The 281126-nt window shown below is 39.3% G+C and overlaps 20 protein-coding genes and 2 long non-coding RNA genes across 36 annotated transcripts; 10 read left to right on the plus strand and 12 right to left on the minus strand.

The window, feature by feature from the left end:
- Positions 1-651: 651 nt before the first annotated feature.
- gabbr1a (gamma-aminobutyric acid (GABA) B receptor, 1a) lies at positions 652-73585 on the minus strand. 2 transcript variants are annotated; one of them, XM_044208269.1, is made up of 25 exons: positions 72750-73585; positions 72301-72353; positions 69893-69979; positions 69543-69607; positions 66424-66562; positions 62189-62374; positions 60398-60415; positions 51241-51401; positions 43885-44019; positions 37872-38042; positions 37090-37191; positions 36742-36807; positions 36321-36512; positions 32668-32913; positions 31149-31212; positions 30170-30247; positions 21245-21395; positions 16177-16309; positions 13150-13266; positions 11740-11850; positions 9808-9901; positions 7645-7772; positions 5381-5509; positions 4357-4500; positions 652-2809 (listed from the first exon to the last, which is right to left on the minus strand). In XM_044208269.1, the coding sequence occupies exons 3-25, from the start codon at positions 69969-69971 to the stop codon at positions 2525-2527; spliced, it is 2994 nt and encodes a 997-aa protein (XP_044064204.1). In that variant the 5' UTR covers positions 69972-69979; positions 72301-72353; positions 72750-73585; the 3' UTR covers positions 652-2524. The 2 variants fall into 2 exon arrangements, with proteins under 2 accessions (XP_044064204.1, XP_044064203.1); XM_044208268.1 differs by lacking the exon at positions 72301-72353.
- Positions 51391-69886, plus strand: LOC122881726. The gene is made up of 4 exons (XR_006379210.1): positions 51391-51524; positions 62259-62433; positions 68545-68641; positions 69558-69886. It is a non-coding gene; the product is annotated as an uncharacterized LOC122881726 (long non-coding RNA).
- A 143-nt stretch (positions 73586-73728) lies between the features above and the next one.
- Positions 73729-80190, minus strand: sh3bp5la (SH3-binding domain protein 5-like, a). Of its 2 annotated transcripts, XM_044208272.1 has the most exons (6): positions 79419-80172; positions 78868-78930; positions 78291-78419; positions 77073-77237; positions 76235-76408; positions 73729-75947 (listed from the first exon to the last, which is right to left on the minus strand). In XM_044208272.1, exons 1-6 carry the CDS (start codon positions 79650-79652, stop codon positions 75402-75404), a joined length of 1311 nt encoding a protein of 436 aa, XP_044064207.1. In that variant the 5' UTR covers positions 79653-80172; the 3' UTR covers positions 73729-75401. The 2 variants fall into 2 exon arrangements, with proteins under 2 accessions (XP_044064207.1, XP_044064208.1); XM_044208273.1 differs by lacking the exon at positions 76235-76408 and having other exon boundaries at positions 79419-80190.
- A 519-nt stretch (positions 80191-80709) lies between these two features.
- Positions 80710-83781, minus strand: mgat1a (alpha-1,3-mannosyl-glycoprotein 2-beta-N-acetylglucosaminyltransferase a). The gene is made up of 3 exons (XM_044208271.1): positions 83536-83781; positions 82298-83231; positions 80710-82063 (listed from the first exon to the last, which is right to left on the minus strand). Exons 2-3 carry the CDS (start codon positions 82928-82930, stop codon positions 81365-81367), a joined length of 1332 nt encoding a protein of 443 aa, XP_044064206.1. The 5' UTR covers positions 82931-83231; positions 83536-83781; the 3' UTR covers positions 80710-81364.
- Positions 83782-85309: 1528 nt separating this feature from the next.
- On the minus strand, positions 85310-90610 carry rnf183 (ring finger protein 183). 2 transcript variants are annotated; one of them, XR_006379211.1, is made up of 3 exons: positions 90408-90610; positions 85897-89702; positions 85310-85787 (listed from the first exon to the last, which is right to left on the minus strand). XR_006379211.1 is itself a non-coding variant. In XM_044208274.1 (2 exons), the coding sequence occupies exon 2, from the start codon at positions 89641-89643 to the stop codon at positions 88672-88674; it is 972 nt and encodes a 323-aa protein (XP_044064209.1). In that variant the 5' UTR covers positions 89644-89702; positions 90408-90610; the 3' UTR covers positions 85896-88671. The 2 variants fall into 2 exon arrangements, 1 of the variants encoding a protein (XP_044064209.1); XM_044208274.1 differs by lacking the exon at positions 85310-85787 and having other exon boundaries at positions 85896-89702.
- Positions 90611-91742: 1132 nt separating this feature from the next.
- On the minus strand, positions 91743-110607 carry dhx16 (DEAH (Asp-Glu-Ala-His) box polypeptide 16). The gene is made up of 21 exons (XM_044208275.1): positions 110314-110607; positions 107451-107653; positions 107057-107289; positions 105914-106094; positions 105764-105820; positions 105372-105626; positions 105024-105257; positions 104469-104660; positions 104096-104206; positions 103724-103839; positions 102666-102876; positions 102225-102323; positions 101253-101405; positions 100616-100756; positions 99440-99602; positions 99221-99339; positions 97456-97523; positions 96685-96847; positions 95000-95161; positions 92771-92944; positions 91743-92455 (listed from the first exon to the last, which is right to left on the minus strand). The coding sequence occupies exons 2-21, from the start codon at positions 107646-107648 to the stop codon at positions 92327-92329; spliced, it is 3159 nt and encodes a 1052-aa protein (XP_044064210.1). The 5' UTR covers positions 107649-107653; positions 110314-110607; the 3' UTR covers positions 91743-92326.
- Positions 110608-111736: 1129 nt separating this feature from the next.
- Positions 111737-117948, plus strand: LOC122881729 (lysosomal thioesterase PPT2-A-like). Its single transcript, XM_044208276.1, has 8 exons — positions 111737-112079; positions 113294-113447; positions 114245-114340; positions 114498-114605; positions 114719-114802; positions 114915-114999; positions 115989-116043; positions 116237-117948. The coding sequence occupies exons 1-8, from the start codon at positions 111927-111929 to the stop codon at positions 116378-116380; spliced, it is 879 nt and encodes a 292-aa protein (XP_044064211.1). The 5' UTR covers positions 111737-111926; the 3' UTR covers positions 116381-117948.
- Positions 117949-120208: 2260 nt separating this feature from the next.
- Positions 120209-134747, plus strand: si:ch73-95l15.5. 2 transcript variants are annotated; one of them, XM_044208279.1, is made up of 11 exons: positions 120209-120315; positions 122905-123120; positions 123208-124220; positions 124471-124617; positions 127074-127151; positions 128607-128723; positions 129591-129740; positions 129923-130090; positions 130943-131095; positions 131839-132030; positions 133838-134747. In XM_044208279.1, exons 2-11 carry the CDS (start codon positions 122961-122963, stop codon positions 133940-133942), a joined length of 2283 nt encoding a protein of 760 aa, XP_044064214.1. In that variant the 5' UTR covers positions 120209-120315; positions 122905-122960; the 3' UTR covers positions 133943-134747. The 2 variants fall into 2 exon arrangements, with proteins under 2 accessions (XP_044064214.1, XP_044064213.1); XM_044208278.1 differs by having other exon boundaries at positions 120312-120461.
- A 142-nt stretch (positions 134748-134889) lies between these two features.
- Positions 134890-141936, plus strand: ccdc105 (coiled-coil domain containing 105). Its single transcript, XM_044208284.1, has 8 exons — positions 134890-135661; positions 136464-136748; positions 137507-137611; positions 137988-138138; positions 139160-139326; positions 139411-139506; positions 139600-139713; positions 141073-141936. The coding sequence occupies exons 1-8, from the start codon at positions 135368-135370 to the stop codon at positions 141298-141300; spliced, it is 1440 nt and encodes a 479-aa protein (XP_044064219.1). The 5' UTR covers positions 134890-135367; the 3' UTR covers positions 141301-141936.
- On the minus strand, positions 141254-146124 carry LOC122881735. Its single transcript, XR_006379212.1, has 3 exons — positions 145986-146124; positions 143839-143901; positions 141254-141302 (listed from the first exon to the last, which is right to left on the minus strand). It is a non-coding gene; the product is annotated as an uncharacterized LOC122881735 (long non-coding RNA).
- On the plus strand, positions 142877-144589 carry LOC122881734 (sperm acrosome membrane-associated protein 4-like). Its single transcript, XM_044208286.1, has 3 exons — positions 142877-143144; positions 143797-143916; positions 144053-144589. Exons 1-3 carry the CDS (start codon positions 143093-143095, stop codon positions 144256-144258), a joined length of 378 nt encoding a protein of 125 aa, XP_044064221.1. The 5' UTR covers positions 142877-143092; the 3' UTR covers positions 144259-144589.
- On the plus strand, positions 145775-150466 carry zp3d.2 (zona pellucida glycoprotein 3d tandem duplicate 2). The gene is made up of 8 exons (XM_044208280.1): positions 145775-146456; positions 147385-147500; positions 147616-147719; positions 148433-148607; positions 148732-148837; positions 149034-149119; positions 149245-149318; positions 150113-150466. Exons 1-8 carry the CDS (start codon positions 145977-145979, stop codon positions 150442-150444), a joined length of 1473 nt encoding a protein of 490 aa, XP_044064215.1. The 5' UTR covers positions 145775-145976; the 3' UTR covers positions 150445-150466.
- A 591-nt stretch (positions 150467-151057) lies between these two features.
- Positions 151058-170386, minus strand: fli1rs (Fli-1 proto-oncogene, ETS transcription factor-related sequence). 3 transcript variants are annotated; one of them, XM_044208281.1, is made up of 10 exons: positions 170229-170385; positions 163191-163396; positions 161586-161752; positions 156797-157000; positions 155570-155647; positions 153632-153700; positions 153387-153449; positions 152871-152918; positions 152540-152626; positions 151058-152153 (listed from the first exon to the last, which is right to left on the minus strand). In XM_044208281.1, exons 1-10 carry the CDS (start codon positions 170244-170246, stop codon positions 151630-151632), a joined length of 1464 nt encoding a protein of 487 aa, XP_044064216.1. In that variant the 5' UTR covers positions 170247-170385; the 3' UTR covers positions 151058-151629. The 3 variants fall into 3 exon arrangements, with proteins under 3 accessions (XP_044064216.1, XP_044064217.1, XP_044064218.1); XM_044208282.1 differs by lacking the exon at positions 170229-170385 and adding an exon at positions 169676-170060; XM_044208283.1 differs by lacking the exon at positions 152540-152626 and having other exon boundaries at positions 170229-170386.
- Positions 170387-174597: 4211 nt separating this feature from the next.
- LOC122881736 (ETS1-related protein) lies at positions 174598-180760 on the plus strand. Of its 6 annotated transcripts, none has more exons than XM_044208287.1 (8): positions 174598-174797; positions 175176-175257; positions 176672-176791; positions 176895-176969; positions 177062-177214; positions 177331-177591; positions 178696-178814; positions 179881-180760. In XM_044208287.1, the coding sequence occupies exons 1-8, from the start codon at positions 174621-174623 to the stop codon at positions 180166-180168; spliced, it is 1275 nt and encodes a 424-aa protein (XP_044064222.1). In that variant the 5' UTR covers positions 174598-174620; the 3' UTR covers positions 180169-180760. The 6 variants fall into 6 exon arrangements, with proteins under 6 accessions (XP_044064222.1, XP_044064223.1, XP_044064224.1 ...); XM_044208288.1 differs by having other exon boundaries at positions 177065-177214; XM_044208289.1 differs by having other exon boundaries at positions 176705-176791.
- A 5491-nt stretch (positions 180761-186251) lies between these two features.
- LOC122881737 lies at positions 186252-191896 on the minus strand. The gene is made up of 5 exons (XM_044208293.1): positions 191448-191896; positions 188760-188785; positions 188290-188652; positions 187239-187429; positions 186252-187153 (listed from the first exon to the last, which is right to left on the minus strand). The coding sequence occupies exons 1-5, from the start codon at positions 191692-191694 to the stop codon at positions 186835-186837; spliced, it is 1146 nt and encodes a 381-aa protein (XP_044064228.1). The 5' UTR covers positions 191695-191896; the 3' UTR covers positions 186252-186834.
- Positions 191897-192807: 911 nt separating this feature from the next.
- pycard (PYD and CARD domain containing) lies at positions 192808-197121 on the plus strand. Of its 2 annotated transcripts, XM_044208295.1 has the most exons (4): positions 192808-193170; positions 194255-194299; positions 195105-195152; positions 196290-197121. In XM_044208295.1, exons 1-4 carry the CDS (start codon positions 192918-192920, stop codon positions 196547-196549), a joined length of 606 nt encoding a protein of 201 aa, XP_044064230.1. In that variant the 5' UTR covers positions 192808-192917; the 3' UTR covers positions 196550-197121. The 2 variants fall into 2 exon arrangements, with proteins under 2 accessions (XP_044064230.1, XP_044064231.1); XM_044208296.1 differs by lacking the exon at positions 195105-195152 and having other exon boundaries at positions 192819-193170.
- A 2410-nt stretch (positions 197122-199531) lies between these two features.
- Positions 199532-203253, plus strand: dnajc28 (DnaJ (Hsp40) homolog, subfamily C, member 28). The gene is made up of 2 exons (XM_044208298.1): positions 199532-199657; positions 201009-203253. Exons 1-2 carry the CDS (start codon positions 199575-199577, stop codon positions 202198-202200), a joined length of 1275 nt encoding a protein of 424 aa, XP_044064233.1. The 5' UTR covers positions 199532-199574; the 3' UTR covers positions 202201-203253.
- LOC122881744 (potassium voltage-gated channel subfamily E member 1) lies at positions 202668-203090 on the minus strand. Its single transcript, XM_044208305.1, has one exon. It carries the CDS (start codon positions 203088-203090, stop codon positions 202668-202670), a length of 423 nt encoding a protein of 140 aa, XP_044064240.1.
- Positions 203254-204684: 1431 nt separating the features above from the next.
- Positions 204685-210669, minus strand: si:ch211-225p5.8 (uncharacterized protein LOC555567 homolog). Its single transcript, XM_044208304.1, has 6 exons — positions 210272-210669; positions 208876-209042; positions 207998-208232; positions 205888-206047; positions 205501-205554; positions 204685-205367 (listed from the first exon to the last, which is right to left on the minus strand). Exons 1-5 carry the CDS (start codon positions 210312-210314, stop codon positions 205509-205511), a joined length of 651 nt encoding a protein of 216 aa, XP_044064239.1. The 5' UTR covers positions 210315-210669; the 3' UTR covers positions 204685-205367; positions 205501-205508.
- A 2402-nt stretch (positions 210670-213071) lies between these two features.
- gramd1a (GRAM domain containing 1A) lies at positions 213072-248127 on the plus strand. Its single transcript, XM_044208297.1, is given in 23 exon segments — positions 213072-213352; positions 214237-214367; positions 216920-218059; positions 224003-224222; positions 226480-226500; positions 226696-226780; positions 227005-227108; positions 227326-227421; positions 227772-227852; positions 228811-228929; positions 229693-229996; positions 231245-231398; positions 232007-232153; positions 233880-234001; positions 235125-235267; positions 237183-237286; positions 238452-238514; positions 238517-238681; positions 239073-239157; positions 239735-239746; positions 241479-241586; positions 241940-242060; positions 242254-248127. Coding segments are annotated over 21 exon segments (2826 nt in total). The 5' UTR covers positions 213072-213352; positions 214237-214367; positions 216920-217589; the 3' UTR covers positions 242356-248127.
- On the minus strand, positions 246420-267212 carry scn1ba (sodium channel, voltage-gated, type I, beta a). The gene is made up of 6 exons (XM_044208302.1): positions 265111-267212; positions 256282-256448; positions 252966-253203; positions 249293-249434; positions 248918-248989; positions 246420-248538 (listed from the first exon to the last, which is right to left on the minus strand). Exons 1-5 carry the CDS (start codon positions 265163-265165, stop codon positions 248923-248925), a joined length of 669 nt encoding a protein of 222 aa, XP_044064237.1. The 5' UTR covers positions 265166-267212; the 3' UTR covers positions 246420-248538; positions 248918-248922.
- A 2271-nt stretch (positions 267213-269483) lies between these two features.
- Positions 269484-278311, minus strand: LOC122881741. Of its 3 annotated transcripts, none has more exons than XM_044208300.1 (5): positions 276666-278311; positions 274243-274593; positions 272093-272362; positions 270692-270748; positions 269484-270421 (listed from the first exon to the last, which is right to left on the minus strand). In XM_044208300.1, the coding sequence occupies exons 1-5, from the start codon at positions 276757-276759 to the stop codon at positions 270312-270314; spliced, it is 882 nt and encodes a 293-aa protein (XP_044064235.1). In that variant the 5' UTR covers positions 276760-278311; the 3' UTR covers positions 269484-270311. The 3 variants fall into 3 exon arrangements, with proteins under 3 accessions (XP_044064235.1, XP_044064234.1, XP_044064236.1); XM_044208299.1 differs by having other exon boundaries at positions 270692-270751; XM_044208301.1 differs by lacking the exon at positions 270692-270748 and having other exon boundaries at positions 276666-278310.
- Between the last annotated feature and the right edge of the window lie 2815 nt (positions 278312-281126).

Here is a 281126-nt window from a genome sequence, read left to right on the forward strand (position 1 = left end):
TTGTCATCATCTAAAAACACACATTATACAAATGTCGGATGTACTTGGGAGGAATTTGTTTACTTTAGTGTATTTTTATCTACAAACATCCACTTATTATCTCAGCAAAGAGGTTTCCACTGGCCTTCGCAGCTGGTCATTGTGTTGAAAACCACTTCACACTTTCGTTTAATGATCTCTTCTTCTGGGTTTATTTGCTCTTTGAATCCCTTAGGCCAACCTGGTGAAAAATATCCAGTTTCACTGACAAATATACTCAACCTGACAGAGTTAATTGCTCCAAAGGTCATTGTGAGTCAGAAAAGCAATAAATAGCTGGTGACATCTAGTGGATGATGTAAACATGCTCAGCTGTGTGATTCACGGGATATTGAGACGATTAGAGAGCGGTTTGAAATTTTTTTTCTAAAAAGATAAAATGCTGGAAAATGAATCATCGAATTGTGGTTTTATATAACAAACAGGATCTAGCGTTAACTGAGCTAAAAAAAAATTGATGAAAAATCAAAAAATATGTTGTTTAAGATTTTCAGGTAATTACAGGTTGTTGTTTTCAACAGTGTAGTGTTTTGGAAACTCAACTCCGTAATCCATATTGTTTATTTAACCCGTACTTCCACTGATGCGAAAGGTATCACTGAAACACAAAAATTCCCAATGAAAAAACAATTATTTTATTTATGGTACTCATATATTTGCTTACACATACTCCGAAATATATTAACATTTAAGATCTTAGATATATTGATTACAAATATCCCCAAATCCATGTATATTGTCATATATGTGCATGATAATAGAACATTTCCTAAATTCTTTCTGCATTCATATGTTACACTGTCTGATCCAGGTACTGTACAGTTAGTTAATAAATATGGCCTATTTCATTCATTTATGTCCTGTGACTGTCCTTCTCCATACCCTGAGCCTAAATGTATTAGAATAACAGCAACATAAAGTGGAATAACCATAGTTTGTTCAGTTAAAGTGCACACTGAAATATATATATTTAAAAATATTTGACAAAGTATTGTTTTACCTGCTGGTAAAGCTGTGGTGTCATTGCTTTATAAAATCTGGAAATAGCTCATGAATGAAATAGTACATCCAGATTAACTGCTGATTAACTACAGTATGTCACATTACCTTACGTATATCCTTCTTTGATTCATTTACAACTTATTCAAAGGCAAAATGGAAAAGAAAAAAAAAGCATCCATCCAGATTGTCTGTTATGGGAAAACATTACAAAAACATTCTCTGAAAATAAAAAGGCTTACAAGAATGACATGTAACATATTCATATGTATAAAATGTTGAGGAAAAAACTGTGCTTTCTCTGAATATCTACAGACATAGCCATCGTAGAAGCCCCACATCTCACTGCACTGCTGCTGTAGAAATATAAATTGGCCTTCATTTTCAGGAGGCAGAAAGTACAAACTATTCTTCTGGCAAGTTGGAAGTTGGAGTTTTCCAGTTTGGGATTCTAACATCCTCTAACCCTTAAATTGTGAGAATCAGCTGCAGTCTGCAAAATACATTAGATGCAGGATGAGGGATTTATTTGATGGCTACTACTGTACTTTACTGCTAAATAGATACAACACAAATCTCAAAAAATACATTGTAAAACATTATTTCAAATGGCAAAACTATCAAAATTTTCCTTACACATCAGCAAGCTTTGATCATTTTCTCCTTTAAAATGGGTCTAATATTCGTACACCAGCAAAGGACTGGATTTTTAAGATGCAGTGTTGTACTTGAATACACAGTCCTGACAACAGACATCCATACATGCCAAGCTCATTGGCCTTTCTAAGTTATGGCTCTTTAATAATGCACATTATCACTTTTCAGTGAAACCAGTATTCCACACAGTCGAGCTCAGCTGCTCTTCAGAGGAAACATTGGAAAAAAAAAAACTGTACATAGCTTTGTCCCTTTGTAAATTTCAGTTTTCACAACTCTCCTGAAAAGTAAACTAATAATTTAACAACAACTCCATGACAAAACAGATCAGATATTACAGAACAATATAAATCACTACTGTATGTGCTTGCCTAGTCAACAAACTCGAGAGACAAAAGGTGGAGATGATATAGCAAAGACACAAACACAAATGTTTCCTTTTGAGATCCTTGACGCGGTGTCTCCACAACAGAACAAGATAACGAATGAGGGCGAGGAACGATTAAGAGATCTATCCGTTTACTTGACCGTGGAAAAGGACCTCGAGTGCTGCTAGTCTGAGATGTGCTTATCGCCGCGTCGTTGCTGGGTTGAACACAGTGAGATCAAAACTGTGAGTACAGGTGTTACCTGCGTGACTCTCCCCAAAGCTGCCAAGTGTGAAGCACTCCCCTGTACTTATTTGTGCTTCCACGCCGTTTTTTAAAACAGTGTCACTACACAGCTGTGCTCATCGCAGAAACAAGTGAAAGTCACAGTGTCTCCTTGTGTTTTGTGCCCCCCCCCTCCAGTGCATTCTGCGACCCCCCACCCCCCACCCGTGCCTCGCCTATTTGTACAGCAGTGGGATCTGGCTGTTGTGACAGTGGTTGCGGCTCATCTTGCTGTCGGCCGGGTACAAGTTGGAGGAGTTGGAGAAGGAAGGCGGGAGGGAGTGATTGTCCGTGGTGGGGTTGGGGTAGCCGGGTGGGGGAAGCAGAGACTTGGGATCCTGCTGGGACGAGGGCGGCGGGGCATTGTGGTTCTGATTCTGGCCTGTGGAGGGTCGGCGGCGGTTGCGTAGAGCCTGTCGCTCAGCCAACTGGTTGCGTAGCGCCGATACCCTCTCTTCTTTCTAATGACACAACGAGAGGAGAGTGAGATTGTTGTCATGTCTGCAAATTAAAATAATGTAAGGTAACACCTTACTTTAAACCCCCCCTTATAAGAATGTATTAGCATTTATAGCAGTAAGTTGATCAAAAGAAAATTTTGATAATCAATTAATTGCTTCAGTGATTTCAGTGAATATTAGCTGATTCCTGCTTCTCAAAACACAACAGTCAATATCAATGTCTTCTCAGACATTTGAAGATATCACTTAAGGCCCTGGGAAACTATGAGCAATTAAAACATTTTATACACTAAACGATTAGTTGATTAATCGTGAAAATTAATCGATAATGAAAATAATTGTTAGTTGCAAACCTAATTAGTATTATGTAGCACATACAGTAATAGGGTTTATAACACACTATAATGTGGTTGTAAGCAGATGCATGTGTTTATTAATGTATTTGTCAACACATATAAATCATATAAACATGTATAAAGAGATAATGAATGACAATATAGTAAAACATAGTTGTAATAATATAAAATATATCTTCATAGGAGACATTATAACACACTTAATATGTCCTTATATCAACTACAACTACATTATGGTGTGTTATAAACCATTTATTAAATATTTATATAGTGCTTACTGTAGAAATGCTCATAGGAGGGTTGAAGTAATGTGTTACCAATCTACGATAAGAAAATCTGTGTGCAATTTTTACAGTGTCAAAAAAGTAAAGACAATCATGACAAATAACAATGGATTCACTTGAGTTTTCTTGCCTCCCCGACCCCTAACCCCACTCTGCTTTCACTGTTTCACTATTCACTGTATAATCTCCAGTACGTTTTCAGGAAAATTGAAAACACTGTATGAGTGGGCAGAGCCACATGAGCACAACCCTCTTCCACTACCCTCCTAGAAAGAAAATATTGCATGGCAACCTTGACATATGCAGCCACTCTGGTGAAAAGTAGATGCCAGTCTGTAAACGATGGCACACACACTGAATCAATGCCTAATATAATAGCTATATGAAGCCATTCACGGCTACACTTCCGCAATAACACCGAATAAAAGAGGAATGCTTCACGACCCTTTCCATATCTGTCAAGGTTAAGCAACCATAGAAACAAGATTACATTATCAAAGAAAACCGAACGAGGATAACTACAAATATATATATGCTATAAATAAAGAAATAATTGCAAAGAAAACATGATAACATGAACCCATGTCTCTAATTGTGTGTCACAATGTGTATTACTATTATTCTCTATTTTCTCATATTATGCAACATTCTCCATCGCAAAGTATGTACAATGAAATCGCACACCAGCAAGTACACTATACATATTATCTGTATAATAATGCATATAAATACAAGAATATGTATTACCTATATGTCCATGAATATATGTATTATACAACATCTGCCTCCAGGATGAATTAAAATGTTAACCAATATAAATGTACTTTATGTGTCTGGCATTTGGATGTGTGTTTAATACTACTAATGTGTATGTGTCTGTATAATGTAACGTGTATAATGTCTTCACCTCCTGGATGATCTTTTGCAGCTCCCTGTTCTCTCTCTCCAACTGCCTGGATTTCTCCTCGTCGTTGTTGTTGGTGGACGAGCCGGTCTTCAGAGTGTCCTGCTGCTCCGACTGCCACTCACCGCGGGTGATGAGACGCCGCATCTGGACCGCCACAGGAACAGGAAGTCAATAAAGAACTTAATCAGGCCTTATAGTACAGTGTGCTGAATGAATAATGTATCTATTGAGAACCCCTGATGAGAACACATTTTAAATATTTGCAACCCTTTTAGCCAAATCTTTCACGCTTGTCTGAAGGCTTCAAAATATTTTCATCACTGAAGTCAATTTTAAGGGGCTCATTTTTTTTCTTATATTGGCAAAATCTTTGGTGCTTAGCGCTCACTGCTGTGCGGTTTCTGCACTGCACTCCCAGAATTAGCCAGACAATGGTGACAATATTGTGATGTTTTTTTTCTTCCTTGGATTTTCAGTAAATGAAGTTTGAATATCTGTAGGTGGCACTCTTTCCTCTGTCTACACAGTCTGCAGCAGTGCTCATGTGCACTACCCAGCTCTTCTATTTATTTCAAACAAATCATTGTAGCTGCTGCCACACATGTAAAATGTCTCATTTTGTTTGTGCCAGAGGATTTTTTTCCCCAACACCAAATGTTTACAGCAGTTACACATCTAAAAGCTTGATATATTAACTATCTAACTTCACAGATTATTGCTGTAATGGTGGAATCACAAACAGATTAAATATTTGATCAATTAAGTAGCCTTTTTATTTGAAGTCACAGCCAGTCCAATATTGCATTGCACTCAAACATCAAAGCATGTTTTGGAGATTTTTGCAGAGCTATCAGAAGAAGAATTTTCAGAAGTTTGCCATTTTCATGCACAATGCAATACATGCTGAACTTTCTTCCTACATACACTGAGACCGGCAGGTTTAACCTTTGGTTTTACTGCAATACGAGTGAACTTTTCATTGTGTGCAACAATTCCTAAAGGTGTCAGTGTCGAATCAGAGTACCTTGGGTACAAAAAGCACCACCAAAGTGATGTAGGCAGAGAAAACGACTGCTAGAGAGGCAAAGGCAAAGGAGGCGTCCTGCTGTGAAGACAGGATCATAGTCACCGGAGCCGTGATCAGGCACAACACCTGCAGGAGAGAGAGAAAGACCAAAACAGAGAGAGAGAAACAGAAAGAAAGAGAAGTTGGAACAAAGGAAGAGGAAGAGTAAGAGTGAGTTTAAAGTAAAGAGAAAGGAGGAGGCAGGAGGGGTAAGAGGAGAGGAGGTGAAGAATAAAGCAGAGTGTGAGAGCGAGAGAATGAGAGGGGAGGAAAATCACATCCATAAAAGCATTAGGCATCTGTTTATCATTCCGGGGAGGACTCCCATGTGAAAACAGCATTAAAAAGTCATGACTGAAGCGGCAACAGCGGGCTGACAATCACCACATTGTCATCTCATCAGGGCCTAGAGCTCACAGCTTAGCAAAGAAGAAGGAGGTCCCTTTACAGACGCCATTAACTATTGAATCATCTTAAAACTGAGATGTGTATATCATAACATAAAATAATAATATCAGACTTGTCTCACATTATGGAACTATGTGATGAAATGAGTATGCAAGCTGCATTTAATGCTCTCATGCTCTCATCGCAAGATCAATCCATTTACTAATTACATATCCACAAAGTATAAGCTGATAAATGTTAGGATGCTCATTAAGATGCTTCGTCTTTTATTTATTAATGGGAATTCAGGCAAGCACAGGAAATTCTAGCAAAATGGCGGTTAAAGAAAAAAAATGTTTTGCTGCTTTTGATCAAAACAGAAAAAAACTCCTCTGGCTGTTAAAATGACAGAAACCACTTTTCCAGACATTTTACATCAATTACACAGTTACCCTGTGTCAAGAGTGTCAGGAAGTGGCAGCGAGTATTTGTCTAAAGTGGCTAAAGTGAACATAATGGCAGCTATTTCAGTGTAAATTGCATCCTAGGTGCCTCCATTTAGGATGATTCACTTGCTATTAACAGCCACTGAAAAATGTTTATGACTGACAGCAGTGTTTACCACTGTACTTTAGTGCCCAAATTGGTACATTTTTAAACATATTCCTGCCATAGGGCAAGGTAACAGCTCCATACAAAGCACTGTGTATGCAATCCCTGCCATTCACACAAACATAATGCATAACCCACATTGTGCACAGATTTCTTCCTATATATATGCTCAGTACTAAAGTTAAAATACAGAGCACTCAGCTACAAAACTAAGGTATGCTTGAGTTGGCTGATATTGCAGCACAATAAAAGTTTGTGATGCACCCTTTCGTATTTTATTGATTTTATTTTAACTTTTATTTTACCAGGAAGTCCCATTGAGAACAAGTTTTCATTTTATAAAGGAGACCTGAGATATGACTGTTGGTATCATAGCACCACAGGCACCATAAGCATCAAAATTTATGATTCATACAAGACAGCAACTTGTGCTGGCAGTTTTATGATTTGGAAGTAAATGCGTCCGGGATCTGCATTTTAGAGAATAAAATCTCAAGACGTAAGCTTGAATATTTTATATATAAGCCTGTTTCTGTGTTTCGTAATGCTCCAACCAATGTACTGGTTGTACTGGTACATGTACTTTTCAGTATTTTATACTAGATCGTCAATCTGTGATGTTCAGCACATCCCAAAGATTGTTTGGAGAGGAAAAGTCATCATTAATATTCTGTTGAATGATTTTTGAAGATCGATGCAAAATGGTGAATCAAGAAACATTAAAACAATACAATTTTACACTTCATTGTAGCTGCACAGGAAGTATTTCAATGTCACGTTTAGCCAGTTATCTACTCAAATAAGGGAAATACACCACAGATGCATTATGGGAGCATCAAGTTATCTATGAACTCCATTAACTTTTATGAACTGCAAAGAGTAGCCCCTTGAGTATGCGGCTTTTAAGACCTTGCAGCTGAAATGTCTTGACACATTGGTCAGTTGCCTGTTTTGCTCTAAAAAAATGAGCAGGAAAGTGGCTTCTGGAAACCAGAAATCTCAGCACCAAGCAAAGTAATCATGGAGGCACTGGTATTGATTAACTCCCCACAGATACACTATGGCCATTTTGTGCTGTGGGGCAATAAAAATCATACTTATTGCCACTTGAATGTTATTCAGCGTGCTACAGAATAGTCTTTGCAGAGAAAGCAAAACAGCAGACAGCGGCACCCAGAAACAGGAGTTCAGGCGTGACGATGTCGTTTCTTTTTTGGACTCACAGCAACGTTGTAAATAGCCATCCCCACGGCCCGATGGTCATTGATCTTTTCTGTGGAGACAGACTTGGTCTCGTAAGCCAGAAATATGCCCAGCAGCAGCAGCAGACCCTTGTAGCCATAAACCACACCTACAAAGAGGGAAACAGTGAGAGAATGCAGGTAAAATAATGAATTAGTGAGTGTGTTTGCATGAACATGAAAGAAACATGAAATAATATGACGTAAATGGACTGTACTTATATAGCGCCTTTCTAGTCTTTTCCGACTACTCAATGCTTCAACTACATATCACATTCACCCCATTCACACACATTCATACAATGATGGCAGGTGCCATCAGTTCAAAGAAAGTAACTCATTTACACACACTCACACACCGAAGGCACAGCCCTCGGAGCAATTTGGGATTCAGTGTCTTGTGGGCTGGGGGAAGCCGGGATCAAACCACTGACCTTCCGATTGGTGGACGACCGCCCCTGTTGGTTCTGTTCATAGTCACTGAAAAGTTCAACAGTGGCTCTCTAACCTGCATACACACTCACTTACTAATGACCTCCTTAATGAATTTCAGGGTCACTTAATCAATTTTACATGTCAAAGTCAATTCTCTAGTAACAGGGAGAACTACACATCCTGTGAAAACAGTATAATTTCTTCTGAGGCTCTGCAGAGAGCTTTCAAAAGTCTGAGAAAATGACTCAAGTGACATCACCCGGATTGGGCTTGGAGACTACAAATTCATAACAGAAAGCCTGCATTTCATTTCAAACATCTAACTTTGAAAGATGTGGGCATTTATCAGGCAGGGTGATTATGGGAATTGTAGGCTCCTGTGTTTTTGGAGCTTGATCCATACTAGCGACTAAAAGTCTGGATTTCTTGGCCCCGGCTGCATCAATTTTAAGCATTCTTTTTGTTTGTTTTTTTGGCGTGGCTCTAGGGATGGCACTGTTGGTCGGCCCACCACTTTGGTTCAAACTGAAAAATATTAACAATTATTGGAGGGATTGTCATGGAATTTGATTCAGACATTCATGTCCCCCTCAGCATGAACTGTAATAACCCTCATCAGGTCAAAATTTCAATTTGGTCTGAATACCTGCAAAACTTGTGACATTCCCATCAGCTTCAACTTTACTTTGTGTTTAGTGCTAATTAGCAAGCATTATAGCATTGTCATTGTGAGCAGTGTAGCATGCTGACATTATCATTTAACAAAGCTTCACTATACCTAAGTACAGCCTCACAGAGCTGCCAGCATGGCTGTAGACTGTTAGTCTTGTTACCAAAGAAATAGTTCCTATGTTTCCTTTTTTAGTCCATCTCTCACAAGTCCCTTGATTTGCCGCGATGATGAAAGTGTAATACTAAATCAATTTGCAACTTATTTCTTTAGCTTTTAAACATATGAAACAAATGTATTATGGGAATTTGTCAAATAATGGGATCATGTAAATGTAACATGACTATTGCTTGCTTCTAGTGTAGGAGATAGTAACATTGTGAACCGGTCAATGTGGAGTACATGAGTATGACCAAGTTGTGCAGGGGTAGAAAACCAAAATGTACAAAAATAGACATTATAGTGCAAACTGGTGAATATGTTGAAAGCCAGTCAGAGCCAGGCAGACTGACAGAGAAAAGAGAATATAACCGTGAAAGAGAGTGAAGTAGAGAAGAAAAGAGAATCTGTGACTGAGTAAGTTCGACACTTCTTCAGACTGTCCATTGTTTCTTTATACCGCCTGATATTAAAGCACCATCTTTTCTTCTCTGAGAAAGAAAATGCTATGGGGCAATGGCCCAGTTTGTGACCCACATTATTTGAATTTCAGCACCATTATACTTTCATAAGAGCTGCCACGCTAGAAAGACAGCAGAGAGACAGACAGAGAGAGAGAGGGACTGCGTGGGCCGACAAAAAGAGAAGCAAAGAGGGAGAAGGGGAATCAAACGTAAGGGGGTGGCGGGGGCTGAGGGAGGCGGCTATGATATGAGATCTGTTTAATTCAGAATGAATGGAAGTGTGTGTGTGTACGCATATGTGTCTGCATATGTCCATGTGTGTGACAAAAATATTCAAAACCAGAGCAGGGCAAAAAGTGATAAAGAGACAGACTGAGATTTAAAAAAAGAAAAAAAAGAAGAAGAGAGGACAGATACCGAGCCACGTGTTCATCTTCTCTGAGCTGCAGTGCTCCAGCAAGGGCTGAATCAGGACATCCAAATCTTCTTTAGGGGCCTCCTTAGTGAACTTCTACTCACATGGCAGATGGAAGAAGGGGGAAGAGGAATGGAAGGATAAAGAGATAGAGGGAAAGACAGAGAGAAAAGGGGAGATAATAAGAAACGATGAGACAGCAGCACACTGCAGAAGGAGGCAAAAATGCACAGTAAGCATAAGCCCCAGAGACTGCACGGTTGATCCCCTCGGGTAAATAGGTCTTTCCCGTAAATCAGATATAGATGACTGAATTAAAAGAGTACCAGATATCCAATACATATGAAATATGGCTATTTAAAAACTCCATATAAGGTTTGACTGTAACTGTAGTTAAAGTCAATGCTGTGCAGATTAGGGCTGATGATGTTTAGCTCTTGTTCCTATAGAAGTTGAATGCACTTAATGAGTACAGTCCACATCAGTATGTCCTTTTTGTGTCTTATCCAGGTTTTGATCATATTCAGGATATGATGTTTAAAACAGCACAACCACATAACACCTAACCAGGATACTCGTGCACATGGAAACGCACTCATTGTAAGTCACTTTGGACAGATGCGTCTGCCAGATAAATGTGAGAAATGCAATGATGACGTTTCACCTTTGTTGTAAAATGTTACCACATATTAAAGGTACCCTGAGGAGTTTTTGATCACTGGTGGAGCAATATTTTGATGAGTGAGTTCCTGTATTCTTGGTATCTTGTGTTTTACGCATGAGGACACAAATGCATATAATGAGGGGTGACATGAGACATCACCACTGTGCAGTAATGCACATCAACAGTTGGTGGCAGTAACAAACTGTAAAATGTAGAAATATAATGGTTAAAAAAGAGAGAAAGAGGAGCGCAAACTGATGTAAACAATGCAATTTTCAGATAATTAAAGCAGCTATCAATATTTTCATGTTAATAATACACCACACCACTACTTATATGTGAAAAGCATCATTCGTTGTGACCCACAGACAATTATCACCTGTTTCAGCAGTTGCCCTCAGCTCTATGGAGTATTTTAGCATCTTTCAGCTAATTGTTTTGGTTTTCCAGCCCACAGCGTTACTGTTTTGGTTCACTATCTCCCCTACATACTGTCCCTTTTGGTTGCAGCAGGCAGCTGTTTTCAGCGAAAAAAGCTAAAAAAATCCACTGGACACTTCCTGCTCAGCAAACAAAGTTAGCGACTAACTGGTGAACATAGTTAAGCATTTAGCAGCCAGATATTTCCCTCAGGAGTTGGCGTAGCCTAAAAATAGAGCTGCATATGATGGTTGATGAGAGCAGCCAACTGAACCATACAGTAAATTTGCTGTAAAACGAAAACAATGAGCTAAAAGAGACTAAAATACACCACAGAGCTGCAGACTTGGTTGATAATTGTATGTTTTCTGTACTGTGAGTGACGAAAATGAGCATGTGAGTCCCTTGATTCAGTGTTAATATTGAAAACATTGATTAATGCAGGTTTAATGAAGCTAAAGTTACAATTTAATGGGACCTTTAAAAGATAAATGTTTTGAGGCAGGGAGTTTATTCAACATGTTTGTTTAGCTGTTACAGTAAATGCCACAGGGTACCTTTAACAGTGCTTATAGTGCTTACACTATTAAACACAAATAAATATAATTATTTAAGTCATAAATGTCACTGTTATAGTACTGCTGTTCAGCTGTGCTCTGTGAAATGACATGGTATTTACCCTTGTTTTAGATTGTGCTCTTTGAGTGTAAGATGAATCAAAATGAAAGAACATTTCTACAAACGAGGCACGGTGTCTCATTACTGCGTTATTGACTGATGACAGTGGCTGCACGGTCTGTGCAAATGGGTGATGACACACAAATTATCTCATCTGTCTTTCGTACTCTACCTCAACCGTAATGTGCAGAGGATCCACAATCTGCCAGATCATGAGTGACAGGAAGTCGATAGCCAGCAGCACTCCAACTGTTGCGTAGAGTTTCCATGGCTCCAAGTGTTGCTGTGTGAGTTTGAGCAAAGAAACACACACACACATGCACAACAGTCATCACTATCCAAGGGCATCACGAGCCACTCCACAAACAAAGACAAACAACCAGGACAAATAATACGACAGGCGTCCTTGTGATTTCTGGATGACTGGGCACGAATTGTCTTTCTGAATGTCTCTCTGAGTGTGTGTGTGTGTGTGTCCAAGTATATTTTAGGAGCAGTGGGAGTTCGCATGTGTATGTGTGCGTGTCTGCACGCAGAGAGCTGCAGTAGCTATATTTGTGCTGCCACCTGAAATCATCAGTTATACACACTGAGATGACACCACTTTCGTGTGGACAGTTTCCAAAGCGACTTATATCAACTTTATTATTCTTAAATTAAACTATAATGGAAGCAATATAGCTGTAACCGAAAACAAGCAACCAAAATGAGCTCTCCTACTGGGCACCCCCTCTCTCTTTCCACACTTTTTATTCAACCACGCTGGCTTACTCCCAGCACCTCCAACATAGTAACAGCCATTCAAGCGTGCAATGACTAAAAATGAAAAATAAAATAAAGAAGAAAACACATTGCACGATTCTGGGTGCCTCTTCACTTGAGTTGCATGAAAAATGATTTGAAAAGCGCTCATTCTCCCCTCGATTTGTGAAAGTTTCTTTAAATACTCACGCAGAGCTCTCTGGCAAAATGCCCTTCTGTGGACATGAAGAGAGTTGAAAGTCAACCCGATTCGTTGTGCTTTGGCTCAAATAATAAACCCCCCGAAGGTTGGATTTCTGCATAGAACTTTAATACTCATCCATATTCATAAATATTCCATAAATGGCTTAATCTCTTATTCTTCTGATTAGGTCTTAGAAATTCCCACAACACATCGCAGACTGGCAGTATCTTGCTGGAGGATACACTGTCTTCAAGGGGAAACACACACACCCATACACACATAAACACCCACTCTTAAATACACCAGCATGCAAATAAAGCTGATGACGTGGGCATCAGGGGCCTGGTTTTGTGTGTCTGTGCGCCCAAAATCTGCATCTGCATGTTTCTATGCATAAATGTTGCATGTGTAAAGTACAGTATCTATGTCAGTGTGTGTCCAACACCCTTATCCCTGCACTCTCGCTACAACCCTGCTGCAGTGAATGATGCCGAGCTGGCCTCTTAGAAGCTTATGTTACTAGGAAGCCTGCAAAGTTTTTAACGGAACTTTTTTATCAGCCGGCGCCACACATGCTGTGTGGCTCTCCTGAGACCGCTGAGAGGCTTATCCCTCCCTCCCACTCTGCCTCCCTACCTTTTTCTTCTCCTTCTTTTCCTCCTTCTTCGTGAAGAGGGTGTGGACCCACCAGATCTTGGTGAACATGCTGCCATACGCCAGGCTGAAGCCGAGGCCGAGAAGCCACAGGCGGAACTGGAGGAGAGGGGAGGAGAAAGGAAAAGAGAGAGAGAGGAGAGGAAAAGGGTGAGATGTGATGAGAAGGAGAGGATAATTTTAATTTAAAAATACTTTTATTCAAGGGTGTAGGTTTGGTTTCAGAAGTGTGTGTGTAAATACATATATCATCAATCAATCTTCTTTCTCGGTACATAAATATATCATTTAACTTGTATTTTTAGATACAGTTACACTTGCAGTAAATCATTCTAGCACTTAAGAAATGACAAATGACAGTGGTTACTGCATTTTCATTATATTAGTAGTAACCTAAAATCTTGTTTAGAAAAATAATGATGTTGTATTTGCATTTTTACTACAAGGAGCCCTGTGCTTTACTGCCTTTCTTTAACTTATGTTTTATTGAAGTGTTTTCTAGAAGAGAATATTTACTGTAAATAAAAATATAGATTACATGACATTTTTGAACCTCCACCAACACGGTAGGCCAGCCTGTGAGTGGCCTGAGAGGCCTGAGGCACAAAAAGTCCACAAATCATTCGCTGCACCACTTGCTGCAGCTCCTTCAGCTTATTGCTCTAAGGGCACGGTAATAACTGAAGGTGATTGAGATGAAAATATCAACATTTTTATCAACTCCTCTCTATTCTCCTCCTCTGGACAGTATGAGTTTAAAGAGATTTCAGTAAGAAAATCAACTTGAAACTATAAAAGTGAGGGGGACAGAAATAGGATTTTGAAAAATTTCCCCAGTGGGAATTAAGCCCTTGCCTTTATTAAACTACAACAAATACAGAAAAAACACTATATGCTCATTTCTTCCATTAAGCCAAAAAAATTGAAATGTGTGCACATATTCTCACAAAGTCACACACATCCAATTTGTAGGTTTTGCAGGAGAGGGAGATGAGAAGAGATGAGAAAGAGAGGATAGATAGATAGATAGATAGATAGATAGATAGATAGATAGATAGATAGATAGATAGATAGATAGATAGATAGATAGATAGATAGATAGATAGATAGATAGATAGATAGATAGATAGATAGATAGATAGATAGATAGATAGCAGGAACAGAAGAAAAAACTATCCAGAGTAGAAGGTCAGAAGCAGAGTGCAGGAGGGAGGCAGAACAAAGCATGAGAGAGAATAAGTGGACAGGGACAAAGAGCAGAGAAGCGACAGAAATGGAAATCTCCCTCTCGCCGCCACAACAAAAAGACTCAACATGGGTGACAGAGAAGTAATCCCACTCCTCATTAGTGCTGGGATCCCATTGTCTGTGCTATTCTGGCACCCAAAAAAACCATGTATGTACCAACGGATACCAAAATACATTCAAATAGTTATTGAATTATGTCAGTTTCAGTTTTTTTCATGTTTAAACGTTCATCGTCTTTCATCCATTAAGTGTGCATGATCAAAATTCGGCCTGAAATGGCTGATTGGTTTGCAGGTGTCTGCTTGCCACAGGCAGGAACATCAAAACTGTCAGGGCTTCACAACACCTGAATGTGGGTTTGTTTAAGGTAATTTCACAGTAGGGTAGGGCTTTACTAAAACTGACAGCTGTAACTGCAAAGTGCAATATTTGTGGCAAAGAAATAACTGCAAGGTCCAGCAACACTGTAAATCAAATGCAATGATTCAGTGTTAATGAGAGCAACATAAATATTAAACTTTTGGATACTGCGTCTTAACCCTCACTGACCTGCAGGTAGACCAGTCATTACAAATTCATGCTGTGCAGCCAAACAGAACTTTATTTTAGAGATCCAGAAGACACCAAATATGTCAGGCTGAATTTTGGGGGAATGTGTATAAAATGATGTACATCTAGACATCTAGAATATTTCAATTTGATGGAATCGCGCAGCCATAAAAAACATGGATTTATACGTATTTCACTCAATAAATATCACATAGCTTTAACTAAACGCTGGAACAAGATGAAACACAATATGTACAGTATGTAACACTGTCAGACAACGTGGAAAAAGATGATGTTCCCAACATTTAAGCTAATTACAACAAAATAAAGAGGAAAACTATATATTTAAGTCCAACTGAAATTAAACAGCATGTGTTTTTTTTTGCTACAGACCAAAAGGGAGAAATTTATAGTTTATATTTTTTGTTTTTATGATGGCACCCCCAAATTCTCCGTCTACGTACAGTAGATGGAGGACTTCTTTCCATACAGCCAATCACGTCACTTAATTTTAAATCATACTTGCATAAAGCAGTAACGTCAGCATTCTATCATAGGCTGAGCAGACGGCAGCCAGACAGACAGCAGCCTGCTACACAACACAAGAGCCGAAGACTTTAAACAACAACCCACATTAGCTTAGTTAGTTTGCAGGTTAATTAGCTGCAGCACATTAAATAGCTTATTAACTTACTTGCAAATGTCACTTCAGTCCGCTTAGATGCTTGTCATCCTCACTCTAACAATACACTGTCTGCCCATGGCCTGTAAGCTACACTGCAACACAGTGTGTAGTATTTTATTATTAAAACGTCCTTTTAATAATAAAATACTATTAACAATACAATATAAAAACATGTTATTTTTGACTGCAAGAAGTGAAGACTAAATGTAATTTCAGCTGGACTTCAAGGGGTTAAATGGTTGAAACTGGTTTAATAAGGCCTTCAGTCTAATAGTTTTTCATCAAACCAAGGTCTTAAATCAGAATTTTATTTTCAACTACTACTTTTAAAGAAAATCTGAATTTAATTTCTTCTACACCTAATAAGCTTCTTTTCAACACATATTTTAAAAATAACTGTTTAGGTACTAGCATCAAATCACTGAAACCAAATATTTGCAGACAATACCCAGCCCTACTCTTCATCCTACCCTCTGGCTCTTCTCTGTCTCTGTCTCTCTCCCTGTGCCTGTCTCTTTCCCTGTTACCTGGCAGACGACGGGGAACTGTGATCTGTGGACGTGATGACCATCAATCCCCAGCGGGAACACTGCAGCCAGAGCCATCATGCAGCCCACCGCTGTCATGTTGTTCAGGTACGGCTGAGAGTTCTGGATGTACCTGAAACAGTGACAGATTCACACACATAAAGACAAAAAACAAACACATTTAGAAAAACACTGGTAATTATTTATTTATGCTTAAAGGTACAGTTGGTGAATTTGTAGGTAAATAGGCATTAACTGTGTTGGTGGTCTTGCTGTCAGCTCTTAGAAATGTCATCAATTGTTGTTAATTGTTCTCCTGTTGGTTTTTAATTTAAATTTTATCATCTTTATCTCCTGGTTCAGACAGTCTGGCAGTGTTTCATCACACTGATGAATAAAAGGTCCAAATATGAAACACTGCTCTTCCCTGGGGACCTCCTTTGATGTGTGATTGACATTCATTAGTCTAATTAGTGTGAAGAGCCGAATGGTGAAATGTCTATCAAAAGTGAAATGTACATTTTTTACCATAAATATTCCAAAAAAAGGAAATCTGTGTGTAGCGCAAATTTCAGCAGAACTGCATACAAAACAATTTGAGCTGGAACACAATTTTTAGTGCAGGAGGAACAGTTGTTGAATTTTGTAGAGCCCAACAGCAGGTGAGTTTTTTCCTAATTAATTGCAAATTGGCAGTGATGCCCAAACCTGCACAGAAACAATGTGCTGATTTCTCTGGATAATCCACTGATCACACTGTCAACAGTTTTAATAGGCACTATATTTTGGGTAACAAGAGTAAGAGTCTACAGCCATGCTATCGGCTCTGTGAGTCTGTACGTATTCACAGTGGTGCTTTGAGCTAAATGCAATGTGCAAAGGAAATGGAGGAGCTGCTCACAGCTGGGAAAAAAATGTAATAAACTGTGGGTGGTGTGGTGGTGAAATAGCTCCAGAAATATCTTGGAAAACAACCAAGAATTAAATCTTAAGAAAGACATCTTAAAACTACATGCCATCTTGGACAGTGTCTCCCATGACGTGCTGGTCAAACAAATTATATTTGATATTTATTCATACTTCTAATACTGCTGTTCAATATCCACCGTCTCATAATCATCTTAATAAGCAACACATAACTTGACAGTTCATGCACTATTACTTACTACTTGTATTATTATATTGTATTATTATACCGTACATACTTATCATCAACCGGTAAATCCACTTAGTACTTTACACTTATTTTAACAATTATACTTATATCCACTTGGTACTTAATTTATCTTACCTGTATTATAGTGTATTATATTCTGATTTGCTTAGAACTTCTATCCCTGTGTGCACTGACGTGATAGTGAGCTGCTGAAACAAAAGAGTTTCCCCTCGGAGATCAATAAAAGTATTTCTGATTTCTGATTCTGATTTAATTTATGTTTGTGAAGTTTAAACGTCATTGATATTCCAAGTTTAATGGATGTCTGATGTTATTATACACGTATTGTATCATTTCCTGTTAGTATAAGGACGTCAAGTATGTTGATTCTTGTGTATACTAACTGCTAAAACAGTATACTATGACAATTAGTATCTAGTATATACTGATTTAATCTTATACTTATAGAATTAGTATGTAGCATGGATTTGGGACACAGCGATAATGTTTACGATGCAACCGAGGCTGATGGGAATATTATTATTATTATTATTATTATTATTGTTATCATACTATTAGTTTTGCAGGTATTTAGTCATAAATCCAAATTGGAAAATTTAAAAATATGTCCTGATGATGATGATAGATGAAATAATAAGTCTATAGCAAAGTTCATGGCAACACATCCAATAGTTGAGATATTTTAGTCTTGACCACAGTGGTGGACCAACCATGGCTAAAAAATTAGTTTCAGTGAAGACTGCTGACACTGACAGTGAGGCCAGAGTAATGGGACGTTGCAGTTCAAATTTTAAAATTATTCAATGCTTTGAGCGCCATTAACAAATGCCGCTTCTCCTCCACTGTTAGGGGGTGGTGGGAGAGATATCAAAGATGACATCTCAAAACCTGGACAGACAAAACCTAAACTATCTGCATGGCTAGATTCCATTAAAGGTAATTTGTAATTTGGGTGAACCAGTCCTTTAATATACTACATACTGTATCATTTTGCCATGGCAGCAACAATTCATTGTGGGTGTCTTAAGCTCCTTATCCACATTTCTTTGCCTACATATTTGACATCAGATGAAAGTTTTGAAATGTTGTCACTGCACTAAAGCGTGGCTGTGGTAATCATGCACACTGTGCTGTATGTGGAAGTGGAGACAGGAGCTTAAAGGATAATAAAGCAAACAGTAATTACCATAATAAGAAAAAACAAGTACAGTGATTTCTATCTGGTTGAGACAATGTGTTTGTATAAATGCTACATTAGAGACAATCTCAGTATTATAATATTCTCAAAAACTCCAGATTTAAGACTGCACAATACCATGACAGCTACCCACCCACCCTGCTTTCCCCTGCATCCTGCAGTAGTAAGTGTATCTTTCATTCTTTCATTCCCTTGACCTGCCCCTGTGACCCTGAGGCCACACTGCTTATTTTACTGTACTGCCACTCGTGCAGCCTGCATATAAACACACATTAACATATACACACACTCACACATGCACACTGGCTCCAATCCAACCTTTGATACCTCTGAAAAACCTTTAACATACATACCATGAATATATGATGTTCAATGTGCTGCAGGAGTTATTTTATGATGTGAAGTGCTGGTTTCTTCCCTTTTATGCTCCATGTCTTGTTGTTGTGCTTTGAAGTAAGGTTGTTTGAGGCTACTATTAGAAGAAAAACTGGCATCTTTTTCTCTTGTATATGGATTTCTGGATTTTTTAGAGCTTTGTTTGCCTGCTGCCAAAAACTATGCTACGAGAGCGGTGAGACTGAGCCGAGCGGAGCTGCAGGTTCTCTGTAGGTTCATCACTACGAGTGACCCCTTTCACATTGTCACATTGTTTTTGCATTGTCATTTGATAAGTTGTTATTCTAAAAATATCGATTATAGCTGCTTTAAACAGTGTGTAGCATGAATGCCTTATAGGGTACCAGAATATGCAGCGATAATTAATAAGCCTCTAGGGGCACCTAAATATGCATCGTAGATGTGCATCAGAAATGATCAGTATTTATACTGAGTAACAGAATTTAACTTGCATTAAATTCACCTCAAGGCATCACCCTTAAAAAAAGGTTGATTGAACTACTAACTACACACAACTACTGAACATACAAATGAATGAATAAATGCGATGGATGAGCAAAAACGATGGATGAGCAATGAATACAACGATAGACAATTAATAAATGAACGAGGACAAACATATACCAGATAAAGCAGTGAATGATATCTGCCCACCCACTGGCAGAAAAGAGTGGTCTTTGGGGGGGGACGACACACGACCCCACAGGTCTTGTGAACAGGTCAGGAAAAGTCAACTCAGTTCTCAGTGGAGGGAGGGAAATTCTTTCTCATGATGCTACAAGTGTCACAGTGTTTTAGTTTCCAGTTTTAGTTGCTCCTTTAAGACTGTGATTGCTTTTGACTTTTTCTTGTTTTAAAAGTGGATTGGTTATGTATTTTTGTCTCCTAACTAGGCAGTTGGTGGCAAACTTGTTTTATAAAAACAGCTTACTGAATACATTTGATTTGATCTGACTCATAGTGTTTTGACTGCTGAGAGCAGCCTTTGGTGAAACTGTGTTTGAAATATAATCAAAGCTGGAAGAGGGCCTGACTGGCACACTGGAGTCAGCCAGAGATCCCCAAAGGAACAAACCTCTCCAGCTTTCCGAAAAACTCCTGATAAGCTCATGGACTTATGGGACTTTAAATCACATTGACCCAGGTCAAACATAAAAATACTATGTTAAAAAGACATCAGAGATATGCTGCGCCGGGTTCACAGACATGTATTAAGCTTAGAAATCCGAGATCAAAAGGCATTTTTTAAAGGAATTCTATTTGCATTTGGTCTAGGGCTGTGCTTAAGCTGTGACAATGAAACAGCTGCTAGATTCAGAAAAGCCATACCCAGTCACTAACTTTGTAGTTCCTAAACTCAAGAAGCAGCAGTGCCATTAGCGTTCACATTAACCTCAAAGGAGGGAAGGATCTCTGTTGAACATGTGAATTATTTTTTCCTCTGTCATCACATCATACAAATACTCACATTCACACTTGGAGAGCAACCACTGTGAATGATCAGCTCTGCTGGAGCAGCTGGTGGTTGTTACAGGAAGTCATTTCCACTCACTACTCAGATTTTCAGAGCGAATGTAGCTTCTCAAACAGGTGACCTTCATATACCAAAACTGTGTCTTTAAACTTTGCCGCCCCATTTAATCCATCTATCAATTCTTATTATTTTCAGCTTTAAAAAAATCCTTTTAACCATGACCTCCCTGTTTGGAGGACAACTTTATTTTCATAATTATCCGAGATATCACTCATCACTAATGCTTCGTGGAAGGATAAACATGAAAAGCAAAAAAATAAAAAATAAAAAATAAAAAATAAAAAATACAATCCATCAACCATGTACTGAATTAAACATACGATAAACACCCACTTAAATAAATCATGACAACAAAATGTTAGAATATTATAATGAATACTAGGGCTGCAACTAATGATTAATGTCATTTTCAATTAATCTGCCAATTATTTTCTCGATTAGTTGATGAATTGTTTGGTCTATAAGACATCAGAAAACTGTGGAAATGTCTTCTTTTTTCCAAACAACAGTCCCAAAGCCAAAGATATTCAATTAAATGAAGCCATTAAATATTTGGCATTTGTTTAAAAATTGACTTAAACGATTAATCAATTCTCAAAATACTTGCCAATTAATTTTCTGTTGATCGACTAATCGATCAATCAGCTAATCATTGTAGCTCTAATGAATGCACAATACAGTCATTTAGGTACGTCAATGTGGGCCTCGGAATTAAATGATATGAGAGTATGTGTTCATTCTCTTTCAGTGTTGGCAAACTCACCGGACGTTGCCATTGTAGATGTTGAAGGTTAGACAGACGATTCCGAGCAGGATGCCGAGGCCAGCAAAGACGGACACTGCTGCAAACAGCTTTTGAGACAAGAACCTGTACTCTTCGATCACCACTGTCCGATCAGCTGGAGGTCCAGCACCTAAATGGAGAGAGCAAGAGAAAGAATTGTGAATAGAGAAAATACTTCTGGTGCCATCTTCTCTTAATTACTGTACAATACCCAGGACACATCCCACATCTCACTGTATTAATGAGATTTTTAAAGATCACCTTTACTTAGAGCTCCAAATAATTGGTTTTAACAGTTGGGTGGATTGGACTTATTTGAAAGCAATGTGAGGGCTGTATTTTGATGGTGGATACAATGGTATGCTAACACAAACTGGCCAAAACTACAATTAGACAGTAAGACCAGGATTTAGAACCCCCCAAACATTTTCATTTGAGGATAAGGCTGGTGATATTCTATACTTTTTTTATTGTGAACAACTACCATTAAAAGACCAAAACCAACAATGTTAGTCTGCCTTCAATACTTTCCAGCTTTCCCAGCCTAGTTTAAATTGTAGTCTATTAAAAAAAGGTTGTTTTTAGCAAACTTTACTTAAGCAGATTAATACACATTGCTATTTACAGAAGCAGGACGATGTATGTGGGATGGACTCAAAATAAACTACAGTGTGTGTGTTCATGGTAATGAAGGAACATGTCACCCAGTGCAACAATGTTGGTCATTTATGTGTTATAAAACATTCTTTGGGCAACAATGGAGCTCTATGGAAGAGAGGAATAAGATACTGTATATCAGGCTGTAGCAACACAGACAGTACTTGTTAGTAGGATCAATTCATTGTTGGTTTTGATGTTTTTGTGGGATTTGTTGGAAATGTGAATATTTAAATCTAATGTGTATATATTATGTACAGTATATAGTATATACAGTATACTGTATGTAATCACCTGTGGGTTATCTAGGGTTAGAGTTAGTTTTATTAGACTGGAATGGGAAGTGTTCTGTCTTCTAGAAGCTGCAGTGATTAGTCGATTAATCGATTGAAAGAAAAAAAAACTGCAACTATTTTGATAATCTACTAATCTTGTCAGTCATTTTTCAAGTGAAAATGACAATAATTGGCTGGTTCCAGCTTCTCAAATGTGAGGATTTGCTGCTTTGTCTGGCCACACATGATGATGATAGTAAATTAAATATCTTTGGGTTTGGTCAGACAAAACAAGACATATGAAGATGGCTCTGGGAAACTATGATGAACATTTTTCACAATTTTTTGAGATTTTACAGACTAAACGATTAGTAAATTAACTAGAAAATAATCTGAACATTAATTGATAACAAAAATAATCATTAGTTGCAGCCCTACTGTCTTCCCTTCTTCTATTCCTTGAACAAGACTGGTACAAGGTCAATCAATGCTAGCCAAGAGTACCTGGATGTTTTGCAGCTGAAACTACAGAACTCTTTATTTAACCAGGGAAGTATCGCTGAGAGGCAGGAACGCCTCTTTTTCAAGAACGCCTTGTTCACATTCATACAGTCCTATCTGCTGGCCACTGAGCAGCTCCACTGGAGCAGTTGGGGGTTAAGTGCCTTGCTCAAGGGCACCTCAGCAGTGGTAATGAGGGAGGGGCAAGTGCTGCTGTTTCATTTTCCCCACCCAGATTCACTCTGACGGTCCGGGGGTCGAACCAACAACCTTCTCAACCTGCTCACAAGCCTACTTCTCTAAAATGACTTAAAATTACTGAATTAATCTCTCTATATGACTGCACAATCTGCCCAGGAGTAGAAAATGTTAAATATAAGGAATTAGCATCTAATTATGAGAATACCAATTACTGCAGTTAAGTGCAAACCCCATGACGCCTCATAACTTTTCATAATGGTTGAGTCAATGAACCCTTTGAGACTTTAGTAGACGTTCATCTGATCTGATGCATGTTTGTCTGATTCATAAGAGACTACTGCATGCAATATCTGGTCATCACTGTTCACAGAAACTCGGCCGAAACGTCTTGAAACCTTTTCTACGATAGAACACTCCTGGACGAATGAGGGACTACACCGTCTTATTATATACAGATGGCATTACTATAAACAGAAGTATGCTGATGGATAGGTACAATAATGAATTGGACTGGGCAGAACAGTAGTGCAATGAATATTAAGCAGTGCAAATTATGGACAGAAATAACAGTGCAGTAGATGAGTTATTGCAGTATTCAGTACATAGTACATAGTACTGGAGTGCAAATGTTGCAGTATATGTATAAATAAATAGTCCGGTAGTGCAAATGAACATGTGGTACATGTAGCAAAAACAATTTAGCAGCAGCAAAAAGAATATAGCAGCATTTAAAGTTAAGCTATATGAGGAGACAGTGGAATCAGCGGGGGGCAGAGTTCAGTAGGAAGATAGCTCTGGGAAAAAAGCTGTTTCTCAGAATCAGAATCAGAATCAGAAATACTTTATTGATCCCAGAGGGGAAACTCTTTTGTTACAGCTGCTCGCTATCACGTCAATGCACACAGGAATAGAAGTACTAAGCAAATCAAAATATAATACAGTATAATACAGGTAAGATAACTTAAGTACAAAGTGGATGTTAGTATAAAAGCTAAAATAAGTGTAAGTACCAAAGTGGATTTAGAGGTTCTCAGTCTGCTGGTCCTTCTCCGGAGGCACCTGAGGTGCCTGCCAGAAGGCAGGGGAGAAAACAGTCTCTGGGCGGGGTGAGAGGAGTCCTTAAGAATGCTGTGGGCTTGACGCAGACAGCGTTTTCTCTGGATGCCCTCAATGGCTGGAAGTGGAGTCCCTGTGATGCACTGGGCAGTTTTCATCACCCGCTCCAGTACCTTGCGCTCTCTTGAAGCTGGAGACACGCTCAACAGCCATCCTGTTAATGTGGGTGGGGTCATGTGTGCCTCCTCTCTCCTTCCTGAAGTCCACGATGAGCTCCTTTGTCTCGGTGGTGTTAAGGAGCAAGTTATTGTCTGAGCACCATGTGGCCAGGTGCTGGACCTCCTCCCTGTAGGCAGTCTCATCGTTGTTGCTGATGAGACCAATCACCGTAGTATCGTCTGCAAACTTGATGATGGTGTTAGATCCATGCACAGGCCTGCAGTTGAGTGTGAAGAGGGAGTAGAGGAAGGGGCTCAGCACACAGCCCTTTGGTACACCAGTGTTGAGTGTGATGGTGGTGGAGCAGTTGTGGCCTGACCTAACAAACTGAGGTCTGTTTGTCAGGAAGTCCATAATCCAATTGCAAATGCAGGTGTTAATGCCCAGGTTTCCAAGTTTGGTGATTAACTTGGAAGGGATGACAGTGTTGAATGTAGAGCTAAAGTCAACAAACAGCATTCGTGCATAAGTGTTCTTATTGTCCAAGTGTGTGAGTACAGAGTACAGTGACATGGAGACTGCATCCTCTGTGCTCCTATTGCTGCGGTAGGTAAACTATGGGTCAAGTGCGGATGGGAGGAAGTCCTTCAGGTGTGCCAGGACCAGCCGCTCAAAGAACTTCATAACAAAGGGTGTGAGTGCTAAAGGGCGGTAGTCGTTCAGGCACGTTGGACTAGAGTGTTTCGGCACTGGCATAATGGAGGTGGATTTAAAGCATGCTGGCACAGCTGCTTGGGCAAGGGACAGGTTGAAAATATCTGTTAAGACCCCAGCAAGCTGCTCTGCACATGCCTTGAGTACGCAACTGGGGATGCCGTCTGGTCCAGCAGCCTTGCGCAGCTTGATCTGGCTCAGTGCAGTGTAGACATCTGTGGAGGTGAGTGTGATGGTCGGGTGGTCAGCTGAGGGTGTGAGCCTGGTGGCAGTTTCCCTATTGTCTCTCTCGAAGCGAGCATAAAAGTCGTTAAACTCGTTCAGGAAGGAGACATCTGTGGCTACGGGGGTGGAGTGTCTGGGTTTGTAGTTGCTGATGGCCTTACACAGAATTACATTAGATAGTCTAAGTACCAAATAAAGTTAAGTATCAAGCCGCCTGTATGCTTCTTCAGAAGAGCTTGCCACTTCTGTAACTTTTCCCGAAACCAGCTGGGCCGAGGTGAGAAAGGAGCCAGGGTTTGAACTTCTCTTGCTAGCTCCCTTTTTTCATTCTTGACACACAACTATTTCTGTCACTTCTCATGTGAACAACCAAATGCAACACCATGAATGTCTTCCAGGAGAGACTGTTTGAAAATGTGCTCTGTTATCCCCATATTTAAAAAATATCACACACTCGCCTATAAACTATAACTATAAACACTTTTGATTTCAGATGACACATAACACGTCATTCAAACTATTTCTGTTCCAGCATAACCCGGCAATCCTACATCGACTCTACATACTGTATTTTATAAAAAAGAAATCATGGAAGAATTTCCCTGATTATTGAGGTGCAGCAAGTTAAACTGAACATTAATGGTTGAGAACTTGCTATGCACTTGTAGTCATGATTCTGGCTGTTTAATGCATTAAATAAATATACTACTTGCAATTACGCCACCGGTGTCCAGAGTTGTTTCTCATTTTGAGCACATACAGTATCATACACATGTAAACAACCTACAAGTTAACATCAGCATATGAACTCCATGACCTCCATAAAATATTGATAATGCTGAACACAGAGAAGTGAAATATACAACCATAAACTTTTACCAATGATTCATACTGTATACCATAATGTAATGTAGTACTGTAAGCAAGCAGACAATTTTGGTGTTAAGAGTTGAAGCTTTAGGGTTTTAAAAAGTGTGTGTGTGTTTATACTAAGTACCAATTATTCATTCTTGTGTAGCTTTAAACCAGAGATTTCCTCAGTGAGGAGGGTTCAAAGAGGGGCAGATGGACAGGGAGCCTCTTTTTACCCTCATCAGCCTCTGACTATCTGTCTGTGTAAGTCTGGGCATGCTTTCAGGTTTGTGTGCACGTGTGTGCGTACACTCCCGAGTATGCATATGCCAGTGTGGACTGAATATATACTGTATGCATGATAAGCATGTAGACCTATACAGTAAGCATGAGTGAATATGATCAAGAGGGTGCATATGAGTCCAGGGGAACATTTATGCGTGCATCCAGTATGTGTTTAGTGTGTGTGTGCGACTGTGTGTGTTTGTGAGAGAGAAATAGAGGAAGACAGACTGTGTGTGCATGTCAGAGGGGAAGCAGAGCAGGAGTGTCAGCACTGCGTGAAGCTGATGTGTCAGATGTCAGAGGAAAGTGTCAGAGTGTCGCCCCCTCGAGGGTCGCAGGGTGTCAAGACGCCCATCATGCTCTGTTTAGATGCTTGTTACTGGCGTCACACAGCAGATATGTAACTGGTGTCATCTGACTGAGGAATGACGATATAAGATGGTTTCTGCAGTGTTGGGTGAGTTAAATTTAATACTTTTTAAGACCTTTTTAATACCACATAGAATGCAATTTCATGATCATAACGGCCAAAGTATTAAAGTATAATGGAAAACCAGTAGTGACGATATGGCCTAGAATTATTTATTATTGTATCACTTTTTTTTCAGTACATCCCAGCAGTATATAACAATAATTCCTAATGATATAATTAATTACACTAATGCGACCTAGACCCTGATAAGCAGCAGAAAATGGATACATACGTCAATTAAATATTATGAATTCATTTAAGTTTTTCCAAAATATCATTATGAGACGATGAGCTTCCTAGCTACTGTAGCGAGCAGTGGTGACAGTGTTTGCTACAGGTCTGATGGTGCTCACTGAAACTCCACAACAAAGGACTGAACAGCTTCCTGCACGCAAAATGCAACAATCCCACTTTTAGTTTATAGTATAACAGCCCCGCAATCGGATACAAAAACATTTTATAACCAACATCACTGTCTACGGCAGGCTTTCGTGAATTAAATTTAAGACTCTTTAATACTTAATACTTTTCAATACCTTTTCATTTTAATTACATACTTTTCAAGGCCTGTGGATACGCTGTATACACTTCAGTTTAAAATGTATAATTCATTCCATTTCAATTTATAAAAGAAAATGTGTTGTTTATGAAAATGTTTTGAAAATGAGAAATGTTTTCATCTGTGCAATTTACAGCACATCCCTGCACAAACTGTAATTTAAATAACAGTCATATTGTACATATTCTTTATTTTCTTATAATATATTTTTTTAATATTCTTTAATATCTTATTGTCAATTTCATGTTGCATATTAATGATTCTTGACCTGCAGTACTTGCTTTATATTTCTTATATTTCTACTATGTTTATTGTTTTGCACAAAGATACCAAAGCAAATTCCTTGTATGTGTAAACCTACTTGGCAATAAAGCTGATTCTGATTCTATATGAACTACATGAGAGCATGCAGTCTTGACGGCATACAAAACACATGTTGATGTGTTGAACAGTAGCGCAAATGTGCGGTGACCCAGACTTGTCACATATATGTGTTTTAAAAGTGTGACATATGCCATACGCTGCAAGAGTTTTAACAAAAACAAGTAAAAGAGAGTACATAGAGAGCCAAAGTGAAACTGGAGCTTATGGGTTCTGTTCCAGAGGTAAGAAAACCTCATTAAAATCCCACTGATGTTTGTAACAACTCTAACAACTAAAAATCCAGCCTTGGAAACAGCCTTTCTCAACAGTATGTTGTGTGGCTCACTTCATATGTTTAGGTAAGGATAGTAGTTTTGTGAAAAACAATTTTTTCTTTTTGACTTTTATTTTATTTAATTTAATTATTATTATTATTCTAATCATTCCATCCTGTTTTATTGTATTTTTGTTTGCCACCTTTTCATTCATTTGTTTAAATGTTATATACAACGTGACGTAAAGGACACGTTTATTATTATTGCTATTATAATATGCATAAAAGAAGATACTAAAGACTGTATATGTGAATGAATGAATGTACAATATGGAACAGTAGTACTTAATGCTGTGTGTGTGCATATCCACTCAGTCAATGTGTTTGAACCATTTAAACCCTCCTCCGTCCTTGATCAAGGAATCAGGACAGGGTGTTGCCATGGAGACCCAGCTCTATAACAGTTGCCACAGCGATTAGAAGAAGAGCTGAGCTGAAGTGGTTGTTAGGGCGACCGTGAAGAGAGTGAGAAAGTGAGGCAGGGAGGCGCCTGGTAAACACAGGAAAACAAGCGTAGGGGTTAAGTTGACAACCCCCGTGTGTACTCCACCCTGTCAGTGTGGAGCAAATCAAGCGCGTCCCCCCTGTCAAAAAAAACTTCCCCAAACTGAGTCAGCTCCAGAGAGCAGGAAATTACTCATTTCCTCTCAACAAGTAGATGTCAAATGGGTGTAACTTTATTTGGTAAACAGTAAAAAAAACTAAATCAAGCTCCAAAAGAGGAAGCAAGGCAAAAACGAAGTAAACAAAACTCACCTCTAACAAGCTGGAGAGCAAGTCAGTTTCAACTCAGCAGGTTTTAACTGGGCTAACTCTGAGCCTGTCACGTTGCAACAAGCCAAACTAAAGAGCTGGCAGCTGGCCTGGTGAAGGACATGTTGCCTACATGCATACAGGTCACCCATCCCTCGCCACTGATGCTGACCTGGAATCACTACCTCCTCTGGGTTCAGTTAAGCCTTGGCAACAGATCATTTCCTTAAAAGCCTAAAAAAAGGAGTCTCTCTACAGGCCACTGAGGCGTGCAGGATTGATTAGTGGCACACTCTGTCCAGGCACAAGTATGTCACCTCTCCTGGGAGGGACGGGCCAGTAAACAACCACAGTCTTGGTGTCTGAAGCAAATCAGCAGTAATAGGTTTTCACAGCAAACTAGAATATGGGCAGCAGGAGCTAGAGAGTAGGTTCTGGTTTGGGTGACATGAGCTTGATCTTCATATAGCAGAATGATGTAAAAAACAAAAAAAAAACCCTCTTAGTTTGATTGGTTGCGTTAGATCAGAGGTTTTATTAAACTGTGAGGCTCAAGGTGCGGATGTAGAGAGAGATACATGCAGGTGTTCTTAAAAACAACGGGAAGTTATTGTATTTGTCCCGTTGGTTTGTCCCATTTACCAACATGGTCGGCAGCTGGAGCTGCAGCAGTGGCAATTACTTTACTTGTTAACTTTAAAACCATTAGCACCCGATTGCTGCAATTTGCTTCAAAACTCGCACTCCTTCTCAGAGTCAGTCAAATCTTAACACACAAACATGATCTTAACACACATTTTTTTACATTGAGTATACCTTAAACTCTCTGAGGATATCATTATCTCCAGTGTCTATCGTAAATAAACATCCATAAATCCGCTTAGAAATCAGAAAAAAGAGGCTCCTTATATTCCAGAACTTGCCTGAAAATCATCACATTTTTAAGTTTTCTTCAGTATCAAAGTAATCCAGTGATAATTGTCTGTATATCCATGGGTAGATTGCAAACAGGAAATGCTAATAGCTCGGTAATAATTAATAAAAAATTATTCAGTATACTTTTAATGGTACAAATTTGTCAATATGTAAACAAATCTAGGCTAAAAAAAACAGGGCTCAGGTTGTAGCCCAGAGCTAACTCACCGCAGTTGTCTTGATTTTGTCTGATGGGGGTTAGCCAATCAAACCTAGCTGCTGCCCCATTTGATTACAATGCATCTGCTGTGCCAACTTTTAACACATGTTGGACAGTGAGTGTGCAGGCAGCTAATTTTGGGCGAGTGTCAGCATCCAAATAACAAGCTTCAAAACTAGTGGTTAGAGAAAATCCAGCATGATTATATATGATTTAGACAGTAAGAAAGTCTAAATTAAGCCACACCGAGGAGGTCTAATGTCACAGCACAAAGATGTGACCCTGTTGACTCACAGCATGACAGACAGTACACAAATACAAACACAGGAAGCTGGGTGAAGACAGTCATGAACTCCATCTTACCTATCCAAACATCATTGCCGAACCAGGAGAGGTTCTTCTGAGAGCTGTCATAGTAACCGATCTTCTTGTAACTGCCTCCTATATCATTGGGAATGAAAGAAACAGCAGTGAGAGAGTGAAATAAAAGCACAAAAGTCAGAGAGAAATACACAGTTTAATTAGTATTGCTTGTGTAATTCATTTCCTCTCCTGGTGTTTTGTGGGGGATCACATTTTCAAACAATATAACAGAACTGATAAACATTCATATTCATATAACCACTGCTAAGCTATTTTTCTGTCATTCCCGTGCTTTCATATGAATGCAATGTGTGGGTACAGAAATATACACACAATGAACAGATAAAAGAAATGAGGAATGAAAAGGTGCATAAAGAAGCACAAACAAAAAAGTACCAAGGGGAGAAGAAGGAGAAAAGGAAGAGAAAAAAAGGAGCTCATGTGGCAGTCTTGACCAGGAATACTGATGAGGTCCCACAGTGATTCAGGGATGCAAGTCAGGTCGTCTCATTGTGGATGTCAAATTACCTCGACACCACAACAGGAAATATGAGACAGACTGTGAGGGGAAAGGGGCAGGATTATAAATTCTCATCCTTTAGGACGCCAAAGAGAACAGAGGTAGAAAATAATCCTCAACCTTATCCTGTGCGGGGAAACTCATTAAGTCAGTGGTGACAAATAGGATGCCATTTCCAGAAACAGCTTAAACCGAAGGCTTGTGCCCAATTAGAGCAAAGCCTAGAGTCAACACATTCCTGCATCAAGCCCATTCGCATGTGCTGTTAGAGGACATTGAGACCAATTGCAGTGAAGCCAGCAACAACCCGAGGCTTTGCTCTGAAATGAGCTGAAAGCAACAATCGATCCATGATGAATACAGTCAGCAGTGACTTTTTTGATGAATGAGTGACATTTACTTATCAGACCTGATTCTGCAATACAACATCTGTGGGAGGACAGTGTAGGAGTGATTTACCTTGCAGTTGCTCGATAAGAGTCATTGCCATCCTAGAGCCCTGGGCGTCAAACACCACCTGGCCCTGAGACACACACAGGAGGATTTTTTTTTTTTTTTTTTTTTACCGCAAAAGATTAACTCCTTCCTTAAAGGAATATTTTGACATTTTGATAAATACTAAATGCTTTCTTGCCAAGAGTTAGATGAGAAGATTGATACCATTCATGTTTGTATGCTAAATATGAAGCTACAGCCAGTAGCCAGTTAGCTTAGCACAAAGACTGGATACTGGGGAAACAGCTAGCCTGGCTCTGCCAAAGGTATAGTAAGATTGTACTAACCAAGTTAATGCTGAGATCTGGGAACGTGGTGGCATCATTAAAAAGACTTTCAATGGGGGAAGAAACACGAGCAATCTAACAATCAGACAAACAAATCTAACCCCCAAATTACCCAGATAGTAAAGCTATTACCCAAACTGTCCATTGGAAACATCCATCACAGTTTACCAACCAACTTCATGGTCCAACTTTGACCTACCTACTTATTGAGGTATTCTTACAGACATACTGAATTTGCTCACTTTAGGTTTTATCTTCAAATAAAGAAGTTTAGATAACCTGGATAAACTGTTGGCTTGTTTACAACCTGTCTGATCATCTGACTATTTATCTTGACAGACTTGTAGCGATGTTGCAGTGTTTCCAAACCTCAGCCATTAATTTGGTGAGTACAGTGTTATCACAATTAACAGAAATGATGGTCAAAACTACAAAATTTAGACCCAAGTTGTAATTTGCCTTCATCATGTTACTTTTTTCAATTTATACTCAGTGGCCACTTTATTAAGTACACCTGTAAAATCGAATGCAACCCAATACAACAGCTCATCCATAAATTCTACCTTTAGAAATAATAATGTTCAGCTTTGATTAACACTGTCAGAGAGGTATTAATTTAACTATATATTTATTGTTGAGGTTGTAGTTTGCATTGGTGTTGAACTTTATATTGAGAGGTGTTTCCAATGTTTGCATACCCTTTTAACAAACATAAGGGGGAAGAATATCAGAAACACATTTCAAAATGATGCAGTTATTATTATTTGTTGTTATTATTGCTATTAAAAACAATGATTTAATTTATAATGGTTAACATTATATATTTCTATCAGAAAGATTTATACTCTTTTCAAGATTTCAGTGAATTGCTACATCACTGACTTTGTGATATCAAACACTATTTTTCATTTGTTCCTTCCCTTCACACAGATATACATTTCACATTTCAGGCCTTTGCACATTGAACATTGATTTGAAACAAGTGTGTCTGCATTGTTTGATCACCATGAAAAGCAAAGCAACAACTGGAAATGTAAGGATCAAAAACACAACAGTCAAAACATCTGTACAAAACATTGCATATTCATATATGATCAATAACTATGGGGTGCCAAAATTAGTGCATAAACATCTGTTTTAATTATCTGTACTTCTTTTCCCATCTTTTTTCTCATCTCTCTCTGCTCTGCACTTACCGAAACACCTTCAAAGGAGCTTGTGTTGAGTGCCCTATAGATCTCGGAGGTGATGTCATGGTTGTTATAGTTGAAATCTTCCAGTCGTCGACCTTTGGCCTTCAGTGGTGCCACGGTCTTATTGAGGGCAAGGGCCAGAGCCCACACTGCATCGTAGGCTAGAGGGGCCTCCTGAAACCCACCAGTCTCCTCAGGGTTCTTCCCACCCAGACGAGACATCAAGGCGGCTATAAACTCCTGCGATGTCTGATAGAAACAGGACAGAAAGGATATCAAAGAGGAGTCCTTCTGAAGAAATGCAATGTTGTGAACAAGGATAATATCAAGGGCATTTTTATATTTCTATTATTAGACATTAATATTTCTCTTATTATGATTCACCACTGGGGTAAGTCTTACATGAACACACTCCTCAGCAAAAGCTCAAACAGATTATTTTGTATGAGAAGATTTCAAACCACGTTTTCAAGGGCTTTAAAGTAAACACTGCTGGTAAAAAGTGTGACTCCATTGTTAACCCCCATGATGAAACAGAGGGGAGGGACTATGGATCAACCCCAGTCTGTCCACCCATCATTAATAGAATTTTGTATGCCAAAATATATACAAATCTTGACAAAACTAAGAAGGAGAATGGTGCATATCAAGTAGCACCATGTCAGGAGGGGGCACCATTTCTAAATGTAGAGTTAGGGTTTAGTTTTGACTCAAGGTCACACCAGATTAGCATTTGAGCTAACCAGTGGGCATTTGGGCCACAGGAGCTCTTGAGCTGACTAGAGGGCAGCCTGAGGGGCTATTGAGGGGTAGTCGAGCTGACCAGAGGCCAACACTTGGACCACTCCAGTGCCACACACATAATAGAATATATCCTGGATAAAGGTTGTTTTTTTTAAAACAAAAGAGCCCTTTGGCATTCAGAGCTGTGCATGCTGCCATTTTTAAAGGAAAAGTTCAGACATTTTGTTAAATACGCTTGTTCACTTTCTAGCCGAGAGTTAAGTGAGAAGATTGATACCACTCTTAAGCCTGTACGCTAAATGTGAAAATGGGATTAAACAAATGGGATACAACATGTTAATAAATCAGAGTTTATAAACCAAATCCAACTAGCAAACAACAAGTTGTGGTTTAACAGGGGTTATGTGCTGAACTATTTCATGGCCTGGAGCAGTGACTTCCTGAAATAATCTGGCAGTCCCAAACCCTAACTCCCTGTAAAACCACAATTCATCATATCTACACTTTGGTTTTTGACACAGATTAAACAAACGAGATATAATGTGCTAATTAGAGAGGTGCCTGAAGGCCTTTTTTTAACCTTTCAACAGAGCTAAGCTAGCTGTTTCTCCTGCTTCCAGCCTTTATGCTAAGGTAAACTAATCGTCTGCTGGCTGTAGCTACATGAGAGTGGTATTAATCTTCTCATCTAAGTCTCGAATAAGCATCTTTCAAAAAATGTTGAAGTATTTTTAAATATGCTGCACTGACCTAAAGAGGGAGCTAAAATATTTGTTTACACATTTGTTACATATGGAGGCAGTTTTCCTCTAATATTACAGATGCCCCTTTTGCAATTTTAGGAAATTAACCAAAGTGAGGTGCTATGATTAGAGTTAGAAGTGCTGTTTCTATATTGGCTCTTATGGAGATTATTATTTTCTTGCTTTTAACTGACAATGCAAGTATAATACACCCACATCTGGATGAAGCTGGAAATTAAGAGATTCAATCATAAAAAATGATTGTGATATCTCTTTGCATTGCTAAAAACTTGAAATCTTAGTTATTTTCAACTTTATACCAATGTATTCCTTTTCTCAGAAGTGTACAATTTAGCTGTTTAGAACTGTTTCTGTAATTAAACACCAATAAACATTATCTCCCTCTGAAAGCGGGGATACATGTGTAACGGGAGATTATTGCTACCAATCATCAAAATGTCCCTGTGAATTCTCTGAGGCCAATTAGGCCTACACATCCCCAATTCAGTTATGTCAAATTCATCTCATTGAAATTCCACCTTGGCATTTGGCATTTAAATCTGCCACTACCTGCGGGAAACTAGCTGACAATGTGCTATTGCAAACCCTGGAGTATTGGCACACTAGCTTCATCTGAGTGCTCTATCTAGAAGAAATATGCCAATTTCAAACTTGGAAATTGAATTTGAATAGATTGACTATGAGCAAGAGTTCTGGCTGTAATTCTTATCACCCGTTGAGCAGCACATCAACAGCTAAATCAGCAGGTAGTGGCAGGTGCTATATGAATATAAACAACAGCTGCTGATGAAGCGCAAGAGAGGGGAGGAGGGGCACAGGGACAGGAGGTATGGTGAAAAAGGTGGGGATGAAGAATTGATAAGGAGAAGGGACAGGAGAGTTGGGTAAACAAGAAGAATGAAAGGATGATCCACCATAGACCAGCAGAGTCAGAGGAGGTCGAACAATGGGACAGACGGAGAGAGGAAGAGACAGTTTAAGAGGATTAGAGAAGGTGAACAGCGGAGAGCAACGGGCGAAAGAGAAGCAGAAAACGACTGGTACCTGAGAAGCTGCTAAGGAAGATGTTCAGAAAGAGTGTGACAGTATTACACATCAGCAGTTTATGAAACTTAATATTGATTCAGGTCATACGCAGTTCTTTACAGCTATGACATTATTGTTCTCAGTCTCTGGTCTTTCCTGTAAAAAACTCATGTGATTTGATCCATTTTACATGGATGGCAGAAGACGTTAGGGATACGGATAATAAGAGCTGAATAGTTAGAAAGAGTAGCGTTAACCACAATGGATGAACAGACATAAAACTCAAACTACATTACTGGACCAGGAAAGCACTGGAAAGTGCAGTGCAGGAACACAACAGAAATTAAAAACTAGCAAAAATACCCCCATTTTACAGTATTTTAGGGCTCATTATGTTGTTTTATTTCAGGAAAAAAAGTCTAGGAATTTGTCAGTGTTTATTTTGAACATTAAACAAGACAATGAGTGCTAACATCATCATGCAACCATGCTCATAATGACAATGACAACATGTTAATGTTTCATTAGTTTTTTAAATTAGAGACTCAGGTGATAATTGGTGTAAACCAAAATGTTCCTCCTGTATCTGAATAATTTTCCATTAAAATTGGTTAATGGGGTTAACTGATAATGTTTGAGGGTTGTAGGTAAGGCACTTCGTGATGGATTTACAGATGTTTGTGTAATATTTTCTTACCTTTTATTACTTCTCATATTTGATTTACTGATTGCTTTCTGTATTGATTTATCCTTAGTTTTTGTGTTGTATGTTGTATTTGTGCAGTTTCCCATGTATTTGGACCTTGGGAAATACAATTGGGAACCCCATTTCCCATCTGTACTTGTATGACAAAGCTCTGTTTGATATTATTATAAGCTCATTAAACACTTGCACTGGACCTAAGTGCCATAAGTGCATTGTAATCTTCATGAGATGTTTTACTCATTTCACTCTTTGACACAAATGTCACTTATTATTTGACAAAGGACCACATCAGCGGTTGTTTCAGTCTGTGGATGTTGCAATTACTTTTCACTGATTAACATAAAAAATGACTTAATATCTCTTTAATATAATTATTACAGTAGTGGGAGAGACAATAGTGTTTTGTGTGTTCCCACCATATTGGAGACGCCGCGGACAGTCTCAGGATTCAGCATGACGATCTCGGTGGTCACGTGTCCCTCCACGGCCTCTGTCATGTTCTCCACTGTACAGTTGATAGCTGGGTCTTTGATTTTGAACCAGTTGTCTGCGTACCAGCCTATCAGGAACCACACGTACTTCTTCCCATAGAGCTTCTCCTTGAACACCTGCAGCAGGGAGGGAGGGAGGTAGATATGGAGGGTGGTTGAAGGGAGGGAGAGAATGATAAATAAGCATGAGGAGAATTATTCCCAGAGATGTGCGGAGTATGTTGTATCACTGCCAAACAAGGAAATTCATTCAGACATTCAAACAGCTCATTACAGAGCTCAATTTCTGCTAATAGCCAGTCAGGTTCAGTCTATTGGGATCAATCGAGCGGGAAGAGGTACTAACCTCACAAAACACCTTCCTGGCTTCGGTCTCATAAAAGAGCCCCACAATGATCCTTGCATCCTGGCGCTGTGTCAAAACATGAAAACAAAACAAAACATTACTTAGTTACATCAGCAGCAACAATATAACTTCACTATAGCACAGTTTGATGTGGCAGTGCAGCGTGCCAAAGTTCCTGCTGCTTCACAGGATGGCATGTACTGCTGTTCAGGAGTTGCTCATTAGCATGGCGCATTAATTTCCTCTATCAAATCGCCTCTATGCTAATGGTATTGTGTGCAGCTGTGAGCGGGAGAAGGAAGGAGAGAGAGACAACCAGCAGCTGAGGAGAATTTTTAATCAAAGCACCTTGAGGTTCTTGACAGCGACAGCAGGGTCGGTGAGGAAACTCTGGCGAACGCTGATCTCGATGCCTGCCTCCTTCGTCCTCTGTTCCAGATCGTCCAGAGTCTGCGAGATGAAAGGGAGGGACAGAGGGAGACAGACAGGGTGAGGGGGGGAGAGAGGAGGAGGTTAAAGAGGAAGCTGAACAGAGAGGGACAGAAAGAGGTGAGGGACTGAGATTATAGAGAAAGACAAAAGAAAAGGAACCAAGACTGAAGAAACAAAAAAAACAAAAAAAAAACAAATACATCTGAAGTGTATATGAGAAATGTCAAGAGAGGGATGGGCAGTGTGGGGATGTATGATAAACAAGAAAGACAGCATGGGAGAGAATATATTTTTAGACAAAGAACACAAGTGGTAAGAAGAAAAGAAGAATGTGAGAATGTGAGAGCGGGATCATTAACCTCCATTACAGGAACCAACCCAAGTGTCATGGTATCGACCGCCGTGCCTGGGAGAGATGTATTGCTTGATCAATATTTCTTACAACCAATACTCCAACAAATTACTTTAAAAATCCTCCATCAATTGCCAGGAGGGATTGCTTGAAGGAGTAGAACACAACAGCTCTCATAAACAAACAGTCGGGGAATCTGGCAACCCACACTTTACCAAAAATTATGGGGCCAAAGTAAGGACATGGAGAAAGTGATAAAAGTGTGGGAGATAAAAGAAAAGGAAGAGTTGGAGATAAAACGTAGGTGTAAATAGAAGGAGAGATGAAGAAGATTAAAGGTACTGACTGAGGTGAAGACTTCAGTGGTCTGCTGGATGGTGGCGATACGGGTCCACTTCCACTTCTGGAAGAGCTGCACCCTGGTGGGGTTGTGAAGGGTGGCCGACGGGTGCGTGCGGAAGAAGGTGGGAAAGCGCTGGCGGTTGGACAGGGCCGGCGAGCTGGAGCCATAGGACAGCTGGGAAACATGAGACAGAAATTGAGAAAAGAGGAAACAGTGTCTAAGGCAGGAAGGAGTAAAGGATATAGAAGTTTAGGGGGGACGGAAATAGAGAAACAGAGAAAAATATACTTCTGAAGGTCCTTCAAGGCATCCGTAGTAAACAGACTTCAATCAAAATGTATTCAAATCAAGACTCTCTTGTTCTTCCCCTGTACACAGTGTTCTTTGATGGTGACTGGTTCAAACAGCAAACAACAGAGAGGAAAGCCAGCAAAGAGACAGAGAACCAGAGAAACAATCCCCGTTCCCATTTTCTCATTTTCATCCACACCCCCTCCCTCCCTCCTTCCCTCACTCCCTCCTTTTAGCTTCCCTTCCGGCTTATCAGGTGTGCTGATAATTTCAACAAAAAAGTAAAACACTGCATGCAGGATTTCCCATGCATACATTGCCATGCAATTGTGATGACATATTCTACTATTACCAACAGAACAAATACAAAAAAGGATCTAATTAGTGTTGTTGCAAACAGTAGCCCCAGTGATCATCTGTTTCTTTCATTTGGACCCATATAATTTGAATTCTCAGGCACAATTCCCACAAGAGGCAGGCTGCTAAGATGTGTGCCCAAAACAGCAGGGAAGAGGGATCGTGGAAAATGGCAGCAGAAACAGAGAGAAGACTGTTCCCCCAACAATTAGTTTGACAGTGACAACTGAAGATAAAATCTTCCTTTAAAATGAGGAACCTGCCGTTTAGGGAACCATTACAGATACAGACAGCCTATCCTCTTCCCCAGCTCTCATCTCAGACCCATTACCTATACAGCTCTTGGATGTTCACCACTAGGAGTGAGAGGGGGCTTGATGATAGATGTCAAATGTCATGTACAATGTGGACTCCCCTCAATAATAAATCCCTGTTGGCACACGCAGGTAGACGAGGGCATCAAAACGAAAGAAGGGAAACCGGAAGTGACAGCTGATCTGGGCGTGGCAGTGAAAGATTTGGAGAAACCAGAAGCAGCTTCGGTGGATCACACGTGCTCAATAATAAATGTGATAGGTGTTCATAACATACATGAGCACATGCAGACAGTGTGACGGGAGTCAAATGACAGAAAAACATATTTTCTTAAAGGATAAGGCCGGCTATACTCAATACGTTACTTTATTTTATTTAACAAATCACATGACCAAATGACAAATGACCAAAAACAACAATGAATTGATCCTACTAACAAGTATTGCCTGTGTAAACAAAGCTTCATATAGCTTATTCCTGCTCCTGTGCTCCAGAGCTCCTGTAACGGTTCTGCACACAGAGATGTAGACAAGCAGGACTCAGAAGCAGAGCAGGTGAAAGCAATCAATTGTTTACTTGGTAAGAGTTCAAACAGAGTTTGGCAACAGGTAATCTGTCAGCACGGGGAAACTAAGTAGGCATGGGGGAAGCAAGCAAAACCTGGAAAAAGCTGTGGTCAGGAACGCTAAATGCTAATGTCAGCATGCTAACATGCTCACGGTGACAATGATAACATGCCGATGTTTAGCAGGTAATAAGTACCAAGTTCATCATCTTAGTTTTTCACGTTATCATGCTAACATTTGCATTAGCAATAAACAAAACGCACTGGGCAGTTTTGCAGGTATTTGGTCATAAACCAAAGTATTGGACTTTTGGAAATTTTGACCTGATGATGGCACTAGATGAAAAGTCATTATCATTAGTCATTGTCATTAGGATACATTGTCTGGGAACCATGAATGTCTGTACAAAATTGTGTGCTAATCCATATACAGTATTACATGTCAAGCTATTTAACTGAATGGGTGAAAACTTGTACCTGCTGGTGGTGCAAGAGGAAGAGTCAGGGGATCATCAGAGAGTGACTAAAAATGGAAAAATTATTTTTCCAGAAACAGTGTCCTGGTTAATCTGTATAATCCACAGAACACTACTTTCTAGTAAACTATAGTTACTGTTTGCCACTTTATATGAGTGTCAGTACTCTGAGAAAGAAATTAGAGAAATGTATGCTCTATATAGTACCCTCAAAAACTAAAAAAAGTACATTATGAGGATGAGTGACACTGATCTGCTAACAATCCCACAATGCAATGTGTTGTATTTTATAGATGCGAAAATGACAGTCATGCTGTTTGCTTAGGAGACGGTGACATTACAATTGTCAATGATAACGCAAAATAATGATCTACTGCTCACCACAGAGTAACTTATTGAATGTCTATAATCTAGGGAGTGATTTCGGACACAGTCGTCATTTGACATGTTGCTGTTGAAATAATAAATGTAATTTTTCAATGCTGTGAGCATTAAAAATTGAATTCCAATAAACTCAATTATAGGCAGAGGCAGAACAAAAAACTAACATGGCTAGATATCACTAGAGGTAAATGAGAAAGAAAAACTGAGGTGATATTAGCTTGGCCTTGACAGATTTTATAGTTTGTCCAATCTGCTTTTTGCAAGGGTTTCATTAGCTACATGCCTGGTAGAATGTAATAATTTAACTGAAGTCAAAATCTGAAAATCAAACTAGAAGCTAGAAGCTTTTCCCCATGGTAAAACTCCTATGAACCTTTACAAGACATGAAAACAGTGACAAACTAAAATGGAGCAAAACGCTGCTGTGGCAGAAATAGACCGATGTAGCAGCACTCTGCAACAGACGGGCAAAGTTCCATATCGAAGCTTCCCAAAAACCACAAACAATATCTCTTGATTCTCAGTTCATCAGTTCTCCCGTAGCCTTGTAGTAGTAGATCAACGCCCGTCTATGGCTTACAGTGCTTTTAGAAAGGGAGATGGGGGATCAAATTAACACTGTGCCAAGAAGAGCCAGTTTGAGACCCCCTCCTTGATCAGTGTCCAGAAATGGAGGTTGCTTTTGCCTCCCTGGTGCTCTGATGAGGCGGTTTGACATGTGAGGAGGCTCCTGCAGGCAGGCAACGTACAGAAATAATTGAGTGTGGCGGTTAGGAGGTGGTGCCAGTGGTGGTGTGTAGTAAAGAGAGACAGATCCATTTGTGTGTGGGGAGAATCAACTGCTCGAGTTAAGGGAGCAAGGCGGAAATGAAGAGTGGGAGAGAAAGACGGCAGAGATGGAAAGGAGGAAGGAAGGAAGGAAGGAAAGAAAAAGGGGCTGAAATAGAGCAGACCAGCTCCAGGCAGCGACAGCAGACAGAGAAAAGAGGAAGGCAAAGAGTCAAAAAGTGGAAAAGAGTTTTTAATGATGAGGAAAGAAAGGGTGACAGACCAGAAATGAGAAAGCGGGGCTGATGCCAACCACTAGAACTGATTGTTCTCGATGACTAATCTCTGGATGAAACTTCAATTATAGGACAAAGCTAATAAGCAGAGCACTGTGAGTGACAGAGAGGCAGATCAAGAGATGACAGAGAATGAGAAAAACAAAATAAACTCACTGATGAAGGCATAAAAAGATGAAATATTTTCAAAAAGTAACGGCAGCAGAAGACAGCATCAGATCTCTTGCTGATTTAGATTTAGAGATTTGGGATGTGTTTGCACTTATAAATATATTATCATGCAGTATGTGAGGTCAAACAATATGCTTTGTCCTGCACGTAGTGTCGCTGTCAATGCAGTATTGTGAAACTGCCTTGTAAAGTGCCATCGCTAATTAAGAGTGCTGTGTGAAGTATTTGAAAATCAATAAACAACTACAGCATTGATTTTGGGAACTTAGTATAATTACTACAAGTACAAAAGATCATCATTTAGATGAATGTCAGCTTCCAACAGCATCTACAGTACATTTTACATTGTTTGCCTGCACAAAATAGAGGGACGATATTCTTTCAGCACAAACAGAGCTAAAGATTTCGGTGTCAAGGTTTGTTATCACCTCACATCCTTCTCCAGAACAAAAGTCCACCAGAGACAGAGATATGGGACAAGAGGCAACATTGTCTTCTTTGCTGTTTGTTTGGCATCTAGCTCTTGTTCCCTACGGAGGATCAGTGCAGTTATTTAAGTCGCTTTGGACTATGGCTACATTTATGTAGCGCTTTTATGCTGGCCTGACAATCCGGAGCAATTTGTTGTTCAGTGTCTTGCCCAAGGACACTGTGACAAGTGGACAGGAGGAGGTGGGGATCGAACCACTAACCCTGTGATCAGTGGGCGACCCGCTCTGTCTCCTGAGCCAATATTACATTACATTACAAATGTAATGTAATGTAATATCTTTGTGAGAGAAAGGTTTTATTGCAAATGTGGTCCTAATCCTATTGCTGTGTGAAGTGGATGTGAACGTTGGATTGTCAGTTTTGGAAAGTTACAAAAATTGTCGGACACAGTGGGGTTTCTGAAGCTGTTTGACCATCCAACAAGCACTTCTGATAGAGAATAATGATGCCTTTACAGTATGACAGTTGATTAAACAATTATTATGGTGTTTTTTAAGCAAGTCTATTCTTTTTGTAACTTTGCAACTGTCGCTACAAGAGACAATTACGAGATAATCTTAAATGCAAAAACATAGCACAAGTGGCAAAGAGCAAACTGACTTAGTAATGTCAGTTATACAGCAATATGTACCTAAAGTCATACCAGACCAAGTAAGGCTGTAGCAGAAAAACTCCACAGTGTATTGAATTAAGCAAGTGTTTTATTGCTTATGGCTTTAACTTTACATTTGTAAAAGGAAGAATGCGTTGTGTGTTTCATAGTGTTGCTTTAAGATTATTAAATACGTCACATTTAACCAAGTCAGATTCAAAATTGTTAGATTTTGATGAGTTTGTTCACTCTGTTTTATCTTATTTGAGTCCTTTGCTACTCAGATTAATCTTATTTGACTTCAAGGATCAGTTTACCCAAATTACAAAAATACTGTATGTGTATTTTCTCACTTACCCCTAGTGGTGTCTAGCAATGCAGATAGTTGGGTTTCATGTGTTCAGGTTTTACGATATCTATCTCTTACATTTCTGTCTCCACCTAAATGTAGGTGAATCGACAGACCTTGCTGTGAACTGCTGTAATTGTCAATTTTCTACCGAAGAAATAGTCCCTATGAAAACAGTTGACAGTGTGCTCTGTGGATTTTCCAGAGGAACAGACATACTGGAAAGAGATGTTGCTGTTGAATTTCTAAATGTCATTTCTCAATGCTGTGAAACCCACAAACAAATTCCATTCACCTCAATTGTTTTGAGGTAGCAGCGGATAGAAATCTCAAAACCTGAACCCATAAAGACAAAACTATCTGCATAACTGAGAGGTAAGTGAGAAATGAGGGTGAATTGACCCTTTAAGCTGATTATTTGGCCATGGTTTTGAAGCAGTGCAGTTGGGTTAAAACAGGGGTCCCCCACTCATATATATGTATACATTTTGCCAAATTTGCACCATTGAAAGTATGCCAAATTAGCTATTAGGAGTTCATATCTGCAATGTACCCATGGATGTACACACGACATTCACCAGATTACTTTGATAGTGAAGACATTTAAAAACATGATGATTCTCAGGCAAGTTCTGGAGTTATAAGGAGCATCTTTTTTCTATGATTTCTACGTGGATTTATGGATGTTTATTCGTGGTGGACATCAACGATTAAATTAAACTATGTCCTTGGGAAGTGTAAGTCAAGCTGAATCTAAAAACATGTATCATGTCTGTGTATTCAGATTTGACTGAGTTATGACTCCGGGAAGGAGTACAAATTTTGACGCAAATTGTGGCTCATGTCCCTCCCTCCATGTCCCGCCTTCAACAAATAGAAGACCTCTGGGTAAAAGTGACTAGGGATTGAAAAAATGGCCTGAAAGTGTGTACTTTGGGAAAAACAGTAAAAGACACTCACCACTATGAGGTTCCACATGCGAGCAGCTTCGGCCACCAATGTGGAGACGCCGCTGCAGCCGGGCATCAGGACAATCTTGATGGGCTCGGTGTACAGAAGGTCATACAGCAACTTGGTGGCTTCCCCTGGGTCACACTGGAAGGACAAAATGACAAAGTGTTAAATGGATGGACAGATGAACAGATGGATGGGTGGATAAATAATAAGGAAGAGAAATTAATTGAGATGATCGAAAAAGAGAAAAAGGGGGCGAGACGGACATGGAAGAGTCAGAGGGAGCAAAATGTGAAAGATAAGGGTGCGGGAGACAGATGGAATGAGAACAGAGGGTGAGGAAAAGGAAGAAACAAATAAGCAATTTAGTGCAGGAGATGGAGGTGACTGTAAACAGAAACAGAAAGAAGAAAACAGAAGAGAGCAGATAAAGGAAAGGGAAATAACATAGAAATAGCAGGGAGCAGCAAAAAGGCCAACGCAAATGTGAAGAGAAAAGACAAGTAGGTGAAAGAAAAGGACACGTAAAGGAAATGGAAAGAACAAAACAGACAAGGTCACGATAAAGTAAAGGAAAATGGCACAAAAGTGGCATGGAGTAGCAAAAAAGCAGATGCAAATCTAAAGAGAAAAGACAAGCTGGAGGAAGAAAATAAAAAATGATCCCCACAAGAGTTCACGTCCAAACACAGCCAGAATGTATCATCAAAACACAACACGCTGTCCACAGATCAAGACATAAAAACAGGAAGACAGGCAGAAACCACACAAAAGGAAGCCTGACGACCAAAACAGCAGCCATCACAAGTCATTACAACCCTCCAATAAAGTCATTTACAGCATGTCTAGGTGGCGAGAGTGTGGCTGGAAAGATCCATCACTGCTCTGTCAGCCAGATTACCGACAGGCCGTCACCGCCACACAGCTCATCAGAGTCACAGATAAACTGGCCTGACACATCTAATGATTCAGCATGGAAGAGGAGATACGGCTCACAAAAACAAATACACACATGCACATTTAAAAAAAAATACACTTCAGATGAGTGTCACAAACAATCGCACGGCGGCCGATGATGGCGACGACCAATATGGCTCCTAATTGGGGTGTTTGTCTCAATGGCTGAATTGTCTCTTTGAGGCAGCCCTGTGATTTTTCTGAAGAGGTAATCACCACTCAAGAGCCGGGAATATGTGGAATCGCTGAGCTTATTATTGATTGATGTGTTTTCCATTAACTTTAGATAGGGTGGAATTATAGAGTTGTCATGCCATCGCGGAAAAAGTCAGGATGTTACATGCACTAGATAATTTAATCTGAACCCTATTAAAGGAGAGCTCCAACTGTTGACTTCCTCACATAAAAGTGTCTTTATGGTTTTCTTTATTGGTCCTAATCATAGTAAGAAACTCTGCTTAAATCACTAATATTTTTGGCCCTTTGATTAATTGAGGGACATAAAAACCTTTAGCACATGTTTATTTAAACTGTCTATGTCATCAAGGTGATCACTGTAGAAAAACAAGGTCACAGCATCTGTAACGTCTCCTACATAGGCGCCGATTCAGTGGGTAATCGGGAGCTCGGGCAATTGTGAGCATCCACAGGGAAACAATACTGTGAGGTGACCATATCGGGAGAAAAAGGCATAGCAGAGAATAGGCACAGAAGAGTTCAAACTGTGCGTTAAACCTGAGTCCATTCCTATATTAATCTTTATTGGTGTCCTGACACCTGATACTTTAGGTTTTGACCAATCAGCGATTTATTAGACTACAGTGATATAAAAGTGCGTCACCTTGTGAACCACTGCCGTCTGACCTAATCAGCTATAACAAGCGTACAATAACTTTCAAACCAAGGTCATTGTAACCAGTATAAAACATCCTGTCCATTGGCTTACCATTGAAGTAATGCTGGCACTTATTTGCGCCAAAAAATTGCATTGATTAGAGCTAGATTTGGGCTACAGGGTGGGTGGAGTTAAGGTGAGGCAAGCAACAGTCAACCAAGACTTAATATCTTCATAATGGAACAAATAAAAATTGGGTCTTTGGGATTCTGGAGTCTTGAGTGGGAGTCTGATTATTGCTGGATCTGGTATCTAGTGGTGATTGGTGGAACTGCATCTAACGCGCTATTCTACTTTTTATCACCATAATAATAATAATACTCACTCTTGATAGGCTTAAAGGTGGCTGGCTTTGGTCAGCTTGAATTCTTGTTGGTAAATGGTAAGCTGGTTACATGAAATGTGATAAAATATTCTAAACTCAAGGTTTGTTAAGTGTACCTTGAGTTTAGAATATTTTGTTACAGTTATGTGTTTCCAAGGTCAAGAATGAATTTCCACTCCACATTTGCTTACATTGGTTAGTCAGCTGGACTGTGCAAGAATTAGACTATGCTGCAGGAGAAGTTTGAGAAGTTGATGAATGTGTATGAATGTTTTCATACTTTTTTCCAAGTTGTTATCACTGTAATAATAAAACTACCAACTTTCAACCTTTTACCACCCACCCATGGGACACTAGCCCTATGTAGAATTTCCATGGACTGCTAGTACTATCAAAAGTTACATGAATATGAACATGTAATATACTTATCGATAAATTTAAGTCTCATCTTTTTGGTCGCTGTGGTCATGAGTATACAATTAAAACCTTAAAAATATGTTATCTTTGTAAGAAATCCTTGAAAACTTGATGCCCAAATTCATCACAAGGCTCCAAAGATCAAAGATAGTTCATTTGTTAATTTAACACAGCACCACAAAGGGCAGGGTGGCTTGATCACCAACTCCTGTGGCAGAGGAAGTTCAAGGAAAACTGGATTTTACGTCTTTAGACTGACCAACTACAAAACAAATCTGTACAGGAATCCCCTTAGGCTACTTGTTAACGTCAAAATATTGTCCTAAGCGTTTTGGAGTGCATGCCTTAAAAAATTACTCACTCAATTTTCAATTCACTGGGTTAATAGCATTAATACTGACTGGGAAAGTAGCTCCACAATATTGATGTCATATAGGAATAGGCAACCTTGTGCAATGCAGGGCCGAGAGGCTCACTACATCAGCTGATTTTACAGGTCACTTCCTCCTCTCTGGTGATCCTGGGTAAAATCAGCTGCTGCAGTGTTCAGCTGGATTCAAACCTGCACCTTAAGCATCCACATAACAGGGTTGCCTATTCCTCATAAAACGATTTGCTGTGTTATCTTCGTGTGAGGGGGATGCAGACTGACGAACAGACCTTTTTAAACACTGTCTTTCCCGAAGGTTGTTTGTGTTCTCTGTCACTGTGGCTGTGGGCTGGCTGCATGCTGAGAAGAAGCTTGTTAGCTTTCTGCTGTTACAGTGTTTTTAACTATACTCTGATGAGTGGTAATTCATTGCCTACGCTGATTGTCTTTGAATCATTCAATCAATCATCACCATCCAACATCACCGCTTTTAATAACAGCTTGTTTAATACATTTTCCAAATTACTCGCTGCTTGTAACATGTAGAAATTAGAATGAAATCAAAAGGGGCAGATTCTGACCTTGTGGAGGTTATTTAAGTATTTTCAAAGAGCTGTTATCCCTCGACTTGTTTAGTCAATATTATTTTTCTACAGATTATTTTGCAGTCAGACAGAAATGTTTTATATATTTTGATTGTTTTTTTAATTGGAACAAAAGTAGCAACAGTATAGAATGCAAAGATTAAATATAGTTACAGAAGCAGGCTTGGCTGAAAAGCTTCAATTTAAAAATGGAGAATTATAGCTCCTTAGATTTAAATGTAAAGGCATGCATTAGTGAGAAAAACTTGTTTTATTGGTTGGTAAATCAATGCCAAACCCAATCATTAATGGACAAACACCCTTAAAAAGCTTTAAAATCCCTCCCATAAAATCAGTCTCCCTTAGATCTTTGAATGTAATGGTCAAAATTTCCTTCACTTCGCAAGATTGTGGAACAGGCCGCTCAAATGCAGACTTACATTTTTCTATTTAAACTCTTCATCTTTAATGAGCAAACAGAGGAGCAAAAGCAACAGCTTGAACTTGACTTTGGTGTTTCAATGAATAGATTCAGGCTTACAGCTACTTACAGGCTGTTAAGGTATATAATGAAGGGGGTCTATTCTTGAACACAATTGCAAAACGGCATGAGACTCTATAGTTGAACCTTTCAATCATTCAAGTTGTTTCTATGAGCACAAGAAATGAAACCTTTGGTAACAAAATGGGAACACGGTGCAGTAAGAGGTGAAAAAGCACACAGTCTCCCTCATGAAAAAAATATATAAAGAGAAAACAGGGGTGTTGGCAGGTATGCAATAAAGGCTGAGGAATCTCTGCTATTCTTGGAGGTCTGTCTTCTACAACCCTCTGGGGTCATCAGTATTTCCACTTTCATTTCTAGCCCTCCTTGGCTCATGAGAGCGCCTAGTTTGACGGCCCCCGGTGCCATTCACATTCACACACACACACACACACACACACACACACACACACACACACACACACACACACAGATTAGTGCAAGTGTGTGTACACAGTCATAAAAATGCTCTTGTACAGCTACACATACGTGACATAGTAGCACCACTTATGTCGCTGTCCTGGGTGCTGAAATTCCCTGAGCCAATATCAGTGTTAGTGTTAACATGCCTATGTAGCCTTTTCAATCAGTCAAACTCAGCTTGCGAGAACCTTTGAAAGAAAGTGAAGGTTCCCTGGCTGGGAAAAATGGGAGAAGACACTGACTCATCATAATATACTCTCTAATTACACTCCAGATTGAATAATATAAGTGTGAGTGTGAAGAGGGGATAAGATAAGGGCCTGGGGGACAGCCTATGTATTGAATCTCAAAGCATGCTCAGCTACAGCTCCTAATTTCCTCATAATTACGTCTGGCACCTCACTCCGGGCTCGTATGCCAATGGACATGCATGAGGACCATTGATGAAGACTGGTTATGCCACAGTGGATAGGAAATTGTGTCACGGCTGCCAATTAAAATAAAGGGCGGAAGTGAGGGAAGCACCTTGTTTCACCATTTCTCTGTATCTCCACTGTCTCACTCCATCACTGTTAATAATTGATCAAAGTTTGCAGTCTCGGCTTTGATATATCCATAGCAACAGCCTACGCGGAGAGTGTGTGTCTGCACGTATTGTGTGTGTGTGTGTGTGTGTGTGTGTGTGTGTACACGTCTGTCCATGTGTGTAGATCTCAGAAGGCTGTAAATAGTCTGATGCTGTTGCCAGAATAGCCAAAGAAACAAGCCGTTCTGCTACCACAGGGTATCTGCATCCATTAAAAGGACAGGCTGGGATTAAGTTGAGCTTCATGAATATTGTATGATGTTGAACAAGATGAGGACATCGCTTGATACTCCCAACCCTAACGGTCACAAACTGGTGTGTGTGTGTGTTTAGGCACCTGTTTGCCAACTTTAAAGCATGTCTTGTTTTCAATGCTGCTGTTAGACTTTAAAGATGCAATAAAAGTTCCTCATCATGATAAATTCAGGTCAAGAGAGTCTGCTGCATAATTACGCTTCTCCAGCCTTGATCTTGAGATGGAAGCAAACAAAGGGCCTGTTACGCCCTTGTCTTAATTTCACAGTTAAACAAAGAGTTCACAAGGTGGAGATTTGTTCTCTGACCAAACAAGAATGAGGAGTCAGTCGTAATAACTGGATGTAAATATGATAGCTAATTAATCCTGTTTGCTTTTCCGGCTCTCGGAGGATAAGATCCTCATTACTATTCCAGCCAGGTGAAAAACGTTTGCAATCAGAAGGTAAGAAAACCACATTCCAAACACACTGTACCCAGAACAGGAGCAATAAAATCCCCCCTTGACTTAATTCAAGGAATTAGCAAGCGTCACTCAGACAATGTTATACCAGCCTCTTTGAGCTGTTCTATTCAAAGGATCTGCATCTATTTCTCGAGCCAGAGGCACCAGCGACTCCTGAAGCATGAGGAGTGATGTTTTCCAATCCCTATGAAATCTGTTCATGCAATTGCTTTATCTTTATGTTTATGGCAGCTACATCTGCAGCTGCCTGCTTTACTACACTTGTAATCAGAGGATACACAGACACACACATAGACACATACACACATATGTGATCTGTTTAGCATTTGATTGCAAAGAACAAGGTGTATGCATAACAGAATGTGAATAAGCATGCACTGTACTATCGGCTCTGCATACATCCAGCATATGAATTTGCACACGTATTTTCACAGAGCTAAAACCTTATTTGTTTCTGTGGTTTGCTTCAAGAGTAACTGTGTTGCCATGCCAACTCTCCCTCTCTCTCTCTCTCTCTCTCTCGCTCTCGTACGCGCGCGCGCGCACGCACACACACACACACACACACACACACACACACACATACACACACTCACTCGCTCGCTCTCCCCCTCTCTCTCCCTGCTATTCTGTTTAAAAGGATTCCAATGCAGAGCCTTGTACACCAATCAGAATAAAGCTCGTAGCAAATTTCTAACCAGTCCCAGTACAGTTAACTGTTTGGTTCCCTGGCCATTCTCCAGGCGTCTGTCTTGCAGCATGATTGATAATAACCCTCAAGAGAGAGACAGAGGGGATATCCAGTAATTGTTTTCATGTGTCTCCATTCATCCCATTGTTGAGAAAAATGGTTCCTTTTGGGGGAGAAAGTTTTAGAATAACAATTAGGACATGCAGCAACAAGGCGCAAATAGAACACTTTTTACAAAGATAAATAATGTGCTTTTTGATTAAAGTCTGTGTCAGTGTAGTGGGTGGTAAACTGGGGCAGCGAGGGGAAATTAAACCAGTTGGGGGGTGGATATTGGATTTATAGGGGTTGATAATGCTGACATTTTAAAATACCACCATGATTAATGATTGATGAGCAACAAGCAGGAGGTGTGTTTGTTCATTTAGCGGAAACCAGCACACATGGCATGGCAGCCCTCTTTGTTCAGCAGAGTGAGGACTTGAGGGTTAGTTATCAGTGGGGTGACCTTTTATGAAAGCTCTTCTTTGAGATCTGTGACTTGGGAAAAGGCAGGTGTTTCTAAAAAGGCAGCCCGTGCTGTTGTTGTGGCAAAGTAAAATTTAATATACCTGCCATGACTCTTGAGAAAACCAGGGTGGAAAATTAAAATAAGCTCCATAAAGTCAGAAAACATTGTTTGATTGCAAGAGGAAACATCAAAACGAAACACAGCAGTGATGACAAATGAGACAACAGTCAGTTACTCCTCCTGATAACTTGAGAGGCAGATCATTAGATCCCTCACTGACTGACACCTCACATCACTTAAGTGCGCACCTCCTCTGACTCTCCTCCACATGCACTCACCATGCTGTCGTAGTGGATGAGCTCCAGCTCGTAGTCGGGCAGGATGTCGCTCCTGTTGTTCACCAGGTCCAGGGCCATCTGAGCGGAGGGCATACACGCCTGACCGCCCGGCCAGCCTCCGCTCATGGGGAACAGCGCTCCGATGTACAGCTTCTTCTTGCCTGCGGACGGCCGTGGCCAAAAGAGGAGAAGGACGATGAGAGATGCCCGGAGAAACATCGCATGCCCGCGGGCTGCGCGAGTTACCCGCGGAGGACTTCTGCAAATTATCAGCATGGTTCAAGGTGAGCTGAACAAGTTGTCCCGGTACTGCAGCGGATTCAAGCCGGGAAAACGTTATTTGATGTGCGATTTTTGCAACTAAAATTTAAGTGAACTCAACACGTGTCGGACTCCTTTAAGCAGGATTGTGTTTGGATGTTATGTTGCAGATATTGTGTAAGCCAACTATTTACTATTTACCTTTAATTAATTTAAAAGTGTTTAGCGAATCGAGTAAATAATTTAGTCAGCGTATAATTTAGTATAATGCATAGTTAATAATACATGGTCTGCTGGATATTTTCGGGACAAAGTCAAACACAGTTCAGTCAGCTTTTACTTTGCAGAGCTCGTAGCGATCAAGAGGACACGTTGCTGCTCGCCTCGAGATCAGTCAAGTTTCAAACGAACCTCAATCCTGCAGTCCAACGCATTTATATCCAATTCCACACATTGGACGTGACTAAATAAACTAACGCAACGTTTTCTGCCTACAGTCAATCATGAATATTGGACAGCGCGTCCCTTACTCACGACTTTTACGCAAAAAGGACGCGCGAATTAGACACTGGAGTCCGCGCAGAACACGTCAACCGGGTCAAATGAGTGTGGATTGGAAGCTGCTGCTAAAAAAAAAACAAACGACTGGAGTGTGAACCGAGAGCTGAAGCAGCGGAAATAGCAGGCAGCATCTCCCCCCTTTTACACTGCCGTATTCCAACAGATGAAACGATTTGCCGCGGAAAAGCAGGCGAGCCAGAGCTCTGCGTCTGATCCACTGCAGCACCGAGTGTGTATGAGAGAGAGAGAGGAGAGAGTGAGAGAGAGGACAGAGTGAGCCAGGACAAGTCTGAAATGTAGGCTGAGAGCGAGCGAGAGCGGGGAGGAGGGGAGGAGGGGGGGGGGCGCTCTGGGCAAAATCTCCTCAAAGATTTTCTAATGAGTTACACGCTGAGTTTGACTTAAACAGTACATCCATTCCACAAGAGTACAACAACCTCATTTTGTCACATTTGCTTCTTCTTACTTTCATCACTCATCACTTGCTGCAGCTGTGTGTGTGCCACACTGTTGGTTAGTGCATCCACAATCTTCTTGATTAATATCAGGATTTTACAAATGTATGGTAAATAACAAAATAATCAAACTGTTGTTCAAAGCAATGATGCAATGCATTAATCTGTTCCACTGTTCTGCAATATATCACTCAACTCCTCACACATCAAAAAGTTAAATAATTTCTTTGATTAGTTTTCAATTAAGATATGATCATATATTGTCCTGATTCGATTACACTTAAAAATTGCTTAACAATAATATTAAAGTATGGCTCAGCCCTAAGTCTCAACATTAAAACTATAGATATTCAGTTTACACATAAGAACTTAAACAATTAATCGACTGCTGCCGATACATTTCCAAGAGGGAAAAAAGGGAGTGGAGCACTGATTGATCTGCAGCCTTTAATAGTACAAACAGCTCAATGCCACTGTGGTGACAGTCAATTCACTCCTCCGCAGAGAGGCGTATTGAATTCATACTTTTAACACATTTTAGCCGGTTGAAGTGAAATGAGGATCTGAATTTGTCATGTTTCCTCTAATTTATTACACTTGATGGATGCGGTACTTGTACTTTTTGTACTTAGTCTTTGTAACATTAAGATATATCTGTATTCTTTTGTTTTTGATGTTTTTGATGTGGTTATAGTGCATGGGGTGTGGGACTTGGCTATGGCAACTCTCACCCTCGGATCCATTATCCAATAGATTTGAAATCCTGTTCAACCACTTATCAAATGACAATTATACACCTATTCTAGGTTGGCTATATATGTGTTTGCCTCATGTCTTTGTCCATTTTGACTCTGATGAAGACAAAGTGGTGTCAAAACGTTGGTCTGTTTGCACTATTAAAGGCTGCAAATCAATCAGTGTGCTCCAGTTACTTTTTTTCCTTGGACAGTTCACTGTCCTCCAGCTTAGAAGCTCCTCATTCAGCTGCATACTACTGGGAGATGCATGGAGAAACATTTTTCAGTTGCCGATACATTTTCTGTCAATCAACTAAGTGATTGTAATTGACTTGTTTGTAGTTGCATATGATCAGATTAAATTAACTGCATTGCAATCATTGCACATAGTAAGTATAAGTACAACAAAATGCTGTTTAGCATCTAATCAGATTAGTGCAACCAGGAGTGCATATACATATATATTATATATAAAGATTAATTAATGTACAGCATGTACAATAAACAGGGTAGAATAATAAGAAGGGATGTAACTGTGATATGTACAAAATGAACAATAAACCAATACACAAAATGTACAGTATGAGTGAATGCAGCAATGATATGTCATTAATGCAAGGTTAAACATCAAGCTACATCAAGCTAGTATGTAAATACAGGTCATAGAAAGAACCAATACAGTAGACAATGGGCCCTATGTAGCAGCAGCAGTGGCAGTGCAGTAACAGTAGAGCAACAGTTACGAGTCTACAGCTATGCTAGCAGCCATGTGAGGCTGCACAGTAGCAAAACGCTAATGTCAGCATGCTAACATGCTCACAACAACAATGTTAATGCTGATGTTTAGCAGGTATGAAGTTTACCACGTTCACCATCTTAGTTTTGCGTGCTAGCCTGCTAACAGAAATAAAACATTATTTTCTGATTGTTTCACAGGGGTTACGTTCTAAAGCACAAATAAACACGGCCACACCTCCACACAACCCTGCCTGTTAATGCAGGCGAAGCAACGCTTCTGCTTCTGCCTCTGCCTGTGTGTGAGTAGATCAGCCCCGCTCTCTGTCTAACAAACACACAAACCAAATAAAGAGCTGCTCTTTATACATCTATAGTCTTGCATAACCAGACCTATCGGCACACTTCGTTTTAGAAATGTGTCAGCACTGGAGATACATCCATGACACAGACAGGGAGCAGAGGAGACAGAGACAGCGATGTAACCTGCTCACTACGTCTCGACCTCACAGCCTGCGCGCTGTTATTGTCTAGAGGCTGCACACCACTGCCCAAAGGTTGACGCAGAAGACAGGGTCTCTGCAGATACAGACATAGACACACACTTCTAGTGGGTTATAAGTGATGATTAAGAGAGATTATTTTTAAATAAGTCTATACAATGTTTTTTAGGAAAATCCTACTCATTATGCCTTTAAGTAAAAGTAGCAATACCGCAGTGTAAAAATACTCCAATACAAGTAAAAATCCTGTATTCAAATCTTACTTAAGTAAAAGTATATAAGCATTAGCAGCAAAAGGTAAAAGTACTCATTATGCAAAATTAATATAATATATTATTGGATTATTACTGATTTATTCATGTGTAAGCAGCATTTTAATGTTGTCAAGGGAGAGCTAACTTTAACAACTTTATATACTGTTGGGTAGTTTAATCTAAATAATATTTGATAAATTGATCATTTACATAAAAAATCTTGATCTGAAAAGTAACTAGTAACTTTTCGCTATGAAATAAATGTAGTGGCGTAAAATCAGAATCAGAATCAGAAATACTTTATTGATCCCCGAGGGGAAACTCTTTAAAATGTACAATATTTCAAATGTAGTGGAGTGGAAGTATAAAGTATCATAAAATAGAATAGAAATACTCAAGTAAAGTGCAATACCTCAAAACTGTACTTTAGGCAGACTGACATTGCCATCCCTAGAGCTGGCACTATTGCTAAAAACACTGATTCCACTCTTAGGACCTGCACAATTGTATATGCTTTTTAAATGCTGCAGAAACAACATCTGAGAAACTTTCAGTTTCAATCATATTTAGCCTGGTTTTAACCTAGATACCAAGATGCCATTTGACCTGCAAATCAATAACTCCAAGCTTACTGGGATAGCACACACGAGCAGTGTGCAACTCTGCTCTGTAACCACCTCTGCTAATCCATAGACCATTTCATTTCTACCTTCCCTCCATGGCCAAGTCTATAAAATGCTACAGAAGCTGCTTTGAGAAATCAGCAAAAAAATGTGGCAGGCAGTATCAATCATGGCTGTTTTTATTTGCTTCCATTTCAAGAGTGGAAACAGAAATGCAGTTAGTGTAGATAAGAGAGAGACTGGACTCCCTGCACACCTGTTTGAACCCTCTGTTCACATCCAACACAGCTCCTATCTGTGACTCTGACACACAAAGACATGTGACCATGCACTAACACACTTTCTGACACATAAACGTTTACTTACATAAGCACGTACACACATAGAATCACGCACAATGGCCTTTAAGTCTTTATAGTTATAACTGAATGATCATACAGCTGGTTTTCATTTGTGTCCTTATCTAAAATGAACTTTTGATGTTTTTGGAGATACATCTGCCAACATAATTTGATATAGATGAATCCTTTGAGGAATATTATAACTAAAGGTTAGCAGCTCGTTATCTAAGAAAAAAATAGAAAGTCATTGTGGTGCCAACAATATATTTTGCCATTTTCAATGCAGCCTATTTAGATTATTGACTACACTTTTATTCCATGTTATGCTCATGTTTTTGCAGTTCCTGTGCAAGCACTTTAATTGCAATGTAATGTTTGTGTTGAAGTTCCCTTTTGAAAATTACTTATTGCAGCAACTGAGAAGAAGACCATTATTTCTCCAGTCTAAATTAAAAACCCTCTGTAGTTAGGCGATGGAATATGACTATTATATAACCCTGGTTCATTACCCAAATCTCATTATCTGGATATCTCCATGTAGCGGAGAGCTATTCAGATCCTGATAACAAGCCCTCACAGGCTGAGGTGAGTGTAGTGATCATCTGTTGGCATTTGCCTTCCACTTCCTCATCCTCGCTGCCACCCTGTGACCCAACCAACGCGCAATCAATTATTCAGCCATGAACTTTATGTGCTGTTTCGCTCCATAAGCCTGCAGCCAACACAGGAAAGATGCACCAGTATCGGGCAGTGCAGTGTTAACAACCCCCATGGTGGCAAATGCCACATTCAGGGAAGACGTTAGCTGTGGCACAGCCTGGAAAAGATGCAATGGAGACATGAGTGCTGTAACATGTTGCTGAGCCGCTTTAATGAGGGCCTTGTACTGTATATGTGTGTGTCTGCAGTTTGCACACTGGGCATCCTTCAGGATAATGGCCTGTTTTTCTCTTGGCAGATGCGTTAGTGGGAAAATAATGTTTTGAATGTTCCCTTTTTAACACAATCACCAGATTACATTGTCCTCCACCTGCAGAGCACATTTTATTCAGGGAGTAAACCAAATCATTGTGAAAATGCTCTGACAAAATATATTGTGTAAAATCAATCAGACTGTTTCAATTCCCAAGATGCAGATATTTTGTAGACGTAAGGCTTTTCCACAATGCTGACGGTACAAGAGATCAGACTTTTGTCAAAAAGTATTTCAAAATCCATTCGTTGTGAATTTTTTTTTACTTCGCTCATAGGACCAGATGGGCAAGGTGAAAACTCAAGCCTCATTTATACATTACAGGATCGGTATTATTCGAATGACAACAATTTATAGGAGTATAAATGTTGGCCAGCACGCTAGAAAAATACAGTTCATCATGCAACTTCGATACAGTATCATCATTACATAATTTGTCCAGCAGCAGCACATTACACACTAGCTTGTTTCCAATACTCTGCAGCACAGCAGTTACTAGAGTAATCTATCATGCCTGAGTATGAGGGTGGAGGGGAGTTAAGAATAATAAGTTTATTGTTCAACTTAATATAAATATCCTGTCACTAGGGCATGAAGGACTTTGTAGCAACATTTGGTAACCAATAGTGTATTATTATGAAGACAGCTATGAAAAAAGTAATACCTTCTTTCAGAATTTTTTGACTGCCAAAATATCAGCATTCATCACCTTTAAAAATCCATTACTGCCACGTGCAAGGCTCAAATTCATCGGGTCAGAAGTGTGAATAAATCCCAGGACATGGACTTATGAAGTGCTAACAGTTTGCCTGGTTGCATGTTTGACATCATGTGATACTGTACAGATAAAACACATGCCACACAAGTTTAAAGCACAGCTAAAATCCCAATGATTACAACCCATCTTTTAAAGGATGAGGGTGGCAATATTTTGCCTATGTTTTCAACAAATCTCATGAAAATACCAAATCCAACAATAAATTGATCCAACTACACTACTACTAGTATTGTCTGTGTTGCCAAAGTCTGATATAGTTTATTCCTCTCTGCCATAGACTGCCATTGTTGTCAAAAAACTATTAAAAACACATCAATGAGCCTTCATGTGCCTTGATTACGATGAACATATTTTATTTTGAGGCAATCCCACATACACCTGCTGCAGTAAATACTCCCTAGTGCACTAAATGTGTATTAATCCTCCACTGAAATTAGACTCCAACAAATGTTGCTTTTGTTCTTGTTTAAGTAAGATTTGCTAATAACTATCCATTTTTATAAAATTACTCTATCAGCACAAAAAGACAAAAACATTGACAATTCTTTTTTTTATTTTATTTTAAATGGATGTGACGTTTTGACCACAAATAGGAGATGTACTAATGCATTGTGGGTTTTGGAAAGAAAGATAAAATATAGAATAATGCCACCCTTTTACTTTAATGCCTGTTAGCGCTCTTGCGTTCTAATTTACAATAATCTTAAAAAGATTAAATAGATTATTAAATATAATAATCTAAAAATATAATACAGAGTATATACAGAGTACATGTACATATATATATATACAGAGTTTGGATAGAAACTGTGTTAGCTTGTTATGTCCTGGTTGTTTGCTGCTTTGATTATATTCACTATGTGTACCTGGTTTTGTTATACTGTACTTGGAGAAAACAGAAACTAGAGATGCACCCCTACTGCATATATGTGCACGCGCGCGCACACACACACACACACACACACACACACACACACACACACACACACAGGGTAGAGCAGACACAGACAGGAGCAGGGTATTAACCTTTCTCCCGCTGAGGAGGCAGTTTGTGGGTGGTGATGGCACATGGAGTGGAGAGAGAGAGCAGAGCCAGAAAGAGGTCAGTATTGTGACAGTAGATGGAAATTTCTATTTGAGGAAACAGTGTTCTCTGCTGCTTTGTTAATTATGTGTTTGTCAAGACTATCCATGGCATTTGGAAAGTTTTTATCAGCAACTTATGGGATTACTTGCATAAAACTATATATCAAGTTTAGTGTTGAACATTGTGTGCGCACACACGAGTGTCTATGGGTGTATGCACAGTATTTGTCTTATGAAAGGCTAGCATAGGTCTATGCCTAATTCATTAGAGTAACTGTGGTGTATTGTGAGCCTTCCAAGGACTGTAGCAAGCGTATGAATCAATATCTGGCCAGTTTCTAACGTGGTGACATAACTGTGCAAGAGGGTGAGCCATCCTGCAACAGTAACACATGTATTCATCATCCTTGCCAGGGATCAAATAAAATGGCTGTACTAGTAGATGTTTTGATCCTTTATTTTCCAAGGGAATGCTGGATAAGCACATTAGTTCATTTTCAGAAATTACCTGCTAAAAAGGAGCAGAACTTTTGCACACCTGTAGGTTGACAGGTGCGTAGGAGAAGACCATGGGTCGACAATGTTTTTTGTTCTAGAAATGACCTGCTGCAAACTCATGCAGTTTTACACTCACAGCAACAGAACCACAGTTCTAATAGCACTATATGTAGGACTGGGGTAAGTGAGCAGAATATTCCACACCTGATTATATTTATACTTGGATGGTGACAAACCTGCGGCTGCTCTTCTTATGCTATTAACCCTCTCCTTTTTCATAATCCCTCTTAGTCTTAGTAGAGGGCAGGAGCATAGCAAAAAAAGATTAGCAACAAACTAATACACACAATTTTAATTAAAACTTTTGAATTAAAATTAACTAAAGAGACAAGGGGGTTCGTTTGGATGAGTTGAGTTGAAAATGCTCCTAATGATGCTTATGAGGAAATTAAATAGTCTTAATCTTCTCTCTCAGTGCTTTGATTCATGAAAGAAGGATTTGCGCAATACTCAGGGACAGAAAAATAATGTTTCTCATGTAATGGGCTGGTAAGGAACCGAGGGAAATGCTGTCAGCTCTGTAATATGTATGTGTTCTAATATTGGATATGAAAACTAATTTCTTTAATTGCATTTACAGCTTCAAATACAATTAAACTATGATCTTGTTTCACACAGCAGAAAAATCTTTAATTGGACAAGTTGTACGTAGAAGAAGTTTCCCAGATTTTCCCAGCTGGTGTGGGGATTTGAATCTTCAGTTGCAGAACAACCACTTGTCAGTGCTTTAGGCTACTGCTGCTCTCTTGTGGCAACAGGACACATTACATCTGCAGCACAATATTGCAAAGCCTAATGTGAAACAGAATGTAATTAAAAGATCAAAGATCTCTGTGTGCACAGTTACGTTCAGGTACGTTACCATTAGCTATAGAAACAGGCAGGTTTAATGGTCTCCCTGAAGTTAAAAGACATTTCATGTTATATTTCTGATAATTATGTGGCGATTTAAGGGCTACACTTTTTAGTAAAATGTCCTTCATTTCTGATGAATTTTTTTCTGGATTGATTATTTCTAAAAGCTTTTAAAAGGAAGGGAACCTATTTTGTGGCAGATTTTATTTGTTGAGCTTTGGACAGAAGACAAAGTTCTTAGTTTTGCAATATAATGTTATATGCAAGAAGTTCATGTCGGACAAATGTTTCACCACAGCAACTGTATGTTTTAGTGTCAAACAAGTCCATGCAAGCTGGTCACTTGTATGTCTATATGTATGTATTACTAACTAACTATTGTGGTGTAATAGGATTTGGTTAGCATAAACATGATAATACGAATGAAAAAATCCTACCTGTGTAGTTTCTGTCATCTTTGGCCGGCAAACACAAAAAGAAGGAAAAAGAACAATTATTCAGGTGGAGACAGAACAGTTAACAAGAAGGAATAGATCATTCTGCTTCAGCATTTCAAGTTAATTATTCACCTTTATAATGTATAATTTGTAAAGATTTGGTGCAGTAAAGCTGAAAATTATAATTATTTCCCTCCACTAGATGGCAGTGGTACCACATTGTAGTTGTCCTGAGAGATGCACTGTTGGTTGGATACTGAGCAGTAACTGTGTTAGATATTATGTAATCCTATGATGTTTTACAGGCATACCATAAAAATAGACAGAAAAGCCTTTAAATCTCATATAGTTATATAGTGTAGGTACCATAGAAAGTCTTATAGTAGCAACATAGAAGATTTAAACATTATCAGAGGGCATTATAAGTAATTATTTAAAAATACGAGTGAACCATAAAGCATTTACACATAGTCTAGATTTTTTTATTATACAAATAGCCTACTTTTAGTTTCCCAGTACAACTGTGCTAAAAATTCCCTCTTTCATCCATTTTATACTACCATTCCCATAGCAACTTTATTGGTTGCCATGCCAACTCCTCTGATAACCAGTTGGCAATGTCATTTCTTTCAGTTCTTTGTTTCATCTGTGTGTTTTTTCTTAAATCATTTTATTTGCACTAATTTGGACAAATCTTTTCAGACAGTAGACATGCCAACTGTTGTAACTGAGAACACTCTTGGGCGTCAGTGATATCACAAATATCCACTCACACTCTCATATTATATTCATTGAGTATTTATCCTGTGTACAGTTTAATGTACAGGACATCAGGTTTTAACTGGTATTCATCATTCGTTTTACCTGTCTGTGCCAACAACGCACGCTGCCCTCTGTGGATTATACTCTGATTGGTTGGATCATTTATTGCCTAGCAACTGTGCGTCACCATTGGGAAAGCAGGTGTTTGTAATTATCTGTCATCGTTAAAGCCTTATGTTCCCATTTTTGTGAGGCAGGCTGGAAAAGCTAAGTGAGCCATGTCTATGTGATGAAATGGCACAGGATGTGTTCTGTTTATTTGATTACAATGTACATTTCTGCCAATAAAGAAGATTAAGATTAAGTGATTTTAACATTAAAATGTCAGAAAATAGTAAAATGAAATGCCTATTATAGTTACTAGAGGCCAAGGTAATGCCTTTAAATTGCTTGTTTTATCTCATCGACTCAAAGACATTCAGTATCAAGTATGACAAAGAAAAGCATCTAATCCTCACATCTGAGAAGCTGGAACCAGAGAATGATTGGCATTTTTGCTTAAAAAATTGACTGCAACAATTAATCGGTTATCAAAATAGTTGCTGATTAATTGCCTGTCTATTAATCTATTAATCATTTCTGCTCTAAAATTTACAGTAAATCTATCATTTGCTTTCGTAAACAATAAAGCGAGTAAATTATTATTAAATTATTATTATTATTATTATTACAGTCGGTGATTCTCAAAACCTCATTTAATCACCGATATCAATTTCAGAAACATCTTAATCTTTGAATATATTTATTTGCTACTACTTGTTATGATGGATATTATGAATTTATGTCAGAAACATTTATGCCAAGGTGGTCAGTGTGGTATAAATGTTTGCTGTCACTGACTCTGCACCAAATTTTCTTTGCTAGCAGTTAGTAAATGGCATCCCACGATACAACATCATTTTCTTAATTCTACCATAATTGGAAGCTTAATGTAAAATCTCATTTAGGCACACTGGCTTAGACACTCACAGAGGCAGGTGGGTTTAGGCGCGTCCCACTTGCCCAGTTTAGTGCAATGGCTGATATTTCTGCCCTCCAGGATGAAGCCGGCGTGGCAGCTGTAATGGAGCACTGTCCCTTCCACTGGTGGCCCTGGGGGCTTCACGGTCACCCGGCCGTTCTCCAGGGAAGTCCACACCCGCGGGCACAGCAGCACTGGGAACCAGAAGGACCACAAAAGAGAGGGAGACAGAGACACAGAGAGTTATTGAAAGGTAAATTCATAATAATGGGATTGGAGCTGCAGTTACACAGACATTTCTCAGAGGCAAATGTGCTTTGAAGAGGAAATAATATTACTGGTTGTCCAAAAGCTCAGTGGGTGTGGCCAAATAACCAACACAGGCTAGCTAACTTTTTGTGGCCACTTGGGGACAGCAGAACAAGCTATAAACACACCACTGACATATTATCACCTTATAAAGCTGTTAAACTTGTTAGCAAGCAGCTGCCTATTTACAGCACATATCCAGCAGAGCAGACAGGACAACATTGGCATTCACTTGGAGTCACGTTTCTGGGCACTAGATGAATGTATGTCCAATATTCACTCTCTTTTAGTTCTGTTTTTGGTCATATCTGGCTATTTATAGCTGCTTTATAGTGTTCACTAACTAGTCGCTAACTTTGTCATCAGCTGCTTTTTCAGAACTGTTTTGCTCAAAGCAACTGCCTGCTGTGGCTGGAAACAGGGTTGATGAGACCGGTTAGCCTGAATCAAAAAGTTGCGGGCTGTAAAACCAAATCAATGAGCTGAGGGGAACTGCAGAGTCGGGTGATAATTGTATGTGTCACAACGAGCAGCATCTTTCACATTACACTTTTATATGTCATTTGTTTAATTGTTAATATAAAAATGTGTGTAGCTTCACCCAGCAAAGAATTTGGGACTGATATAGGAAAAAAATGCAAAAGCAGTTACTTAAATAGGCTACTTAAGTTAATTAATTCTGCAGATGTGTAGTGGGGGTGTTGCTCCCTTATTACTTGACCTGGCCAACTGAAACTACATTTCAGACCTAGTTTACACAATAGGCCATGGTGTACCCACAAAGTCAGGGGGAGATGTCCATCTAATGTCGGAAAATCACCCCCTGCAGGTCAGAGAATGGAAAACTCTTGGACTTAGCACATCATTCATGAGCCACTAACAAGCAGAAATGTAATTATTTCAGCTAATCTTCTAGTTAGCTTTTGACTAAAGTTGTAAAACAGTCAAGGACAGCATAATTTTAACACCACAACACCAATCATGTCAACTTGACAAATTAATTGGGGGGAAAACCAGCTTTACTGAGGGATAACAAGACTAAAAGACTCTACAGCCGTGCTAGCAGCTCTGTGAGGCTGTACAGGCACAGTAGTGCTTTGAGCTAAATGCCAACGCAGCATACTGGTATAATATTTACCCATGTTTACCTTAGTTTACCGTGTTAGCGTGTTAACATTAGCTAATTAGCACTAAACTTGAAGTACAGCTTAGGTCGATGGGAATATCTTTAGTTTTTCTAGTACTTGTCGTTATAGTTCACAAGTTAGATGAAAGGTTAGTGCTGTTAGCAAAGCAATCACAAACTCCAGCATCAGTTACTAAGGCAATAGGTGAAAAATGGTTATTGCTGCTTCTGACATTGGCTACTCAGAAAATACAGAGCTTTTTTACAGTGTACAAATGATAATTGATGGTGGCTTTGCCAACATCAGAGGCTGAGGAGATTACCTCTGCCTCTTGAGCAGTTTTACCTCTGAGAAATGTTTGCATATGTACATAATAATGTACTATTTTCAGGTATTAGGCTATACAACACAGCCACAATATAATACAAATATGATGAAGTTAGAAGGTCTCTAAAAAAATCTAACCTTAACTGCCATAGGAAACCTTTTGACCCAAATCAAGACTAGTTTTGTGTTAGTTACCAGTAAGAAATATATTAGGCTACACTTTAGCCCACATTTGTGATGTTAGCTTGCAATGCTACTACAACCTCCATATGGTTTAGCATTTGTCCTCTTGGTTTGATTTCCTGACAAAATGGCCAAGCTCTTGAATATACTTTGTTTAGCTGCCGAGTTTTTTTAATCTTCCTTCCAGCATTGGGAGCACATAATAAAACTCCAATCTGCACATTGCATCTTGTGCACTTACATAAGCCAGAGAAAACAAAAATCCTGCTTTAGAGAATGTACTCTTGGGAAAAAATAAATTCTACTTATAAATGTGAACTGAAAGAACAAAAACAGAGATGTAATAGGGATTTGATTGGATCGCTGGCCTTATTCTCAGTATTTGCAGAGGCACTGTAGATGTGATCTGAATAGAAATTACATTCAGGCCTCACTGTCCAATAAGGAAATTTTGGTTTGCAGGCAACGTTTGTAGCAAAAAGATACAGTTAAACCATGTAGAAGCAGTAAAACAACTTAAATACTGTAAAAATATGTAGCCTATAACAAATGGGTTTGCATATCATATTGACAGATACTAGATTAATACATGTGGAAGCTAAGCAAACTAGCTCCTTTATTCTTTATCCATAATCTAAATGTAAGCACGCCAAAGCAATACCCAGCAAACATCAGCTCAAACTATTCTCTATGGGGGTGTCACAGATAAGTTCACATTTACATGTATTTATTTATATAGCCCTTAGGGCACACATATCTCAGAGTATACAGACAAACATCAGAATTCAGCAAAACAAAATATGTTTACAAGCTCTGATTTTGGTGATATATTACCTGTACAGCAAGAGAAGAATTTCACTGTAATGATTTGTGACCATTCAACCAAAATGTGTGACAAAATAATCGCAGCTCAAAGGTCCACTTTCTCAAAGCTTTAAACCACATCTCACAGTCTTCATCAGCAAATGGCTTAAGTGTCATCATGTGAAAACAAGTGGTTGTATATGGGAGGGAGATCACAACCCTTGTCCCTGTTCAAGGATGAGGTTGGATGTGAACAGCCTCCTTGATCTTTCTCTGGCCATCTACTGACTCCTGGTCGATGATGTTGACACCTTCCCAGTTGATGTTGTGACTGGTTTTGGTCTGGTTTTCACAGACAACTTAAGTTCTCTGCTATCTCTGTAAATTACATTTATTGTAGAGACCATGAGATGCAGTTGAAAGCTGCTGAAACGTCTTGATTCTGAAAAACAGTATCCAGATGACTACGACTGAAACCTTTTCTACGATGTTCCTGTACAAGCTTTACTTTAAATCCAGTACAACAGCAATTATTTAAAGCAGTTAATAATAGATATATTTTCAATAACAATGTATAACAATGTGATGTGATGTGAAAGGGGTCGCTTGTAGTGATGAACCTACAGAGAATTATCTCCTGAATCTGCAGCTCCCCTCAGCTTTACAGAGCTTTACAGTGAGCTTTACTGCTCTCGTAGCACAGTTTTACGCCACAGTAGGCAGCTGTTTTCAGCAAAAAAGCTCCAAAAACCCACTGTATGCTATCTGCTCAATGGCAGACAGAAACAGTTAGCGACTAGCTGGTGAAAATAGTGGAGCATTTAGCAGCTAAAAAGCCAGATAGTTCCTTCAAGAGACCAAAAACAGAGCTAAAAAATAGCTGAATATTAGATTTACATTCGTCAGGTGGGCAGAAATACGACTGCAAATGAATAATAATATTGCTCAGTAACTGCTGGATGTGTAAATAGGCAGCTGTTTATGACTTCGCCATATTAATTTAAAAAGGTGATGATATGTCAATGTTAACGACTTGTTTCTACCACGAAAGTGGCCAAAAAAATCTGTTATTGCAGGTATAAAAATGATGGGAGGAAATGTAGGAAACTACAACAGTAAAACACTGTGGTTTGATTTCATGTAAGCTTCAATTAAGATTGCATCACTTTACTGTGTATTTTCATATTAGTACTGTAGATGATAAAAATGACTGCAATCCCAGTGCTTAAAAAAGTGAGAGTGAAGGTTGCACGGTATTTCACACTTTCCTCTGTGTGTAGTATAAACTGGGAAGGCGGTAATGTGCTGTCGAAACAACGAGATTTTATTTTATTAACTGTGGCTTTATTTTGATGTTGATTAACGAGATAGAACACGTAAGAACCGATTATTATATGCAAGAAATGTCTGGAAAAGGGACATTTGTGACAAGATAAGGAAAGGGTGGAGGACAGGATAAAAAGAGAATGAGAATTAGACCAAAAAGGACTTACAACATCTGCTGTGGTGCGTGATGTCCGTCCATGTGCCGTCGGGTAAGCACTTCCTGACCTTGGGTCCCACGATCACCCGGTTGCCTCTGCAGATGTACTCTATCTCATAATCCACAGGCAGGATCTGCACACTGCGGATCTGTAAGAGACACACAAATGGAGAGAGATTGGGAGAAGGAGAGACAGCAATTAAAGTGTGATTAATGCTCTCCAGTTTTTCATACCAGTTTTTCTTATTCACTTATACCCTCTTCATTCTGTCTCAGTGCAGTAGACTCTGGTTCCATATGGCTGTGACAATAAAGCTCCACTAGGAAGAACATTTTATGGCAATCTTGTCTGAATTGATGGGCTGTCACACTCTGAATTACACCTTCACTCTGGTTGGGAGAGGAGGGAAATAGGCCCAGGCTTTATGTTTCAATTTCATGTTGTGCTGCATTGTGTTGCGTTGTATTTTACTGCATGTGCGATTGACTCATGTGTGAATACATCCAGAGTGGTGCAATCAGATTTCAAACATTTGAATGGCTCAATTTTAGAGGTTTTGATCGTTCTTACATTTTGAAACTGCATCAATCTCTCTTCTAATTTCTTCTAAAAGTTTTGCTGCAGTATAGAATTAATTACAATCTTGTAAGTGTTCATAAATGTGTTTGACACTAGAAGGCTGTTTTCACATTCATCTGCTGAAGGAGAAAGTTTCTTTGTGCTCATCTTAAATCCCAGTTTAACACTTACATACACGTACATATGAGCATGATTTTGCCACATCACAACTAATGTGGAAGCCAGTCGTGGTCCAATATGCAAATTAACTTGAAACCTCCAGTGCACATACAGTGAGAATGGACTTTTCAGTGAAGTAGGAGACATCTTGTGTCCAGGAATATTGTAGATGTCATCTCATAAATTTTAAACTAGTTAATCAAACTTTTTTGTGGAAAAACCATAGAGACAGAAATTATTATTAGATTATTATTATTAGAAGCAGAGTAATTTTTTTACACACAGTAATTTATTCTATACTAAAAATGACAAACAGGATGATATGAAGATTAGACTTTTTTTATTTATTTGTTGTAATTTACAACTCGTTTTAAGGTGAGCCAAAAATGAAGGGGTACTCCAGCAATTTAGGATTTCACATCCATATAGTTAGGGGATTTGCAAGGGACAAAGTAGCCTCTGAAATCTCACCTGCCATTGGGTCAGTTAGTACAGACATTGTTCAAACATTGTTCAAAGCCACATAACATTATTTTAAATTCTCATTGAGATCCCAAAGTTTCCAAAGATACCAAATATGACTATATGGCTAAATATAATAAATATGGCTAAATTTGGAGGAAATATGTGTAAAATTATGCACAAGACATTTAGATCATTTACATTTGATGCAATGCTGCAGCCTTATATATAGTGTATGATATCAGACAAGGTGGGATAAGGCGATTTTTCCACCCTTAAAACTATTTAAGGGAAAACAAATAGGAAAACTCTGTGTTAAGAGTTTGTCAAAGAAATCTTTCGAAAGAAAGAAAGAAATCTGTTTGCTAGCTTTATCTGGCACTTTTTCTGTCACTGCATGTCAGTTCAGTTCAGATCTTTATTGTCCTACAAGAGGAAATTATTTTTGCAGCAAGGCAGCATCTAAACACAAATATAAAACATGAAACATACACACAGCAAAAACACACTAAGACAGTTGTCATGTCTTCATCAGTGGATGCTAATAATTGAATCTTGAGTTCAGAATTTTTGTCAAACTACCATTTCCGAGGGAAACGCCCATTTCTTAAAAAATCTGCACCCTCAGTTTGTAACACAGGATTTCTGTTAAAAATGTGTAGTCTCCAAGCCCAAACTGAAATAACCTGATGACATCACCAGGGATTTTTTCCCAGACTTGACAAAGCTCCTTTTAGAGCCACAGAAGACAATTATGCAACTGTTTTCACAGGCTGAGCAGTACTGCCCAAGTCTAGTAAACTGATTTTCATGTTTGGAATCTGTAAATTGCCTCCTTAATTTCATGCTTTTTAGTGAGTCTCTCTTTGTCTCACCATTAATCCTATAGTGTATTAAGATTTTGTTTGACATTTCTACTTTATTGAACAGCTCACAATTGAATGAGACATGGAACGATTAGAGGGAGAGAGCTGGATGTCATGTGACAAAGGTCAAAGGTTGCAGCTGATCCCGGAACATGGCTTTGGTAAGCAAATGAGCCATCAGAGCCAGAAGATTGCTCTGTAGCAACCCAACTAATTGTGTATAACATGTCTACATGTAATAAAATGTCCCGCAATAAACATTGTGGGAAATACACTTATTTGCTTTCTTGCAGGAAGTTAGAGAAGACTGATACCACTCTCATGTCTGTCTTGTAAATATAAGGCTACAGCCAGCAGCCAGTTATCTTAGCATAAATACTGGAAACAGTGTAAAAAAAAACTGAAGTGTAAAAAGTATATTTTGTGGTTTTACAGGGTTATGTGGTAGACTATTTGTTGGCCGCCCATAATACCTCAACTTATCAATTTCACATTTACATTCATACATACATTTTATTTTTTTAGAGGTGCTAGTAAGCAGATTTTGTTACCTTTGGACAGAGCCAGGCTAGCTGTTTCACCCTATTTCTTTATGATAAGCTAAGCTAACCAGCTGCTGACTGTAGCTTCAGATTTATTGCACAGACATGGCAGCTGTATCAATCTTCTTATCTCAGCAAGAAAGCGAATATACATATTTCACAAAATGTCTAACCTTTAAGTTTTAAATGCAACTTACTTTTGACTGATGGTGTAATAATAATATCAGCTGATATATGTATTCTTCTTAGACGTTGTTACATCATTAGTCAATATTATTATTATTATTATATCATTAGCTTAGATATCCCTCATCATATGAAATAATTAACACCAGCTAATTTGTATTAATGTAATCACTTTATTTTCTTAGGCATATATTTTCAGTTTAATGGGGAAGAAATTAAATTACAGTTAGCAGATACGGTGTTAGCTGCTTAATACTTCCAATTCTGTGGGGTTTTTTTATTTTGAAAAAACTTCTGTAATTTAGATCCAGCACAGTAACAGCATACTCTGTACCTGTTCTTGTGTCAGGCCTCTGTATCGGATCCCCCCATCCCTGGGAGGCCGGATGATGGCACAGCCTGAAAACAAGAGAAGAGGAAGAAGAATGAGGAAAGAAGGACGACAAGAGCAGAGAGGGAAAGCTCTGTCTCCAGATAATGTAGATATATTACAGCAACATGATATATTGTCAATTTAACTGATGCCGTCCTCACTGCACAAATTACAGTGCTTCATTCAGGTCACTTAGCAATCTCTGCAGAGTTACTTCTGTCCATTAATGCATATTATAGACACGCACACAGACAGCAAACACACAGACAGATTCCCACATGTATTCAGTCACAAACACACACACAAATTACCTCCAGTTGATGAATTATGTATGGGCACAACAAGAGATGGAAGAGCATAGAGAATAATCAGAAACAATAGCCGTGCCATCTCTGGATCTGAAAGAGAAGGAAGCAAGAGGGAGAGAGGTTTTAAAAAGAAAGTGTGACAGGGAAATTGGGGGTTTTGGAGAAAGACAGAAGAGGAAACAAGAGACAAAAAGAAAAAGGTTACTGAGAAAATATTCTTACAGTATTAATGCTACACTCTCAGTCCTCATAGAGTCATTTTCAGTCCACTGCTGTCTTTCCTTCTAAAAGGGATGGATCAACTTTTTGGCAAAAAAACTCCTTTTTCAGTCTGCCTGACTGCACACAGAGAGGATGAGCTGCAAGATGAGTCCACTTTTCTCTCTCTGCTTCTATTTGTATTTACAGTGCAGACAGCCGAGGCTCTGTTGATAGCCAGCTTGGCTTAATTTCAAAGGCCCTGTATACAGGGTTTTAGCTGAGGTTTTGATGTCTGATACTGATATTTTTGCAAAGTGGCTGTCCATGGAAACATTTCACACCAGGGCTGACTCAATAGACTTTTGAGTTTCATCATGCCAGGGTAGAAAAGTATCTGGAACACATTCCATGGTGGAAAAGTGTTTTTAGGCATCCTGACAACTTTTTAAAGCACAACGACCTACCCCACCTATTCACTGGCAATGAAACTCTGGGATACATTAAAAGAGTACTCTACTGATTTAGCATTGCACTCCTATAACCTTGTCAGACTCATGATGGACAGTTTTATAAAAAAAATATCAAAATCCATGCAGCAGAACCAGAAATATCATCTTTTTAATTCCACACATTCTTTTTCATTGTCAAAACATGGTGCCTTCATTGCCCACAATGCAACTCAACCGCCAACAGTTTGGAGATTCGGGTGTGTTATGCTAGTAGCGGCTAATGTAGCCTCGAGTCTCTAGCCTCAAGCAGAGATGAGGAGCCCCAACCGACACTGACTCAAGTGACATCACTTAAGTCAATTTATCAGACTTCACACGGCTCCCTCTGAAGCCACAAAGGCTTTATATAACTTTTTTTCACATATTCAGTACTGCTCTGCCTGTAAACACACTTTGAATCTTAAAATCTGAGGAGTTCCCCCTTAAATGAAGAGTGAATCTACAATTATATCAATAAATATATCAACAAATAACAAGTAGAGCAAACTATTACATTAACTTAACCATAATTAATGTGTACAAAGACTCCATCTGCTTTACAAGGATGGTGAAATGACAGGCCACTTAGCCATCACACTGACTGCCTAATGTGCAGATTTCATGAGTACAGAATGAGTGTGCTATGCTAACAAGCAAAAAGTCAAAAGACCCTTTAGTCCCGTGAGCCACAGCGCCTCGAGTGCTGGCAGGAAGGGAAACACAAACACAAACTAACTGTATCTATGATAAACACACTATATATAGCTGCTCATTTGCAGTTTTGACTAATAAATAATGCTTTATGTGGTTGTCACACATGAACAAACATAAACACGTCCATACACTCTCACACTTAAGAAGGCAGTAAGGGGGTGGAGGGGGTGTGTGTGGTGAAGTGGGGTGGAGGTGGGGGGTGAGGGGCATAACAAAGCAAAGCCCCACAGTGAGGGAGCCAGATGGCAGCGAGGCTTGCTTGTGGAAGACAGACAAACTCTGCTGGATACTTCATTAGCATTATCCAGTGTATTTTTAGAGTTCACTGACAAGAAACATGCAGGAGGTAGACACCACCAGAGAGTGTGTATGTGTGTGTGTGTGTTGGCAGTGTACAGTGTGTGCTTTTGTCTTGTGTGGGAAGGAGGGAGGGGAGGCAGTAGAGAGAAAAGGGGGAGAAAGGACAGCCCAGCAGGATTCATTAATATCAGCGATCACACACTGAGCCGGATAAAAGCAAACTATGTGAGTGAGTGTAGCACAGATGAGGCAGCCGCACCAGCACGAAGCCAGCTAACTCCATCAGTGCTGTGGCTGCAGCAGCACCGAACAGACAGGGGGAAGGGGGGGCCGTCAACTAGCCTCAAGCTTTAAATGCAATTAAGGCTTCAGCACCACGGACAGCGCCTTCGCTGCTCCAATACATTGCAGCCCTGTGAAACATCTTGTTACAAAAACACCTACAGCCCATCCACATTCACTTCCACATCTAATGTCACTGTTGTCTACTTCCTTGTGTGTTTATAATGCCGGAAGCTGCAATAGAAAGGGATGATCCGGTCCATTGCAGCACCAAAGACAGCTTACACTTGCTGAGAAGCATGTAGTGGCTATTTCCAAGCTCTACGCAGGTCCACACCGTACATGCACATAGACCCAGATGCTGTATTTTGCATGGCTGATGCTGAACTATTGAGACGTGAGGGTCACAGTAAGGGTGCCACCAACCGTATGCTGCCGGTAGTTACTTGTCGGCTGTTGACGAGGGAATCCGTGATGGCCTGTAGAGAAAGGCCGACCATATTAACAAGCCCGTATAGTCCCTCATATGAATGGATCTCAAAAGTAGCGTCTAGAAAAACATGTCATCTGCTTAAACCGGCTGCGTGTTGTTTAAAAAGGTGTAAAATCTCACCATGTTATCCTCCCTTTCTAACGCATAAAAAGGTAAATGCAGACAGGATGGTGATGGTTTCTTACAAGAAGGAACTGAAAACAAATCTGGCCTGTGCCCATCGAAAATGTATGGCCTTTGCATACAAAATGAGGAGCGAATTTGGTCTAGATGATCTACACGGGAAATGGAGCATTTTCTGAATAGATGTAGTCTAATATTGCGACCTACAGTAATAGTAGCATCTAGCCCCCTGAAGCAAAGCTGTAGCATGTGTACTTACTATTAGTTTCGATGCGCTCAGTCAAGATAACAGTGCGTCCTCCGGATGGGACACGCCAGGGAAAGCCCAGTGTCGGATTATTTGGTAAAAATATGCATCTTTGCAACGATTTTTATGGCTGTATTAATATGGCTATAAATGTGCAAGCTGCTCCGTTCGTAAACGGAATGTTACAAAAACAAAACGTATCTTATTCGGTTTCTTTCCATGTATTGCAGTTACGCATGGCAATGGTAAGAAATGACCTAAATCCATACAAAAAATATACAGGCACTATATACAAACGCATCCCAATAAACGACGAAACACCGATTCACCACACTCCTCTCTTTTTTTCTCTCCCCCTCTACGATCTTGAGCTAATTCACGACGTCATGATGGAGACGCACCGTGCGTAACAGTCCCTCTCTCACGCATTTATCTGATCCCCCCCCTTCCAAGATGAAACGCGCTAAGGTGTAGGCCCACAACAGTAAAATATCATAATATCTTACGAGGAGGCTTTGTGTATGATAAGCTTGCGGATTTATCCCACCGTGAATAATTATATCACGGCAGGAGGACTAGACACGGATGGAGGTGCAGATATGGCCCTGTGGTATTAACAGTGACTACTTTGTTAAGCCTTTTTCTAAAGCTCTTTGGAGTTAAGTCAACCAAGCAGCTGTCCGTCATTTCTACAACACTGGTCATCTATTAAATCAAAGCCCATCGACTCCTTCATCTACCCCTTTTTTCTCCTTCCCACCATTATCTGTTCCTCTTCTGCCATCTATTCTGAGATCAGCATCCTGCTTCATATTTATACATCTGCTGAATAATTGAAGGAAGGCTGGGGAAGACATAACCTCTCCCTCCTCTCTCGCCATCCTTCTTCCTGTATCTGCAAAACAGGGATTCACATCCTATCCTGCCTCTTGACATACACTTCTACAACAAGTCCTACAATATATCAAATAAATATGGAAATCAAGCAAGCCCAAGAAGTATGTTTGGTTTATTGATTATAGGTATCACAATGCATAAATTGGAAACAGCGAATGACATTCTAACTAATTCACTAATGCCATTAAACGGGTGAAGACTAATTGTTAAGACAGAAGTGATGGTGAGGTGTTTCAGATAAACTCCAACAACAATGATTTAAATACATAAGACATCCTGTGGGTATCCAGAACATCTGTACAACACACTTGTCAAATATTCAAATCAGTGACACATGTAACTGTACATGTCATTATTTTCCAGCTTTGTAATAATTACATACATTTACAAGTCATTTCTTGACTTCATTGTTTTGCATCATACACTTTGACAATCAAAGTACAATATCAAAAAAGAAAATACAGAAATCAACAAAAAACAAATCGAAACTCTTCAAGTCTCATCGGGAATGGTGCCTGGGTGCTGATTAAAAAATGTTTTAAATCATAAAAAGGCACACACACACTTGTTCTTTAAATGGTTCTAAACAGAACTACAGATGAGTTTACAACAAAGTACTACTCATGCCAAATTTGTTACTTGTTCTGTCAAGGCACACTTTAAATTACAGGGCTTTTTCTTTCTTTCTTTTTTAAAAAGGCAAACAAAAGAGGAAATGCATTTGCTGCCAAAGAAATCCACATATACAAATGTAAACAATATCCAAACAATACAAATTTGGGAAAGGCTTTTGAGTCATAAGACTACAGCATAATGACATAAAAAAGAAAACATGGCTGACCTTCATCATCTTAGCTTTAATGGCGTCAGTGTTTGTTTCAGCATATAGCCCTGAATACATGTCATACATGTCTGTCTAAATAGTCAACTAGGAGTGCATGCTGTCAGAGTGGAAAGAGTCAAACGGAGTCTTTATCATCTTCAGACTCCATTCATTCTTTTCATCATTTCAGGAATTTTCAAAAAACGCATTCTCTTGTGCCAAAAATAAAGATGGCACTACTTGCAGCATGTTACTGGAAATAAATATATGAAATGTGAATTCGAACATGCTTTCACTCTGCACGGACAGAGAATCGTTTTCGTCATTTTTCCCTACACACTGACTTGATTCGGGTGGATATGAGTGTGGATCTCAGTGTGTATGGAGAGACCCTGCCACCCCTCTACCTTGAAGCAATCGCTGATAAGACTCGACACGACTGGAGGGGAAAACAATGGAGGGATTTGTTTTCACCAGCCTCACCAAATTAGATCAACGATTAGCCTGAGAAAGTAAAAAAGGACGCCTTTCTAAATATGTCTGTTCGAACAGGGCTTTTGATCTTTCGTCGCTGTTCCTTCATGCTCAAGAAACAAATTCTACCCAGAATTCCTCACAGGGGGTGAATATACAGTATACTTGTCCTGGAGGAATGAAAGCTCTTTAGATTCCAGTAGTGTTCTAACTAGACTGCAATATTAACTATTGATCAGTGTCAGCTTTAGAATAATGTCAGTCAACGTATGTGTGCTTATTTACACCAAGTATCATACACCTACAATTGCATCACTCCAGTTTTACATTTGCAGCTAATTCACTGTCTTATACTTTGGTTGGTACCTATGTGTTAGGGATGTTTACCCTAATTCATACTTTTTTTGATAACTCCCATTGTTTGTTTGTTTTTTTTTGCAGTGTTTATAGCCGTTAAATCTTTAACAGCCTCACAAACTGAAGCTTCGGTGGTGCTGCTTGTAGAACTGCTGCTGGCGCTCTTTGGCGGATGTTTCCGTCAGCTTGTCTCTTCTATCAATCACTCCGCCTCTCTCTTTCTCCCCCTCATCCCCAGTTACGCTCCCTACATCGCTGAGGTTCCCGAGGTGCTCAACGGAGTCATATTTCTCCAAGTCGGAAGCGATGGTCTGCAGGCTGAAGACTGAAAGGGAATCCGACCCTGCCCGCTCCCTCTCCTTTTCATTCTCCTTCTCCTTGTATTTCTCCACCAGGTCGATGGCTCCATCCACTCGACCTGTTCCCGTCGCACCACCGCTGCAGGCTCCATCTTCTCTCTTAACTCTGATGTCGGACTCAGCTCCAACGGGGGAACTCCGCCCACCACAGACAGTGGGGCATCCTCCCTCGGCCTGGTCCCTCCCCCTCTGAGCGTGGATCTGCTCGCTGATTTGTTCCAAGTTTCGAAGGGCGATGGAATAGCGGGTCTTTACCTTGGCTACGTGCTGTTCCAGCTGCAGCACTTTGGCCTTGTTCTCCTGGAGTCACACAGAAGGCACGGCAACTTTCATCATAAATTTCAACATTGATTTTATGCCACAACCTACCAGTGACCTCTAGTAAATCCATAAAATACAGAATATATTACTGCATTTTTTGCCAACTCAGCAGCATATTTACAACGCAACTACACAAGCAGAACTGAATTTTTTTTGTGAGAATGGGAAACTGGGAGTGAGAGAGGACATGGACCACTGCACAGAACATCTATGTGCTTAGGGTTTCACAAACAGAGGTATTACTGCGCTCTGTATGTCTGCATTACCTCCAGTATGTGGTTGAACTGGGCCTTGATCTCAAAGTAAGGTTTGGATTTCACGATGACTCTTTTGAGGGACTTTTGCAGCATCTGAACCCGGGCCTCAGCCTCCTGACAGGCGTGTGTGACGCGCATGTGCTCCCTCTCACTGCGGAGTCGCTCCTCCTCGGCTTCATTCACCTGTGACAGACATGCAGCAGCAGGGTGTTTAGGGCCCCTAGTTCCATGTCACCTCTCTCCCTAACTGTTGAAGTTAAAGGGGAACTCCACCGATTTTACACATCAAAGTCTGTTCACAAGTCTTGGGGAGTACTACTGCATATGTGAAAATAAGCCACATACCCGAATCTCTGACCGAATTGTCCATGGTCACGTTGTATTGTGGGTAATGTAGGGGGCAGATTTTGACAATGAAGAAGAATGTGTGGAATAAAGAAAGATGATATCTCTGGTTCTGCTGCACTGATTTTGATCCTTTTATAACTGTCCATCATGAGTCTGACAGTGTTATAGGAGTGCAATGCTAAATCGGTGGAGTACTCTTTTAAAAAGACCATTGCTCGTTTGTCGAGTAGATGTAAAAATGCTCAAAAAACAACAAGGTAATGGACTTACACTGACACTGATTAATCTTGTATTATTCCTGTGTCACCATATTTTAGATGCACCCTCATTTTTTGTTCTTTGTACTTTACAGTGAATGTTTAACCTTGCTGAAAAACATATCATCCTATTTGAGACACCAGACCCATCCTGCACCTACTGTATGTGGCCCACTCAACCCAGGTCTGGTGTCATTTAACACCATTGTTTTATAGCATATGTACCTCCTTCTCTGTGTTACCTTGGCGGTGGCGTGGTTGAGCATCTCCTGCCAGGTGGGATCCAGGGTGTTCTTGCCATCAGCCATCAGGCCCTGCTCTGCCACGTAGACCATCTCCCTGGCAGCTGTGTGCATAGAAACCGCTCTCTCATAGCTCAAAGCTGCCTTCTGGGTCTCCTGCTGTGCCTACAGAGAGCAGACAAAACTTTTACAGCCAACAGAAGTGGAATATGACAAGGACACGACCCTCTGTTCTGTTAAGTTCAATTACAATCAAATCTCTGTCAAACTGTATTTGCAAATCATAGTTGTTGATTTGAAATGCTTCAAGTTTAATAAAATTAAGTCCACCAGTAAGTCCACAGTAAATGTTGGAAGAAGTAAGTAAAGAAAAACAATCTGTTGCCATTCAAATAATTGTATTTAAATTTGTATATTTAACTGTTAACAATTTCACATAAAGGCAAATCTCACACAGCTAGTACTTCTGTAAGAACAAAAAGTATCTTTTATCCAAATTGTGAGTAGGGCTACATCCAGTTAAGATGGGTCGCTGTTAAGACGGTGTAGTCCCTCATTCGTCCAGGAGTGTTCTATCGTAGAAACCTTTTCTACGATGGGTCGCTGTTCACGCCTGGCATTACAAAGAATTTCACATGCATATTGAATGAGTTCTCTTCCCTGCTCAGATTTACTTTAAGATGTTGAAAACTGAAATCACTGCAATATGGAGATGTGACCATCAAAATCTTGTCTATGTTCACCCCAAGATGCATTTTAGTGCTAAATAGGAACAGGAGCAAAGGGTCCAACATAATAAAATTACAGTATGGACAATCAAGATGACAAAGTTATGAATAGATTGCAACGTATATGAAAAATGGATCCAGGAGGATGTAGAGCAACTGTAAATAAAATGAACTTTGATGCATCCCGGCTTCCCATCCAGCATGTTGAAGTGTCCTTGGGCAAGACACTGAACCCCAAATTGCTCCTGAGGGCTGTGCCTTTGGGGTGTGTGTGTGTGTAAATGATTAGCAGTTAGCATCTGCCATCAGTGTGTGAATGGGGTGAATGTGATATGTAGTGTGTGAAGCGAAGACTAGGAAGGCACTATACAAGTACAGTCCATTAACCATTTAAAAAGGCATACATTACTCCAGTTTCCCTTTTAAACAACAATATTTTAAACACGTGGGACACAAGTAAAGTACACATTTTTAGACACTTTGTGTGTACCTCTTTCGCAAGGCGACGAGCTTCATAGTAGGGTCTTGCTTTCTCTATGCAGCTACCAAGCTGAGAGCTCTGAGCATTTAGCTTCCTGGCAGACTCTGTGAGGATCTTCCGGTACCCTGATCTGGCATCCTGGATGATAAATGCATGAAAGTGACAAGATTAGATTTACCTGTAATGGAACGACTGATTAGATTTCACACGGAAGTATGGCTGCAAGTGAGCAATCACTTCCATGAGTGTCAAACTATCAGCACCAATACATTTTCTACCAATGGCACTAAGAGTTCTGATTTTTCCAGACCATATGCTTAGAGATACTGAAAACAAAATTATCATATTGATTAGCAGCTTCTGGGTAGACTACTAAAATATTTAACAACAGAGACAGACTCACAAGCAATTCCCATGGTGGTAGTAAATGCTCTTTTCATATTTCTCATGAGTTTTGTTTCAAAATCAAAGCATTTTTATTCAGTCTGTTTTCCATATTTTTCAGTCAGATGTAGGAAGACTGAACAAATGCGCCTAATTGGGTGGAAAGTGTATTTTTCACTAAGAAATGTGTATTTTTACTTACATCCAACTGAAGTTCTAGTCTGTTGATTTCTGCACTGGCTTCATTGAGATGCTCCAACTCCTCCTGTGGGAAAGAGAAAAATCATGCACATTTACAACTAGACAAAGAAATTGTATATGCTTCTAACACATACATAATGGGTGAAATTAGCTCCAGTCTGTATCTTATGTATTAGAACTACATTTAAATGTAATAACGCTGCAATTGTTTGACAGTAATGGTATGGTATGGTATGTTATGTTACTATGGAGCAATGGACAGGTTGGTGCAGTTTTGTGTCAACTGACAAGATAATCACTTATGATCTGACAACCGGATTTGCACAGATTATAGTATTATGAAACTAACACAAATCACAAAAAATAAATAATTTAATGTTTTTATTCCGACACACCTCTCCGTTAGGCTTAACCAAAAGCAATCCAGTATTACCCACCCAGGTACCGTTAACAATAATTACAGCCTTGCTGATTAACATGTCATCCTATTTTAAGGTTGGTTAGGTGAAATGGATACTTAACAGAGCAAATATCAGCCGATGGCTCTCATACCTGGATTCTGGGGTCCAGTTCCTCCTCGTAGGGACTGTGTAATTGCTCTCCCACGCTTTTTTGTTTTTCACTTTCGTCTTCCTCGCAGGTGTCCCTAAGAACCGCCTCAGGTGTGTTTCCATTAGTTTCGGCAGCTTTGATCTCCTCATCCCCACCGGGAATAACCTCCCTCCAATGCCCAGCATCTGACTCCCCGGACCCGGCGGGGCTCTCTCGCAAGTCGCCTGGCTCCATTCCAGGCCAGATAGTTTTGCTAGCAGCAGCGTTAGCTAAGGTTCCTTCACCAGCAGACGTGATGGCTAATTAACCTAAAAGCGCGGTCCTACAACAATTCAGCAGGGGTAAATTAGAAAACAATTCCAGTGGTGGCGACTGATGTTGAGTTTGCAATCTGCCATATCTAATCACACCGAAACACGAACTCACTGAAGCTAACCTCGCCTGCAACCTAGCACGCTAACAGGCTAACGCCGTCAGTGAGAATTTAACGGTTGCTTTACAGCAAACAGGTGAGAAGAAATAGCTATCATGCGATGAAAAGTAAAAGGAGGACCATCACTATGTCCCCCCATCACATGTGTTTTTTCCTCCATCTCTTACCGGTTCTCCATTACTTTAGCTAGGCTAGCTAGCTAGCGGTTTTGGTCTCACATCATCATTACAAATGAAGTAAACAGATACAGACGAGTATTAGTTTGGAAAGGGACGCGCTACAACGTTTGGGCCAGGGCGGCTACCGTAGACACGACCAACACTGTCAAATGAAACGAATGAATTCCTGTCATGGCGACAAGTGCAAACATGCACAGCTAATTTGTAATACACCGAGTATTACAAATTATTATATTCACTATATTTTAGAAATCTAATGTTTCATTTGTGTTATAGTTTTCCCATTTTATTTCCCCTTACGTAGCATTTTTTGAATAATCTTATTCCACACGATCCGACAGTATCATATATATTCTGGATCTGCTTGATCCAAACTTCAACCAATGACTCCATATTTATATGGCTGCACATTTCCATCGTATGAAAATCTTGTGCATCACATTTCCCCAAAATTCCTCCTCACATAGTTGGTATGTTTGTAAACTTTGGGAGCTCTACTAGAATTTAAAATAATGTTCTGTGGGTTTGAATAATGTTTGGCTGCACAGATTGAGTTTGTAATAACTTCCTAAGTGGATATTAGTTACTGGTACTGTAATATATTAGATAATATGAACCGAGAACATGGTATTCTTTCTGTAAAAGCTAACTGAATTAAGCAACTCATTAAAAAGCAAAATTATGTATTGTTTTTTATTCCGAAAATATACAAACACAAATGTCAGTTTGCAAGGTAACAAACCTGCAAGGAGCACTACATTGGAGAATCATTAAACAAAATGATTTGACTGTAAAATGTAAGCAGGAAGAGCTGATTTTCATTAAAGACAAACACTGAGAATCATATGACAGATTATACTGCAGTTATGACCAGTCACCACCACCATAAGCAACCATACCACAGATTGTTTTCATATTTGTACGAGACACAAACAGTTCATACAGGCTACCAGAAATTGCAAATAATTTAAACAAAAGTGGCAAACTATGGAATTGCATTGAATTCATTAATGAAAATCATGTGCACAATTAGCATAATATAAAAATAGATTTCCACAGAATAACAGCAGTTATGTCTGACAAATTGCTTAGGCTGTATCCAACACTGTAAGAAATGTTTTTGGAATAATGAAAAAGACCTGAGTGGCATTGGCAATAACTCCTACACCAGAAAGAGGGACAATCCATTCCGCATTATCAAGGACGATGAGCTAGACATATCATTCAATCAAAGAGAAACTTTAAGGAGATAAGTCTTTGGTTTGGAATGCGTTCCCCAACTGACAATTAGAGATTACAAAAAGGCTTCTGCACATAGGCTTTGGGCTGTGTCATCAGCTCCAGGTGGTATCATACTGGGTCCATCCTGGAGGAGGGGCTAAGTAGATTCTCTGTCCTCTTGAGATGAAACTGACAACCCCTCTGTATCCTGTCCTTGGGACTCCAGACTTCAAGTCATCCATGATTCCCAGGTTTTTGGACATCACTTTGAAACTGTCCTTACTTGAGTATTGAAGGCGGAAGGGCCCGGGTCCTTTCAGCTGCCCCTGCTTGACATCTTCATATGTCACCATAGGAGCACTGTAAACCTCCTTCTCAAAAACTTTTCTGTACGTCTCCTCCTTCAAGTAACTCAGGTCTAACTTGGTGAAAGGCACAAATTCGGTATTCAGTTTAATGTATCGCAGGTACTTGTCATAAAACTGACCCAGACTCACGCCTTGCCGGCCAAAGGTTAAAGTTCGTGAGATCTCGGGGCGTATACAGGCACGGTTGCGGCGCTGCTCTGGCTGACGCAACCAGTCGTCCCAGAATGAAGCGGGCCACTTGGGCTCCAGCTCCTCCCACACCTCCTTGAGGAGCATCCATCCCAGACCGGGAAAGAAGTCCGTCCGGTAGAGCAGGTTAGCCTTGCCTGGATCCACATAGCCATCCCTGCCATTGTCATTCCATGCTGACACACACCACAGACTGGGGTCAGATTTCAGGAGTGGCAGCAAGGCTCTGAAGTATTCAAAGAAGTCTGGCGCCACCTAGAGTAGGAGATAAATAACTAAATTTCAGTTTACATGACCCTTGTCAACAAGTGAAATCAACTGTTTTAAGGATACAATAACACAACAGCTGTGAAATATGGAAACTATGCATTGTTTTTTAATGATATATAAAAGAATGAACATTTAAATGTAACCACGTGTATCCATGTAATATACATATAAAAGCATTAACTGGAACACTTTAATGCCACTAATTGATGATATGATTACCTCCAGGTCATCCTCTACAATCACAACAGAGGAATGAGAAAGGGTCTTGAATACTTGGTTGAGAGCCCAGTGGTAATGCCTGGAGATTTTGTAGTAACCCTGAAACTTCTTGTGCTGTGGTTGCACAGCGATATCTGACAAGTCCGGCTGTTTCAGATGAGTTACTTGATTTCCATAAGAACGAATCACCTCAGCAGTCTCTGCATGTCCACAGTCCTGACTCACTATGATTGGGTACAGCTCTGCTGAAGGACGGTGCTGCAAGAGTTTGTCCAAGCAGCGCCTCACGGTGACCCTGTTACAGGCGATTACCAGGATAGGAATGACAGGCTGACGGGGGACGACAACCTTTGGTCTGTCTTTGTTTGATGGCTCCCACAGTGACTGATAATTCTGGATCTGCAGCAGGATTTCTTTCTGCATTTCAAGCTCTGCTTCGAACGCATTTGCCATTCGGAGCACATCTCCCACCACATCATTGGTTGGCCTTTCAGCCACTTCGCTCTGCTCTCGGCCAGGCTCACCCAGCTGGCCAGGTGGGGGTCTGCCCCAGAGCAGAAGCACTAGTATGGCGTTCCAGGTGACAAACAGGAACGTACCACAAAGAATGAGAGAGCCTTTCTTACGGAGCATGGCCCAGAAACCCAAAGGGAGGGAGGTGAGTTCAAGAGGACAGGGTCTGAATAGAAAGACGTGTCCTTGTTACAGACAATAGGAATGAGATATGGGAAGGGCAGCCTGTGTATCATTACAAGCACATAATCAGAGATCTGGGGTTGCAGCTTGTTGGCTCACTGTGCCGTAAATAAAGGTATAAGGACACAATACAGTGTCAATGAAGGCGAAGATGGACAAAATATGATGAAGGGCAGGACTCATATTGGTGAAAAGTTGTGATTCTGTCAGATTCTCAACTTTCGATATCCTCTTCCACCTGAAATAATAAGAACATAACGTACTTTTAAAAAAACAGGAAATCAGGCAAGTTAATTTCTATTTTGTAGGAAGTTGCTTCATGTAAACTGGAGTGATGATTCACCCAACTGCCTCTGGTCGATTTTTCTCTTATCACCTGTAGCTGCCTCGTCAAATAAGCCAAACAGCGTGTTATTAAGACTGAAAAACAACTACAAACATGACTTTCGACCTCGCTGCTGCTCGACAGACAGGTTTTACTCGACAGACTGTAGGCCTAAATACTGTAGCGTGAGGAGGAGCGTGTTGAAATTAGCCTTTACCTTGACTGTGTGACTATTTCTTCCTCTTGTGGCCATTTCTGCACCGTTTCTTCGATGACAATCGGCAAAGGCAAACGACAGGAGCCGAGAGGCCTTATGGAGCCGCTGTGAAACTGTTCTCCTTCTAGTTTCCGGGCTATGAAAGCAACTTAACGTCCCTTAGTTTCTCTCTTTTCTCGCAAGACTGGAAGAGGAGGAGGAGAAAAGTAACACGACGACTTCCTGGGTAGCGGGCAGTCACGGGAAGTCCCGCCCTAACTGTCACCTTGAGAAATTACACAACACTTTGACGTCTGAGCTGCTCTCTGCAGAGCTAATTATGCAGACTTTGATGTCTTTGTAAAGATTTGTCTGCCTTTCACACACCGTGGCTTCGAAATATGCGAATGAAGAGACAAGCAGGCTAATAAAACCGGCTTTTAATTAAATAGAGACCTGCTGTAACAATGTATTTTTCAGCTTGAGCTGCAGAGGTAGTGCATGTAATTTGCATAGGTTTCAGGGAAAGAAAGGCAAATATATTTTGGATCAATAGAGGACTTTGTCATTTCTAGATAGACGGGAATGAAAACAAACAGGGAAGGACTCTGTGATGCTGTTTTTGCATTTTTATCTGAATAGTGTTTCAGCAGCAGTGGTGGACTGTAACAAAGTAGGCTTAACCTGCATTAACTCAAGTAACTTTACTGAAGGCTACTTAAAGCTGGAGTGCGGAACTTTTATCTCCTCTTTCTGGCAGGGAGATTAATTACACAAACCCTGTCGGCTCATGCTTATGATTTATGCCTACAGTGAGCTCCAGGCTCCTGTTCAGAAATAGTTACAAAAATACAGAGAAATTTCCGCAGTTCTAAGACAATAATCCATTATTTAGGTAGAGTAAATGTAATAGCTGGACCTTTATTTTTTTGCAGCAATGGACACAATAATCGTGGAGCTCAAAACCAAACCAATCATTGCCGGTTGGCTTAAATCGCATCATTACCGGTGAGCCAGCGTGGGAATGTCGCCACAGACATCAGATTTAAAAACTCCTTATACTGCTAAATACAGAGAGATTTACCTGGCGGTGATAGGCTTAATCAGCATTGTGTGAACTCGTTTGGGCTCGACTGTAACGGTCATTAATTAATATGTAAAAGTCCTGCACTAACACTAGCTTTAAAGGAAAAGGTAGACATTTTGGGACATGCTTATTTGCAGCTAGCTTGGCTCTGTCCAAACGTAACAAAACATGCCTATAAGCACATTAAACTGGGGGCGGCTGTGGTCGGCGGTTCGATCCCGGCTTCCCTCGGCCCACATGTCGAAGTGTCCTCGGGCAAGACACTGAACCCCAAATTGCTCCACTCGGTGTGTGTGAATGATTAATTAGTTTCTTTGTACTGATGAGCAGTTCTGCCATCAGTGTATGAATGCGATATGTAGTGTGTGTGTGAAGCGCTTTGAGTGATCTGAAGACTAGAAAGGCGCTATACAAGTACAGTCCATTTACTTTTGAAGATTTTGAATGCAAGACAGAGTATTTTTAGATTGTTGTACTGCTACTTTTACTAAGGTAAAATATCTGAATTACTTCTTCCACCACTATTTCAGTGATAGCAGTCATGACTCTCATACCATACAGCACATCCTTAAAACAGGTGGAACATTTAAAAGTAGGCTGCATTTATGCAAGTGACCTTGTACTGGCTCTGAATCCTTGTGAGACTCTATATATTTAGTCCAATATATTTCACAGTGAAAAAACAAGCAATTGAATATGTCCATTGTGTGTGATGTTATACTTTGACTCAATTCCAAATGGAAATTTTATTCTACAATGTTTGCATAATAAGCGTTTGTGCAAAACATACAGGGTAAGCTCCAAAATGAAATGTAGGCTACTGCCATTATTTTAACTATCCACCTCCTCCAGGACTAGAATACTTAAAAGAAATGTAGTACTATGAACAGTGCACGTGTTTCAGGTTTTACAGGAATTTCTTGTTACAGTAGGCCTATTGCTTTAAGCAAAAAAAAAGCTCTTAAAACAACCAGCTGTTTTCTTATATCACTGGGTTGAAGTCGAGATGTGGGTTGTGTTTTGTGAAAGCCAAGTAAAAGTCAATAAATAAGGTTAGATCACAGTGTGTATTTTTGGTGCGGAGGCCTTGGACTCTCTCTCAGTCAGGTCTGTCCTCTGTGATCCTTTGTCCAGAGCCGGAGTCTTGAGTCTCGAGCTCAGTGGGATTGTGGATTTGTCCATTTTCCTGAAAGAGGACGTATAAAATGATTCCATACAGTCTATAATAAATAATGTAGTAACATAAATTGTGTGTCTCATTTTAAAAGTAGCCAATTAAGTCTTATGACGCTCACCTGCAGTGCATTGTTTTGAATGTTTTCCTCATCCTGTTGGCTCAGAAGATGCTGTGGCACATCATCAGGGCTGCTGCTGGACCTACACAACTTCAAAAACATCAAATCTGACACCTGAGCAGCCAAAGATAAGCAGTTAATCTTCAGTGTTGACCAGCCAGTTAACGCAAAAGACAGCATTTGTCCTGCATTTCCCATAAAACACGTTGACGTTATCGAGACTTTCAAAACGCCAGCTGGGAATTCTCTGCTTTCCTGAACAAATACCATTTTATAGATGTGTGTAGCATATTTTTCGTATTTAATCATTTGAATTATTTGAGAGCATTTGTCTTTTCCAGGCAGGTTAGATGTCAGTCTGCGTGCCAACTGACGCACCAGCGCGTTTTGGACACCAGGCACGTCCCCTGGCGATTGCGAAAGTTTTGGATGACATAATTTATTAATTTCCCTGCAATCTTTTTTTCTCAGCACTTTATCATCCACCCGGGGCGACTTATACGCCACAGTCAGTCTTCTTCCCACCACAACACGCTCTCCTTGGAGAAAAGCCTCCCAAGCTGAGACATGGTTTGACCGGGTGCGCTCAGCTGGCGAGTCGCGCACCACCCCGCCGGCCAGTCCGAGGCTGTAAACCGAGGAGGCAGGCCGCTTGGTCGGCGGATTCCTGGTCCAGATATTCCCTCGACACCGGAGAACAGCAGACAAGGCAGACGCAGAGGGAGTGGAAGCCATGGTGGTTGATAATATCCACAGCAGACCGTTTCTGTGTCAGGACTTTCTCCTTTAAGGGTTCTAATGTTCAACCTCTATCCAAGCAGTCACATAACGTATAAAGGTTAATTTGCGTAAGAAGTAGATTAGAGGAGGGGGGGGGGTCTTTTCTGCTCTGGTCCATGCGACCATATTTGCCTCGATAGTTCAGGAGGGGGGCTCAGGTGGGTGTGTCTTTACGCAATGGTGGAAAAAGTACTCATAACACACTGTGAAAATACTGTTACAAGTAGGATAAAAGTCCTGCAAGTAGGCCTGCAGAAGTATTATCAGCTAAATGTGCCCAAGTATCAAAAGTACTCTACACAGTACTATACATAACTGCACCTTTCCGAGTGTTATAACTATATAGTTATTGCATTATTACTGATGCTTTAACATGTACCAAGCACCATTTTAATGTTGTAGTTGGTCAAGGTGGAGCGCATTTAAATGACTTCATACTGTTGGGTAGCATTATCTATAACAATGCATCATGTTGTATAAGCTGATCACAGTGGTGGAACGTAACTGCTAGTACATTTACTCAAGTACGGTACAGTTTTGAAATACTTGTACTTTACTTGAGTATTTCCATTTTTGCTACTTTCTTCTTCTACTCCACTACATCTCAGAGGGACATGCATATTTTTTACTCTACTTTTTTTACTGGTTACTTTTCAGATTTTACATTAAACGAAAATATGAGAAGCTTGTTAATACAATGGATTGTGAAAGATTTAACCAGTGGTTTCTTCTTTTTGGCTTATAACCCCAATACAAGTTGTCTGGTTGGGGCCTTTGGCTTGTTGAGTTTCAGATGTCTGTGAGTTGTTAGCAGTTCCACATGAGATGGTTTCAATGAAATAATCATTTGAGGCCAAATATTTCACACAAAAAACAAAGACAACACAAATTTGTTTCTAGACCGTTACTTATCTCAACCCCTTAGGTTGGGAACCACTGGATTAAGCTACCTAACTGTACATAAAGTAGTTCAAACTAGCTGCATGCAAGTGTGGTCTATCTGTACTTGTCAGTTTTACCGACTATAGTTACAATTTATTGCAATATATAAGCTGCTGAACTCCCTGAGTAGGCCAGAAAAAAATGACAGGAAGGTAAAGACACTCATGCTGTCAAACAGGTTTGTCATCCTGAAGAGCAGCTGACACATTCAGTATTCAAGCCACCCTGTTAACTTGTCTGTTTACACCACTAGAGGGTATCAGATGTCTAAAGAAGCCATGCAGGTTTCTGAAACCCAATAAGTAATCAATTTGTTTTGACTCGTTAGAGGACACGCGTCAGGAAAATGGACAGGAACTTCCCACTTCCTAGACTGGCAGGATACATCTGTTGTTGTTTAATTTAAAAATAAATTATAAACAAAATCCAGATTAGTTTATAGAAATAGAATTAGCATCATGTGTTTTGGGAATACTGAGCAATGACCTTTCAATGTCTCAAATAATGTTTTATTTGATGGTGTTATGGGGAATAAAGTCCATTCTCCAGGAAAAGAAAAAACATATATTAAATACGTAAATCATCAATGGCTATGTATAATGGGTTGGTCACTAAACACAATTTGTAAGAACTAGAAACCCTGAACTGGCTATAGAAATCAGCCTGATGCAATCAAAGGATCTGCATCACAGAGTTTAGTGCATTTCAACATTTACAGTTTATTAATCATTATGCACTGTTTCTTTATATATACAGTATTTCTGGCTTTCACAGTAATCACAAACACGTTCAGAGAAGAACACAAACATACTTCTACATACAACTTCCCTGTTTCCTTCATGTGCAACTTTGAGTCTTTTGTGTCCTTGTTTTCCTTTATTTCCTAATTTTGCATGCAAACCAGCTTGAATGTGTCCCAGTGCTTAGTTTTTCCTCCACCATTACTCACCAAAAGGAAAAAAGAGGCAAAAGGATCACTGAGAATCACAATTGTGTGATATTCTCTCCCTCCACTTTAGTCTCAACTCTACAGCCCTTCCACTCCTGCCCCCTTCAGGGTCTTGTCGATGTACCTGAGGGACTGTGTGATGTGTGGTTCATTGAATGACCAGGCCTAATTATCACATTCGGTAGGATCACAAAGGCCAGAATCCCCACCAGCATGAGCGCAACAGCGATGGTGATGATGGATGCCACCACGGCATAGTAGCACTGGTCCAAGCGGAACAACCTGTGCAGGCGACCTCTGACCCTGTTTGGAGGCCTGCCTACGTCCACCACTGTGGTTGGGACTATTCCCTGCTCTATTGCACTCAAGCGGAGGTCACCGCCTGCTGCCACCTGGCCATCCTGACTCTTTTTAGGCAGGGAGAGGATATTAGACTTGGTCTGACTGTTAGGAGGAGGGTTCTTCAGGAGCAGTTTGCCCTTACTGCGCTTGAAGCGGATGGACAGTGCCCTCTGCATGTCTGGTGGGAGTTTGCCTATGATGTTCTGATTGTTGCCCAGGCGGGGCAGGTCCTGGCCGTGGGGGAGCCCAGTCAGCTCACGACATACAGGGCAGGACAGGGTCTTGAGCTCAGGGGAGGTCACATTGATGCGAGCAAGGCACTCCAGGCAGAAGGTGTGCCCACACGCCAGCAGCTTTGGGGTCTTGAAGATATTATCGTATGTGCAGAAACACACAGCGCACTCAGTGTCCTCCACATCATCTTCAGGGGGCTTCACCTTCCTCCGGTCGCTCTCTCTCTCTTTCCTGTCTCGTCTCCGGGCCTCCTCACTCCTCCCCCGCTGGCTCCTTTCTCCCTGGTACCTGTCTCGTTCCCTCCTCCTGCCTCTTTCCACCCTCTCCAAGTCATTACTCCTCGATCTCCTCACTTTTGCAGGCTTCTCCATCTTCCACTGGTCCTCCTTGCTGTTCTTCTCTTTCTGGCTGAGTTTGGGTTTGACATTGGGGGCCTGTCTGGCTCCGTGGCTCTGGGTCCAGCTACCATCAGGCCTGTGTCTCCCCCCGTCATCGCTCATGTTGGACGGATGATGTTAGAGTGCCAGCTGGAATCTGATTCACAGTTTTCCAACAGGAGCTGTGGAAAAATAAAGCTGAGATGAGTTTACTGGCTCCCAGAAACTAGCAGAGCAGGAAACTGTAGGAATTTACCTGCACAGTCACCGGTGCTGTTTCATGATGATGAAGCAATAATGCCTAATCTCTTGCTATCTCATCTCTGCTGTATTAAACTGCTATGTGTTGATTTTTTTTTTCGTTTATTAAACATACATGTGGCAATTTTACCTTGATAATGAGTTTCTGTATTTGTTTAATAGGCTTTCCTGCACAGAGATCACCAACAAACATGTCTGTAATGAGAACTGTAGAACTGCTTCAAATAGATTTGAGTTAATGCTTTTTTTTTATGATCCTGCTGTCTTAGTGGGTTGAAACCTGTAAAACTAAACCAAGGCTGGCATTGGTGTGTGGCATTGTTATGAAATGTCATAGCAAACATTCCATCTTACATAGTCAGTCATTAACTCAAAGTTTTAAATCCGTAGGAGGCACACAATCAACATTTTAGCAGCTGATCTCCTTCAAATTGTAGAAAATGCATTTTGACATTTGCAACAAGTTTAGGTTTAGTTACAAGTGTACAAGTTTCTGTTAATTAAGGATTTAGGGGCTTTAAAACAAGAGACGTGAGTTTGGTAGCTAAGAGCATCAGAGAAAAACTTTCTTACGTCAAAGAACAAGAAAGTAAATAATTGGACAGAATTTGTAGGCACACACTGACCCGCTAAGGTAGATGAATGTTGGATCACGTCGTCAGAGATGATATCACAAGGATATCACAAGTTAGATAATCCTTTTGCGGTAAAAACTTGCACATCACCAAACTTCATTACCAAAAAAACAAACTAAAAGCTTTACTCTGTAACTTCTTTGGTCTGTCTGTTCTCCTCTTATATCTTGCTTTCTAATTGTGACACAGCACTGCCTCATCTGAACCCTCCTCCTGGCTGCCTCCACCCCACCCCCTTCCCTTTTTCTCTCCTCTTGTCAGACCAGTTGGACCAGCAGTACTAAGTCAGTGTTGTGTAGAATATGTAGATAATCAGGTAATTTACTAGATAACTCTCATGTCTGTGTACTCACACAGCAGAACGTATATCATACTGGTATTATAGTTTTACTTAGAGGCAGATATGGTGTCAGTGAAGCATGAAGGTATGATGGTAGAGAGGCACAAATATTATTTTGCTCTATGCAACTGTATTTGTGATATGAATCAAGAAAAACAATAGTGACTGTTGGGAAAAATCCAGTCGCTGCATAAAAAGACATGGGTGCAGTACTGTCAACACTGCATAAACAGTATGAGCACCTCATACCTGTCATACCTCCACCACTCTCATCACTTTGTGAGTTTACCACCTGAAACAACAACAGCTACCTATCTTAACCTTTTCTCCCTGCACAGTCCTGGTTACTCCCTTTTCATCTGAGATTTTGGGTTATCTCTGAGAATACACCCTGACTAACTCATGACAAGACAATGTGTGTAAAGACCATAACTGATACATACTTACATTAAATATGAACATCAAAACTACACAGAACAGTTTTGTTTGCTTTGTCAAACAGCTCTTCCTCAAACGGAGTGATGTTTCACTCTTAATGTAACACAAACATGTTGCAGTATGAGAACCTTTGAATGCCCTCAGAAGTCAGTTTTTCTTATGAAGGATGCATATGGCATAACATTTTGTATTGGCGAACAAGTTAACACACTGGTGGTATTCCAAGCTAGAAAAATAGATGTGTTAAAAATGTCAAATCTGTATTTTTATTGTGAGAATTGGATGTTTTTTTATGCACCAATAGTGATTTTGTAAAATATTTCTATAGAAAACTGTATTCCAAACTCACACAGACCCTTTGTTGTTAACCAAGAGGATGATAGGAGGCTATTCAAATAACACATCTAAAAATAAGTTGTTGAACAATACTGCTGAATATTGAACTTCCTGCTGTAATTAAAACCAGAAAAAAAGCTGACATGATCTTGAAAGGTAGTAAATAATGTGATTACTAATTATTAAGCTGGAACCCAATTAACAAAAACAAGTGGTTGTAAAACTTTATTACAGTAGAAAAATGAAAATAAACATGTGAGTGAATCTCATTATTTGGACATCAGTCTCAGTAATAGTCAATTTGGACACCGTAACAGCGTTCTGCTTTCACAAATGCACGATTTGACAAAGGCTTTATTTAGGGAAAGTCAACAAAAAGCACCTGAAAAACAAACCAACAGTGTCACGTTCATTAAAGAGCTGAAAAACCCACCCGGCAAGTCTGTACTGCTGCTGTTGTTGCGGGAAACTCAGATCCAAGTGCATTAATGTTTCCTCGTCGTGGCCCAGCTGACACAGCTGGTTTATGATTAAACCGGTCAGTACGTTTGTGACCCACTTCTCACTGGACCAGTCTCTGATACTGATACTGCCATATCAAGCTACAGAAGAAAACAATTTCACATGTGGAGACAAGCTAGAACCATGTAGCTGTTTATGTACTTTTCCACACTTTTCCTCTTTATTATTATGCAATTTCCAAACTTTCAAAGTCCTTTTTATACTTTTACACTGCCCTTTGAGAGGAAGGGACTGTTTATTTTTGCCATCTGTCCCCTGAGCCTTGGTCTTCTCTTCAGCCCAGCTCCTCTTTTGTTTTACCCTGCTTGCGGGGCATCTTCTTGCTGCTGCTGTCCTCCAGCTCTTTGCTCTTGTAGTAGTGAGGAGCCACTTCAAGCAGCCAGCCGCTCTCTATCTCAATCACCTGTGTGAGAGATGAATCAATGTGTCAATATACAGGCAGGGATGCAGTTAAATATTGTACAGGAACCCTCGTCACACTTCCTCATTAATGTGCTGTCTCATTCTCACAAGTGTGGAAGCATTCATAGTATCAAGGTATGACTATGTTATTTACATTTTAAAACAATAGTTTTTTTTGTGTTTAATGAATGTCTTCCAAATTAGCAGACAAGCTTCTGAAAAACAGACTACAACTGCTAACACTGCAAATATCTGAGAGAGATTTAGACGACTCTTTACAGTAAACTAAACAGTATCGCATCCCGAGCAGGCAGACCTGTCTCATGAACTCCTTGGTGGTGAAGACCAACTCGTGGTAGATGAGCCAGCGGGGCTGCTCCTCGAACAGAGAGCTGTTGGGGTGGACGTAGACCGTTTGCTGGTGCTTCACCGTCTTGTAGCCACCTTTGCTCAGTCGCGCCGTGTGATAGAAATATCCGGCCGTCACCGCCTGGGTTAGGGACGGGGGGGGGGTTTATAAACAGCGGATTAATTGCCATGCAGGGTAGAAATTAAGGTGACCACAGCAGCATTATTCAAAAAGAGCACTGTAAGGATAAAGAGCAATATGATAAGAGAATATGAAAAAGAAAAAGATGTATGTGTGGAATAAAAAACAAACCAACAAAATTTATAGATACATATTTCCCAAGGGGTCATATGATAGAAAAAAAAATATATTGATGTGGAAATCCATGTGAAGGAATGAATAAACCGAGCAAATAGATTAATAAACAGTAAGGGGGAAAACATATTTGGATGGGAACTCAGTCAAGTTACACAAGTGTCGCTATCCTGTGAAAACCATGTATCCCCAGTCTCATCTTTTCATGAGCAAAGAAAAGTGTTTTCAGCTTTGTGACAATTAATTTTTCATTCTCAGTAATGCTGCTGTTGCACATTCCTACATCACAATGACAATGCAGAAATAATATATTGTATTTTTTAATGTGGTGATGGTAGGTATCAGTGTCTTACTCAAGGAAACTACAACAGGGCATCAGAAAGCAGGAAAAGCAGATAATTCACCCTGTAACTTAAGTATCAGCGTTAACTCCTGAGAATATAAATTAGTCAGAAGTTTTGTACTGGAAGTGGGTTTCGTGTGGGATTTGCTAACAGATCCAAACAACATCAAGACCTGCTTTTCCAATCTTGTGTTCACACATGCACACAAACTGTTCACACCTGCTATAATCTAGGCCAGGTGGTGTTGGGTGTGTTCACAAAACTAATGCTCAAAGGGACAGAATGGCACTGAAATACAGCTGACAGAAAACATCCGTCACAAACTAGTCATGCGGTGGGAAAAGCAAATCTGTCATTTCGCCTTAGAATAAACATTTTCAAATGACTAATTAACTTTCCTTATGTTTGTATGTCAGCATGGAGACGGCAGTGCCCCCTGGCTTACAACAAGGAATACACACAATGCTACTAAAGCCACTTCATGGATAAAACTCAGAGACTAAATGACATTTTTAGAGCAGTGTCAAGGAAAGAAATATAAGCAACAAGACCTTCTAAAGCAACAAGTTTTCTTTAGATTCTAAATACTATATTTATTGTCAACTATTTATTTAACAAACTTTTAATTCATAATAACAAAATAAGTTATGGGATCGCTTTTGCCTATTTGGCAGCAGGATTTTTGACACAGACAAAGACAGCATGTGATGAAAAAAGGTGTAACCCAACTAATAAAACAAACGCCCTTGTGCTTATCTCAAGTGGTTTAGGAGTGCGTTCACAACACAGACCCTGATATGGGAAGGCTATTTACACAGCCTCTGTTCAGTGAGGATTTGCAGGTTTGCTCTTGCATTTTCAATTTACAGAACTATACACTTTTTCCTAGAGCCCGGTATCTTCATAAAACTCCCTCGTGACAGAAAGCATCCACTCAGCTAAAGTATTCTTGACCAAAAACAGGGGCTAATTCTGAGGGTAACCTTTCACCTCCCTATGGAGACGTGCAGACTGAAAGATGAAATTCAACTTAAGGGAACAACAGGGAATTTCAAAAAATTATCATGCTGGCAGCAGCCTGTTAAAGCTAAATTAAGCATCTTGAGGTCTTCCGTGTATTATTAGTCCTGCTCTCCACTGGGTCAAGTTTCAAACACTTGGCACTCATTTTAAGTTGTTTATCTTGAACCAGCTAACAACATTAAAAAAGAAGCAAATATTGAATGCAAGCAGTGTTTATTTTATTTAGAAAAAGGCATAATCTCCACCATGTTTTTGAATTTTTCAGTGGGTCTTGTCTGCCACAGGTTTAGCTCTTCAGTGCTTTTATATCTGCTTTCTATTGTTGTAGTTGCTATGACTTCCCAGCCCATCAGATGTGGTCAAATCAAGTAGTACCCATGTTTACACAGAGCCACAAACATAGACTTGTAAAGTATAATATATCCTCTCTATTAATATCAGGAACCAAAGTTGATTCCATGTTTTGTCAGGAAACTGTGGTAAGACTCTGGGGGAATTTCTCAGTATCACTGACCTTACGAATGGGCAAGCTGTCTCCCTGGGAGCTGACCACCTCCACCTCAATACGATCCATCAGACCCTCCAGCTGGTCCCTAACGTCTCGGGCTCTTCTCATGGAGCGGAACTGGATGAAGTTCTCATAGCACCACTGTGTGGAGTAACCGCTCTCCAACCACTAGCAGGGAGACAGACATCATGACTGCAGTTAGCACAACACCTGGGTTCTAGGTAGGAATAACTCTTTGCAGGCCATCGCTGTGAAACAGTGGTTCCCAACCTGGGGGTCTGGACTTCACAAGGGGTCGCAAGATGAATCTGAGGGTTCGTGAGATGTATAACAGGAGAGGAAAGCAGAAAAACACATTTCTGCTGCACTGAGTTGTGTATTTCCTCTAATCTTTGTTTTAGTCACGCTAAGGATGGCAATGTTGGTCGGTCGGTCCACCACTTTGGTCCAGACTGAAATATCTAAACAATTGGATGGCTTGAGATTAAATTTTGAACAGACATTCATGGTCCCCAGAGGATTAATCTTTATGACTTTGGTGATCCCCCGACTTTTCCTCTAGCGCCACCAGCAGGTTAACATTTGTGGTTTAAAATATCTCGACAACTTTTGGATGGACTGTCATGAAATTTGGTACATTCAAGTTCCCTACCTGATTAATTGTAATAACTTTGATGATCCCCTGACATTTCATCTAGTGCTATCATCGGGTCAACATTTTAATTTGTTCAATACTTTGGTTCATGACCAAATACTTGCTAAACTAATGACATTACCATCAGCCTCAGTTGTAGTTTGTGTTTAGTGCTAATAAGCAAATGTTAGCATACTGACATTAGTCTTTTTTTCTTGTGAATTACTGTATAATTTGACAACTTCAGGAATTATTCAAATAAAGAACCTGTGATGCAAGTTGATATAGCTCCGTTTTAAGGGGTCACAAGCCAAAAAGGTTGGGAACTGTAAACTGTAAACACTTCTGTAAAACACTGCAAAAGACAATACATTTCAAATTATAACTTCATTTATATTGTCAACTGTAAGTCACACTATTCAACATTAAGCCGAAGTTCAGCAAATTAAATTAATTTAATTTAATAATTAAAGTCATTGTTGATTCATAGTATTGATTAAAATATACATCCTGTCCTTTTAGCAATTATCTTGAAAATAAGTTACAGGTTATAAACTGTTTAAACTAGTCTAAAAACAGACAGATGTTAAGAACACACAGTAGAAAACTTGCTTAACTGTGCATATACCAAATGTTTGCACACCTGGTCACAGAAAACCTGAAAATTGGCTGTTTGCACACTAGAAGGTTAGACACAAATATATCCTACCCTAACAATGCTGATTTCTGCATTGAGACTGTGCCTGAGAGGTGTTGGTTCAACTCTAATATTCTGTCCTCCTCATGTAGGTAAACATGACAAAACATTAGAAAAACCTTTTAATAAAATTCAGTACAACACCAACACCAAGTATGGCCTCAAAGGTTTAGGTTTTGTAGAGCTGAAAGAAAACGTCTCTGACACAGTTATACATTAAAAGCTTCAAAAAGAGGTTTTCTTGCAGGTTTACTGGATTGGATTGCATTAGACTGAGAAGTTGTGCTTAATAGATTGGTAACTCAAGGTATTTTGAACATATCTTCAGCTGTAACTGCTGTTACCCAACTGTGTTTATACCTGTGTGTAGACGTTGAGCAGCACCAGGTGGTCTCCCCCTGGCACCACAAAGTTCATCCTGGCGTTGTCAGCGTGCACCACCTTGTCTTTGGGACGGTAGAAAATAGAGTTGTTCACCGACAGCATGGCCGCTATCGTCAACACTTCCTCCGAACACTTGTACCTGGAAGGAGGCAGAGACGGAAATAATGAAATACAAATATAGAAAAATGCAGAGAGAGAGATATAGAGAGAAAGAAACAACAATAGTCATCATCCACCCGTATATACGTTTTCTTCCTGAACTCCCATGCATTCACTAAATAAGTTGCCAATTGGAAGGTCTGTCCATAACCCACTTGTATCCTTTATATCATTACACAAAAGATCACAAAGTGCACAATACAAAGGGCAGTGAAAAATTAAATGATAGTATCATAACAATTATTTTAGCTTGTCTGCTATCGTCCATATCGATTAGCCTATTACATAACCTGGCGATACAAATCTTATTGCTTACACAATTTGTATATAAAATATACAAATTTTATTAAATTGGAGCATATTGGACGGAGTGATTATGATTAGCTTCACTCCATGACCCCAAACCTGAGCTGTATAATCAAGAACTGGACAAACACAAGCCTGGAAGAGTTTGGTATACATAAGAAAACCAATGCCTCTAATTGATTTAATACATCTTACACTTCATACAGTATTTAGATAGGTGATGCGTCCTGTCAAATGAACATATAGTGAAGGGCTCATGCTAGTATCAGACTGGAGACTTACTGCTCGGAGGCCAGGATCATCTTGCTCAGCATGGGGTCCACCGGAAGCTCAGCCATCCTGCGACCCAGCTGAACCCCGACAAACAAGAACAAACAGTTAGACGTTTAACCAATGAAAGACTTCATTCATTCATTTAATAAACAAAAACCTGTGCTACACTAGTTACTAATGATGCAGACAGCAAAACTCTCTGCAAAACATTCTCACATCATTGATAATCACTGATTAACAAGTCTAGCTTGGAAATAAAAGCTTTAAGTTGTAAACACAATGAATCATCTCTCCCATGTATCAGCACTTTTGGTCAAGGAAGTGAGTGACTTTTAACTGCTGGAGGCCACGACACAGTATCACAAGTATCAGGTATGTACAGTATGTCATGCAAATATGCAGACGATCAGAGTAAAGATATACAGAGATTATGCATGTCAAAGCAAAAGGTTCATATCGCTTTTCTGTGATTAAAGTTAAGAATGGGCAAAAATGTAAAAAAAGTCACCTGTTAAATTTAATTTTCAATCACTCATTATTACCATTATCTTAGATTCTTCTTTAACTGCATATTTGGCGGTCTGCGCTTACTGTCCTGATGTTTCTGCACTCAACTCCTCAGAGATCACAAGTCAGTGGATGGGACTGTGATGTCTGTTTCCTTGGTTTTTCTATTCCGTTGATGAAGTTTGAAATTTGTAGGTTTCTACAACCATGGTGGCTATCTCTGCTCGAGCTATACTCATCAATGGGGAGTACCAAAACAGAAAACAGACATGTATTTATAAAACTGCTAAACATGAAGGTTTGGACATAAGTGAAGGATACTCTTACTCTCAAACTTAAGAATAAAAGCTATTTAAAATCTAAATTTAATTTAAAATCAAATTTCTTACTTCTTATTTTTTACGAACGTAAAAATGCTCTCAAATTTATGAGAGCTCCAGAGGTCTCTAAAGTTAGTTAAGAGCAGATCTAGATGACTGCAGTACAGAGACAGAGGCGAGCACACACCTTCTAGCCTTTTAGCCATTTACCTTCTGAGGCATGCTTTGGAGTGAAGGTACAAAATATTATTGACCATGTTGGATAACACGTTAGCTCAAGCAATATGTATAATTCAGAATTGGGAAGTTTCAACTTATTATTTGCTTTTGATATGACTGAGCAGTTTGGTTTCCATTTTGTTTCTATTTCAGCCACTATATTATAAATATATTAGATTGTTGTTAATTGCTACTGGAGACATTTAGGATTTCTCACATACAAAATTAACTTTTAAAATGTTAAAATCACATCTGCTTTTCCTGCATACATGTGATTATGTGATCACTTGAGAGCTTTGATTCACTCTCTTTTAGCTCTGGTTTTGGTCTCCACCAACTCCTGAGGGAAATATCTGGCTCATTAGCTGCTAAATGCTCCATTATGTTCACCAGCTAGTCGCTAACTGTGTCTGTTTGGTGCTGAGCAGGTAGTGTACAGTGGATTTTTAGAGCTGCCTGCTGTGGATGAAAACTATGCTATGAGAGTGGTGAGAGTGAACCAAAACAGTAAATTTGTGGCCAGACAGCTAAACAATGAGCTGAAACTCACTATAAAGCTCCATAAAGCAGAGGGGAGCTGCATATTCAGGTGACAATTCTCTGTAGGTTTATCACTACAAGCAACCCCTTTCACATTGTCATTTGATACATTGTTATTATAAAAATATCAATTATAGCCATTTTAAGTGTAATAGGGAGTTTGATAAATACAGGCCCTGAGTTTGTACCTTGGTGAGCTCTCCCAGGTGGTTGAGTGCTCCCAGGGCGTAGAGCTGCTCCAGCGCTAAGACCAGAGTCTCATGAGGAGGTGGGTCCATGAAGTCAAAGTGAATGAGGTCATTGATGCCTGCAAGCAAAAAGTATTAGCTTATTGCAAACTCACAGCCACAAAATTGTGAAATTTTAATAGACATTAAATCCCACCCAAGAGCGCTTCCTCCCCTCACCTAGACTCTTCAGCAGCAAGACTACATTTCCCAAGTTGGTCCTCTGAATCTCTGGCACAGTTGTTTCCTCCATCTCATGTTTAAAGGCCCAGGCTGTGTAAAGCCTGAAACATTTCCCAGCAGCCACTCTGCCTGCACGGCCTGCTCTCTGGTTGGCTGAAGCCTGAAAGTGAAACAGAAACACACAGCATGAGTTGGAAAAACATTTAGAAACCAATACAGAGACTAACAATGTACACATAGTTTAACTATAACAGCTGCCCCATCGACTGCACCAATAAAATGCCACACTTGGGACATTCGCCTTTATACAGTATCACAGCTTGTAACCTGCACCTGAGTGAGTGAATATTGGCATTTAGAAAACATGTGCATTCACTACACTCCTGAGGGGTGTACTATGAAGCAAGTTTGACACATTATGTCCCATAATGAAGGATATGTGGAAATCACTTGAGTTTTTGGCCAAATCAAAGTGAAATGAATTTTATTCATTTAATATGATCCGTGATAAATACCAATAGACTAATCAATTTTCTAATCGGTGTTCTATTAGCTGTGGTACCAAGCATAAAAACATCATCCAAAGTAGTATGTAGTTGCTGTGCCTTCATTATTCTTAGTGTATGGATGATATGCTGTATAAAATTTAATACACATACAATTGAATACAAGTTAATTACCTGAAGTAAACAGGAAAAAAATTATTTTCTGCATCACCAACTGAACGCATGTAGGTTCCCGTGGCAACGTGATGCATACAGTTTGCGCTACTGTAATTACACAGCTTCGTTCAGTGGCATTAACGTATGGCTCAGCAAGTTTGCATATATAACGTATTCCCTCAGCTGAGAATCTATATCACTCATAGAGAATATCGTCATGAAAAGAATACATAAAAGGGCATCACTTTTTCCAGCCAATTTAATTCCAAAACTCTGAACATGACCTACTCTGGAGCAGGTTAGGTGTGCAGCATAAGTTACCATGGTGATCTAGCCAGGTTAAAAGACAGCCACCTTCGTGACACTGAAAACTCTTTAGGCTCAACATACTTCGCTCACCTATTAATATCGCTTCGTAGTAAACCGTCCTGGATAAATTCAACTTAGAATCACTTCTCATCAACACTGACGTCCAGCTTGTTAAACATTAAGAAAAACAGTGAGCAGTTACCCGTGAGCAGGGCGTGACAATAAGTGACTCCATGCCGGTGCGGGCATTGTAACTCTTCTGTTTGCAGAAGCCTGGGTCGATGACGTAGATGATGCCATCTATGGTAAGCGAGGTTTCTGCTATATTGGTAGCCACCACCACCTGGGATTGATAGGGTGAGAACACAGTGCCAAGAGATAAAGTGAGTAAGCACTACTCAAACAAAGTAGAATGAAGATTAAATCCAGCTGTTAAACAATGGGAACGTGATAAAAAACATTAAAACGAGGCTTTAATCTGTTGAACAGTGTTAAAAACAAATAGGACACTACTGGTAAGTCTCTCTACCAAATCTCATTGTACTACAGCAGCCTCTATTGGTGAACAATAGACATGTAATTTGTTTAAATATGAGAAGGCTCTTCCTTATTCTTCCTTAACTGATACAGTAAACAGATAGCAGAGCTATTATTATTAATAGCTATTGTATTCATTTATATTGCTCAAGGAAATAAACTTGTCATAGTCTTCTGAGCATTTTGTGTCTGCCAAGTTGAAATATTAATCCCTACAGTGACCTACTACATCCAGCGCAATTGTATTAGAAAACAATAACAGTTTCTCATGTATGCTACACAGAAATAAGACATCATCTCACCTTACGGGCTCCAGGTGGAGTAGGGTTGAAGATCTTTGCCTGCATGTCAGATGGCAGATTGGCATAGATGGGAAGGACCAGCAGCTCTGCTATCTTAGATCCAAGCCGCCTGCATCTCTCCTGGAGCATCTCGCAACACGCTTCGATCTCCTCCTGCAAGACACACACAGACAAAAAGGTTAAAGAGTCAACCAACACACACGGATAAATAATAAGAATTTACCCTTTGAAACAATATCCTTCAGTGAATACTGGTGAAGCAAACAAAGTAACTTTGGTCGCTTTCATACCTTCAGTTCATTTGGTCCAGACCAAGGGAAAAAGAACACATTGTTGCATTTGTATGTATATAAAGTAACCTGTTACATTACCCATTTAATATCTATTCCAGCACTCCTTGCACTCTTACAAACCCTTGCACTACTATACACATTACGATAAAAGAAACGTTTAATGAGGAACTACCAAAATACACGGAATAGGAAACAAGCACAAATCTCCTCTATTGAAACTCCTTTTCACTTTCTGATTGATCAGGGAAAATCTGTGTTACCATGGTAACCAATTGCACAAATATATACGTCCTTTAAAGGCGGTCTCAATCCGGTTGTTTAGTCCGCACCAGCGTTTGTTAGGCAACTGTCAGATCAGCGTAAAAAAACTGAACTTAACTGGCGAACGCACCAAAGTTGTTCACAGTTGTTTTGAACTGAACCAAACAGTGAAAGCACCCTTAGACAACATTGTGATACAACCACTTCTTGAAGATAATTAAGAGGTAAACAAGGACACTTGTCTAAATACAGGCTAAGAAACTGTGAGGTGTATAAATATATCTTTAAATTATTCCGTACCAAAATGATATGCAGATATTACACAAAATAAGGAGACCACCAGTCTCCCATTACAATTGCGTCCGGAACTTTGAACCTCTTGACAAAAATCTTGAAGAAGCAATGCTTGATATAATACCTGTCCAGTGAGGAAAACCAGAACGTCTCCAGGAGGCTGGGTGACATGGATCTGTAGCACTGACACCACACAAGCTTCCAGGTAGTCTGCCTCTGGAGCCTTGACAACACAACATACAGATACGTACATCAACAGAACAGTTAGATTTTTGGGGGCAGGGTTGTCTAGACTCAACATTTCTTTCTCTTTAAAATACTATGGGGGTTTGGTCACTCGTTTTATTTATTGTTTCATTTATTTTTGTAAAAATTAATAAACAGGAGGGCGGGCCGAAATCGTCTCTCAGACGGGAGCCGGCTCCCACCGTTCACTTACTCATAGAGCCAACTCGTTTGCAACTGACACATCACTAGCAGAAACCATAAACCAAAGAATTCACCAATTAATTAAAAATTGTAAAATGTACTGTATTAAGCATTCAAATAACATGCTAGTTCCTACTTTAGTGTAGAAGATATCGACGGGGAACCTCCTGCCAGGGATCCTAAAGACAGGTGCATCATCAAAGAAGCAGGAGAAGCGCTCTGTGTCCAGAGTGGCGCTGGCCACCAACACTTTCAGGTCCGGTCGGAACCTGGCAATGTCCTTAATCAGACCAAACAGGATGTCTGTGTGGAGCGTTCGCTCATGGGCTTCATCTATGATGATCACACTGGATGGAGAGAGAGACAGAGAGCATGGGTAGAGTGGATGAATGAGCACAACACATACAGTAATACCTACAGGTGTTCAATAAATGTATATGAACATATTAATTTGAAATGTGAAACTGCAGAGAGGAACTGTGGGCAATCTCACAACAATTTAGCCTCTGGGGGAAAACAGCCAATGTTTCAGGGCTTCCAGTGTAGCCAGCCAAGACTTCCTCTTCTGTGCGCCGGTGATTGTTTACCGTCCGATTAGCAATCTCTGAACCCATCGGCTATCATCTCACAACGATTTGAATGCAGATACATTTTAAAAAAAGCTAATCTCTAGTGTTCTCACATTGATAAAAAGCTAAATTGTCGTCAGACGATAACCGAGAGGTTCTGAGATTGCATTTCGGCCAATGCGTTCTGACTCTTTCGCTCTCCACATGGACTATTTACCTGCATGCATCTAAAGCCTGTTCAAAAGGGGTTGGTCAATACTACTCGGACTACAAACAGACTACAAATGGAAACCAGAACGCTTCTGATGCCAAAATCTTGTCCCTTGCCTACAGATTCTGCATTCATATGCAGATATCTGTTTATAGAGATTAATGGACAAAAAATGTCACAAGCAATTAGGAAGTCAGGCAGTGGAAGGAAAGTGTTGATAAAATCAATACAGTACCTGATCATTCAAAGACACCTGACCCAAACTGAAAGTTGAACTTGTAAAGTATGATGAGTATGTGATCAGGAAAACAAAAATGTAGGAAACCACTAATTTTCCAAGAATGCATAGTAACTTTATTTTCTGAACAGGTTAAAGAGCAACTCAGCAGTTAGTGGTTCCCTTCTTTGCATTACCTGTAGCTAGCCAGGTCGGGCTCTGTGAGAAACTCTCGGAGCAGCATGCCGTCTGTCATGTACTTGAGCACTGTTCTCTCTGATGTACAGTCCTCAAAACGAATACTGTAACCCACCTGGATCAAGCAATCAAATTAATATGAAAACACTGTTAAGATTTTTTAACCACTTCAAATTGTTTTAAGAAACAGTCAACAATACTTTTAAATAAATAAAGAAAAGATGTTAAATATTAGACACCAGCAGTACACAAAACCATGATACAGTATAATACAGAACTGATAGCTGTACGGATCTTACATTGCATCCTTTTGCCCTATCTAGAATTAATAAAACTGTGCTTGTAATAAAGTGAAATGAGGCGAAACTCACCTCATTCCCAAGCTTGACGCTCATTTCCTGTGCCACTCTGGCTGCCACTGACATGGCTGCCACTCTGCGGGGCTGCGTACAGCCGATCTTCATGCCTCCTTCAGTGTATCCCTGAGAGAGGAACAACAGGTTGAAGGGTAGATTCATTTTCCTCAGTTAACACTAGTGTTATCTTGTTGTGCAGATCATTTTAGTTCTGTTTGCAGAGGTTTTGGTTACAATGGGGACAAATGGAATTTACTTTGTGCTGTTTGGAGTACTGAAAAGTTAAATCTCACTGGCAACAGTTGTCTTAGGGAGCTACAGTGAACGTTAAAGGAATAGTTTGACATTTTGGGAAAGACAATCAATTATTATTAGATTCTGCACTCACATCTTCCAAGAGGTACTGTGGGATCTGGGTGGTCTTTCCGGAGCCCGTCTCCCCCTCAATGACCAGGATCTGGTGCTCGTGGATGGCAGCTAGCAGGTCCTCTCTGTAGGGGAAGATGGGCAGGCTGCGTCGGACCTCCTGCATGGACTGTTTGTTCAGCTCTGCTTGGGACAGAGCCGGGGCCTCCTGATCCTGAACACAATAGGGTCAGAAGAAAAGGCCACTTTAGTTCACTGGCATTATTTTTCTCACAAAATTATCTTTTTCGACAGTGGTATGCAGTGAGTAAGCGGGAAGCAGTTTTTTCACTAGCCCTTTTTAAACAGAGATCCCGCAATACTGCCGTAAAGAAGACAGGTCATTACGCCGGCTCTGCTTTTTTGTTTTTACGCTGAACCAAACAACGGTGGCATAATGCTGCCCCAGAGCGTGATTTTAAATAGCATGCCAGCGTTTAAGCGTGACGTGTAACACAGCAGTGTCAGCGTCCTGTCCCGTCCTGCCAACTCCCCGTCCTGCTGGACTATGAAGTAGAAAGTACCAAATAAACCCCACCTTTTCCGCCCGAGTTCCCTTCATGGTGATGGCAGTGCTGACAAAGTCGATCATCTCGTCCTCCTCCAGGATCAGCTGGTACTTCTCCTGCTCCTGCTTCATCCCTTGCTCTCGCTCCCTCTTGGCACCGAAGCTGAGGGAGGCCGTCTTCAGCCTCTCCTCCTCCCAGCGGCCTTGCTCTCCACCCAGCTCCATGGGAGTTTCCTCCAGCTCAAGTTCCCTCTGGGGTACCTCCTGGTCAGCGGGGAGAAGGAAGGAGGGAAAGAGTTAAACAACTGAACCTATGCACACTTTAGTAGGTGACTGTCTCTGCACATTGTGTCAGTATATGACATCCCTTGTTCCTACCTTGCTTCTCTTCTCTTCCGGCATATAGTATCTGTTCTTCCTCTCCTCTTTTTCCTTGGCACCGGCCTTTTTGTATTCTTTAGCCAGGTCCCGAAGGTTGCGTTTGTATTCCAACTCCTTTTTCTCCCTCTCTGTCAGCTCGTCTGTAGCGAAAAGGTACTCATCGTCATTGATCTCTGCCTCCAGGTCCTCCAGCTTCTCTTCCTCTCTCTTCTTTAGATACTCCCAGCGAGAGCGCTTCCTCAACTCTGGCACCTAGAAAGGGAACGAGGAAGACAAAGGATCAGAAACTTAATTACACAGTTACTGGCTGTATTCCCCAAAACAACATATTCTAATGCCCAGCAGTATGGTATGATTCAGCAGATTGTCTCCCAAATCAGAGCATCTACCATGTTCTTCTGATCATCTTCAGCCATCTTCAGCCTCTTCTGAGCTTCCTCGTAAGCCTGGAGAAAAACAAATAAAAGGCAAAGGTGTTTACCTGCATGACATAATGGGTCATCTTTGAAAAAATCATGAGCTGTGTTGTTAATTCCCACCTTTTTGTCAGTCCTTTCTGTTATGTTGCGGGTCTTGTCTTTGTCTTTCTGCTTCACTCGCTCGGCAAACGCATCTCTCTCTTCAATGTCCTGCTGTCGCTCTCTCTCTTCCTTCTCCCACTCTTCCTCTTCCTCCTCTTCTTCCTTTGCAGACTTTTGGTCCCTTTGGCCTGAATTACCCCTGATATTAGAAAAAAATGCATCAAACCACTGCTTCTGTACAGCATTCAAGTACACATTCAAACTTTTTATTACTAGTTTAAAAGACTCTGAATGGTTCAGAACTTCCATACTTATATACTCTACTGTCTCTCCTTCTATTCTCCCAACCGCTGCCTTAATCAATCATGCACCAAAGTATTAAAAGTACCAAAAGTAACCTTAATATTTACAGGGTGCTACTCTTTTCTCTGGGATTAATCTCAGATTCAACAAGACCAGCTATGTTACAGGGTACATATTAGGGCTTAACATGTTCACATGTTTTTTTCTTATGCAAGAATAAAATTTGAATTTGAATTGCTTCTTTTTATGCGACTTGGAACTGGCAAACCACAAAAAAATGTTAGAAAGGTTTTTAACTCTACAGCACACAGTGTACAATAAATACAATTATTTAATTTAGAGCACAAATCTGGTATTTTCTCCAAAAATGTACAAAAGTACTCATGCCTTAGAAATAATAACCATGTTTTTTTCTGTATGACTGTTTTCTCCCTCACCTCTCATTGTGTTTTCTTGTTTGGTGGACATGTTTGTTTTCACTGCGAAAGTCCTACTCCTGTTTTAAACACCGCCAAGGGACGTTCTTTCTAATTGGCTCTCCCGTGATTATATATTTAATATATATTATATTAAATTTAAACACTGACTATGACCACCCACCCAGCAAAAACTGGTACAAAGAACTAGATGAAACCACAACCGAAACAGCATTTACAAATATGATAAACTCAAAATAAATTAGAAAATCATTCAACTATAACTGTTATCAGCAAATGCTATGAGACAGCCTGTCCTGCTCTAATATTAGCACTATACACAAACACATGTTACTGCATGGAACAATATGAAATCAAACAACACAAATAGAAAGCAAAAACCAAACAAGCATAATAAAATCAGAAAAAATATCTGGATTACCTTTTAGGTGCTTCATCCTCACTAGACGACTCGCTCTCTTTCTTCTGTCTGATGTGCTTCCTCTTGTTTCCTCTGTCCTTGCTTTTCTTTTTCCCTTTCTGCTTCTCCTTCACAGCATCTCCATCGCTGTCGCTGTCCTCCAGTAATGTGTATGTCCGATTCTTCCTGTCCATTTCAATGGCTTCCCGCTCTATTGCCCGGGACGGTTTCTCAACAACCTGCTTGCGAGGAATCTATAACACACAGTGGAAAAAAATTATTAGAGGTTTCATTCCCACCAGAACTTCCCACATTCAGTATGGAAAAGCAAATACTGTACCATTTGAGGCATTTAAAGTTCATGTAAATATGTCATGGTCCTCACAAGTATGACGATAGAATTTGACAAATATACCTTGTCAAAGAGCTCTTGCGCGAAGGCAATCACACTCTGGTCGATGTCAATCGTGCCCGTCTGCTCGAGACGAGTCACAAAGTCTTCAGAACTTGATGCTCTCCGTGCAGTGCCGATCATGAATTGAGACACATATCGGTCACTCAACCCGAGAATGTCATGGAGACGGTCATTTACCCACTGCTCTAAATTGGCCATGGTGCCTGTTGAGGGGGCAGTAACAACACAAAAACATGGTTATCCATAATCCAGGTGTAGATGTAAGTAGACATGGGATGATATGAAATTTTCATGTCACGATTATCCTGGCCAAAATAATTGCGATTCATGATATTATCCCGATAATCATCATTGCATCACAGATAGGATACACATCTTTTTAATAAAACAATAAAACAATCTTAAAAGGTCTAGTATTTAGGATTTAGTGGCATCTAGCAGTGAAATTGCAGTTTGCAGCCATTTGAAAACCGCTCAGATCAGCTGTTCCAAGAGCGTAGGAGAAACTATGGTGGCCGCGAAACTCACGAAAAACGCAAAAGGCCCTATCTAGAGCCAGTGTTTGGTTTGTCCGTTCTGGGCTACTGTTGAAACATGGCGGTGCAACATGGCAACCTCTGTGGAAGGGGACCCGCACCCTCTGTAGATAAAAACAGTTTATTCTAAGGTAATGAAAACACAACGATTCTTATTTTCAGGTGATTATACACTAATGAAAACAGACTTATGAATATTATATTCCATTTCTGCCACTAGCGCCTCCTAAATGTTACACACTGGGCTTTTAAATAAGGTAATCATAAATCATAAGGTCCCCCCTGCATAAATAATGGATAGATAAATAAATAAAAAATAACAACATTGAGTGAGTCTGTTCTATCTTACATGATAATTCCTGTATTTTTTAAAATCAGGCTCTATTTTTCACTTCTCTACCATGACGTCAAATGGTACAGACAACCATTTCATCATTTGCATCAGTATATATAATTTACCCCTGAGTTAATAAGTACAGGAAATTTAACAAAAATAAAGTCCAACTGGCATTGGCATTGGGCTTTTTAAGTCACTCGTGTGAGGATATTCACGATTGTCCCGAAATTCACCACGATCAACTTATCTTGAGTGTTTTGTTTTTTTGTTTACCTCGAACCACGATAAAATCGTATATCGTCCCATCCCTAGATGTAAGCCATGTAGTTACACAAACTGCTGGCTAAAACCAAACATCCAAAGGTGTTTTCATTGACCATTACCTTTGTGCAAGCTTGTACTCAGTCCAAAATTAACAACCCATTAACAAATGGTTTTCTAACAATGTAACATTTAAATAGCTCATTGTACTAAAACAATTAGTCAGTTAACACATAGTCAACATAGAGTTAGTTTCAGTTTTGATTACTGATGATTTATTGTTTAGTCGTTTAAGAAAATGTTGATATAAAAACTGGTTAGAGCTTTACAAAGACTTTTTCCCCGTGTGTTATTTTATTATATGATTATTGCATAATTTCTACAGACTATGTAAGAAACAATGAAACATTACTTTAGGATTAGATCACTTTGGTTGGTCGTCACAACATTTTTAGAGGAAAAAAAAACAGTTTGATCAAAAATAATTAATTGATTTCAGACGTTATTGATCCCCAGAGGAGAAATTCACGTTTCAGCAGCACAAGAAACGAAGGAGGAAACACATAAAAGAACTACTTGAAATTAATAAATAAAAAGAAAAGAAAAAAACTTAAGGAATGTCATTCAAAATATTTAATGCCTCGTTTTTATATCGCGTTTTCCTGCATTTTATGATAAATTACAAACTCAATCCATTGTATAAGTGACTGAGCAACTTTAAAAGTACCACTTGCCCAGCCATGCCATGCACTCTCGCACTACATGTACCACAACCCTGTACATACAGTTCATAATAACAGTCTGACGTGTATATAAATAGTTTGCTCTTGCCTGTATACACTCAGTGGCCACTTTATCAAGTACAATCTAATGGATTCAATACCGCAGTTCTTCCATAAAATCTACCTTTACCAAGTGTTGTAATGTTCAGTTTTTGGTGATATTATCCGAAATGTGTGAATTCAATGATATCTTTATTACAGAGTTCATAGTTAAAGGTGGCTTTTCATTGGACTACATTATATTGTGAGGTTTTCCTAAGTTTTTTCCTTCGGCAGAATATTAGGAACACTTCTTAATATAGTGCAGTCCAGCACAACATCACCACTAACTATAACCTCAATGCTAAAACATATAACTGAATTTATACATCATATATAAATATATTTATACACATACATAACATTACAGGCATGATAAAAGTAGACTTCATGTCACAACAGTTGGATTGGACTGCTTTAGATTGTACAGGTGTACCTCTTAAAGTGGCCACTGAGTGTATAAAGTTTTGCCTATATTTGCTTAGCTTTATATTTTTGTTTAGCTTTATGTCTGTATGTATCTGTATTATCTAGTAAATGTGTCCCCTGCATTGTGTGACTACTGAGAGCTATTGAGAAATGGAGTTAATAGTTAGCTGGCCAATAAAGTTGAATGTGATTCTGATTTATGCAAGAGCCTATAAAGTATAGAGGTGACACACTACTATACAAACCTGGTTGGTAAAATCTCTGGCAGTTAACTTTTTAGTCTGCCGTTAACAGGTGAGCCACAAAGTTCATTTCGTGCTGCCTTTATTTATGCCACTGTATGTAGCTAACGTTACATTGTTAGTGAGCTATTCACCTAAAGTGTTTGCACTCTGAGTCTTACTTTAGATTGAACACGTGTGAGGAAATGCGCTACTACACTTTCTTTAAAACAAAAGACCCTCATAAACTTCACTTACCGCTTATCAAAATGCTCAAACAACGTTGTTGTTATGGTAGGGGTAGCAGGCTGTGAGTTAGCTAACTCATCTAACGTTAACTCCAGCTACAAATGAGGTGTTAGCTTGAGTTGTCGCTCACAAGTTCCCAGTAAATACACTTAATGGATACTTCATCCCTCCGTAGCCATGTAAAAAAATATCTGTGGCTTTATTTTTCCCAAAAAACACCACATAAATAAAACAATCAATACATATTTTTGCTAACTTAACTTAACGCACGCTGATGTCGAAAGCGGAAACACGTCATCTAAAGTTACCGAAGAAGAGCAGAGCTGCACCAGAGCCTGCAGCGCTTACTGCCCCCACGCGGCCATCTGAGCCACCGGCTCGGCCTCGTGTTGTTTCCCCAGACTGTTTCACCAAACACTAAACACGTACACATTGCACAGACGCATTGTGAAGAAAATAACAGCAACAGCATGGTATTGTAATACCGATGATTTTAAGGGTTGTATGCCACTCAATTTACAAATTTCCACTTAAGTATTGAGAAATCATAAATACATGCAAAAATAACGTTTAAAAAAACAATACAGTCATTCATTTGCACATTCCACATAATTTATCCAATCCATTACATTTCAGAAGAAAATATTGTACTTTTTACTTTGACATGTATAGTTACTAGTTACTTTTCACATAAAAAACCTGATATGCTTATATGCTATGATGCATTACACTACTAATCTACCCAGGAGTACACAAAGTATCTAAAATTGGCTCCACATTGACGAACTACAACATTAAAATGCTATTATAGTCCTTATTGATAAAAACAGAATAAAACAATATTATATAATAATGTAACACTGTGAAAGGAGCAATTTTGCATAATGAGTACTTTTACTTTTTATATTTTAAGTACATTTTGCTGATAATACTTTTGTACTGTAAGTTGTTGGTCATTGCTTTATACACCTAATTGTATTTAGGTAATAGTTCTATGTTTATTTTTAACAATCTCTGTTGTCTTGTTTTTAGCTAGGCCTAGGCTATATGTTTCCATCTTTCTGTAAATTGTTCTTGGAACTGTGTTTAAGTACATTGAGAGCAACTTAAGCCAAATTCCTTGTAGGCCTATGTGTACACGTACTTGGCCAATAAAGCAGATTCTGAATTTGATTAACTGGGACCTAATTCAATAATAGTAACAACAATAACACTTTTGCTACCATTCATATTGTTTTTATTATTTGTGGTATTATTATTAGTAGCATTATAATGTTAATGTAAAATGACTAAGTGATACACATTTTACATTTACGCTATAATAAAGATTAATGCCGTTCTAAAGGCTGGTGAGATGGCGAGGCTTGAGGCTGTACGTAACTGAATGTTGAAAACGGATGTGATCTTAAACACCACCTAAGAAAGGAAAAGTCACAAGCGACACTACAGTAGAAGTGATCAGGAAGGAAGCGCGCACATGCTCTCCAAGTCTACAAAGACAAGTTGAAAGAGATCGATAAATACTCATCAGCGCCATTAAACACCTCATCCCCCCGAGGCAAAGTGTCTCTGCGGTCCCTTCTCATGACCCTCCATTCTGTCTCCCCTGTGCCCGGGTAGAGATGAAGACTCCGCAGATCATCCGAGGTTCACCGGTGCTGCTGCTGCTGCTGCTGACAGGGGTTTGCATTGACGGGTACAAGCCTGTCATCATCGTGCATGGCATTTTTGATGGACCAAAAGAGTTCAAAACGCTGTCTCTTTACATAACCAAGGTAGGACACAAAAAAAAAGTTTAATTTTGGGATGTACAAGATAATCCACGGACAGATCTGTAGAAAGAAAATAGTTCTTACACAAAACTGCTCACAACAAATCTGTGGATTATCTTGAGTAACCGAGTCATGATTCCTGAAAAGAAACATTGCTGTTGAGTTTTTCAAATGTGTTTTTTTTTTTGGCGCTTTGAGCCCCACAAGCCGAGTGCCATATAGTCCCATTATATTCAAAAAATGCAGATCTCCACGGCCGATATCTCTACCGGCCGATTAAAGTAACAAAAGTAAAAGTACTCATTATGCAGAATGACTCATTTCAGAATAATTTATTATATTATTGGATTATAAATAGTGATGCATTATGTTTAAGCATTACTTTAATGTTGCAGCTGGTAAAGGCTGGTGTAAACTGATGACTGGGTATCTTACAGTAATCTATAATAATCATCATCATTTATTAGTTGATTATACTGTGTATTAATAATCTGAATCTGCAAAGTAACTTGTAACTAAAGTTATCAAATAAATCTAGTGGAGTAAAAAGTACAATATTTCCCTTTCAGGTGTAGTGGAGTAAAAGTATAAAGTAGCATAAAATGGATAAACTATATAAGTAAAGTACAAATACCTCAAAATTGTACTTAAGTACAGTATTTGACTAAATGTACTTACTTACATTCCACCACTGATTAAAATATAATTTGGCAATGAACGATGTAAGTTTGGTCCACCTGTCTTTGCTGAACCTTTATGCATTTTATTTAAAGAAACTCTTTATGAACCTGCTTTTCATATTAATATAATATTCTTTTCATGTTTTACTCACCAGTGAGGCTAAATATTGATAATTTGAACTCTGCAAGCGGTCAAACCTCCCACTTGATATTCAAGTAGGCATTAATCAAATTAATTTTGGACTTTAGATCTACAGTATAGCTATTTCAGATTATTCTAAAGGCTCAGATTTCAAGTGAAGTGAAAATCAGCAAGCGGTTTCAAGGTAATGATTTCTGTTCCCCTGTTATTCTCTATTCCCCAAGATCAGTTTTGATTTGGAAGAACTTCTGTATATGAGCTCACATCTGACTGAGCTGCCTGATAACATTATCAGGCTGATAGTTTCCTGACAATTGATTTAATCAGTGATTACTGCATTTTTGTTCATCTGTTCACCCTCTGCTACTCAGTTCCTCTTTTTATGTTTTTCCCAGGTTCATCCAGGCACTGAGGTGACAGTGATTGACTTGTATGACGACCTGGCCAGTCTGAAGCCATTGTGGAGGCAGGTCCAAGGCTTCAGGAAATCCATCAACTCCATCATGCAAAAGGCTCCTGATGGCGTCCATCTTCTGTGCTTTTCACAAGGTCCTCTCTCCCACTCACACACTCACATAGACACTATATGCACACACTTTTAAACATACACACGCCGACCACTGCCAATAACACATTCCTTAGCCATATAACAAAAAGTCTTTTAGTTAAAGGTTGTGGTTTTCAGTGAAATGTCTCAACAACTGTTGGATTGAATATTGCAAACTACTGAAATGCAATGAAATTAGGTTCGGACATGTACCCCTCAGGATGAATTGTAATCACTTTGGTGGTCCCTTAACTTCCCTTCTAACCATCATCAGGTCAAAAATTAATTTTGGCCAATACTTTGGTTTATGACCAAATACCTGCAACACTAATGACATTCCCATCAGCCTCAGCTGTACTTGTGTTTATTGCTAATTGGCAAATGTTTGCATGCTAACACGCTAAAGTAAGCTGGTGAACATGATAAACGTTAACATCCGCAAAACATGCTAACATTGTCATTGTGAGAATGTTAGCATGCTGATGTTAGCATTTAGCTAAAAGCACAGCTGTATCTAAGTACAGCCTCATATCCGCTAGCGTGGCTGTAAATTGTTTGATATTGGCAGGGAAACAATATACAGTCTTGTTAGAACCTGTCTAATTTGATGCAACACGTGCAGCAGGAGGCACCCACTTGGTAACCACAGTCATATCTTCTCCACTCTTAGCATACAAGATGGGTCTCTATAGAGGGATTAAACAATACTAAGGATCACTGCATCAGATCACTACTATGTATTGGTTTGTTAGAACTCTCTTGATGTTATGACTCCTCTGTCATCTCCTTTTTTTCTAAGGTGGCCTAATTTGTCGAGCACTTCTCTCCACGACTCCAGACCACAGTGTGCACACCTTCATTTCGCTGTCATCACCACAGGCGGGGCAGTATGGAGGTCAGGGACCTTCATTTTACGTTTTAAGCATGTCTAGATAACCCTTGTCCTCCAGAGAATGATGACATTATAGGACTTTTGAAATATCAACAAACAGCATTGATTTGTAATAGATCCTAAATTGCAAAACACTGGATCTCTCTGTCTTACTCCACAGACACAGAGTACCTGAGGTGGGTATTTCCTGACTGCATGAAGAAGAATGTGTTTCATATTTGCTACAACAAGATGGGACAAAAAGTTTCTATTTGCGACTACTGGAATGGTGAGAATGAGGGAGGGGGTCTTCAATGATTTGAAATATGTACTGAGGAGAATCTGCACATGGTATTTCATTTCCCCGATAAAAGACACTATACATTTATCTTTCCTCCACAGACCCTCACCATAGGTCCCGCTACCTGCAGAGCAACAGGTTTCTGTCGATGCTTAATGGTGACAGACCTCACAACGACACGAAAGGTAATGGAATGAATTACTGTCATGGCCATTGTATGCTGTATACTTGTGGATGTACAGTAAAAATGTGCATTGTAAAAGAAAAAAAAAACATTTCTCCATTTCACCTCCTCAGCATGGAGGGAAAACTTCCTGCGCATCAAGAAGCTTGTGCTGATTGGAGGACCAGATGATGGCGTCATCACCCCATGGCAGTCCAGGTTTCACTGTCATCAGAGTTTTACAATTCATATAAACACTGTTGATTCTCTGTCATTTTAATGTGTCTATGATAAATAAGCCTAATTTATCAGTGGTGGATATAACAGCCTTCTTGTCATATGTTCCTCATATTTGACAATATCATCACTACAACACTGTAAATGTATTATTTATATGTGGATAAGCATCTGGTGCCAATGTAAAGACAGAAAAAGAGAACTACAGTGTACAGAACATCCTTCAAATTAGCTAAGATCAAGGCTGTAGGTTTGTTTTTAGTTCACCTTTAAATATGTGAATGCTTTTCCCTGCATTTATACATTTATATCAATCTAGAAAATAACATAATGGAGTTGGTTATTGGGCATTCCAAATTAATAATAGTTATGATAAAAGAAAATAAGGAATTTAACACACTAGCCCCACTTAAAAGTTTAATAAATATTGTATTTGCTTCTCTTCTTTACTGCCTTCTCTTTGATTGATGTTCAATAGCGTTTTTAGGAAAATACAGACTATAAATCAAAACATACATTAAGAACTTAAAAACTTGCAGAGGAGTTAGGAGTATTTTTACAACCCTGAGTCTTGCCTGCAGGTCTGACTTTCAGGCTGCAGGTACAACCTCCACCAATCAGAGGGCAGCTTACAGTAATACTTGAAAGCGACCTAGATGAACATAACATTTTTATCAATATATCTCTTCTCTCTGGATTTTGGCTGATTGAAAGTAACGATTCTGACATTTTAGTGACTAAATCAAACTGCAACCTTAAAAGTGAGGGAGACAAAAATAGGATTTTGAAAAGTAATCTCCAGTGGAAATTACACGTTTGGCTTTGAAAGATACTCGGGCGAAGCAAGACAATGAAGTAGTTACTAACAGAGCCTTCAAAATGTGTGTTGAGTGAACTGTTTCTGGTCAAAACAGCAGCAGAGATTTCGAGACCTCTTTGCCTGGACTGACTGTTTCCTCTTTTCTACACAGCCACTTTGGATTCTATGACAGCAACGAAAACATTGTAGAAATGAGGAACCAGGAGGTGAGTTGCAAACTAATGTGAATATTTCATCGCAACTCTGTCAAACCCTACACCTATGGTAAACTGTATCACTTCTACATCGACTGGAAACCCATCTTCATTTTAATTTTAGGCCCTCCGTCAAATGGTAGGCATCTCTCTCTCCTCCTATTTTGTGATAACCCATCCTTCTCTTCTTCTCTCCCTTTGAAAGTTTTACAAGAACGACACGTTTGGGCTGAAGATGCTGGACGCTCGTGGGGACATGTCGGTGTGTGTTCACTCTGGAGTGAAACACATTCAGTGGCACTCCAACTTCACAGTGTTCAGGAGCTGCATAGAGAAGTGGCTCACATGAAAACAACTCACCTACAGAGTGTGAAAGATGTTAATGCAAGGTATTACTCAACAGAAATAGACCCTACTGGCTACACACACAGACGTCGTTATGTTTGTGAAAATAGCTCATGCTTGTGCAAGAGATGTGCAGATGATTGATATTTTAGAAACAGAAGGAAAAAAACAATGATTTACCAATGACATTTTCAAAAAACATTCACAATCCCTTAGAGAAGAGACCTTAATGACTTTGGTGATCCTCTGATTTTTCCTCTAGCGTCACCATGAGGTTCACAAATGTGGTTTTGAGTGAAATGTTGCAACAACTACTGATAGATTGCCATGACATTTGGTACAGAGATTCGTGTTTCCCACAGGATGAATTATTATAACTCTGGTGATCCTTTAACAGGTCAAAATGTTTTATGACCTTACCATCAGCCTTTGTGTTTATTGCCAATTAGCAAATGTTAGCATGCTAACATGCTAAACTAAGATGGTGAACATTGTAAACATTGTTAGCATCAGCATGTCATTGTGGGCATGCTAGCATGTTGGTGTGTGCCTAAGAACAGCCTAACGGTAAAGACCCCCATTCATTCTCATTTGCATAAAGTTGAAATTTACCAACTTTAATTTTCAATATCTATGCAGTATTTTGCCGAAAAACTGACAACAAAAAAGCGATGCAGTGGTGGGTAAGAAGGTTTAGTCTTTACGTGCTGAGGAGACATGACTGTGGAGGGGAAGATCATTACTGTACCTTTTAATGTCTCTGGCCTCCAGGATCACAGATACAAACAAAAATGAAGTGCTGCTTGGCAAAACGTCACGGTAATTGTTGGATAAAGTGCTGGTTGCTTATTTACACAATGTTTGCTAATGAGCAAGCTACTGACTAGCTTGCTAGCTTTGACACGCCCACAGTAACAAGAGAGTAGAGGTGGAGGCGATGTGCGATTTAAGTGAGTCTTTACCATTACAGAGCAACTAGCATGTGTTTTATTTATAAGGCAGTAACCATGCAAAAATAAAGGTAACAAAAATATACAAAAGAAAAAATTTGTCCAGATCTATCCTTGATTCTTCCCTAAGAAAAAAGAGATCCAACTATTGTAATGTATTATTATTCCTCATCCTATTACAATAACAACATCTATAGTTTCTTTCTTTCCCAAACTCTTTATTAAGATGGGTACGGACATGGTTTCCATATCTTAATGTTGTAGTTTTCCTTGATAGATTATAATGGATTATTTCCTTATGAAGCATCCCAGTGAGTTCAATTAACCAATTTTTAAATATTGAGGGTGCATATATATTTCACACTTTTTATATATTCTGTTTTGCAATAACCATGCCAAATTGTAATTCCTTTTGCTTCCTGGGAACATTTGTCTAATGAGCATTTATCAGGTTTTCAGATGAAACTAAAACAAATTAGCTAAGGATCAAGTAGCATGAATACTTTTTATTGGTCCATTTTGTGTTCAGACTTTATATTTGAAACAGCTTTTACATTTTGTAAATATCTGCTTGTTTTTGCTTTCTTCTGAATAAAAAAAGTCTTTCACACACAACCAAAAATCAGTAGTCTTGGATTTTTAGTGCTTTGAAATTCTCTTTACAGAAACATCCTCAAATGGTCCTTAATATTATGGGTAATACAGTAAAGTGACACAGTAAGCCTGCATCAAGGAAATACATGAGCAATGTCCATCAATCGCTGTCCTCTGGTGGACGTTTATGGTACTTTGGAGTCCTGTAAAGTGATCCACACACAGCATAGCCTGCTTTGTCCTCCTCCACTCTGGAGTTAAATTTTTTGTTGCTCTTCTGCTACAAATGCAACATGATGGAGAGTTTCAGCCCATAGCAGCTCAGTGATATGTTTCTACCTTATGTAATTTGATTGATCTGTAAGTGGGTTTTTTTCAACCATTACATTCATTTGGAAGACACTTTTGGCCAAACCTTATCATTTAATGTCTAATTTCCACCTGCCAAAAGGCATTGTTAGAAACATGTGGAACATTTTGAATGATATAAAGTCAATTTTAGTGATTGTCCATATTTCATCCTTTTTGATAAATGTTTTAGATTGACCTATATCCTATTTCATTGTTGAGAGTTAAGATGTTTATGCAGCTTGTCCTGATAACCTGTATAGATAATGTTCACTCAGCCCCCGACTGTATACATGTTGACTCTTTTGCCCTTTACACATGATTAGATAGCATAGGGGGCGTGATAAATTAAACCAATTGATTTTCCTTAACTGATTCACAGGGGTTGAGTTATGGATTCTGAGGTAATAGGAAAAAAAGGACTTTAAAATATGTAGCTTACATATGATATATTTCCCAATCAGCTCTGGTTCTTATCCATTTCTAGTTCAGATTATTGCTGTATTATTTGTGTAGGAAAATATGTTGAATGCAAAAATCACCTTCATTTTCAGCAGATTTAGTCTGCCACAAACTGTAATTATTCATAAATGACAATGTATTTTGTACGGAACTAGAAAAAATATGAATATGCTCTACCTTGCCATGCATGCACAAGATACACTTGTCAGTTGCACATGGCAAACTGATTACCATTATGATTACAACTGGGATCATCAAAAGCGCTTTTTACCATTCTTGTTTCTGGTTCTTATAAATTTGGAACCGGTTTCAATTAGCAACAGTTCTTAATACATATGAATATACAACAATTAATTCATCACACAGCCACAGACATGTACATGCGGAGGTTCTGTCCTCTAAGGTGATGAATTTGTTTTTGAGTAAGCACAAAAGATTATTTAGGCAGCAAAAGTTTTTTTCTCATAACTTATTATATAACAATTATGACAAAATTTGATAAAGTTCCTCATATGTGATAGAATATAATAAATATGACTACAGTATGTCATAATTATATGAAAGTATCTATCATATTTATGCCTATGGTATCTCATAATTATGATTAAGTTTTTATATAATTATGAGATAACAAGTCATAAATATGAAACCATAACTCATAATACTGTGTCATGATTATAAGATACAAAGTTATAATTATGTAGAACACTGACAAAGCCAAATGAGAGATCCAAAAGCCTCCCCAGGGGGCGCGAGAGAGTTGAAGGGGAGGCATGGAGGGAGAGACATGAAGCAAAGTTATTGCATGAGGTGAATTTGAGTTAAAAATAGCACTCCTTCAAAGAGTCTTAACTCAGTCAAATCTTAACACACAGACATGAACATATATTGATATCATTCAGTGTGACTAACACTTCCCGAGGATATCATTATCTGCGACGTCCATCGCGGAAAAACGTCCATAAGTCCGCTTAGAAATCAGAGAGAAAAGACGCTTCAGAACTTGCCTGAGAATCATCACGTTTTTAAGTTTTCTTCAGTATGAAAGTGATCCAGTGATAGCTGTCTGTACATCCATGGGTGCAATGCAAACAGGAACTGCTAATAGCTAATTCGGCATACTTTTAATGATGCAAATTTGTAACCAAATATAAAAACACTGGGCTCAAAAAGAGAACACCAGTGGGCTACACAGCTGGTAAATCACTGACCAGCACAGGTTGTCAAAATCAGTCTGAAGGGGGCTTTAGTTTCTCATAATCATGAAATAAAAAGACATAAATCTGGGAGAAAAACTTGGGTTGTGATTATTTTAATAGCAGAAATTACACTAATGTGTTTATTAGCCGATATTTTTGTTCTACAAAGCTGTTAATAAATACTCGACTGTGCAGTGAGGAGTGACAACACGACCGATCGGTAAATGAATTGTGTGCTCTTTATATTTATATATTTTTTTAAGTCTCTCAGCCAGCGTTTGCAGACGTCCTCCCTCTCGCTCGCGCTGCTCTAAACAGGTATGACCGATGACGTCAGCAAGGTGACACCCACCTCTCTTCCTCAGTTCCCGGTGGAGATTTTACTTGTAAGAAAACTTGTTACCTACATTTCCGTTTTCTGTTGACTTCGCCTCATTTAGGCTATTCTGAGACGACAATGAAGATTTTCTTCTTCGCTTGACGGACTTTAACTTTTTTTACGTTCAGCGGGTGAAGCCCGGGGGACTGAAACGTAAGACTGCGCTTCAAAATACTTTATATGAAAGCTAATTGTGTGTTTGTGAAGCCTGTGTTAAAACCAGACTGAACTGAACTGAGGGCGGTGAAAGCTCACAGTGATACTCTTGCCTGCATGTTGAAACATTGCAGCTACACTTTCACAGGCTGACGTTACTTTCACATTGAATCGCTGCACTTCAGTTGCTTAAAATAGCATCAGATAGACGATAGTTTAACTGTTTCCCACTGGTGGATGAAGAGTTTCCCCGTTTGGAAACACGTCACGTTGTTTGTGGTTCACGGAAAAAAAGATTACTGGCTTAAATTGTTGTTTAAGGTCATGGATACAGGCACATTTTCACGTTTATGGTTTTAATTCACGGTTTCCTTATGAAAAAAGAATATTTTCGCGTTAAATTCATGTGCCAAAATTGTCTTATTTTGTCTTAAATGGGTTAAAATAATTGAAGAATGTCTAATTTGTGATTTAAAAACATTTATGACGTCCTGTGAGGGGCGAAAGGTTCATGGAGAGACTGAATATTGAATAGTGAGAGTTTCATTCATCGACAGTCTGACTGAATTCACTGTCAGCGTGGCTCAAGGTCGACGTGTCCCGCCCTGTGGGGAGCTACTGTAAACACACAGCAGCTGTGAACTGCAATAAACCGGCCAAAACATCCATGCAGGGAAGAGAGAAAACAAAATCATAAGTCTAACTGAGCTTTCTAATCTAACCAGCTTTACATATTAAGTGTCTTCCTGGTGCTTTAACTTCTTCTTACCTGTTTAATGTGAAGAGAGCTGGAAATGAACATGAACTCCAACCGACTTTTTAAAAAGAAGTCACTGCCAGCTGTTAGGCTACAAGCAATGTTGACTTTGATTAAGAAACTACTTTCTATAGCTTCTTTTCTATAATGGATACTGTGACAATAAAGTAGGTTGTGGTTCTCAACCTGGGGGTCAGAACCCACCAAAGGGGTCACAAGATAAATCTGCGTGGTCACTTTTCTTACTTCTCTGTAATTATTCCCTTTTCTCTTGTGAAATACTGACAGTATTTGAACTAAACAATTTGAGTTGGGGAAATCACTTTGGTTGAACTGTTCACGACTTGTAGACACATTAAACTTATGAGGAGGGTCAAACAAACAGAAGTTGTTTTGTTTTAGGGCTGCAACTAACGATTATTTTCCATATTGATCAATCTACTGATTATATTATTGATTAATCATTTGGTCTTGTTTTGTCCAACCAACAGTCCAAAACCCAAAGATATTCAGTTAACTATCACAGAAGAAGAAAACCAGAAAATATTCACATTTGAGAAGATGGAACCAAAATAATAATTTTTTTAAAATGTCACTTTTTTTTTTTTAGCAATTTGACTGTTCAGCCATTATGTAAATGTAATCTCCCTACTAGAGCTTAAACAATTATTTGATTAGTTGATTGACCGAAAATTAAGTGGAAACTATTTTGTTAATTAATTAATCGTTTAAGTATCTGTTTTTAAACCAATAATGCCAAAAATTCCCCACTTTCAGCCTGTTAAAGGTATAACTGCTGGTTTTCTTAGTCTTCTGTGATAGTACATTTTTGGACTGTTGGTCTGACAAAACATGATGATTTATTATAAATGCTATTTCAGAGCATTGCTGACTTTGTGAAAAGCAGTTGCCTTACTCGTCAACGGCAACAAATCTGATGACTCACCTGCTTGCTTGCCACCCAAATGAGGTAGCGGAGGCACCAGAAATGAGTACAATCAACTGTACAACCACAAGACACTTAGAAAAGAGAGAAACACTATACTGAAGAGTAAGACACTCTCTCTGACCACCGACAGATGGACATCTCTGGCCACACATGCTAATCTGACAGTCACAGTTCAGTGTTTGTCAGACACACGCGTTACGCTATATGGGTTGTGTTTGAATTAGAATGGACTACATGTTCAAACTTGACTTTTTGAAAAAGTGACAGCCCCAGTATTTAGTCATAAACCAAAGTATTGTACAAAGTAAAATTTTGATCTGATGGTGGTGGTAGATGGAAAGTTAAGGGTTTGCCGATTTATCCTGAGGGGGACATGGATATGTGTACCTGCTGGTGGTGCTAGAGGAAAAAGTCAGGGAATCACCAAAGTCAGTAGTACAAAATTTCATGGAAAACCATCCAGTAGTTGTTGATATACAGTATTTCACTCTTGACTAAAGTGGTGTACCGACCGACAGACGGAACAACATTGCCATCCCTAGAACCATGCTGCTTGCATGGGTAAAAAAAAGCAAAGACAAAAGTCTGAACACTTAATCTAATTTTGAGTAGAATTTAGGTTTTTCTTGTTTCTTGCTCCAGTAATCCTCTCGTGACCCCTTGTGGGTTCCTGACTTCCAGGTTGCGAACCACTGCTGTAAATGCATCCCTGTTTGTTCTGCTTTAATTCACAGAGAATTTCCAACATCTGTCGGACATCAAGGGGGATAGTATCAGCCCTCTGTCCACAATGTCTTCCAGAGGTAAAAATGACTTGTGTCGAATATGTGGCGGAGGTCTCCAGGGAAACCAAAGGCGGTGGCTGTTTGGGGGCCAAAATAAGAAGACTGGTCAGCCTCAGACCCCGAGAGGAGGAAGCCTGTCCCGGTCCTCGCAGAGCAGCCCCTGGGGTGGGTCTGGAGGAAATAAAGAAAAGTTTTTGGTCACATAGTGTATGCCTGTTTAAGGGTCTAAACTTTTTTTTATACTCTTCACAGGCAGCACATTATCGCTTGGTTCTTCAGGGTCTCTCTCCAAGTCCCAGTTATCCCTGAACTCCCCATCCAAAGGAATGGATCTGCTCTCGGTGTTGACTCACATACTGGGGCAGTCTGTACCACGGGGCGATGGGCAGGGGGAGTTTGTGTGTGGCAAATGCATGTGCATCCTTGAGCGGGTATTCAAGTTCGACTCGGTGATAGCCAGGGTGAGGGTGCTTTCGTCCGAGAGGCTTCAGAAGCTGACGCAGGAGAGGGACAAGATCAGACAGTGGGTGCGCCAAAACTACCACCAGAGACACCCACGGGACTTCCAGAGCAGGGGCAGCACCAGCGAGGAGGATGGAGAGGCGGAGAAGGAGGGCTACAAGGAGATGCTCAAAGAGAATATGGCACTCTCAGAGTACGAGTGCTGGTCCGAGAAGTGGGACACTTGTCCATATTTTATAAGAACGGGTAAAAGATGCAGGAAGGGCAAAGGATGTGAAGGCTGTGATTCCTTACGAGTGTCCGACTCGGATTATGAGTCTGTGTGTGGGGTTCCTCGCCGCTTGCCTTTCCAACCCTTCTCCCCATTGGCACTGTCCCGGGACAAATCCCAGAGCATGCCCCTCCACTGGCAGAGGGTGGCATCCTTCAGCTCCAGCCTGTCTTCACTGGCGGCGACCAGTGTCTCCTTACAAGCGTCTTCCCGCACTGCGTCCATTCAGTCTCTGGACTCTCTTGATGACAACGACCCGTTTGACTCACCAGGTGTTCAGTCAGCCAACTTTGTGCTGAAGGAGCTGAGAGGTATTGAAGTGAAGCCGGTCAGTTCGCCATCAGGGAGTAGGATCCCAGTTTTGGGCAGGAAGGACGGGAGGTACTCAGGAAAAGTTGGAGAGATGGCGTCACCCTCAGTGAACAGGGTGCTGAACTTTGGTGATGTGGAGAACGGAGGCGATGAAATGGATGAAGAGGACGGAGATGTGCTAACAGAGCTGAGGGACGAGTTCATGCCTCTTCTTCGAGCGGTGCGTGTTTTCATTCCTGTCTGAGCATGCCATATACAGTTGGACTGTACTGTATGTATATATGAATGGAAGAACTCTGACCAGATGCTGTGTGTGCTAGTGGCTGTAAATATTGACACAGTGTGCTGCAATAGGTAATCCGGGAGCAACTGAGTCCAGCAGTCCAACAAGATTAGAACTACACATTTCACTTATTTTTACTAAATAATTCCACAACCCATTTTTACTAAGAAATAATTTGTCATTTTAGAGCGCTACTGGCAGGGTTCACCACGCCGTCAGGCACCTGCGAGGCCAGCTGGACCAAGCTGTGTCCCGCATCAGGACCCTGGAGGCCGAGCTGAAACATGGGAAGAGCAAACCAACAGAAGTCAACGGATCAGAAGACTGGGCCCCTGTAAGTATTCAGTTTGTTGTCTCACACACTCCACTTGAGACATTTATATGTGAAAAGAGTAGTTTGACACTGTGGGAAGTATGTGTATTCGCTTTCTTGCCAAGCAGTTAGCTTAGCATAAAGACTGGAAACGAGGGAAACAGCTAGCCTGGTTCTGTCCAAAGGTAACAAAATATGCCTACCAGCACCTCCTAAAGCTCATTAATTAAATTATATGTTCACAATTTTCCAAGTCTGTCTTAAAACATTGAAACTAATTTTGCATGCTGTAATCATTCCTGCTGTTCATACTGGGCATTAAGAGATCCCTTCTGAAAGCAATTTCAGTGTCTGTGATGGGGGACAAAATCCACAGTCCTCGTTCTGAAACTCCAACTTTAGGTGAAGCTAATATGAGGGTTCAGCAGTCTAAGTTAGTCAAATCAAGTGGGTATTTTCCAGCTACAGCCTTTTTAAGAATAAAATTCCCTCTGGGAACTGGTACTGTCCCTCCATTGCATCTCAACACAGAAACACTGTCCAAGGAAACAAAAATAAGGATTTAGTACTAAAAAGACTATAACTTTGGATGTTACCCTTTTGATTTGTCTCACTCAGACTGCTGAAGCATCCCATTAGCTTCAGATGAACTTTAGGAGGTATTTTAGAATCAGGGCTGTGGATATTGTCCCCCATCACTAACATTGGAACCATGTTAGGAAGAGATCTCTTAATAGTCACTATGAACAGGAAGAATGATTACAGCAAGCAAAACCTGTTTCAATGTACATATGGGCATAACTATAACATAACTATTCTACGACAGACAAAATGTGAACCTAATACTTTAACAGGTTATAACTCATTTAATCCCGGACAAATAGTCCAGCACATGACCCCTCGAAAACCACAATTTGTTATTTTTACAAAAATGAGATATAACGTGATCATAAGTGAGCTTTAGAGGTACTGGATGAAAAGATATGAGAGTGGTTTAAATTCTCATCTAACTCGGCAAGAAAGGGAATATTTCCCAAAATGTTGAACTGCTCCTTTTTAAAAAGGTAAATGTAGTCAGTGGTATAATTAATTCATACAATGAGTTATAATATGTGGAGTTGGAATGGAGATGTCAGTTATTATGTAGTTATTTTTACCAGCTGTCATAGGAAATGATTGCCTCTAACCTTTTTTTTTTTTTAAACAAGAAAAACAGGTTTATTATGCAGTCCATCATTGCACAGCAGCTCCTCAGTCACATGTCCAAACAGCTCCATAAACCACTCTGTGAATGTTGACTGAGCACAAATATAGCGTTATGAAAGGAATGGAGGGTGGGTGTACATTGTTTTGTGCCTGTGGAAGGGTGTGTCCGCGGTTCCTCATTTACAGGTGCAGATAAAGACACATAAACACACATACACTGCCTCTCTCTGGAATCTTCCCTGACCAGTAGAGTTTGCCCCGGGCTCTGTAGTCTTACGATAGAGGATATCATTAAAAGGCCTCTCAGCTGTTTTGTAGAGCCGTCACGCTGTGTGAACGATGCCGCGTTCACTTACTGTTGTACGTACTGAAGTGCCTTTGAACAGTGATGTGTTCACTTACTGTTGTACGTACTGAAGTGCCTTTGATCGGTGATGCTGATTAGGGCTCCAACCAACCATTATTTTCAATATTAATGAATCGAATATTAATTATTCAACCATTTATACCAATTCTAATCAATTTCTATTTGTCTATTAAAATGTGAGAAAATATCCAAGATGTCTAAGATGACCTTTTCAGATGTCTTGTGTTGTCCAAGGCCCAACAAAATTCATTTTACAATGACATGAAACTATGAAAATCAGTAAATCCTCAAATGTGAGGTGTAACCAGAGTACGATCGAAGTTTTTGCTTGTAGAATGCCTGACACAATTAATTGATTATCTAAATAGTTGCTAATTCATTTGAATTCAATCAACTAATCGGATTAGCTCTAATGTTAATATTCCCCAAACTAAGGTATCAAAATTAAGTATTGTTTTATTGGTTGCAGCTCTACTGGCTGGGTTTGAGTAGATTAGTCGATAAATCGACTATTTTTATGATCAAATAATCATGTAAGTTCTTTTTTAAGCAAATCTCCCAAACATTTGATGTTTCAGGTTCTCAAATTTGTAATGTTATAGTAAATGTAATATATTTGGGTTTTGAACAGTTTATTAGACAAAATAAGACATTTGATGATGTCACCTTGTGCTCTAGGATATTGTGATAGGCATTTTTCACTGTTTTCTGGTTTTCAAACGATTAAACGAGAAAATATTCTGCACATAAATTGATAATGAAAATAGGCCCCAAAACCCAGCCCTTAGGATCTGGAGTATATTTTACTCAGCCTTATGCAAGAATCGCTTCATTAACACCACTGTTTGTCCTACTGCTCTCTTATAAAAGAAACCATTGTCATTTGTTTTCCTCTTTCCCCCAGTTGGTCCAGGAGGAGGGTGGCAGTTCCCTGCTGCAGAGCCTCGGTCACTCCCTGCACAGCCGGGAGCGTCTGATCCAGGTGGGTGAGGTGATGAGGGGAGACAGGACTCAGTCATGCACGCAGTAGTTGGATCTTCTGCTGCTGCTGGGGCTCTGGCTCAGAGCTCACTGGAATGTTGTTTGTCTTTGAAGTCACTGTACTCCCTTAAAGTGGCAGTGCCAAACCTGCATTCGTGTTTGTCTGTTCACCACATTGTACCAGTGGCGCTGAAGCATGTTATATTCAGCTTTTCTTAAGCTGCTTGTTATGTTAATGATTTACAGCATGAACATGATAGCTAAATGGCTAAAGCAAATAGGACTGTCCTCTCAGAAAGATGACCAAAATCTTTATCTGAACCAAAGGGTGCTCGAATGGATTACAGCCTATTAAATATTAATCAATAAGTGACTCTATAACAAAGTCCCTGTTGCACTTGTGCTGCACTTGTAACTTCTTTTATTTGTGAAATATGCTTATCTGTTTTCGTGATGAGAGTTAGATGAGAAGATTGATACCACACTCATTGAAATGTGAAGCCACAACCAGTAGCTTGTTAGCTTAGCATTAATACTGGAAACAGCTAGCCTGGCTCTTTCCAAGAGTAACAAAAACACAATATGACGTGTTGATTAGTACGTTTTAGAGGTGTTGGTAGACTGATTTTGTTAGCTTTGCACAGAGCCAGGCTAGCTGTTGTTTTAAGCTAAGCTAAGCTAAGCTAACCCGGTGCTGGCTGTAGCTTCATATTTACCTTACGGATATGAAAGTGATATCAATCTTCCTATATAACTTTCGCCAACAAAGCAAATAAGCATATTTTCGAAAAATTTCAAACTAAGCCATAAACATATGCAAATACTCCAGGTGTTTTTTTTTTTTTTTAAACATGCATGCGTCTAGCTTACAAAAATACAGTATGCTTACATCAAAGATAAGCTGTTCATATGCAGTAAACATAATTAGATAGCAAATGTATGCTATAAAAAAAGAAAATCATGTCCCTAAATCCTTATAATGATCCCTTAATGTCAACAAATGTATCACCAACATTTTCAGGAGTTAAGTTTTAATTTTCTTTAGATCAACAACTCTGCCTTTTTTGAACTCACACAGTGATTTTAAACAGATTTTAGTTTCAGGGTGAGTAGATAAGTAATAAATGTGACTGCCTGGTTCATGGAGCTGTAGATTTATGACAGAACTGTCTGATGTTTGCAGTGGTTCTTATTTGCATACATATCAGTTTGGCTTACAGTATATGAACACTTGGCTCGAGTTGTTTTGACCCTGTATAATGCTTCATGCTTGAAATGGCTTCATAAACTTTGAATATTACAAAACTCCGCACTTAGATAAGCCTTAAATTTTTAAACTCAAGTAAAGACATCCAAATCAGATAAACTTCAGTTAAAATGTTTTTCCCTAACAGTGCTGTTAGATGAGTGTGTTTATAATTTTGCACTAAGCAGACAGATATTTCCTCTCTTCCAGGAGTGTATGGGTCTGATTAGGAGACTATGTGTGGAGGAGGGAGCGGGGACTGAGCTGGCCAACAAGCTGACTGAGAAACTGACAGAGAATCTGAAGGAAATGCTCTCTAACAACAAGGTTAGAGCTGACACTGTCCTGATTATTGCCATTAAGTGCTTAATGCTGGGTCTGCTTATGATGACACGTATTACCCACTCACTGAAGCATAGCAGTTATCGGCATGAGCAGACAGACTTTAGCTGATAGTCATGAGACCTAGTCGTCCTGTTCCTGAAGGCTTTTGTATTAGCAGTGCAGGTCTTGTGATGGGTATTTTTTCTACCTCAGGCCTGCACGCAGTTTTACCAGTAAACCAGAAATTACAAACTGTTTTGAATTAACTCTATTGTTTATGTCATTAAATCACACAAATATCAACATCTTGTGTTTCATGCAGATTTTGACTTGACAACCTTAACATTTCGAATTCAAAGGCCTTTTAACAGTGTAGTCTTGGCAGTTTGGCTTGTAAAGATGGGGTATGTGTGTTTCAGCTGATTTACGTGCTGATCCGGTGGCTCTCAGGAGGAAATAGGGATGAGCACAGACTACAGCTGGGAAATTAATAAAAAATTTACCAACATTACGACTCTCTAACCAACCTTATTTAAGTCACATCAATATGTTTGATTAATTAATCCTTTCAGAAAGACTATTGCCTACCCCTTTTAATGCACCTGAATATACTGAAATGTAGGGCTGCAACAAAATTTCAATATCTATTTATCTGCTGATTATTTTCTTGATTAATCGTTTGGTCTGTAAACTGTCAGAAATTAGTGAAAATGCTAGTTTCTCTTTTGTTGGGTAGGGAATGTTTGGTATTTTTGCTTGGAAAATTATTATTTGATTATCAAAATGGTTGGCAGTAAATTTTTTGTTGATCGATCAATCCATTAATTATTGTTTTTAAATCTAATATGTAACATGTTTTGTGATCTGTAGGCTGCCCTGCAGAATTTGAGGTCCAAAATGACTGAGAAAGAGGAGGACATGGAGAACGAGATCGAGGCTCTGAGGAAGGCTGGAAGAGACAGAGAGAGAGACCTCGACACACTCAACACTGTGCTGCAGTGCAACCAAGATATTATCAACGTAAGAACACACACACATTAGAAACCAGGGGTGGAATTGCGTGCATTGTGGTTCAAAACACACACACACCCACATTCTTACTACATTCAGGCACTGTGTACATTTGTACTTCCCTTGCACAGTTCATTCTACAAGTACTTAAAGTTTTATTTAGATAGACCTGCATTTTGTCTTTGCTCCAGGACCTGCGAGTGGCTCTGGGGGAGAAGGAGCGACTGCTGAACGAGGTGGAGAAAGAGAGGGAGTTGTGGAGACAGAGGGACCGGGCCCTCACAACTGTCCTGCAGGAGAAGGAGGCTCTAATCCACTACCTCAAAGAGGAGCTGGAGAGCCGTCAGAAAGATGCACAGGTACACAAGGGTGTAATTTCCCTCACTTTTCAAAATCCCCGTTTTTATTTTTTATTTATAGGGTAGTTAATTGTTTTGTGTAACTTTCAGCTAGATTTTCATGACTATTGTTGAAAGTATCTCATTATGTCAGTAATATTTTTGACTATGTGAAATTACAACTGAGTTTGAATTTGAGCAGCATTTTAAACATTATAAATGAAACTGTAGACCTGTCAAAAGTGAAAACTGTGTGCATCTGTAATCTTAATCTGTCTCTTACAAGGCTAGCTGTTGTATTTTTATGAGGTAAATATATCATTATCTCAGTGATAAACTATAAACTAACCATAAGTGCAAGAAATGCTACAGAGAGAATATGTTAATGCTGAACTAATAAACTCATTCTTGAGTACAGATTACAATTTAAATCATGAAAAAAATCTGTTGATGATATTGTCTATTATTTGACAAGAAACAAATAAAGATAGGCCATCTGATTCAAAAACCCAACATTTTTGAGAATTACTCACATGTAATATTACAAATAGGTGAATCATAAGCATCCTGTTTCAGGTTTCTGGTGGGTTTTTATGATATAATTTTATCCACAGACTTAACAGAAATATATCAGTGTTAGAAGAGCTTTCTGATAGCTGCAGTATGACTGCGGTATAAGGTTACATATGTGTTAATTTCACTTTTTCCACTTTTTAAAAGAAAGTTGAAGAGCTTTCATTCTCTGTGTGTTATTGAATGAGGAGCCTACTCTGCAGTCCTCAGGCCTTTTGGCCTCAGATGAGCTTTGTCAGTAAATACTGACTTCAGTGACCATGGGGAAACTTTTACTCACAACATGTCATTTTCCTCTAGGCTCTCTCTGACTCTGTGATTGGTCAGGGGTTGGCAGGGGGCAGGGCTGAGCTGGCAGCCCTGTTGAAGGACAGAGAGGGAAACAGCGCCACCTTGTGCAAGGAGGTCACCAAACTCACCATAGCCCTGCAGGAATACCAGGACCTGGTGCAGGTGAGATATTAGCATTAAAAGTTTTATACATTAAAGAGACAACTAACAAACAAAGATGCCTACATATTCTGAGTTGAGAATGACTCTTCCCTTTTTCACCTGCTACTTCTTGATTTTAAACACACTTTGATATTAGAGGACTTTTTGGAAATCTAAAAATGTATCATATTTATTTTGACTCAAGGCCATGATTGCATGGTATGGAGTAGAGCTGAAACAGTCTGTTAAAAGATTAGTCGATCGACAGAAAAATGATCTGCAACTATTTTGATAATAATTTGAAAATGCCAAACATGAACAAACTGAATATTCTTTTGGTTTTGGACTTCTGGTCAAACAAAACATTTGAAGATGTCATATTGAGATGTGGGAAGTTGGATGGATATTTTTAAAAATTGTTTTTTGACATTTCACTAAACGATTAATCAAATATATCGAAAGATTAATTGATAATGAAAAGTAGTTAGTAGTTGTTAGTTGCTGCCCTAGTATAGAGTAGCAAACAAAATATAAAGTACAATCATAACAGAACAAAGGAACCCAGCAGGAATCAAGTACAAAAGAAAATAACTTAAACAAAGATAGAACAAATGTTTTTACACTTTGGTTTTTGTACAAATTAAAGAAATGTTCATTAATGAGCTTTAGATGTGCTGGTAGGTGGATTTTGTTTCCTTTGGACAGAGCCAGGCTAGTTGATCAAATCTCAGTCTTTCTAACTATTCCTTTTACTTTTTCACCAGAATCAGCAGGAGAGTCACAGTCAGACGGTGTCTGCTCTGACAGCTCAACTCAGAGACACTCAGCGGGAGCTGAGGGAGAAAGAGAAGGAGAAGAAGGAGGCCGATAGAGCCTGGAAGAACAACAGAGAGGACAGAGAGAGAGAGGAGAGGAAACTCCGAGACAGCCTGGAGAAGAGAGACAAACTCATAGAGGTAAGGAAGAAATCTGCTGCTTATTGTCTCCTAACAAATATTTGAGTATTCGGTGTGTGCATGTCGACAAGGAACACATCATCCATGTTAGTTTACTAGAGTATATTAACACTGGTGTTAAACTCTTGTAGACCACAGAGCCATATCAACTCTGAGTGAATAAATAACTCCCAAACACACATTTTCTTTATTGAAAATATTCAATAGCAGTATTGTAGCACTGAAAAATTCAGAAATGCATATCTCCCACCCATCACAACCCTTCCATGTTCACCTCTCCTCCTTCCTGAGCTCCCAAAAGAAAGGAAAAATAAATAAATATACATACAGTTGAATAAGTAGCTTAAATTGTGTAAAATGTGTATACATAATATACAAAATACATTTAAATATAACGTACACATATAAAAAGTATAAAATTATAAATAAGCTGCAACGATTAGTCAATTTATCGATGAGTTGATTTACAGAAAATTAATCGGCAACTATTTTGATAGCCAGTCGTATAAGCAAAAATGCAAAATAATTCATCATAGTTCAAGCATTTGAAATGTGAGGATTTTCTGCTACTCTCTGGAGACAATTAATCGATTAACCAAAAAATTATTGGCAGATAAATCGGTTTATGAAAATAATCGTCAGTTGCAGCCCTAAAAACCTCTTTCCACACAGAAATACTTAATTTCAAGTTCATACGCAACCGCATGCTACTAAATATGAAATATTTGCCAGCACCTGGACGCGCATTTCATACAGGAGACAAGGATACATGGATCTACCAATGCCCATTCAACCAGCGATGGACCCGTTCATATAAGACAGTTGTCACTCTGTTTGCTGGTAACAGAGTGACTGCTGTTAACGGAGACTCAAGTCTGCCTACTTCCAGCGTCCATGTTAAACACTGACACAGAGTGAAAGTAACACAGATGGTTTTGTTGTGAAGGCAGAGAATATCTGTCTGACATCTGTCACGGGTCCAAGGAGCTCACAGTACAAATGTTGCAATGCCAGTTTGGTTTGGTCCATCTTTAGTGATCCTAAAAGTAGCTGGATGCTTTTTGAGATGACGTATCAAGTTACTATTGTTGTGCACAGTGTGACACTTCCACATACCACACACTGACCGGCCCTGTCTGTGTACTCCTATTTAAATTCACTTTTATGCAGCTGTTGTTATGATATAATTGCTACTGAAAGCAATTACTGTAGGAAGACAACACAAGGAGACAAAAGAGCAAGATGTCAAAATACACCCGGAAGCACTTGAAAAGTTTTTAAAAAAGCATCTTCCTGGCAATTTGTAGCCCTGTTTCTATTTTTAATAAAATGATAACCTTAAACAGTCCCAAACACCAGTGCTAGGTTTTGATGTCACATCCTCCAAGTCAAGGTTTGACAGCTTCTTATAGACTCACAGTCATACCAAGAAAAATTGATTGTAGAAAACAGAGACTTTAATTTCTCACCAGCAGTAGCCTCCATAGACCATAATGCAATGCAGCCACAGCAGCCAAAAATTGTGGGGAATTTAAAGTACAGAACTACCTCATCTACTTCTAACTGCAAAAGAACAAGAGAAAAGTGGGTTAACAAAGAAGTAAAGTGCCACACTTCAAGGATATTATATATTTTTCATATTTTCAACAAATCCCACGAAAAGACAAAAAAACAACAATGAACTGATCATGCCAACAAGTATTCTGTGTGAAATGTGTAACATCCTGTTTTAGGGTGCATGATAATCTGAGCTCCATTATGAATACTTGTGATGGTGACTGAGATCTTTAATTTTTCTTCAACGTAGCAAATCCTGTTGGATGCTGAGGAGCGGGACCATCTGTTCACAGAGCTGCAGCAGAACCTGCAGAACAAACGTGAACCTCTGACCGCCATCAAACACACACTGTGATAGAGGACAACTGGGCTGACATACTGTACTGACAAGATGCAAACTAACTGCACGGAGACGGAAGATTACTTTTGCACTTTCTGCACCACCTTTTTGCCTCTTCAGCATATTTATTGTGGTGTACATCAAGTCTATTTATATTTATCACTCTGTATGTTTGAGGTTTGCATTTGCAGACAAAGGAAAGTTTAATTTTCCACAATTACTACTAAACTCTCTGGAGTGAATCAGTCATTTCAGACTTCGCGAGTCAGAAAGATATTGTTTTCAGTATGGAGCGATGTCAGGTCTTATATCTGTTTAATACTTGATTTATAAATCACCATTTTACTGTAGTTAATGTTTTGAATGTAATGGGTCTAATGGTTAGGCTGTGATTAGATTTCATTTCATACTGTGGGATTGTTGCTGATACAAACATTTCTGAATGGTATAGTTAGTGGATCTAACATTTGTGTGCGATTTGGGTACGATAATGCTTTAAATCTGAATTTGTTGTCTTTATTCTATGAAGGTCCTTGCAGTTGTCTTTATTGTGTTTGTCTTTTAACTTTCTCAGTACAGATCTGCTAAGGTTTTGATTACAGTGCTAATTTAGCACTCGAGGAGGGGAATACCAAGGACCAAAATAATATTTTTAACTGCATTCATTTTCTGGTTTTATACACTTTTTTTTTTTATTTTACTTTGGAACAATTTTCAATTATCTTCAGTGTTTACATGTCTTGTATTGTTAGTCTGGGACTGGAGACATTTTCTTTCTTTCTTTTAGCTCAAGAGAATTAAACACTCTGATCCAAATTAATTATGTCTACAGATGCTGTTATTTCATTAACCATCACGCATGCTTTGTGATGAAATATGACCTTCAAACCAGGCAACTGCAAGAAGTCGGAGGGCCCGCTGGTTCCGGTGGTTTGGGGGTTCAGTTACACTGTAAGCTCTGTGATGCCGAAATGCACCTTGGGAGTCGTAGTTAACTTATCCCTCTACGTTTTTACTTACATAGGCTTGTACCTTTTTGACTTTTCATAAAAACCAAATATGTTCTAAAGCAGTTGTTAATGTTTGTACTGGTGATTCAACCTTTAGGCTACATGTGCTTCAACTCATGTAACATTGTCTGTGGGGATAAAATGAGGAACCAGGGGCGTCTGAAACATGGTCTGACCCTAACTCCAAAGTCAGTGTTGAATGACAGTGCTCCCTAGCTGTCTCCTCCTCACTGTCCAATCACTAAATAGCTTTGAGTTTCTAGTTACTTTAGGAACTGTTGCTATGGAGCTCATACCTCAACACCCCACACAAAGTTATCCCCTGGATGTTTCACAGTGGACACAAAATACTAATTACAGGGATTTATCATATTCAGAGAGGAAACAGCTGTTAGTAAAGATTTTTTAGGAGGAAAGCGCATGTGAAGGAATGCAGGTCCAGTCGGTGCCACTCGGCTCTGTCACCATCGGACCGCAGTCTTGGCGCGATGGGACGCTCCGCTCCATCCGTCGGGCGGAGCGCCTGGTGCGGCAGACTCGGGCCGGGCGGTCCGGGACTTGCAGCCGTCCCCGGAGCTGCAGCGCCGCCGCCGGTTTCACCCCAAAGCGCGCAGACGGCACAGCGGAAACCACCGAAGATAAGATCACAGCGGAGGAATGCGGAGAGAGTCGTGACTCCATCTGCAAAAATAAGATGTCGAGGCCCCAAACTACAGGAGCGATGGTGAGAAAACACAGGCTCGAAGACAGACCCTGAACTGAGGACAATTCACTGAACTGACAAAACAATATTTGGTCAGCGTGATAAAGTGTGACACTCATAAGGAACAATATGTAATACAAACATCTGCAGATTATATTTATAGCTTACTTTTAAGTTGAGATCTAAGTTCTTGAGAATTTAGGACGAGGTGGGATGTTTTCATATGAGATAACACACTAAAAGTACTACAAATTAATTATTGAACAACTTGAACTTTTTATACATTAGGCGGTAAGACAATGACAAATAGTGGTGTAAGAAGTATTCATATCCTTTACTTAAGCAAAAGTAGCCTATATACACAAGAGTATAAATTTACTCCTACAAGTAAAAGTAGCCTACATAAGTATACATCAAATGTAAAAGTATTCATTATAATGAATGGCTCCGTTCAGAGTGTTAAAGTGTAACATACATACAGTATTACATTATTGGATTATTATTACATATTAACATAAGCACCATTTTACTATTGTCCTTGTTAGAGCTGGCTAATTTGAACTACTTTACCCTCTTTATATACTGTTGGGCAGTTTAGTATGTAACTAATCATATCTTAGAAGCTGAACACGTTTTGTAAATAAAATCTTTCTCTGCAAAGTAACTATTAGGCTAACTAAAGCTGTTTAAATAAATAAAGTGTAGTTAAAAAGTGCAATATTTCCCTACTCAAGTTATGTACAAGTACCTCAAAATTGTAACTTGGGAACTTTCTACCACTGACTCAGACATTTGGAAACTGCAATCTATTTTTCTTCTGAAGTTCCCCAGTGGCTCTCACAGATCACCTGTGGCCCCGTTCCCGCCTACCAGCTTGCGTGAGCAGTGTGCTGGGGTCAGCGTTGCCGTGGCCAGTGACTACATGCGGAGGGTGCGGGAGGTGGAGGGCCAGCTGCGCAGGCAGGCCGGCAGGGTGACCCAGGAGGGCATCAAGCTGGAGAGGGAGAGGGGCCACCTGGAGAGGATGCTGCGCAGCCTAAGGACTGCTCTGACTATCAACAGGAGGAGCTCTGAGGGGAGGACCAGGAGGCCGTCCACTGCTGAGACGGTAAGTTTACACAACCTGGCTGTTCGCGTTTAACCAAGTCAGTGAGAGGGTCTTGTATCTGCTTGGGTGCAGAGTAAGTGGATGTTCGACCATGTATACAGATTTTTTCATCTTCACAATTCAACCCTAAATGTGACCCAACTTGTTCTTGTCAGGATGCTCTTCGCTACACTGTGCTTTGTTCTTTGGGCCATAATGGAATAAATACAGTCACATAACCAGATGATCCACGAGGAAAACACTGAATCACTTATCGTTTCAGGGCTGCTGTTTTGTTTCTTTCTGACTTCTGACCTTCCTTACGAGAATAAACATCAAAAAGAGTGTTTCTCCACAGGGATCAGCTGTGGTACCAGAGTCGAGGCTCAAATTGTCTGACATTTGCGCTTGCCTTAAATGTTTGGACTTTTGGTCTCAAGCACTTCTAGACTTGGACTTTTTTATGTTAATCTAAGTTCAAAAGAAACTAATAATTTAGCCAATTTTTAGTTTGTCTGCACCGCACCACAGGAAATGTTTAGTGATTTCACATGCAGAAACACGCATGTAATGGCTCTCAAACTTCCATACATTTTTTAAAATCCTTTCAATAATGCCTGTGAAATATGTTAGTTTTCACAGCCATTACAGCTTAATCCAACACCAGACGTGGTGTAAGTGATACTACAGACTACGGATTAATTCATGAAGCTCTGTATTGTGAATTTCATTTGTCAAGGATAGGAGATGTGTTCGCTGACAGGTCTGCTCTGCTGCAGGAGAGAGATGGTGCTGATTACTTGTTGTTGTGTGAGAGAAGAGAGCTGGCCCAGTTGAAACAGGATCTGGAGGGAGTGCTGAGAAACACACTGACCCAGCTACAGGTGATTTATAACGTTACTGTTCTGTCTTCACTGGTTGACTCATTTTCCTTTTAAGCCTCCCCCCCACACTCTGCTTCTTTCTCTCTCTTTTCCACTTGCCCTTTAATGTGATTTACTGGCATGAGTGATGGAAGAAAAACAAGACTGCCAAAGCCTTCACGCACCAATAACCTCAACCCTTCTCTCATAACCACTTCATATTTGTTGGGGTTTTTTGTTGTTTTTCTGGCACGAATATTATGAACTGTTATATAAAACAAATTTTTTCTGACTTTTTATAGACTAATCAATCAATCGCCAGATTAATCAAAAATGGAAATAATCGTTAGTTGCAGCCCTAATGCGTCCTTTTTAAGACCCCCTCTGTCTCTTCCAGGCCCTGGGTCAGAGCAGCAGACAGCTGCTGGACTGTGCCAGTGAGAGGGCTCGTGTCCTGGAACTACTGCCTCACTGCAGCTCTGCTGGAGGACACCACAGCGCTGCTCAGACCTTCACCAAAACAGACCCAGTCAGCCCCTTTACACCAGGTACACTCAGGACACAAAGTAAAACCGTATCAATCCCTGCAGGCAATCATGCTGTTGCAGCAGCTCACACAGAGAAACGACAAATTACACAAAACACAAAAGGAGTGTCATTTTACACATGATGGTGTTTAGTAGGTATACTGTTTACCATGTTCACCATCTTAGTTTAGTGTGTTAGCATGCTAACATTTGCTAATTAGCAGTAAAGACAAAGTACAGCTAAGGCTTATAGGAATGTCTTTAGTTTTATTTGGTCATAAACCAAATTATTGGACAAATTAAAAATGACCCGATGTCGGCGCTAAATGAAAAGTCAGGGGATCACTAAAGTTGCAATTCATCCTGGGGGGAACATGAATGGCATTCATTGTTTTCAGTCTGAACCAAAGTGGTGGACCGACAGACCGATATTGCCATCCCTAGAGCCACACCGCTAGCATGGCTAGAAACTGTGCAAGACTGTAGGCCTTCACTTTATTTAAAGAAATTAATTGCTTACTGAAAATGTAATTTTGATACAGTATGTGCATTTGTAGCTGTCTATTATTCACAACGGGGAAAGTAACTACTGTATACGTAGAGTGCAAATGGGTGCATTATTATCACAGTATATCTCTATAGAACATAGAATACATACTACCACATACTCTCATCACTAACTACCCTTAACAGTGTACTTGCTTACCGTCACTACAGTCACAAAAAGATCATATCTGGCACAGCAGTTTAAAATGACCCACTGTGTACTCAGAGGTAAACAGTTGTAGTATTGTAAATGGTAACAGGAAATGCAGTTGCAATTTAGTGCCAATGCAATTTAGGCTGGACCCTACAAACTCACTGTTCTTGTGACCTCTTGATTTGTTTTTGTTTTGTTTTGGGTTTTTTTTTGGGGGGGGGGGCGATTCAATTCAATTTTATTTATATAGCGCAATAGAGACAGTCCACTATAGCTAGCTTAAATGAAATAAATCTTTTTTTTTTTTTTTTTTTTTTACATCACTGATTTGTCTTTTGGCAGAATGTAAACAGATTTTAGAGTCGTCCAGTTTGACAGTCAACCAGTCACAGCTACTGAGGAAAAACATCAGACAGACGCTAACCAGTGCAATCACCAGGCAGAAAGCTGTTCACCATACAGTCAATGACGGCCTGGTGAAGAAAATGGCAGAGACAATCAGTCTGCAGGTAGACACAAATACAGCAATGTGTTTAACATCTTTGACATCAGAATTATAAAACATAGTTTCCATTTTATTCTGTCTTTTGTAGCAAAGCCTGACTTTGATGTCAGCAGCCACCAGACAGGCCCTGTTTCGCAAGCAGAGGGAAATTAACTGTATTCGTCACAGCCACGACAGAGTGCAGGTTAGTGTGTATGTGGAACAGGAGCAGTGACTTTATTTGAGATTCAGTGACAATGTGCACAAGGTGATGTTTTCCCCGTGTTATTGTTTACAGGGTCCAGAGTACAGCGGTGACATACTGTCCAGAGAGAAACTCAACAGGCCTCTGGTGCAGGTTTATCAGAGACACCCAGGGACACAGTTACCTGAGGCTGCTCATCTCATACAGGTGTTTACTGCTTCCAAAATGTCTTAAATGATGGTTGCAGAAATTTGGCTACCACCCTCTTTTTCATACTTTGTAAATGGGTTCTGAGATGTAACTAATGGCTTTATTCATTCCTAATCAATTGTTAATGCTTAAAAGATCAGTAATAAACCACTGTATACACCATTTGGCTGGTGTATATCGTCCTCCGGTATAACTTATTTTGTCTTTTTATTCTATAGCTCTTTAATTCATGAGGAAGAGCCCTCATAGTTTGACCACCTAACCTCTGGAAAAAAAACTGCAAAGCATTCAAACTAAAACTTATTTTTCAACCACTTATTAAAGCAGTATTAAAAATATTTTTAGCCAGTTTGGGGCACTGCAACAAGCTGTTAACACAACATTGACATTATCACCTTATAAAGTTGTTATGCCAAACATGTCAGCAAACAGTTGCTCATTTAGACATCCAGCAAACACAGAGCAACATTAGCATCCATTTGAAGTTGTGTTCCTTGCCACCTGATGAATGTAAGTCTAATATTCACTCTTTTAGCTCTGTTTTGGTCTCCACCAACTCCTGAGGGAAATATCTGGCTCTTTAGCTGGTTCACCAGCTAGTCTCTAACTGTGTCTGTCTGCTGAGAAGGTAGTGTACAGTGAGTTTCTCAGAGCCTGCTGAACCAAAACAGTGAAGCTGCAGGCCATAAAACCAAAACAATGAGCTAAAAAATGCTAAAACACTTCATAGAGCTCAGGGGAACTGCAGAGTTGGGTGATAATTCTCTGCGCGTTTGTTACTATGAGCAACATTACACATTCACATTACATATAGCTATTTGACCCAATGATAATATAAAAAATACTGATTAGTGCAGCTTTAATATTTACAACTGCAGCCTAGTTTATTTTTTCACAACCTGGAAAGAAAATATTATATAAGCTTGCACCCACACCTCTGCATACAACAATCTGCATGACTAATCTAAACCAAACCAAAACAGGGACTTGTCTCTTGACACTGCCACAACACATTATAAGGGTTGTTAGGAGCTGCAGATAAAGAGGCGACCCAAAGACATACACTTACAATCAAGCAAGACGTGGAGTAGAGGTTCATCACTCCACTGTATCTTTAAACTTAGATAGGTAGATCTAAGAAAAGTTGCCTTTCAGATAAGATAGTAGCAGCTTCTCTACTCGTGTGAAAACAAACAGAACCAGTATCTCTTCATATTTAAATATGCTTGCAAATTTTCACACCATATATTTAAAAAAAAACATTCAGTGGTTTAACACTCACCTCCCCTGTTGTCGCCTACTTAGTGTCTCAAACAAACCAAACTAGGCTAAATGTGTTTCTTGTTTATCTCTCAGAGCAGTGCAGTGCTGAGGCGACGTCTGATGTCTTCTGAGGGTGAGCTGGCGAGGCTGCAGCACACCTGTCTGCAGCTGCTGGACGACCAGCATGGTAAGAGAGCAGCAGCTCAGGTGGACGCAGCTGTCATCCGCATGAGGCGTCAGCAGGTCGACGTGCGAGCCATGCCTTCTTTCCTCCAGCAGGGGGCGTGCAGAAGCCAACTTGCCTTGTCTTGTGTTCAGTAGGGCTGCAGCAAGCATGCAAGTAAAGAGAGAGATTATAGTAATTGTGTTGTGAGAAATAGGGAGCAGTCATGTGCAAAATGTGCTGGTTCAAGACTGATCCAATTAAGAAGAATTTTAATGCTACAGCATAGCTATTTAAGGCAATATTGTTCTTCCAGCTTTGTGGCAACAGCCCTTTCCTGTTTTAATTACCCCCGTGCACAAGGTCAGGTCCATAAAGAAATGGTTTTCCCAGTTTGGTGTGGAAGAACTTGATTGGCCTGCACAGAGCTCTGACCTCAACCCCATCCAACACCTTTGGGATGAACTGGAACGCAGACTGTGATCCAGGCCTTATCACCCAACATCAGTGTTGGACCTCACTAATGCTCTTGTGGCTGAATGGGAGCAGATCCCTGCAACCAGGTTCCAAACTATTGTGGAAAGCCTTCCCAGAAGAGTGGAGGCTGTTACAGCAGCAGATTGTTACTCATAGTTTCAGAATTAAATCTTTAACCACCACATATGGATGTAATGTTCAGGTGTTTACACACTTTTAGCCACACATCGAGTTGGACATTTTCTCTGTTTTCCCTTTGTGCAGTAACATTTTCAACACTTTAATAAACGTTAAAACTAGGTTTATAAGTCACAAAACAATGTGCAAGACTCTTTTGTTGAAAATGTTACACTTCCTGGTCGGAAAGAAAGCAGAGCCAAATTCTGAGTATTTGTCTCAGGTAATTTAAGAAAGCTTGGACAAATGCAGTAAAGTACTAGAAAATCACTTTTAATGGCCTGTATTTATATGTGACTGACAAAATCTTAATTTCCCTGATGCAGCAAACCCCAGCCAACTGTTATTTCAGTGTTAAAAGAAATGCCGAGATTTATTTGCCGTAACCATTTCATTGTGGTCTAATATGGTTATCTTTACTGCAATAAAGCATGACCACGATTGGAACAATGGCCTTCTATATGGCTGAAAAATAGAAACAGAAAAAAAGAGAGTGGAGAGAGATTGAGTAGTGTCTGATATGATTATCTTATCTAACAAGATTATCAAATTTCTCACTAAAAACCATTTATTTATTTAACGAAAGTATTAGTTTATTTATAGAGTTTATAAGATATACACTGACAAACAGCCTTCTTTGTGAACCAAAACAGCTTTAAAGATCTGTGAATTTAACATATTTTCCATATTTCAAGTTAAAAACACTCTTCCTACCTCCTACTCAGATTTCTAGTCATGGGACTGCAGGTCACTTGACAGCCCTCCTACCAAACTCAACGTCTGTCATTAGGAGATAAGACATGATTTAATAAACCTTCCCTGTTTTACCTTGGTACACGCTATGTCTTGTCATGACATAAGACGACATATAATAACCCATATTATATAGATTTTAACCTAAACTAGTGAGTGTAGTTTCCTCACAAAGCCCTATTGATTCTCTTAAATCTGAATGGGGCTATTCTCTGCAGGACAGTGGGCTCGCTGTAAAATCATGGGAAGCTAACAACCTAATTGGATCATAAGTACTTGGGTATGGAGATTCTTGGAGTTAATCAAGAGAAACCAGAAGAAATTTACCTTCAGATCTCTGCAGCTGGGCCGACTGAGGACGCCTGGATAAAGCTGATTAGAAATTGACTTTAAGTCATAAAGACGGAGACTTAAATAGGTTTCTTGTGTTCAACATGAAGACAGCCGGTTTGTTTTAGACAATAACAAGAAAGAGACGAAGTGAAGAGTTGAAGAATCGAACTGCAAGAACATTTTTTCCCTGTGAGACAGAAACAGTCAGTAATGTCGAAGCTGGTTTGCCCTCTGCTTCTCCTTTGTTTACTTCCAGCTGTGGGTAAGTGAACAAAACATTAGTTTGTGTGTGTGTGTGTGTGTGTGTTTGTGCGTATGAATGTACAAAACATGCATGCAATTGCCAATAGAAATGCTTAAAACAGCTTTTGCAGCAACAGCTAAATAGCAGGGCTGCAACTAACGATTATTTTTATCATTGATTAATCTGCTCATTCTTTTCGCAGTCAACTGATTAGCTGGTCTATAAAATGTTTGAAAATAGTGAAAATTGAGCATCGCAGTTTCCTAGAGCCCAAGATGACGTCTCTTAAATGTCTTGTTTTGTCTAACAGTCAAAAACCCAAAGATATTCAATTACTATAATGTAAGACAAGGAAAACCAGCAAATCCTCACATTTGAGAAGCTGGGACCAGCAAATGTTTGGCATCTTGACTTGAAAAATGACAAACAGTTAATTATCAAAATAGTTGCCAAATAATCAACTAATTGTTTCAGCTTTAGCTAATATACCTCATCATAGCTCATCAATTACAATATGTTAACACTTGAGGATGTCTTTGTCTATTTTTAAATTCACAGCAATGGATGGTAGAGTTTTTGTCATTTTCATCATGTTTTGGATCATAATCATGTCACTCCAGCTCCTCTGCAAAGCTAAACTGTGGTTTTAACCAACATGTCTGTCCTTCAGTTCCCCTCTTTTGTTACACCTGTGTGTTCCCCACCATCTCACCTCTGGACTGCATCAGATTCCCTCTCAAGTGTCCACCCGGGCAAGTCTGTCTGTCCAGCAGAGCTGTGGGCGAGAAAGGTGAGGGCGCCTCAAGTCACTGAACAAAATTTAAATGAATCAAAACTGAGAAAAAGAACTGAGAAAGGTGGTGCCAAGCACAGAGGGAGATTAGTCAGTGTGGTTTCTCTCTTCCAAACGTATGTTCCATTTTCAGGAGACTTCTGTGTGGTGTTGTATGAGAAGAGCTGCGTCCTTCCCTCCCTGTGTGGAGTCACGGGTGAAAAATACACCATGGGACTCAATTTCACCTTCACCAATGAATGCTGCAACACACACCTGTGCAACGGAGCTGCAACACCTGCTACCCCTAACTGGACTGGCACATTACTCACAGTACTTATTTCATACTCAGTTTGGTGAATAGAAAAATATTAAAGCAGTGTGGAAGAGAACTAGTTTGACACACATGAAGCAGAGTTGCCGTTTCTTCCCTCTAACAGACTGGCATTCTACTTAATTTTCTTTTACTAACGGTGCGCTAATCTGTGCTAAACCACGTTTGTTTTACCACGAGTGTGAGGTGCAAAAATAGTATTTTTCTCTGATTATTGCTAACAACATCTAAAGACATGCCTTTCTGGTTGCAGAGCTGTTTTTGGAGGAGGGAATGGGGAGACATGTTTAGCTTATGTTCCCATGATTTAGTATTTTTATGCAAACTGTGATAAAATAAACTACCTCTAACCACTTATCAGTCAAATATTTGTACTTTGTACACACTGTGTCATATTTACCCTCTGTCCTTAGATCCTCTATGAAAAAAGGAAAAAACTCCCCCCCAAAAGGTACACATACAGAGTAGGCGGTAGTAGCAGTAGTAGAATTCAGTGAAAAGAAACATAATTACTGTAAAACACAGGTTTCAGTCTGTCCATTGTTTTCAGTGATTTTAACAAATGAAATCAAATGCTATTTTAGCTGTATTCATGTGACAGAAGTTCAAACAGTATCACTTCAGACTATGTGGTGGATAAGGTATCACTGAGACCCTCTACAAGGCCCGAAGTGAAAGCTTTACTTAGAGTGAGAAACTCCACACCTGACCTGACCTGTACATGACCTGCAGGCAGAACTTCAATTAGCTTTTGTAAGAAAAAAGGTCCTTAGGTAGATGACGCATCAGCTTTATTTGCATTATGATAAGATGGCTCATGTATTCAGATTAACTAAAAAATTATTTCATGAACACACACCAAAGTGATGGAAGTTACAGATCACTACTGACCGAGGATTGATTCATTTAAAAAGTATGAGTGAAGCAGAGGAAGCAAATACAAGAAATATTGTGAGGTAATTCCTGAATTAATTGTTCACCCACTGTACACAAACAGTAGACCTTATATTAAAGATAATTTGAGAATTACATTTTTCCTATCATCATATAGGTTGCTTACAAACTATATGGAGTTACACCACCTGAACAATGTTTGTACTCATATAGCACTGGCCAAAACTCATGTGATCGGTGTAAAATTTGAGCACAACTCAAATGATCTCAGTTGATTATTTATAGGCACAGACAAGAAAAACTTAAGTAAAATTTTGAGTGCAGGACTTTTACTTGTAACAAAGTATTTTTACACTGTGGTATTGCTACTTTTACTTAAGTGCAACTTAAAAACAAACAGTAGCTCTGTTCCGTTTAATGTCCCAGTGAGCTCACCTGCAAATGGCTCACTTAAATGGAAAGGAGCCATTATTGATGTTATTAGTTCCACTTGTGCTTTTCTTGGCATGCAATTGGTGAAAAGGGTCTTTACCGCATAACGCAATCAACCCACCTGCTGTTTTACTCGTTAAACTGATTGAGCTAGGATAACTATGAACAATGCACCTGTTAAAATCAGGACAACTTGTGCCATTGAGTTGTTTTTCAAGAAATAACCAGTGAGTGGCGCCGTTTTGTTTCTGTCTGCTTCCTTTTAACCACCAGGTGCTGTTGATTTGGCTCCAACTAAAGAGAACATCATCAGTGATAATACTCTTTACTTAAGACTGATTTAAAAAAAAAAAAAAAAAAAAAAAGTCTAAACCTTAAAATACAAATTAAACGTTATTTTTGAGCAAGAGTTTCGGGCATGTTTTACCTGTCACTGTTTTTCATGTTGCCGCTGTTGTCCTCCACTGATGGAGGAACACTACCGACGTTTGAGGCTTTAAATCAAACAACCCAGGTGATGAGAAAAGTTTCCCGGAGAAAAACGCCGACTCTGCCGCCGCCGTACCTGCACCTCCCAGTGTTTGTGGACTCGAGGCTGCCGCTGGTGGAGAAGGAGCATTTCTCTCCAGTCAGAGGTATCGGACAGGAGCCTTTACCTGAACCCGTCCGGGAACTCTTGCTCCCGGGTCGGCCTAATTCCAGTCCGCCTAATGTTTCGGGTGTTTCCGTGAAGACTTCGTGCAAGCGGAAAAAAATGCACGTGCAGGTGCAGAGGAGCATTTTGGGCACCGGTGAACCACAGTCTCAGCTCAAACTGGGGACATGCCAAGCCAGTAAATCCACGAGGGACTACCTTTATTTTGAATATGACCTCGACATGTGTGGAACCAAACGCACGGTGAGTTTGAACAATAGCCTAATATTTCCTCCCATGCTAACAGTTTTTAGCAATACTACCGGCCTCTCTTTAGGGCTGGTAACTTCATCTGCTGAGCGGTCCACCCTTTGGTCCAAACAAAATTATCGCAACATCTATATGATGGATTGACATGAAACTTTGTACAGACAGGGCCGGACGATATGTCCTAATGACTTTGACTTTTCCTGTAGCGCCCCCAACACGTCAAAGTTTTCACTTATCATGTAATGTAGTATATATCTCATCATCTATTTGATGGATAGGGACCAAATTTGATACAGACATTCATGGTTCCCAGAGGATGAATCCTACTGACTTTGAGCCCCTGAACTTTTCCTCTAGTGCCAGTTATGGTCTTGAGTGAAATGTCTAAACTAGAGCTGATAAGTTGATTGATTGATTAGTCGATTGTTGGAAAATTAATTTGCAACTATTTTGACAATCAACTAATTGGCTACTTTATTTTTCAAGCAAAAAATGCTAAAAAATAAATAAAAAATAGTTCCTGCTTTTCAAATGTGAGAATTTGTTGCTTTTCTTGATCTTACATTAGTTTTAGATTGTTGGAAGGATAAAACAACACACTTGATGAAATCACCTTGTGCTCTAGGATATTTTGATGGGCATTTGTCACTTTTTTTCTAATATTTTAGACCAAACAATTAAGCGATTTTAATTGAGAAAATAACTGTCAGAGTAATTGATAACGAAAGCAATTGTTAGTTGCAGCCCTAGTCTTAACAACTATTGGATGGATCACCATGAAATTGGGTACACATTAATTTTAATCATAAATTATGGAAGAAGAGTTATTTTCATTTTTTGGTTGCCAGGCCAGTGAAAATATATGTGGGCTAGTGGGGGGGAAAATGTTAAATGGACACTTATCTAGTTTGTTTCTTTGCAGACAAGTAATTACCAGGTGGCCTATTCAAACACACTACAATATGACCCACCAAGTCTCCAAGGACCAATCAGGCGAGCTGTGCCCTTCACCCTGCCTGTTGCATGTTATTATAACAGGTAAGAGTGGTACTGGATCCAGAAAGCATTCTGCACCAAGTTCTTTCTAACATTAGAAATAATTTATTTAACACTGTTTTCTTTTAAAATATGAACAATGTATTTAACTGTTTAGGTACCAATACTCCTACAAAATTGGCTACACACCAAAGATGCGGATGCGCAAGGTCATCAAACCAATGAAGAACAGAGCAAAATTCATTCTGACACCACGAAATGGTAAAACCTGCAAAAATGTATCCCATCAGGCCCAAACTGATTTCTGTGGGCTCTCAGAGGACTTAAAGTATTAGTTTGAGAACTGAAGAAACAGTCTATTTAGAACTTATGGGAAATGGATTGGTGGCCTTAGCCCTTTTTAATGGTCTCACCCAGTAAAAAGCAATGGACAAACTATTTTGCATTTCTTCCTATGGCCACTAACAACATAAAACAATTTTTTTGAATCATTATTACCAATATTAACAGTATCTCCCTAGATTTACTTGATTAGTCATTGTATTGTCATTGAAAACATCTAAAAAAAGAAACTTTTTGAAAAACAAACAGAAAACTATATATTGAATGGCAATATTCTGCTTTAGTAAAAAATGATTAGCAACATTACCTTTTTTTTTTTTTTAATTTAATTACCATTAATTTGGTGTCTCAACTGATTTATCATGTTTTCAGAAAATTATTACAAAGTTGTCTGACTTTTTTTTTCTTGTGGGGCATACATTTACATTATCCTGTTCACAAAGTCCTCGGAAACTAAACAATGTCAATAACTTAGAGTCAACAGCATTTCTGGTCAGTATCATGTGTGTCTCAGCCTTTGAGTCCTTGTATTTGTATTTTGGAAACCTGGATTTATTTTGAGAGCACTAATGAGGGTGAATCTTGAAGCTGGTGCTGTCCTTGTTGCCTGACTGCTTCCTTCTGTCTTTCAGCTCAGTGGGAAAGGCTCTTTCCATCAGACCAGTACATGCTAGGGCAGCCCATGTACTTTGAGGCCGAGGCTCCGTCCATGTCCCCAGACGAAAGACTGTACGTCCACTTGTGTTATGCGACTCCCGAGAGGTCCCACACCTCTGTGCCTCAGTTTCCAGTCGTGAAAAACTTTGGGTAATAAACACCTCACTCTCTCACAAACTGAAGATCTTTATGTATTTTCACTCAGTTTAAAAAAAAAAAAATAAAATGTATATGGTCACGCTTATGGTCAGATTTTCTCTCCCTGTGATTAAAGGTGTATGGTTGAAAGCAAGAACAGTCGCTCCAGATTCATCCCATACAAAAACAATGCTGTGAGATTCTCTGTGGATGCCTTCTTGTTCAAGGGAATGACAGGCCAGGTGAGCAAAGATGCTTTAAGTTATAACCTGAGCAATACCTTAACTGTATTTTATTATTATTATTTTTTTAATGTTTTTCTGCAGCCTTTGCTAATTTCTTTAGTATAAATTGTCTGGTTTCTGTTTGAATACCATGCTAAAAGACTGTAAACCATTTAACTGATGGGAAATGTTGTGATCTGATCTCTTGTATCAGCTCTACATGCACTGCAGCATGTCTGTGGGCAGTTCTGTCCCCACACCTACAGCTAAGTCCTGCAACTACGACACAAAAACAAGAAGGTTGGTTTATTTATTTTTGTTTTTTTTTCTTAAAGAAATTTGAGAATCAGAAATAAAACTCAAATGTGCTGCACAGTTCCTGACACAAAAGGGATCACGTCGTCATCACTGTTTGTTTTTCTCAGATGGGTTGAGCTGTCTGGATCAGACTCGGTGTGCACCTGCTGCGACTACAATTGTAGCTCTGCTGCATCCACAGGTGAGTCATTGCTTCCCTCATTTTCCATAATAAAACACATTTTATAACCATTAAAGAATATGGCTGGAGAAATTCTATATTGTCAACAAATCAATGAAAAGACCAAAACCAACAATAACTTGATCCTAGCATGTATATGATATAGTATGTCTTTATTCCTCTGTGCCTTAGAGCTCCATTGTTATTTAAAACACAACGTGAGCCACACTGTTGCACTGGGTGACATGTTCCTTCATTACCCTCAACATGGCCACTGGTTTATTTTGAGTCAATCATAGACATACACTGTCCTGCTTCTTTAAATACCCATTAGTGCACCAAAAGGTGTATTAATTTGCAACTGTAAATAGTCCCCAATGAATGCAGCATTTACTCCTCCTGGAGTAATGTTCAGGAAATTAAGAATATCTTATCCTTTTTGTTTAAATAAATCCAGCTATATCTGTGACCTGGGTAGTATTGAAAGTATTGGTCCTTTTCATGGGATTGTTTTGACAATATGAAAACACTTTTAAACCACCTTATCATAACGGTGTTTAAATGTAACTGTGCCATTACAGGAACTCACTGAGATTAAATATATTGTGTTTTTACTGCTACATTTAAGAAATTGGATTGATGCTTTTTTTAGTTATGCAGTTTTATTTCAAACCTCTTTTTTTATGCATTTTTGAGGAAATAAAAATGCCATCTGTGAATTTGAGTATGTCTTTTCTTTTTGAATAGTGATTTTTCTGCTGTAATTTGGAACAAACGATATTATCTTCTAATATCACAAATTAAACATTTTCCAGTTACCAAAATAATCAGCAGCAGGCCATGGACAATAGAGCCTAAAATCAAACCTACCACACCCCCCAAAAGGAAGACAACAATAACAGCACAACCAGAGAAGACCGGAGAGTTGACTGAATGGAAGATGACTTTACAGTCTGAAACAATAGCAGTGACACCTGTGGGTGAGGTGGAGAACACGAAGGAGTCGGAGTGGCTGTTAAAAGGTGGAGGAGTGACGTGGGTTGAGGTGGAAGGTGAGGAGGAGCGGGTGAAGGGCTCTGCTGTTGTGGAGGAGGAGGTCACAGAACCTCGCAAAATATTTGAAGAAATCTTTGATTTTGACAAATAAAGCTAACGTTTGTACATGATAAGTTCAGTCCGGGTGGCTCATTTATGATTCCTAACAAGCTCAACGCAATAATCTAAAGGTTTCTATACTTTTTTTGTGTGTGTGTGCAAATGATTGTATTATTACACATTTTGAGAATGTTGTTGGTACTAACTGTGCAACTGGATAGCCTTTTTATATTTGTCACTTGCAATATTGAGTCTACATCTTAACATAAATTGTTATATGGATTAAACAAACAAGATATAATGTGTTTAATTTAGAGGCACTTTAAAGGTTTAGAGGCAGATGTTTTGTTTTTTTTTTTTTTTTTTTTTTTTTTCTTACTTTGGACAGAGCCAGGCTAGTTGTTTTCCCCTGCTTTCAGTCTTTGCTAAGTTAACCAGCTGCTGGCTGTAGCTTAATACTGAACAGGCAGATATGAGTGGTCTCAGGCTTCTCATCTAACTTCTAACTCTCGGCAAGAAGGCAAGCATTTCCCAAAATGTTGGACTACTCCTTTTTTTTTTTTTTTATAAACAAAGTGGAAACTTGTATTTTGTCAATCAACAAAACGATACAATAACCTCAAATGTTTCCATACAGAATATGTAAATGATAAAACTCACAGGAATTAATTTTCAGGTACAAGCATCATTTATTAGCTTTACATCATGAGTAAATGTTATATTGCTACATGACAATCATTCTGTACAATTTCTCTTTTACAAATGTCAGGTCTTTGAATGTGATAACTGCAGTTTCGACCTATGAAGTGAAAATAATAGTTACAAAACCGTTATGCTACTCAAACAGTAAAGGCTGTGACGTTTGTCTTTACAACAGGTACTATCAAACAAAGTACTTACAAAATAAACTTGGTTTCATAACATCTGAGTAACCGTTAATACATTGTCATCAGTATATTCACGAAATCTTTGGAAGAGTAAAATACCAATCTTTTCCATTCATCACTGAGTTGTTTTACCTTCACGTTTGGCAATTTTTTTTTTTTAAGAAGGAATGTGACAATGAAAACATCATAATGCCCTTTATAAAAACAGACCGTAGCGTCATATCACCTTCATTTCAGACAGGGTTCAGCTCAGGTGCATCATGGATGAAGTGTGCATGTTTTTTTTTTTTTTCTAGCACATTTGGGTTCCTCTTCTGTGTTATCCCGTTCAGGCGTGAAATGCATCGTCCTCAGTAGTATGAGCTCAGGTGGGAGTGAGAGGCGGGATGTCTGGTCATGGCTGATCCAGGATAGATGGGGCTGTTGGGTGAGTTCCAGTACGTCGATGGAGGGCCGAAAAAGTTGCCGGAGGTGACGGGCATAGGTGGAGGATGGCCACCCATGAAGTTCATTTTTGGCTGGTGGCTGTGATATGGCTGGACGTAAGACATCTCAGTCTGGTACTTAACAATCCCCCCTTCTGCTGAGTGATTCTGGTGTGCCTGCGAGATGCCTTGGAAGTCAAATTTGTAGGCGTAGCGCTTGCCGTGCACCTTAGTCATGATGTTCTTGTCATAGTAGTAGCGCAGGGCGCGGCTCAGCTTGTCGTAGTTCATGTTGGGCTTGCTCTTGCGCTCGCCCCAGCGCTTGGCCACCTCATCCGGGTCGGTCATCTTGAACTCGCCGTTGGTGCCCTCCCAGGTGATGATGCCGGCGTTGTTGCTGTCGGACAGCAGCTCCAGCAGGAACTGCCACAGCTGGATCTGCCCCGAACCTGGGAGGAGAAATGGAGTTATGGAATCGGGTACTGGCTTCGTTGGTTGGTTACACAAAGCCAAGACAGAAAATGTATAGAATTACCAGCAGTAGCTGCATGATTTGCGTATCAGTATCAAGCCATGAGCAGGTAGACTTTAAAATTAGCATTAGTTTTGCATAAAGGAGACCCCCCCCCCCCCAACTCCTCCTGATGTAGCCAGCTATTCCAGGACCATGGACAGCTCCTCAATAATTAAGAGTTTTGTTTTGTATTGGTTTCTTAGTAGTAGTATGGCAAACATCTAGCTTCTCAGTCAGCTTTGTTTTGTTTTTTTTCCACCAAATGTGACCTTTTCACTGTGTGGCTTGGAGGAAGTGACAGACATCAGGGCAGAAACCTACCCACAGGCCTGTGAGCGCTGGGGTCAGGGACCTTGTATGGACTTTGTTTGCCTGTTCGGTTCTTGGATGAGCTCAGGGCTTGTCCTTCTGTGAGGAAACAGCAGGGCAAACAGTCATTTTGGTGAGAGGGAAGCCAGATTTCGTCTCAGTGTAAGCTTGATGCAATTCTGCTGGCACAACAGGTGTTGCTTGATGTTTACTCCATTTTGGAAAGTAAGAGCATGTGTGCAAGCCCTTGATTGCTTTTCCCTCATGTTGCCAAAGCAGACAGTGTAAAGGCCTCATTTGTGTCATCATTTTTGATTTATCTTGTGGTGGTTTAGATTCTTACCTGGATTGGCTAGTCGACTACTAATGGGCCCTAATGTCTGATACGGGTCTGTAAAGAAGAAAAAGCATATCATTATTTTAACATCTTCTCTTTTGTAGATGTTACTTTAACTGTTGAGCCTTAATGTTCACAACTCCTATCAATTGCTACTGCAGCTTCTGCACCAGCTGTAAATGACGTCGGGGGACAGATTTGTCACTCTCTACAGATGGGTTAGGTCAAAACAAAATAACCCCCTCCTTCCAACAAGTAATCGGCTAACTTGAACACAATCAGCATCAGCATGCTGTAGAGACTCACAGAGCTGCTACCGTAGCTGTAAACTCTTAGTCTTGTTTACATATCTCCTTATAATTGAACCAGTATTTGGAAACGTTGGGATCTTAACTGGAATTTCAAATAAAGCTCCTGAGCTTTGAACAATCCTTTCCAGTACGATGTGAGTTTGTAGTGATTGACCTGCTTAGGCCCATGTGTTATGAATATGAAAGTATTTGGTACGAGTGGCCTTCATACCTTGCACAATTCTTTGAGCAGGCTCTGTAACTCTTGTGCTGTGTTGGTGCTCCATAGAGGGACCTACAAATTAAAAAAAAAAAAAAAAAAAAATTAAAAAAATTGTTAAATTGTTTGATCCTCAGCTGTGGTCTGGTTTTTAATTTACAAAGAGTCAATTTCTATGCAAAAGCAGTTGTTGTTAATGCATGAAAAATTCATCATGATCATTGATTTCATATCATTGTCGGTTTTTATTGTCATACCTTTGGGCACTGCAGTCACGGTGTTTGCCTGCCAGCTGTTCCTGCGGCTGATCTCATCAAAACTGCTCTCTGCACAAAAATTAAAAACAAGGATGAGACTAGACGTTGACAGGCACGTGGCATGAAAAGGCTTTGAAATGGACAGTTCAGCTGTGGTAGGAAGGAAGTCAGTAAATGGAGACCAAGGCGATAAGACTTTGGAGGTCTGAAGATGACCCACAGTTTCTTGGGCAAGCATTCTTTTGCTCAGGCCACCCCTGTTGCCACAAGATTGTGAATTGTGTCCCAGGAGCAGGACCCATGCCCCCCATTTCCTGTGCCGTTGCAGCTGTTTCCTGTCTGAAACTGGCTGTTGAGTTTTGGACTCATCACAGTCTTGTCAACTGAGGCCAGTGTGTGCCAAGGAACCTTTTTAGACTCTTGAAACTATGTAACACAGTTCTGAAACTCAACACATTTTTAAATCCCTACATCATTCAAGTAGTTTGCTCTTTTCTGATGGGTTTAAGAATGTGACCCTAAATTCTGAGCTTGGATTAACACCCAGAAACACTCCAGACCTGGACAATATGACTAATGGGAAATGGTGGCAGTTAAACATGAAATACTGAATGAAAAGTGTTTTTCAAAAAATACATTTTTTATCATGTATTTAAATCAGTAAATTCTTTTTGAGCCATAATAGAATGAAAAGTGACCTCTTCACCTTTTTTGGGCCATTATGTATCATGCATCATATGAGAGGAGGGAGACATACTCAGATTCTTTACTTAAGTAAAAGTACCAATACAACAATGTAAAAATACTTCATTGAAAGTAAAAATCCTGCATTCAAAGTCACTACCTCTGTACTTTTACTTAAGTATATCAGCAAAAACTAAAAGTACTTGTGCTGCACAAAAATGGCCCGTGAGTGATATATTTGAATATATGACATTAGATTGTTAATACTAATGCATCAATGTGTAAGTATAATTTTACAGTTGTAGCTGCTCGAGATAAAGTTTTTAACTACTTTATATACATTCAGGTAGTTTAGTCCAGTGCTTCCTAATCTACGGGTCGGGCCCCCTCAAAGGGTTTCAATATAAATCTGAGGGGTTGTGAGATGATTTAGGTAGGAAAGAAGGAAAAACTAAGTTCTGATATACAATATTGTATTAATTTTTGTGGACTTTTCTCAAATCTTTGCTTTTTTGTGTGAAATATTGAACAATTTGACTTATTTGGGCCTTAAACAAATGAAACCGTCTGGGAAGTTTAGAGGGGAAATGTCTCTTTCAGATATTTCCCTCAGGAGTTGGTAGAAACCAAAAATGGAGCTAAATGAGAGTTAATATTGTACTTGCATTTACCAGGTGACCGGAAACACGACTCCAAATGAATGCTGTTATTGCTCAGTTTGCTAACAAGTTCACCATATCAGCTTAAAAAGTCATATGTCAATGTTCACAACTTGTTTTTGCTGCCCCCAAGTAGCCAAAAAAATCTGTTACTGCACGTTTAAATATTTCTCTATAACATTAAATGTTCATGACTAAATGAGCAACAATCAAAAGGTTTGGGGGGGAAATACATATTTATTTATTAAAAACTCAGCTAATCTGCTTAATCAGAACAAGCAAAATAAGCCACAACGCTCATCAGGTTTGGATTTAAATGATGCTAAATCCTGATTGGTGGATAGAAATGTGACATCACATAGTTCTAACTGAACTCTGCCCACTCAAAACTAGTGAGAAAAGCAGGGCCAAAAAAACAAATACACAAATCTCTCAAGTGAAACAACCAAAACTGTACTAACTTTAGCAGATAATAGTGTGTTCATGTAGGACCCCATTGCTTGTGGCAAGAAGCTGATTGAGAAAATAGGTTTTCATGGCCTTTAATGATAAGGAGGTGATTAAGGAGAGTGATGGCATTAGAGGATGATCTCACCTGCTTTCACCTGTAGTCTGGGTTGTTGTGGTGGTGTGTTGTTGGTTGGAGTTGTGGAGTACGAGAACGTAGGGCTACCTGAAGCAAAGACCAAAAAAAGTCTATTATATTCTCTTAAGATAGATCAGTCATACCAAGATAGACTTTGAGTGTAATGAATAGCATTTTGAAATAAAGGATAGACATCAAAGACGTTATTGAGGACTCAGTTTGTGGTGTTGCTGTAGTACTGGATCGTGTAATATTGTAAGATGTTGGTGTCATTTTGTCCGCCCCTTGTATGCCGTAATGTTACTTTGACAACCGGACTACAACATGGGGACTGCATTTGTAACAGTGATTTGAGCTGTAGCTGCTGCTACAGTCCACAAACACTGAAAAATTATGCAATGCAATATGTCGTCCGAAATCATGACGTAATACCAAATAGAGGAAACCTGCTTTAGCAAAGAGGAAGTTACTGAAGACAGCAAATTCAGTTAACAACACGATAAACTTCACCTTCAAATGACATCATGTTCTTCCAGCCTCAACAGAAAACAAGTGCCCCTGTATTGCAAATACATTATTTATTATTGCATTATTTTGTCCACATCCTCGATTGACCTCAGTACCTGGGTGGAATTGAGATGTCATGAATCAAATTTTTAAATAAAGGATAGTGAACTTTAAAATGCTGGTAAGAAAAGTCACTCTAAAATTCAGCAAATTCACATGCAGAAATATTTAAGTGGCTGCAATTACTAATTTTTCTATAATCAGTCATTTTTCTGAGAAATAAATTAATCATCAAGTGTACATAATTTCAGAAAGTAGTGAAAATGCCCATCAAAATTTCTGAGGCCAAAGTGACATGTTTTGTTTTGTCAGAACAACAGTCCAAAACCCCAAAACATACATTTTTGCAATGAGAAAAAAGAAGCAAATCCGCACATTTGAGAAGCTGGAAGCAGCAAATGTTTGGCCTTTTTGCCACAAGTCATTTATCATCAAAAATGTTCAGTTTTATGTCCATCGACTAGTTGGTTAATTGTCGATCGTTTCAGTGCTACATATTTCACAGTGAAACTTCCAGAGAGCCGTATGTCTGATTTTTATTTCTGATCCTGCTTACATGCAGGTAAAAAACTTGGTGGCCACAGCACAATGAAAACCTTTTACATTGTTGAAACCAAACAATGTTAACAGCTGGAGAGAGAGAGATCTCCGACACAAGGCGAGCCTTACTCTGCCGGAGGTAACTGAGGTGTGAGAGCAGGATGTCTGCATTGTAGGCCGACGTGAGACGCATCATGTCGTCCTTGGTCATCTTGCACAGGGCCTTTCCGTCCAGCGCTTGGAAGAGCATGACGTCCACCTCTTCCAGGACGTACTCCTTGATGGCCCAGTCCAGCCACTGCCGCACATGGTCCTGTGTCCAAACCTCAGGATCTGGCAGCCAGAGGATGGAGGGAGGAGAGTCACACAAAAATCATCAGAAAAAACTCTGGATACCCTGATTAATAACACTGTGTCTCACTTTGTTGGAGGACTTTTTTTTTAAAGGATAAATCTTCTTTTAACTGGCTAGAGTTTGCACATACTATCTGGACTTTTAATTTGAAATAGTTGCTAGTCTGGCTTTCTGAAAGTCACAAACAGGAAGTTGTAGAAGTTGCAGTGAGAGGAGTCATACAGATATTATCATGAATTATTCTTTTCAAACGTACATAATTTACATAACAGATTTCCAGTGCAAATACTTGAAGTCCCCCTCCGCTCAAATGTGTTTTCCTTATTGCTGCTTCACTTGGATGATTGAGCTTCACTGTGTAGAATGATGTATGTGCAGAGTTTGACACTAGAAGAGTAGAAGGGGAAAGTTTCTTTGTGCTCACCTTAAATCTCAGTGTAAGACGTGTACAAAACTAGTTTAAGCCAATCGTGGGCCAATATGCAACTTGAAACCTTCAGCGCGCGTGCACGCACACATGCTGAGAATTGACTTTTCAGTGAAGTATGAGACATCTTCTGTCCAGCAATTAAACTTTTTAAATGAAAAATATTTGCATAGTCATTGATTCTCAAGGAGGGAAAAGGACTAAAAGTAATTGTAAGATTGAACTTATTTGTGATTGAGCTTTTTTTGTGTGGAAAAAATGGTATTACTGGCGGTATTACTACGAAATCTGAGACTGGAGTGCTTCCATACTTTGTTGAATGAAAACATTTAAATGATCTTTTAGCTATCTAGTTTTTGGACATTTTATCTGGTCTTTTACATGGTGAGAGATGCTGTTCTGTTGGTTTCCTAAAAGAAAAAAGACTAGAGGACGGAGGGAGAAGCATCATACAGAAATAGTCTGAAGAGCCCGTGGGCAAACGTGATTTGTTTGTAGGACGTAAAAGTGCTGAGTAACACCGGAAACTAGTTAGATATGAGTACTAGTTGTTTTTTGACATGTGCTTTTCATATGTTTTAGTTTAAAAAAAAAAAAAAGTATTTCAACAGTTTTAAACTCTTATTTGTTGAACTGTGGCACTGTTTGCAGGGTATCTGCAGATCCTTAAAAAGTCTTAAAAGTAATTTGATTTTTAAAATTTAATGCCATAAAATGTCTTTAAAAGCCTTATATTTAATTATGGAAGGTCATAAATTTAGAAATTATGCCTAAATCACATTGACACACGCACTCTAAAGTTATGTATTAAAATATCTTGTGTTTTTCTTATTTTATTGTAGCTTAGTGTATGTTTGGCCCGGTTCTCCACAGGCAGCCACGTGCTCTTGTGATTTCCCTGATGGTCACAAGATTCAGGAAGTAAACAAATAATTACCAATAATGCTGAGCTGAAGACAGCCCGGGGGTCTTTAATGGAAGACGCAAAGTGTGATATTTGTAATTTGGGGTAGTTTTGACAACCCTGTCAGTGTTTATGTGCACTAGAACTGGACAATAATATTATATTGCATATTGCTTCATTTTCCAATTTTCTGTTGTCCAAATTAAGGATTTCAAGCAAATTGCATTTAAAAGTTACCAAAATTAGTTGTCTAAGGTTTTGTTTGACATGTGAAGGATTTTTGTTTCACGTAATACACAGTGGAACACAGTAAATTGCATTAAACGTTTAGATTATATGATAGTTTCATACGTGATTTTGCATATGTCATATGGAGATGCATTTCAATACTGGAAAGATATCCATATTAATATCATAATTGATTTAAGAAATATCGCCCAGCCCTAATGTGCGTATGTTCTGCTGTGGAAAGGGTATTACATTTTCTTTGTCGAGGTCTTAGAAATGTGATTTCAGAAAATGTGCAGATAACCTGATTTCAGAGAGCAGTTAAACATCTTGTTTCATTACTGTTCTCTTTAATGCATATACAGAAAGCTTTTTGTAGTAACATTTTTACATCCTACCTTGTCTTTACAATTCTATAAATGCCTGTAAATAAACAATTTGCTATTCATATTACATTTTCATATCTATTATATTACATTAGTAATCCTTTCCACATTTTCAACTCTGTTTTTTATAAATTGCATTTATATACTAATTGGCAACAGCAAATATGTTGTGTTAGAAACAGATTCCATTTTTTATCAACATAATTTGTTCTCTTTGAAATCGTTACAATTTCTTTATAATCTCCGATTGCAATACAATATCTATATGTATCAGCTAAAGCATGATTAACGTTTTTAGTAATTTAATGTTAAGGCAACCAACAGGAATTGGTTCAGGGTTAGGGATAGATCCTATTAGTGTGTAAAAATTCATAATTTTTAGGAGACAGGGTTGATATTGAATAGTTTTATATTTCTACACTTGCATGCTTTTTAGATTACTCTATTATAATATGAGAAGATGTTGCTTTAGTATTAAAACTAAGGCACTATAAAGGAAGTTTTTTCTTGCCACTGTCGCCAAATGGTTGCTCGTGGTGGGATTTGTTGGGTCTCTGTAAATAAAATAAAGAGTACGGTCTAGACCTGCTCTATAGGAAAAGTGCAATGAGATAACTTCTGTTATGAATTGGCGCTACATAAATAAAATTGAATGGAATTGAATATCACTTTGCGCAGGGGCATTATGAAAGGTCACATGTTAACCTTTATGTATACTGATGATAGATATTTTGAATAAGATATTAATCTTATGACTTTTGTAAGCTTTTACTAATAACTTTAGGTTGAAATTGATCTCGATGTCTTGGTACAGTACTAAAATATATCACTAGTCTCATTCAGGAAGGTAAGCTCATTTCCAGTAACAAACTATGACTGTGAATTGCCTGTAATATTAGGCAAAAGCTTAATTGCCACACCCTCAGGTCCTGATTGTCCTTGGTTAACGCATGCTACTGTGATGCAACATCCGTGTATTATGAAGCAGAATAACTTGGTGCTGGTGACTCATTGACAAATCTCGTCTGACTCCACAGAGCTGAATTTTTAAATTGTCCACTGCCCCTCTCTGGATCACCACCTGAAGTGGGATCCCTCCAGAGACTGACTCACTGTAATGTTAGCACACAAACACGCTGATATGAACTTCTTATATGATGAGTCTCAAAGGATGATAACAGTTTGGGAACTGTGCAAGACCGAGAACGTAAAATATGTCATCAGGTTAGTTTTTAGATGTCTGGACCAGTGATTCATAGTGAGGATGAAATGGACTTAAGTACAGTAGGTTGTCTAAACCTTGACTATGACTACTCTGATAGTAATGACACATCACTGTCTCTATTTAGTGATCTTCCTCTGCAAAGAAAAAGGGAAATCCACTGTGCTCACAGTTCAAAAGCTCGGAGTCTTCCAGGAGAACATTCAACAAGGTGTTTAGATCAAATATGAGGCAATTCAGCTCTACATATTGCTCAGCTGAAACACAGATGACAGCCTTGCTGAAATTAAAGCTTTGTAACTCTGACAACACTTGAACTCAAGTGCCATGGTGTTATTTTGGGAGTGTTTTTGGATAAATGTTACCTTTTAATGTCTCTAAAGCAGTGACACATCCTTCCTGTTTTGTTGTTACGTTCATATTCAAATGAAGAATATTCTGTGTCTTCTATGTTTTAAAGAATGAGGCTGGTGTTATTCTATACTTTTCATAATATCAACAAAACCCATGAACAGACCAAAACCTGCAATGCCTTAGTCTGTCTCTCATTACTTTTTGACTTCCCTACCTTGTGTGTAGGTACAAATAAATAGTTTCTTTTTTTAAAGGCTTATTAGCGTCCTAAAACAGCGGCGGATTCATACACAGTGAGTATTTAGAGCAGTAGTAGAACGATGTATGTGGGAGTATTTAAAACAGCAGTACAATGTATGTGGGATTGAGAGTCAAAATAAACTACAGTGCCCATGCTCATCATAATGAAGGAACATGTCAAAACGGTATGGCTCTTTGATGTGTTTTTAACAGTTTTTTGGAATAACAATGGAGCTCTATGGCACAGAGGAATAAGATACTGTATTTCAGGATTTGGATACACACAACACGTTTTAGTGGGATCAGTGTTTTGTTTTTGGTCTTTTCATGGGATTTGTTGACTAAATATAGTATCGCCAGTTTTATCCTTTAAGAAATATAATATTTTGGGTTCATGAAAGCCTGAAAAAAATCTTTATCTATAATATGATTTGTGATAGCTACAGGAAGCAGGATGTTCAAAAATGACAATGCCCTCACCAGCTCATCTATTCCTGCTTGCTCTCTTTTTTGTTAACTGTGTAAACAAAAAAGAGAGCAAGTGTGAATGCTAAATTTACACCTTAGACTTCAGACTTTTTAAATAGCATTCATTTTAAACAATGAAATTATGCTCAACCAGAAACCTGCTGTGGCACTAAAGAGTAGTGGTTGGTGGTAGCTTGGGTTAGATGCACAAACACGCCGTCTCTGATTCAGTTATCGATATTGCACAAGCCCAGTGTGCCAGCTCTTGGGGTACTGTCTTGTGATGGCGACGGTCTTGTGTGAGCATGGAGGGTGACTGAGTGACTCAGCTCACCTGCCGGTACAATGACCCTCTTCTCGTCTGTGGCGCTGCTGGGTGGGGTTGCTGTCTGGGGGCTGACGCGAGGCTCCGGGTACGAGGCCTGGTACGGCATTGGGGCGCCGTCGTTGCTCATGTGTCTGGAGCGTTTGGTGACACTGCAGTCCACAGGGGACTCACGGCTAGAACACACAAAGGAGAAAGCATTAGGTTATGGTTTTCTTCACAAGGATGGAAAAGTGCAGAGGGGTAATTTGATCATTAAAATATGTTATTCAGTCAGTACACTTGCATTTATCTGGCAAGAACTGCTATCATTTCAAATAATGAGATGTTTATTGTGACTGCTAATCTCTGGCAGTAGACCATAGATTTCACAGTTTAAAAGTTTATTTCCTGTTGCAGTGCTTGCTAATATCTGAAACTGGCAGGAGATAAATTTAGTGCCAGACTTTTTCTTACCTACACGGTTCCAGTGAAAAGGTCTTTAAAGAGTAGGCTGGTAGTAACCTGCACCAGCTGAATATAAGTTCAAACTTAGCTTAGTTAAAAGTTAAGTGTTTACTAAGTGGAGATTTACGTGTCACTAAATTAAAATGGTTTGCAACACACAAACTAGTTTTGAGTTGAATTTAGGTGTTTATTCCTCAGATAAACACTGAAAAAACCTTCCATGTAGCAGTGGTGGAAGAAGTACTCAGATCCTTTACTTAAGTAAATGTAGCAATACAACAATGTAAAAATACTCCATTGCAATGAAAAGTCCTGCATTCAAAATCCTACTTAACTAAAAGCCCAGAAGTATTATCAGCAAAATGTACTTTGAGTACTTTTACTTTTGATACTTATTCTGCAGAAACTTGGCCCCTGTGACTGATATTATATATGACTTAATTAGATTGTTGATACTAATGCATTATTGCTCATGTAGCATGTTACTATTGTAGTTTGTTGAGGTGGAGCTAGTTTTAACTACTTTATGTTCTGCTTTGTAGTTTAGTTCAGTGGTTCCCAACCAGGGGTCGGGCCCCTCCTATGGGTCACCAGACAAATCTGAGGGGTTTTGAGGTGATTGAGACTGGAAAGAAGAAAAAGCAAAGTTCTGATACACAAACCACTGGGTTTAATCTCTTAAAATGTGTTGTATTTTATAAGTTCATCATATGTTTTTTTAAATGTAAAATCTTACTCTGAAAACGTACTAGTAACTACAACTGTCCCTTAAATATAGGGAAGTAAAAAGTCCAATATTTTCCTCTGAAATGTAGTGGAGTGTACAGTATAAAGTAGCAGAAAATGGAAATACTAAGTACAGTAAGTAAGTACCTCAAAATGTAACAGTAGTTAGTACAGTAGTTGAGTAAATGTACTTAGTTACTTTCCACCACTGACAATATGTAATCCTTCAGTTAAAGTTAAAACACCAAAATTACCATATTTGGAATTCAAACATTCCCATCAGTGGTGGAAAACAATAAGGAATTAGTGCATTTGGTAAGTGAACAATAAAAATGTTTACGGTCTGTAAAACCCAAGATGTTGACATGGATCGTGACAAAGCCAGAGTCAGATAATCCGGGAACCTGTTCTCCCCTGTGGCCTCAGCCTGTCCTGACTCACCTGGTTCCATTGACGTGTTCGCCTCTTTTCCCAGGGTTTTGCGCCGCTGACCCCACCCACTCCGGCTCGGTGGGCTCGGGACTCTGCTTGGAGGCCTGGCTGAACCCGCCGGGCGACGTCATCTCAGTCTTCATGTGCATGGCTGGGGCTGCAGTGTAGGGCGGCTCGAATATGGGCTGATCCTCACTCACCACGGACAGTGCTTCCTGTCAGACAGAGCCACAGCGGTCAGTGTCTGCCATTAATGTGTCAGGTCACAACCTGTGGAAACTGTCTTTTTCCACATAAAGACTCAGATGCTTCAGTAAGATATAGGAGTAATAACAGCACAGCAGACTATAAAAATTGAAAGATTGACCTTTTATCTGAAGTTTTAAATGAAAACTTTTTTACAGTGGGGCCACAGACATAATCAGATTTCCATTTTTAAAGCTCACTCTTAGTAGAGAAGGAGAATGTTGTCCCTTTTTCTTAGGGAATTTGGTTGTGAATCAACAAAATCAAAGAATATGCAGAGAATATACCAAAAGAAATTACAGTAAATAATTGATCCTATATCATATCTGCCTAAAATATTCACTACAACAGCAAAAAAAAGCATTAATAAGTGGTTACAGAATGATTTACCAACAACAGATAATTGGCTTGAAATTGTTAAAAAGATCCATTAAATTTAACGACTTTAATACTTAGACTGAGAAATGATCTGTTAAACAAATTGACAAAGTTGATATTATGTGCATTTGTAGAATGTATTACCTCCTTCACCAAACTAATTTTCCTTTTTTCTGCTATATACTTTTCCATTCATTGGATATTATACATATGTAGAGCTACATAAAGATTTGCTTTCCTAGTTTTGTGGATATGAATGTGTTGTTTGTTTTTGCTTTGTTTCATTCAGATGTAATTGTTATTGGATGCTCTTGAATTCAGCCAGTCTACTTCAGGGTTTAGTGACTTACGCAGAGGTACTTGAACAGTAGATTTTGAGAGTTGGGACCATTTAACATTCACTTTTCTCCACCTCAAGTTTTTCTTAGCTCTGTCAAGATGCACACTGGTAATCTTCTGGTCTCATGCTTTCTTTTCTAGCCTCCAAACTTTCGCTTCCACAAAAAAATTGCATATTGAATTGCTTAAAATTCAGTGGTTTTGCCTTCTGAGTTATTAAAACTTTAAGTGTATCTTTAATCTAAATAATCTGTGGTAGGAGGTTATCAAACCATTTAGAAAAATACTCAGTAGTGAAATGACAAGTAAAACTGCTCAGAAATACTGTAAAGGCAGTCAGCAGGCTGTCTAATCTTAAACAACATCAGTAACCTTAACCACAGTTTTATTTTGTCGTTAGGATTGGGGTTGTGGGGGGGAGGGGTGTTAGCTCAAGGTGGAGTCTAATCGAGATTTAAGTCCGTCTTCCTGTGTTCAGCACCTACAGCGGGACCTCACAACCACCCCAAGATGGCACTTTTATCCCACACACTTGAGAGGGCAAACGCTGGACCTGTTGTTCTGTCTGCTGTTCAAATTAAGTGTGTGCCTGTGTGATGCGACCACGGCAGTCTGAGTGGGTGCGAGTGCGTGTTTGTTTAGAGGAGTTGAGCATTGTCTTTGGGCCTTGTACGTCAGTGCTGTGCTTTTTCAGTGGCCTACAGGAAACCTGGCCGCCATGTGCAGAGGAACCTTTTGGCACAGGCCAAGGGAGAGGAAATGGTGGAAGAGGGGGGCACAGTGTAAAAATGTGGGTCAATTTAAAGCTGGAAAACAACCCTAAAGGCCTGTGGTCAGGGGATAAGAGGGGTCGGGTTCATTGGACAGCAAGCAGAGTATAGCCTTGATTGAAGTGCCGCCTTCGCATTGTGTTTGTCTTTTTTTTTTTTTTTGCCTGTGTGGTTTTTTTTAGCTCAATTGTTGCCTGAGCATTGTGAACCACATTTTAATGCATGGCACACAGTTTGGCATTTCCTCGAGGCTGCAAACAAACTGATACAGAAGTCAGCAGTGTGTGGGATTTCAGCAACCTGCTGCTGCTGCTGCATGGAGCATTTGCTGCTGTGTAATGGATACCCCCTTTTTTAAAGCAAGCAAGCAAGCACGGGCAAAAGGTTTTAGTTGTTGTTTTAGTTGTTATGTTGTAAATTAAAAGATTGTACTCCTATAACACTGTTAAATTCACGATGGGCAGTTCAAATAAAAGGATCAAAATCGATGCAGCAGAGTAAGAGAGATTGTCTTTTTTATTCCATGCATTTTTCTTCCTGGTGCCTACATTACCCAGAATGCAACTCGATCGCCGATATTTTGGTCTGAGATTTGGATGTGTTATGCTAGTAGGGGCTAATGTAGCCTCGAATCGCTAGCCTGCAGCAGAGATGAGGAGTGGGCTACAGAGGTCAAGGTCAAGCTCACTTCATTCTAACTCCACAACCCCATATTTGTCTCATTTTCAGACTTGTAGTCTTCAGCCTAAACCAACACTGACTCAAGTGACATCACCTGAGGCAATTTATCAGACTTTGCGCAGCTTCCTCTTGAGCCACAAAATGCTTTAAACAAGTTTTTTTCACATATGCAGTAGTACTACCCTACACCTGCAAACAGACTTTGATGTGTAAAATTGGCAGAGTTTCCCTTTAAAAGTTAAAATGCTGTAAATGAATAAAAACATTAAATGTTATGTTGTAAATTAAGGGCTCTAAATGAAGTAGGTGTCACATTTTTAGATGATAAAATATGTTTATCTTTGCATGTGACAGAAGTATTTCGCAGAACTTCATATTGTCCTGCTCAGCTTTCTTTTGACTACGGTCCCACACTTTTCTTCTGAAGCTGATCGCTTTGTTTTACTTCTGTTGCTGTTGTCCTCTTTGCCCCAGTCTTCCTCTCACACACTGAGTGTCTTCAGAGGCCCTTTTCTCTGTGCAGAAGTGAAACAAATTGCTGACAGCAGGATCAAACCGACAGCAAATTCTCATGAAAAGATATGATAGTGAATAGTCGTGCTCCCTGGTTTTTTTATTAGTTTTTTGGTGCTAAAGACTCAAACTGATATTATTGTGACTCGCAACCACTCATCACATTCAGTTTTCAGCACAGTACATTCAGTGACAAAGCTCATGCTTTCACAACCACAAACACACACTCCCGCTCTTTCTTTATCTTCCCCTTGCGCACTCTCCCTCTCTTTCTCTCTCTCCTCTGCACACTGATACAAATATACCATAATGTGGCCTGACCGCTAATACCACAACTGACTTCCTGTTCAATGTGTTTCAGCCTGTTGCTCAGTGACACAAAACAACTTTTAAAAACATGACCCTTTTGAAGCTGAGGCTGCCTTGTGCCTCGATGTCCTAAAACTTACACCAGTTGTGTTGAGTTTAATAGTAAACACTTGAGTCTCTTTACTTGCTGTGAGAGCACAAACATGAAGTCCTGCATGGAAACTTTTGACACAGCTTTAAGTCAGCAGCTTTGTGGGTTGCATCATGCCGTCTTGCCCAAACCAGGTGCTTAGAGCATGATCACAGGCTGTTTGGACGTTCATACTTCTTATATCTTTATGAAATAACATTTTAGATTAACAGTTTAACCGCAGGAAATGGCAAAAAAAAAGTACACCACCACCATGTTTAGCTTGGATTCCCTATCCTACGATGCAGTTTAATAGCTCCAACTCCAATTATACGTTTATACGTTTGACCTGTTTCCAAGTATTTTTTTGGTAGAATATCAAAAGGGATACTACAACACAGCCTGATTGAGATAATATTAGGTGGTAGTCACATTATGAATCAAACATGGAGGGTGTTGGTACTGTTTTAAAGATCAAGGGCTCGCAATTTTTTATGCCTGGGACTTTTAATTCATTTAGATATTAAAATTTTGTCCATGTTAGATATGATTTTATACTTAATGTAGGTGGAGCAGCAGCCTGAGTGATGGTACTAATTTTCAATCAATTCATCAATAATTAACCATTGAATATTTTCTTTGTGTTGCAACTAACGATTATTTTCATTATCGGTTAATATGGCGATTATTTTCTCTATTAATAATTTGGTCTGTAACGTGTGAATGCCAGTGAAAAATCTTCTCAAGGCCATGCTGACATCTTTAAATGTTTTGAGAGAACATTTTTTGTCTAACCAACAGTCAGAAAACCCAAAGATATTCAGTTTAATGATGTAAGACAAGGAAAAGCAGCCAATTCTCTAATTTCAGAAGCTGGAACCATCAATTTTTGTTGCCATCTTTGCTTGAAAAATGACTAATCAATTATCAAAATAGTTGCTAATCGTTTCTCCACTGGTAACCTAAAACCAGTGGTTCCCAACGAATCTGAGGGATCGCAAGATGATTAGCAACACAGTAAAGCACAAATAAACATTTCTGCTACATTTTCTGTATTTTTTGAGATTTTCATCTAATCTTTTCTTTTTTTCTTGTGAATTAATGGATCATTTTACATCTCTAGACCTCCTAAAAGTATTCAAATAAAACAATCATTTTACCATTTAACATTCACTTTTCTCCACCTCAAGTTTTTCTTAGCTCTGTCAAAAAAACAAACAAATGCTCTTTGGTTGAACTGGTAACAACAGGCAGACATACTCTATGCAACCTGTGTGCGTCGCAAGAAGGCATAGTTTTGTTTAAAGGGTTACAAGCCAAAAAGTTTGTCTGCCCTTAACTGTAACCAAGTATGTGGTTAACAACTAATTTATTGCATTCACCAATTACATGTTTATGTTTAAAGTCAGTTTTGGAATTTCTTTTTATGTAATGTGTTAAAGAAGCTGATTTGGTGACATGTTTTGGTACCATCATCCTCCAGTAAAGTGCTCTGCAGCCTGAAACAATCCTCATTTAATTATTTTGGTCATCTGAAACTTTTTTTGGCCCTGAACTAAGATTTTATGTGAAATATCAGATAGATTTTAAACTTTCGAGACCGATACTGAACTTATCTGACTATTAACAGCAGCACCAATCACACAGGATTTATAATTAATCTTTTAAAAATGAGAAACTTAATCATTTGTGGGTCTGTTCTTTCTTACCAAGTTCCTCACTGTGTGTTTCTAGAAATTAAGTATAGTTTTAAGATGTTACTGAGCTCCTGTTTATACCACAAATGGCTTTCAGATACTTTAGGAATATTTTAATAAACATGTCAAATGGTTGTCCGCTTCTATGTGAGGACATTAAAAACACACAAAACAAGGTGTAGCCTACAATAACAGGCCAGAGAACAAGTTGTGCAAAGGCTGTGTGTGTTCGCCATGTCTGAGGCAAGTGCCAGAAAGCAGAAGTAAAAGTTAAGGCAAGCTGATTTTGCAAAGGCCTGAGCAGCTGCGCTTTCTGCTACACAAACAAGGTGCGGTTTTCACAGCTCGGAGCCTGGCAGCACGCAGGCCTCTGTAGGCCTCAAACACAGCGCCAGGCCCGGTTCTCCTTCACCTCCCCGCCTGTGTGAGCGGACAGTGTAGAGTTAAAATAATGTAACGCCTCAGTTTGTCCACTTCGTTTCTTTCTGGCGAGGCTTTGTTGCCTTTTCGACGTTTTTTTTCTAGTCCACGGAGCGGAAATGTGTGCGGAAAGTCTGAGGTTTGAGACAGGAAGCCTGCTGAGTTCAGATAACGACACCTGACAAGTGCTCCCGTTTGCAGCTATAAATTATACTTAAAATAACCTCAAACAAACAATCCGCTGCGACAGAGTACAAGAGAATAATTATCTGAATAATAAGAATTACGTTTTCATCAACGAAGAATCCTGTAGGCCTTTGTGTGGCAACATGTAAATGTTGAAATGAAAATGTACTTTTTAACGGGCTACGTTCATGATTTAAGTTTTCGTTTCAGGGTGTCATCATTTTCCTGCACTGGCCCTTTAATGAATCACTCCTCGTGTAACGAAAATAATGTAACTCGACTGACTTCACCGTCCAAAATGCATCAATGTACATAGGCCTATACATATTTTTTAGAAACGAAACGAGAGAAATGAACATTAGTTCCTCAATCTACTGAGGCCCCTTTTTTCAAATGCCTTTTTTTCTAGTTTTAAACTGGCTGAATAATAGCCTACATTAATTTTGGCTGATGATCAAGTAATTTGTTATAATAAATCGTTTGTAACAAATTCGGAATATCGATATTAATATCGCGTCGAAATTACGAGCGATTATTCAGAAGGTTGCAAGAATATGCCATTACAAAAATAAAAATAAAAGCCTACATGCCAGTGTTGCATAGCCTATTAGACTACTTTAAAAAAATAAGGTTAGGCTTTTCTCTCGTTGCGCAAAAATCAGTTTTCAGTGTCAATTTAATGAAAAGCTTTTCGATTTGAATTCCTGACATGGAGGCCTTTATCTCTGCCTTTCTTAGAAGAAAATAAGAAATTTAAACAATTACTGCATTGTGGTCGTCCGAAGATGAACGGGTGTAGCTGTAACAGTATGAAATGTGAAATACCAGTCATCTGATGGAAATGGATCCTCCTGCTCTCTGAAAACGGGCTCATGTATCCAAGTTGATCCATGGCGCCTTCAGAGACACCCGCCTGGTGCGCACAAACGAAGTCCTGCATCCCTTCATTAACTTATTCGTCGTTAGAGAAAAAGAAAGCAGTTTGTCAACCCGTTAAATGTTAAGTAATTTAACTCTCCGTGCGTTATATTTGTTGATGTTTTGCGGCTCCGTGGAGAGTGCGGGCTGAGCTCGATTAAACTCAGCAATTAGAAAAAAAACCCCGAAACGCGTGCGTTTGGAAATCCTCTTTTACGCGTATAACCGGCCACCAATTAGTGTTTTTATCAGAGTGTAAAGATGTAGTGGTTAGTTGTGTTATTATAGAGCCGACATACAACCACGAACGGGAAGGAAGAGGAAATTTTGTACAAGAAGGAAAGAGTGGGGAGCTAGCATCACCGCCTTGACTCTCTCACTCAGCAGACTCAGAGCTGGTGTGGGTGGCCGCCTGTCATTTTCAGCAGCAGCAGCGTTAAAAAACAATTCAAACACATACCTTTATCGTACAGTCCATTGCAGCAGCCTCGCGGTCTTTGTCATTTAGTCGATTTTGTAAATGTTACAGCTAATTTAGGCTTCTAACCTCACTTCAATGCATGCAGGGGTGCATTGGCTCTATGTCGCAAACCATTGCAGTTACAATTTTTTGCTCACAGACCATAACCGGATGGCAGGTTTTTTTTCTCCCTCTCTCTCTCTCTCTCTCTCTCTCTCTCTCTCTCTCTCTCTCTCTCTCTCTCTCTCTCTCTCTCTCTCTCTCGCTCTCTAAATTGGGAAGTGAAGTCACTCTTTAACACTAACTGAAGCTGCTTCTCGTACAACCAACACTTTGGTTACTGTTCTGAAGGAAAAACTAAAAGCTCTGTAGTGTGTGTGTGTGTGTGTGTGTTAGATTTCTGTGTAGAATCATATGAACTCACAATTTTTCATCTAAAACAACAGATTCTTTAGCCTTTCAGCACTAGTTTAACCACAATGAAAATGAAAGAAGCCTCTGACTACTGAATGCCTGTAAAGTGTCAGAACAAAAATAGCTTTTGTGGTCAAAAACTACAAAACTCTCTACAAAATGTGTGCTTTTGGAGACATGACATGCCATATAAATGCCTAAATGGCCAGGCATCAGACTATTTACAGGTGTTTCACCATATTAGACACCAGTATACCTATATTAAGGTCAAATTTCATAAATATGTTTAGCGTAACAGATAAAGTGAGATACTACAGTTTATAAAAAGAGGTGTAAAAACTTTTTATCAAAGAAAATGGAAAGAGATGGGTAAATGTGCTATAAATGTACTATTTAATGAGTGATACCTACATGTCACAACTTTCACTTAAAACTGCACTGTAGTGGACACACAGCAGTCGTTTTCATCCTTTTTAATGCTTTCATTTTATGTTATGTGTTTGTGTTAGTTTGGTTTGTTTTAGTTCATTTAACATTGTTTGTCTTTACATGTCCAGGTCAGATTGAATCTGTGTGTTGTTGTTTTTTTGTTTGGTTTTCCTATAAATATTTGGAAAAATGTGTTATATGTATGTGTATGTATGTTATTTGTGACTGAAGAGGGGGGGAAAAAAACAAATCAGTCTGGAACAAGCAGGGACAAAATGTGGTCAACTTGGTCTCATCCAGCCCAGAAAACCACCTCTGATCCTCTGACAGGTGAGATCAGGGGTCCCCAGCTCCGGCTCCTCGATGGATTCAGGGTGGCCCCCAAGCTAAATTAGTTTATTGTTATCCTTTTATCACCTCAATCAAAATTGTGTGACTGTCCTCAAACAGCAAATTGAGCAGGCTATTGTCTAATAGCCCTGTCTAGTCTAAAGTATTCTTTCATGGATAACCAGGATATTCCTCTCAACTGTTACCTTAAAGGACAGGTTCACAGTTTGTCAAGTCTGCCCTAAACCATTAGTCAGGTGTCCATGTGAACATTAAAACAGGTTTTGCTTGCTGTAATCATTTGTCCTGTTGATACTGGCCTTTAAATGATACATTTGCTGTCCAAGGTAGTCAAATCAAGTGGAGATCTTCCAAATTTACAGACTTTTTAGTACGAAATTCCCTCTTTTTGTACCGCTGCAGCTCAACAGGGAAACACAAAGAGGGAATTTTATACTAAAACGACACTAACTTTGGAAGATCTCCACTCGATTTAACTAACTGCGGAAGCTTTAGATAAACTTTTGAACGCATTTGTGCACAAAACAGGGACTGTTGATTTGATCACGCACATTGAAAGCACATTATGACTGTATCGCTTAATGGCCAGTATGAACAAGAGGGATGATTCCAGCAAATAAAACCTATTTTAATGCTCATACGGGCACCTGGCTGTTGTTTTGAGACAGACTTTGACAAAACTGTGAACCTGCCCTTCAACTTCCTGAATGTTCATGAAAATAGCCTAATGTTACAGGCTTTTTTTAAGCAGGTAGCTTTATTTTATTCCAGCTTTCAGAAGAGCTGCATTATAATAAGATGTTCAATTCATCAGGTTCCTTTTACTTTTTATAGAGAGTGCATCAGCAAAGCATTTTGATTATTATTATTATTTTTTTTTTTTACAGTTAATTACATTTTCAGCCACAGTTAGTGAGAAATCCTGTTTCATTCAGTGCTTATATCAGTGGTAGAAAGAATAGTCAAGTCACAGCCAAAGGCACGTAAAGGGTTGAGCAAAAGATAAAAGTAGGCTATGAACTTTTAATTCTGCCAAAAAAATAAGAAGAAAACAGCCACTTTTTAACCAACAATTGTTGGAAGTGGAGTTTAATTTCAATGCTTGGGAAGAGCTGATAACATTTTGGTCTTTGAAGTTAAGGGCCACACAAGTTCATACAGAAATGACCAAAGGAAGTTGTAAAGTGAGTAAAAGTATGGCTTTAGAAACTACTCCTCAGTTTGGATATCAATACTAAATATCATTAGCTACTTCCATCATCCATATCATTGCCATAATGTTGATTTCTCGAAATTCTTGATACTTTTCATGAAAGGTCCACTCCAGAGTGCCATTAAAACAGTTATTATTTTGATTTCTGGCAGATTTGGTGCTTTTGTATTGCTCCAGGACAGTTTACTTTATCTGTGACCCTCTGTGTAATTATCACGAGGGGAGTCTTGATAGTTAGGGTTGTTAATCGCCTCGTGTTGTGTAACTTTATCCCGGTTGTGTGTCCTTGTCTTGAGGTGGGGCTCCCAATCACGACTCCTGTCGCCCACCGACGCGCACGATTTCACCCAGCTCCACTTTTCCAGATGGAGTTGGCCCTCGATGTGTGTGTGTGTGTGTGTGTGTGTGTTTTCTTCCCTGTCGGAGGAGAATAGCAGAGATGTTTGTTTATACAAGGCCCTGGGCTCGGCCTTATCTGCTGCAGCCACTCACGCCGTGATTTCAGACTTTCTTCGGCGAGCACTTGTGTGTTTTTTTACGGGCCATTGTTTTGTCGAATGGTTTCTAAAGATACAGAGATTTTTTTTTCTTCCTCCCACCTCATTAGAAACCGACTGCTCTGATTTCAAAAGCCTGCACTTCATCCCCACCCAAACTGTGGCTCAGTTATTTAGTCCCGCCTGTCAGACAATCAGAATGATCGCAGCTCTGAAAAATGTTAAGGTCATTCAGTGATAGAATAAAAATACACTGCTTGTTGTTTCGGCAGCCAATTTTTCAGCTACGTAATCAATATTCTTGTGGTTTTCTTCTTTGGATTTCAACCTCAGTAGGTTTAAAGATATAGAAATATTTGATTAACGCCATTTTTATGCTTATACCACTTTAAAAGCGTCCCCTTGATATCCACGATAGTTAAACAACTTTAATGGCTGGTTTCAAAAAGTTGTATGATGTTGAATGTGTAGGCCTACTGTACTTTCTTGTGCATGATGTTACTATGCTGTGTTATATTTATATATTGTTATTGTATATTGATATATTGTTTTTAGGGCTGCAACTAACGATTATTTCCATTAGTAATTTATTAATAATGAATCTGGTATTAATCAGTTAATCGTTGGGTCAATAAAAAGTCAGGAAATAGTGAGAAATGTCAAGACTCGTCTTCAGATGCCTTGTTTTGTCCAATTTTGCTTAAAGAAACGACTTAAACATTGAATTGATGATCAAAATTGTTGCCTATTAATTTTCTGTCAGTCGATTAATCAGTTAATCGACTAATTGTTTCAGCTCTAGTTGTTTTATAGTATTTGTTAGGGTGCCTTTTTAACATCTGGTGAGGGACAGCAGATGCAATTAGCCTCATTTACAGTTTCATTCATCCCAGACAAATTAACTGGTAAAATAAAAATAACTAAAAGTAATCAGAAATATTATTAAGGTATAGTTTTATCATAGCCTGTATATACAGTGGGACTCAATATAGTGACATTATTGTGCTGTTTGGGATTAATCTACAGCATCCCAATAAAATTAAGTTGTTCCTATAAGATATTTAGTGTAGTGACTCAATAGTAAATTCATGACTTTGTTATGCTTTAGACTAAGGTGTGTTTAATCTTATATTTTTATCTTAAAATAAGGAACAGTGAGTTGATAGTTTTTTTAAAAAAATCATTACTTTTAGGTATTTTCCTTTTTTAATCTCCATTTTTATTATTAATAAATAATCCTACAGTTTCTGCGTGTAGTGGCTTTATAAACTGTTTCTATTTATACTTAAGGTATCTGTGTTACACTCCATTAAAGCGCGTTGTGATGTTTTATTGGCGTTTTTTACGGCGTCAGACAGTGAGTCATTTATGAATGAATGTTTAGTCGTCTGTTTGGGGGGTAGTGGCGTCTGACGTCACGTTCTATTAAACAAACCTGGTCACGACGCAGAGCGGGCACGTGCCCCTCCCACCTCCGCTGCGTTTAAAATGGGACCTTTCGGCCGGAGACTGACCACTCTTTTTGTGCGGTTAGATACGGTAAATAAAGTCTGTAAATCTGGGAATAAGCGACGGATAAAGAGAGGAGGAAACAAAGAGATGTACTGGGACACTATCATCAAACCCGGAGACAGAAACACAGAGAGCAAAGACTTGAAAATAAAGGTAGGTTTTCACTTGAATTTTATTTTGGCATTTATACAGAATACAGAAAATCATTCATTCATAACATCCAGTCTATAGCCATCTCTAATAATTTATCTAACTGAATAGTAAATCTAGCAAGATTGATGTAGGGCATTTTATAAAGTAAATGATTGTTTAATCAGTAAAATAATTATTGATAATGAAAATAATTGTAAGTGACATCATATATCTGTGACTGTAAAAGTAGAGTTATCATTTTCATTGCAAAATACTGACGTGAAAGGCTTTTCATGTTTGCCCCCCCATGTTATTTTTGCCCCTGCCTCTAAATATTGATCAGCATTGAGAGTTGGGTGAAATTGCAATGCTGTTGTAATCACGACCCTTTCAACACAGATGGAGGTGTGCCAGACTGGATATTACACAGAAGACTTCAGGACACAGGAAGTGCCAGCTGGCTTTGACTTTGCATCTTATGGTGAGTTTAGAGAATCACTTGACTGAGGTTTTCTCCCTCACAAGTTAAACCGCATGACTTTTGTCCTGGTGACGGTACGAGGTTTAAACTCTCAGCGATGAGCTGCCCAGACAGATATACGAGCACAAAGGGTTTTTGTGTGTGTGTGTGTTTTTTTTTTTTTTTTGTACGTTTGTGCGATCTGTTTCCTCTGAACCTGAGCAGCTGAAGGACAGAGGAAATATTTGCGCAGACTGTATCATCACATCTGTCAGAGCTTTCTCAGTGAGACCTTGACACCCGGGGGGCTCTTGCTCAAACGCAGGGGCTGCGTCACGATAATGGGGGGCTGCTGTGAATGTATGGTTGAATGGGCTGAGGTAGGCAAAGACAGAGAGAAACAGGGTGGTCAGGTTAAAGACACTCCCATCTCTGTCTTCCCTAATCCTTTCCTCCAGACTTCCTCCTCCAGCAGATTTAGAGTCCCCCCTCCCCATCCCTCCATCACTACTCTGTCACACTCCCTCCACTGGCGTTTCCTCCTCTCTCTTCCTCCCCCTCCCTCCCTTGTTTCCTCCAAGCTGCCTCCATCAAAAAACCTGAGGTGCATGGGCTTGAGTGCCTGGTGCTGATTCGACACTAAACAAATGGCTTTTTCCTGTGTCAACATCTACCATCAAGATAAAAACCCAACTTACAAATTCACCCCATCTTTCTTCTCTTTATGACTTGATGAGCTGTAATTAACCTCCCACTTAAAGGACCATACCAATGATTTTGCATTTTTAGATTCATTTCCTACCCTTTAAGGCAGCCTCTGGTTTCAGTTCATGTCAGCATGGTAAGAAAATCAACTTGCAGAGACTTGAAACATGCTTGAGATGCTTGTTCGTCAAAGTTAAGTTATCTTAATACTGTAATTTAGCTGTGAACAGGAGCTGGTGGGAAAGGTCTTCCTCGATGGTGCATTCTATGATGTTCCTAAAATCCCAAATTTGACAAAAAGCTGTGCAGCAGCTGACTCTCATGTCTCTCCTGTCTGACTTTCCCCACAGCACCTAAATGCATCAAAAATGAAGAGTTTTCAAAATAGGCCCTCCTCACAGCTGTACAACTGCATGAAACATGCATCAAATAATATAATAATTAAAGAACAGGTGGATATGTGTTCAGTGCAATGTGTTACTTATTTGAAACATATTTCAAGTCTCTGCAAGTGAATTTTCACACTGTGCTGAAATAAATGGAAACCAACAGCTGCCCAGTAGAGATGAAATCAATCAAACAACGTTTGCTTTGGAAAATGTTAAGCATCAATGTAAAGTATGTCAGATAAAACCATTGGTGTGGTTCTTTACAAGCACAAACTGTGCCTCTATCCTGCCTTCATCACCATTTACTGACTCCATCTGTCTGTATTGTGTTTAACCTCCAGACTACCCTGGTGAAGATCTGTCTTTTCTGTTAGACAGCAAAGCACCTGGACAGCAGCAGTATGTCGCAGAGAGCAGCTACTCAGAGCCACCAAAAGCGCCTCACTCATATGACATTAAAGGTGAAACCTCAAAAGTACAAAAAAACACTCCCTTATGGTTGCTATGAGTCACATGATGGTGTTTTGCCTTATCTCACATTTTTTGCTGTTTTTTTCCCCTCAGTGAGTGCCAGCGACACTGCTCTCTTCAACCTGGACTCATACCAGGAGTTCAACTGGTGGGCCACATATCCACATGGTGAGCCTCTGACTATGTAGTCTTACGCACGCTGTATGTAAAATACATTTTTAAAGGAATTTCTTTTTGTGACTAACTTTCTGTTTGATTAGCAGATGGGCTGACAGTAGACCAGTCGCAAACTGGATACCAGGAGTCTCCACAGACATACCAGAGCCTGGTGCCCCAGAACGGACAGTTCAGCCCGGCCGTGGAGGCCAGCCACAGTCCCTTTCTAACTGTAAAAGGATCAAATCCATTACAAAGTAAGACATTTCAACCATGGATATTAAGACACACACACACACACACACACACACACACATACCCCGTCAGTGGCCTAATTTTGCCGTTTGGTGTATAATTCTTCTCCTTGTTCCAGGTGAGACAGATCAGAGCTACTCGTGTCACTCGGCTGAACTGTACGACTCTGACGGACAGAGGCAGTCCTCGTCCTTCTGGCCTGAATATTCATCTCCCGACTTCACTGCCCCCCTACCACACCCGCCTCCGGCCCCCTGCCCCTCAAACCATGGCCCTCAGTCCTCAGAGCAGTACTGCCCCCGTGTGGCCAAACGCAAAAACACACACCCCCAGAGGCCGGACAGGGAGGGCCAGATGCCAGGAATGTCAGCTTATCCAGGTTAGAATTTGCTTTCTTATCTCTTCTGAGCTGATCTTTAACTCTGATGACTCTGACTGTACTTTACAGGATGAGGTTGAAATTATTAAGCTATTGTTTTAAGTGATATGTTATGTTCATACATGTTCCTATCACATTGCTAACACGGTCATTAACATATAGTGAAGTGAAGAGCAAAATTAGATGTGTCATTAACTCAAATTAGGCCGATCGATATGTTGAAAAAGACACATTGTTCATTAATATTTAATAATTACGTCTGTTTAGAACAGATGGGAATCTATCTTTTTGCTCCGTACTGAAATGCTGTTTGATCAAAGTAACATTTCTAATTCTTTTGATTCTCCAAATGACTGTGAAACTTGAATCAGAAGAGAATAAACTAAAATCTAAAGTCTTTGGTCAGAATGAAAACTCTCTGTCAATGTTCCTCATGCTGACCCAAAAGTTTCACTGCAACCATGTGAAATTATTCATTATTATTACCTGAGCTGTACATTTACTCAAGTGCTGCATTTTGAGGTACTTTAAGTATTTCCATTTGATGCCTCTTTATCCTTCGACTCAACTACAATTCAGAGGGAAATACTGCACTTTTTACTCCACTACATTTAGCTGACAGCTTAAGTTACAAGTTACTTTACAGATTCATATTTACATACATACCATGTGATCATATTGTAAAATACAATGCATTGTTATAGATTAAACTCCTCAACAGTAGTAGTAAATTATCGCCACCATAACCAACTACAACATTAAAATGCTACTTACACATCAATGCATCCGTAATAATAATTCAATAGTATAATATATAATAGTATAACAATCATAAGGGTTGTTTTTCTTCATTTTTGCTTTTGATATTTTAACATTTTGCTGATAATACTTATGTACTTTTACTTAAGTACGATTTTGAATGCAAATTAGAATTTTTACTGGTAATGAAGTATTTTTACACAGCTGTATTGCTTCTTTTACTTAAGTAGAGGACATGAATACTTCTTCAACCACTGATTATTAAAGGTTAATGAAAAAATAGGTTGTCATTATAGCTCCAGTTGCCTTCTGTAGCTGAATTAATCATAATATTTATTCATTCAGGTTCTGGTCCAATCCAGTTGTGGCAGTTTTTACTGGAGTTACTTCTGGACTCTGCCTGCCGAACCTTCATCTCCTGGACTGGAGACGGCTGGGAGTTTAAGATGTCCGACCCAACAGAGGTGTGGAAATATCTTGTTTTGGATTAGGGCGCCTGCTAAGTACTACATGGCAGTAGTGGAAAGTAACTAAATACATTTACTCAAGTTCTGTACTAGAGTACAATTTGAGTTACTTTACTTGGGTATTTCCATTTTATGCTACTTTATACTTGAACTCCACGACATTTCAGAGGGAAATATTGTACTTTTTCCTTCATTATATTTATTCAACAACTGTAGTTACATAAAAAAACATGATAAGCTTATAAAATACATTGTTAAGAATTAAACCAGTGGTTTCCAACCTTTTGGACCTTACAAAAATGCAGTGTCTAGCTGGGGCCCTGGTCACATTTGAGATGTCTATGAGTTGTTCCACCAAAGAGACATTTCCCTTCTAAACTTCTCACATGGTTTCATTTAAATAACTTTTGTTATTTAAAGAGACAACTTGCCCAAAGAGGTCAAATTATTCAATCTGCCACAAAAAAAGCAAAGATTAGAGAAAAGTCCAAAACATGAAGACAAATAGTTGTAGCAGAGCTTTGTTTTAAAGTTTCACTCAGCATCACTGCTGGTTGGGTGTGGTCAGAAATGTGCTCTGTTGCACCTGTAACCACACCCACTGATGTCGTGGAGTCCACCTGTACTTCACTGCAGCCCGGTGAAAAGTTCAACCACTGGCGGTCAACAAAAATAAGACTTCCAGAGGTTGTTAAGTTACTCTTTAACCATCTCACCACCCCTCAGATTTATCTTGTGACCCTTTGGAGGGGCGTGACCCCTAGATTGGGAACCACTGAACTAAGATACCAAATAGTATATAAAATAGTTAAAACTAGCTCCACCTCAACCAGCTACAACAGTAAAATGCTACATACTTCTGATACTTACAGTACATTTTGCTGATAATACTTTGGTACTTTTGCTTAAATAGGATTTTGAATGTAGGATTGTAATAGAGTATTTTTACATTGCTGTATTGGTACTTTAACTTAAGTAAAGGCTACTTCTTCCACCATTGTTATATGGAGGGTTTTTAAACACACTTAAGTTCAACTCTTTGTGGTTTTTGTTGATCCCACAGGTGGCGAAGCGCTGGGGCCAGTGCAAGAACAAACCCAAGATGAACTACGAGAAGTTGAGCCGTGGCCTGCGTTACTACTACCACAAGAACATCATCCACAAGACAGCGGGCAAACGCTACGTCTACCGCTTTGTCTGTGACGTGCAGGGCATGCTGGGAAAGACAGCGCTGGAGGTCCTGACCAGTCTGAACGTTTTGCCCACAAACACAGAGTCGTGGCAGTGCCATGGGGTACCTACGGCGGCAGCGACGTCAGAGCACAGCAGTGAAACATGGGCATCACAGTAGGGAACAGGTGTCGGGACTCTTGGAGCTGCTGGCTGAGAGCAGCACATTTTAACGGAGTTCTACAGCCTACAAAGTGAACACTGACTCCTCAAGACCCGGCTGAACTCCTCACGGGAGGATGTGGTCGCAAGCAGACCAGGAGCCAATTTATAAATGCTGCATTTCAGGGAGAAAAAATAACCAAAAAAACTCATCATGCAGTCAGTCTTTAAAGACAATGTGTTGCTTTTTCTTAAATAATAGATCATATTAAATGACCCATACACATTTAGCTCATAAGCTCAGGGCTAAGTAACTGCAGCAAAGGAACTAACTCGGGACATTTTAAGCACTATAAATAGATACTTCCTGCAATGTCTGGGGCCATATTTTCATGTGATGTGTTTCTAAGAAGGAATTGATCTGTAAATAGTGTTTATATTATTGCTATGTAGAGTTTTGTGCATTTATATTATTTTTAAAAAAATACAAAACTCATGTCTACCTCTGTTGTTCATCACAATAACAAACTGAGATGACTGTCAGGCACTCACTGTGAAGGTTTTAGCCTGTGTGATGATTGTTTTGTGTAAATAAACTGTATATAAACAGATTTGTGTGAAGAGTCTCACTCCATTGAAGTTGTTTCATTCGAGGCAAAATTTGTTTAGTGAAAATATTGAAATGTGTTCAGTTTTTGTTATATTGTTTTTATTACCTAAGGTGTTACCATAGGTTTATTTTACTTGTAATTGTTGACATATTGTAGCTGTTATATATGCATATATAAGTTTTATATTAGACACATATTTGACATTTGAGCAATAAAAAGAATTAGATTAAACATATTTGAAAGGGTTTTTTTAAATAAAAGAAGCCAGGCCCACACTAAAGAAAAATAAATAAAAGCCTAAAAATAAACTTGAATATGAACAAAGGTATGATTTAAATTAATAGTTTTAGTAGATATAATATGAATATTATATCGAATATGACATATGATCAAAGTAAACAGATTATATTAAGTTACCGATAAAATCAATCAGTGTGAAGCTGCTTCATGCGGTGATATTTCGCCTGAAGGATTTATAGTTATTATAGATTAATTACCGTTATTATTTTGGTTATTTTAGAGGTATAAATACGTCAGTAGTGAGTGAACTGTTAAGCCTATAGCATAAAGTAGCTATAGGCTAAAGGCTTTACTTCCGTATCTAATACTGCCTTCAAGTGATGCTCGTGAGTATCTACATCAGAGGTCGTAAATTTAAAGTTGATACTGAGCGTTACAACCCACTGAGACCAATGGGCCCGATTTCCAAATGTTTTATTTTTTCCCCACATGGTTTTCATTTTATGTAGAGAATAAGGTCTCCAATTCTCGATGTCTAAACGTTTTCTTCAGCAATATTATCCCACTAATATGTCAAATGCTTCTGAGTATGTAAACTGTTTTCCTGTTTTTCTGTGTGCGACTCAAACCTGAGGTGATCTGTAGAGATGTATGGTATGCATACCACTTTATTCTGTGGAGAACTTCAAATGTTTATTCAATAGAGTGATTTTTTTGTACTCAGTACAAATAGAGCATTCCACCTGAAATGTGTCCCAGGATACAATGGTAAAAAAGACTATATTGAGTTGTGCTAATCAAGTGACCAGTTAAATTAATATATTAATATCCTGGACTATTATCTGTTAGGCTAAGTATGCTGAGTATTCATAAAAATTCAATTTTCCATCAGGTGTCTCATTCAAATAAAGGGTAGCCTGTTATTCGAGTATATGATTAGTCGCATTTTTGGAGTGTGAATAGGGTCTTTATATTTTATTTACTTATGCTTTATAGTGTAATAAATATTTGCACTTGTGAATTGTCATCCTAGACCTACGATCAATGTTTTGTTTAATGCTGTGACTTGTGGAGGACTGTGTTCTTTTAGCGTAAAATAATCCACCTGCAGGTCTACCTGCTGCATTTTCCCGCTTTGTTGTTTGCGGGTGCAACTCATAATTTCGATACTTTCCAGCGGCGTTGAATGCCTCTTTCCTGCATGCGTCTAACCCACTGACCGCACAGTCTAACCTGGTTATTCTCCTTTAGCCTACAGCGAGGAGAAGGAGGCAAATACGGCTGCCTGCAATCCAAACTACAATTTCAGATCTCTCAGCAGTTGATTTGCTAAGAAATGCAGTCCAGAACTATTAAGATGGCTTTAGCAAACACACTGGAGGACCTGAAAAAGCAGGACTTTGACAAGTTCTGCCACCAGCTTCAGGACCGCAGAGACGAGCCGCGGGTCAGACGCAGTAAGGTGCAGGATAAAAGCTTCGTAGACGTTCTGGTTTCAACTTTTACCGAGTCTGGAGCTCTTCAGGGTGGCTGTGGACATACTGACACAAATTGGCTGCAGAGAGGAGGCACAGGCACTCGGTGATATTACTGTAGCCTACAGGTCTATTTCCGCGCGTAATTGCAACATTGGAATATATTCAGAAGGCCATATCATGCTATGGAGAACAGCAAAGTATTAAGGTTGTTTATAAACCACATAGCTTCAACTGGCTGCAACCAGAACAGCGAACTCATTTCTGAGCTTAAAGAAAAATACAACTTCCCATTTTAATTTCATTTTTAAACTCGCCAATATGTCTGCTTTCTCATGGACCTGTATATGAATCGATAATACTGTATTTTTAAGGCTGATACCGATATTGATATTTGAGAGTTTAAAAAATCAGATAACAATGTATCAGCATTATATAATTTATAGGCCTACATATATATAGACATAGACATTTTTAAAGGAATAGTTTGACATTTTGGTAAATCTGCATATTTGCTTTCTTGGCTAGAGTTAGAAGAGATGATTGATATCACTCTCATATTTGTCTGTTAAATATAAGTCTACAGCCGGCAGCTAGGTTAGCTTAGCTTAGCAGAAAGACTGGAAACAGGGGGAAACAGCTAGCCTGGCCCTGTGCAAAGGCAGAAAAAAAAAATCCACTTACCAGCACCTCTAAACCTCACTAATTAGGGTGTTATATCTCATTTTATCAATCTGTAAAAAAAAAAAAAAAAAAAAAAACTGTGGAAAAATTACATGAAAGTGAATGAAATGAAATGAATGAAAGGATTACGTGCAGGACTATTTCTTGGGGTCTACACTGGGTTGCCTGACAGCCTCACGGTGACCTGGAAATCACTGCACCCGGCCAAAAAATAGTCCCAGATTTATTTTTTTTACCTCTGGACAGAGCCAGGCTAGCCCTGTTTCCAAACTTTGTGTTAAGCTAAGTTACCCGGCTGCTGGCTGTAGCTTTACATTTACCGTACAGACACAAGATTGGCTTCAATCTTTCCAGATGATTCTCGGCAAGAAAGTGAATAAGTGTATTTTCCAAAATGTCAAACTACTCCCTTAAAGTATCCCTTAAATTAAGGTAGTAAAGAATTGTGACCAAGATATGTACTGAGCAGGACATTTGACATTTTAAAAATTAACTTAACAGTGCTCTCTGGTGGACAAACTGTGCAATGTTAACACTGTTTCTAATGTACCTCAAACATTTCTTTAGACCAGTGTAGCAGGATTTGTATTGTATTTTAATACTCAATATGAGTAATTTATAATTTTTTTAGTTCTACCATCACCCATTCAACTGAAACCTTAAAACAATGTAGGTTATTTTGATTTAAACACATCACGACTAAAATAGTAGCAGCAGCAATATCCATACGTCATGAAAGGATAAAAACAAAAAAAACCCAAGCTGGTTGAGGCCCAGACTAATGTTTTACTAAAGTGTTCAGTACAATCTTTTTGTATCACTTGGGAAGTGCGCAGGCACCTCACCAATATCTCTTAACCTTAACCTGCATGTCTTTGGACTGTGGGAGGAAACACATGCAGGCACAGGGAGAACATGCAAACTGCATACAGAAAGGCCCCAGCTGACCAGCAGGTTCGAAACCAGAACCTTCTGCTGTGAGCCACAGTGCACCACCGTGCCGCCCACCTCCTGTTAATTACTTAAGCTTATCTGTATTTATATCCTCATTTGCTTGCTTCTCTCTCTTGCCTAGTCTTGTTGTATTATATGCCTCTAACTTCTCTCAGACTTAGGAGCTACTTTTAGAGCTATTATGCTTTGTGAAATACTCTTAGACCTAAAACATAAAGTTTCAAAAATCCTAAAGTTAGGACTGACAAGACCCTTATTTTTAGAAGTTTCTCCTGAGGAGCTACTTTTAGCCTTACAATGTTTTGTTAATACAGAACCAGAATATTTCAGGGAAATATTTCAAAAGAAAATCAGACTCACTTTGCACTTCACCCAAATCACACAGCTCTGTTTTCCTCCTGAATATTTTTGAATCTACCATGGTGGTATTTAGACAGAGGAAGAAAATAAGTTCTCAACTGCGCAAAGATCTTTAGCTTCAATGTGAACGAGATGTAACATATGATACTTCAAACATCAATAAAAGCTTACTTTTAATACAGTTAATAATACAACACATTATTACTGTCAATATACAGCATATCCACCTCCTCAAAGACTGTGGGTTACACCACATAAACATTATTTATTCTGTCCTCTGCCATTTTGATTAACAACTCCACAGTCGGATCATTTCATATTTTTGTTGAACTAACCCTGATACCAACCCAGCCCATGTCTCCCTGAATTGCTGGAACGGGAGCAAATCTATGGACCCCCAGAAAACGTGTTATAGCTTTATAGCATCATATAGAGTTTGCAATTTTAGATTATTTCAGGCCCCATATCCCTGCAGCATGGTTCAGTATAGTACTGCACTTGCAAGAGGGAGATCTTAAAAAACAGTTGTCAAAATTGAAGCAGCAGAGGCCGAGATATCCTGACTTTTAGTCCAGAGTATGGGTCAACCTTCCAAAACACTGGATCCTGGATTTTCCATAATGCAATTTGATGGCGTCTTTTGTTAGACCTTGCCTGCCTGGTAAATGCTCACATCTTTTTACACATGATTACATTTCTGCCGTGGCAGAGATCTGCAAATGCGTGTGGAGATTTGCCTGTGTGCTTCAGTAGCTATACAGCCTGTATACCACCAATCGGCGGTAGCACCCTGTGATTTTATGCGTGATGTTGCTGGGCTGGGTAGTGGTAGTGGCTGCAGTTGTGGCGATGCAAGACAGACTAGGATGGAATCTGGGAGGAAAATTTCTAGGTTAACGACTCCGATGTCCTACACTTCGACGTGAAACATGCAATCACCGATTTTAAAAATCTGTCACGTGAGCAAAGCTGAGATCCTCCTAGTGGCACTCTTTTCCCAAGATATTTTGCCCCCCTGACAGCAAGTTGAGGGAGGCGTCTCAACTGCTGAACGAGTGCCGCTCGCCTGCCACACAAGCTGCCACTAGGAGGATCTCAGCTTTGCTGCTCTTGCCCACAGTTACTGGCTCCTGTGACAGAATCAGATCTCTGCCACGGCAGAAGTGTAGTCAAAGTCACGTGTAAAAAGAGAGCCAATTGAGAGGTCTGCCTGAGTTGTAACTGATGACTTGTCCGTATTTCCAGCTCTTGGAGCAAAATACTTAAGACTTTTCAGCCATTAATATCTATGTACGTACTTACAAATTTGTCTACACATTTACAAATCTTAATACACTTGCAAATCTTAATATAGATTTGGAGATTTTTTTACACATTTACAAATCTGATTATACATGGATTCTGAATACACATTTGCAGATTCCTGTACACATTTAGAGATTCTTTTACACATTTAGAAATCTGATTACACACACACGGATTGAGATACAGTCACACAACTATCCATTCACATTTGTAAATAGTTGTGCTACAATAATGGCCCCATAATAACATTTGTTAGCATAAACAGAACTACAACTTAATCTTGTTTTATCAACCCTGTGTTGTAAAATGATAAATAAATCTATCTTGTAAATTGCATGTTTTGCTGTCTCTATGTGTCAGCCCTGTGATTGATTGGCGACCTGAAGTAGTGTACCCTGCCTGAATTTGTCATGGCTGGTGCGAGCGGGGCAACAGGGATAGGACCCATATGCAGACAGTCAAGGCAGACAGGATCAGTTCAGTGATTTAATGGAGAAATAGGGGTACATACGCTCACAGAATCATGAGGCAGGCAAGGGTCAAAACCGGAAAGGCAGTCCAAACAGGCAAACAAATCTAAAGGGGCAGGCAGAAAATCCAAAGTCCAAAAGGATCAGGCAAGGTTAAAAAAAACAAAACAGGCAGGTAACAAATTCCAGGTAAATAATTTCAGATATCAGAATGTAGGTTACAGAGGCTAGAAAGAAAAGGCATGAAGCACATGGCAACTTTACGATCTGGCAGAGGAACAATTGATCTGGGCTGGTATACTGTATATATGAGTGGCTGATGAGGGAATGAGGTGCAGGTGGGGAGATGGGTGGAGAAGCTCAGGTGAGGGGAATGAGGTGATTGCAGGGCAGATGGAAGTGGCAGGATCTGGAGTGAAAGGAGTAAAGTCAGGGGGCATCTGGTGGACAGGTAAAGAATAATGCTGAAGGGGCATGGGAAAGTGTAAATGTGAAGAAGGAAGACCAGCGACATGACCAATCTGGAGTTTGATTTCATATATTTTGTGTGTGAAGGAAGGACAAAAGTTGCTCACAGATCATGGAATTAATTGGAGGTACCTGAGTAAAATTGTGATTTTAGAGGCGTTGGGGTGGAACCGGAATGGGTCAGGCCAGACTTATTCTCCTTTTCTTTTATTAATTTATTTAATAAAAGAAAGGGGGGTGGGGGGTGGGGGATTGCTTGGACCTGTTTCCTTTTGGTCGGTCTCTTTGGGGCTGCTTGGGGGGCGAAGCTGGTGGTTGGCCTGTTGGTGGCAGCTGCAGCCTGCTCTTGGTCACGCTGCAGAATGTACCTGACAGCGACCTCCATTTTGGACCCTGGGTCGCAGGTTGACTTCATGGTCCGGAGGAAGTTGACGTAGCTGTGTACAAAGGGTAGATTGGTGGCCTTTAATGTCTGCAAGCATACGAAGATTCACCGCAATTCACTAATGTATTCTATCATACCTGATTTTTTCTGGGATCTTCGACTCGTACAGATCCTGCAGTCTCTCCAATCGATGAAGACCAAAGCCAACAAGGGCCTTTCCTTCTTGACCTGACTGGAGGGCAAACTCTTTGGCTTTCTCGTACTCATGATGAAATCTGACTTCTTTTGAAACTTTGCGGAAAGTCATGGCATATTGAGTCAAGGAATCCTTGAATGAAAATGAAAAGAGATTTGTGTTATTATTAAAGCTCTTTCTATATATAATTCAGTTAAACACTTTACTCATCCCTCAAGGGGCTATTTGAGGCAAACATGTTTGCGAACACATATACGCATGAACAGTTCCTTTACACACATGTAAACCAGGCAAATAAATGAAAAACTTTAAATGAAAATGTTAAAATACTTTTAATGAAAGTAAAGATAAAGTTATCAGTATTAATATTATTAATATATTATAATACAGAAACAACACATAATGTCCCAAGGAGAGGACTGTAGCAAATAAACATGTGTGAAACACATATTTATCATTTTTACGATTTTTTCAATTTATATATTTTTCTTTTCAAGATTATACATAAAAAGAAGCTAAAGAAAAAATAAAACAGTAAATTGTCTGGGTGTCTGCACCACGGAGAGAGATATTATAGAGAAACTACTACTTTTTCAATGCCAATATGAGGCTTCTGATGTCATTGCCCGCCTGCTTCAAAGAGACTGCTGTGGCGCTGCCCTCATCGCCAGTTCTGATGTTAGTGTGATTTTCGCTGATTTGAATGTGCAACTGCCTCGATGTTTTGCTGACACAAGCCAGACCACATGGGCAGCGGATGAGGTAAAGGACCTGAGTGGTGCTGCAGCTGATCACACTATGTATAGAGATGTTGCAGCCTGTCATTTTTGCCTGAAAGACTTGCACTGTATTGGGTGAAGGCACACTGGGCGCAACTACCACATCTGCTTTGACGAGAAGACCTTGTAGGTTGAAAAGGTTGCATTAATAAAAACTTTTGGGAACCTGAAAATTTCAGTGTGAGGACAGCCTCTCCTTTTTCTTTGCAGTACCTTGTTGGCCATCAGCGGGTTCTGACGCATTGAGTGCTCTCGCTCCTTCTGGTGATTAGCCACCAACATGGCAGTGTATCCCACATCATTCTCCAACAGCCATTTGAAGGTTTTACCTTTGTACTTGCCAAACTGAATCAAAAACCTGCTCAAAACAAGCCTATCATTGCGAGGGTCCCCGCCCTCAGAGAGAACGCAGGCCCTCGCTGCAGCCTTCCTTTCTTCTGGCTTCTTCACAGGAGGACCTCCATGTTGTTGAGCAGCTTGTAAGGACCATTGGACGGCCGCATGTTTCAGAGCGTCCTGTGAGGGCTTCGTCTCCAACTGTCCTTTCCATGTCTTAGGGAAGGTAGGGTCACCGTTCTAAAGAAGAGGAACAAAAATTAAAACACCAATGTGAGTATAATTTTTAACGACCAGCCAGATGTTAAAGAGAATCTTTGAATTTCATTGTGTGAAGTTGAACTTACGTCCACACAGCCTTTGGTTTTTGAATCTGTAGAGAAAGATAACAGGATGGTAAAAGGCTGATATAAGATACAGTGTGATATAGACTCGAACAATATCAACACTACTGACATGCAGTATTGACTTTTCTAGACCAATTAATACAGTCTGAAAAATGACTGTACCAGTGCATTTAAAACATTTATCCAGCAGGATTACATTTTCTGCCCCATCTACATGTGAGACCTGCCCTGGTGTAGTGACTCATTGAAGCCTCAGTTATATAAAGACAGTGGAGATATTTCACTTTTCATTTGAGTCTGATTTGCAGTTTTGAATGACACTGCGGCCAGAGGTTACGACAGCAGCTGCAGCATAGATAATCCAACCCTCACTCAAAATTACAATTTAAGAAGTAAATGTTTGTCAAATCAAATCTTGTCACAAGTTAATATTAAGAATATCACAGTTCTGCCGAATAATAGATCCAGCTCTTAAGTTTCTCTCCTGACACTTTGGAATTAGATGCGGTTTTCAGTACTTTTGGCCATTTTGGCTCAACAGTGTGGATTTCATTTATTTAATAATGACCTAAACTGAAATAATAGGGGATGCATTGAGTAATTATTGATTATTATTATTAAGCTACAATCAGTTCTGCTGAATAATGCATTCACCCCATAACACTCAGTAAGGACTTGACAGAGTGAATTTGACACCTGACAGTCATTTTTCCGCATTTAAAAACCTCACTTTAGTGTAACTATCTGAAATGTGATGAAAACCAAAGAGTTCGCCTTCAGAAATACTGAGAGATTAATCAAGGAAACCTTGCACATTTCAGACTAATCGTATCAAGGAAATCCTTCTACTAAATAATAAACATTATACATTGCAACAATATACATTGTAACGTTCATAAACTATAGACTTCAGACTTATAACAGTTCTTTGCCTTAGAAATCATTACAATGTCTGGTAACTAAAACTCGCTATAAAGCTCGGTAAAGCCCAGGGGAGCTGCAGGTTCAGGCGATAATTCTTTGCAGGTTCATCACTACGAAAATATTGATAATAGCCGCTTTAAGGATTGTAGTAGAGTGTAGTACGAAGTGGTACAGTTACAGTATGGACCACAGCTATGCACATTTGAAGCCTGAAAGTCTCTACTGGATATTTTGGTAACATTTTCTATGAAGACCAAATCTATAGTGCATTATGGGGGCATTCATAGTGAGTTATAATTCATTCATAATGCTTTACGAGTACACTCAAACACACATAATGCTTTCTGATGCACTATGTCAAGTTATAAAACATTATAGATGTGACTTATAATTCATTATAAGTTTAAGTGTCTTATGGATGCTCTTGACTAGTTATACTTAAACTAGAGGTTGACTGATGGGGCTTAATACTTTATGACTACCTGTACTCACCTATACACATCTCATCCCATGCAGTATCATAAGTTCTCATTGTAAGTGTTAAGTAAACTGCAGCACATATTGATGCATCTATAATAATACATGCTTCATCATAACGTTTCATTGTTGGTGGTAAGTAAAGTGGAATCCATTTTCCTGCATTTAAAAGAATCTGTGCTGCATCATAAGTCATTATTTTTATTACTAATCTCCTTATACATGCTTCCCTTGGGTGATGTCATCCGCAGACATGGGATTTCTTTTCATTGTTATGCAGATGACACACAGTTGTACCTCCCTGTCAAGCCCACTGACCTTAGTACGCTGAGTTCTCTGCAGGACTGCCTGTCTGACTGGATGTCGATAAATTTTCTTCAGCTCAACTCAAATAAAACTGAAATCCTTGTTATTGGGCTCCAACACATCACTAAACAAATACTGCCATCTACTGGCTACCTGTCACAACATATCAAGCCTGTTGCAAGAAATCTTGGTGTCCTGTTTGATAGCAGTTTATGTTTTGAGCAACATATCACTAAGCTTGTCCAATTGTTTTTATCACCTGAGAATCATTGCAAAAATCTATTTTAAATCTTACTGATGCAGAAACTGTTGTACATGCTTTTATCTCCTCACGCCTCAATTATTGTAACTGTCTGTTCACTTGTCTTAATCAAAAAACTTTGACATGACTGCAGACTGTACAAAACTCAGCTGCTAGGCTGTTATCCAGGACCAAGAAGTATGACCACATCACACCTGTTGTAGCCTCTTTACACTGGCTCCCTGTTGGTTTTAGGATTGATTTTAAGATCTTGTTGATTACTTTTAAGGCTCTTCATGGCCTGGCTCCAGATTATATTTTAGACCTCGTAATCCCTTATGAACCTTCACGTAGTTTGAGATCTTCGGGCAGGGGTCTCCTGTCTGTTCCTGAGTCCAGGATGAAAACTAAGGGGGACAGAGCTTTTGCTATCAGGGCCCTGCGGCTCTGGAACAACCTCCCCGAAGAAGTCAGTGTCTTCGTTTAAGTCTCTTTTCAAAACACATTTTTATTTGAAAGCATATCCTGATTTTAACTGAACTGGCTGTTTATTTTATTGTTTTTGTGTATTTTATTTCTTTATATATCATCACTCACTGTGATATTTTATTTCTCTTGTTGTGAAGCACTTTGTACTTTGTTTTGATAAGTGCTCTATAAATAAAGTTTTATTATTATTCTTATTATTATTATTATATAAGACGCCAAAATGTTTTTAATTGGCATCACTGTTCACTCACACAGTATCCGTGCCTCCTCGTTGCCGTTAATCTGCTTCAGTAGCTCCAGAGTCACTTGAAGAGCTTTGGGCTCCGTGAAGGTTGAGACCAGGAGATCTGTGATCTGGAGAAAACTTTTACCCTCCACAGCTCTGCGCCTGACCCGCGGCTCTTCCCTGCGGTCTCTCAGATGGTGACAAAACTTAAGAAAGTTATTCTCACTCAGGTCCTCCAGCGCCTCCGCTATAGCCCGTTTGATTGTTGTCATTTCTCATCGGCCTACAGCGTCTTGTTTTGTTGTATGACGGTAATAATGGCGATTTAGATTTAGATTCAGGTTAAATTACGCGCCTAAAAGAAAAAAGTGTTGCCTTCACTGTTGTCGGAAATACTAAAACCGTTCGCTAAACCCCTCCCAAGCAAAGCCTTAGCAGCCCTAACAGAACCACAGGGGAGACCGACGATGGCCACTTTCACCGTGAAGGGATAACCTAAGAGTTGTGTGATCAATTTCATGTATGACTTCCTTCCTGACCTTGCATGTGAAATTTCATCGGACTCCCTAAAAACGTAGCATTTCACCCGGATGGCGCGGTTTTGCAGGACGTAGCAGTGCACGTTGGAGCCTGTGAAGGATTACAGAATATACTACTTTAAATATTTTATAGACGATTAATCGTGAAAAGATTAACAGATTAATCAATAATAAAAATAATTAGTTGCATCCGGTATATATATATATATATATATATATATATATATATATATATATATATATATATATATATATATATATATATATAGCCTATACATACTGTATATGTATAAACATGCATGTATAAATGTGTATGTATGTATATACAGTATATCACTGCTACATACGTATATACTGTAAGCCTATGTATAGTTTATATTGAAGGCACCATATACACGCGGCAGCAGTTTGTTTACGCGGGAAAGACGTGACCTCTGACGTAACTAGTGAGGGAATTCCGGCTCTTTGACGGGAGCCGGATCTTATAACTCCGTTCCTTTCCGAGAGTCGGCTCTTTCGGCTCCCAAACGGCTCTTCATTTACTACCACTTCTGCTGGTAACTGCCTAAGTTACTTTCTTCTTTGTTACAAGAAATAAATATGCAAGATTCTTCATCTGCAATACAATGAAATATTCTGTCATACTGATGGTTAAAAAGTTGCATATGTCAAGAATAACTATTGTTGTTGTATAACACTATTAGTGAAATAGTAGGTTATGGTTAATACATAATTGCACAACTCTATACAGACACATAGGCTACAGTATATTTCAATTTAATTTGTATGATACAATATATATATTTCTGCTCTGTTCAAAAGTGTCGTTCGTTGTCGTGTTTCTTTTTCCGGGTGAGAGGGGGGACACATCACTACTGGCGCCTTCTTCGGTCGGACTAACCTCGAAGAAAGACTTTGGACAACCAGGACGGCAGTTTGGGATCTCTTGCTGAGAAATGCCCCCCCAAACCATAAGAAAGGCTTTAGCAGACATGCTGGAGGACCTGTCACAGCTGGACTTTGAGAAGTTCTGCCGCCAGCTTCTGGACCGCAGAGAAGAGCAGCGGGTCAGACGCAGCAGGGTGGAGAGTAAAAGCTTCTTGGATATCGCAGACGTCCTGGTTTCAACTTTTGGCGAGCCTAATGCTCTTCAGGTGGCTGTGGAGGTATTGAGACAGATTGACTGCAACTTGGATGCAGACAGACTCGGTAAATATCTTATGGCCAACGTTACATGGTTTGATGCAGAATGGGAACAGAAAGGTGTGGTCAGGCATTCGGCTGCAGAACATGAACCCTTAAAGTCTGTTTGCATGTAAATTAGCGACAATTGACAACGTTTAATCGAAAAAGTGTTTTTTTATAATAATGAAGTTGAAAATCAGTGAAACATATTTGAACGCTTTTTTTATTTTACTTTCACTTTCGAGCAGTTATGGCGGCGACTTCCTCGATCTGCAGTCAGTTGCAAGTCGTATTTTTCCCCATCTTAATTTTATTATCCTGTAGCTACAGCGTACTGAGACATTATTAGCCTACTACTGACTAGGCTACTACTACACTAAAACAGGTTTTTTCTTGCTGTAGAGATCTCAGTCTTATACAATTAGAGTTTTTATTAATACATTCCCTCTTTGTGTTACTATCCCTCCACCACAGTTCAGCAAGGAAACACTGTCAGGAGAAACAAAGAGAGTGGCAGCTGCCATAGACAATGCCCAAGTTCCACACCCCGTGCATTAAGACAGAAGTACAAAAAAGTACTGTATCCATCAAATGTAATAGATTTGAGGAAAAATTACAAATTCAGTTCTTCATTTAGCCCTAAGGGCTCCACTGTGTTAAGAGAGTGAATCCAATGTGTGCCTAATGCTGAGCAATAATGTAATTCATGTTGGTGCATGTTGCAGTTTTGTGTTCAGATATGCAAATCTTTAAAGCTCTTATTTCAATGTACATATGAGCATGTGACTGTTTTAAGACAGACTTAAAAAAAAAAACTTAACCACCACATGGTACATAAAGTACAAGTTATCTTATTCCTAAACCCAAGATTCTAGTTTAGAAAGCCAATCACAGTACGTCTCCCCATAATGCCAGGTAGGATTCATAATTGTGCGTCTGACTTTTATTAACTTATCCTGGGTGCCTCCATATTTCAATGAGTGACACCACTGCTACTGTCAACTCTGCTGAAATGTTATTCCATAGTTAATGTGTCCCACATTAATCCTGTAATTCTGTATTTCTTTTTTTTTAATCAGAATCTAACACTGTCTTCTTATTCTTGCAGTTGAAGAGACATCTGCACTACTCTCAAAATCTGGTTCCAGTGACAGTGAGTTGTTTTCCTGTTTTTAACATGATACATTACAGATTAGCCGTCGTAGAAAATGAGTTGCATTGTTTTTGAACTTCACATTATCCTTCTCCAAAGTGGACTGATAAGATGAAAAACTGCTTTGAGATTTGACTTTAGAAGTTTAGACAAGTGCAGTCAGACAAGTTTACATCTACAATAGGTTATCTATCTAAAGTAGAATTAAAGACTACAATGCAACTTTATTTTCCACCAGAGCATAAAATTGTCTTTAGCTCACCAAAACATTAAGGCAGCACAAGAACGTGCAACATTTTGAACAAATGTGGTAACAAAACATAATCTGAGTATAAAAGAAAGAAATGTCTAGTGAAAAATATAAATACTTAAAGCATTAAACTGATTTTGCAGATTTGCAGCTCAGTTTAATAATTTAAAATAATGATTGCACCTAGAATAAATTCTGTAAAAAATATTTTTGGTTGCCAAAGGCAGCCCATAGCGCCCCACAGGTCTTTTCATTCTGACCTGTTAACAATAAGGAAAAATAAATAAAAATAGAATATCACCAGTCTTTTCTTGAACTGGCAACTAATAAGGACACAAACCAAATCAGTTTTAAAACCAGGAAGATAAAGTTGAGGACAAATTAAGTGCAGAAACAGCATTTGAGAGACAAAGTCTGTACCTATATTAGCCTTCTATTTTTACCATAAAGAAAGCATTTTGTTTGCCGTGTATATGGAAAAACAGTAGTATGCATAAACACTAGTCCGAGCGATGCATTATTACGCAGTTTTAATTTTCCCTAAATGTATTTTAGCTGCAAGACCCTCAGCTGGAGCAACTGGTGTAAATATCATGGCAGATGGTAGGTGCACAGGTAGTATGATGTCTTCTCTGTAAATGCCTTGTACTCTGCTTGTGATCAGTCACTGATCAGATTGACTAGAAACCCAGAATCATGAGTATAAAGCCTATTTCCTAATTTATTACATATTTAGAACAGGCCTAACTTGAAGCTGTTCTAAATAGAGTACAGGCTCAAGAGTAGTGAAAGAAACAGTGGCTGCTGATAAGTGCTGCATGGTATTATCAAATTTAAATGAATAGTTTGACCTTTTGGGGACATATGTTTTTTTGCCTTCTTTCTTTGAGTTAGATGAGAAGATTGATATACCACGCATGTTTGTGCGTTAATAGAGCTAGAGTGAGGAGATGGTTAGCTTAGCTTAGCATAAAGACTGGAAGCAAAGGGAAACAACTAGCCTGGCTCTGTCCAAACTTTTTTAAAATCTGCCTACAAGCACCTCTAAAGCTCACTAATTATCACATTATATCTTGTTTGTTTAATCGGTACAAAAATAAGAAACTTTGGAGAGGCTAACTGTTCTCCCATGCTTCCAGTTTTATGCTAAGCTACGCTAACTGTCTCCTCGACTTGTATTTAGCGTGCAGAAATGAAGGTGGTATCGATCTTCTCATCTGACTCTTGGCAAGAAAGCCAATAAGTGTTTTTCCCAAAATGTCATAAAAACTTTACAAAATGGCATTTGGAGAATACATCACAACTGTAAAATGTAGATCTTATTCTCTCAGACGTAGTTTAGTTCCAAAATTATAAATCCACAAATTTTAAATGTTTTATTTTCCAAAAACACCAAAATTAATACTTGATGGGTCACTATTCCTCTACAATGTTTTATTTTATCCCCATTAGCCACTGTAAGTCCTTGTCCTGGGACCCACGTGCAGTTAAAAATGCTTCAGTGAGTTTAATACATAAACAACTTAACTATAGAAATCACTGTTACAGAATCTTAAGTCCTTTTCTCAGAAAATCTAAAGCATGAATTGTTTGTGTTTTTAATATTTGATGAGTTTCAATCATCTACACTTTGAATATAGAGAGTAGACGTTATATAGCATCTTGTAATGAAACCTATCTTAAAAAGAATTCAAGTCAAGTTTCATGTTGTCTCCCCCCCCCTTCTCTCTTTTTCCTCAGACATACACTTTGTGGATAAACATAGAACGGCGCTGATCAATAGAGTGAGCAACATTGCACCCATTCTGGATGAGCTCGTCGACAAAAATGTCATCCAACAAGAGACCTACGATAGAATCAGGATTCTGCCTACCACTCAGGAAAAGATGAGGGAGCTCTACTCTGGTTGCCTGAAAGCTAGTGGAACCTGCAAAGATATCTTCTACAAAATCCTTGAGGAAAATGAGAAATATCTCATTGCTGACCTCAAGAATAAATAAATGTTTCATGTAATTTCCATTTTTAGACCAAACATACACTCTACCTGAACAACAAAAAATAATTATACATTAATAACGGGGATATATTAATGCTATGTCTCTGTGGATTTTCTTAAAAAAATAAATAAAAAACACTTTTTTCCACTGCATGTTAATGTTTAATCAGAGCTGTTAGCTGCCTCTAGTTTTACTCTTAAATTGTTTGAAATTTGTATGGTGTCTTCCCTACTGTGGTCAGTGAGGCTCATTTAATTGCTTCATTTTGATGAGATTTCATATACAGTTTAAAACCAGATTCAGCAAATGTTTCAGACAATCATGTAAGAAATGAATAAAGAATACCACCAGACATGTAATGTTTTTAATCCAACAAATAAATTAAATCAGAGTCTGTTTCTAACTTAATTACTTTCTTTAAATTAAAATGAATTATCTGAATGATACTTGTGCCAAATATGCTAAAAGATATCTGGTTTTATTACTTTTATTCTGCCCAATAAGAATAAGTTTACTTTTGGAGGGTCACTGCAAATGTTTTCTACTTTAATAAAATTTATATACATTTAATAAAATCTTCTGATTGCAATGTGTGTTTCTGTCACATATCATCAAGCAGGTAACACAAGAACACAGGGGATTGGACCCAAATGCAAACACTGGCAGAGCAGGAGCTGTTCAACGATTTATTGGGAAAACTAAAAGCTTACAGACTTACTGAGGCAGGCAGAGATTGAATTCAAAAGGCACTCCAAACAGGTAAACATAAATCCAAAAGTCCTAAAACAAGCGAAGGGCCAAGGTACACAGTAAATATCCAAAGAAACACTGGTGAAGGGCTGGACCACTTGACACAAATAATGAAGGTGAACTGGCACAGAACAACGGAGGAACATATTTAAATACACACAGGAGAGGAGAGAGAACGAGACACAGGTGAAACTGATCAGGGAAGGGTAACAATCAAAAGCAGGAAGTAATAATACAAGACACATGAGGGAGAACTCTTAGCAAAATAAAACAGGAAATAACATAAATAAACCCACAAACCATGACAGGTTCTTACATTTTGAGTGAATGGAGTGTCTTAAAAATAGTATATGAAGCAAGTATAATGATGTAATAGAGTTTAGAAATCACGTGTGTCGTCTTTCCCTCCAGGTTTTTAAAAATGTGCACATTAATCTTAACATTGATTTGTGTCTAATTGTTCAAAGTGGTTGAAGTCCTTACTGATATGATGATGTTGAGGTGGATGCTGCCAGTAAGAAAATATATAGGCATAAATTTATATTTAAATTGAGTAGATTAGTGCTTCTGTGCTGTCCTTTAGTCCAGCCTGTTCCAGCCACTGGCAAGATTTCTTGATAATCAGCCATTTCTTCTATCTGTCGGTGGTACATGCCATGCAGGGGCTTGTCTCTCCGGGTTTCTGCTGCATGAGGTATTCACTTAGCCGTTCATCATCATTGGGGCCCATCTTCCAGATGTACTCCTGGATCTTTGTTCTTTCATCCTGGATCCAGTGGTTCTGACACTCACTAGTCCGCTTAGTGTACAGTCTCAGGGTGCTGGATTTGGGGTGAAACCCTCCATGCATTGTGAGGAGCTTTCTTGTCTTGAAATCAGTGGTCCCTATCTCCTCCTTTGGCCAGTTTATTATATCGGCGGCGTATCTGATGTGTTAATGGCTTGGATCTTGTTCTTCCCATTCAGCTAACTTTTCAGGACCTGCCTTGCCTCATGGTTTCAGTTTGCCTGTGGGATCCCAAAGTATTTGTAGCTGTCCGGAACATCTGCAATGTTGTCTTCTGGTACTTCAACCCCATCGGTTTTGATCATTTCCCCAGTCCGAATGACATTCCCGATGTTGTTGCTGTAGATCCTGTTAGTGTGGATCAGTGAGTCGATGTCTCGCTCATTCTTGGCATACAGCTTGATGTCATACATGTAGAGGAGGAGACTGATGGTTGCCCCACTTCGGAACCAGTATCCGTAGCCACTCTTTGTGATGATCTGGCTGAGGGGGTTCAGGCCTATGGAGAACAACAGCGGGGATAGTGGAGAAGAATAAATATTGTGGAAGCTTACATGATGTAATATGTAGTTTTAAAAATGATTACATTATGTTTAATGCACAGTCAAATATGAAAAATATCAGTGCATAAATTTAATTTATTACTAAACAGATGCACCTCTATCTTGCAGTGCGTATAAACTGTACAGTGTTTGACAGTGTGCAGTAAAGAGTCTGGGTAACCTGACTGTAAACTGAACACTACTTCAGACTTGAGGACTAAAGGAAACTTCACGGTTAAACTAGTTTAAATACAGAGATTCATGATGAATGTAAGGCTACTAAATTGTTCCACAGTTTCAAATGATGCTTTCCTTCATGGACATTTCTTTATTGAATTTTGTGTTTCTGAGCTGTAGAATAGAAACAATTAGTGGATTACTCAAAAAGCAGATTAATTGGTAACTATTTTAATAATCAATCGTCATTTATCAAGCAGAAATGCCAAACATTCTCTGCTGTAAGCTTCTCAAATGTGAGGATTTGCTGCTTTTCTCTATTATATCACTGGGAATTAAATATCTTTGGGTTTTTGACTCACTTTTCTGGCATATTTTAGACTAAATGAGTAATTGAATAATCAAAAAATAATCAGCAGATCAATCTATAACGAAAATAATCATTACTTGCAGTCCAACTTCAATCACTGTGTTGCCCTATCTGACTTAAGTAACTGTGTTTTTAGTTCAAGCTGTTTCCTCAAAGTTTGAATGCTTTACATAGCTTCTGCTGTCATAAACAAATACCTAAATGAAGGGCCACTGTGCCATGTGGAAACGGTGTGATCACCGTACAGGTACACGTCTTTTACAATCAAATTGATAGATGGCAGTGTGAAGCTTAAAACAGCTGAAAAAGGGGGCAAACAAAACAGCTTATCGCTTCAGCTGTTAGAGCTGAAGTCCGTCCAGTTTTTCTGGCGACAGAGGGCGGTAACACAACTGCAGAGAAATGCGAGCAGAAGAAGAAGAAGAAGAAGAAGAAGAAGAAGGTGGTCCAGTCCAGTCACGTAACAGCATAGACGGTTCACTTTGGTAAGAGCAACAAGCCAAACACAGACAGGTGACCTCTTTAGTCGTAGCGTTATCTAGCTAGCAGTGAATCAGCCTTCAAATTTAACCTCAGTTTTTTGTCATATAACAGTTATTGATGTGGATTTGTGGGTCATGATGACCAACGTGGACTCTCGCCTGGTCGTTAAAGGGAAAATACACCTCAAAACAGGCATGTAGCTGTGATTTGTGACAGCAAGTCATTAACTAGTTAGCTTCAGGTCTGTCATGGACCTGTCATGACTGCTACCCAACTGTATGATCTTAACATTTATGTTTTGAAAAAGTCTTAATAAAAATCATTGCAGTTTTTGACAATTTAAGCAACTCTTGTTCACTTAGCAGTGAAATAAAACAATAAAATGAGGTTGCTCATTCTGTCAGTTAACAACTATTCCGTTATTTAGTGTAATAGCAATGTTTTATGGACATTTCCGTGTATTGTCACCTTCGTTAAATGTACAAGCCCAGTTTGTGGCAAAGGAAAGGGTTACCACTTCAATACTTTTCTAAATATTGGGTTTTAATAAGGTAAGAAGAAAAGTAAAAATATTTGAAGGGAAAAAATTGGTTTATTTTTCAATTATATTTACACATACAGTAAAGGGGTCTATGAGACCCCAAACAATGAGGAAATAAAGCCAATGTCAACAAAACAGGATTATGGGAGACATGTAATTTTCAAATGTGGTAAATATTTATCAAAATGTACTACCAGCATTATAAATGTGCAAAGAATAAGGAAATGTATTATGTCAAGTGAAAAACATTGAGGTACCCTCTTTATTTCAGTCAATCAATCTTTCTTTATTGCCCCCAGTTTGGTTTGCAGGGAGATGATATTAATCAGTCACATATCAGTTAAAAAAAACAGTAAGACAATACAACACTACATCTTCGACATAATTAACATCAAAGCAAAAATAAAAAAGACACAATTTTAATCCACAAGCAAACCCAGATTCTATAAAATTTCTCCAGAAAAAGTACAATGGGAGTGAAGTAGGCCTACTGCAACAGACACAAAGGATGATTTAGTCCTTTTAGTGTATCCGGCTGCAACCCTAAAGCGACAACCAATAGCTCAAACTTCCTGAACAATAGATATTCAGAGCTGGATCTGACTTACTCCTATAATTTTACTTGCTAATTTGAGAAGACTATTTTGTCTTTATTTAAGCTTATTTATTCTACTGGTAGTTTATTCCAATACATCATCGCTTTAGTATTTCTGTAAGATATCTCCTACCTGACAGAATGAGCAACCTTTCTTTAAAGATAATTGAAATGACTGGTGGTATTTTTCAATATCTTTTGTTTTTTAAATCCACAGGAGTGTGCCAGAAATGAGTTACACTTTCCACTTCCTGGTGTCGTGCAGCGACTTCTACCATGGCCGTTTTCTGCTCGTCTTGTCTCGACACTCCCTGTTGCTCAGAACGCTCAGCTCCGGGCCTCAGATCAGCCACAGTCTGCAAGAGAGCTACAGGCTTCTGCAACTGCCTGACCAGGGACACAGCAGTCCTGTGCAGGTGAAAGAGGCCTACTTGCGCCTAGCCAAGCTCTACCACCCGGACTCTGGGGCTCCGACTGCAGATGCAGTGCTGTTTGCTCGGGTGGAGGAGGCCTACCGTGCTGTGCTTGCACATCAGAGCAAGACCAAGCAACCTGATGGAGGAAAGGAAGTGGAAGATGAGGAGTCCAGAGGTACAGCATTCCCACACAGACACTATCTCAGCTATGAGGGTGTGGGTTCAGGCACACCCAGCCAGCGTGAGCGTCAGTTCCGGCAGATTCGTGTCGACCGGGCATCCGAGCAGGTTTTGAACTACCGGCAGAGGGAGCTTGAGAGGGCAGCTGCTGCAGAGGGGGCGCTGGTGGAACGGGACATGCGTCAGCGCAGCCGAAAGACCAAGATCACCCAGGCTGTGGAACGGCTTGTGGAAGACCTGATCCAAGAGTCCATGGCCCGAGGAGACTTCAGGAACCTGAGTGGAGCTGGAAAGCCCCTCAACAAGTTTGAGCACAATCCTTATGCTGATCCTATGACCCACAACCTCAACCGTATCCTCATAGACAATGGTTACCAGCCACCCTGGGTCATCACACAACGCGACATCCGAGAGACCACTGCTCAGATCCGAAATAGGTTATTAGAGGGGAGGGCCAAGCTCAGTGACCCCATGACCCCCAAAGATCACAGCCAATGGGAGCAGCTGTGTGCATCTGTAGAGGAGGAGTTGGTGAAACTTAACAAGACGGTGGACAATTACAACCTCATTGTACCGATGCTCAACATGCAAATGGTTCACTTCAGTTTGTCACGAGAGATTGACCGCGCTGTGAAAGGAGCCCGCCAACACAGACTGGACCAGCAGAGAGAGAGCGAAAAGGAGAGAGAGAGGAGGAAGGAAGAGAAAAAAAGAGCCAACGCAGTAACTAAGCCTAAAAATACCAAACAAGGCCTGATGTCTTGGATGAAGGATTTGCTCAGATTAAAACACGAAAACTCTGAATCTAAGTGAACAGAAAAATTATTTGCGATCAGTGGCTCATTTGTTTTTTTCACATAAAACAATCATTACAGTCCATGGGGCAATACTTCAGACAGACTTGTTCACCCGCTTATTTCTGTGCACTCTTAATCAGAGACAATGGTGCCACAAATCTTACTCTGTGTTACTACTGCTATTGCAGGACTGTAATCAGGTGTTAGTGGAAGAACAGTATTGAGCAATCATGGTTGCGTGACTGTTAAGTGTGAGGAACTGCATGTGTTGATAATGAAGATTACAACATGAGGCAATTTTTATATTTGTTTCTGTGAAATTACTGATCTGAAAATATAAACCTAACACTGTAACTTTTGGTTGCTATGTGACATTAAAAGTTAAGTTAATTAAAATCTTGTGCTATAATATTTCTGTGAGAGCATTACATTCTGTGAGAGCATTACATTTATATATCTGGGAAATGTTTAAATAGCTGAATTCTAGTCTGGCAGCTGCTTCAGTGTTGCAGGGTTGCAGATGACGATGGACTCCTTGCTGCTGGCTCCGTTACCGGCAGCTTCCCTGTGCAGAGCCTGAGCGACGGCCCTGGACGGAGTCATCACCTTGGTCCAGTCGTGGGCAATGTATTGGTGGTATGGATCCTGAGAGCTCTCCAGCTTCTTGGAGCGAATGTAGCTGAGCATGATGCCGAATGTGAAGAAGCTGAACATGCCAACCACCAGAAGGATGTACATCATGCCCTCAGACTGAGCGTGGGGCCTGGCTCCAGCCATGTGGTGCACAGCCTGCTGGGTAGTGTAGTTCTGAGGTATCGGTGGAGACAGTATACTTGTGCTGTTGAGGCAGTGCTGCAGGAAGGAGAGCAGGAGTGACTGCAGCTCGGTGGTGTTGATGTGTGACATGGCTGACCTCTGCTGGACGCTCAGCAAATTGCAACTGAGGAGGAAGAAGAGAGTAAAAAATAGTCATCTCACAGGAAAGATCATCCCCAACTTTATCTCTGCAGAAAATATGTTTTATTTTGCTATTGTATTATAGAATGTATTATTAATATTATTTTATTTATTTGATTAATATCTGAATTATTCCTCCTTATCCACTTACAACACCACAAGAGGCCACAGACAAAATAAGAAAAGCATGATTTCTGAGTTGCAGATGACTAAACTCACAAATTGCTAAAGGATTTGATAGAATAAGTGCGTATTAAGACATTAGAAATAAAAGATGGAGGAGCTAAGTGAGAGGCATAATAAGCAAGAATGGAGTGTGAGAAAATTACCCACATCTCACAGTGATTTTAAATAAAACTAATCTATCCAGGAGAAGGAAATAAGGAGAAATCAAGAATGTATAAATGTGTTTTTAGTGACACTTTAGTATGTTGTCATATATTAAAATTACAGACTGGAAATATATTCTCTGACTTATACCCAACAAAATTCAGCTTGAATGCTGGATACACACATTTTTTAAAAATCTTGGCTGACCTTTTAAGAGTTAGTTTTGAATTTCTAGTAATATAGAAATTGATTCCTACAAATTATATCTACATCATTATTCAAGCTTTTTTTCAGCAGAAAGAAAAACCTACCTTTCAAGGATCTGGAATCAGCTCCTGCTGTCATTGGCATCAGAAGACACTGATCATTTCAAGTCGTGTCTCCAGCAGGACTAGAAGTAGCTGGTCCCAAACTACACCTCGACTAGAAACGCACGCCCCCTTCTCTTAGTCATAATGTGCCCTCCTTCATGCTCATGCTTCTACGTGAAAGAGATATGCCGCATGTCCAACATGTCAACACATTTAATGAAATGAGGAGGTCACAGGGCAAGGTCAAAAGCTCAGTATAGTTAAACCGCTGTCATACACTGGTGCAATCAGCTAAAATGAACAATTTACTGTAGATGAGAATGTTTGGAGTTAGGATATTGTCTTTACATCAGACCTCATTCAAGCAGTGTTAATCTGGTACGATGTCATGAAAATCCTAAAATATATATGTCCAACTGGCTTTAACATATTTATGTTACGACTGCATGTGGCAAAGTCTACCCATTTTGTGCCACAAGTAATCAGGGACAAACAAATAGTAAGAATTAGGACCATCATCTTTTGTGGCTCAAGACTAGTGTTTAAACCCAGTTTGTGAAGCATGTGTGTGGTTGGTTGTATTCCCTAAAAATAATCTCTAATGTGCACATTTTGCAGTAGGAGTAGGAGCGTGACAGTGTGTGGTCGTGGATGGTGCTGGGCTGCAGCAGGAGAACAAAGCTGCTTTCAGACCAGAGGTAGTTTGGACAGTCTGCAGCAAAGCTGAGACTAGATTGAGTTACAACGCAATCACCTCCAAATGTCCTTTAACTCACTGTTGTAGGTGTGTGTGTGTGTGTGTGTGTGTGTGTGTGTTGACTGAAATCTATTAAAAAGTCATATTTAAGATAAACACAGAAAATGCAGCGGGTGCAGTGGACATGAACACATGGACACAAAAATGATTTACAAAAATATTTACTTTGTTCAAGTTCATTTACTAACTTGGACAGACATGGAGTAGGACAAACAGATAAGTTTAGATTGACTAGAACAGTGTTTTTGACTGTTGACACATGTAAATAAGGACATGCTGCTTAACATACACTAAAGCTGGTTAGGGAGTAATTTAATTTATCAATAGAAAATTCATCAATGGCCATTTGGATAAACGATGAACTGTTTATGTCCTACAGTTGCAGCATTACACTTTTTGCTTGCGTTTCTGCATGTCTCATTGTTTTCAGACGAATACTTTTGTGTTGTTTGGAGTCAGACACATTACTTTGGGCTCATGTCATTTTTGACTTTTTATAGACGAATAATAAATTAAATAATCGATAGATTATTCAACAATAAAAATAACTATTCATTGGTTTCCCTACATTGAAGGCCATTTTTACAAATCCACAGTGTTTAATAGTCTCATAGGACACCTTAAACAGTGTGTTTCACTGAAATCCAAAGGAAATCTGCCCTGCCTACTGCTATCTGCACCATCACCTTCTATTTACACTTAACCATACAGGTTGCATCAATCTCTTTAGTCTTCACTTATAGGAAATCAACCTCTCATACAGTAATTGTATCTTTGTTAGCAAAATACACAAATTAAGCTTGACTCTTGTAGAGATGATCTTTTTACCTGGTGGATACAAAAGGACAAATAAAAAAACTAAAATGCCAGTTAAAGAGAAAGACATGCCTTCATATTATGCATATATTATGCAAGCCAGTAAATCTGTATAATGGTGACTTGAAAGCTAAATCTAACTCACCGTTAATGTTACTCTAGCTGCACCCCGTCACAGTAGTCTTTAGATTCTAATATTCTGTAAATATAAAAAGAAACAGTGAATTATTTAGATGTGAGAAACAGCAGGAAGAGAATCATAGCAAATTCTCAAACATGTACTTAGCCTACATTTGTGAAATTTATTTAAACCTCTTTTTTATATGTGTATTTTTTTTCTGCTAAATCAAGCTGACTGTGGTGAAGACAATTTCAGAATTAACATCTCATGATTGGTCAAACAATCATATATGCAGCATACTGTATTAAAATGTATGGCATTATTTAAGACCCCTGACTCCAGTATATTGGTTAAAGGCTTAAAGATTAATCCAAAATGAATCACTTTAGTAATACATCACATATGACTCACTCTGCCTGAGCTTTGAGAGCTTTACGGGCCTCCCGAGTTTCGTGCTCTTCCGAAATCTTCTTGTAACAGTAGACCAGAACCATAATGAGCCACAGCTGCAGAACCACGATCAGCACATACATCATTATCTCTGAAATCACTGCTGTCAGCTCCGGATTGGCTGGGAAAGAGGAACCAACAATGTAGCATTATAGAGGAAACATGTCCACCAGGGTTAAGACTGTGTTTTCTGAGCAGACTCGCCAACATTTGAAGGTAAAGCTGCCCTGAAATTGTCTCAGTGGTTGAGATAAGCCTGAACACGCAGAACCACAGTGTTCCATTACACAAGCTGACTAACAGGCAAATAGTTATGAAAGACTTCTGCTGAAATTCTTTCTTTCATGACATGCATTTATACAAGCAATACTAGCTGACCCAGAACAGGGAAGCATCAACTGGCAACCACCACGGCTAAATTAAGATGCTAATTGCCTTGAGCTGAAGTTCTTCAGACGACCACTATATGCTGGCTCCAAGAAAACTCCAACTACTGTATATTAAAGGAGGAAAATCCCACATTTCTCCCAAATTTAGAAAGGCAAAATCAGTATAGTTTTCCCCATCTTTGGCTCTCAATAGCTATAGTAATATTTGTTGTAATATGATGGTCAATTTGAAATGTATTGTTCTTTTAAAGTCACAGAGAGCCATAGTTCTGTCCCACATATGGGCAAGCCTATGTTATACCAGCTTTCATTGCTTTCTGTATATTCCCACAGAGAGAGAACCATGTTTAGGATTGTGTTTGCTTGACTGACAAGTCATACTGTAGTCACTGTTCCTTGTTTGTCCCTCATCAACTCCACCCAGGCTTCACTTTATTTCCCAAATTTGTCTCCAGAAACTAACAAAGATAGCACCAAAATTTAAACCCAAATCCAAGCTTTAGAACAACCTTTCAGAAACCTAACAGTGACCTGACACACTATTCCCATGTCCAGACTGAAATATCTTAACAACTGGATGGATTGCCATGAAATTTGGTGTAGACACCCATCCTAATGACTTTGGTGATCCTCTGACTTTTCCTTTAGCACCACCAGTAGGTCAAAACTTTCACTTATCAGTGAAATATCTCAACATCTACAAGACAGATTGAACACAGGCTTTGTTAATACCATTTTGGTACAGACAGGTGGTTCATGTTCCCAGATATTTCAAATATGTCAATTTGTCCAATACTTTGGTTTATCTTACAGGCTTTGTTAATACCATGACATTTGGTGTCCTTGACGTGACACTGTCCACTGTCTTTCCTTTTGTAATTTACTGCTCCTGAGAGATTGCTTGTTTGATAGAAGCAGTGGAATGCAAGCACTACACTGTTTGGCTCATTTGACCATAGAACGTTTTCACTGGCCTCATAATGTTAAGTAGAAGGTTCTTTGAATCCACACACTGATTTATTGGTGTAACTCATCAGATGAGATTTTTCCCCCTGAGATTTTCCCACCTGAGAAACATTTGTATAAATATGACTCAAAACTGAGTGGAGTCATAGTTGACGTGGAATCAAGGTCTTATGTTTAGGTTTTAAATGGTGGAATGACAAATGATGATTTTGTTAAGATACCAAGAGGAAAAGAAAACTGACAGCCAGTGGTGGAATGTAACTAAGTACTTACTCAAGTACTGTACTTAAGTACAATTTTGAGGTATTAGTACTTTACTTGATGGTTTCCTACCCCATTTCAGAGGGAAATATTGTACTTTGTACTCTATTTTTCTGTGTTACTAGTTTTTCGGATTAAGATTTTAAATACAAAATAAAGGCTACATTTATAAGATACAAAGTATTTTATATATTGAACCAGTGGTTTGCGATCTTTTTGGCTTGTGACCCCTTACAAATATATAATGATACACAAGTCACAGGGATCATTTTTCTGCAGAATGACTATTTTTTTCTTCTGATACTTTAAGCATGTTTTGCTGATAATATGTCTGTGCTTTTATTGAAGTATTTTAAATGAAGGACATTTACTTGTTGTAATAGAGTATTTTTATATTGTTGTATAAGTACATTTACTTAAGTGGAGACCTGCCTCACAGGTACACCCCACCTTACCTACATCCACCACGGTGAGCTCCACCTCCTTCTCCACAGTAACGTGCTCATCATACTGCGACAGGAAGAGGGTGCGGTGGATTGTGCAGCGGTACGTCCCCGTGTCATTGAAGGTGACATTATGAATGTAAATGGCTCCTGTCTGAATATCACTGTTTTGTGTCCCATGCCACTCCAGGCGTTCGCTGAAATCTTCATGGAGGATGCCGGCATTGGGGTGGTGATAGTGGAAAATCTGAGAGAAGGAAAAAAGAAGGAAACAAATGGGAATTTATAAATATTCTTGTAGTCCAGGGAAGGGTTGAAGAACATGCATAAACTATTTTAGATTTCCTTTTTTATATATATTATTCAGTACTATAACTTCTCTCTATATACTGTAGAAATACACATTTACTCCTTTGGAAGTTACAAATGGTGGACAGTGTAGTATGTCCTGCTAAAGCAGAAGAACTACTACAAACATTTGATTCATGTGTAAGTAATAACATGGTGTAAAGATCTACTTCAGTTCAATGTAAAAGCAAATTTAAAATGGACATTTTTGGATGTGAACACATTTTTTTAAATTAGAAACATGAAAATGGAAAATAAAATGTACAAACAGCTTAACTCTGTGTTTCTTATCTATAATGACTGCAGAAAATATTCAGCTAACAGCTGTCCAGTTTCCAAAGTTCATGGAGAGCTGGAATGATACAAATGACAAATGTAGAGAAGTACCAAAGTAGAATAAAGTTTTGAAAAAGTAGAATAATAAAAAAAAAATAGGCCTATTAAAAAGTTGCTCAAGGCATCTTGATAGTAGAAGAGAGCCCTTTTCATTCACAAACCCCAACCAGATTTAACAGTTCCTTCAAAGACTTTGGTGAACTCACATGCCTGAACTCCTCCTCTCCCAGAGGTTTGAAGTGCCAGTCCACAGTGGCTTGGGCAGAGACCTCCTCTCTTCTTTTACAGGAGATACAGCCCAGCAGGAATCCTCCTCCTGCCACGGCTTCAGTCATGGAGTCCACCTCCGCACAGCCCCCGTGGCACTGAGACACTGCGGGAAAAAAGAGGGAGGGGAAGAAGAGAAGAAGACAAAGACACAGGAGTAGAACAAGTAAATGATTAAAATGAACAAGAAGCAGAGGAAAAAGGAGACAATGACGCAAAAGGGGAAAAGGTGCTTATTATTATTGTGACAAGTTTTCATGTACCATTTAGACTTTATCCCACTTGATAGGAAAATATCTTTAAGTTGGAAAGATAGTATTTTTTTACTTTATTTACTTTGTAACTCAAATCAAGCGCTTGTAGCTGTCAGTATTGTATATTTATCTAATAATTGATGTTGCGCTGCTTATGTGTTTTTAACATAATGTAGGTCTCAGAGATGTTTTCTGTTCAGAGCTCTTGCTTGGCAAGGGAAGGCAAGTTTATTTGTATAACACCTTTAAAGAACAAAGCAATTCAAAGTGCTTTACACATGACATAAAAAGGAATTAAGAAAAAATCTAAAAGAAACACAGCAATATAAAAAGACATATAAAGAGGATAACAAAATTTAACAGGAGAATAAAAATTGCAGTGCAGTTACACTGCAGTGAGAGGTATGATGTTTAATTTAAAATATTGAATTTAATATTAATAAATACTAGTCTTTTAAGCAATTTATCAGCCACAATAATTAACACATTTTAAAGTTTTGGGTAAGTTTTCTGTAAGACAATATTTCATGGCTCAGAGAAAAAACGACCTCCTTTCCTCTGATGAAATGTGTCTCCTATGATGGCTGCTGATTGTCTGTCTGAGAGTTTCATCCAACACCTAAAAATCTGTTTTCAGTAACATGTGAATTAGCAGCGTCTCGGATCATGAGACCCTTATTTAGTGCTTTATAAAAGGCAGGTGCAGTGGAAATATCAATCTATTAGGAATGTATGTGATTTTTTAAAAATTCCAATAAAATAAAGATTAAAACATGTATAGATTCACTTATCTATTACTCAAATGTCAGTTTTTATGATTAATTTGCAGTGCACTTTAAGTGTTTTAATAAAAATGCACTTGTCGTTTTGTTTACAGTCTATTGATGGCCTCCCTTACAGTGATTACAATTAAGCCCCCCGTTTTTAATTTTTAAGAATTTTATTTTATGAGAAAGCACAGAGGACCCTGAAAACAAGAAATTTCAGTTCACTTAGAAACTCACTTTGAAACGAGCAACTTTCACCACCAACATCAATAGTTTGTCATCAAAGGTAAGGACATCAATGATTTTGGACTTACCGAAAAGACTGGAGACAACTAAAAGAGACAAGTGGCATATCATTTCTACTGGAGCAATTTATGGCCAGCTGTTGAAGAAAATATTGGAACTTTCCTTGAAGTAAACCTGTGGAGAAATATCTGTGGGGATTAAGATTACATTACTGACATAAAGCCTCTTGATTCATGATTAATCCCATGTTCTTCAGTCCATTAGTTCAACAATCTTGCATTTCACATAGACCAAAAATGATTGAAAGCCTCAGAACACACAAAGTGTTTACTAAAAAAACTTGAGTCTCCGAGTTTCTTCGCAGTATTTTTAAGTCTCTCCTGCAGTCCCGTCTGACTTTAAGGCAGCTATATTTAGAGTGTGTGAATCCAGGAGAGTTGGACGCTGGGAGTGTTGAAAGCCAGCAGGAAACCTGAGATGATGAGACCTGATCCATAGCTACACAGAATGACCGTCTAAAGCAAGACTACAGCCAAGTTTCTTCTGATTTATAGTCAGAGCAAAGTTCTCTCAAATATGGAAAGTTTCCAACATCTTGAAGATTTTCTTTGTTTTTCTTTTGTATATTATTATAAATATTTTTGAAAAGTTAATCCGTTTTTAGTGAATAGCTTAAAATGTTATGCAGGCTTTGATTATTACCTTTTCTTGCCTTAATATTATCTTTGCCAAAATGTTTTCATACTGTTCAGTGTAGTGGCCTTTATATTCATTCTTTAATGAAAAGGAGCAGCAGGTTTAGCATGCAAAATCATTCCTGACATGTTTTGTTAAACAAATCCTTTCGGACAAACACATGCTTAGAGCGGAGCTTAAAGGCGATAGCAATACTACATGCGTTTTTATTCAGTATGGTGCTTTATCTTTGCTTGTTAATAAATGCTCTGTTCTCCTGCCCCTCTCCACAGGTCAGAGGTCATTGTCAGCTACAGAACCCTGCGGCTGGCAGGGATTCAGTGTTTTGCTCAAGTACACTTCAGCAAGGATGAAATGTTTGCTCCATTGTTTTGAATGTTAGGTTAGTAGAAGTAGATGTTAGCATCTCAGTGAGTCAGCAAGTCTGTGGATTTGTATGCTACTTTCTCTATTATTCCATTCATAGTAATCATAATTACCAGCTGCAGTCAGGGTTGTGAGAACTTACCCTTACAGCAAACCAAGCACTCACGTTGTCATACCTAGGTACAGCTAATTTTCAAGTATTCAGGTTCCACATCAGTATCCATGTTTTTTATCTAATTATTTATGAGGTATTTATCCAAAAAGATATATAAATGAATGAAAAGTTATTTGTATCATCTTGTCCACATGCTTTAAACTGAGTTGTACATTATACTTGACCCTTCAATAAATCTGCATCATACAATTACTTCAGTGTTGTGTGTATCAATATCTGTCATCTGCGTTACAGTGACTAAGTGCTTAGCTGGTAATTTGTGCACTTTCCCAGGAGATGATACACAACAGAAACTCGGCAGTCAGCAAAATGATAGATATTTCAGTTTGCTTGTTCTTCAGGAACAATCTGATGAGTCGAATGGTGATAAACATTTTCAAATCATGTTTCAAATCACGTTTCAAATCTTCAAAAAGCTTTTCTGTTTGTCTTGTCATGAGCTTAATGCATTCAATTTGTCCTGTAGTAAGATATTTGGTGTTAAATAGGCTACTACAGGAAATTATCTAATGTACTCTCTATTGGACTTAACTTTAAAGAAAATGTTCTCATTGATTGTTCTGAACCAAATCATACAAATGCAAGCTTCATTTTATCTTGTTTCTTTGTCTGCTTCTTGCTCTTTCCTTTTAGCCACCACAATCACAATTGAGATTCTTTGTTATTCCTTCTTTATCAGGCTTGTTTTGTGAATTATACATGGTATTGGCATATATTTGGTATCTTCAAGCACTCTATGATTTCCCTCTCAATATGAATGTGTGCTCAGACCTCAATTCACACCTTTCCCTCTTGTTCAATTACTAACACCAGAAAAGGTCACATTTTGTAACTGTGGTATATAGTTTCTCTTCTCATTTGGATATCTGCCATCAAAGGGTCTGACAGTCAGTCAATGCCAGTTGGCCGGTCAGGAAAAACAAGGCCACTGAAGTCAAGGCTGACCAAACAGACATTGACTGAAGACCTCAACTTGCGTGCTGACTACAGTGGCATTCACGTGGTTGGTACAGCCAGCCTGTTGACGTGATGAATGTAATGAGTTGGGGTTTTTTTTGTTTTTATTTTTAAAGGGGAATGCCAAGTCAAATTAAACATGTCCCCCTCTGAGGCTGTACAAACATTTATAAAAATGTCAAAACAAGAGAAAAGATGTATAGTGTACAGGAGTAGGATATAAGCTGTGTTTCTGCCAGCCAGGCCGTGTGTATGTGCTTGTGTGTTTGTGTATTTTGGCTGCGTTGGAGGTCAGGGATGTTGTCATGTGATGTAACCAGATGACACAGTGAAGCACTGAGCTCTTGATAAGGGTCCTTGCCTCTTTTAACCTTGTGGTAGCTTATGAATGATAATGACAATAAAAATCAGTAAGAGCAATCTTGGAAATTACACGTGACCAAGAGAGGATGAGAGAAAGACCTCGGGTTGGCACACACCCGAGTGGGGAAACTTCAAGAAAATGTTGACATAACCCTGTGTGTGTGTGTGTGTGTGTGTACTGTGTGTGTGTGTTGTGTATATGGAGGTGGACCATACCTCTGTGACCCTATACACGCATACACACAGTGAGTGACACACCTCCTTTCTCGCTATGCTGGTGTTTTTTTATTTTTAGCACAGATCGAGTTTCCAGTCCCCGATTCAGCAGCCAGAGGTGATCAGCAACATAACTCCCTCTATCCTGGAGCAGATTCTTGCTCAAGCTGCATATGTAACACAGACCTCGGCTCTCTGTTTTGAAGTGGAGCCGGTTATGTGTTGATTGCAGGAGGCAGTCACAGGGAGTGAGAAGACAGACGATGCACGGTAAACCTATGGAGAATTTGAAATTGCCTAGTCATTGTGATGCTCTGCCATCGATTTGAAAGGATCCAGAAGCAACTGCTGACTGAAGATCAAAACTGACGGGCAGGTAAAGACAAATTCATTACAACAAAAGATTTGCAGATTTTCAGGATATATGTTGTTAAATACGATATATTCCTTAAAAACAAATCTACTTGAAATGATAACTAACTTTGTTTCTATCAGGGCAGTAAATGTCTCTGTTTTACAGGCTCTAAAGTTTTGTTGTTGAAGTGTGAGGATATCTGCCCATTTTTTTTAAAAGTCTGGCACATTGAGTACTCAACATTATGGAAATAAGACTGAAACATGCAAAGTGTGTACATATGATGGGGTGTGGGCATTAGAAATGAGATAAAGTTGAAGTAGCACTTCCTGAGCAGTACACTAAAACTGTTGGGTTATTTTAAATCCACAAGTGCTGAAGTCATTAGTAAATTAATCGATTAGCTGATCAGCACAAATCTAAGTGGCAACTATTTTGATAATCGATCCATTATTTAAGTTATTTTTCAAGCAAAAATGCCAAACATCTTGTTTATGTCACAGCCTCTCAGCTGTGAGGATTTGTTGCATTTCTTTGTCTTATGTAATAGAAAACTGAATATATTTGGGTTTTGGATTGTTGGTCAGACAAAACATTCAATTTGAAGATGTTACTTTGGGATTTAGGAAAGTGTGATGGGCATTTTTCACCATTAATACTAATTTTTTTCTCAATTAATCAGACACATTACTATTATTTTCTCAATTAATTGGGAAAATAATTTAAAAATTAATCAATAAAGAAAAGAATCATTAGTTACAGCCCTAAATCAAACAGCATTTCAGTCTCTCTGTATAATATTTGAGTACATTTTAAACCCATGTGCATTTGTTGGTTAAAATCTCTACATTCATGCACCATCTTATGGGAAAGTGTCTTGTCAATGTATGTTTTTTTGTTTTCAGCTTCAGACAAGGTGACCTGTCATTTACTATATGTGTCCTGGAGGAGAAGATATACAATCTCTTACAGGCTGCATCCTACCTATAATAGTTCATGAGACCATATGAAGCCATGCTGCTGCAGGAGGCAAGGGGTGAGATGAATGTGCCCATTACCCATACACACTGCCACATTGTCTTTTTGTTGCTGCTAAAGAAGCAGCATGATCAGTGACTTTATTATTTTTAAGAGAATTTCTTCTTAATAAGGACTCACAAACCTTAAATACAGTGTTACAGCAATTTAGTGAGGTACATGATGAGGCATAAGTTCGTAGTTTATGAATAATCACTGCACACAACCTTGTTAGACACAAGGGGTCGCAATGTTTCTGTCCTTTAAATTCGGTCACATAACAGCTCCTTTCAAATTAACTCTGAAACGATGCTAAAACTGTGGATGCACCTGTACTTGTTGCGCATGGGGTACTTGAGAAATCCTGGTGATTTCGTGTTTATGCGACAAAAATCCCCGTCGATTACTGAAACTGTGTGGGACTTCTTCATTTGTTTCTCTTCGCAGTAGAACAACGTAACTGTAACAATAGGTCCAGTTAGTGCATGTAATGTGGCCGATTTGTTTTAAATTAGTCAGAAGATTATATCTGATGAAGGATAAAACTAATTATCGATGAATTTTGTTTATTTGATGTAAACACTCGTCTTCTTCTCACACCACATCCCCCCGGACAGTTATTTTTTCGGACTGTACCACAAAGTTTGTCGGAGGGGTGTTCTTCTTGTTTTGCTGGTGGCTGTTTATATTTGGTTGCATAATAATATAAGTTACTAATAATTTATAGAATATCGTTTTTAAAAGTGTTGGCGTATTTATGCCTTATTAAAAATACGTCGCAGGGATCATACTTTTCTTGATGAGACAGATAGCTGAACCCCCCCACGTACTAAGTCAATCTCAAGACTGACTTCGTTCCTTTTCGCTTTCGACAATAAAACCGTATTGTTTGTTACTTTAAAACCAAGTTATTACGCTACTAATGCTAAGATAACTTTGGTCGTTAGCTTTACATTTACTTTGATAAAAGTGATTTTACGGGGGTGATTTTAAAAAAGTGAAAATGGAAGACGTCGGCATAGTACTTTCTCCGCTGGAAATTAAAGCCTGCTTTTTGTGAGCTGTCGGCCTTCGGAGGTTCGGGGGGTAACGTTAGCTAAACTTGGTTGTCTTTAGCTTTAGCTGGCTAAAGGCTAACTGTTAGCTACAGCCGGCAGATGCTTCTTTACGCAACCAAGAATGTTGATGTGCTCTTGTGAAAAAGTGGATTTTAACATTACTCCCCGCACCGTCGCTCGGCTTGTTTTGGAGGCCGAGCAAGATAACAGAAACGGAGGAAACTCATCCAATGGGAGGTAGGAGTTCCAACTTCAGTGTTCACAGGCTGCAAAGTACTTTCTGTGCCATATTATTAAACGTCGCACGACTTCTTTTTCTTCACACCCCTTTGTCCTTCTGTGTGCACACATTATCATGTCAACAAATATCAGTGGTTGGCGGTGTTTCACATAACTGCAGATCATTCAGGTGTTGGGTTTTTTAAACCAAAGTGAACAGAGCAACAACGATGCTGAGTAATGAATCGCAGGATCAGCTGTTCCTCGCTCCACACTGCAGAAACTGAATTTTCTTCTTTGTACCATAGTGTTCTGCATCTGACCATCTGGCTGTGGTCTGCGTGTAATGTGTACGATAATAGCTTGATCTAGCCTGTGTTTTAAGGCAAAAAGATCATGCTTTTGTGGACCAAAGAGTGAAGGCTGCACGGGGATTATGGTGGATTACTCTGGACAAACAAGTCTGTGCCAAGATTGTTCTTGTTCAAACAGATCACAGTAAATACTGTCAGAAGTGCTTGGGCCCTTGCCTTGGAAGTGCCTGCTTTGAAGGCAAACAATGGCGTGACACACTCACAACCCTTCCTTGTTTGAGGACACATCTGCAGTATGTTTTCATTTAGTTATGACCTTGGTGGCCTACAGTGGCAATTAGACCTTGTTATTGGATGTGTGAACTACATATTTTCAAAGGGTGTTGTTTATGTCTGCTTCAGTGTCTGGTAGTTGCTGTGTGAGATTGTGTGTTTGTTCTTTCTGGACAGTTTTAGGATCAGCTGTGTGTTTGGAAGTCAAGGTTTAGAAATGCTGGCATTTAGATAGAGCACCTGCTTTTTTGTCCAGGGACTAGTCTTGGAGGGGGGTGAAATTTCTTTTGGTGTCTGTCCACTGATAAACGCACAGTGACTGGTGTCAGTTGGTCCCATCCATGCTCAGCTGGTTTTGGCTGTTTCTGAGTTACTTGAAGGGAGAAAATCTTGAATAACTGCTAAAATAATTAAACAATTCTTCAAACCCAGGCAAAAAGAATGCACATAACATAAATAAATCCTATTGATCGGCCTTCTAACGGGAACAGTATGTCATTGAAAATCATCATCATTGTCATATGATACCTTATATTCCCAGAACTGGCAGTATCAAAGACCAGACAGGAATGGTCGTAGTCTCACAATCATTTGTTTTTGTGGGAAAGTTCAACAATTAATATTTCAAGAAAACACATTTTAGAAAAGTGGTAGTCAGATATAGGTCAGCCTTTTGAATGGAAAGTTTCTGCTTTTTCACTCCTCAGGTAGCTACTTCCAGACACAGATCTGTCTTTGTCTGAGACTTCAACTCTTGCAAAGATGAGCCTGATAATGCAAATGCAAGCTTGAAGTCTTTCAAAGGGAGGAGAGCGAAGTACTGAAGAAAGAAAGTAAACGCCGGACAGTGTGCAAGAGGTGCAGAGCTAAACACAGGAGAGGGATGATAGAGCATGTAGTCACTCTTTGCCAACATAGCCTATATACAGACTGGACAACTGGAAAAGGATTGCCTAAAGAAAATAGATTGATAATACCTGTGAAATTGTCTGACAGGCCTCCTTCCAACTCCCTGCTGCATCATTTTTAACTGTAAAGGAACACCCATACTACTGTCAACTTCCAACTTTTACTGCATATGGGGAAAAAGTACTTGCCTGATGTGAAGACACTTCCTGAAGTTCACAGGAAATTTGGAGAATACTGAGTCATCTTTAATTATGGTTAGTGTTACATAATAAGTTGATTTATCCAGAGGGAGTACTTGATGTGCTAACCCATCCTGTTTCTAAAATATATAAAACGCAAGCATGACCGGAACATCTCGGTCAGTCAAGGGTCAGCCTTAACTCTAAAGGTCTAAAGGCTTTAAACAAGCCCTTGTTGGTGCCCTTGAGTTGACTGAAAGAGAGAATTAACCCCTGGAAAGCTCTGAAGATGACTATGTCCTCTCCTGTGGAACCAGAAGGTATCACTCTGGCTCAGCCCATCCCTGTCCCCACGCTGACTGTCCTGCCACCATCCTCAGATACAGAGTCCTGGTCTCGCTCACCTAGCCCCAGACTGTTACGCTCCAGCCGCCACGGTCGATTTCACCGCAGCAGGACCCGAACCAAGAAACGAAATGAGGAAGAGCAAGGCTGCACTCCTAAACGACAATGGGGTAATAAAACACAAATTGTAATAGAGGAGAACGCGGAGAAGGGCACCATTCGACATCGGAGTCCCTCTCCCTCCTCCTCTGTGACCTGTCAGATGGAGGGGGAAGAGCAAGGTCAGGACAGCCCTTCACAGGACCTCCTCCTGCCACCGTCTCGCTCCTGGTCTCGTAGTCCCTCTCCCAGCCGCCGCTCCCGTTGGTCCCTCAGGAGCCTGCTCAGCAGAGACTCTGACTGGGAGAGCTGCAGGTTAGTGTGCTGGATTAAAAAATAAAAATCTTCATTCGTTCAGTCAACAGTTCTCTCTTTGAGAGCTCACTTATCTTACAACAGCAGCACCACATAGGGTTCAGTGACTTATAACAGAGCGTCTGCACTATGTTTGACTGTCTCAGGTGTATTCTTCGCTTATAGCTCTGTAAAATCTCAGCCAATTTGCATTCAGGCCTTCTGAGAGCAGATTTGCCTGCAATGACTGATTGGAGTGAGTAGCCTCTCATTTATGCATGTTGGTGGGGAATAAAAAGGCCTTACATCTGACAGATTTACGCTTAGTCGACTTTTCTCAAATGCCACACGAGGCCAGCTATTTTAAAACAGGGTGGAGTTAATTAGCTAATGGCTAAAACTAGTGAGGACAGATTACACTGTTAAAATCCTGATTAAGTTGAGTTGATTCATGGTACGCTATGATGTCAGATAAAAAAGCAGGCCAACACTCAACACAGATGGTAGAATTTCAGTGATGAAGCAAGAAATGCCCTTGCTACCCTGCACTTAAAACTAAGAAAACAAACATACTACATATGAACTGCAATTGATTGTGTTTTTTTAAAAGAATAGTATAACCTTTAAGGAAAGATGGCCTCTTATTTAAAATGCGAAACAGCAAGGTTATATAAACTGTAAACAAAGAAAGTGAGACCGCTGTTGTGGCAGCAAAGAAAAACAAAGCTAGGACGGTCATAAGGAGCTAGAGGCGGGGTTCGTGTGCCATTTATCCTTCCTCGGTAGCATGACATCACCTTCAGCCAATGGGAGCGGGCTCTTAGTCTGATGATGTCATGTGAGGCCAATCAGAGGAGGTTCTGGGCACCACCGCAGTGGGCTACAGAGGGCAAGCAGAGGGTGATTCTCTCCTGTGCTCCATATAAACAGCTGTGCCCTTGTCCTGTTCATTTACATATCATTTTATTGACCCAGTTATATTGTTTTGCTGGATATCAATGAAACATAATATCCAGATCTGAGTTATGACCCTTCCAATGATGGTTTGACAATGGCCTTTTATAGTGAAAAACATATGTTTATATAGCTTAATAAGCAAGTGAAAGTTTCTGTTTAAACACTGTTAGGTAAATCCTAACACACACACACACATATATATATATATATATATATATATATATATATATATATATATATATATATATATATATATATATATATATATGCCTTTTACAGAGTAAGGCTCTGGCAAACAAATGTCTAGGGTTATGTAAACCATAATTCAGATTAGCAACAGAAGAAATAAATAACCCTTTTCACACTTAACCAAAGATAAATTTAGTGATATCTAATCTTGGGTTTTCAGCTCTAAATTTAAAACGCACAGGAAGCATTATTGCTCAAGAAACATTTGGACTCTTCTCACCAGATATGCAGTGTACTAATGCAAAACTAATAGAAACTTAATGCAGCACCTCACAGTATATAATCATGTTCAAGTATCTTTTAATATTGGCAAGAGTAGAATTTATGGCCGAGAGGGGCAAGTCCTGCCATTGTGTACTATATAGTCTTGGTAATTCTGTAATAATTAATTAGTTACAATATAGTAATTTTATAAATATTATAGAAACTTCTGTTCTCACTTTTTTATTTAAGTAAAGCTGTGTCAGCCCTACTTTAAACACAAGTTGGTTGCATGTTAACCTGTTCAGACTGTTTACGCAGGTTTATCCCATGTTATGCTTGTCTGAAAGGTGTTTAAGTCTGAACCTATATGCTGCTGTTTATCCTGATCATGCCTTAAAACCAGACCTGCTATAAAGGCTCCTTAGACAGGCTGTTGCACAGCAAATCATTTTTGTCTCTGTCTTCATCCAGAGTGAGCGTCCAGTGGACGCTACTCAAGGGAGATGCATCAGTGATAGTTTTCAGAGAGGACACCAAAAGATCTAAGTTGCTAAGCTTGTGTGGCTGTAGGTCCTAAACATATGATGAATTGTTTTCCTGCATTTTTAAGTTATGTCTTGTGTGTCAGATTCCACCTTAGGCAATCAAGGCTTTTTTTTAAGTGACAAATCTACTAGTGTGATTACTTGCAGTACAAGGCCACTGATGAAAATACTTTGATAGCAGTTATCAAAGCTGGGAGCTTGGAACGGCTAACAGGTCAGTATCTTTGTATATGTGAGGGATAAATCTATTAAGTGACCTACTAAGTTCATATATCAGTTGTTTTCCATATCGAATACTGGTGAATAAGGTATTATTTATCTGTAAAGCTCTTATCTCCTGTCATGTCTTTGAACTTGAGTGTTTCATGTGTCCATTTGCAGAGTGCAGGAAATATATCGAAAGGACATGCAGTTTTCTGTGAGATAACCTTGTTTGAAATGGCCTGGGCCATACTGACTTGTTATTGAAGACACAACATGGCACCTTTTTTATATACAGGGTAATCAACTGTGTAATCAACCAGCACCCAAGGTTGAGTATTGAGCAGATGTTTTTATTTTAAAATTCTACACTACTGTATAATAAGATTCTGTACAAATGTACACATATATTGTCAAATACACCTGACTTAACCAAGGTAAAGTTGTCAGTTTTTCAGAGATAAAATCTAACTTTAATTGCAAAAGATGTTTACCACAGCCAAATCAACAACACGTGACCTGCTGGCTGATTGTGATTGATTGTAATTGTGACCTCTCTTTCTCTTTCTGCCACACCGTATAAGTACAGCTTTGTGACTTCACCTGGTTCACTAATAGTCTGCATTCAGTTGGTGTGTTTATCTTAATATTTGTCCACTTTTGACAGTAACTTGATTTCAGACATTTTTTTAGAGTTTCTTTCACTGTTGCCGGTCAGTATCTCATGTCCAGCACAATTGTGTCTACTTTGAACCCATTTTTGCTAATCAGCTATTATAGTGATATTTGTTTGTTTTGTATTATGGAAAGTTTGTACCTTTTTAAACTCTTTGGATTTTGTACAGTGTGTATAATAAGCTCAAAGACATTGACCTGTGCTCTCACTGAAGTACACTTGCACTACACTCTTTTCTCTTGCACTATTGAAATAAAATATTTTCTATAGGCAGGAAGGAAAATGCTTGCTGCATTTTCCCCCTTTCTCAATGCCCACCCAGCCCATTAAACTCTAACATTATTATGGGCCATTGGTGAACCTCAGAAAAGCAGATTACACAGGAGACAGAATGGTGGAGATGTGGGCCTGGCTCAGCCCAGCGTGGATTATGATGTGGACTCTAATCCAGAGGAATGGACAGAGAGAGGGTTTGAGGGTTAAGGGATTTTGTGGGCTCTGGGCTTTGGCCAGGTGGATTCACTACAGGCAGACGTGGTCTCCGTATTTACAATGCAAGTCATGTTTTAACCGGTTTGTTTGTTTATTTATTTATTTATTTATTAAGTATATGATGCTATACTCAAGGGATTCCATCTGATAGTGTGAAGGTATCCCAAAAAATGAACAACCAAACTTCAACTAATGTTTTTTTTTTAAATTATTGATTAATCTGACAATTATTTTCACAGTGCCTGTTGTGTTGCTTTCTTGTTGGAAATGCTACAGATCCTCACAAATGAATGGGAGAAATGAATGCGGAAGCTTGTTTTGAACATCCCTTGGGTTAATGAATAGAGGAAGCATGTAGAGCCTGCAGAAGTCAGTGTTTCACATGTGGAAAAAAGCATTCATCACAGAGATAACGGTGTTCATGTTATTGCGACCTGCTGTCTGTGAGATGCTGGTTCCTCTAAATTCAGATAAAACCCCTCAGTTTTGACTCTGCCCCAGTTCAGCACCACCTCACTGTAAAAAAAAAAAAAAAGCAAGGCCTCGCTCAACACATGGAGCCGCCTCCTCCCTCCTCCCCCCACCCTCTCCCTAGTAGCAAAGGGGATTACGAATGGACGCAGAGACTGCAGCCCGTCACCGGGTCCTGCAAGCGACGTAGGGAGCTGCGGTCCGTCCGGTACCTGGGTGTGAGGTGCAGGGGGGGTCGGCCAGGATGAGAAATTAACATCCGACCGCGGGACGGTGGACGATGGGCGAATTTCTACCCCGAGGCTAAGCGAAGAAAACACGGCAGAATAGCGGACATACTCCCCTGTAGCGTCTGGCTTGCTTTAGCTGCACGCACACATACCAGGAACATAGGTGCCATATTGATACAATAGTGAGCAGCAACGTGCGTGTGTTTTTGTGGATATCACTTGGATCGCAAACGCCTCATGACATGTTCGAGTAAGTGATATAAAGAGAGTCTCCTCTTGTGTGGTGAATAGCATATGCTATGCAGTAATCCGTCTTTGGTCCTCATACCGGTCATGCACGTTTGGTGTGGTGTCAAATGAGTCACAGCTTGCAAATCCCACTGGCAACGTGGGCAGGACAGGTATAGTTTATGTAAAATCACAGTCAGTCTGATATTAGCAGTTTAAACTGATAGCTAGCTATATGTTTATGTCGGTGCTCGGTCGGTCCCACTGTCTGACTGGAGTCCCCCACCCCTCCATCCCTTTTCACTGACCATAGCAGCCTCCATCCTTTTACAGTCTAGTGCTTCTTTACTGAAACGAGTTGTTTAATCCCTCCCGACGACTCGTGTTTGACTTAGTCTCGTTTCTTAGGTGTTTGTCCTGTTATATAGTGTTTTAAACGAGATTTCTGGACTGGGTTGTTTTTTGGGTAGCCGGTGTGCTAGCTGCCCATTAGCTGATCTGTGTAAGCTCGCTTCGCTTCAACGTGTGAGGACAATAATACGGTTAACTACACCAGAGAGATATCTAGAGGTTTGTGTCGAAAATTCTGGCAATGCTGCCGGTTAGCCTTTTACATTTGTGTTGCTGACGGATTTAGCCCCGGTTTGTAAACACATGCTGACAGATTGACATCACTGGTCACGTCGCACTGACTGGCCGCACAACAAGCCTTTTTACGGCACCGGCTGGCCTTGTGTACGTTTACTTAAAGATAACTTAATGGTACTTGTCATTTTGCTGCTCTGATTAAATCGCTGCATTAGATAACATTAATTATAATATTTCTGGAATTATTTTCCTATAAAACGAACCTGGTGAATTTCAGGGATGGATCCCCAGATTTACTGCTCCTTGTCCCAGCCATCAGTGGTGTTGCCTTGGAGATGATAATTTTGGCTTATCTTGACCTTTTCCTCTCCAGCTCCTGTCACTGACAACTGCAACCAAGTTTGCAGAGTCCAAGCTGTACTCATCTCATTTATTTTCCTTTTTTCTTTTATTAAACCAAGTAAATGTTGAAATCTCCTTTTCAAGACCCGACCAAGAGGGAAGCATGAAAACATTGTTAAACGATAGACCGACCAAGACAACTGCCACACACTACAAAAGAGTATAGACAATATTCTTTTAAAATGTAAAAAACGTGTTTTTCTAAAACTTCTTAGATAAAATAAAAACAATTTTAGAAGCAATGACAGCTCTGACAATTTCAAGTCCTTCTGTACATTGTTTCAGGAGAAAGGGGCCGTGTTGTTATCGATTACATTTCTGTCACTTGTCTCTGTATCTCTGTCTTTACTCAAGTTCACCAGAAGAAAATCTAATTGAAAACCTCTCTGAAGTTCTGACTTGGTAGTGTTTTTATTTGAAGGAAACTGCTGGTCCTGTGTTTTGTAGTTACACTTTTGGATCTTAATTACTCATTACTGAACATCATTAAATACCATCACTGTCTGGCTGCTGTACAGTCAAAATGAGTTCAGCTGATAACACTGGCCTTACATGGCCTTTCTTTGGTCTTCAGTAGGCAGTTTAAGATAGCATGATATTATCAAATAGGAAACGCCTGTAGCCTTTCTTCATAGCGTGACATTAAAGGCATTACAGAGTAAAATTTAGCAATGAAAAGAGTTTCCTCTGTTCTCTAAATCTCTCTCTTTTTTGTCTCCAGTACGGCCAGTAACTCTCCACGCAGCACCCCCGGCAGCTCTCCCTCCCTGCGGCGCAGGGTCCTTGGGGGTGGCAGGGCCAGTGAGAGCGAGGGAGGAGGAGAGAAGAACAATGGTGGAGGAGGAGGAGGTTCAGATAGTCCCTTGCCCTCCATACCCTCTGCTTCCTCCCTTACATCTGCCTACCCACTTGCTTCTCGCCACTTCAGCCGCAATGCCAAGGTAACTCAGAATATCCACTGATCAAGGTAATGTGTTATATAGATGGGTGCTAAACTTAAATCCTAAAACTGCTGCTGCTGAGAGGTCTCTAGACATGGAGAGGTAAGGCTAAAGGCAAGAACTTAATACCAGCGTTCCAGTTCAATATACAGTATGACTGCTATGTAAGCTTTATGTGTGAGTAAAAGACAAATCTTTCACTGACTTGACTAAGACAATTTATTCTACAATCCTGTGGTGTGTCCTTATCAAGACTCAAATCATTTTCATGATGACTTTGTAGAGTTTGATGTAAAACAACATTTAATAACAAGCTAACAAACAGTTGCGCATGAATGCACCATTCATCCTTCAGTTGCATTTTCAGTTAGACTTTTGAAAGAAATTAATAATAAATAAACAACCAAAAATGTTTCTGGTTGGCGAAAATGGCATTCCACTTCCATGCTAGTAAAGTCTCATACACACCAGAGGCCTGTTCTATGAAGCGAGGTAATTGCCTTATCCAGGTAACGTCAGGAGTAACATTGTGACGTTGGGTGTAACTTCCAGATTAACCCGTACTATGAAAGGTGGATAAGTTTTACCCGAGGTATGCTGTCATGGCAATTTACGCTGCATCTCTAAACTGCTCTGAGGAGGTTATCTTTGTGGTTAACTCGATGTTACCCTTGATTAATGGGTCAGTTTCTGGGATGTAGCCCATGTGTACAATTGAACTATCCTAATTGTTTTCACATATTTAGATTGCAGTGTCCATAATATACGAAGCCAGGGGAGGAAGGGGGGGGTGATAATCCCAGAAAAAAACTGAAATGAAAGTGGTAAATTTACGAGAGAAAAAGCTTGGAAATTCTCTGAGATCCACATCACTATGTTGTTTTCTTTTTGAATAGGCCCAATTCACAAGAACAACACAGCAAGTGGCAGTGTCTATGGTGTGATGAGGTTGCCCCAGATTTACAAAGTGAAGCAATGTGGCTCCTTGACAAAAACCCCCCACTATTTTTCAGTGTTTCTCTTTAAATTTGTGATTTTTCTGGCTCCGTAATTTTTTTTTAATAACCTAATGGCCCTAATCAGTAGGCGATTTGTTAATTTTTAACAGGGGGGATGGCCCAGTGGGAGACCAGTATGTCTCATATGTTCCGAGATTGTGGCGATTGTTAAAGTGGCAATGTGAAGTGCCACTATGAGACAAATTACATAGCATCTTTTGAGTGGGATGGATTTTGATCATTTTGCTAACAAGGAGAATGTCATTCCCCCCGAAATCGCCTACTGGCCCTAATACGGCACAGAACCTTGCGTCTCAGTCATATTACAAATAAAAGAAGAGTCCGTAAGACAAAATAGAGAATATACCAAGAACACTATAAAGATAGGAATTTACTGTGTCGGCAATGCGCTGCCAACAAGCCTCCCTGGTCGTTAATGTTTCTCTAAACTCTTCATACCCTGATATTATCAGTGTGCATTCTTCTGGGGAAAAATACGGAACATGAGCCATTATGAAAAACCCTACCTGCGTTGCAGAACATGCCCCTTTTATTCGAACGTGCACGAACTCAAAGTTAGTAGACTTTTCCTCTACACGTAGCTTAACAAATTACACATTATTTATACTTTTTCTTACTCACTGTTGGTTTAAGTTTAAGTGCATCTGAACACCACAGCTAAATTTCAGCTTAACGGAACATTAGCCAGTTGTCGTCAACTCCAGTAACTTAAACACTTCACCTGTTTACCCTTTGCTGCATTAGTTGTGTATCTGTGTGTGTTTAGCCCTGCCCTCGAGGAAATGAAAGGAAAGAAGAGCAACTAGCCCAACCGGTATGTCGGCATCGATAAAAGGAATTGATAAGCTGGGAGGCATACGATTCCGATGGATCGGAAAATTTGCCATTCCCATCCCCATCGGAGTTTGTCAACCATGACAAACTCTGATAGGGATGGGAATTGAGGACTGGTTCCAAATTTTTGGTTACACATACTTTTTTAAAATGGAGAAGTGGCGATCGTTTTGACAGCTCTGAAAACTGCAAAACCTCAAGGTTACATAAAACAGGCTTAGACTAGGGACTGGACTGGCAGGATCATATGCATATGAATATCGAAGTGAGTTACTTCACAAAAACTATGTATGCTGATAGATTTTCCATACCTGTATAAAATCTGTTTGTACTATAACCCTTTTATTGTTACAGAGAAATGTGAGTACTGTTCATTACTAAGTATGCTGTTCTTTTCTTTACAGAAAATGCAGAGCTGGTACAATGTAAGTATATAGTAACAGCCCCTCTTCATGCATTGAATAGGTGGTACTTGACTTGATTTTAGTGTTTATCCTTTAAGTAAACAGTGTTTTTCTCACTTGTTTTTACCAAATATCACAGTCCAGCCCAAGGCTGTGCATGCTAGTTATGAAGTAGAATACCATGTTCTCCTTTCTCTTTCCTGTTCTCACCCTCAGGTTCTCAGTCCTACATACAAACAGCGGAATGAGGATTTTCGTAAACTCTTTAAGAAACTTCCTGATACAGAGCGACTTATAGTGGGTGAGTGAGACACATAGGCGTCAAAGACATGTTGGCATATAATCAACTCTGTGTGTGCTGAGCTCAAGTGGGGCGAGCTACACCTGTGTCACCACGCATTCAAGAAGATTAAATACTCAGCAAAACCCCTCACATCAAACTCTTGAATAGTTGAAATGATTTCTGATACAAGCAGGTAACTCTCTGTCAATTGACATCTTTTCTTTTCCTGTTTCTTTTCTCAGACTACTCTTGCGCTCTGCAGAAGGACATACTGCTTCAGGGTCGCCTTTATCTGTCAGAGAATTGGCTCTGTTTCTACAGTAACATCTTCCGCTGGGAAACCACTGTAAGTCATTTACACACTGTGTACACATTTGCACACAGTCAAACACATGCCTGTTATAACCTGGTTAATGTCACACCTGTAATCAGATAAGTCCTTTTAATGCACTTGTTTGCAGATCAATATAGATACGCTCAGGCTGTTGGTGAGATAAGAGTATCGGACACAGAAATACACACTGAAGCATACACACAGTAAATCTCTGCCCTTCTCTATTCAGATCACTATCCTGCTGAAAGACGTGACCTCTATGACCAAGGAGAAGACTGCCAAGCTCATCCCAAACGCCATCCAGATCAGCACTGACAATGAGAAGGTCAGACGCAAGCACAAATAGTATCGTTTTCAAAGAACTGAAGCCTTTTAATTTTTGTACGTCATACCAGGGGCATTTATCTGTAGTTTATTAACACATTCTCTATCCTTTACAGTTTAAGTTAACTGCTGCTATAAAAGCATGAAAAGTATTCTTGATATGGTTTAATTTAAATGATATTTTTTTGCCAGTGAAGCAGTATGAGCTGACTCAATGTTATCTCCACTGACCATGACAAAGAAAACATACCAACAGAGAAAAAAACATCTGTCGAATCTACTGTCACATTTTTCTTCTTTCTTCCTTCCTTTCTTCCCTCCTTCCTCTCCCCCTGATGTTCACCCTCTCAGCACTTCTTCACATCTTTCGGAGCAAGGGATCGAAGCTTCATGATGATTTTCCGTCTGTGGCAGAACGCACTGTTGGACAAGGTACAACCTCCTCTCCCACCCTCCTGGCGGTTTATGCTGCTGCCTGGCGTGACACAGCTAGTAGTTAACATCTTAGAATAGAACACAGTGTCAAGAAGAAGGAGATGGCCACAAACACAGGCTTGGGAGAACAATTTAAATCACTGTTATTTGCTGAGTTTGAATGTAGACATAGACTTTGGACAGGGCTGGTGCAGAAACACAGCAGCTATGTATTAAAGCACAAGGCAACAGACAGCGAGATGAAACATGTTGTGAAAACATTACAAGATGTTGACTTGTCAGTGTCAGGTATTGACACTTGCAAAAGGTTGCCAAACAAAACAAAAAGTCGCTGTCAAGAACAATCATCAAATGCTATATTGTGATTAGAATCAGTAGTGTTAACTTCAAACTTACTTGATATGATATAATGGATTAAAGGTGTAAATCATCATGGAGGTCAGCAGAATTTAACGACCAGAAATATGTTGATTGACTATTTAAATGTCATTGGTTCTAAAAAATAAGTCTTGTGTGATGCGTGACCCTTATGAATTTATTCCCTGTATTATGCAGGTAATGTAAGTGGCTGTGTCCTGACTGGTTGGCTGTCCTTATTTTCACTCTGTCATATCATATTGACTACTTAAGCGCCACCTCATTATGTGTTGTTCATCCTATTTACAGAATTCATTGGCTTTCGAGGGGCAATGAGAATCAATCAAAATTGTCACACTATATAACACAATGAACAGAGGCTTTCCAGACCTGTAAATACACCTCTCTGTATCATGTAGTCAGGGTTAGCCACACTAGCCATGCAGTCTACATATACTCCTAAACTATGCATGAATGCAAGAAGAGAGAGCTGTAGAGCTGTTGTGTAATACATTATGGCAATACATGAATGAACAAATCAGTCATTTTTATTTGAACTAATTGGCTACTCAATAAGAGTTTTGTGTTTATTTTACAGTCTCTATCCCCCAAAGAGCTCTGGCACATCGTACACCAGTGTTACGGCACTGAACTGGGCCTCACTAGTGAAGACGACGACTATGTGTCCCCCACTGCCGAACACATGAATGGCCTACTGTAAGTGTTCATGTGTAAAAACATGCCAGTATATGGTGCAGTGCGTATTATTTGAGAGTCCTATACTGTTGTATGTATGAAAGAGTAAGTAGTTTGTATGAGGGTAATGTGTAATTGGTTATTTCTTTCTGTGTAATTTGTTTAAATTTACAATGCATGAGTATGTTAGAAACATGATAACATTTTTGAGTAAAGCTTGTGTCAGCTGGAACAGGAGTGTGCTTTTTTGAAAATTTATTTTATGTATTTTTTTTACTAAATCCTATTGATTGACAGTTGCTAGTGCTGGGAATTTTGTATACTATCATTGACATTTAAGCGTCAGTTATGTAAATGTCTACCTTACCTAAATTGTAAGTTTATTGTGGTTACTTGCTAAAACAGAAAAAGCAGTAGAAAAAACAATCCTCATCATGTTCTCGGGTTGCATAAATGTGCAAATACCACCAAACCAAGTGAAAAATACATGTAGCTTGAGGGGTTAGTTTGCTCTTTCTTTAACCAAACAAGCGCATCCTCGCTTATTAAGAGACAGGTTTGTGTGTATGTGTTTTGTTTTTTTTGTTGTTTGTTTTCCTATCCAATGCATTAATTTAAGTTTTATCAACTAGTGTTTTTAATGTCAGCTAGCATAACAATTGGATTAAATGCCTGGTCGGTTAAATATTTCCTACCATTGTCCCTAAGTTCTCTAACAAACACTTGGGTCTTTCTCTGTATGTGTCTCTGTCTCACTCTCACTTCCTCTACCTCCGTTCCCCAGGCCAGGAGATGATTCATTGTCGGTCACAGATCTACTAGACCTGAGCTCAGTGTCGGTTCCCTCCACGGGCAGCTCTCCCCCTCCCCTGGTGCCCTGCGGTCCAGCCAGCCCTCCCTCAGCTACCAACCTCGGGGTTTCCTCTCCCCCTTCCTCTGCCTCTTGTCTGCCCATAGAGGTGCCTTCCTCATCCGGACGCAGACTCAGCTCTGACCCCCTCGAACTCAGCCCGCACAGCTCCCACAGCTCGCTGCCATCCACCACTCCCACCAACGCCTCTGCCCCGGCCTCTGCTACTGCCTCCTTTGTGAGTGTTCTTCTTGACATCCATACATACTTAGGCATACAACTTTGCAATAGCTAGTCTTCAATGTAGTGTAATGCATACTCTGATCACATCAGAGGTCATATTTTTAATTACTTCCTGTGCAAGACAGTTGAGCAAGAATAATGAAAGACTGAAAAAATAATGTAGCAGTTATCATCTTTGTTACTTTGTGATTGAAAATAACCTTTTTCTGCACATTGTAATAACTTGATTTACACAATGTAGACATTTTACACACAAAATCTAAGTAACTAATAATAGTTTTTTTGTGCAGTGTAATTATTGTTCCACTGATAGATTTGGTGGATTCTGTGTCTGTGTAATGTCAGTGTGTTAGTAAGTAAATAATGGTATCTAGCCAGCTGTGATTCTTGTTGTATTTGATAAACAAATCTAATTTGTACACTTGCAGCATATACAACATATCCAGTACAAGCTCACATTAGTAGGGCTTAGTAGTGTCATTTTAACACTCAAATTGATGTAGTAATTTAATCTGTCTGCTGGAGTTGTTCTCCATAATCAACTATTCACTGGCTCTTAAAACACTACTGGCATGACCCTTCTACAATATTTGTGACATAGTAAAGCCTTGATACAAATCTGGCCCTGTCTATACCTGTGATAGTTTTTTTTTTTTTTTTAATTAACTGCATTCAAATGACTGTACTGTACAAAACAGACACTTGATTCCAGAAATAAATAATCTAGGGCAAGGCAGGTTTATTTGTAAAGCACATTTCAAACACAGCTGCAATGCTTAGATAAGGCACAAATAATGCATTTAATCACACAACTAAAGTCAATCAAAACGGAAAATAAAATGAAGTAAAATATAATACAAATAGACAAAACATTCTTGACAAGAAATACAGGATGAATATAAATAGGTATGTGGAATACTGTGTAGTTTTTCTGATTGGTTCTATGTCCAGTCAGTCTGCTCAAAAACAGCTGCTGTGCTTGTTTCCCCTGCAGTCTTGATCTTGATATGGACAGATTAAGCCCAAGCCAAGCTAAATTGAATAAATGGGGTGCTGTGTTGACTGTGTGTTGGTTTCAGATTAATTGCACGGCTGCAGTGGTATGTCTGCTCAGGCCGCGTCAACACGAGGTCAGCTCAGCTGAGGCCTCTTTCCTCTCAAGTCATATGACAATGGGGTGATTTCCCTACAAACCTCTTGCTAACTGGCCTCTGGTGCGCTTTTTTCCCCCTCACTGCATCAGAATCTGGAAGAGGGAGGGGACAGCCTGTCTGAGTCAGCCAATCACATGCTGCCCCGGCAAACCACCAGTCTGGGAAATCTCTCCTCATTGGACATCACCAACGATGAAGAATTGCCCACAGACCCCAGCAACTCCTCTGACACGCAAGAAGAGAGTGAGTTGTTTGGGTGAACAGACTGCCACAAGAACCCAGTAGAAATGGGAAAGTGTAAATTATATAAATAGATGGTTAGATTAGAATGCATATATTTGAATGGTAACTTGTTTTTAACAATATTTAATTTTAATGATATACTTTGTGAATTGAGTAAACTAAAAATCAGCGAAAGGCTTTTAAAAATCTACCATAAGGACTTAGAGTTGGACTTTCAGTGTCAGATCCAGTATTAATTGTATCTTAAAACTTATTTTGATTAACTCTCATGGGATGCCTTTTATGATGTTATACTATTTTTAAACTCTACTCTATATTTGTGGTGTCTTCTTAATTCACTGTGCTTATTTAAGGTTGTTGGCTTTAATCTGACTGTGAAATAACTTTGTCTTTATGAAGGTGCTAAAGTTTTTTTATAGTGAGTTCTCTTATTTTCCCTTCCTCCCGATCTCTGTGAAGAATAAGTTCCTGCACAGGATTTATAACTCAGAACATAACAGGGATAAAAGTTTAACCACAACTAAAAATATTGTGTGTACTAAAATAACAAGAAACTGAAATAAAATCCAAAAAAAGTGAATTCTTTCTTTTTTCTTCCTGACCTCCAGGTGAAGTGGAGTCGTTTTGCGCTGACCTGAATGGGCGGCTGCACATCAACACTGCGGTCCGCATGAGTGTAGACAAGCTGCACGACCTGCTCTTCTCTGCGGACACACACTTCATCCAGCACCTCTTCTCCCAGCGACACTTTACTGGTGGGCAAAACACACAACTACACACATAAATATGATGGGCAAAAATTTGTATCCGCTTGTACACAGTTGGCATGTAAAAATACAGGTTTTCTCTAGCGTTACACAACTCCCTTTGATTATTAATGGTGAAATATTAAGGCACTTTTTGTTTTTATTGGGTCATTGAACCCATGTTTGAGAGATCTGAGTTCTTTCTCGTGCTATGAAACTGTTTGGCTGTGATGATGATGTGATCTTCCGACATTGCCCAGAATGCATTTCAGCAACCACCACAGAACTTGCATTAACTTGTTGCATATTATTAAGCGCAAGAGAGCAAGTTTTTCCTGTCGAGACAGTGACAGTTATGACCCAGTGTTTGTTGTTGCTCTGCTGCTTACTGGACTATTCACAAACATTTCAAGGACCTGTGGGAACTATGAATGAAAGAGTAAGTGAAAAGTCACTTACTCTTTTATTCATAGTTCCCACAATTTGAGGAGAAAAAATCATGGCCTTGAAAGTTTTTGAAAATGGACATAAATAGACATGGGTCATTGAAAGTGTTTTGAATTTATATATTTTGCGCAAGAATAGAAATTGAACTTCTTTTAATACATTTTTACTTAACTTTAGTAAATAAGCTATGTTCCACCACATAATCTGCCATCACTGTAACAGCACAGTGTTCACACATTCTCTCTTTTTAATTGTTGTCTGTGAGCTTCTGTAAAGCCTTCTAATTCTAATTATAAAAATTCTCATTGTTGTAACAGTAATTAACCTTGATCCGTGTCTCAAACTAGGCCATGTTGGGTCCTTGAATTTGAGGTAATTGGGCCTGAAAAGTCATTGAAAAGTCCTTGAATGTTATGTTTAAGAAGGTGTGGGAATCCTGTTCATTCTTTGTGTCTGTCACTAGAACCTGAAGTTTGCTGTTGTTGGTGATACTGTTGATATTGTGACATTTTTCTGCCATTAAGCTCAGTTGTAGGTGCACTGCAAGTATCTATTTGTGTTGTTGCCATAATGTTAGTTATCCATGGTAATAAGAAAAACACACCTGCAAACATCTCTCGGATGTTTTTCTTTTGAAAGTAGTTTTGTTGCTCTCATGAAGCAGCTGTGCTACTCGGTCCAGCGGATAAATACAAATGTAGTGATGTACCCCCCCCCAAACCCAAAGACATGCTGTAGCTCACTGTATTGTGCCACTAATGAGGGTGCCACACTAGCTGTTAACGCTGTATTAACCACCCTCCATCATTGCTTCTTTTTTACTTTACCATGCTGTTTTCATGCCTTGCTTTGTCACTGAACTATTATTTTATTTGACAGACTGATAATTAAGGTCATCTTTGCATAAATGCAGTGTGTATTTTGGAAATGTTTCTGTAGTAGTTTAAATGAGGACAGAGGTGGAGCTGTGGAGTTGATTTGGCCATTGCCTAACCCAGTTGGAGGCCCAGCCCGCTTGGGAGCATTGTGTAGCTCTAATTGGGGCATTTCTTTCTGTCTTTTTAAATTTATTTTCTCTCTCTCTCTCTCTCTCTCTCTCTCTCTCTCTCTCTCTCTCTCTCTCTCTCTCTCTCCAACCCCTCTAAATCTCATGGTCTCCTTTTTATTTACAAATTCTCAGCCTTTTCTTTCCTTTCATTCTCTCATTTTCACAAAATCGCTTGTAACTTTTTGTGTCTTGTTCTGTCTTGAGTCGCTCATGTTTGTTTTCTCTGTCTCTCTCTCTCAGACCTGTCGGTGGGTGAATGGCAGCAGGACAGCAGCAGTGGGAATACGAGCCGTGTGCTTAGCTACACCATCGCCCTCAACAACCCCCTCGGCCCCAAGACCGCCCCTGTGGTGGAGACGCAGGTCAGTCCTTGACAAACACCTTTTTTAGTTTCATTATTTAGCCCTTTTTCACACAGTCTTTACTAAAGGCAAATAACTGGGTAGAAACGCCGTTCTTATTTAGCTATAACTGGAGTGGAACTTTCTCTATAGTTGTATGTAGTTGTGTGTTGGAGATCTTTAAAATGTTTGCTTTGTAATGGTTCCAGTTTTGGGCCCAGTTAGGGTTTATGTGCAGGTATCACTGCTAAAAGTGATAATCCATTGTAACAATAAACAATTAATCTTACATCTCGTGAAAATAAATTAAGAATTTAATTCAGAAATAACATATATACCATTTGGAAATGTTGCTTCTGCGCAGACCAAATCATTGCTGCCATATTAATTACTATTACTATATTATTATTATTAATAATATTTTATCAAGTAGAAGTTAATTTTAAATATTTATTAAGCTTATGTACCATTTTCCCCTCAAAGCATTTTGAATCATCTTTGTTTTTAGAATTAATTAATCACATTCTTTGTAGCACACAAGTTCTTGCTGTAGTATAAAAACTGACTGGTGAAATTTTGTGAGATGTCAATGTTGCATATATTGTCCAAGTATTTTTTTGACAACTCAACAATGTAGTATTTGTTGTAATATTGACTACATTTTCCCTGAAACACTACATCACACTGGAGGAGACGTGATGTCGTTTAAATACGGGGATAACGGCGTGCATTTTCAGACAGTCCCTCCTGGAAGACATTCTTAGTGTTGTACTTGGTTGTTCACATGAAAAGTGACAGAAAAATAACGAAAAAATAGAGCTTGAGAGAAAAGTTAAAACCCTACTTACTTTCCCACCTCCACACAGTTGGCCAATGATAGCGTCACAAAGTTACAGAAAATGTCAGACACAGCCCCCCCAGTTCCATCGTTAGGCAGGTGTGGGAAGAGGGGGTTTCCGAAGCTTTTCAACCATCCAACAAGTAGTTCTGATAAAGCATACTGGTGCCATTACAGCAGTTAATTATCAGCCAAAGAAGCCATAACTAGCAGAAGGGTCAGTTGATGGTTTTGTTATGTGTCTGAAGAAACCAATAAGTGTGCATACCATTAACTATCCACCTCCACTTTTCTTACTGCTTCCAGACGTTGCATAAGAGCAGCGCCCGGGGGGAGTGCTATGTGGTGGACTCGGAGGTCATCACTTCAGGCATCCCCTACCAGGACTACTTCTACACTGTCCACAGATACTGCCTCACCTCCATCAACAAGCACAAGAGCCGGCTCAGGTATGCTTGTTGTTGTCTTATTGGGGCTAATCCCATGTGGGTGGGATTTTCTTTAACTTTGGGCTCACCCATTGACTGTGAAAACAACAGTCAAAACAGAAGAGCCGCATGTGACAGTCTTACTCTCATGTTGAATGTGTTGCTTTCCTATGTGAACTTATCGATTTTATGACAGATTCTGTTACTGTTTCATGATGAAAGACTTTCATCTTTGACTCAAAGTTGCAAAGTTACAATTTATTTTTTGATGCTACAGTTGATAATATCCCATCCACAATAAGATAAAGGATTAAGAAGGGAGCTGACACATGACTTCAACTAATGATTTTTCTAAACACGATACAAGCATAAACAGCAGCACCACAGAGAAGCCAGTAACATTAATGGGGTAAAATGTGAATAGGATGTGTGGAAATATATGTGGTAGTGTTCTGAGGTGCTAAAGGAACACTAGATTCAAACCAAAGAGCAATTAAAGGGCATCAAACACTGACCCATCTTATATATCTGAGCAGCTGCTTAGCACAGGTGTTGGGTTTTCCGCTTGCCAGTCTCCTGCAAGGGGAAGCACACAACACAAAAATCCAAGCAGTGCAGAGACAGCATCGCCATATTTCATCTCTCCTCTTTACATTTGATCTATAGGATCCTTGTTTACATGTGCTATCAGATTGCAGCAAAATAGATGATGCAAACTGTAGTTAAGTGGGTAAGTCCCTCAGCCTGGGGACCAGAACATCTCGCTGGTATATGAAACAATCCTGTCAGAGTTTCTCTCCCTTGTTTCATCTAGTGTCCCTTGCTGCCTAACACTAAACAGCTACTGATCACGTTGCTTTTATTTTCAGGCACTATTTGCTTGACTTATTTTTTTTTTTTTTCTCACTTCTGCAGACATTATGTATTTGACTTGATGACACATCAGCGTATTTCCAATACAAGTACAGTGGGGTTTAAATATCATTGGCAAACACAAGTCTTAATGTTAGCATCTCAGGATCAAAGAGCAAAGGCATCTTTCTTAGCATTTTGCACCAACGTTCAACAATCACAGAGGAAGAAAAAGAAAACACTGACACAATAGTTTTTAGTAATAGTAAGACATGTTTCATTTAAGCAAGGGCTTTGACTGTTTCCCTGTCTGCTTCTCAGTAACATTATCACTAGTGGTCTTTATTTGGAGCCTTTTTTCCACTAATAATCTGATTAGGATCCAAAATGGAATAAACCCAGCTCCAGTGATGTCAAACTATTCATTCCACCAACAGTAATAGTTAATTTATAATGCTAATAATGTAAAATTTCAAAATAGGTTAAACTTTTTATAATCACTTCAAACAATGAAAATGTGTAATGTAAAACCTCTTTCTGATTACATTCTGCTCTCAGAATAGTTGTGAGTTTTGTCAGACCTGGAAAGAAAGCATGAAAAAAAGCATATTTGAGTAGGTGATTGTTACTAGTTACAGACAGATAAACAAAATGGCTGGTCTTAGGGTTCAAAAACTATATTATGGCAAAACTGTTAAGTGTCAAGCACTCAACACAGTTCCATCATTTTTTATACTTTAGTGCACTGTGATTGGCGTGTTGAGCATGTTTTTGATTGCTTTCTTTGGAACATGGAAACATGATATCTTAAGTGCTCATGTAAAAACTTGATCAGTTTCCAAGGAAAAACATGAAATGCAGGAACTTGTGGGCCACCGACAGAAGTTCCTGCTTGTTGTCAGGTGCTGGTTGAAAATCATGGTAAATGTATGATAATAGTAACGGAGAATAGTGCTTATTCATTTTAGATTAATATAGAGCAGGTTGAATTGCCCTACATAAAAAATATGAAAGGTTTCTCTTTGTAAACACTCTTTGTCTATATATGTTTTAAACAGGGTTTGTTTGCTTTTTTTCTGCCCAGAGTTTCCTCAGACATCTGCTACAGGAAGCAGCCATGGAGCCTGGTGAAAGCATTGATTGAAAAGAACACCTGGAGCGGCATTGAGGAGTACTACAGACACATGGGTGAGTCACATGGTTGGCCTCTTCCGGTGTATCTCCGTATACACAGCCTGTAGAAACCAAACTGACCTATTCAGGCTTATTTCCCTTTAGTAAATAACTGAACAAAAGTAAAGTGAAACTGCATAAGCAGGGCACACTACCTATTGTCTGTTTGTGTGTGTTGTAGCCTGAATATGTTTGCAAGCATCATGTATCCCTATTAATAATGTTTGTGAGAGTTACTCCTACTAAATGGATCATGACAGTCTGTTCATGTGGTCCAGGTTTCTGTACGTTTTGATTTTACAGATTAAATTGACTTGTTCTATTTTGACAGATGGTTGTTTTGAATTTGTTAACCTGAGTTTCACTATCAATACCAACAAATGTTTATTCAATAGCTTGCTTTGTATTTAAAAATGTATTTAAAAATGTGTTTAGCTTATTGTTAGTTAACTTGAATCTTTGAGCTTCACTGTGCAGAATGATGTATGTGCAGAGTTTGACACTAGAAGGTTGTTTTCACATTCATCTGCTGGAGGAGGAAAGTTTCTCTGTACTCATCTTAAATCTGAGTTTAAGACATGTACTTACGATTTTGAAATCACAACTTGTTTGGAAGTCAGTTGTGGTCCAATATGCAATTTAAGCGATGTTGAAATTTGTAACCTCCAGTGCACATACACTGTGAATGGACTTTTCAGTGAAGTAGGAGACATCTTGTGTCTAGTCGTCAAACATTTGAAATGTAATCAATTTTATGTGTCCTAACATGTCTGAAGGAGATCTTTTTAAACACATTTTGTACCCTAAATAAATACATAAAACTAGCCTTAAAAACATGTTTGTTGTTTTCACACAGTCATACAAGAACTTTGTCCACATAATACCCACACATGCTTAAAATTTTCTAAAATATTACTTAAATAACGCAATGTCTGGTCAGAGAATAAAATATCAAGAATGTGACCAAGTATTCAGTGCCAGCATTTGGTACTTGATAAGTTTTGACACTGAAGTGCTACAGACACAATTTCGTTGGTGCTTCTTTCCTCAACATGTATTCTGATTGGCTATTCAGCCATATTTAGGACATGTTGTGAAGTTGTATTTGTCCCTCCACCTTACATTGCTGGGTTATGTGTATTTTAATTCCTCCATCTATATACTTTCTCCCACAATACAGAGAACGAGGTGTGCAAGCTGGAGACGTTATTGCAGTCTGAGGTTTCCGTGGTAACCACAGGCGATGCAGTGGGGGCGACGCTGCCAAGACCCCACCGGCCCTGCGCCGCCGCAAACGCACCTGCTCTCGACGGCAGGGCGAGAAGGAGCGAGAGAGGGAGGGAGGAGGCATGGGCACCGGAGACCGAGGGGACAGAGGAGTCGGAGAGGAGAGGGACAGGAGAGATGCCAGTAAGTCAGCCAGGATACAGTTGTTGAGATGTTTTGGATGCTGGAATTCAAATCCATGCCACCATCATTGAAGGTCTTGCACCCAAACAAAAAGCTTGAATCCATCTTCTGTGCAATACTACCCTCTAGTGGTTCTCTTTGGAGTTACATTGCAGAAACAGATGTATTAGTCTTTGATCCCTGAACATAATGGGATGTCAAGAATTCTAGAAAACCATTTTACTGGAATTTTTTTGCTGATTTGCCTTGTGGAACGTTTATGACCTAAAATATTAGTATAGTACTTTTAGGGGCTGGAGACATTATAATTTAGTTATCTCTATTAGAAATATACACAGTGGGAACTCTGATCACTGAAAACATCTGGCTTATTTTTTTTTTTTATTTTTAGGTGCTCAGTATATGAAGCTGGGAGAGCGTTCACGTGGTGGAGGACCCAACAGTATATCGACCATCCTCCTCATCGTCAGCTTCATGTAAGTTCAAGTGTGCTTGTACTGTGTGTTTGTGAATAACAGTAGACTTTCTGAATCCCTGTTCTGAGCTTCCCTTCTGGCCATTTTAACTCAAGATCATTTCCAACATGTTTTATGTTTTACTGCACACTGATCATATGAACTTGTCTTATTCACTAGTCATCTCACACACACACAATGAGTTACTCAGAACGGAGTCGAACATTTCTAAATAGAGAGTATGTTATGTAAGAAAGGGATTTTCTGAGTGTGCAATTATAGTGGATATCAGTGCAGTCTACACATAAAAGCATGTGTGTGTCCTTGCATGTATTCTTCCTTCTTAGTAATACAATATGTTCTTTCCTATATTGTGTAATATAGAGGAATTTGAGGAGTTCCTACCTGATCAAATCCCTGGTTTGATTGCATATCTTTAATTATGTTGGCTTTCTGCTGTCTTGGTTTTATCCACATCTGAATGCTCCCTCATTCAGACAAGTTGGATATCGATCTTCTGCATACCAACATCCTCACAATGCCTTTCTTGCTATTTCTCTTCTTTTCCCTTCCTTTCTGCAATACTTCTTGTGCATAGGATCTGTATCAGGTTCGTATGAGAGGCTTTGATTTTATACCACTGGCTATATAAATAAGAACTATGTAAAAGATAGATGGAAAAATCCACCCTTTTATACTCTTAAGGTGCACTCAAATTGAACATGAAGCAATTTTTAAATCTTTAATTCTTTACACAAATTTGACTACCTGAGTGATTATTTATTTTTTTTTTTATGTCCACATTTGATTTCCACAAACATCTAAAGGACTCGACAGACGTTTGCTGTAGTTTGCTACAGACTGCTACGACTAGACTGTATATAAAGATGGACAACATGACAGGTCCTCAAAAGTGAAGCAAAAACATCTGGATCGCCCCCTGGTGGCTGGCTGCAGTATAGGTCATAAACCCCGCCCCCTCCATGTAGCGGATGGGACATGAGCCAACTAAAAACTCAAATAAATTTTTCCCAAAGATCGTTTCTGTCATTTTAGGTAGTTCTTCGATACCGCGGCTCCAACTCCGATCACTACTGCGTAGACTCTGGCTCCAAATGACGTCAAAAGTGCAAGATGGCTGCTCCTGTAGCTGGGATATTTTGGCTTCATTACAGTCTATGGGCAGGGTCTATATATATATATATATATATATATATATATATATATATATATATATATATATATATATATATACTATATATATACTATATTGTGATTGATCAGGAAAATCCCCACACTGATGCACATCTGTGTTACCAAATGATTTGCATAAATATAGATTGCTTCGTTGACAGTTTATGACCAGCAGATAGTTTTAATAGTAGTTTAACTTTATACGAAAATCACATATCTACTGTCATAAAATCCTGTGGTTGGTCCGTTTACTTTCAGACCACAAACAAACTGTACTAGAGTTCACTTGTAAGTGGACCCTCCTTTTCAGGTGGTCTCGATCTGGTTGTTTAGTCAGCACCAGAGTTTGATTGACAGCTGTCACACCAGCCCACACAAACTGCACCAGAGTTTGTATGAAGTGAATCAAACAGGTTTGGTGTGAAATCACCCTTAGACTGTTGTGTATGATCAGTGTATATCAGCAGTGTTTATTGGACTGCCAACTTTTCCTCTACCAATTCAGTTAAGCATTTCTTACATTTCCCAGAATGACTGTCAACAACCTTTTTAAAGAACGGGACCTGACTAGTTTTCAGCTGTGGGCTCAACATGACAAAAGAGAGACCAACAGCTATAGCAGAGCAAGAAAAGGGGATCACAACCTTCGCTCAACACTGCATTGCATTCTGGTCCATGGTAGCTACTGCCAGCGGAGATACTGGTATCTGTGTCAGTAATGTATGATCGTTAAATGTTAGTGAGTCTAGAAAGTAGTCCTTATGCAGGAATTAAACTGGAAATATTACATCATGTCTACATTTGAGCAGTTATCCACAGAAACCAAAAAATACCACATCAGCAAAAAATTATGCCTAGCAATGCAACATGTACATTTTAATAGTAATAGTTGTTCACAACGCTGACATTAGTGTCAGGGTGGATTTTTCCTGCAATAAAGTTAAATTGTGTTGTGAATAGGTGCTGGTTTGCGTGACAAACACTAAAGTATTTGTGCCTGTTTATTTTGTGCCATCAGTATTGGCATTTTGCCGTTGATATCTTACTGATGTTCTCTTAGTGATTCGTTGAAGCATTTTCACTATTTTTGAGCATTTTCATACCAGTCAGTAAATTAGACAATTCTCTTCTCTCTCCGTCCCTGTCAGTCTGGTGGTGCTGGTGGCTCTCAACATGCTGCTGTTCTACAAGCTGTACGCTCTGGAAAGAGCGGCACATACACTGGAGACATGGCACTCCTATTCTGTTGCTGACAGGTAAACACACCACACTATTTTCCATACAAATATCTATTATGGTGTTAATTTGACGTGTGAAATATCCCTCATAGTTTTAAGTTATTACAAAGCAACAAATCATCTCTTTCCTTCTGTAAGGCAAGTAGATAAAAAGCTAAGATAATTAATATTTTATCAATTAACAATGGAAGACAGACAGACAAAGTTAGCAACTAGCTAGTGAACATCAGCAGCAAAAGAGCCAGATATACTACTGACTACTGGCTATAGAAATTGTAATGACTCTGCACTTGTCTTGCTCTCTCCCCATACCTCTTCCTCTCCTTTTGTCCTCCTCCACCCCTTTCTCCTCTCTTCTTGTTTTCTCTCAGTCCTTTGCCTCAGACAGCTGGAGAGTGGGCTCAGGTTTTGCAGCTTCAGAGGCAGTTTCACCAGGCTCAGCTCAGCAAGTGGCAGCAGATCCTGCAGTCCTCTGTCACGCTTCTCGACCAGGTATGTGTGTGTGTGTTTATTTTATTTTGATGTAAAATGTTTGTAGTGCATGTCTGCAGGGACCCGTCAACAAGAAATCCCATGCAACTGCTTGTGCTCATAATGTTCTGGATCGTCACTGCCTTTATATAATCCGGTATATCTGACCCGACCTCTCTCACTCACCCCCCCCAAATCCATGTTTATCTCCCAGATGAAGCAGTCTTTAGAAAAGCTCCACCAGGGCATTGTGGTCCCGGAGGTGCAGCAGGACCCCCCCGATGATACCTTCACAGAGCCCCTGGCTGAGGCCTGAGCCCTGCCTCTTCTGTCTCCCATCTCTGTACAACACCCTGGTAGAAAAGAGGGGGCTGGTCAACTTGGATGAGGACACAATATATGCTATTCCCTCATTTCCAAATCAAAAACCAGGAGTGGGATGCAGGGGGACTACATTACCCACAACTCTCCTCGCCTGACTGACTTGAAATGGCAACGTTCGCCTTCAGCCTCAACCAGTAACAACTTCAGTTAACTCATTCAGAATGGAAACTATCAGGACCACAGCAATAATATACCTACAGCTGCAAGTCATCTGTATATAGTGTATGGAAACAGGCCACTGGTGGCCCAATTCAGACCATCCACTCCTCAAGAATCATAAAGACATTTCAAAATGGCCAACTGCGTTTCAGAATAACTTGACCTCCTTAATTTTCAGAACCCCCACATTTTTTGACTATCACAGACTTCAGCTCCTCTTCTGACAAGCAACATTTCATAGGTACAATGGGAAGGGATCAGTGATTCTGGAAAGTGGGAGCTATTCCTCATAATCCTGGGAACAGTTAGACCTTTGCCTCTAGTGAACGCCTGCTGAAACAAAAAGGGGGGACACCACCTGCTGTGTGGATGTGGCGAACAAACACCCAGAAGGAGAGGTGAGAGTGCTGACAGCAGCAGGGCGCATTTCTCCCCCTTTCCGTTGGGGATTTGTTCTTCCATGTCCGAGTTGAGCCCCCTCAAAGGCCGTCAGTCCTCTACGAAAGGGGCTGAGGAACATTTCAACACCAGACATTGTGTGGTTTTCACCTTTATTTTTAGATGTAAATTATACATCTGAAGATAAATCCCAAACACCCTCCCACTCATCCCAGTTCTGTCTGGGTTTTATCTATTTTCAAAATCAGTGTGGGGTCGTTTGTTAGGACAGCAAGCTGCATCTGACTGTTACAGTATTTATTATTACCAATGACTTTTGATCTGAAGTCCTGTCCTGCTCTTAAGAAGTCATTTGGTGGGTATTTTGTGCTCTGATTTGCTGTTGCGGACCAAGAAGATACATGAGAAGGATTACTGTCACAGCAATAATGACATTAGTGATTCTAGTACTTTTTGAATGTTTCAAACAAAGTAGTATATAAAAATAATAATGCTATTGATGAATTGTGTGTGAATGTGTAGAGGCAGTGAAAAAAAACAAGAAAAGAAGATTGACTTGACAGATGTATGCGTGTGTGTTCATGAGGAGTCCTCAATGTTACATTTTCAGATGTTAAATTTTCATATTAGCGTTTCTTGAGTTTGTTTTTGGAGATTTCTCTTTCACATTTGGTTGATCACTCTTTGTATCACAGAGCCAGACCTTAACAGTTCAGGATTTACCACAGACTTGATCATGTAGAAACCTAAATATTAGAACAGTCAGCTACTTCGTTGTCCAACTGGGCCGGGTTTTTCAAAACAAAAGGACCAACCAGAATTTTGTAGGCTCATGAAGAAAAAGGGAATCTGTTTTGCAGTATTTTTTGTGTGTTTGTAAAATTAATTTGACTCACTCGTTTTTTCTTTTTATTCAATTCCTTTTTCATTTTTTATCTTTATTATTTTTTGTTTATTTTCAGCCAGTCCTCTCCGTCCACTTAATTCTGGCCTCTTCCGATGATGTGAAAACATCTCACCCATCTGTACTCCCTCGTTGTTTTCTTCTTCTCATCAGTCAACCCCACTCTTCCTCTCTCCTCTATGAGCTCTTCCCCTTCACTCGCTTTCTCTCTCTCTCTCTGTTTCATTGAAAAAGGCGGCTACAGAAGCATGTGGGCCATGCTGTGCATGGCCATCCGTGGATAACAAAAGGGTGTAATATTTATTTGGGGGGGGGTCTGGGGTAGATAGAGAGAGAGACGGATGAGGAGCGGGGATGAGAATGTACTGTAAAAATGTGATTGTAGACCACGCCATGGAGAAAAATGAAAAGTTCTAAAACATGCAACAATTCCTCGCTCATCTCTGAGTCTGTCTGTCTTCACCTTGAAAAGATTTGGCTCAAATTTTGCAGTGGATTGTGGTGGAACAAGTGAGTTTTTCAGCAGTTTTGATGAAGAAATGACTCAGGTAATCAATTATCAAAATTGTTTAATTAAAAAAAATGTCCATCACAATTTCCCAGAGTCCAAGATGATGTCTTCAAATGTCTTTGTTTTGTCTGAAAAACAGTCCAAAACCCAAAGCTATTCAGTTAACTATCATACATGACAGAAAGGCAGCTCATATTTTGAGAAATTCCATTTTCCTAAATGACTAAAACCATTAATTGATTATCAAAATATTTGCAGAATATTCTTTCAGTCAACCATTTCAACTCTCTCACTTGCACAGTTTACTTTATTCTAAAGTAAAAAGCATTTCTTTGATTAAATCTAGGACAAATATTGCTTAACGTTACACAGTTCACACAGTGATAAGAGATCGGCTTCTGTAATTTAACAGTAATCTTATACAAAGAGAAATACTCTGTTCAAGATAATCCAGTTACAAGATAAAAGTGCAGACTCAGGGTTTGGTGCTCATGCTGAGCTTGCATTTCTCAGACATCTTTTAACAGATTGACGTACTTTCTGTCTAGCCTGAAAGTCACAGTGACACCAGTATGAATCCTTGAATCTGCTGGGAAAATGTCACTGAGGGAAATTAAATGAAACCCCCTGAACTCAAGCAGCTGGTGTTCAGCAAAGACCAAACTCTTGGATAAGGTTTAGTAGAACATGCATGGAAAATACTGGGTCTGACGGGTGATATCAAAGTTTTCTTCCCATCAAGTCGTTTACCACTATTTGTTCATTGTACAGAATGAAAAAGCAACTACAATACTGGATAATTACAGTAAACATAAAGGTTTTATCAAAGGCACTTAATTGTGTTTCATATTCATGCTGCATTACATTATGCTCTGCTCATTTTGAACAGTGCACACCAGTGGAATATCAGTCAGAAAAGATAAGACTGTCCAGTGCAATAAAGGAAAATTAAAGGAGAATAAAGTAAAGTATTTTGTCTGGGGTTGATACTTAAGATTATTTGTTTTATATCCTTTTTCCGATTAATAGACTTAGTCTTAATTAGCTTCAATTATAAAATGTCAGAAAATGATTTTAAAAATGTCCATCCTAAGTTCCCAGAGCCAAAGCTGACATCTTCAAATTACTAGTTGTTCCCGATCAAAAGTCCAAAACCCACAAATTTGTAATGATATAAAATCGAAAAAAGGAGTAAATCCTCATTCACCTATTGCTGTTCTTCAGTCTCTAAGAGCATCTGTGATCAGGCTCATAGCTACCAACAAGGACACTGAGGTCATTTCCTAAGCATTTTTTCATGGGACTCAGGTTTTAGTGACCTGAGATGAGTTTACATCCTACAGTTAAAAAAAGTACACATGGTGAGTATTTGATTGAGTCATTCAGTGTTTTTAGACTCAATATATGTAAAATTGACTTTTAAGTCAACAAAATAAAAAGTGCAGAGAAGGCTTTGTAACAGCTTTTAAACCTTCGTAATGGGAATGCAATTTGAATATTGGAAAGTTGGGTGAATAAAATATGAAAAATCTAAATAAATTTTTTTTTTTAAGAGTTTCCTTTTGATGTCTGGACAGAATCTGAGGGGAGAGAGGGGATGTGTTGGGGGATTTGGACTTCAGTATTTCTAAAATCCTGGCTCAAACATTTTTATCACGTGGTGAAACCCATCCATCTGATCCTCTGTGCAAGTAAAAATATATTGGTTAATACTTAATGACTGTTAATGTTTGCTCCGACCCAGCTGAGCAGAAATGTAACAGTAATGTCGGCACCTGCTGGTCTTTAAAAAGTCATGTTTTGCCTCAGAACAGATGAATGTGTTTTAAAGAAGTATAAGTGCTGGTGTTAATGAATAAATTATTGAATAGGGTATTGGAGAAGCATAGTTTGATTTAGATCACCATGTTTTATGAACATGGATGGAAATTAACTTGAAGTGTGAACTGAAAGTCCTGATATCTCACTGCATATCAACCACCTACACATTCACAATTTATGTAAGAATCCAAGTGAGACATGGTTGATTTTCTCACAAGAATTTTATTTCTTTCCGTGCATCACTTTTTCCCATCTATTTCGTTTTTAGCAAGCAACATTTCCATGCCTACACATGAAGTGAAAACTGCAGTTTTATTCATTGCTGAGGGAAAACACGTTGGTGGTGTGGTTTTCATTTCACAGGTTGGTTCATCTGTGCAGGACAAGGCGTTCAGATGTAAGCAGATGCATACTCCAAAAGTATCTCCAAGTAAACAGTGCATAAAATTGCTTGAATGGGCTTTGTTATATCTTTTTCTTAGCTTTTTTTAAGCTTGTATCTTATTGGACATTCTGTGTTTGTACTGGGAAAAAAATCATTGCAGCCTTTACTTATTCCATCAGCAAGCATGCAGTTATTCTGTATTCATTTATCAGTTTGTGTGTGTCCCCTTCTCATTATCTCAAAATGTATCAAACTCAGTTTTGGTACAAAAGAGATGAACAGTAAACATGCAGAACGGCAGTGTTTGGCAGCCATCTAGTCTTCAGTCAATAATTGGCCGTCTGGAAAGGGAAGCAAGTACAGCTACCTTTTGGTTTCCACTGGCTTCTCGCTGGGAGGCACACTGGACAGGTTTTGTGGTAAATTTGCCCACGGCAGTTAGATAATAGCAATTTGCCAAGCCCTTAAGTTTCTACAAAGACATTTGTGTGAAACTACACATCCGTTGGAAAGTTTCCACTGTAGACAAATTCAGCCAAGTGATGCTTTCGTATCACTCCGGATAAATTGGTAAAGCTGCATTGTGTGAAAAGCTTTTGCTGTGATACAAATTGGTCTGGTGCAATAAAGGAAGTCACAGGAAGTCACACTTCACCTCATTTATACTCCTCACCACCCGAGCCTAAAACGCAGTAAAAACATTCTGTGTGTTTGTGAATTTAAGATAAAACAGGATCTCATCTCAGTTACTTCCCCAGTCCAATATGAAACATTATAAACATGGCTGGCATTCTGGGTTTTTTTCTATTAAGTTTAACCTAAAATTTACAGTGCCTAATGAATGCATGTTCCTTTAAGAGCTAATAACTCAAAACGTAATCAATTAATTAATTAAAATCTGATCTCTAATTCTGAAGGAAAAAAAGTAAAAGGTTTGGATGTGTTTTCAGTCAGGGTTCGACCGTTATCAGGCTGACACGTATGTCGATGAGTGTCCTTTTAAAATTTAGATATTGGCCTGTTTTGTGGCCATCGCTGATATGATGGACCTGCAATTATGTTTTTGTCTGTTATATTTTTCATTTATTGTGTCCCATTTGGTTTGATTTTAATGAAATTCTGTGGAAAAGTAATAAATACTAATAATTTTTTTGTAATTTTTTTTGGCATTAAAGCTCAAGTCAAAATGAAACATTGAATATCAGGACAAAATATCAGCTGTTGTAGAAGTGTTTCCGCTACACTTTTAAGTAGCGTTACATCACAACAGCACAAAAATTAGCAGTCAAATTTAGTCTTAATAGTATTTAAAAAAATATAAATTTCCAAATCTTTTATAGTTTTTTTTTGTTATTTAAATGTTTTGATTTATCATTAAACACTGTTTTTATTTGTACCACAGCTTCATAAACCAACAGAGGAAACACAGGTTCCGTTAAAAATCTGCATTAGATAACCAGTCAAACCCTGATGCCAACACACAGAAAGTAATGAAACTGATTAAAAACTCTTGAAAACAGAAAAACAACTAACAAAACTGTGACAGAACATCAGATGCATGATGCCAGTCATTTTGAAAAGCTTGTAAGCATGCAGAAAGTGGATATACGATGTAGTCCTATAATATACTCTACATGTGTAAGATTATCTGTGCATACTTTATATACCTATATACAGTACTACTCGCTCTCTCTCTCTCTCTCTCTCTCTCCCTCTGTCCAGTTGGGCCACCCCCAGATGCATCCATCCTGTACCTCAGAATGGGATACAGTCCAGTCCTTTCCATCCTTTTGCAGAAAGTCACTTAAAAAACCTTTCTATGAAGATCTTTCTCCTCTCTGTGGTTCCATTTTTCCATCATGATGGGAGGTGAGGAGAGAGGGTGTGAAAGTGGATGTGAGAATCCTCAAGGAAGCCATCTTGGTTCTTCCTTGACCTGAAGTAAAAATCATAAAATTGTCAGGAAATTGAATAATGTAAAAGACTGTGTAGTGCTGGGACGAAAGAAACATGCAGTAACACGTCAACTTTGTCAAAGCACAAACAATTACGCTGGCTTGTAGAGAATTAAACCTAAAAATCTAAATAAAGTGTGTTTAAGGGATGTCAAAGATAACACAACATTTTATTTCAGTATCTCAAGATAGTCCAAGATAAAAATAAAGTTGTACTAAATTGAAGTGGCACATAGCAAGAGTATGGAGAAGAGAAGGACAAATAGAAACAAAAGTAATAGTGCAATTTAATTGAGGGAATAAATTAAGTAATTTGAGGGCACAATTTGTCATAATATATTGAGGGTACAAATTACCTACCAGTGCTATTCTGCCACTTGTACACCTGCACAATTATCTTTACTTTCCGACGCTATAGCTAAATACTCCGCCCTGAAGGAAAGAGAGGGGTAGAAAGGAGAAAAAGGAAAAACAGGCAGTCAAGATCAGTTAATCAGAATCAGAACAACATATCACTTCAGTGAGGTAAAAGGAAAATGTTTGTTATTTTGAAAAGAGTGGATTGAAACAGATTGTGTCTCAGCTTTCCAAATCGTGGCAGGAAGGCAAAACCAGGGTGAAAGCGGTTGGTGAGAAATCAGGACATTTGGATGGCCCAGCAGGATCTGGACATGAAGGGCTGGCACTGGAGAGAGGCTGGCTGTGTGTGTGTTTGTGTGTGTGTGTGTTACTCACGCGCTCTCTCTCAGAGCTTCCTCTCCTGCAGCTGCAATCTTCCTATAGCAGTAAATCATCTCAACCACCAGCCACAGCTGCAGCCCGATGATGGAGACATACATCATCACCTCAGACAAGATGGATGCCAGTCCCCTGGTGACTAGAGAGACGGAGAGGGAGATGAGGTGAGATATATTTTATCTGTGTGCTTGCAGAAATGGAGATTTTTTTTTTTTTTTTTACCATGTAAAGGATGAGGGCTGCACAGGTCATACATTTTTAAACGATATGAGTCAAAATTTATGACTGCCTGTCCTGAATTACAGTGTGTCATAATTCATCATTTCCTGAATCCTGCTGCAGATACAGTTAGTTGTGATGTCCACAAGGACTCTGTGCTGTGAAAGCCCCACAGGTTAAAGGTTACTGCTCATTGTAGCCTGGCAAAAAAAAAAAACATCCACTAGTTAATCTGTCTGCTTCAAGTAATGAAAATTCAGAGGACTGAGCATTGAACCATGGGGTACACCTCTGTGCTAATTTAAGCACTTGCTTTAATTAACAGTAACTACACTTACCTGCAATAATATTTTTTTTGACCACTGCAGTGAAACAAACTATAAACACTACATATTTTCACCCTTTTAAGTTAATGTGGCAAACGTGGCCATATGGTGAATGCAAGACCAATATTCACTCTCCAATTAGCTCTGTTTTTTGTCTCCACCAACTCGAGGCAAATATCTGGCTCTTTGTCTTCGTCTGTCTGCTGTTTGGTGCTGGGCAGATAGCGTGCAGTGGCTTTTTAGAGCTTTTGTTGCTAAAAACTGCCTGCTGTGAAACAAAATACTAAAGTTATGGGCCGGAAAACCAAAACTAAGAGCTGAAAGATGCTGAAATGCTCCGTAGAGCTGGGGAGAACTTTAATTTACTCAAATTACTCTTTAAGCCTGCATTAATACATTTTGATATTGTGAACATGCTAGCAAACAGCTACCTTTTAACACATCCAGCAGATTCAGAGTGACATTACCATTCATTTGGAGTCCTGTTTCTGTCTACCTGGTGAATATAAGTCTGGTATTCACTCTCTTTTTGTTTTGGTCTCTACCAACTAGTGAACATAGCTGCTCTGCTATTCTCACCAGCTGGTCGCTAACTTAGGTTAGTTATGCTTAGGGATAATGTCACATACTTTTTAAACTAAATAAATATGAATATTATAGTAAATATTACAACAGTTAAATATTATAAATAGAAACATTGTATAAATAGTAATATTCTCTGCTTCCATATTCTGTGCAACACCACTCCAACATTGCTAGAAATTACAAACACTGAATGAAGAATATTCCTGTGTCTGTGTTAGCCCTACGACGAGTTGGCGGACGAGGGTGTTTCCTGCCTAAGGCCCAAAGTCACTGGGATATTTATGATTTGTAGAAGATGGATGGATGGAAAAACCGCATCTTCAACACTGCAGCTCTATAAATACACTTGGGCAAATTTCAGCTCTACAAGGCTGCTTTTTCTTTTGTTTGGTCTGGGACTTTTCACAAGACACGTAGAAGACAGTGTTTAAATAACACAGACCCATAACATAATCACAGTTACTGTGTATATACTGTAACAACAGAACTGTCCTCACCTCTTAAAGAAAAACCTACATTATTAAATGTCATTAATCTGTGATGTTGTATGTAATGCTTTAAGGCTTATTTTGTGATTTTGTGTCATAATGTACTTTTAAACTGGCCTCATCTACTTCTACAACAGTTAGAAATTAAATATCAAAATAATGTCTCAACAATGTTTGTTCTCAAAACACAGGATGTCTTGTGGCTGCATTGCATTGTGGTCTCTAGGTCTTTTCTCCTGGAGTGAGTGTCTTTTGCTTTCACATTTTGAGGGGCGTAGACCAAAACCTGATACATATTGTTATTTGGCTGAAAAAGTTTCTGTTATCAGCCTGGGCTTGTATTTACCAAACTGCTAAAAGTGACATTTTGGACTTAAGTAAAAGTTCAGAAATTTCACTTTTACTCCCAGTCGCAAACTTTTTTCAAATTTCTTATGACTTAAAAATACTACAGAAGTTGGTTAAGTGAATTTATCAGGGGTGCAAACAACTAGAATACAGCTGTCATTGATGTTTGCAATCACTTTCGATGCATCTTCATTGTCTGTGCTTGTCAGTGTGGTACTAAATTCTCCTTATTATATGGTTTCTCTGGTGTCTACCAGAATGTCTTGCAGCAGAATTTTATCCCTATTTATAAATTATAAATATATTAGATTGTTGTTAATTTCACATGTTAATTGCCTCTGGAGATCGTATTTCACACAAATTAAAATTACATATGTTTTCGCAGAATAACATCATTGGGTCAACTGTGAGGACTTTTAAGAAAGTGATGGCTGATTGGCTATTCCCATTCTGAACATACTGTACATGTAACTAATCATGTGATCTCTTGAGTTGTTTTCTCCTACACTTCGCAATAAGTAGCAACAAGTCACTTGATAAATGCATCTTATTACAGTTTTAGCAAAGAACTCCTAAAGGGAGACATAAACAAAAGAAGAAGAAAAACCATGGCAAGCAAAAAGGATTGTGGTGTGAGAGTACAGTGGACAACTGAAATGTAGGAAAAACTGATTGAACTGTTGCAAGAGAATGAATGCCTCTACAACATTAAATAAGACCTACCACTTTTTTGGCCCTTTCAGCCCAAATTGCACTGCATATGAACAGTGCAAGCTGCTGGTTGCCGTCCATGTTTGTTTGGTACGGTATCGTCTGCTGCCAGAACTCCATTGGTTACTGACCAGTTGTTCAATGTGTTGTCTTGTGTATTTACTCAATCATAAGGTTTATGCTCTTTCCTGACTGTCAAAGACCAAACAATCTGTGCCATTTGGTGGAAACAATCTTTGTGTGTTTTTGTAGGTTTCAGCTAGTCTTAAGTGTAATTAGTTTGATAAATATGTGGCCTGTTCTCCCAACTGCTCTTCAGATATTTCAGTGTGACATCTTGTTGTCCCAAAATAATAAAACTGACCTAGAAATGCAAGTCCTTAGTGGTTTTGGCTAATTTAGGTCTTGTCGGATATTTTTGAAAAAGGATATTTTCCCCCTCTGTTTACAAAAATGTTTTTGTCCACACAACCTTTGTTTTGCAAAATATCTCCGTCCACACGAGAACACAAAAACAGTTCCAAATGCTCAAACAAGAATGCCGGACCAGTAGGTGGCAATAAAGTCTATGTCAACGATACGTCAAATACCAGAGAAGAACACTCTGAGCAAGCATAGTGAGCTTATTTTCCTTTGGTGATAGTAACTTTTAAAAAAACAATAGTAGCTAATTATTTATTTATTTATAGTTATTTGACATCTAGTTTTAGTGGGGCAGCAATGCTAAGTTAAGTTGTAAACTCATAATTAGATCTAGCAGTGCTAACCAAATGTAAACAAACCAGTAGTCCGCCATTGTTGTTGTTGTTTCAAGCCGCATGCTCATTACACAAAGCAACATTGGGCATGCGCAAATTGAGATGATGACATTTTGAAAAATCTGCACCGTAGAAGGCGTTTTCAAAAATCTCAGTTTCTATGTGTGGACAAGGCCTTAGTTTCCCTCTTCCCCACTCAAACATACAGTACAACATCCCTCCCCTCTGTCCTTACGTTGTGGCACCACGTTAATGACGATAGTCTTCATGGTGCGGGTTTGAAACTCATAGTTGGGATACACGAGCATGCGGGTGAATATGCACTGGTAGGTTCCTGTGTCATTGAAGGTCACATTGTGGATGTAGATGGAGCCGTCCTGTAGGTCCTTGGTGTGCTTGCTGCCGTTCCAGCTCAGACGCTCATCAAAACGTGGGTCAAGGATGTAATCCTTTTGATCTTCATAGCTATATAACTGGAAGAGAATTACAGAATGGGATTTCTTTGAAAAGGAGGCAAAGTGAAATAGAGACTGTGAACATTCAGCAAAGTGATAACAAGGGTTTGTATCCTGGTCACAAACTTTCTCACATTACAGCTAAACAGTACACTAAAATGTGTTTCTGAAAACATTTGAAGTGGGAAATAGGCAATGCAGTATCAGAATCTAGATGCATATTTGATCAGCACTGCCTAGTTTGACAGTTTGATCTGAGCCTGGTGTGAAACGTGTGACTTAATATGGACCAGTAATGCTACTCTGTCAGTCATCGTATCAAACCCGCCCCATATTAGATAAACAGCTGTGATTGGCCCGACCAAATCCAGGACGGGTGGAAATCTGTTTGAATGGGAAGGGGGCACAACACACCTGCGAGCAAATGAAACATGAGCTCGGCAGATTCGTCTGGTTCCCAGGCTATAATTTGGTGGCTATAATAACTGATTATTTAACAGAAATTGGCACGAATGAGCGTAGATATTGATCTCTTATTAATTTTTATCTAAGTGAGTTTTTTTGTAACTTAACTCTGATTGTTGCATACTATTTCAGATAATTCAGGTGCATTAAGAGCATGAGGGTTAAAGGCTAATGCTTAGTGTCTATCTGTTTTGAAGGCTGTTGCCTGTGCTGATGATGAAGTGATTCCAAAAACCGTGCCTCAAAATAACTCGTGTTGTTGTGTTCCCCTCTGTAAATATATCTCCAACATTCAGTGGTGGAAAGTAAAAGTATACTCAAGTAAATTTTTGAGATATCTGTACTTCTCTTTTATGCTACTTTATACTTCTATTCCACTTCATGTTTGAGGGAAATATTGTACTTTTTGCTCCACTATAGTTTCTGATTACTTAACATATTCAGATTTTACATCCAAAACATGTAATCAGTTTTATAAAATACATATAAATACTATATTAAGTAGTATTAAGTAGCTCCACCATGACCAGCCAGATCATTAAAATGTTGCTTAATGTTAATGTATTGATACTAATAATAAAGAATAATATACCACTCTGAAAGGGGAGATTCTGCATAAAGAGTACTTTTGCTGATAAACAGCTGTACTTTTACTTAAGTAACATTTTAAATGCAGGACTTTTACAGAGCATTTTTATTATAGTATTACTACTTTTACTGAAGTAAAAGATCTGAGTACTTTTTCCATCACATCCAACATTAAAGAATCAGTCAGCTTAAAAGAAAATCATGGGGATCATAATTTCTCAAGTCAATCAAGCAACTGGCACTTGGTTCTCTCAGTGACGTTTGGTCTTTTCCACATCAACACCAGATAGAGAATAGTTGTGGTCAAGGACACTGACACTTTTTCTCCTGTGTTCGGGCTTTTATTTCCCAAAATTACAGCATGTAGTGTGACTTACCAGTTGTTTTTGGATCTGACTAATAGTCTTTGTGTGGCTTGTAGTCCCATTTATTTACAAGTGTAAAAAAATAAAACTTCTACAGAAACCTGCTGTTTTCACCTGGATGCTGGTAGGTGTAAATCAAACTGATTGTTCTATGTTGTTATGAATATTCATACCTAGAGTGTCAAGTTTGCATTTCAGTTTTCCTTTCATCCTTGAGGTAACAGACAGCTGGTCTCCACATCACCACTGCTGCTGTTTTCCCGTATCGACCGAGCTGCATTTACGAAGTCAACTCTGCGCTTTCTGGTGAATTAGTGGATACAGATTCTAAATGGGCTAATAGGATTTCTCCTGCTATAAGTATATACCGTAATGGTCTCTTTGCTTTGCCTGGTGAGGACTCCTTAAGCAAAAGCGCTGTCTTCCAGTTTGCACAAAGAGGGGGAAAAAGCCTGTCATGAAAAATGCAGGACTCTGCTCTCTCTCATGATAAATGCATTGCAGTCATTTCCCAGAGGAGGAGACAAACGACCCTGTTGTGATGGATGAATTCAGGGCTTTGTGCTTATTTTAGCTATTGCTTTATCTGGAAACATGATAACTAATTACATCAGGGAGAAAACTGGTTGCATTTAATGTGATGGACATGAATTTAATGGAGAAACTGTCAACTTTTTTTTATTCTTCGGATTCTATTTCAGATCCCCAAATATACACCACAACCAACACCGTGGAGTTTTGCAGGCTCACTTCCTCAGCAGCAGGCTTTGCACTCATTAGATATGCAGGAAAATCTGGCAAAATTGGTTTCTTATATCAAGTCTTTTAAGGAAATTAAGGATTAACTTTTGTCTGTAATTTTAGTTTTAAAGGTAATTTACAAACAAAGGTTCAGCCCTGTTAATCCACTAAGGATGATTGCGTAAGACATTGGTTAATGTAATTTCTTGTTTCCTTGAGAAGGGAATGAGACATGTTGTTGTCTCTTGATCATTTTTTAAGCAGAACAAAGCAGAAAGATCATGCTAAAGGGAAAGTCCAGGTTCCCTCCATTTTAGCATACTTGCATACTGGCACCCAGTGGATTTAAGAACAGATTTCAAAATCTTGCTGAGGACTAGTAAAGCGCATAATGCTCTAGTTTCACTTCTTTATTGTCAGTCCCAAGGGTTATATGCCGGACCCTATATGACCCTAAGTCATTGAACTGGACATTGATCATTAATCATCATCACTGATTGGTCATCACTGCAATACTTGACATAATTGTGCAATATTCTGTGTTAATACTCCTGTGCAATATACTTTTTTCAGTTTAAAATTCCCTATTTATTGATATTTATTCATACTTCTATTGCTGCTGTGCAATATCCACCATCTCATTATAATCTTAATAAGCTACACTTAACTTGACAGTTCATGCACTATTACTTTATACCATATTATTATCATCAACCGGTAAACCCACTTTGTACTTCACACTTATTTTAATTTTATACTTTTATACCCACTTGGTACTTAATTTATCTGACTTGTATTATAGTGTATTATATTTTTTGCTTAGTACTTCTATTCCTGTGTGCACTGACATGATAGTGAGCTGCTGTAACAAAAGAGTTTCCCCTCTGGGACCAATAAAGTATTTCTGATTCTGATTGTGATTTCTGATACTACTCACATGGGAGAACTCCATCTCATCTGAAGCCTTGAAGTACCAGTTGACGGAGGCCATGGCGGGCACCTCACCCCTCATCTTACAGGAGATGCAGCCCAGTTTGAAGCCTTCGTTGGCCACGGCCTCTGTGTTTGAGTCCACCTCCACACAGGCCCCATGGCACAGAGACGCTACAGAGCGAAAAGAATGAAGAACACACAGTTAGAAACCTGCAGTATCACTTTATTGCTCTTTGTCTATTTGCAGGTCACAGGGTTTAGAGGTAAGAGCCAGGGGTGGCCATCATCCTCTTTTGCATGTACCGATGACTCAAGGAAAGGCTGATACATCGGCAGAGCTCTGGTGTTTTCCAGTACCTCAGTACTAGCAGGCAAACTGTCTAAACAGTATTTTACAAAACAATGTTAGCTACTGTAACTTTTATTTTTTTGCATGCTTGCTCCCAATGGTTGTTGCATGCGTGTTTTTTTTTTTTGTATTGGGCACAGCTTTTTTTCTTGCATTTTTTTTATTTCCGCTCATCATTTCAGTTCACAGATTGTTGTGAATTTGATTAATTTGGTTTTTAGTTTTGTAGTAATGTACATTTTAGTTTTTAATCTGTGAAACTGAGGGGAAATAAAGAGGTTGCAGTGAGCGATACTAGTGTCTTGCATTCTGTCAATTGGTAACTGAGCTAAATTCATATATAGAAGCGTGAGTCTATATATGCCATCATCACCATGACACATACTTCTCATCGGTCGGGAGTTACACACCTGTAACTCCAAATGTTTCTTTCTCAAACTGCACCTTGCAGTTTCCACTGAGGCCTCAGCATGGCTCTCAACCAATGATCTTGTGCTATTCTCAACTTTCATCTCTGGGGATGCTTTTGTTTCGAATCGCAAGATGGGGGGGAGGGAGATGAGGGAGAGGACAGGAAACAGATAGCACAATGCTGATCAGATGAACTCAAGACGAACTGATATCATTAAAGGTTTGGTTGAGATTCACAGAGGCTGCACATCGTCCTTGGCCTCATGTACACAAATATATAAAAACAACTATTGTTCTTACTCCCTGGGATACAAATATTGCAGCACCAACGGGAGACTTAAAAGAATTACACAAAAAGAAATGCCACCACACTGCAGAGAAACATGGAGGGGCGGAATGAGGGGGAGGGAAGAAAGAGAAAGTTAGCATAGGCTTCAGTAGTAACAGCCATTTCTGCAAAAGCATGGGGAAATGGGGAAGCAGGAGGGAAGAGGTCTAATGCTGGCTGATGCACTGCAGAGAGAGAAGAGGGAGATAAAAAAGGGAAGGAGGAGAAGAGAAAGTTGAGAACATAAATTAAGACTTCACAGGCCCAAAAATATAAACCCAAACGTAAATGGACCAAACACAGACCCGAACCCATCTGGACCCGAGAACGACTAAACCCAAGCATGAACATGATTAAAAGTGAATTTATTCCAGATTCAGCGGTTTTAGTGCACCTGAACTAAATACTTGATTTTTGCTGATCATACCAAAGCCACATTAATCAGTTGCATTTTGTTAAGATGGATAAAAACGCAGCATGCATTAATGAAGGATCTAATTTCATCAGCCTGCTGAAAACCTAAAGGTTAATGTCGGTTTCTTACAACTCGTGTCTTATTTCCATAATTTTAGACATTGTTCTTATCAGTAATAATGTTGCTCTCACCAGGTTAATTGTGGAGAGGTGGGAACGCAACAAGACCTCAGAAACGCGAACAGTCAGACAATCACACAGGTTGCAAACAAGCTCCAGGTTAGCCAAACGTATTTAGAAGAGAAAACGACAGTGAATAGTAATAGTATTACATAAACTGTCTGTAACTCATCTGTTAACGTTTCATCACGGTTTACAGATGACTTACTGGTTCATGTTTGACCTCCTACTTGTTGTAGTTGGGTGCACACAGTTTTTCTGTGCACTGAGGAATTATTACTGATATTTCTGGTGTGCTCAGTTTCGGTTTTACCTACAAATAAAGTGGTTTTATCAGTGGTTCCCAACATTTTTGTCTCGAAAACTTAAATGTCTGAAACTACAAAACAGGGTTCAGTTAAGGCCGGGTTCTTGGGTTTTCGGGTTTTCTGGGAGGCGGGTCTGCTGAGGACCTCTATATCATAACAAACAGACCCTGAGGCAAAAGGCATTTGCAAATACTCCTGAACTGCTTAGAGAACAGGTGCACTTATTTACAGAAAGCAACACAGTGAGTGGGAAATACAGAATTGTTGTTTTATATTTATATTTATATTTTTCAGTTTAATCTCTGCTTTAATTTGCTTTCTTGTCTGTTACAAATGTGACTTGATTGTTTGTGTTAATTACAGGCTGCTGTAAACTGGACCAGCTGTCAGTGCTGCAGCTAATCCTCGGTTGCCAGTAGAGGTCGATGAAAGTCATTCATATCACAGGAAAGCATTTGAAAATCAACTGATAGACATTTTTGCAAATAGACACCACTATATTTTTGGTTATATATTAATATGTAATATTTGACTCAAGTCTGTGAGAGACTCTATCATATCAGCTTCTACTGTGCAGAAAAGACAGAGAGGCAGAAGGAGACAGAAAGACAAAGAGACACCAGACAGACACAAGAGCAAGACATCCCATGCAGAAAAACACTGAAGGGTTTGAGATGGCTGGTGTACTGACTCAGAGAAAAGGAGGTGAGATCTGGAACACATACAGAGGAGACACATTACCACAACAACAAAGCACATGTTTGACAGACAGCAAGAAACAAAATTTAAAGGATGTCTGAAGATAGAAGAGAACACTTAAATTGCACGACAGATAGAATAAAAAAGAACAGAGACAAATGAAAATCTATCAGGAACAGCAGCACACAGACAGTGTGAGGCAGTAATCCTGAGGGAGATTGGTGACGCAGTGAGAGGCAAGATTGTGCAAGGTGAGCAGGGATGCTGCTGACTGTCCAAAGCTGAGACAGCAAGTTAAGAAGACAGAGATAAAACACAGCGAGAGAGAGAGAGAGAGAGACATGCAAGCAGACATAAAAGGAACTGCACATCCAAAGTGCAGAGTAAACAGAGTCAGAGCCACCTCAGCAATGATTCTCACTAACAGCAGCAGGACACATACAGTATGTGTACACATACACACAGAGCATCAAAAATACAAAGCCATTACGTAATCTGTGGACTGATGTTCAGGATTATGCAACGGATATTCTAGAAATTACAGATTAGGAGTTTTTCCTAACAGGGGGCTGACTGGTTAATCCCTCATATCAGTAGCTGAACACCCCTGAGGCCTACAAAGCAAAAAAAAAAAGACCATCCACCCACTATGGGGTGGAAAAAAGATGAGACAACATCTGTTTCCATGGCCGGGCCACCACAGACATAAATACACACATACTGTAGACATACATAACCTTGGGAAATGCCAAACATCCGTGACATTTCCCTTGACACCAAGCGAGCAAGGGACCTTCCACTGGGACAAGTAGACCATTGAAGCACACTGCTCTGTGAGTGTCTATTTCATTTTACTTCACAAAGTTGTCATATTGTTGTGGCTGGTAACGTGATGGCACACTGGTTTATCAGTGTAGATCAAGCCCGAGGAATCCCTGCCTGCTTTTCTGTCTTTATATCTTTTCTTAAAACAGCTGCTCCATTGGTTCAAGAGAACAATTTCTATTTTGTGGCGTTCAAAAATCAAAACAAGACATCCAACATATGTCTTATTGTGATTTACGAATAAAAAAGACAAATCTCAGAAAATGTCCTCAATGACTCAAAAATAAAAAGTTAAGAAGACTTCTTAGTAGCTCTCAACACAAGGGGAAAACATTATGATGTTAACCCAATCCAACTTTAGACCTTTGTCACATTTGATTCACTACTTTTTCTCCCAAACTTTGCTTTCTCTTACTACTGTGGAAAATAATATATGGGCAAAAATGTTAGAAGAAATAAACAAAAAGCTCCAAAAGTCAAGGATGCAAGAGTGAAATAGCAACAGTAAATAGATTCTACAGATGAAATGTAGATAAGAATCTGTTTTGAAGAATGCAACACAAGGCGTCCATTCATTCTTTTCTCAAGAAATCCTCAGCTCAGTAGTCTATCCAACTTGTTTGTGACATTCAAAGCTTCTCTTGTCCCACAATATTCCAGTCTCTACAAATATTCCAGTCTCTACAACAAGTCCACTATGTTCACCAGCTAGTCTATACCCTTTTCGTGTCTGCCTGCTGGGAAGATATAGTATACAATGGGTTTGTTAGAACTTTTTGCTGAAAACAGCTGTCTGCTGCTGCTGGAGTAACAAGGTTGCTAGAGCAGTGAGGCGGAACCAAAACAGTACAGTTGCAGGCTGTTAAACCAAAACAATGAGCTGAAAGACTCTAAAATGGCCCGTAGAGCTGAGGGAAACTGCAGAGCCGGGTGATAATTCTCTGGCCTTTTCACATACATGTAGTCATTTGATTCATTGTTATTACACAAATATTAACTATATAAAACTATACTGTATTTGAAAACCAGCATGTTTGCCTGATCTGAAATGTTACTATTTAGCAGTTAAAGGGCTCAAGATATTTTGGTACCTCAATACTTGGTTTTTAACTCCGTCAGCCAGCAGTTCATTTTGTAAAGACAGGTGACACGTTGTTTAAAAATCTCTTGTTTAAATTATTATTAAATTATTCATGTCTCTCTTCTTATTGGTATGTCTGTCTCCAGGATGTCAGTGTTTCTTCTAACTAATGTTGCTTTTCTGCAGTGTTATTCTGTACATCCACTACTCAAGACAAATAAGCAAGATGTACAGCTGCATGTTCAAGTGGTAACTGCCATTTCGGTGACTGTTAATAGTTTGACGTCAGAAGGATTTTTGCATTTGTCTGGGTTGGTGGAGATTCTAGAAACTTGGTCTTATAAAATGGAAACCTTTTCTACGATAGAACACTCCTGGATGAATGAGGGACTACATCGTCTCTTATAAAAATGCTTTCACAGTTCATATTGGACAAACTCTAAAATGGAGGATAAGCTGAGTGCATTTAATTTTTTTCCCGAAGGGTTTACCTGACTGACAATATTTGGTATTAAATCTTATATTTACTCGTTTTACGGCATAGTGGGCACAATGAGAAATGTTTACAAACGTATATATTGGAACAAAATGATTGATAAAAATTGGTTATTCAATGGGTCAATATCTCAACAGGTCTGTGCTCATAACGTAGTTTTTATTTTTTCCAGAGGGGTGTAACAAAGTATTTTTTCCAATAAACATGAGAAACTAGAAGAAATCTACTTACAGCTCTATGTTAAGCTAAAAGCCTTAAGTAAAGTAAGTTCTTACTGACTTGAGGTGAACACAAACAGCTTAGTTTTTGCTTAAGCGGTTTCCTGCTGATCATAGGAGCAAATTAAAGTGTTATACTTAACTATTTTGACCTTGTTAACAATAATCATTGATAAACAGATGAGTTCTTGGCTCTACAATTACAAATTGAGCTCTGTGGAAGGTCATCTCGTCCTTCAAAGCCTCTCTCACTCCCCTGACTCCGACCCCCCTCCAGCAACTCCAGGGCACCCTGGTATTACAGACTTCTGTCACACAGCTGGATGAACAGGGGTGTGTGTGTGTGTGTGTGTGTGTGTGTGTGCACATGTGCAGCCTGATTATTCAACTTTAATGGGAAGACTGGCCAGAAAAAAAAAAAAAGGTTTGAGCTGTAAATGTTGAGAAATCTGCAAAAAAGCTGAAAAACATTCACTTCATTCTAATGAGTTATTTTCCTGGTTTAAGCTGCTTGGAAAAACTACAAACAGTAGTAGTACACAAAAGTAGATAGTTTTTACAAAATTGAATTATGTTCTACCCCTGCCACTTAAAATAATAAGCTTCTCTGTAATGTGATTTCCAATTTGTGCAGATGCAGTGGTTGGAGTGGAGTGGTGGAATGGACGTGAATCCAATTGTCTTGGGGCTGAGAAGATGGTGTGGTTGTTCAAGCATCCTGTTGTCGTAAGTTTGCGCTCGAGCCATTTGCAGACTAAATGGCTCTGTGTTGCGACTGCGGAAGCAAAGAGTCTCTCTGATGCATGCATTAGTTAAAGTTGCCATCAGAAGCATTAGGCTTTATGAGCCTCTGGTCTGGCTTGAAAGCAAGGACACACAACTCTGATCAATGAGATCTGTGGATTATTGTGAATAATCATGTCTGAGCTGAAGAGTTGAAGTTGAGGCAGAAGTTTTTCATTTGTAGCATCACAACATTTTTTTCACTATTTTAAAATGAGTTACAGGTGATATGTAAGTCTCTTTTATTGTATTTTGGGGCGAGCTGTTCCTTTATTTCTCCTATTTCTTCTTTTTCTGATTGTATTTGCCCTCTGCAGCCGTCACCAAACTTAATTCAGATGGAGCTTAGTGTGATAGAGCGTGGGTGGAGCTTGTGATCACCATCAAATCACCTTAGTTGATATTTAACTATTGTAATATGTATGTTTTCGTTCCTCCTAGATCAGCTGCCTTTCAGAAACTTCTTGAATTCCATCTCATCCCATCTCTTTTTTAGTACATGCAAATGCACGTTTCAAAATAAAAGAGCACAAGCTGCTATTTTTATCAGCCTCAATCCGTTCCTTTCCTCTTCTGTTTGGAGATTCCATCTAATTTTCTGTCTCGTCTTTTATCCTCATCCTCAGTGCGTCCAGCTCCAGATGTGCTCACTCACATCAGTCCTTAACTAACCCGGCTCAACCAAACCTATTTCTGTCAATCGAGGTTGTATAACCTTCTTACTTTTTGCCAAGCTTCACTTCTCCGCTCACTATCTGCTTCCTGGCTCAACTTTCTGCAGCTCTGCCTGCTTGTTTATCTTATTTTTCTACTTTATATCCTGGATATACTTCCACTTCATGTAAAGGAATAACAACATTACTATAATTATTATATTTTTTGAGATTATGAAGCTGTGTTGACTTGTGCAAGTATGTGTGGTTAGTAGTATTGTTGTCACTGACTGAGTGCTGGACAAAGAGCAGCTGCCTGACAGTGATAAGTGCTCAGTAAATACCTCTTTTAATGCATTGCTTCCTTTTTGTGCTCAATTTGAAATTTCAATCCCAGATCTTAAAATGAGATTATCTGTGATGACAACATGCCAACTAAAAAAAATACCTTTTGACGTTTTGTTTTAACTTAGGTTGGGTTTGTACAAAAAACAAAGTTAAAAAAGTAAAAGCATTTAAAAAAAAAAAACTGTTTTGTTTCCATGTGTGTAACCCTTTTACTAACATCTACAGCTTGTTAAAATTGCCTCCAATAATTTTTTATGCATGCCAATTTAGTTGTGTTTTCAAGTAAACCAAGAGGCCAAGAGGTTGGACATTTTTTAAAGACAGGCTTGTGAAAGATTATATCCTTGTAGAGTTTCTTCTGTTCCTGTGGGTGTCAGGAGACTGACAGTAATTTAAAGATGATAGATTATGTTGCTCAGACTATTTTCATCTCAGTGGAAGGTGTTTGTCGCACAATAAAATAATAAATGGCTTCTTGTTAAGGTGAGAAATTGAGTTGTGATACAGATACCAGCAGGAAGAGTGGAACGGTTCAGGGCTACTTAGATGATTGGCACAAATTTAAAGGAACATTTTCTTTTTTAAAAGACTTGATGACTCATGATGCTAGTGTTCCTGGGCAGCAGTAGCATATAGGTTGCACATACAGTAGAGACCTGACTTGAGTGAAACAGACCAGCTCTGCACCATGCTGTAGAAAAGCTGAACTTTCTTACAGCGCGTGTACAGATGCATTATTTGAATAGCATCAAATGAAAAAACAAGTGCCATAACAGGAACTTTCGCAGGAACAACACAGAACATGCTGAAATCGCAACATTAACTCACTGAGAACGTCCATTCACCTGATCTAGAGCTGAAACGATTTGTCGATTAATCAATTAGTTGAACAGCAGAAAGTAATCAGCAACTATTTAGATAATCAATTAAATATTTAAGCAGTTTTTTCAAGCAAAGACACCAAACATTCTCTGGTTCCAGCCTCTACAATGTGGGTATTTGCTGCTTTTTGTCATTTTATATCACTGTAGACTGAATATCTTTGGGTTTTGGACTGTTGGGCGGACATTTGATGATATCATCATGACCTTTAGGAGGTCATGACAGGAATTTTTCACTATTTTCTGCCATTTTATGAACCAATTATAAAACAGGTTAGTCGAGAAAAACATTGGCCTATTAATCAATAATGAAAATAATCATTCGTTGCAGCCCTAAACACACACACGTCAGAGGAACACTATGCCCGAGTGTAACACACAGGAGAAAATTAATAATCTACATTGTTTTACACATTTGACAACACAACAGCTTCTGTATATGTATGCGTGTGTACACGTGTGTGTGTGTTTGGGTGTGTGCCCTCCATTTTAACACTGCCACATGGCCGCATCTCATTACTCTGAAAAAATGCCCGAACAGCTGGCCTTTTAGCAAGCAATCCAGCACAATGATGAAACAACATACACATCTGCATCTGAACACACACCAACACACACACGCACGCACACAGACAAACACATGCATCCATAAACACACACACACACACACACACACACACACACTCTACAAACAGAGCAGACAGGAGCAGAAAGGGCAACATCAGACAATAGGAAACACCTCAACAATAGTAAAAAAACTGCACAGTCAGTGAATGGGGGGATTGGATGGTGGCTCAGATGCATGCCAAGGTGTTGTCATCACGGCATCGCCATGGCAACACAACCACTGCCCACTCACCTTGAAGCGCCAGGAGGGCCAGAGGTAGCAGCAGCAGCTCTTGTGCTGCAGACATCCTGATAGGAGAAAGAAGACTGGTGGCGGCTGTCAACGCTGTCAAAACACACTGCACACACACACACACACACACTCACACACACTTCAGAATGGGAGACACAAGATAGATCAACAGCAGCTATTCCAGCTTGGTGATGAAAACCTCAGAACACTAAGATGCCAAAGATGTCCTGACTACGATTAAAAGTCTTGGAGGTGAAAAGAGGAGACTCTTTCCTGAGGTTGATGGGACTCTGGGTGTGGTCTGCCCGGGTGTCTTCTTCTCGTCCTTTTTTAAAATATTTTTCTAGCTGACACAAGGGCTGAAAGGAGGGATGGGTGGGCCTTCTTGCTGATCTGGTCTTCTTAAGCACCTGAAAAACCTGACAGCAGCAGTGTGGAAGTCGTGTGCCCTGCTGCCTTGTCTCTCCAGCCTTTCAGGATCTAACTCACTCTATATAGCTGGAAAGTCTGTCCAGCCTCGCAGTGTGTGAGTGTATAAAGTTACCAGAGGGAGGAATCACCCTGGGTTTCAGGTTTCAGCCTCTTGTTGCTCCAAAAGAGCCTTTGTTCAACTATTTATACTCTGTGGCACACCCTCAAGTCCGTTTAGCTCCACAATGAGACTGTGTGCACCAAATAATGCCAGTATCTTGACACACAGACTGGTCGATAAGTGGCACTGTCAGTGATAAGCAATAAAATCTACTGGAAGACTAATATCTTAGGCAGACTAATACCTAGGGGACGATGCCGAAGTGTTCGATGGAATTTGTGCTGAAAATGGAAGACGCAGCGTGTGAAAGAGTCGTGCAATGGAGCTGGAGTGAGTGTGCAGGTCAAAAGTCTGTTAAAATGTCAAAATGTGTTCCATGCATGAATGCCTTTGACAGGAAACATTTAGCTGCACTTGCTTACTTTTCCCTCATGTACAGCTGCAGATATGACCTGGACAAAAAGGAAGGTCAGTGCTTGATAGAGCCACAATGTGAGTGAAATGGCAAACGGAAGCAGTGTGAAATATCCTCTCTTGTTTCCACCTCTCTTTAGCTTTGGAAGAAATTACAATGATCACCTTTTTTATTGTCATATCAGTGTTATTGCTTTCTTTCTGCTGTCCAAGTTTCAGTTTCACAACTGCATATCTCTTCAGATAAAGCTCTAGGCAGCGATCTAGGGCAGAGTCTGGCTACATCTGACTTATTCAAGTAAAATCTTCCGCTGTTTGTGCACATCAGTTAAGCCATATGGTTTGTTTAGCGGCTGTCTGCGCATGGTGCTCTCAGGCTCGACGGCAACAGAACAGGTGGCTCTGGTGCTCGGATGGGTCACTAGCACATGCCACCGGTTTGAAAGCGGGTTGAAAGGCATGCATTGAACAGCTAAGGGAGTTAATTACACCGCTGCCCGCCCTCTGTGCGTCTTTGGAGGCTAATAAAAGTGCGCTATTATGTTGTGCATTCCAGCGGTGTGGCTGTGAATTAAGAATAGGATGCGACTGTGTTTGAACTCAGGTAATTACCCAGCGGCTAATCTTGAATCAGAGAATTTGCTAAAAAAAAATGCATAAAATCATGTGTCTTCTTCTTCAAAATCCCATAAACGCAGCAGAGCCGAGCGCAGCGTCTTAGCGTCCTTTCACCTGTCACTTCTTTATCAAATCCCCTTTTTTAAAAACAAATCCTGCGCTTTTTCCTCACTGATATCCTTGAAACATCTAATGATGGGTCAGAGGTGGACGGCTTCCATCCCGCGTCAGGCAGTCAGATGCTGGAAGTCCCTCTGCTGCTGTCACACCGGGAACCACTGGAGAGATTTTAGGATCAGAGCGCGACACAGACAAAAGACAAAAAAATCTCCTTCTTCTTCTCCTTCTTTTTGCCTTCAAGAAGAGACGCACGGTGGGAAATTGCTTTTGGAGTCCCGTATATTCCTCCTGGAGATTGCTGACCGAGGTGTCAAAACTAAGAAAAACGGAGGGATACAAAAATCAGTAACCTCCAGAAATTACATGGCGTCAGTGGAAGGATGCCGCGCTAATCAGTCTTTGGGATGGCTGAAGGCTGGGGGAGGGAGGTGCATGCAGGAGGGAGGGTGTGATGCATTGCAGCAGAGGGATGGAGAAAGAAGAAGAGGAGGAGGAGGGAGAAATATAGAGCCGTTGTTATGGAAACAGTGATTTTATGTGATGTTTTCATCCCTTCCAGAAACCCCCACGTGCTGGCAAAGGGAACAGTCAGGTCACTGATATCAGAAAAACTCATCAGGGGAGAATTCTAGACATATGATGTCAAGAGTTATTTTACATTAAACATTAAGATTTAAAAACATGATTCATGTGGATCTACAAAACACACTGAATCCAAGAAAATAAAACACTTATTTCCAACACAGGCCCAAGACATTAAAAACAGTATTAACAGTAAATGAACAGTAATAAACCAAACGAAAAAACGATGATACTGATATAGATTGATATTGATTTTTCAACATAGCTTGTTATGCTTTATGTTTATATACATATTGTGCTGTGTTACACGTTGACTATACTGTAACTGTTCTTACCAAACACACATTAGTCAGCACAGTAATCACAAATCAGTTGCTGTTGCTGTCAAGCTTATGTCCTCTGAGCTTACATTGTTATGCTCCGAATCTGCTTCTGAATGATCTGATTCATCAAGTGGCTGGGAAAAAAAAAATCTATCCTCATCATCAGTTTCTTCAGACACATCTTTATTTTCAGAGTTACTGTCATCAAAACCCTCCAATATCAAAGAAAGGGAAGTGCTGTGGCATCTTGTCACTGGGACGGTAAAGCTATTAATCAAACTTCTTCGTTCTTGTTGCTGTTTAGTAGCAGTGACACGACAGTGCCACCATGAAGCCAACACAACATCACCCGCTTTTACACTCAGTGTCCAGCAGTAAATCCTCCCTTCATGAAGGTTATAATGTTCAGTTTCTTGTTAAAACTGGTTTAGAGAGGCATTGATTCAACTTTATGATAATTTTTGAGGCTGTAGTTTGTGGTCGTTTGTAGTCGTTTTGTGTGTCTTTCAGTTTGGTGTCTTGCTCCTTACGGGGGGTCAACCTGTGTCCAGGGGCCTGTTGTCTCATAATCCGTCCATGTTTGTAGGCTATTTGGAGTTACAAATGGCAGCTATATTTTGATATTATTTCCTGTTAGAATATACAATGTTGTTTATTTGTCACAGAATAAACAGTGTAAATATTATCAATACAGTTCATTATTGCCAAGAACCAGGGCTTTAAATTTGAGTCATAACACACTTTTAGTCATTTTACAAATGCGTTTCTTTAAAACTGTGCCCAGTCTGCCCCCTTCATTCAAAAGTTTCTGAACTAGCCCCTGATTAGTGAACATCTCACTGTCTCTTTAATACAATATGTTTTTTAATATTTAACAAATGGTAAAGGATCGTCTTATCGTCTTCAGATATTCCCACTGCTTTAGCTAATTTTAAATTCATATCTCACATTTAGTGGATGTCTGTTGCATTTTAAAAGGGACAGTCACCTTAAAACTAAATGTTTGTTATTAAATCACTCATAACTACAAAGTTTCTCATTTACTCGCCGCACCTGTGTCCTGTTCTCAGCCTGTCTGACATTAGAAACTGTTTTAAACCCCACTTTTCAAGCTACTGTTGCATTTCTCACTCAGTCAGCCCACATATACAAGCACATGCACACAAACACACCCTCACACAACCACATGTAACATGACCACAGGTGCACTGACTTGCTCTCTGACTCAGATCAGAGGGAAATCAGTCCACTGAGCGCGTGTGTGTGTGCTGATCTCTCGTTTTGGCTATTTCATTATGCCAGTAGTGAGGATTACTGTGCAGATTGCATCCCTGTCCTCGCCCTGACAAATGCACCACGCCTCTGTGAATCTCTGTGTGGGTGACCTTCCTGTCCCTAATTCCACCAACATCCCTTTTCATCTTTTTAAATATATGGATTAACTTCAATCACAGCAACCAGTGAGGATGAATATTATTCTCCCAGTAAGACGCACTGAGGATGAACTTGTTTTATATAAACTTATTGATTCTTATACAAAAAAAAAAAATCAAGTTTGATGCATTGATAGATGATACATTTGAATTAAGAGGTCATTTGAGTTTTGTCAGTTTCAGCTAGGCTACAGATTTTGCTTTTGAAATCTGCTCATTTGATTACTTGTGGTTCAGGTTAATGCTTAAAGTTAAGCCAATGCCACATGGGTGTATCTCTAGTTAGCACACGAATGATAGAAAAATGTTTTAATAAGTAAAGAAAAAAAATTGCCCCTTTGTGCAACTGCCCTCAGTAACCATTAAAAGGTGATACATACTTTATTTCACTGCAGGGGAACAGAAAGGGTTGTGAAGGAACTGATGTCAATAACTGTAGAAAAGAGTACACATTTACACATAAGACTATACATATTCAACCAAAGAGCAGTAAGAATGAATAAATTAGAGTATAAATGTAGTCTATTCATATTGATATGCATATATGAGCACTTTGATATTCTGTCACCATTCTAATCAGTATTATTCACAGCTAAATACAATTCACATTGTGTATTAGAATATAAATTGAAGTTGTAATTGGTTAGGCATAGGAGACAATAGATATAGATTATCCCACTAAATATTTGGAATAAGACATTTTTTGCAATTATGTCTTCCTTAAATGCATATACAGTATATTATAGAGACATAGAGTATTTTACAGTTTGAGTTACAGGCCCCCTCCACTTTAAAATCCTTCATGGGGTTATTTTAATGCCTTTAACACATTTTGCCAAAAAGTTTAGCTACCATGTTTCAGTGTCAGAAATAACATGATGTATCTGACACTGATATTTCATCACTTGCTGCATCCCAATTCAGTTCAGGGGCTGAGACAAAGAGAAAGGAAAGAAAAAGAGAAGCCACATTTCTAAAATGTGACAGCCTAGTTGAACCATTATGATGTATTAAGACTTTGAAGGGTAATTCATGCCTGAATTAAGATGCAGCATGTAAATATTTGACAGTAGTCTGCTAATTTTTGCATGAATAATATTTTCATTCAGAGTGAGCTCCCCTTTTAACTTGAATTGACTGAAGCTGAAGCCTCTCCGTTCCAGCCAGATGTTGACAAACTCAGCTTCTGCACATCAGCAGGGCAGTTACGAGGCCCATCAAGATGGTGAAGGGCACCAGGAGGAGACCCACATACAGGAACCACGGTTCTGGAAACCCCACCACATGCTCTGAGAAACACAAAACCACTGATATGAAGCATAATCCTAATATTAAATCACACATTAATGCAGTGTTGGATTTATTGTTATCCTTTCTCCTGTAAAAGCAAATTGAAACTAAAGGGAAAGTTTACCCAAATTACAAAAAAAGATAAGAAATGAAAAAGACAATGCAAATTCTGTCACCCCAGTAGCATCATTAAAACAAAACATGAAACATTTTTCCTAAACAACATAAGCAGCAGAAAGTGAGCGCTTGCTGCTGTTTAGGAGACTTACCGGAGACAGTTATTGAAAGTGTTACTGAAACGTTTTCAGGCTCTTCACCTTCTTCAGCTGCTGAGGAGAAAACATTTACATCAAACGAGTCTTCACTTTAATGTTGATATATTGCATGATTTCTAGGCAAAGAAGCATTTTAAACTATAAACTGCCTAGTGCAGCTTTAAAGTAATATTCACTGATATTTTCCTGCTTAAAGCTTTTCTAGTTTCTCTTTAGGCCAATGATGGGGAGACGAGCTTTTATTCAGATATGGGAATATGTTCAGACAGGGTGTTTTGTTGGGAATAGATAACTGTTGATGTTGAAGATTGTGTTTAAACCTGCAGGACATGTATGACACAACAGGCCGAACATTTGCTATAACAGGGTAAAGAGCATTTCCAACCACACTATTTATGGTAGCATTTGTGTTTTTTGTAATCTGCAGTACAGCTAAAGGTTCGTATATTGATGAGCAACTTTAAAGAGCACCCAGTTTTTGGTCTTGAGGACAGAATTCCTTGATTTTCTCTGGTAAAAGCAAAAACTACTGTTGCAATGAAAACTGTAGACTAGAATCAATTGATAATAAAGTGACTGTACATTATGACTCAAAAGAAAGGACTTAGTATTAAAGGATGGGCTCACATTTTTCCCAAGTCTGTCTTAAAACAATCCTCACATGCCCACATGAACATTGAAACACTTTTTGCTTTCTGTAATCCTTCCTCCTGTTCATACTGGCCATTAAAAGATCCCTTTCTAACATGCTTCTAATGTGAGTGATGGGGGAGAAAATCCACAGATCTCATTCCATGCAAAAAATATATTGCAAAGTTTATCTGAAGTTAATATGAAGCTTCAGCAGTCAAGTCAAATGGGTATCTTCCAAAGTTACAGTGTTTTTAGCATGAAATGTCCTCTTTTGTTTCCCTGGACAGTGTTTCCTTCATGAAAGGAATTTCATATTAAAAAGTCTGTAATTTTGGAAGATACCCACTTGATTTGATTAACTGAATATTGAACTTCAACAAAATTTTGCAATATGTTTTTGCATGGAACAAAGACTCTGGGTTTCACTTACTATTAGATAGTGATGTATCAATCTTAACAAGAAGCAGCAGATAAATGGTGGTTTGTTTTGAATAAGTAGAGAAAGAACTTGGTAGATAATGTGTGCGTTACTGATCAAAGATAAGAGTGCCACCTTCAAAAACCTTCTTAAGAAGTCAAATCGACAGGTGATTGCTGGAAAGAACAGTACAGACGAAATGCAGCATAGCTTTTCTTTCTTATTACTCCTAGTTTAAGATGAAACTTTTCTGTTCTTAATTGGCAAAAACTAAGGAGTGCAGAGCAGCAAGTGTGCAATGTGTATGGATGAACACTAGATGAGATCAGGAGGGAGATTATTACCAGGTGGATGGTAGTGGAAGATGCTTTTTGTTATTAGATCTTTGTCCAGGTGCAGCTGACACTCATATTTCCCTCCACTCCTCAGAGAAACGGCCTCAGAGAGTGTGACATATGGCAGAGCTGTGACAGCATCTCCTGGAGCAGAGTCAACAGTTTGGAGTTTGCATCCATCATGAAAAATGGACAAAACAAATCCAGGATCCAGGGTCACGTTTACTTGACACCAAAGCAGAGAGTCATTGTGACTGGTGAGGTTAAAGATCATGGTGTCTGAAAAGATATGCAGACAGATACACAGCATGAGAAAGCATATTCAGAAACACAAACATTTGTATTGCACGTTTTGTCTATTTTCATGAAATTCTTCCCTAACCTCTAAACTTGTCACTGCACAGTGTGGCATTTCACTTAATTTACCACAACTACCACGAAGACCTGTGTTCGTACTTACATGCATATGAGAAACCTGGATATCGATATAGATATTTTTTTTGCCTTCAAAAATGATCTTATGGCAAGAAATTGGAGAAACCTTTTACATGTTCTGCAATCACCTTTTTAATACTTGTTTACATGCAGTTTGTTAGCAATCAGATTTCTTCTCTTTGGTTACCACAGTTTGGAGGCTGGCTTATTTGAACTGTATTAGTGATATATAAATAGAGTTTCTTTCTTATTGGCACAGTTCGAAAACAGGCAAGTAACTGATATATTTGGACTTATTTATTTCAGTTTAAGATTTGCTAGGACTTTCATTTGAATTATTTTACACACAAATATAAGTAATCTTTTCTGTGTTATTTTCCTCATTTGAAGACTTTGTCCTGCATATGAGCTCCTCTTAGAAAAACATGGTTAAGCATATGCATGGCCAAGATAAATCAGGTTTGACCTCTGTTTACTGGGTTTCCTGACACAGAAAACCAAAATCAGGTTACTGCAGAAATCTGACAATGACCTGTAATACCTCCTCATCCCAGACTGGACCACAAACACTCAATCACACAAACTCAATCCTAATTCTATGCTCAACCCTAAAATCCTAAAAGCACTAATTTTGAATTTAACTCTCACCAAAACTGTAGATTAAATAATCCTAATCTTTAATCCTAAATATAAGTACTAAACTTGGCCTTTGCTTAGCCATAACTCTTACCTCAGGGTGAGACATTAACTTGACTATAGTGCACATCCACGCTAGTGGCTCTGTGATGTACAGCGGGGCTTTGAGCTAAAAGCTACATGCTGATATTTATCAGGTATAGTTGACCATGTTCACCAGCTGAGATATTTCAGTCTGGACCAAAGCGGTGGACCAAAATTACCATCCCTAGGTCCATCCCGCTAATGTGGCCAAAAAGTCTAAAATAAACAAAAAATGTCCCTAAAATTCAAATGTGACAGTGACAATTGTCACATTGTGATTTTTCAAATATGTCTTCGTGTAGGTGCTAGAGGAGCACAAGGATTGTCAATTTCCTTTAACATCAAACCAGAGTTCCATGTTACATTGTAATACAGGTACATTTTAGTTAATTTTCTAAATAAATGCATAAATGATTTTCTTAATCATCCTGACAAACCAAAACTTTGTTCCAGTTCTGTCTTGAACTTGAGCCACACCCTACAGAAGCCTGAGATGAACATCTATGTTAAGACTGGTAATATTTCCTCATGTCTTTTTCTCCCTGTGAGGACATTTGGTCCCCCCTTTACAGCAATACGTTGGAAATGAAAAATCTAAGGGGTGCACGGTGGCAGAGCGGCTAAAGCTCCTGCCTCCCAATAAGGAGATCGTGGGTTCGATTCCCGGACCAGACCAACATCACACAATCTCTCTGGGTGGAGTCTGCATGTCCTCCTCCCCGTGTTACCGTGGGTTCTCTCCGGGTTCTCTGGCTTCCTCCCACCGTGCATGTGTAGGTTAATTGATAACTCTAAATTGCCCGTATTGAATGAATGTGAGAGTGAATGGTTGTCTGTCCTTGTCTGTGTCTGTGTTAGCCCTGCGACGAGTTGGCCACTGTCCAGGGTGTACCCTGCCTAAGGCCCAAAGTCACTGGGATAGGCTCCAGTCACCCGCGACCCCTAACGGGACTAAGCGGTAGAAAATGGATGGATGGATGAAAAATCTAAAACCTTGTATTTACCATAAACCATCAGGAGAGTTTCATTTCCTTTCCTCCTGAAACGGTCATTCTCTGTGATGATGGAGAGTCTGCACAGGTACTTTCCGCTGTCGGCCCACTGGACATTCTTGAGGAGTATGGACTTGTTAAAAGAGTTTGCATTATTGTCCAGAAGGTCTACGCGTCCCTCATATTTCTCAGAGGGGATCCACAGTCTGCTATTCGCAGTGTTCTGTGTTAAGTACATCCAATACAGAACCGGTGGGGTCAACATTGTCTCGTTGTGGAAAATCGTGCATGGCATAACAACATCATGACCCAGAGCAGTGGTAAGCACAGGAGGCTGGTGGACTGTGACCAGGGAGCAAGCACCTGAAAAACATCCATGGAAATATGACAGTGACAGAATGTTGGGTAACCAAAAATAATTTCCTGTCAAAAGTAACCATCACCGTATCTTTTACAAAAATGCTCAACCGCTTGTGTTTTATTAAAATTATGTTATGATGATTGTGAATATAGCTACAGGCAGCAACTGACAAGGTGTAAGCAAAGACCGCGGTCTTGGTCTCTTTGGTGGTTTATGGTTTTTACTGGGACATTTGATAAACCAATTTTCAGCTCAACCCAGAAACCTATTCTGAATTTATAATCATGTGAAAGCTGCAGTGCCACTTACATTCTACATTTCAGATTACTGAAAAATACTGTTCTATCTGTTGAGCACTTGAGCACCTTAAATTCACAGGTAGGACAAACCATGCCCCAAAACAACAAACTGTAGAAAAATATTGATGTAACATCTGTGACTTCAGCCATAGATTTCTGAAAGGATGTTTTATAGACTGAAGTTTGGGGTCCTACCATCTTTGCAGTTACTGGACCCAAAAAACAAAAATCCAAATTTAGACAAAGAGATGCACAGCTCAGGTGGAGCTGAAATGCAGCAAGAAACTGCATGCTACCAAACTTGAACAAACTTTCTCTTCATAAATAATATGTAAAAAATCGAGAAGAAGTGAAATCAGACTTTTTAAAGGAATTAGTTATACTACTGTAAATTGGCTTCCGCTTCCCAAAACACTGGTCTATGGCAGCCAAGAATTTACCGATAACCTGTCAAGTAAAAGTTGTCACATGACAAGTTCTTAATTTTTTATTATGTTAGCCCAGAGTTGCTGCATGATCTTGGAAGATTTGCAAACATGCTAAAAAAAAACCTTTTTAAAATAAGACAAAACTTCTGAGGATAAAAGAATGATTCAAAGAGAATGTGAAGGCCTAATGCTATTATTGCTATTATATGCTAATTATTACATGCAGTAATAATAAGAAAATGATCTGGGGCGTTCTGATAGCAAAATGGTTAAGGCATACAACACATAACCCTTCGATGCATAACTCTCTCTTTATCCCTTGTTTCATGTCTGCCTTTACACTATTTCTTATGCAGTAAGGGCAAAAATGCCAAACAATGATGTTCTAGATATTAGTATTACCCCAAAATCCATCCATCCATCCATTTTCTACCGCTTAGTCCCGTCAGGGGTCGCGGGTGACTGGAGCCTATCCCAGTGACTTTGGGCCTTAGGCAGGGTACACCCTGGACAGTGGCCAACTCGTCGCAGGGCTAACACAGACACAGACAAGGACAGACAACCATTCACTCTCACATTCATTCAATACGGGCAATTTAGAGTTATCAATTAACCTACACATGCATGTCTTTGGACGGTGGGAGGAAGCCGGAGAACCCGGAGAGAACCCACGGTAACACGGGGAGGACATGCAGACTCCACCCAGAGAGATTGTGTGATGTTGGTCTGGTCCGGGAATCGATCCCACGAACCCACAATCTCCTTATTGGGAGGCAGGAGCTTTAGCCGCTCTGCCACCGTGCACCCCAAAAAGGTAATTTGCTTCACAAACATTTCGTTAAGATATGTCTCAGTCCACTAACATAAAATGGAGAACTAAAACAAGTTGAGCAACTAAAGATCAGTTGTCAGTCAGAGACAATTCTCGTTGTCATTATATATATGAAAAATACTAATTATGATAATAATAATAATAAACTTTATTTAGAGAGCACTTATCAAAACAAAGTACAAAGTGCTTCACAGAGAGAGAAATACAATTCCACAGTGAGAGATAACACACATAAAAACCAATAAAATAAACAGACAGCTCAATACAAATACACCAGAGAGTATGCGTACACACACCTGTATCAATACCACAGCAAAGAAACCACTAGAAAGTTTGAAAATGCCTGAATAATACTTGATCACTTGCAGGAAACTACCATCAACAGTCTGTCCTCAACATTGGATTTGAGAGATAATTTGTAAATGTCAAACGTAGGATCTCTATCACAAACACACACACACACACACACACACACACATTTTCATCTACAAATCAAAAATCTTTATAAATTGTACCTGGGACCATAAAGTAGAGAAACGGCCATTGTATCCATCCCCATTTTGTCACTTTTAAGCTGTGATGCATCTCAGATAAAATTATCTTTAACATGTCTCCAGACAAAAGACAAATTAAAATGACGACGTTGCCTCCTTTGAGTGCAGACAGATGAAGCACATGCAGGCGTTTGTTACACCACTTCCTTAGAGTCTGGAAGATGTCACTTCTCTGTTAAAAAAACAAACAAAAAAACTAACACTGTTTTGATGGTACAAAGATGATATTTCTTAACTTCTGCAAAGAATTGAAGATTTAGATATATGGTGGTTCTTCTTGTGCCTTTAAGAATAAAGGAGAACAGGACTTTTTTTTTTTTTTTACATGTGTTTTGTAGTATGGTGGAATAACACAGTTGACAAAACAATCTCCATTCAAGGTCCAGTTACTTGCTTGTTCTTGAGCTTTCAACTGTATCGGATAGTCTTCATCAGCAGCAGAAGTTTGTTCAATTGTCATGAAATTATAGATGTTCAAACTATCCTTTACTTTGAGCACTTTTAAGACTACTCGTTCATGTTGGCTTAAAAATTGAGCTTGACAGTTCAGTCTTGACCTTGGAAACAGCACTTGACAAAACAGTCTCCACTCAAGGTCCACTTACTTTCTTGTTCTGGAGCTTTTGACTGTATCGCAAGCAAGTAATTGGAGCTTGTTCTATTGTTTCCAAGATCAAGAATGAACTGTTATGCTCAAATTTTAGGCCAACATGAACAAGAAGTCCTAAAAGTTTTATCTGCTGATGAAGACCGTGCTATCGAAAGCTCCAGAACAGGTGAGTAAGTGGACCTTAAGTAGAGATTGTTCTGTCTGCTTCTGTTTCAAGGTGAAGAAAGAACTTTCAAGCTAATCTATAATTACAATTCACTTGCAGACGTTTATTGTTGTCTAGCATGCAGGGTTCACTTTACCTTGTTTTTCAACTGCCAACATGGGTGACTAAAAGATTATCAGACTACAGTGTATTGATTCCATTTAAACAATTCACTATCCTCCCAGATAAGGACAGATAGGCCCATGCATTGCTGATAAACAATGATGCACTTCTTCCATGTGCCCTCCCACACAAGAGAAAAGTTATAGTTCTAGTGCAGTGTTTTTTCTTTAATATTTGTGTGTTTTTCATTTGAACTCTGAATGGAAACCACAGTGATGTGCAGAGGTGTGCAGACCCCCATCTCTGCAACAGGATATACATAATAAACACCCACGTGCACAGGTGGGGGCTCTCTGGGACGGTTTTACACTTTCCTGTGGTAAAGCTGTGTAACAGTTTAAAAGAACTTTTCATGTAAATCATAAAAAGCTTATGCTATTCTATCATGTTTGGCATTTCATTTATTACTTTTATATTCTTTAAAATGTGGGGAAATGCGTCTTAGCTTATATTAGCTTAGTCATACAAACACCTTATGCTAATGTGGTCAGACAGGATATGAATAATTTGTATCACAAATGTATGAATGTTTTTGTTTGTTTTATATATTTCCTTAGACCCTTTGTGAAGTTATGAGTATTACTAATTTTTAAATCATCAGTTATGTACAAAAAAAACCTTGAATGTGAATGCTTTCACATTGTAGCCTGAAACAATGAAATGCCTATACCCTGGATGAACACCATTACCCTGTGTAGGGTCGTTTTTGGAGGAAGTGACAGAAGAGGTTTCGGACTGCGCTGAGAGTGAGATGAGTGAAGGCAGGATGCAATCAAATTGTACCGTGAGTGTAGTAATGGGTGATAATTCAGACAGAGGTGGGTGGCCTTCAGAGATGGAGTTTAGCCAAACAAAATTTGCAAGGAAACAGTCATGGTTGGAAGCAAGTAATGGAGGAGAGCACATACCTAGGCCTACCTCGAAAAAGATTAGACCTAATTCCAAAGGGAGCAGTGATGATGACAAATAGGAGGAATGGAAAGTTATTATTATGCTCAGTAATGATAAAGGCCACTTCCATCCAGTTCAGGTGACAAAAGCAATAGAAAAGGAAATCGGAAAAATAAAGTTGCTAAGTAATGGAAGAATTCTAATTTCAGCAGTAAATAAGAAGCAGCAGGAAAGGATTCTGAAATTGGGTAACGATGGAAAGATTACGGCGCTCATACCAGGAATGGCGGCAATGTTGAGAGGAGTGATCTCTAACTCACCATTGGAAATGTCCATGAAAGAGGTGAAAAAAGAGATCAAAGGTAGAAAGGTGATAGAGGCCAAACGACACCAAGCTAATAAAGGTGGTGTCAAATCTGACAGATTTTCAGTCTTGATTATATTTAAGAAGATAATGCCTTCATTTAAAAATGGGTTGGATTAATTACAAGGTGAGAAAATTAATTCCGCAACCATTAAGGTGCTTTAAATACCAAAGAATGGGACACACAGCACAACAACGTAAGGAATAAAAAAACAAAATTATACCCACATGAAACTTGAAGATATTGAAAACGCCATTAATCAAATTCTGGGAAATGTGGAACAACTTCAATACAAAGCAACCACAACCCATCCAAAATGGTGACATCTGGAGAGCACATTCTGAAAATCTGTACAAAGACATAGCAATAAATCTAATGAATTCAGTTCAATGTATTATAAAAGCAAAACTCCAAACATTAGAATAAACACTTAAAGACAACCAAAACCCCCTTGATTTCCCAATTACTTGGGAAGGACTGACCATACAGCTAAAGTCTCTCCAGGGAATTTCAACATGGCAGCATGGCACAAAAAAAAATCTTGAAGAGCTTTAAATGCAATTAAGAGAAAACTTTATAATTTCCAAATTCCAATTAAAATTTGGCTTAAAATGTCAGCTAGCCCATTGCGCTGTATGGTAGTGAAGTATGGGGTCCACTCAGTCATCATAGCTATACCCGTTGGGACAAACATCCACCAGAATCGTTACATGCAGAATTCTGCAGATACATTTTACAGGTACACAGAAAAACACAATGCATGTATAGCAGAATTAGGCAGATACCCACTGATAATTAACATTCAAAAGAGAACGCTCAAATTTTTAAATCACCTTAAATCCAGCCCCCTAGACACCCTCCATCCCAAAGCCCTCCATACCCAAGAGCTGAGCCCAGAAAAGAGTCCCCTATGTCAACTGGTGATGAGACTAACTCTGACCAGTCTCACAGCAATTCTGCTTTCCAAAAAACCAATCAGAATAAACCAAATTATAACGCAATGTAAAGAAACCTATTTGGAACATTGGAAAGAAGAAACTCAAAGCCAGAGTAGATCAGTATGTTATCTGGCCCTAAAAAGAGATTACGAATTGGCAAAATATCTCTCCACTGTCAGAGCTAGAAAGCAGAGACAGAAAAACATAAACAAGTACAGGCTCGGTGACCACAAACTGCCAATCGAAAAAGGAAGACACAAGTGATGGCAACCAAAAGAAAACAGAATATGTGGTCACTGTTCAACGGATGAGGTTGAGACAGAGATGCACTTCCTCCTACACTGTACAACATTCAATAAAATAAGAAACATTTACTTTAACAAGTTCAACTCTTTAATCGCAGATTTCAAAGTGCTAAATAACTTCTCAAAATTAAAAATGCTCCTGGGAGAAGGAGACAGGCCATATCTTGCTGCCCAATATGTATCAATATGCCACAACCTGAGGGACAGTGAAAGGCCTAGACAGACACACACACACACACACACACACACACACACACACATTCATTAAAAAAATGTTGCAATGTTTATGTAGTTTTCACTTACTTGTATTTGTATTTTTAACTGCAAGTCAATATTTTTTATTATAACAGCATGCAGAAAACCATTAATGCGCAGGGTGTGTTTAGAGGAAATAGAAGGGATGAGACAGTTTTAACAAGACTAAGGTCATCATCATCGACCACACAGGATTAAATAAAACATTGTTTCTGCTAGGGAAAAGTATATCAGATGCATGCTCTGAATGTAAAATTACAGAGAATGCGGAACATATGCTCATGCACTGTTGAAAGCAGCCTACAGGGAAGAAAGGATAAGAGCTCAAAAGAATAAGGCAGGATGGGAATGTGACCTTGTGGGTATTCTGGGAACAACAGGAGATGGGATTATATTTAGAATTTAGTGAGTTTTTTAGGTTTGGTTAGTTTTTATTTAATTATTATTATAACTATCATTTAATTATTATTACTTTATTTACCTAATGATGTAGTAGTTCAGGGACAATATTACAGGGACCTCTATTATAAAGTATTATATTTTTTGCTAAATACTTCTATTCCTGTGGGCACTGATGTGATAGTGAGCTGCTGTAACAAAAGAGTTTCAATAAAGTATTTCTGACTGATTCTGATATCCCATGCTACACACTCCGGCACAGTAGGTGGCGTTATGCACCTTATAAGCAACGGTTGCAACCCGCCATAAAACCAAAAGAAGAAGACGAATT

This window comes from Siniperca chuatsi, linkage group LG9 (assembly GCF_020085105.1).
Source record: "Siniperca chuatsi isolate FFG_IHB_CAS linkage group LG9, ASM2008510v1, whole genome shotgun sequence".
In the NCBI taxonomy this organism is placed as follows: domain Eukaryota; kingdom Metazoa; phylum Chordata; class Actinopteri; order Centrarchiformes; family Sinipercidae; genus Siniperca; species Siniperca chuatsi.

What these genes read in the sequence shown, in the direction of transcription:
- LOC122881734 (XM_044208286.1), top strand. Translation starts at nt 143,093, where the DNA reads ATGTCGAAGCTGGTTTGCCCTCTGCTTCTCCTTTGTTTACTTCCAGCT. An exon ending in TTGTTTACTTCCAGCTGTGG is followed by an intron (nt 143,145 to 143,796) that starts GTAAGTGAACAA and finishes TCTGTCCTTCAG; the next exon opens with TTCCCCTCTTTTGTTACACC. An exon ending in CAGAGCTGTGGGCGAGAAAG is followed by an intron (nt 143,917 to 144,052) that starts GTGAGGGCGCCT and finishes TTCCATTTTCAG; the next exon opens with GAGACTTCTGTGTGGTGTTG.
- pycard (XM_044208295.1), top strand. Translation starts at nt 192,918, where the DNA reads ATGCCCCCCCAAACCATAAGAAAGGCTTTAGCAGACATGCTGGAGGAC. An exon ending in CTTGGATGCAGACAGACTCG is followed by an intron (nt 193,171 to 194,254) that starts GTAAATATCTTA and finishes TTATTCTTGCAG; the next exon opens with TTGAAGAGACATCTGCACTA. An exon ending in TGTAAATATCATGGCAGATG is followed by an intron (nt 195,153 to 196,289) that starts GTAGGTGCACAG and finishes CTTTTTCCTCAG; the next exon opens with ACATACACTTTGTGGATAAA.
- LOC122881729 (XM_044208276.1), top strand. Translation starts at nt 111,927, where the DNA reads ATGAAGACTCCGCAGATCATCCGAGGTTCACCGGTGCTGCTGCTGCTG. An exon ending in ACAGGCGGGGCAGTATGGAG is followed by an intron (nt 114,341 to 114,497) that starts GTCAGGGACCTT and finishes CTTACTCCACAG; the next exon opens with ACACAGAGTACCTGAGGTGG. An exon ending in ATCACCCCATGGCAGTCCAG is followed by an intron (nt 115,000 to 115,988) that starts GTTTCACTGTCA and finishes TTTTCTACACAG; the next exon opens with CCACTTTGGATTCTATGACA.
- mgat1a (XM_044208271.1), bottom strand. Translation starts at nt 82,930, where the DNA reads ATGCTCCGTAAGAAAGGCTCTCTCATTCTTTGTGGTACGTTCCTGTTT. An exon ending in TTGTAGAGGATGACCTGGAG is followed by an intron (nt 82,064 to 82,297) that starts GTAATCATATCA and finishes CTCCTACTCTAG; the next exon opens with GTGGCGCCAGACTTCTTTGA.
- LOC122881736 (XM_044208287.1), top strand. Translation starts at nt 174,621, where the DNA reads ATGGGACCTTTCGGCCGGAGACTGACCACTCTTTTTGTGCGGTTAGAT. An exon ending in GCAAAGACTTGAAAATAAAG is followed by an intron (nt 174,798 to 175,175) that starts GTAGGTTTTCAC and finishes CTTTCAACACAG; the next exon opens with ATGGAGGTGTGCCAGACTGG. An exon ending in TCACTCATATGACATTAAAG is followed by an intron (nt 176,792 to 176,894) that starts GTGAAACCTCAA and finishes TTTTCCCCTCAG; the next exon opens with TGAGTGCCAGCGACACTGCT.
- gabbr1a (XM_044208268.1), bottom strand. Translation starts at nt 69,971, where the DNA reads ATGGCACGGCTATTGTTTCTGATTATTCTCTATGCTCTTCCATCTCTT. An exon ending in TCCGCGGCGTCTCCAATATG is followed by an intron (nt 32,914 to 36,320) that starts GTGGGAACACAC and finishes TGTTTCTATCAG; the next exon opens with ACATCGCAGGAGTTTATAGC. An exon ending in TCTTATCGAGCAACTGCAAG is followed by an intron (nt 30,248 to 31,148) that starts GTAAATCACTCC and finishes CCAATGATATAG; the next exon opens with GAGGCAGTTACAAGAAGATC.
- LOC122881741 (XM_044208299.1), bottom strand. Translation starts at nt 276,759, where the DNA reads ATGTTAAAGATAATTTTATCTGAGATGCATCACAGCTTAAAAGTGACA. An exon ending in AACTCTCCTGATGGTTTATG is followed by an intron (nt 272,363 to 274,242) that starts GTAAATACAAGG and finishes ATATCTTTTCAG; the next exon opens with ACACCATGATCTTTAACCTC. An exon ending in ACTTTCAATAACTGTCTCCG is followed by an intron (nt 270,422 to 270,691) that starts GTAAGTCTCCTA and finishes TGTGTTTCTCAG; the next exon opens with AGCATGTGGTGGGGTTTCCA.
- fli1rs (XM_044208281.1), bottom strand. An exon ending in TGCTCAAAGAATTGTGCAAG is followed by an intron (nt 152,919 to 153,386) that starts GTATGAAGGCCA and finishes TCTTCTTTACAG; the next exon opens with ACCCGTATCAGACATTAGGG. An exon ending in CAGCGCTCACAGGCCTGTGG is followed by an intron (nt 152,154 to 152,539) that starts GTAGGTTTCTGC and finishes TTCTCCTCCCAG; the next exon opens with GTTCGGGGCAGATCCAGCTG.
- ccdc105 (XM_044208284.1), top strand. Translation starts at nt 135,368, where the DNA reads ATGCAGGTCCAGTCGGTGCCACTCGGCTCTGTCACCATCGGACCGCAG. An exon ending in CAGAGACAATCAGTCTGCAG is followed by an intron (nt 139,327 to 139,410) that starts GTAGACACAAAT and finishes TGTCTTTTGTAG; the next exon opens with CAAAGCCTGACTTTGATGTC. An exon ending in ACAGCCACGACAGAGTGCAG is followed by an intron (nt 139,507 to 139,599) that starts GTTAGTGTGTAT and finishes TATTGTTTACAG; the next exon opens with GGTCCAGAGTACAGCGGTGA.
- si:ch211-225p5.8 (XM_044208304.1), bottom strand. Translation starts at nt 210,314, where the DNA reads ATGATATGCCACTTGTCTCTTTTAGTTGTCTCCAGTCTTTTCG. An exon ending in GAGAGGAGGAGTTCAGGCAT is followed by an intron (nt 208,233 to 208,875) that starts GTGAGTTCACCA and finishes TCCTTCTCTCAG; the next exon opens with ATTTTCCACTATCACCACCC. An exon ending in GCTCACCGTGGTGGATGTAG is followed by an intron (nt 206,048 to 207,997) that starts GTAAGGTGGGGT and finishes CCTCTTTCCCAG; the next exon opens with CCAATCCGGAGCTGACAGCA.
- scn1ba (XM_044208302.1), bottom strand. Translation starts at nt 265,165, where the DNA reads ATGTCTGCAGCACAAGAGCTGCTGCTGCTACCTCTGGCCCTCCTGGCG. An exon ending in ATGAGATGGAGTTCTCCCAT is followed by an intron (nt 253,204 to 256,281) that starts GTGAGTAGTATC and finishes ATTCTCTTCCAG; the next exon opens with TTATATAGCTATGAAGATCA. An exon ending in CATTAACGTGGTGCCACAAC is followed by an intron (nt 249,435 to 252,965) that starts GTAAGGACAGAG and finishes CCGTCTCTCTAG; the next exon opens with TCACCAGGGGACTGGCATCC.
- LOC122881744 (XM_044208305.1), bottom strand. Translation starts at nt 203,090, where the DNA reads ATGTCACACATCAACACCACCGAGCTGCAGTCACTCCTGCTCTCCTTC.
- dnajc28 (XM_044208298.1), top strand. Translation starts at nt 199,575, where the DNA reads ATGCGAGCAGAAGAAGAAGAAGAAGAAGAAGAAGAAGAAGGTGGTCCA. An exon ending in AGCATAGACGGTTCACTTTG is followed by an intron (nt 199,658 to 201,008) that starts GTAAGAGCAACA and finishes TTAAATCCACAG; the next exon opens with GAGTGTGCCAGAAATGAGTT.
- si:ch73-95l15.5 (XM_044208279.1), top strand. Translation starts at nt 122,961, where the DNA reads ATGTCTTCCAGAGGTAAAAATGACTTGTGTCGAATATGTGGCGGAGGT. An exon ending in AAATGCTCTCTAACAACAAG is followed by an intron (nt 128,724 to 129,590) that starts GTTAGAGCTGAC and finishes TGTGATCTGTAG; the next exon opens with GCTGCCCTGCAGAATTTGAG. An exon ending in AATACCAGGACCTGGTGCAG is followed by an intron (nt 131,096 to 131,838) that starts GTGAGATATTAG and finishes CTTTTTCACCAG; the next exon opens with AATCAGCAGGAGAGTCACAG.
- zp3d.2 (XM_044208280.1), top strand. Translation starts at nt 145,977, where the DNA reads ATGTTTTACCTGTCACTGTTTTTCATGTTGCCGCTGTTGTCCTCCACT. An exon ending in TGTGTGGAACCAAACGCACG is followed by an intron (nt 146,457 to 147,384) that starts GTGAGTTTGAAC and finishes GTTTCTTTGCAG; the next exon opens with ACAAGTAATTACCAGGTGGC. An exon ending in TCAAGGGAATGACAGGCCAG is followed by an intron (nt 148,838 to 149,033) that starts GTGAGCAAAGAT and finishes CTCTTGTATCAG; the next exon opens with CTCTACATGCACTGCAGCAT.
- sh3bp5la (XM_044208272.1), bottom strand. Translation starts at nt 79,652, where the DNA reads ATGGAGCCAGGCGACTTGCGAGAGAGCCCCGCCGGGTCCGGGGAGTCA. An exon ending in CTCGTCGCCTTGCGAAAGAG is followed by an intron (nt 77,238 to 78,290) that starts GTACACACAAAG and finishes TGCTCTCTGTAG; the next exon opens with GCACAGCAGGAGACCCAGAA. An exon ending in AGTTCAACCACATACTGGAG is followed by an intron (nt 75,948 to 76,234) that starts GTAATGCAGACA and finishes GTGTGACTCCAG; the next exon opens with GAGAACAAGGCCAAAGTGCT.
- dhx16 (XM_044208275.1), bottom strand. Translation starts at nt 107,648, where the DNA reads ATGGCCAATTTAGAGCAGTGGGTAAATGACCGTCTCCATGACATTCTC. An exon ending in GAGGATGAAGCACCTAAAAG is followed by an intron (nt 106,095 to 107,056) that starts GTAATCCAGATA and finishes TTCTAATATCAG; the next exon opens with GGGTAATTCAGGCCAAAGGG. An exon ending in CTTGCTGCTGAAGAGTCTAG is followed by an intron (nt 99,340 to 99,439) that starts GTGAGGGGAGGA and finishes TTTTGCTTGCAG; the next exon opens with GCATCAATGACCTCATTCAC.
- rnf183 (XM_044208274.1), bottom strand. Translation starts at nt 89,643, where the DNA reads ATGAGCGATGACGGGGGGAGACACAGGCCTGATGGTAGCTGGACCCAG.
- LOC122881737 (XM_044208293.1), bottom strand. Translation starts at nt 191,694, where the DNA reads ATGACAACAATCAAACGGGCTATAGCGGAGGCGCTGGAGGACCTGAGT. An exon ending in AAACCAAAGGCTGTGTGGAC is followed by an intron (nt 188,653 to 188,759) that starts GTAAGTTCAACT and finishes CCTCTTCTTTAG; the next exon opens with AACGGTGACCCTACCTTCCC. An exon ending in AAGATCCCAGAAAAAATCAG is followed by an intron (nt 187,154 to 187,238) that starts GTATGATAGAAT and finishes CTTTGTACACAG; the next exon opens with CTACGTCAACTTCCTCCGGA.